The following is a 288,358-nucleotide window of genomic DNA, read 5'->3' on the forward strand; positions in this document are numbered from 1 at the left end:
GGTAAATGTGAGATTATACTTATGTTTTGGAGAAGTTTAATCCATTTAAGTAATAAATTAATGCGAAACAAATTCAGTTAAAACCTTATTGATTAATCTTTACTGAGCCTCACGTACTTCCTGTATTCCATATAGTTGAACAAACTACTCAAAATTTCGTTACTACAACACATGCAATCCCACACACTGATCAAAAGCAACTTACAAACACAATCATATTCTGGTTAATCTTATCACTTAACGAACTTGAGAGCGGGGAGTAGCCTACTCTGTTCACAGTTTGGAGCAGCTCATTAATTAGTGGGTAAGTCCAGGCAGTTACACTGGTCACACCTGACTGATCTGTCCGATAACTGGGCTGTCTGACAAATGGCACGTCTGATAAATGGGAGTGAACCCTCTGAAGTTATCACTTTGCGAACAACCTCACAGCAGCAGATGAACTCTTTGTTTTGACAACTAATAAGTTGTCCCACACTGACCCCCACGTTCACACCTTCTTAACGAGTTGTCCCGGAGTGGCCCCTGAATTTGGATGTTACGTAATAGGCAGGGGGCCACTCTGGGAATACACCATTTCCGACATTATACGATCGCTGGCGATTTAAAAAAAAAAGGGCAATCGGGACCGATCGCAGCCCAGTGAAATGGGGGTATATGGAACTCACAGCTCTCTCCTCTCTTGTTCCAAGACTAGGCCCATGAATCTCTCCCAACAGCTTCAAATCAAGGCTTGAACTTGTAACTTGTACCTTTAGCTGCCTTGGAACGAAAATATGTTAATAAATTGTCTTATGTTAGCTTGTGGGCCATGTTCACTACAGATAAACCAGAATTTCATTCCTCCATGGCGGCCATATAGTTTTTTGGGCGCTGATCGCATATCTTACAAATGTCATATTACCTGAAAGTGTGCCAGGTTTCATGCTTTGACACAAAGTGCATGATTTTTTTCAGCGAAACGCCGGAATAAACTCGATAACAGACTCTGCGTCATGGGAATAAACAGGTGGCGATCGCGAAAACAGTGACCCTCCGATGTAATGACATTTCATTCCTCAATAATTTATGAAAGCAAATAGATCAACACCTTGTGGACATATAATTTATAAATGTTTTGTAAAAAACACACCGCTTGATGTGATGTAATGTGAATTGCAATGTTTGTATCATTTGCTTCTCCTACAAAATATCAACTTTGAAGTAAGTCATCAAGCATTTTTCAGTATTATTGCGGTGTATTGTACTAAGTTAACAATAGTACATAATGAAGCAAAAACGTAACTATCAAAGTGTTCTGGCAGCGGAGATGAGACGACACACTGATATTGACTAGATACACACTCTGGGAATACCTGCCTTGAAAAGGCAGTAACAGTGATTGTCTCCCTTTTGTTGTCCCTGCAATCCAGCTTGTCAATTTCCTCGGCTCGTCATATGGACAGGTGAGGTAAGCAAGGTGCGCTACCTGTGACCCACATAAGAAAATAACATGTACAATCTATACTTGTACACCAAAAGTCATTGAAACGGTTCGTATGATACATGAAATGCAGTTTTTCGTGTCTACTTCGTGATTGCCACCTGTTATCACCAAGTTATGGATATTGACAACTTTTAGTTAAACTACAACAATGTCACTTGATTCAAACATGGCGGACTACAGATATTGTCATTGGATAAACGAAGAATGGCAGGAAGGGTGCCTACAGGATTTACCAGGGAGTTGCTGATTACTGGGAGTGCTTCTAGTATGTTGAACAGGATTCAGTGAAACATGGAAAGTCATAAACCACGGCGACCTGGGACAAAGGTAAATATGTGATTTGTGTTTGGATAAGTCGGAGATCCCATAGGCCCAATAGCCTTGTCTGCAGGTCAATATAGAACATGTCCCCAGCTGAACCCAAAGACGTTTGTAATTGCTGTGGTAGAATGATCTAATCTGGACGTGTATCCTTAACTCCATGACGAAGAATGTAGTTTTATGATGGAAGCAATAGTCTAGCAATTTACAGAGACTTTTGGCCCCTATTTATGACGTCGTCGTCAGTTCATAGTGTATATATAGATGTTCCAAAGTAATGTTTGCCCTTTAGGTATATAAACATTGAAATAGTTAAATATAACATATGTTTTGACATTTCATGTCTCACTGTTAATAATGTCACTTCAGTTATTTTCAAGAAGGGCATAAGGAAATCCCAGAAATTGTCATTGCACCAGTTAGCTCAAGTCACACCTAGCTGTCTGTTTGTTTTGTTTCTTGTTTAACACTGCACTCAGCCATATTCCAGCTGTATGATGGCGGTAATCTAAATATTCGAGTCTGTAAATATCCAGTGATCAACAATGTACATGAGCATTAATCTACACAATAGGGATAGGATGACATGTGTTGACCAAGTTACGGAGTCTGGCCACCTGATCCCATTAATCGCCTCTTCTCACAAGCATGTGAAAGACCAATTCTTACCTGTATCTTCATGGTTGCTTTCTGCTTGCCCATAAGTGAGGTAGTCGTTATGGTATGGATATTTCAACCATAATTATGTCAGATGTTTTGCAATTGAACTTTTCATTTTATATTTGAACCTTGTAAATACATTAATCAGGACAATTTAAATAGTTAAAGATCACATATACTCTAGGGGGGTACAAATACATAATCACTAATTGGCATCGTTATGAATTAAACCCCATCATTAAAACTACTCATCTCGATCTTTAATTAACTTAAATCGACCTTATTGACAACAGTGCACAATTCTCACCCGTGAACGAAAGTTCAACCAATCAGAGCGGCGCGTCTCTGTGACGTCATGTGAGGAATAGATATGAGGGCCGATGCAGAATTCATGTACATTTCAGGCGGTAAAGTATCTTGTTTAAGGTTTGTATAAACCTGAAATCGTGACAACTGTTGTGGAAAATGAATGCTATATGTTCTCACAATCTACTGTCATTCAATTTTGTCTCCTGCTTTGCCTAGTTTCCGAGTTACAACTTGTTTTCATAGACGATTCTGTCAAAATCGCTTGGCGTCGCTAGGCCTTATTTGTTCGAGCCTGGTGCTAGTGATAGTGAAAACGATGATCAGCCTCGCTCATCATGGTTATGGTTCATTTCTTCAACCTAAACAGTGCGACATTAAGAAGGGTGGATGCCCATCAGATGCAGTTATTTGAAATTATCCCTGGTAGTTCTTGTCTGATTGTAATAAAGTATCAAAGCAGGGATGTTTTTTTAAAGTTTTCTAATGCATGGATGGTATGACTGATCCAAATTGATCCCATTTCTGTGTTTTTTTTACCTCAATATTTAATCATGTCATGTAAAAATATGACGTCTATTACGTATGATATTAAAAACTGACATTTGATTTATTTGAATCCGTAAACTAAACAACCCTACTTTGCCATTGCTAGAAGAATCTAAAAATTTACTTAGGTAAATAGGTACATACAGTTTTAGCACACAGCAAATGCTTATATGTATTTCTTATGCAACAATGAAGTTCTGTTCGTATTCTCAAAACAGTGTCGTCCCATAAGTTTTCACATTCGATTAAAATTGCATGCGATACAGCAATTAATACTCCCTTGTTGTAACCCGTGTTAGGTGGTATAAACCTACACGTTATTTGTCATTCACTTGATGGTCAGTTAATGAATTTATAACAGGTATAATTACAGTAGTACATGGTTATAGCGAACACTGATATAGCGTACAAACGGATATAGCGAACAAAGTTAAAAGTCCCGTCGACAGTCCTTTATAATATCATTAAAATTATACGTGAATAACGAACTCGTGAGTAGCGAATTAACGGCTATAGCGAACTGATTTACTACCCCCAAGACCCAATTAACGACGTGATTAGCGAACTCACTCAGTGTCAGCTCAGCCACTTAGCGGTACAGTATACATCAATCTTATTGGCGGTGAATCAACATTGATTGATGGTCATTAATTAATTAACAAAACAAACATATTGTGTTTAACCCATTCAACAACCGTTTTTGTTGACGAGGACTGTATCCATTGCCGTAGTATGATTGGCTGCCGTAGGTCACGTGTCTGATTTTGACCAATCACGCGATCCTTATAGCAGACTGTGGCGAAAAAGCGTCATTAGAAACCAATCTTTATCCAATAAAATCGCTTTTTACAACTGTGAAAATACTCTCGGCGAGGGTACAGTGATATTGTTGATGTTCCAAAGCTGTCGAACGATACCAGACACCACACGATTCGCCTCGCATGTTATTCATACGAAGCTTCCAAAACGGAGGTATTTCCCGTTGTTGTGTCATGTTAACGAACGGAAAGCCTGATTACATAAAAATGAAAATATAAAAGAGAAAGGCACGGGCATGTTATGACATGTCACAAACGGAGAAAAAATCGCTACAGTTTTTGCTTCTTTCGTGGTTTATCTGGACATTATAAATGTAAGCTTGCATTTTCATTAAAAACTAAATTTATTTAAGTTGTAGTTGTATTATTTCAATTTTATTATAAAAATAAACTTCATATTTATCAACATGATATAGGTAATGTCTGTGAATGTCTACATCTCTACAATCCAAGATGGCGGTCAAATGTGAATAACGAACAACGGATATAGCGAACTAAATTTCTTGGTCCCTTGGAGTTCGTTATATCCGTGTTCTACTGTAGTGGTAACACCACTTAGATCACCCGACAAAGGTTCCCATTTGGCATTTCTTGTGTCTTGAGTAAATACTCAACATTATTAACATCGATCAAAGGATTAACCGATAACACGCTGATTGATTAATTACTTTTATCTTGCACAGCGGATTTGTCAAAAGGTAGTGTTTATGTATGTAGATTTACTAATCTATAATGAATACACTCTGTTGTGTATATGTCAGGGTAGAGACTGCGATCTGGTAGAATCAGAGATTCTACCAGTAGAGATTGCGATCGGAGTCTCTACCAGTAGAGACTGCGATCGGACTCTCTACTGGTAGAATCTCCGATCCTACTAGTAGAGATTGTAATCGTAGTCTCTACTGGTTGAATCGGAGATTCTACCAGTACATTTTCCAATTCAACTGGTAGAAACTACGATCCTACTAGTACAGGCTGCAATCGTCTTCAACTGGTAGAAACTCCGAGTGATCTGTGGGTAAACAACAAAGACACTTTTTTCTGAACAGTACTATACATTTTATTCAGATATAACACTAGACTGTTTCCACTTCTACAGATATATTAAGGACTAAAAATACAAATGTGACTTGAGAGATCATATTACAATATATACATATATTACAAAACTGATTACAAGCAAGATCAATTGCATAATCAGTGTTTGCCCTAGGCATAAAAATTTAAGAGTCATCATGACTCCCTGGTGTCATGAGAGGGAGTCATGGACATGTTTTTGGGAGTCAACTTCTTTCATCAAGAGATCAACTGTTATTGTTTAATAACAACAGGTCCAAGTAAGGCAGGTCAGGTATTTAATCAGCACTGAGCAGTTAACTGGCAAACATTAAACTTAGTAGTTTTAAACAACAATAAATTACAATATGTACTCAAACTTAAACTAAAGTAAAGTTATCTGAACTAACAGCCCAGGTCGAGCATTGCCTCAACAATGATGCGAGCTTATAAATTCACTGCTTATTTGAGATAATTTGTGAGTCAAATACGCAGGTTTTCTGTGTCATGGCAAACACTAAAAAAACTCAAAAAACCAAAACAAAATACTTTTACTCCAAAACAGACTTAACAAATAAAGTTAACAAGATAACAATAAATAAGTTCAATTATAACTGGCAAATAATAGGAAAACATTATCCCCACTTATTATACTTGCTTGCATAAGCTTGCACTTGCTTGCATAGGTTATTCCATATAATCATAGTCTCTACCAGTAGAGACTACCAGTAGAGACTACGATTGCAATCTCTACTTGTAGGATCGGAGATTCTACCAGCAGAGACTCCGATCGCAATCTCTACTGGTAGAGACTCTGATCGCAATCTCTACTTGTAGAATCTCTGATTCTACCAGATCACAGTCTCTACCCTGACATATACATACACGATTGCTCATTATTGGCTAACTATGTTTACGCAGTGGAATTACTAAATTAATTTGTGAACGTGAGACGTGAAAAAACGTGCTTAACTAAAATGGTAAATAAACAACCTTCTTGCCACTCCGACCACCAAACTAAATATGATACTTTTGCCACTCCGACCACCAAACTAAATATGATACTTTTGCTAAACTACATGAACTAAATAAGCTATCTGATAAGATACACAACTATAATTCTAAATTGTGTTATCTATACTATGCCCGAATATGGCAAACTATTTGTGTAATCTCACTGATCACAATTGTCGACCATTCACCTAGCCGTCAGAAACCTATCTGCTCGACTCTGCACGTGCAGAAAGTGACTGCACGAGGCGTTACGGTTGCGTTTTGATGCAACGTTCATGGTTCTTGTAAAGATGTGTTTTGGCTATCAGATAACAAAAAAAACCCAAAGAAACTAACTTTCTCTCCAGAACAAACTAAATTACTTTTTCTTTAAAGAATGGCGGACATTATGCAATTAGTTGCCAGCGGTGTGCTATCTTGGGTGACCAATGAGACTATACACCAATGTGAAATACCTGAAACAATATATCACTTTTTCGTATATTAGACTGTTAAAAGACACATCTCTTGGAACAGCTGCAGATGAATGGCATATCACTCGTTTTTGTGGATATTGATGGATGCATTCCTCGAACAAGGTAATAGCCTGACATTGTTCCTATAACTTTAATCTGTTTTAGTTTTAATATTTGCATTTTGTTTTTATTCATTTGTCGTAGCATTCAACAGAATCATTGTTTTTGCCGTGAAGTGTAATGAGACAGACAACATACACTAGGGTGTGTGTGTGAATTATGATTCATATTGGCAAACTATAAAATGTCTAGATATTACAGTCCTGTTATAAATTCACTATAAGTATCAGCAGATCGCCTGCTTTTTATTAAGTTTCAAAATGCATACAAGTATGATAATAAACTAATTAGGATTATAAGACCAAATATAAAGACGTACATTGACTATAGTTCTGTCGGAAATAGAAAAAAACTGTTTTTTCACATTTATATCTACAATTTAGGTAGTTAATATGTGAAAGTGTGAAATATCTGTTAATCTAAGTTCGGCCTAACTACAGTCTCAGTGGGAGGGAGATAGGAAATGTTAAAGATCACATATACTCTAGGAGGGTACAAATACATAAATCACTAACTGGCATCGCTATAAACGAAACCCCGTCATTAAAACTACTCACTTCGGTCTTTAAATTACATAAATCAACCTTTTTGACAACAGTGCACAATTCTCACCCGCGAACGAAATTTCAACCAATCAGAGCGGGGCGTCTCTGTGACGTCATATGAGGAATAGATATGAGGGCCGATGCAGAATTCATCTACATTTCAGGGGGTAAATTATCTTGTTTACAGGTTTGTATAAACCTGAAATCGTGACAACTGTTGTGGAAAATGAAAGCTATATGTTCTCACAATCTACTGTCATTTAACTTTGTCTCCTGCTTTGCCTAGTTTCTGAGTTACAACTTGTTTTCATAGACGATTCTGTCAAAATCGCTTGGTGTCGTTAGGCCTTATTTGTATAATGACTGATCCAAATTGATCCTATTTCTGTGTTTTTTTACCTCGATATTTCATCATTTCATGTAAAAATCTGTTTGTATTCTCAAAACAGTGTCGGCCCATACGTTTTCACATGCAATACAGCAATTAATACTCCCTTGTTGTGACCCGTGTTAGGTGGTATAAACCTACACGTTATTTGTCATCATTCACTTGATGGTCAGTTAATGAATTTATAACAGGTATAATTAGTGGTAACACACTTAGATTACCCGACAAAGGTTCCCATTTGGCATTTCTTGTGTCTGGAGTAAATATTCAACATTATAAACATCGATCAAAGGATAACATGCTGATTGATTAATTACTTTTATTTTACACAGCGGATTTGTCAAAAGGTAGTGTTTATGTATGTAGATTTACTAATATATACTGAATACACTCTGTCGTGTCGGTGTCGGCGTAAAAACAACGTCCTTCTTTCAAAGGATTAACCTGCATACATTGATTGATTGCCCATTATTGGTTAACTAAATTACTGTTTTAAAAGAAAGGCAGACATTATGCAATTCGTTGCCATGTGTGCTATCTTGGGTGACCAATGAGACCATACACCAATGTGAAATACCTGAAAAGATTTATCACTTTTTCGTATATTAAACTGTTAAAAGACATATCACTTGGAACAGCTGCAGATGAATGGCATATCACTCGTTTTTGTGGATATTGATGGATACATTGCTCGAACAAGGTAATAGCCTGACATTGTTCCTATAACTTTAATCTGTTTTAATTTTAATTTTTGCATTTTTTTATTCATTTGTCGTAGCATTCAACAGAATCATTGTTTTCGCCGTGAGGTGTAATGAGACAACATACACTAGGGTGTGTGTGCGAATTATGATTCACATTGGCAAACTATAAAATGTCTAGATATGACAGTTCTGTTATAAATTCACTATAAGTATCAGCAGATCGTCTGCTTTTTATTTAGTTTCGAAATGCATACAAGTATGATAATAAACTAATTAGGATTATAAGACCAAACATAAAGACGCACATTGACTAGTATCTACATACTGGTGAGTGGACGTTAACCAGGTGAATGTAGCAAGACATTTATCGCGCAGTATTGTCACTTCGACCCCCCACCTCGCTTCCGAGGAAGAAATCGTTATGTTATAAGTTGTGTCATGCAAAGTCCTTTTGGTTATGATTCCAATACATATTTAACTACAAGTAGAAAGTAGTTTTGATTTTCTAACTTGATGAAAACAAACCATAATCTCATTAATTCTAACAGACTTTAGCCCGTCACTTTACGATTTTCAAAAATGGCGGCGCCCTGTCGCGAACATCCGCCAGTCTGAGGATAAATGCTATTTAGGTTTGTTTTCACCGAGTTACAAAATCAAAACTACTTTCTACTGGTAATAAAATGTGTATTTGATTGATGGCCAATAGGATTTTGCATGACATAGCTTATAACATAACAATTTCTCTCGTGGAAGCGAGGTGGGTGTCAATATAATACTACTTACAATATTATTGTTACTTCGACCACAACCTCACTTCCGAGAAAAAATCGTTATGTTACAAGTTGTGTCATGGAAAATCTTTATGGTAATCAATCATATACATACTGTAAACGTACTTATTTTCGCGTGGTGCAATTTTCGCGGAATTGACAGTTTAGACTACATCGCGCGGTCAATTATTCGCGCAATCAGTAATTGCCGGAACTGCCAGCTGTCTCTTTGGCCGCCACTAATAGCAGTGAAAACAAACAGAGTGGCTTAACCTGTCAGGCAGCGTTTATTGCTTACTCACAGGAAATCCCTATCTGTGCGATATACTAGTACACAGTAATCCGTTTACTCCCGGAAGAGATGAAAAACACATCAGTCTTATGTTCCGAATTCTAACGATTTGACGAATTAACTTATGTATATGAAGCTCTTTGTGATTTCAAACAAGCCGGGTTGTTGTGAATGAGATGATTGAGTGTTAGTGACTATTCGCTTCATGATGTACTGGTGAATAAAATCTTAATGAATAAATAAAATACTGCTGTATTATTTCTTTCCGAGTCGTTTCACGGTAATCTGTTTTGTATCAAACCATGTCATGTGACCAATTTCCATGGCGGCCACAACACACATTGCTGTTTTCGCTAATTCGGCAATGGGATTTGGCTCATTATTTAATTATGTTTTGGGAAATCCATTACTGCGACAGTTAAGTATGATCAGTCGTCATTTTAAGATTCCTGTTGATTTCTGTCTTCAAACGTGATGTGTTATGGTAACAACTCAGGGGCGAGCGTGGCTAGACTGAATGAATGACAGGTTTATTCGCGGTGTATAAATTTTTGCGCTAAAATGTTTTGCGAAAAGCCCGAAAATAAAACCTGCGCGAAATATAATACGTTTACAGTATTTTACCACAACTAGTAAGTAGTTTTGATTCTTTAACTTCCGTGAAGCGATCTGAACACAAGTAAGATATCGTTTCAGGCTTCCACAACGCTCGCTTCGCACTCACAAACATAACCCATTTAGCACGAACTGCGGGGTCCTGTGGAAATCTGTGCATGGTGATACCATCGGCTGACCCCTAGCAGCAATTGACGACAAAGCAACGATTTGGCATGTCGTCGTTGATGTCGAGAAATCATCAAAATGATGAGCGTGCTACACACTTTCTATACAACTAACTGAAAATCGTTCCTCATATGACGTCACTGCAGTGCTCTGGCGACAGAGTTACGTAACCTGTCTGTGGTTTCGTTGGCGGGCGAGAGTGAAGCAGGCGACTTTTTGGCAACTTTTATTTGCTCGGTATTAATTAACCACACATTTTTTAAGAATGAATTTGGTGGTCTGCATAAGTCTAACCACAAATCTTTCATATGTAATAGTTAAAAGAGTAAAAAAAACAAAGTTTATTTGTTCTTTAAAGAAGGATTTTACTGAGGAGAGATTAGTGCAGAATTGAGCAATGCGGTTTGTTTCAAAGTCTGAAGCCTCTTATTTGGAGCAGACCATGGCTTTATGCAAATTAGTGTGCGATGATATTGTATAACAAATGACACTTTTTGAATATCCATTATGAAATTAGACTTAGTTTTATTATAAACTATAGCAGACGTAAAAAATAACAACTTTAATACTGAAACTATTAAGGATATAGATACCATTGAGTCCCACTATCACTATAAAAAGAAACAGGTAGGAGGGGTCGTTGCAAAAGGTACACGGAGGGGGTGTTGCTGACAGTAGTTGGGGTCGGGCTTGGGGATAGAGTCATTAGCTACGATTAGATAATCAATACAGACATATTCAATACACATGAAAAAGCATAAAATATATCTGAGATGACCCCTTGTGTCTGTGGGCAGCATGTACATTTCATGTCAAGTGAGTCGACGGGCCGTCGTCATACCTGGCTGAGCGACCTAATTGCCATCTATAGTCTGATCTATTGTTTTCAGCAGCTATTCGTATTTTTTCCAAGTTTTGCCCGATTTTATGAGTAAACATGCTTTTCTGGATATCCTATTCTGATTACGCATCCACCTGAACGCCCACTTAGGCCAATATGGGCTATTTCGACATATGCTATTTGCAATTGTGTCAATTTTAGGGATACAGAGTAACAGCCTAAAACAGTTTTTTCTATTTCCGACAGTACTTTAGTATCTACATACTGGTGAGTGGACATTAACTTGAATGTAGCAAGAAATTTATCGCGCAGTATTGTCACTTCGACCCGGGCAACTCGCTTCCGAGGAAGACATCGTTATGTTATAAGTTGTGTCATGCAAAATCCTTTTGGTCATGATTCAAATATATATTTAACTACGAGTAGAAAGTAGTTTTGATTTTCTAACTTGATGGAAACAAACCATAATCTCATTAATTCTTACAGACTTTAGCCCGTGACTTCACGATTTTCAAAAGTGGCGGTGCCCTGTCGCGAACATCCGCCAGTGTGAGTATAAATGCTATTTAGGTTTGTTTTCACCGAGTTACAAAATCAAAACTACTTTCTACTGGTAGCTAAATATGTTTTTGATTGATGGCCAATAGGATTTTGCATGACATAGCTTATAACTTAACAGTTTCTCTCGTGGAAGCGAGGTGGGTGTCAATATAATACTACTTACAATATTATTGTCACTTCGACCACAACCTCACTTCCGAGAAAAAAAATCGTTATGTTACAAGTTGTGTCATGGAAAATCTTTATGGTAATCAATCATATACATATTTTACTACAACTAGTAAGTAGTTTTGATTCCTTAACGTTCGTGAAGCGATCTGAATACTAGGGCTTCACCGAGTCCATTTTCTTGGACTCGAGGGGTGAGACTCAACTCGGACCCGAGTACTTGAAATTCATACCTTTCAAGCAAATGATAGCGTAACCGGCATGACATGTGTTCCAGTCACACAAGTGAACACTTACTTCATTCATATCGTCGTGTGACTAACATTTCCTATTGGTCAGAATCAGTATTTGGATGTTTACTTGCCTATATGTTTTTTCAACATACTGGTTGTACTGCCTGCATAACGCAGTGATATACCGCACAGGCGGCATTTGGTTATTTTTCTCTTTTCACTATCCAGATCAAGATACGCCCATACGTTTGATTTTTTATCGTTCTCCATGTCTATTAATCATTTTAAGAAGTGAAATCTCAAACGATGTATAATATTTACTCTCATCTGCAGACTTGTAACAACTAATACCATACAGCCACACCTTATGAGGAGTAAACTATTTAATCTAGGTGTTAATAAAAAACGTTATCACATGGGTTAAAGAATTCAGGGTAGATAGAACTCAGTATGTCAGTGTTAATGACTTTCAATCTTCTTTTCTCTCAACCTCTACTGGAGCTCCACAGGGCTGTGTTCTTTCATCTGTACTCTTTGTTTTGTATACCAATGACTGTTACTTGTCATTAAATGACTTGTTTACTGTGAAATTTGCAGATGACGCCACTGTTACTGGCCTAATTTCTGATTCTGAACATTATTATCGTCAAGGCATTGACCAAACCGTAATGACAGTTTTTTATCAAACCTTTATTGAAAGTGTGTTGACCTACAATTTTCCATATTGGTATGGGGGTCTGTCTGATCGCAACAAAAAACAAACTTATCAAAATTGTTAATACTGCCAGCAAAATTGCTGGAGTGTCTTTCGAGTTTATCTATGAGCGCCAGATTGTCAAAAAGGCAACTAAGATTAGATTTGAAAGCGGTTAATTGAATTGCTGTATATCATGTCAGTTTTATTGTGTAAATAGCTTTCGTTTTGTGCATGTAATTATTGTGTATATTTTTTTGAATTGTGTACATATTCAGGGCTACATATAAGGGGCGTACAGGCGTAATGTACGCCTCAAAATCAATTAAGTACGACACAATATCAGATTTCAAGCATATCGTGTACACACATAAATACCTTCATACGTCTAACATTTAATTTCCGTGCGTATCGTGCAAATGGAAATCTATTTCAGATAAATACTTGTTAAGTTTCTTTTGCGAAGCACGATTTGACACATAAGGAAACACCGACAGTAGGAATCCCTTGCGTTGCCATGCAACGATATGCGTCGCTATTTTTCGATTGGCTAAAAACTACACTGTTCCTATTCATATCCAGTCGGACCTGACATTTCACGCATCGCACAGTCGTTCAGTTATTTCTCACGCGTCTTCAAATACAAATACATGGTTGGAAATAGTGATCGATGAATCGTCCAGACAAACCACATCAACTCTCTCACACAAAATCATGTCAGTACTCCTTCAAAATTCTCAGTACACCTCCACTGGCAATATGATGTGTAAGTACACTCACACCCCCAAAAGTTATCTGGAGCCCTGCATATTAATTTTGAGACAGTTCGGATGTATAAGAATTTTCTTCGGGGTAATAAAGTTATATCTTATCTTAATATTAGACGTTAACGTCCGGTCATGGCAGACAGACAGTCTGTCAACGTAACCCAATAATTCGCGTTATCTCCCCTTTTCAAGTCTTTGAGTCCTAGAAAATGGACTTGAGTCCAGCTAAACCTGACTCGTCCTCGAGTACTTGAGTACCTGTGGAAGCCCTACTGAACACAAGTAAGATATCGTTCCAGGCATCCACAATGCTCCCTTCGCACTCACAAACATAACCGATTTAGCATGAACTGCGGGGTCCTGTGGAAATCTGTGCATGGTGACACCATCGCCTGACCCCTAGGAGCAATTGACGACAACGCAACGATTCGGCATGTCTTCGTTGATGTCGAGAAATCATCAAAATGACGAGCTTGCTACACACTTTATATACAACTAACCCTTCCTCACATGACGTCACTGCAGTGCTCTGGCGACAGAGTTACATATCCTGTCTGTGGTTTCGTTGCGGGCGAGAGTGAAGCAGGCGACTTTTGGGCAACTTTTATTTGCTCGGTATTAATTAACCACACATTTTTTAAGAATGAATTTGGTGGTCCGCATAAGACTAACCACAAATCTTTCATATGTAATGGTTAAAGTTTATTTGTTCTTTAACAAAAATATTCCTTTGCAAAATGTGGAAAAAAATATTTATAATGAATTTTCTGCAACTGTATGTCTTAAAAAGCAGAATTTTATCTGAATAAGTCATTTATAGAATTCAGTGTTGGTAATCATTTTTGGTGCTGACTGAAACAGTACCTTGATCAGCATGTCGCCAATATGAACTGGCAAAAGACAACTTCTGAACATGATTTATGTAGTAGAATCAAATATTTATTCTTTATTCATTGGTAACAATCATTCTATGTTTGTCATATTTGCACACAACACCAAAAATGTCATACTGATTTTATTTGTGTTATATTTCCTCCAAATATTCAACATAACCCACCGTTTTCTGTAATAGCAAAAATTTTGGAGCACTTGTTTGCATTAACAATATATTTCACAAGGTTGGTTTTGTCTGTGTCATTAAATTTACAATTCATAAGCACTACAAGCTTGTTCCAAGTCATGATTGAATTTATCTTAAAGATTCCAGGAAATTTATGTTCCATCTTTAAAGATGTGAAATTTGTAATGCAGAGAAATACATGTTTTTTAAAATATTTTTAGTGCATTAACAAACATAACAGATTTTAATAGTGTTTGTTTTTCAATGAATATCCGAAAAGTAACTCTGAGCTAAAATGCAAAGCAAGTTAGAAAGAAATCAACATGAGCAATAATCAGCATAAGATCAACTAACCGCATGTAACCCTGCCTACCCATTCAGTCTTTTGCATGTCAACACTGCGTTCAGAAGTTACTTGTTCAGTTATGCAAACAGTTGTGAAAAGCAATGTATATTACATAACATGACTGATTCGTCTTGCATGTTGTGTTATAAAAGCATAAAAATCTTTATTGGATGTCAAATTTTATGTACTGACTGTTATTTATAGTCCGTTTGACTTCATTTGAGACCGATGAATTGCTCACTAACACAAAATCTAATAATTGCAACAAAACCAAATTTTGCACAGTCACATGAAATTGACAGACCAACTCTGATGATTTGTCTCATAATTTTGGACACCCGAATAAAAAGTTGTTTAACAAATGGTCATTATTTTGTTGTCACTATTTCTTAGGAGAGAGGACCACTTGCTGGTAGAACAGCCAGGTGTGCAAGCTGTGAAATTTCACTGCACCCACTTGTTGATTACCTGGCTGTTCTACCTGCAAGTTAGTGTTAGTGATAAAGGTTAAAGTCACCTGGTTTTTAGCAGAATCGTAAATGGTACATAATATTTATTATTAATGGACATTTATGATGCGCCTGTATGATCCACGCACTTGTGCATGCTCAAGGCACTACAATAATACCAGAGGATAATGTACCAAATATACATGGTTGTTTTGAAAAGATAAGTTTTCAAGCAAGATTTAAATGTTGTCAGAGAATCAGATTGTTTAATATTGACTGTGACAGGTAGAAACTTCTGGAGACATAGATCTTCATGTAAGAAATGCAATCTGAAAAGAAGCTATGGAGACCTTAGGGTCTGATAGCAGGAACTGGTTCTGGGATGGAAGAGTTCTGGATGGGGTGCATGATGTGTCAGAGCAGCTTGAAATCAACACAAGATGCAATAGGACGCCATCATACGGATTTGAGAATAGGAGTTCTGTGATCTTACTTTGATTCAGTTTGTTCAGATATCATATTCCTTCATCTGAAATGTCATTTTGAGTCAAGGGAAAAATACACTCTTAAAGCACAATACCATGTCGTTCAAATTGTGAGGAACACAGAAGATTTGGTGGCCTCAATGAATCAAGCATTGTTAATTTTAACGTGCACCACATAACAAAAAAAGTTCAGAATACTATGCAGATACTTATTAAAAGCCCACCTGTGACCAGATGTAAAAACCTTGGAGTCAACTTTGTATGCAGATTCTTTCAGTGTTGTCACAATCCCTAGTCCCCGCCGTGATATTGCTGGAATATGCTTAAAGCGGCGTAAAACCATACTCACTCACTCACTCCCTCACAACCCCTAATGTACAGGACAGAACCCTGTGCACGAATCCGTTGGTATATGACCAGATGGTGGCCACTTGAATATGTGCAAACACGTAGTTCCGCGTACAGCAATGTGCAGTAAACATTGGACAAAGTACTGTGACTATGTGCCCCAGTCAACCCAGCTGTGAATGGGTACCTTGTAAGGATGGGAAAGCCACTTTAACTTGGTGCACCTAAATGGCTGCAAGATTTGTATGATCCCCAGTGAGTTGAGATTGAAAATATGATGTGCGGTTGAGATTGACATCCAATGATCAATGAAAACCAAAGTGCCTTAAAGCAGCTGAGCTGGATACTAATGATAATAACAGACTCGGCAGCGTTTCCTGGGAGAAGTCCCTTTCACTGTCTGGGCTGCGTGTGGAGGGGACAAGGGTCCTGAGCTGGTGACAGCCTTACCAGCCTGACTGTCAGGATCACCCGAACGCTGAAAACTAATTTTAATCTGTATTGACGCTATACAAATGGATGGATGGATACCCAAGCGTAAAGAGTTTTCTCAATCACGAATTGCACACTTTCGTCATTTGCTCTAAAGAGATTACGAAGGATGAACCTTGTATTCTGCAAGTCTAACTCTTTTGCATCAGTAACACACCTTCCAAAATCATATGGAACCAGCTTTCTTTCACTTCTGCCATCAGGGGAGATAACTCTTGGTGTAGTAAGGTTCATTCTTAAGCCTTCAAGAGCTGCCTCCCATATTGAGTACCTTACTACAAAATGTAACACTTAGTTCAAATAAAGTAAACTTTTCATCTCGATGGCACACCTATGTGCGCTCTTGTGCCAGAAACAGTATTTACAGGATTTAAATGTCAGTTGAATAAACTTTCAGAAAATATGAAAATCATGTTTCTGTGAAATTTGCACACAGAAAAAATTGTCATTAAAAATGACTACTTTTGGTCACATTCCGTTTAATTTTCTTAAAAAATGACTGGGAGTTTAAATATATTTCATAGTGTATACCATTTGGTAGCAAATAAGTATATACTTGTCGATGTCAATGTATGTTCAGGTTTTATTGTGTTTTTTGGTTTTATAAATTTTACGTAGAGACATTTGTGTGCTACATTCTGAAATCTATGGTCCATTGACAGGCAGGCATGTATACAAGTAACCCCTCTCTCAAACAGTCATGCACTTGTTTCTGAGAGGTGTCTCCCATACGCGTTACGGGGCTGCGGGAATGGTTTGTTTGTCTGTGATGAACAGTGGGAGGAAAGTTTCAGTGGCATGGGAAAGGCTTTCAGAAAATGTTAAAATCATGTTTCAGTGAAATTTGCACAAAGGTGAAAATTATCGTCAAAATCGACTACTATGACAGCAAACTGAAAACTATGAACTCTCAGACGTGTTTGTTGTTACATCATGGAAGTGACACCCTCTCTCCGTCATGCTTTCTGATGATTTTATTTCCTACAAATAATATAGTCCCGATAAAAAAATTGGTATTATATCCTCAGTTTTGTTAATAACAAACAGGTGTGCGTTCGTGTGCCTCAAAAACTGCATATATATTTTGAATCTATGATGAAGGGCTTTCAGAGAATGTTATTTTAGTTTCTGAAAAATATGCTCATGGATGAAATTCACTGTTAAAAACCATCAAATTTTGCTTCAATTTTGCACATTTTTGTCAAAATTTGACCATTTGATTTTGATTTGTACATTTTCATTAATGTCATTCGATAACTTGAATAACTATTAACGACTACCAAATTGTGTTCCATTATTTTCATAAATAACACTGTTAGAGATGTTTTTGTGTGACATGCAGAATTTCCCTGTCCGTGGTCAGGCAGTCACGCGAATGAGTGACCCCCCCTCAGGTAGTCACTTGTAGGTGCAACGGAAGACCGTCTCATGTACAGATAACGTCCTCTACTGTTGACAATGTTAATGTCAGTAGGGACAAGTTCTTTTCTTCATTTATCAGGGAGACAAAACATTGTATTAATGGATTTCTAATGGATTTCAGTATCTTTCCATAAATACATTTGCTGTATTATATGTTACAATCCTACATTCCAGGATGGCACTGCCTCCCTTCTTGTATCCTCTGTAGGTGGGATGTGTTCGGGCAGGCAGTTTGAACTTTGTTCAAGAACAGGTTCTTTCTCTTGGGATGATGTTTCCAGACATTGTTTTCAGGAAGTAAAAAGAATGCACTATGTAATGCAGGATAAGTAACATAGACACGATAAATATGAAAGATTAATAATTGTAATAATTTTCCTGTGTTTTTTTTATGACAGATAATAGCCACAAATAACTCCACATGGGACTCCTGTATCCACACATGATCATGAGGTTGTGTTCTTCTCATGCATTCATACTAGAAGTAGATGATAACATAGACCTGTTTGTTACATATTTAATTGTTACAGTCATCAACCTGCTATGGACATGATTTCTAATCCTTTATTGCAGTCCGCTGTTGGTGCATTTGGTGGGGGAGAAATGGATACTGTTGGTCGAGACAGCCCAAATAACCAGGCCCTTTTCTTGCAAAAAATAAGGGAAAGTAATGAAGCTGTCAACAATGGAGACTACCATCATGCCATTCAGCTTTATTCAGAAGCCATCCAACTGGACAGCAACAATCACATCCTGTACACAAATCGGTCAGCTGCATTTCTCAAAGTAAACCAGTATCAAAGAAGTCTTGAAGATGCCCAAAAAGCTAGAAGTCTAAACTCAAAGTGGTCTAAGGTAAGAAGAGCATTCTTACACGAATGCAGGCTTATGTTCTGAAAACAGATGACATTTTCTATGTTAAATGGATCAGTAAATTTCAATGAATAACTGCCCTGATGCGGCTGCTACCGGAATACTACCGGAGGCATCCCTACCTGACGTATATGCAGTGTTTCCTCAGTGGGACTAGTGTGTATTTTGGTAAGCCCATGTGACTTGAATAAAGCACTGTGTAGCATCAGGTAAGGTAAAACATTAGCTTTGTGGATATAATATACTTTGTTTTTATACTTAGCTGACACTACACCTTATGACAGGCACGGCTTCTTCTTCTTCCTCTGCCTTATTGTTTTGGTGCCACTGTCCACTCTTCTATCATTCAGTGAAGAATATGAAATTTTACAATCCTGGGTAGATAACTGTTGTTTCTAGTCAGGGATTGTCGAACTATCATTTGCGTATTTTTGTTACCAAAGAAATATATTTGTTAGGCAAACATTCTTGTTTCTCTTGTTTTGTATGCTCTTTGTGTATTGAATCGAAATATACTGAACAGAGAGGTCTATACAGTGATATGAATCCTAGAGAAACAATGGTGTAATGTTGCCTCTTGTACCTTCCTGATTCAAGGTACCAAAAACTTGCATTAGAGATTCCTATATATGGTATAGTTAAAAATGTGGTTGCTACAATTTTCTCAGTATATGTGGCTATCCAGCATAACTCTTATTTATAGATATTGAAACTGGGCATATTTATGTTTTAAGAAATACATCATCAGGGAAGATGCTCCCTTCCTCCGCTCCAAGTACAACTGCAATACGCCACAAGTAAAATAAGTAGATTAACTGCTTAAACTTAACTATCACAATGTGACTTCCCAACCAAGTACTACCGGTAACCTAGCATACACTGAGTGAGTGAGTGAGTATGGTTTTGAGCCGCTTGTAGCAATATTCCAGCAATATCATTATGGGGGACACCAGAAATGGGGTTCAGCATGACGAGCGAACACTTTAACCACAAGGCTACTCAACTGCCCCCAGCATACACAGAAAAGAAGTGAGGATTTTCCCACCTTTGTCCACAGAGCTGTGGTCATTTTCCATTAGATTATACGTCCAGTACTCCATTGATGATGGTGCCACATTAGTACAAATACTCTTAATGTTGGAATCTAAAGACTAATTTAAATGTTATATAGGGTCACCTATTTTGACGATTGCATAAGCCATAATTGTGTAGGATTTCAGTATTAATATTTATGTTTGAATTGCTTGTTTCCTTGTGAACAAAACATCACTAAGATATGTTGTTATTTTCTCTACAAATTCTCAACATGTGACCCCAGTTATTCTGAATTAGTGCAAATCATATATTATACATATTTAATTAAATTTATGATATATGTTTATGTCAGATATTTTGGCAGTATTTTGTTTGCTCACAGTTTCTTATATGAGTTAAGTGCTTTTGCTGTGTGAATGCTATGGCAGCTGACTGCTTTTGTGAGTACATGGAGCCCAGTCTAGAACAATACCAACATATTTAAGCAACTCCACAGTTGAAGATTGTGATCTTCAATACAAGCCTCCACACAAGGTATTGTTCTTAGCTAAGATTGCCAGTGGAAAAGCAGTCGCTAGTATGGTCATTCTAAAGTAGATTGTAAGTGGCTAAAATAGAGCGTAACAAAGCTTTTTCAGTGAAAGTAGACCCCCAGCTTGACATTGATACCCTAATATTTTCTCATGAATAAAAGGGACTCTCTGCACCTGACCTCCCTCTCTTATAGAAATTGGCAGAAACCAGCACTGCTTTCAGGATTTCAGTGTTATTTCTTGTGTGGGTGTCAAGGTGTGCACTGAACAGAGAGGGAATATGCTAACTGAAAAGAGAATTGTGAAATTTACTAAATGTTGTAAGTGAAGAGGTTTAAAGATAATGCTTCACAGACTGACATCTTTAGTGCTCAACAATTGTAAGTAGTGACAAATATTCTGTACATTTGGAAACTGGAGAATGATGAAATGGTCCTATCGATATCGACCTAAAAGAAAAAAGGTTTGTATAAATCTTGTATTGATGTTACATGTCAGTTAAAATTTGAAGTGCTGTTCTAAGGATTTTGTTTATGAGAAATCAAATGCCAAAATACTAATTTTTCCTTATAGTCCATTGTATTATGTATTTTCGTTCAAAGAAATTGGAGATTAGCAACAGTATACATTTTCTTAAACCACTCACTACACTTGATGTAAAAAACAATGTTTCCAATTTTTCCCATCGTCCCATTGGTGGCCATCTTGGATTTCAAAATGGCCTCCACATTCAATAATGTGCCACCCTTTTTTTCACTTTTAAGTACAATTCTGGTTCTATTTTCAGTATATATTTGAAGCTTTTATGCTGTTAAGGATTACTTGTATACACCCCAGTATCAAAGACACTGTTACTGTGTATACATGAAGGGGAAATGTGTTATTATATACAAAATTTAAACCTTACATATTTCATATCAGCTATTTGTGATATATATCTATACACTGAACTCTCAGACACTTGTATATTGTTATACTTATTTTGCTCTGTATAAAACAAGAATATTATGAATGTTATGATAACCACATTAGCTGTTAAAAATCAATGAAACTACTAACTTGTTGATCAGTGGTGTAAGCGTAGGAACAGGTTGAAGATGAATTTCCACAATGTCACAGAATTGATAGGTTAATGTCTATCCTCAGAATATTCAGACAGTATAAGCACAAAATACACAACACCATTTAGAGCAAGTCATCAATATCATCGTGATTTCCATTTCAGACATGTAATCATATCTCCAATCGAAAAGTTGTCATTAATGATGAAAGTAAATATCCACAATGTCACCGAAAGGAGAGGTCTTTCACACCCATCATAAGATATATTTACAGCAGTTCATCAAAGTTATCATCAGGTACTGTTTCCTCCACTTGAGACTCTTCATTCTCACACTGATTACTGCATTGACAAAGTTCAGTACATGGTAAGTCCTTTGATTTGCATGTACACCGCTGAGTTGAACAGTCTGTCTTGCACTGGCATCGAACCATCTCGAGAATAGCCTGGGGAGCTGGCAGAACATATGTGGTGACTTGTCTAAGCTGAGCATCCTTATCCCTATGAAACCCGTATCTCATTGGGTCCAAGAAGACTTGTTTGGCAACATGAACTTGAGCCCATACCCATGCCTGCATCTGAACTCTGTGAATGTGCTGTTTCAAGGCACCAAGTGTTGGAGGGAGCCTATCACTTTCAGCCATGTCCTTACAAAAGAGATACCATCTGAGTTCAGGAATTTCATTCAAGGTGATTGTTTTTGGACAACACACAGCACATACAAATCTAGCTAATGTTGAAAAGGTTTCTTCATCAAGATCTTCTCTACAACACAGCAGCTGCAAAGCTTCAACAGTGTCTTCAGTGGCTCTTAGAAACGTCTTAAACCAAGTTGTCTTCCCAATGCGAGAAAATCTACCTGTGTTATCAGCTCCAGAAAAGGCATGGAAGGCTGACAGAGCCTTCGCTTTTTCAACCCCAAGTGATTTCCATATAGGCTGTATTTGTACTTCACCTGATGCCATGCAGATAGATGTCTTTCGCTGAGATGCACAGATGGCTTGGTAGATCATCAGTGTGTCAGCCTCTTCATGGTTGTTTGACTCAAAGTTGATGCTGCTGTTACTTCTTGTGTTACCCGATGCTGAGGTGATGAAGAGCTTTGATGAATCCTTGTTGTACTCCATGGTCTTTGTTGCTAGGTACTCTGCAAGGTCATCCTTGGTTTGGTCATGAGATAAGAATCGCTTCAATGTGATGTGCTTGATTCTTGTTTCATCAGTTATTTGGTACTGGACTGGGTCCTTGCCATGACGTCTTTTTCCCCTTGTTGACCATTTAAGTGAATCAGGTTTATAGGTATCAAACACAAGAATGACGTCATCAAATTCTCTTGTAAGGCTCATCAGTCGGTTATTGAAGCAATGACTTAGATCCTTTACTGTCTCCACTGCAGGAGGTAACTGTGTCATCTTCTGAAGAAGAACCATACCATCAACTACAGCAATCCTATACACTGCAGAGTCAATTTGGTCAAGTTGAGGGGCCATTTCTGGATCACTGATCATATGACTTTTACCCAGTTCCTCAAGGCAACTGATGAGTTTTGACTTGTCTGTACATTGTAACAACATGCCATCCGGGGAAAAGAAGGCTCTTGGTGTCAGTGTGAATTCATAGTTCCCTATAGCATGTTTCAGGTCAATATCGCGGCTTGATCTGGCTAAAATCATCAGCCGTCCATACAAGTCCTTTGTTTCTTTCAGGTCCACAATCTTGTCTCGAAGTTTCACTGTTTGTTTCTTGCTGTCAGACATGAAGAGATGGTTGTTTTCCTTCTTCACTGGAGCCCATAGGCTGACTGTTCCATTGATTCTTTCTGCCACATATTCTTCATACAACTTTTGCCCGGTCTCGTCTATTTTGAGTATCTGAGAGACATACTGATCTTGAATACATGCATGTTATCAGATTCTGCAGCTTGTCCCCTTCAACAGTAAAAGGATTCCCATGACTCAGGATAGCATTCTTGATTTTGTCAACTGCAATATGGTCCCGCTGGATAACACCTGGTGCAAGGTCATGATGCTCCTTGACTTTAGCTGCTTCAAAATCAAACTGACTTTTGAACTCATTTGCTAAGCGTGACAACTCAGGTGCTGCCAGAAAAAAACGCTGTCTTGCATTTGCATTCCGTGATATGCCAACGAGACCAGAGTGTACCTTCATTAGTCTGTTCAGTTGTTCACATGCATGATGCACATCTCTTGCTCCCAGGACTGAAATTTGGTCATTAGATCATCCATGGCAATTTGTCTAAGCAGCTTGGAATTTGCATACTTCACAGATTCTGCCTTTTCACTTTTGTCAACTACATTACAGGCTCTGACAATTTCCTTGGTGAAATCAGAGTAGACCACTTGCAGCCCAGGATTATTCCTGAAAAACTCCTCAAGTGCTAACTCATACAGTGCAGTGTAAGAGTACAGATGAGCTTGGAGGCAGCGTTTGTAGTGGATACATTTTAGTATCTGTCTTGTTGTTGTTGGACCAAAAACATCAGCTTCCATCCAGGTATCATCAATTCCAGAATTTTCAATAGATGTACCAAGAGCTCTTAGAGCAGCCATAACAACATGCAACTCACCAAGCCTGGGCACAAACTGTCTTTTCAAGTCAGGACTGGAATCCAAAAGTTTAACAACTTTCTCGTATAGAGCCATGTCGAATGATATAACAGTTGGGTGATCTTTTCCAATTGCCAGTTCTTTCAGATTCTGAGCCTGTATCATTACTGTCAGTAGTGTTGACCATTCGTGTGCGACTTCAGGGAGTAATGGCAAAGCACCCACTTGAGTCATTGTCTTGCATTCAGACAGCAAAGAATTGTATGCAGTCCAGCCTGGAATCGTGTTAGCTTCTCTCTTTTCCCTCATTCTGGACATCACTGATGCTACTATCCATGCAAAGTGTGTCAAGTAATAGCCTTTAGAAATACCATCTCTATTGAAGTCCAGTTTTGTCCCATTTGTTGATAACTGTGATGTGGTTTTCAAGTCTGGTTTTCTGCAGGGGATCAGCTTTGTATGATAGGGAGCAACTGTAAGATTTTGGCCTTCCTGTATGTCCAGGGGTTGGGATATCAGTTCTCCTGAGGCATCAGCCTTCTGGTAGACAGCAGTCACAGTTCCATGTGTCGTTCCCTTTCCATCAGGTGTGTCTTCTGCAAAGTCCATGTTGTCAACAGCAAAGAAGACAAATGAACCTTTCCGAAGAAATGGTGGAACGTATAAACCGTTGAAGTGTCTTGTATTTTTAACTACAGCATTGGCAAGTGAAGTTTCTAGAAGGAGAGCACGCCTGTAAGGAATGCAGTAGTTGTGGGCACTGAGGAGATCCATGATCATCTTGTTTCTTGTGTTGTAGTGAACTGCAAGGGCTAATCCAAGCACCAGAGGATTTTCCTTTCCACGTAATCTAAATGCTCCAGACTCTCTTTGCTGTTTATATTTTACCTGTCTTCTGGATTTGACACCATACATGATATTTTGGCAGATTGTAAGTACACTTCTGTCAACAGTACTTGTCTTTTCTTCACTGCTGAACTCAAGTTTTGTTCCAGCCATTATCCAACGAATGAGAGAGTAGAGTTCAGAAGGAACATCATCTACAGTACTTGTAACTTGCATAGAAAAGTTGCCGTTATCTTCTTTCTGAAAGGCCTCAATGCTCTTGCGTACCAGCTTGGCAGATTGGTATATGTGTTTCATATTTTCCATGCTGTTGTCTCTCTCAATAACATTATGGACCATTTCTTCCTCACAAGCATTTGGGGAATACAGCACAGCAGGTTTCCGGCTGTCTTGTTGAAGGACAGATTTCACATTGGGCAGCTCGGAAAGGATCTTTTCCTTCAGCCACTGCCTTGTGTAGGTAGGCACATGCTTGTCCAACGTTTTAACCCCTCCAAGCATAGAGATATATGTTTTCTCAATTTCCTCTAGTGATAAAAAAGCCTTGTTTGCTGTTTGCTGGTCCACCAAATCAATCAATTCAGTTATACATGCAGTTTGAACTGGATGCTTACTTTCCTTGTTTTCCTTGCTGGTTTCCTGGCGTAGGACATGGAAAACATGGTTGGTCCAACAAGTCTTGTGATATCGGACATCAATGGCATGTGCATCAGTTGGAGAAATGGTAGAGTTTAATCTTGTTTTCAGAAAAGGATTTCTTGAAATCTCAATTGCATCTCTGAGGGTTGAGCCAGCTTTTTCTGTCCTGACCTTGAAAAGCTGCTGTTGATCATCCTGTTGACAGAAGAAACAAAGATTGTTGTCAAATGGAGATGTTGATGATCTTGTGAAAGGCATTGCTGAACACTCAGGCTGACTTTCGTGTTCAAACCCCTTTTTTTTCCTTCCCCTCTTGCTGCATGCGATTTGTTCAAAATCCTGAGTTTAATGCTTTCTATTCCTGGCACGTTGTATTTGGTCTTTATTTGTTGCATTAGAATAGCAGCTTCTGTGCCAAACAGCCTTGTGTAATACAAGTGTCTCCTTTGTGCAACCTTCAAGTCTCTGGCAGATATCAAGGTACGGTCTGTAATGTTATGGCCCCAGTGACATATGGGAGACAACTCCTGAAGCCTTGAGTGACACAAGCCAACTGGAAGTAGCTAGTTATCTCCCTTGGATCCAGGAAGTATGGACTTACCTCCCTTAGTAATGGCTGATTAAAAACCTGTGTTTAATGCCACTGTGTTTGTCATCCAAGAACATCAGCACGTACAGAACATAACATGGTGCCAGAATAGCAGGATAAGCAAGTTCCATGCCTGCAGCTCATTCTACAAGTGTCATTTCATTCTGAAGGCTGATTTCTAATCGGATGAGACTGTTTTGTGAACAATAGTGTGAACAAGCTCAAATCAGCATGGCTACCTCACAAGTAAACCCTGCATTGACTGGAGCCTGATAAAAATCTACCAGAAGAGAGGGAAGAAGTTTAAACAGCATGTGACATTAATGTTCAAAGGACCCTTGAAGAAAGTTAGTGAAGAAGAACAGTGTTCATATTTGCTGATATGGGTCGGTGCCAAAGGTAGGGACATTTACAACACATTTACCATGTCTGAAACTGAAGAAAAAGCCTCCAAAGCCATTTTGACAAATTTGGACAATATGTAGCACCGAAAACAAGCATTATCTTCGTGACGTTACAAGTTTCATACACGCTCGCAAAAGGAGGGAGAGTCAATTGAAGAGTTCGTGAACACACCTACAACTCCTCGTTAAAGACTGTGCATATGACAAGCCTGAAGAAATGGTCCGTGATAGAATCATTTTATGCATTATTTCAAAACAATCTGCAGAAATTACTCACCAAAGGCGACTCACTGACAATGCAGCAGGCCATCGAGATCACAAGATCTCTTACGAAATAACTCAGTCTCACCTGAAACTGATGTCTGCCTCAAGACAGTGCTGAGAACGTTGATGCTATCAACAAACACAGAACAAGATCCTACCCATACCGACATGGTCCAGAACACAAATCTGGTCAGAATGAATGCGGAAATTGTGGGGGCATCATGAGCACAACAAGGAGAAGTGCCCTGCCAGAGGAATACAGTGCCACAAGTGCAAGAAGTGGAACCATTTTTCCAAAGTCTGCCGCAGCAGTACACAGACGAGAGACCAATAAACAACACAAGGGGCAAGAAGAAGATCCACACTATTGATTATGCTTTGGACTCCAGATTCAGACACCGACCTGTATATTGGCGTCATCAATGGCGAAGCTAATGAGTTCCCCAACCAAGCCTTTTGCCGATATCAGTGTGGATGGAGACCACACAATCAGCTTCAAGATCTCAATACAGGAGCACAAGTCAATGTCATTCCCAAGAAGGAATACGACAAGATGCCCGTCCAGCACCCACTCGAAGAAGCTGATCAGCGTCTCACCAACTACTCAGGACATGTTCTCAAAGTCCTTGGGCGATTCAACTTCAGTGTCAGTACAAGGAACGGTCAGCAACCGAAAGTTTTATGTTGTGGAAGCCAACGCACCTCCAGTAATAGCCTTCCAGCATCCTTGTCACTGCAACTCATCAAGCTTGTCCTTGCCCTGGAAGCCCAGCCAAGGCAGAATCTCCTAACCCCATGACAAAAGAATCAGTGCTATCTGACTTCAAGGATGTCTTCACAGGTGTGGGAGAATTCGAAGGTGAATGCTCGATACATCTTAAGCCAGATGCTACCCCCTTCCGCATCCACCAAGACGCTGGCCCCAATCGCAATCAGAGACCGGTTGAAAGATGAGCTCTCCGACAAGATGGAGAAGATGGGCATAATCTCCAAAGTTACCGAGCCTACAGACTGGGTCAACTCCCTGGTTGTCGTTGAGAAACCTCACAGCGGAAGCTCGGAATATGTCTGGACCCCTTGATCTCAACAACGCCATCCAGCGCACCACACTATCACATGCCAACACTTGAAGATGCGCTCACCAAACTGGACAGGATCCAAATACTTCAGTAAACTGGATGCAAGATCTGGGTACTGGAATATCAAACTCTCTGAGAAATCATCATATACTTGACAACGCTCAACTCAATATATGGCAGATACAGATTCATGCGTTATGCCATTTGGACTTGTCTCAGCCCAGGATGAATTTCAGCGTAAGATAGATGAAACATTTGGAGACCTCACAGGAACAGTTGCTATAGTTGATGATATCCTGGTTCATGGAAGGACCAGGAAGGAACATGATGCCAATCTACAAGCTGTACTAAGTCGTTGTCGACAAAAGAACGTCCGCCTCAACCCTGACAAGTTATCCATTGGTGTCACTGAGGTCAGTTACTTTGGTCATCTCATCACAGCAGAGGGCACAAAACCAGACCCCACAAAGTTGAAGCCATCAAGCAAATGTCGCCTCCCAAAGATAAACAAGAGTTGGACACAATGCTTGGCATGATCACCTACCTCGCCAAGTTCGCGACCTTCCTTTCAGAAGTCACCAGCCCAATGAGGGAACTGTTGAAGCAGGACGTAGAGTTCCACTGGGACAAACGCCAAAACGACGCTTCTGGAGAAGGTCAAGTTACTAATCACAAGTGAGCCCGCCCTCGCTTCTTTGATCCGACAAAGCCCATTACTCTACAAGTAGATGCCTCGAAGAATGGATTAGGTGCCACCTTGCTCCAAGACAAGAAACCAGTGGCATATGCTTCAAAGGCTTTGACCCCTAGCAAGCAGAACTATGCTCAAATTGAGAAGGAACTTTATGCAATCCTGTTTGGTTGCAAGCGGTATCATCAGTGCATCTATGGCCACACCGTGACCGCTGAGTCAGATCACAAGCCGCTTTGAAAGTATCATGAAGAAACCTTTGACGGCAGCACCTGCACGCCTCCAGCGTATGCTACTGCAATTACAGAAGTATGATCTACGTATCGTCCATGTTGCAGGAAAAGACATACCAGTTGCTGACACGCCTCGCGCAAGTTTCTGACTACAAAAGACGATGGGATGTCAGAAGAAATGGAAGCGCAAGTTCATATGGTACTCGTGAAATCTCCTGTGAGTGACCACAAGATGTCACAACTACGAGACGCCATTAACAATGATGTTCAGATGAAACAACTGAGGACAACCATCCTCAATGGTTGGCCAGATTCCAGAAGCCTTAATGTCCAGAAAGCATCATCGAATACTGGAATCATCGGGACCAACTTACCGTCATGGATGGTCTCATATTCAAAGGGGAAAAGATCATCATTCCCAAAGGCCAGAGATCCGAAGCTCCTCCAGAAGATCCACTCCAGTCACTTCGAATGGAGAAGTGCAAAGAACGAGCCCGCGACATTCTATTCTGGCCCGGCATGAACGCAGAGATTGAAGCTGCAGTTGCCAATTGTACAGTATGCTGTGAGAAACAGAGATCAAACAGCAAGGAACCACTACAGCCACATGAAATACCATGCCGCCCCTGGCAGAAGGTGTGTGTGCAGACCTGTTCACTTGGAACAACAAAGAGTACATCGTTCTGGCTGACTACTACAGTCGCTTTCTTCAAATAGACCAGCTCAGAAGCCTGTCTTCATCAGCAGTGATCCGCAAGTTATCCGTCAACTTTGCACGCCATGGGATCCCTGAAATCCTGATGAGTGACAACGGTCCACAATTTGCATCAGCTGAATTTGCAGACTTCGCCAGCAGATGGGACTTCAAACATATTACATCAAGCCCCAGATATCCTCAGTCCAATGGACTAGCTGAAAAGTGTGTGCAAATATCGAAGAACATTCTGGACAAAACATACAAGGATGGCATTGATCCACTCCTTGCACTGCTAGAATATCGGACAACACCAGTTGACAACTTGGCTTCGCTCACAAGAACTTCTGATGAGCCGACGCCTGGCGGTCAGTGCTTTCCCACCACTGGCAAAACAACTTCAGCCCAAAGTTGTCGAACCTGCCGATGTGTGTGCAAGACGCTTAACAAGTTCAGTCCCGCCAGAAACTGTTCTATGACCGAGCCGCCAGGAATCTGCCACCGCTTCAAATGAATGACAGTATCTATTTGCAGACCGCTGACAAAACCTGGAAGCCAGCCCAGATCACCAGAGTAGATCCAAATCGCCATACCAAGTGCAGACAGCAGATGGTGCCCAATATCAACGCAACAGGCGCCACCTAAGACACACACCAATGAGAAACCCCAGCAGCAATACCGATGATACACCAACGGACTTAACATCAGTGCCGTCCATCTCTGTGTTTTAAAGTAGCAGCTCATGTATGATTTCCAACAAATTGTCATAAGATTCCAATCTTGGTTGTGATACAAGAGGGAGTTTGATTTTGTCACTGGTAGCATTTTGACATAAAATGCACAAACTCCAGTTAAGGTCCTTCTCATTTGTTGTTCCATGACAATGACTTAGCTGTGGTATTGTTGTCATGGTGACCTGAAAATATAAATATAATTCGTCTATTTTTTGTCATATCAACCCAAATGAATTAGTTATTGTAAAATAATCACCTTGCAAACGCCTTTTCCAAAACCGCATAATCCATGACAAAATGTGAAGCAATTATAGTAAAATCACTACGTTATGATCAATTGCAAGTCAAAATCTCACATGGAAATAATAGTATAAATTCTTTAACAAATAATCACAATAAGTACCAAAAATAAGAATTTTATAAACTGTAATCACTAAAGGATACAAATACAACACCTAAGTAAATTTAACTATAAACTATCTTGCAAAATTGAGATATTTTGTAATTTTGTTCACCACACGACCCTATAAGGAAACATTGTTCTTGTTTGTTGTAATGAAATTATCATCTGTGACTGCATCATAACATATTAGGGGCCCTTTTAGGGAGGATGTTTTAATGGCAATATTGTGGTGATACAAACCATGTTTCCTGATTTAAATAATTAAAATACATTCTATATTGTCAGAGATGTGGACTTAATAATATACTTGATATATAACATCACGAGAATAGCTTTAAGAACACATCATATACAAAACAAGTAAAGAATATCCCCAAAAGGCCCCCTATGTTGCATACAAGCACAAAGACCAAACACTTGCTTTTCACTTATTTAAGCAGATATGTAACATTCTATCTATATGATAGCATGTCAAATACTATGAAAATGTCAACCAATTTACTACTAAATGACTCAGGAAATGACAAATACATCTAAAAATCAAAATAATGCTAAGGAGGCAAGTGGTCTCATGTGATAGAATTAATTGATATCACATTTTATAAAGTATTTTCAATCAAAATATATAGAGAGATATGTCAACACTTGAAAATATTGTTATATTGACCTTCAAGTCATGCTTGATATCCACTGTGTACCATCCTTTAGACACAAAATTGTCTACAAGTTCTTCCTGTTTTGCAAGTCATCACTGCCATGTTGACGTCATAGGACAGGGTCACAAAGGGAGACAACTCATACGGCAGTAATCTCCTACAACTAATTATGCTTCCACAACTGGGAAGGAACTTCATGGTGTCAACTATAATGAAGTTTTATTCACTTTAAGAGAAAGTGAAAATTTGGAAACATTGTTTTTTGTAGAAAGTAAACCCTAAAGAGTGTAAAATAACACAGAGAAACAAATCTCCAATTTTTTTGAACGACAAATTAAAAGTGAACATAATGCAATGGACTAATTGTGAGTGACTCATGCTCTTTTTGCTTGTCTTCTTCTTCTTGCGAACATAGTGGAACACTTGTATCTCCCTAATTGAAGCTCCCTTCAATGTAAAATCACTAATTAGTACACCACGAGTTACCTCCCTTCCACAAGCGCGGGAACGAGGGCGCCACCTCCACCCATGTGCCTCACTCTCTCCTTCTTCGCCCAGTGAGCTGGACGTGAGAGCGCCTGTGTCTCCCGACACACTATATCCTTTGATTATATTTAGTTAGTTACCTCGTATAGACATCTATAGAGGTTTAGCTAGTATCCTTCAACAATTATATATTGATATTTAGTCGTGTTTCTACTGTTTATTCAATGGACGCCATGTTTGTTCTGTGGATTACGTTGATGAAAATTCTGTACTGTTGCAGATTACGCTTTTTATTCTGCTGCTGATCCGCATTTAATATGCCCTAGCTGTACTGGGCGCCATGTTCATTTTATTCACGTGGCAGTTGCGGTTCTAATTTATCCAATTCTGCCTTTAATAAATAATTACTTTATGTTTGAGACGCCAGCAGCAGATAGGTCGCGTATGCAGAGTCTAGCCATGACTGATACACCTGAACCCTCACCAGTCTACTGCTGTTGGTCGACCCTCTCCCGCCTGGTATTCCGCTAGAGTGGTGGAGAGTGGGACGAGTCCGCCGCCTCCAAGAAGCCGCCCTGCTTCCCCAGACATCCCATCGCCGCAGCCGAAGACTAGAGGGCTTCTACTGCATCTCAACGCAGACTTCACACCCCAGGGCAGCGCCGACCTCTGAGGGGAAATCAACGAAGTCTACTAGAACTTTCTCAGCCGAGATTGTTCCGCCGCAGATTTGGGCCTGTATGATGATCAGCCGATCATCATACCTGATGTACATCAAAAGAATGACCGATGTCGGCAACAGTGATGTCAGCGCAGATCAACATGCAGCCTGATGTACCAACGCTGATATTCGATGATCTTCCTGAGGGTCCCGTCGCTACCAACACTCAACGCAGACTTCGCACCCCCAGGGCAGCGTCGACCTCTGAGGGGAAATCAACGAAGTCTACTAGGACTTTCTCAACCGAGATTGTTCCAGCCGCTGAACTGGGCCTCTACGATGATCAACCGATCATCATCCCTGGCGTACGCCACAAGAAGCGACCAGTGACATCAGCAGAGATCGCCATGCAGCCTGATGTATCTACACTGATGTCAGACGACTTCCCTGAGGGCTCAGCAGCTGTCATCGCAGAGAGGGCACCGACCACTTCGTCGCAGACCATCCCAGACGAGCTGTTGCAGCAGATCATGACCATGATGGAGGGCCATTACAGACGGGAGAAGCAGCCAGCCCAGGGCCTGAGCAACGCAGACGACACCCCAGAGGCACCCCCAGTCAGCGTAGCAGCCACGACGAAGCAGCCTTCGAGAAGGAAGTCACAGACCACCTAGACGAAGGACCCAGATGTACAGTCTTCGCGAAGGCTTTCGCGAAGATGGGAGAGATCGCCACCGCCCTCGGCCTCATCCTCAGATGCGACTCAAGGTCATCCCATAGACGAGATCACCTAGACGATCTCCACGCCGCTCACCACGACGATCTCCACATTACATCACCACGCCGATCACCTCACAGGTCACCACACAAGTCAGCAGCGTCACCCGACATAGAGATAGCAGCACACAGGTCACCATCAGAAGAGCATCAACCTCTCATCACCGATGCTGGTACAGAAGATGATGGAGACATCATCTTCTCAGACGCTGAGATAAGATATTGGATGGTAAACAACCTAGATTTATCTTCACCGTCCAAGAGTGGCAACTCAGCGCAGACATACCTGATGAAGGAAGACGATGTAGACGTCGTCACCCTACCTCCGATCGACCCGATTGCTGCGGTGCCACAGAATGTGGACACAGCCTACCATAAAGGCATGTAAGTTCAAACGCCAGAGGCGTATGTTCTTTGGCCTTAATAGATCTAGAACGATCAATGAGATTCTTATCACCAGATTTCGTGACACGATTTCTGAAGATGATAGGATGATCTACTCGGCTCTACTTATGCAGAACCAGCAAGAACCACCCTGTATGAAGCTAACGCTCATATATTGATCGGACTCTAGACACTTCGCTAAGGAAGTCCCAGGCCGCCTCCGCGAAGGAACTAGAGCCTCACCAGTTACAAGGGACGTCACGGAGGAGTAGCGCTTCGCCGACCCCACATCCTGTTGAACACAGAGGTCGTTCACGAAGCAAGCATGAGTCAGGATAAGTATAAAATATCAATTTTACTCTAAAAATTACATATATATATACTGATCGGGCTCTGACTCGATACCTTCGCGAAGGTCGCGAAGGCTAAGTGGCTCCAAGTCTACTTCACCCAGAAGATCTAGAAGGGATACTTCGAGAGCTTCGCGGAAGTCTCCGGCGCTCACCGAGGAAGTATCCTCCAAGGTCTCCATATACTAGCCACTGGCCATATATAGCTACTCGCCAGTCCGTTCAAGACATCGCGATAAAGTGTCTATCAACTGTATGCTATATGTCGCCTATAAGTTTCCACGCTAAGACAATTGCACAGGCTATTTACAACACAGAACGCCGCTATATTAATTAGTCAACGACGCTTCATAGATATTCACAGAAATCAACTTTCCGTGATAGATTGCTAGAATATGCTATCCCGCACTACGATACGACATTATCTACATGCGACCATTACTTAGATCTGCAGACAATTCAATATCGAAATTGAACAGCAGCCTTGTTACAGCGCAGTATAACTCATAATCGCCAACGCTTCTGAGAAGTAATATGTACAACAAGTTCAGCTTTAATTCTACAATTATGACGATACATTCATGTATACAGTCTACAAGCTGACAACTTGCAAGTTTATTGTACCTTTATATAAGGAAGTCGGAATTATATTCAAAACTGAAGTTACTTTCACGACAGCCAGGAAAATAACCTACCCAGCATTAATATTACAGAGCGAGGTATTCGCTACCGGAGGTTTCTGCGTTTACCATTAACCCTCAAACACGTGGTCACTCGGGTAACTTCGAAGCTACGGTGAAGACCGACGATTATGCTAATATAAACGACGGCAAGATTTTATACAAGGTTTTTCCTGCTACACCGGGTGACATCACAGCTGGTATTCTACAGAATCAAAATGCCTTGTTCTGATTGGACCATGATGGACAACGACTCCACGAGAGAGGTCGATCTTAGTTCACAGTTCAAGACTCACGCTGCAAGTGACAACTATATATCAGTGAACGAGCAAGCCTCCTTACAGTCCAGTTAATCTGAACCTTCATGATTGGGCTGCTTTCTTCAGGTTAGAGACCTCCCCTGTCAAGTTAGGACGAGGCACGGCAGTCAGGCTGCATTTTACATAAAGTTCAACGAGGACAGACACACCTGGTTTGTGCACCTACATCGCCAAGGACTTTCGAGCGAATTTACCTAGACGACGGAATACAAGTGGATCTAAATCCACAGCGTCTCAGACTACAACTGAATTTCATCATCAAACTACTAACACAACTAGATGGTTAGTAAACCTACTTAAGCTTTCTGATTGGAGGATTAAAACGGAAGTTTCACGCTCCAACTTCGGGATCTGAATATAGTGCTCCAACACCTCACAAGTGAGGTTTATGAACACGCCTGGATGACATACTTGGACTTCATGATACGATGATTCTATCACGATGGCCAGCAAGAGCACTGTAAATTTATCTCCACTGAACCAAACAGGAGGGAAAAATGCATCAGATTATTTCCTCTATCTTCAAGTTACGCAGACTGAAGTCTCATGTACTACCATCTCCTTTGGATCAGAACTGTCATACTATGTGCCTACAAGACTATGGACCCGATCCAACCCTCCATGAGCTTCTAATACTCATGATATTAGAGCGCTAACTTCTACAATTGATCTACACAAATGTTATTTGAAATTATGGAGGGGTTATTTCTGGAGATCCGATATGGTGGTTGCCAACCATTATCTGAGAGATATCACCGTCAAGGACGTCTCAGGTATCCACCAATTCAGTCCCATGGTCCTCGCACAACAGTTGACAGTTCCTCGAGAAGATAAGTCAATCTTACAGATTTCTACTTATCTTATAACAGTACTAAATAGCTACATGCTATATATAATTTGCTTAAGTTCTTTTTTATCATCACAGTACTATGATTATTACATCATACAATATATAAGTTAACAACTCTACAGAGTTTGTTATTATATATTTACCTTAAGTTAATCATATCTTAAGTGTAGTACTATGGTTGCATTATAAATGCATTAGCTAATAAACTCTACAGAGTTTTTGGCTATTATATACGTAGCTTAAGTTAATTATATCTTAAGCATAGTACTATACACATATTGTAAAAATATATTAGCTTACAAACTCTACGGAGTTTTTGCTATTATATAGGTAGCTTAAGCTTATTCATATCTTAAGCTCAGTACTATGTTTATATCATATAAGTATATTAGCTAACAAACTCTAAAGAGTTTTTTGCTAATTGGCTTAAGTTTCATCATATCTTAAGCATTATGGTTACATTATAACATGTATTAGCTAACAAACTCTACGGAGTTTTTGCTATTATATATGTAACTTAAGCTTATTCATATCTTAAGCGCAGTACTATGTTTATATCATATAGGTATATTAGCTATCAAACTCTAAAAGAGTTTTGCTATTATATATTTGGCTTAAGTTTCATCATATTTTAAGCTTTATGGTTACATTATAACATGTATTAGCTAACAAACTCTACGGAGTTTTTGCTATTATATATGTAGCTTAAGGTTTCCTTCATATCTTAAGCTCAATACTATGTTTATATCATATAAGTATATTAGCTAACAAAACTCTAAAAGGTTTTTTGCTATTATATATTTAGCTTAAGGTTTTCCTTCATATCTTAAGCTCAATACTAGGTTTATATCATATAAGTATTCTAGCTAACAAACTCTAAAGGGTTTTTTGCTATTATATAATTAGCTTAAGTTCATCATATCTTAAGCAGTATGGTTACATTATAAAATGTATTAGCTAACAAACTCTACGGAGTTTTGCTTTTATATATATAGCTTAAGTTTAATCATATCTTAAGCTCAGTACTATGTTTATAACATAAAAAGTATATTAGTTAATAAACTCTAAGGAGTTTTTTGCTATATACATTTAGCTTAAGTCTAATCATATCTTAAGCTTAATACTATGGTTACAATATAAGTCTATTAGCTAATAAACTCTACAGAGGTTTTGGCTATTGTATATGTAGCTTAAGTTAATTATATCTTAAGCACAGTACTATACTCATATTGTAAAATATATTAGCTAACAAACTCTACAGAGTTTGCTATTATATATGTAGCTAAAGCTTATTCATATCTTAAGCTCAGCACTATGTCTATATCATATAAGTATATTAGCTAACAAACTCTAAAGAGTTTTGCTATTATATAATTAGCTTAAGTTTAAGCATATCTTAAGCTTAGTACTATGTTTATATCTTAAAGTAATTTAGCTAACAAACTCTAAGGAGTTTATACTAGCATTTTAACAAGCTTAAGTCTATTAGTCTTAAGCATTGTATTAATGTTATATATACTTTATCATAATAAGTACATTGTAATAAGTATATTGTAATAACCTTTATATGGCAGCTGATAAGTTAGCAGCAGGAATTCATCAGTTCAGTGCCTTTATGAAGTTCCCATAGGGTTATTACAATCATCACAGTTCAAATCACTAATTATTAAAATCCAAAGTATTATATATTCCCACCTCTCTTTTCCTCGTAGGATTCTACAAGCAAAAAGAGCATGAGTCAGGATAAGGAAAAATATGTAATTTTTAGAGTAAAATTGATATTTTATACTTATCCTGACTCATGAGGTAAGCCCTCCCATCCTCCCCACATAACACTTTGGATTTCCCTGTAAATTCAAATGTTGGGCTCAGTATATGAGGAGAGAGTGAGGCACATGGGTGGAGGTGGCGCCCTCGTTCCCGCGCTTGTGGAAGGGAGGTAACTCGTGGTGTACTAATTAGTGATTTTACATTGAAGGGAGCTTCAATTAGGGAGATACAAGTGTTCCACTATGTTCGCAAGAAGAAGAAGACAAGCAAAAAGAGCATGAGTCAGGATAAGTATAAAATATCAATTTTACTCTAAAAATTACATTATTGCAAATTAGCATTGATTGTTTACAAAACTCAGCAACCCCTTCTTCAAGTTTCATATAAGTATCCTATATATATATTATCTTTGCTTTCTAATGTTAACCTTGTGCCAGCCACCAGTCCATGAAAGAAGGAATTCCCATTGCATACATTATTGATGCTATGTTTTGTTATCAACTGGGCGAAAAATAAATATTGCAGTTCAGAATTTTAGATTGCCAGTTAACATTTTTGTTTGTATATTTTACACCAATATTGTGACATGTATTGTAAAGAAGACTGTGTGCAGATACTGTTTAAGTTTGTTGGTTGTATTCCTGCTTGTACCTTGTTTTTATAATTAGAGCTGATGTTTCCTATCAACAGACTTCTAGATACTGCCCTTTAGCGTGTTTTAAATAGTCATTTTCACAATGACAGCTAAGAAGTTCAGAAGTTTGACTTCTGAATAACATTTTTGGATAAAAGTCGTCAAATTTTAGAGTATGTAAAATGTGGTGTCTACTTAGGTACCGGGTATGTGGTCAACATAAATACATTTTTCTCCTGTTTTTGATTCTTTTACCAGGTTTGGCCTTTGACCTTCCCATTTTCAGTTAATCTAGATACTAGTTTTAGACATTTATCTGAAACCTGAATGTCAATGAAGCTGCAGCATTATGTAAGTTAGAGATATTTCAGAAGTCTCTTGTGTTAGATATGCCTTCTGTGATAACATTACTGAATTTCTCATGCCGGCCCTTCACTCGGCCATTGTGTATCATACGTTGTAGCAGTACCCCTTTGTTGCATGTGATTTTATGTGATCCACATAAGGTTTGATATTACTCTGCCTATATCTAATGGTGTAAAGCCTGGCAAGTAATGCACCTGGCACGTGGTATAAACAAGATATGATCGTATAACGCTGAATGAGTGATGCATAAAACCACTCAACATACCTCAAGTGATTCAGTTTCATCATGTGCCATTGTGGATACTTTAACATTTCTCACTGTAAATAGAAATAAAACAAAATGAAAATTGATAAGAAACACCTGTTCCATTGAGATAAGATGGGGTTAGTTTGAGCTGACTTTTATTGATTCCCTGATGCTTTCAAATTGTTGTTTGAAGTTAAATTTTATGGACAATTTTCAATTAATATAAATAGTTTCCTCTTACTTTTACTGTAAATAATAATACATCTGTTGACAAGACTGAAGACAACTTATTCTGACCACTACTTGGTTCAGGGGGATCATATACTGTAAATCACAAAATGTTTGCGTCACGATATTTTTGCGAGTACCCCGCCCAACAGACATTTTTGCGTCGTGATATTTTTGTGACTTGCCTAATTCTCAAAAATAGATTGCAACTGAAAGTTCTATCTAATCACATATTAAAAGTTGCCGCTAACCTTGAACTGAGCTCAGTAGAGTACTTCTGCGTGTCTAGATCTGTTGTTGATTATATGAACTGGTGACAAAGAAATCAATATTGTGTCCGACTGTTAGGTGCCAGAACTTCTGAATCCTGTTGAAACCAGTTGTTTGTGTGTCATGCTCCCATGACAGACCATTCTCTTCTGAGGTCTTGGTCAGACATGTGTATCCTTAAAATTGTTCTTGACTCGTATCTGTTCTCTTCCAAAAAAGTAGTGGACAGTTGGGAATAAATTGTAAGATATATTCCTTTCTCGTGGTACTTGTATCACAAAAGAATGGCTAGGGTACACATTACAACCAATAGTATGACAGATGTTTTGACTTCTAACAATCTTGAGGGATGATTAGGATCAAAGATGGAAAATGACCTTGGTAAGCTGATCTTTTTGGATGAGAAGTGTGTTATACCACACCCTGATTTGTCAAACATTCATTCACTTGATGAGTCATACTGCATATGAGTTTCACAATGTCCATTTGAGGAGATCTCTCTGTCTCACTCTTGTTCCAATTCCCACTGGGCGGTTGGTAGCCTAATGGTTAAAGAGTTGGCTCGTCACGCCGAAGACCCCGGTTCAAATCCCACATGGGTACAATGTGTGAAGCCCATTTCTGGCGTCCCTCGCTGTGATGTTGCTGGAATATTGCTAAAAGTGGCGTAAAACCAAACTCAGTCAGTCAGTCAGTCAGTCAGTCAGTCAGTCAGTCAGTCCATTTGCCGCCAAGATCAGCCAACATGTTCTTCTGGCCAAGATACATCTTAAAGTTGACGCCAAGATCAGCCAACATGTTCTTCTGGCCAAGATACATCTTCCAGTTGACGCCAAGATCAGCCAACATGTTCTTCTGCCCAAGATACATCTTCCAGTTGATGCCAAGATCAGCCAACATGTTCTTCTGCCCAAGATACATCTTCCAGTTGACGCCAAGATCAGCCAACATGTTCTTCTGCCCAAGATACATCTTCCAGTTGACGCCAAGATCAGCCAACATGTTCTTTTGCCCAAGATACATCTTCCAGTTGACGCCAAGATCAGCCAACATGTTCTTCTGCCCAAGATACATCTTCCTGTTGACGCCAAGATCAGCCAACATGTTCTTCTGCCCAAGATACATCTTCCTGTTGACGCCAAGATCAGCCAACATGTTCTTCTGCTCAAGATACATCTTCCAGTTGACGCCAAGATCAGCCAACATGTTCTTCTGCTCAAGATACATCTTCCAGTTGACGCCAAGATCAGCCAACATGTTCTTCTGCCCAAGATACATCTTCCAGTTGACGCCAAGATCAGCCAACATGTTCTTCTGCTCAAGATACATCTTCCAAGATCAGCCAACATGTTCTTCCAAGATACAGTTGACGCCAAGATCAGCCAACATGTTCTTCTGCCAAGATACATCTTCCAGTTGACGCCAAGATCAGCCAACATGTTGTTCTGCTCAAGATACATCTTCCAGTTGACGCCAAGATCAGCCAACATGTTCTTCTGCAATGGGGGGAAGGTCTGGGCTTATTGCCAGATATGGCATTCTGTGGATCTTGTGCTTCTTGAGGTGAGCCTTGATGATTTGTGCTCAGTGAACTTTATCGTTGGTGCTCTGAAAGACAAAATTCCTTGCAAGCAAGGAAACAAATGATGCCAGTATGTTATCCTGATAACACTGTGTGTTGACCATTCCTTCCATGATGTGGAGTTGGGTTTCCTCAGTCATACTGATGCCACCCTGCACCATAACCGATGCGCAGCCTGTCAGGAGGTCTCAAGTAGATATTGGCTTCATGTTCATTTGGAAGTAGTCAGACACAACCATTCCCTTCAAGCACTGCCTCAGTGCGAAGTGAACCAGGACTCATCAGATGACATGACAAGTGATCCTGGTCACCTTAGTTTGGTTGTTGTGTAAACCTTTTACATATGTGGGCAATCTGAGATTTGTAAGGTTCAGCATAACACTTGGCCGTTGAGAATGGAGTTGAGCTGCATGTTGATGATGTCTTATTGTCAGACCTATTGCCTGGTGGAAGCATGCAGCAATGTGATTTGCTTTTAGAGCACATTTTGTACAGTCTATTTTGTTTCAGTAGATGCAATGACCTGGGACATCCTAAACTGGATCAATCAACAACATTTTGGGTTTGTTTCCATGGCAACAACTTTGACTGAAGCTGAAAATTGCGATAGTGCTTACAGGGTATTTCCAGATCAGATCTTGAAAACCATGCAATATTTCTTCACCAATGTTGGTACATAGATATGTGGTAGATAGTGATGAACTGGTACATTTTGAAGTTTTAAAAAAATATGTTTTTCGGGTTTCCATGTCCACAACTTGGATTTAGGCTGGAAACAATTGTTGTGCTCTTCAGTTCCATATCTGTGATTCTTCATTGCTTTTCCTAATGAGAGGTTTTTATTTCTTTTTGAGTTTATATGGTATACGAAAGATATTCACTAAACATTTTTGTTAAGTTTTATATGCAAATGAAGATGAGGCATGATTCTATGCTGATGGATATGCCACTTTGCTTTCCAGCACTGAGCATGGATCAGCAATTTTCATCAAGGAGGAAATTGATGATATATCTCTGCCACTGCCATCATATAGACTTCAAACAATGTCACGTGTCTCTCATGCTGATGTAACGTAACGCTTCTTGCACTTTTTTGTGTACAAACCAACTATGAGTGAAAAGTGGAGTTGAGTGAGTCAACATTTAGTGTAATGTCGGCATCATGCCAGCAATGAAAACACATTCTTATCTACGCCTTTGTCATCTATGCAAAGTTTTATTTCATGGATAACTTTTTAAACATAATCAGCATAGAAACATATAGAACTGTTAACAGTAAGTTCAGTTTGAAACTGTATAGTATATCAGAGGCATGATATAAACATGATAAAGTCTATAGAAAGTGTTGAGGTTTATGAATAGTGAAACCTGGCAAAGATAGGATGTATGAAAACTTGAAAAGTGAAGTTACAAAAGTTATAAAATATAAAACCAGTACCTTAATTGAAGACAAAAGTAATGAAAATTGAAATTAGTGTTCAGAAGTAATGAGGTTTCTGTTTTTTTTTATGTTTCTTAATCTTTTTAATGTGGAAGAAACTTACTCCACAAATACCATCACACTTGACATGCACTCAGTATGACCACTTGACATTTTCAAGAAAAGCATTTACTATTGTAATGATATCAATGACTTTGTGCTGTTGTTTCATATTTTCAACCAAGCAATTCATAGATTTTCTTAAGTATGTTTTGATTAAAACCTCTGTTTGAAATACCCAAATTATCATGTTATGCTTTCTTTGGAGACAAGAATGAAAGTCTGAGAACTGAAGCATGTCCAAGACTTTGTAATGTAGGTCTGTTGCTGAAGTCCCAACCGTTGTGGTTATGCTTACTTTGGAGACAAGAATGAAAGTCTGAGAACTGAAGCATGTCCAAGACTTTGTAATGTAGGTCTGTTGCTAAAGTCCCAACCATGACTTTTATGGCTTGTGGTTATGCTGAGTTTGAGAGTATGGAGACAAGAATGAAAGTCTGAGAACTGAAGCATGTCCAAGACTTTGTAATGCAGGTCTGTTGCTAAAGTCCCAACCGTTGTGGTTATGCTTACTTTGGAGACAAGAATGAAAGTCTGAGAACTGAAGCATGTCCAAGACTTTGTAATGTAGGTCTGTTGCTGAAGTCCCAACCATTGTGGTTATGCTTAGTTTGGAGACAAGAATGAAAGTCTGAGAACTGAAGCATGTCCAAGACTTTGTAATGTAGGTCTGTTGCTGAAGTCCCAACCGTTGTGGTTATGCTTAGTTTGGAGACAAGAATGAAAGTCTGAGAACTGAAGCATGTCCAAGACTTAGTAATCAACCCATGGCCCCCTCATGACCAGTGAACATCTTATAGTATTGTAGGTCTGTTCCATCCATTCTAGGGAAGACTGTTGCATAAAGCAGTCATCAATAAATCTTTCCTGAATTTTTTTTGCTTGTTTTCCTATCAGGTCAACTTTATGCTCAAAGGTTTTCTCTTGGTATCCCGGTACAACGTCCTTGTTCTCTTTGTAGTATTTGGGTGGTGGCGGAGCCCAGTGGTTAAACTTGTCGCTCATCACGCCGAAGACCCGGGTTCGATTTCCCACATGGGTACAATGTGTGACACCCATTTCTGGTGTCCCCCACCGTGATATTGCTGGAATATTGCTAAAAGCGACATAAAACCATACTCACTCACTCACTCTTTGTAGTATTTAGAAGTGTTTAATCTGAGGTGATATATATATATATATATATAGCATAGCATGTTATGGGCTGGGGAGGCTCCCTTGGAGCAGAATGGACTTCTTTGTAACAGTTGACTCCATGTTTTTATTTAGTGTTTCCCCTGGCATATTTCATTAGCGCCCTTTTATTTAGCTTCTGCCCTTTTTTGAATCTTTGCCCTTTTGAATCGCCATATTATCTGCCCTTTGAAAAATCCAATATTTTCCGGATTTTAACAAAGGTAGGAGTTAGGTCCCTTCCCGGATGTTTTTGTTGTGCAATAAAACTACCTATTTAAGCCATGGCGATTTCGGCTTTGTTCACTTTCATTCTGATTCACAATGCCAACCAAAGAAAGAACAAAGAGGAAAAGAGAAGAAGCTGTGAAGGCTGAAGCAAGGAAGTGTCGTCGACTCCTGGATTTCTTCGCGCCAAAAAGGTACGACTTGACAATGACTTCCGCCATTTTGAACCGATAGCGGCAAAATTAGAAAACATTTCCAGCAATAATCTAGGTTCATGTGATCTCCTTTTAGCTAATTAAACATGCCCATTCTGTTTCTATTATGTTTAAGAATCTTTGCTGTAAATACTTTACGTCCATATCTTATTTTAGTCTTTTTGTGAGGAGAAAATAAAAACGAATGAAACAAAGGAAAGCCATATCGGACATGATCACTTCAGATTATTCCGAAGTTTTTTCTTTTCCTTTTCCTTTTGCAATGCTTGTCTCAAGTATTTAAAACACACCGGTGATTATTATCCTCTCTAATATTATGATTGTGAATAGATTCTAATATGTTTTTTTTTTTACTTTTAATTTCTCCTTGTTCAGTCGACCTCGCTCTGAAAGAAATCTTTCGGAAGCACGTATTTTTCATTTCGATTTTCTAGATATACACAAAACCCTCTCATTTGCTATTGTTAAATATTTACGCTGGGTATATCTGTTAAAATTTCGAATTACCTAAGTAATAATTCCACACGAAATAGATACAGGAATCGAAGCCACATCAAACATGTCTATTTCTGAACGTATCTAAGTTTATTTTTTGCACTGCATACATGTAGTTTTTCATATTCTAAAATATCGGTAGAAATACGAAATTAATTTTTCTATATATACTTAATTTGAAGTTAGTAGATTTTGTGGTGGATAAGGTGTCTGCAATGAACAAAAGCATATCTAGTCTTAAAGATTTTCAAAATTAAAAATAATTGTTCCAAACTTTTGTGTATATTTATCTGATATTTTACCCTAATTTATCCTCAACTGAAATGTTTTTTCTGTGTGTGAATAAGTACTTTCATTAGTACAAGGTATTTTTACTATTCTTATTTTCTTAATTTTCAAAGGATGTTTTCTTATTACCAATTTACGAAATACAATAAATTTTGGCTGGAAATAAAACTGACTTGTATGTGTATTTCAGACCCGATGTAGAAGATTCAGAACTTGTTTGCTATGACATTGACAAGTGGTTGTCATCCAGTGACCCAGCTCCTCAGACAATTCAGAAGAAGAAAGATGCAGGTCACAAGCTTGTCTTCGATACCAAGTGGAAACAAGGTCGCCCCTGGCTAAAATACGTTGAGGATGGAAACGAGGAGGGTGAAACAAGCTGCATGATGTTTTGTTCTCTTTGCACGAAGTGGAATATGAAAGGACGAAATGGATCAGAGGTTGAGGGTCTTCTCCAGGGTGAAACTCATTGTGACAGACCATAGGAACAGGCTGAAAGTAAATAACTGCACCAAGCTACTTATGGTCAGCATGAATGCTAATTCTTCTACTGACATTGACTTGAGGACGTGTGTGGCCAAGTTCTTGGCACGAAAGAAGAGGAGAATATGAACGAATAATTTTATGAACTTGCATCAAATGATGTCAGCCACAGTAAATTACTGAACCCTTAATTGTTGTGCCTTTTTTGTTTGCTGAATGCCCTTTTGAATTTTAAAGTGCCCTTTTTTCTCTGAGTCTACCCTGCCCTTTCATAATCCTGGGGGAAACACTAATATGTTGGTGGTATATAGTATACAAGTTGGACATACTAACTAAAATGACCATATATTATATGTATAAAAAAGGTGTCATTGATCAACCCTGTGTGAAGGTGTTGATTTGTCCAAAACTGAAACAATAAGTTAACTGAGAAATCTATAGGTAAAAGAATGTAGTGTGAAACAAAGAAATATCAAACAAATATTAACTCAGTTTACTAATCAACATGAATTACTGTAAAGTAATTACAGTGGCAGAACAACATTTAATGGGAATATAGAATGCAACAGCAGTGGTAATAGCAATAAAGTCAGTATTAATAATATTTACCTAACAGCAACAGTGGTCAGGCTTCCAGAATAGGGCTAGTCTGGATAGCCAGGGTGAATACATGTTCATTGCAGGTTTTGACATTATGTTAGAGAAAAGAGAAATACTCTTTCCACCTAATATAATGTTAATACTTCCCTGAAAGTTCTGTACAACGCTGGATTTGTCTATACTTGTTCCACATGATTCTAGATCATACTTGACTTGAAATGCAACAGGATATAACTTCCATACCACTGCTTACATTAGATCATGTTAGATAGACAACTAATTATTGTGAAAACCTGATGGCTAAGACACATTGTTGAAATGTAGTTCTTGATGACACTGATAGTTACAGTGAACTCAAATCTGATTTTCCATGTCTGTCTCAGCTGCAATATTTGACCTTTGCACCTCCCTGACATTGGAAACTTAAACATCCAAATTGAATTTGTTTATTAAATGTATTGTTAGTATTTTTGCAAAAACTAAACATCATAAAATGTGTCCTTTTTTTGGCAGTCTTAAATTTTTTTTCTTGCTCTTGCAGCTAAACCTTAGGATGTATGTATCAAACTTTATTAAAATCATTTTATGTTTTTGTAATTAGTCCTCAGAAAATATAGAGATGAATATCAATGTGGACAGAAATAATATTTAAGTGTCTGTTTTTATGGAAATTTTATATTGCTGATTTAAACATCCAAGTGGGCAACGGTACAAAATCACTCATATCTAACTATTGAAATTAGGGTCCCATGGGACTCAGGAATATCATAGTCACATGGTCTACAAATAATAATGATGACCTTTCGATGTATTAGATGTAACTATAATGACATCATGTGAGTGATGATATTGAAAGGGAGAATGTGTTCCATGAGATACTTTGTGAATATATACAATATGGATCAATTCATAAAATCTGAATAGTGAACATGCTGCAAATATATTCATTGCAGTACAGAGGTATAGCAGTGCCAAACAGCAACATATTTACATACAAACTGTTTGGTCAGTGAGTAGAACATAGCAACATATTTACATACAAACTGTTTGGTCAGGGGGTAGAACACAGCAACATATTTACATACAAACTGTCAGGTCAGTGAGTAGAACACAGCAACATATTTACATACAAACTGTCAGGTCAGTGGGTAGAACACAGCAACATATTTACATACAAACTGTTTGGTCAGTGAGTAGAACACAGCAACATATTTACATACAAACTGTTTGGTCAGTGGGTAGAACATAGCAACATATTTACATACAAACTGTCAGGTCAGTGGGTACAACAGCAACATATTTACATACAAACTGTCAGGTCAGTGAGTAGAACACAGCAACATATTTACATACAAACTGTTTGGTCAGTGAGTAGAACACAGCAACATATTTACATACAAACTGTTTGGTCAGGGGGTAGAACATAGCAACATATTTACATACAAACTGTTTGGTCAGTGAGTAGAACATAGCAACATATTTACATACAAACTGTTTGGTCAGGGGGTAGAACACAGCAACATATTTACATACAAACTGTCAGGTCAGTGGGTACAACAGCAACATATTTACATACAAACTGTCAGGTCAGTGAGTAGAACACAGCAACATATTTACATACAAACTGTTTGGTCAGGGGGTAGAACACAGCAACATATTTACATACAAACTGTCAGGTCAGTGAGTAGAACACAGCAACATATTTACATACAAACTGTTTGGTCAGGGGGTAGAACATAGCAACATATTTACATACAAACTGTTTGGTCAGGGGGTAGAACATAGCAACATATTTACATACAAACTGTTTGGTCAGTGAGTAGAACATAGCAACATATTTACATACAAACTGTCAGGTCATTGGGTACAACAGCAACATATTTACATACAAACTGTCAGGTCAGTGAGTAGAACACAGCAACATATTTACATACAAACTGTTTGGTCAGGGGGTAGAACACAGCAACATATTTACATACAAACTGTTTGGTCAGTGAGTAGAACACAGCAACATATTTACATACAAACTGTTTGGTCAGGGGGTAGAACACAGCAACATATTTACATACAAACTGTCAGGTCAGTGGGTACAACAGCAACATATTTACATACAAAGTGTCAGGTCGGGGTAGAACACAGCAACATATTTACATACAAACTGTCAGGTCAGTGAGTAGAACACAGCAACATATTTACATACAAACTGTTTGGTCAGGGGGTAGAACATAGCAACATATTTACATACAAACTGTTTGGTCAGTGAGTAGAACATAGCAACATATTTACATACAAACTGTTTGGTCAGGGGTAGAACACAGCAACATATTTACATACAAACTGTCAGGTCAGTGGGTACAACAGCAACATATTTACATACAAACTGTCAGGTCAGTGAGTAGAACACAGCAACATATTTACATACAAACTGTTTGGTCAGTGGGTACAACAGCAATATATTTACATACAAACTGTCAGGTCAGTGAGTAGAACACAGCAACATATTTACATACAAACTGTTTGGTCAGGGGGTAGAACATAGCAACATATTTACATACAAACTGTTTGGTCAGTGAGTAGAACATAGCAACATATTTACATACAAACTGTTTGGTCAGTGGGTACAACAGCAACATATTTACATGCAAACTGTCAGGTCAGGGGGTAGAACACAGCAACATATTTACATACAAACTGTCAGGTCAGTGAGTAGAACACAGCAACATATTTACATACAAACTGTTTGGTCAGGGGGTAGAACATAGCAACATATTTACATACAAACTGTTTGGTCAGTGAGTAGAACATAGCAACATATTTACATACAAACTGTTTGGTCAGGGGGTAGAACACAGCAACATATTTACATACAAACTCTCAGGTCAGTGGGTACAACAGCAACATATTTACATACAAACTGTCAGGTCAGTGAGTAGAACACAGCAACATATTTACATACAAACTGTTTGGTCAGTGGGTACAACACAGCAACATATTTACATACAAACTGTTTGGTCAGTGAGTAGAACACAGCAACATATTTAGTAGTAGACAGGATGGTGGTACGGGACCAAGGTAGCTAAAGCTTTATTACATAGATAAAGCTTTAGTCGGATACCTTATTTTTACTGTTATTACCTATACAGAAAGCCTCATTTCCTAAATAATGCTTTAGTTGGATCAAGCTATGAAAGTGTTTATTTGATCTATGTCGTGTTGACGGGAGGTAATACTGTGTCATACGGTACGATCAACAATTCTTCTCTCACAAACCCCCTCCCTGGCCCATCCATCAAGTAGTACAAGGTAGGCTCGTCTGCTTTGATGTCAACTTTATCTATGTTGTAAGTTTTGACTGACCATATAGGATCGGTGGCTCGCTCACGGCTATCACCCTCGTGTTCCCCCGGCTGGTATAGATACCTCACTAGGACCCTGTCTGGTATCTGTTTCTCCTTCCCACGCAATGGAGCGGCCGACTCTGCAACTATTGATTTTAATTTGATAGCGTCTGCCGGCTTCTTGCCGGTGAGTCGTGTGATTTCATGGTTTATGGCAGACACCACCTTAGGGAGCCGCTCAACCCATTCAGTCGATCGTTTTCCGGGTTGCCATCTCCCTCGCGATACTGATACCCGAATAAACGTTCAGCCAAAGTCCTATTGAATCTCTCAACTATGGCTTGACTGCGATGGGCTCCAGCCGTACCACGCCTGACCTTTGTATCGTGTTTAGCTAGCAGTTGTGACACGGTACCCATAAACTCACGTCCGGGTCAACTTGGAGCTCTGTTGGCCATGTCAACGGACTGCGCTTGTATATGCGCGTTCCATGGCTTGAGCTACCTGGGCAGAATCTTTTCGTGGTCAATGGTTCAGCTTCCTTATACCCGCTGGCTACATCCACGATAGTCAGAGCATACTTGTGGTTTTACGTCTCACCCTGTCGTTGAGGTAGGAACAGCAGGTCTGCTTGGTGAACGTTATTAGGTATATTAATACCAAACTTCCTTCTAGGCACATAAGCGTGGTGGTGGTAAATATATCTGCCAAAGTGCTTGTTTTTCAAGCCATGTTTTGACCTCCTCCGGGATACCGAGTTATTTTAGATAGCTTATCTACAGCGCTAGCTCCTTTCCAATATCCACGCCGGACTGTAGTAAATAGCTTCAAACTTTTTCTGGTTCGCGTGACATGTCACTATTTATTTATACCTATGTTCTTGGTTCAATTTTCTCATGCCCAGACGATGTGCGTGTTTATCCCATCAATAGCTATCCAACGTTTGGTATCCATAGGGGATAATGATGTTTTATTTATAGTCAGCCCGTATATCCTATGCCCATCACTTCTAAGTGTGTTCATTTTATGTCTAAAGGTACGGTCTTGAACAGGGCTTCCTTGAATCTGGTGTGTTTGATGTGTTGTTTCACCACGTGCTTCTTAACACCCTTAGCTTTCGGATCTCACCATTGTCAGCCTTCAGTATAGAGTACATCTTAGGCCTCAACCCTATGTACTTTCGGCTATGGGCGTGCCAGCACACTCGTCCTTCATCTTACCTAGGACCTTTTATTCACCGTGCTGTGTATGGCATGGTCCTTGGGGTAATCGCTGGTGTCGCATAAATCGAGGTGTTATTTCATGTCATCATTACACGCCCTCGGTTCGAATCTCCATCAGCAGGGAATCTGTGTCAGTGTATAGCACTTCACACCTGTCATCGTACTGTTTCTTCAGCTCGTTGTAATAAAAGTCATACATCAGGTGTTTGGATAAATCAAGGATGCTCATCCCAACGTAAACAGGCCGGTTTAATATTATGTGACTTTTCTTCATGTGTATGGCAGCCAGGTCGTTATCGAATATCTTACTACGGTTGAATGCAGGGTTAGCGATCAGCTTCCTGAGTTTTTCCTCCTCATTCGACCGAACCAGCTTTACGTCCACCCGTTTTCTCAGGTTTTCCATCGTCTTACCGAATACCGAAGTTGTTCATGAGCTTATACAAGTTTTCTCAAAGTCACTGGTGGCCAGCCGCAGAGTCCGTGTTCATTCTGATGTAAGGCTCCATCCAAGGATTTTGGTCAAACTTCAGCACTCTATGTATTTTGGTCAGTTTCATACCCAACGACAGGTACAGCTGCAGGTTGCGATAGTGTATGATGTATTTGGTCTTATTCATTAAGTTAGGCACGAAGTTTTTCAACGCCCGTCACCCGCCTATCTAACAAGTTATGTTGGTATTCAGACATCCAGTCTGGGTTAACCCTCATACGTTCGGGAGCTAGCGGATAGCTGTTGTGTGATTAGTGTAATGCTTTGGGATACTCCAAGTCTACTTCGAGGATATAACCTTTGTTCGAATCCGGCGCGATGCTCATAATATCGAAATCGGATGATACCCATTCGAATCCCCCTGTGGGTAGATACTGGCTCATGGCCCAGCCGTACAGGTTGTTGGCGTCGAGATAGAGAATGTGATTGGTTGGCTTGCTAGGGTCGTAGTCCTTCACATTATTGATTATTTGCTTTAAGCGTATCGTTTGGCTGCCATGGAGATCCCACCTCGCAAGCCTTTCTCAATGAACAGGTGCATGTCATAATCAGTAAGCAATTCCAACTTAACTCGGTCTTTTAAGCAAGGCATCCCACGACAGGCCTGGGCTGGTGTAATACCATGCCGGATCTAGTTTATACTGCTTGATACATGTCCGTCTAAATGTCTCAAATACGCCGGGCTAATAGTAGTACATCCATCTTCAAGTACAGATCGTGATAATCACCCAGGGTTTTACAACCAAGTTTATTCCATACATTAATAGCGTGCAGTTTGTAATCTTCGGATATTTCCGAAGTCGGTCAGATTGCTGTAAAATTCTCTGATGGGGGTAGTCTGGTCTCGGGCGAACTTAGTCCAACTATCCATGTACTCATAGGGATACACACCTTTCCTCATAAGCAGAGATCTAGTCTCGGCGTCTGTGTATCGATCGGTGATAGGGAAGGTATCGTTGGCTTTAATCAGGCTGGCTAATGACGACAATAGAAATTGACACGCAGTCAATGAACCTAAGTCCGTCTAAGCTGAAAAGAGATATTTCTCCATGTTGTTGGGGATGCATCGTTATATTACCATCGATTTTCGCGATGGCCTGCATGATTAAGTGAGAGTCGTACCCTCTCAAGTTGTGAAAGACAACGGGAATGTTTATTGTCTTAGGGTTGATTCTAAGCTTGAGGTTACACTCGTTATGAGCGGTGCCTCTATACTTACCGGTTATGTGACAGTGATCTCTCACCGAATCACCGTTAAGTGGTGAGTCACACACGTGACAGTTAATGCTACGGGAGTGAGCTAACCTGTCGGCTCGGGTCATACGCATGGGAGCGATTCTATGCAACTTTTCCCTAATAATTTCTTCTTCCTCCTTCAAACACTTTAGAAACCTTTCAACCGCGTCGGGACCCCTGTATACTACGGGTGATTTCGTTTCACCGTCACAACGGACGACTATGTATCCAAATCCACATGCTTCATGCTCTTGTGTTTTATGTGTGAAGCTCTCACCTGTAGGTAGAGCATTGGGGGTCCCACCTGTAACAGGTTTGACCAAGGCTTCAAAGTCGGCGTATATGATATAAGGCACAGACATTTGGTGCTTGTGGTTGTAGAATTTTAGGATATTGTCACCTTCCTCGGGCATGTCGATGCGTATAGCCGCCTGTCCCACACCTTGGCAATACTCCTGGTGGGATTCTAATAAATCAGCTCGGCTGAAACCGTGCAGACATCGCATACAAAAGTGTTTTTTCCCACCGTGTTTCGACTGGTCGTACAACAACCGACTGAAATGTTTTATCCACGTGTAGTGATACTTTTCACCTCGTTGGATCATGAATATATTGATAACACGTTTCCCCACCAACGAGCTGAGCCTGTGTATTATTGTTGTGTCGTCTTCGTGTCCAAAGACATTTATAGCTAGATTATTCTGTTTTTCTACTTTAGTGATCTGAGATATGGTGGTTGGTTCATCTATACCATCCCAGTTGAGTCCATCGCCTTGGGGATAACTAGAAGGTCTGTTCGAATGAGTGTCAGCTGGAAACAAGGCTGATCTGATAGCTAATCTCAAGCAATCGTTTCCTCTATTCTTAACGTTGACTATGGCCTGTTTTTTCTTATAGTATGGAGGCAAGTCTAGGTATGACCCGCCTCTGAATGGCACGTAGTTAGCTATGTCTAGATAGACAATATCGATTTTATCTACAGCCCACCCGGATCCCAAGTGTGTGTAGCGTTCTAGGTGTTCCTGTATCTGCTGAAAACTAGTATCGATCGATGTGTCTATAGTCTCTATCTGGGTCACGACCTCTTGTATACCCCGGAAGTAAGGCTGAACGCATCGGTAACATCCCTCACGTTCTTCTCGAGTGTCATTTTAACTGTGATTTGAAATTTAATACTTCCCAGACTGGCTAGTTCCTGTTTTATTTTATCATCTATCAGGGGCTTAATATCTGCGACATCTATGTTCCTATTAACATGCATGCGCCAGCCTCTTTAAATACTTACCTACAGCTGGCTCAGTGCGCATTGAACTGTATAGTAGTCATTGTGTACACACATAATAACTAATGTCTAATTGGGTCACCGAAAAATGATAAGGCGTCTATATATCTTCTCCGTCAGCCCCAATCAACTATTTTTAGATGGGCTGTTTCGATCCAGTACTCGAATTGTTGGATAAAGTGTTCCTTGAAATTGATCATGTATTCGATATACTTGTAAAACAATCTATCTGGTGTTGAGTCGTGATGGTCCTCCCACATACGAAGGGACGAAAGTATACTTAACACCCTCTTTAATCGATACCACTTTCAACATTACCTGAAATCTGAAGTTTAGTTTATCTTTGAGTATGTTTTTACCCGAGATTCGATGTCTTCACTGGGATCAAGTTCCACAAACATATCTATACGTAGTAAGTGTGTAATAATCTAATTGGGGCATAGTCAAAGGGAGGTAACTCACACTGCTATCTTGAGAAATCGCCACGCTTCTTTTATGTAGGCCTTTTATCTCGTAGATGAGGTGATGTCTGACTACGTTAAGCCCGTGAGCTTTACATAGACAGTAGTGACCTTTGACCCTATGCCACACACAGAACACGAGTAATTAGGACTTCCCATGTGGAAACAACAGTACCCATGAGTACCGCATTCCCTACCACATGTCTCGGTCTTCCCCATAAGTATGTATTCGTGATCGATACATGTTTAGCATACTTATATGTGTATTAGTCTAATTGCTTCACAACCAAAGCAGTCAGCCGCTATACCCAGTGCTATGAAGGTCAGTTCACGGTCCATTTGTCCCTTGGATGGTGTGTAGTACTGAGCGAAAGTGCTGGCTTCTGTAGTGGCTCCAATCGTTTACCAGTTAATAAGTAGTATTGTCTCGCCAAGGCCGTCGACATCGTGGAATGTTTGAACGGCATGGTTTTCACGCCTGAGTTGTTCGTTAATGTAATCGATCCTCTGGAGGCGTTGTTTAGCGCACTTTCGGATTGTGCGGCCTGTAAATTCTCAATAGCGAAGATCGGTCGCTTCTCTCTCGCCTGTATTTCAGCCGCGGTGACTCTCGTAGTTTAGAGAAGAGGAAATTACTCCCCGAAAATGCCAGGGCATTCACTAACGCACCACCGACCATCATAGCAATCGTGAGCCATCCTATATTTATTTCATAATATCTTCAGGTATTATCCCTTGTTTTACTAGGATGTCTTTGTGGCCATCGCCATACCAAGGTTCATTATTAGCATACCCATATCCTGCAGGTTGAAATCTAGCTTGATAGTCGGGTGTTTAAGCACCATTTTGGTCAACCGAGCGGTATCCTCTACGGCTAGACTGGCGACCACTGTGGCATGGTATGCGCCGTTGACTAACGTTTTCCCCTCAGACATTATGTATATGATATAAAAATATATATTTTATTGCATGATATGCGGGTTGACCTTTAATTCCGGGTGAGGGGACTCACTGCGTCGTGTATATAACCACGAGATAGCCACGGCTGCAGTTGCGCATACAACCAACAATAATCGAGACGGGTGGGTCACCTTAATAATTTTATGTTGGTTACACCACCGTTTTTTACCGGCAGCTACTCTCTTAGGATTCTTCTGCCTGGTGACTGTGGGAGGGTTCACCTCCCTGGGGGTTTCCTCCAATTCGGGAGGGTTCACCTCCAGTTGGGGTTTCCCCAACGTGGGGGTCTCCACCGTCTCCTGGGTCTGTGCAGCATCCATCTATACTATTATTATTATTTTTCCTCTCAAATTGACAATGCTTTGCCGTGATAATCGCCGCCGTCACCGGGGCTAACAACATACCGTATTTGTGGTACAGCTCGCAGCTAATAGAGCTCAAGGCGTGTTCGATAAAAGGGTCTTTCTCGGTCTTCCCACAGGTAAAGTCGGCTCCGGGGATGGGAAGGAAGTATGACGCAATACCAGTGTATATCTGGGTCATAGCCGATCCTATTGTTTTGTCATCTCTCGCTCTAGTCTAGCCTCAGATTTAGGCGCATACAGTTTATCGATTTCTTCGGGCTGACATTTTGTGAATTTTATCCGAGTGTACTCCCCAAAGTAATGTTTGGCTTTGCCACCAACAGCCAACGCCACCAGTTTCTCTCTCGCTTATCATCGTCCACCTGTGGTGATTGGGGTACCAACAGTTGTTCTAACAATTCCTCACACTCCATCCTATAATGTAACAAGTAAGTTTTAGTTTTAACTATATAATATACGATATAAGCGAAACACAGAGAAATGAAAGTTAAGTTGAACACGACAAACACTTCAAATGCCATAGCTATAACTAAATGCTAAGTATTTATACTAAGCATTGCTAAGCTTTGCTAAGCATTTACTAAGCATTGCTAAGCATTTACTAAGTATTGCTAAGCTAAAACACACTATAATCCACGGGTTGGTCTGTCTTAAGCACGAGCTTAGCGTGTTTAGTTTCAGCTAGCTGTTTCTTCACCCGTTCCCGTTCTAATTTGCTCATCACATCGTTCTCTCGCAAACACTCTTCGAACGAATCCCTGTCTTTGCAGTGAAATAAGGCAACCCATCGCGTCTGCTCTCGGAGGTCTTTCAACACCGAGTTGAATTTCTGCGTCAGTACCCATACGCTGTGCTTTGCGTGTCGGCCGGAGAAGGCCAGGTGCGATAGCATATCTCTCTTTTTGTTATCTGGCGATGAGCATCTGCAGTCGATCCAGTATGAACAACGCCGACTCCCCTTTAAATTTCATATGGTAAGCTTTCAACCAGTCCTGTAGAGCGTGGCCCGGATCGACTCTGTAATGCGTCCAGGTCGGTCATCACCCAAGGTCTTTCGTGCACGTTTTATTCATGCTCAGAGTAGGGCACATTATAACGATGTGGTCGAACACATCCCTGTAGTACCCTCCAACATATCCAACACGAAAGCGGTCTTCCCACAGCCAGTCTGCCCGCACACTATGGCGCAGTGTGGTCGCTGGGCAAATGAGTAGGCAGTTGCCTACTAGATGATGGCTTACCGCCATCAGTAGATGGCTTGCACGAATCTCCCATTGTCTATATTAAGTTGCGCGTCCATAATAGCGATATAGATATAATTTCAACTTGCCAGCGGGTTGAGCCTTCTTGGTAATCTGGATAGTAATTCCTTCGCTACCATTGTCTATTCTACGGCCGCTACCGTGCAGTTTATCATCATCCGTGGATCGCGATGTCCAACCACAGCGTACTTGTTGGTTAAGTATTCACCGATTTGCACGGAGGATAGGTCCAGGTCTTTAGCTATATATGGATGTTTGCTCGGCATCTTTTTTATCTCATCCCACTGTTGGTACGCACGCATACCATGACTAAACAGCTGATTGGGCACGCCCTCTATAGTCACTTCCACCTTTTCGATCTCGGTTGAAAACTTTCGCTATCCCTCCGAACGGCTCGTAATCCTCCACAGGAACTACCAGGATGCCTTTCATCGATCGCGCCCGCACGCGTTCAGGTTGATATTCCACACAGTGTCGCTCTTATCCCGCGACGATAGATCTATGTCTTAATACGCGATCGTACAGGATGGCTACATTACCCGAAGTACTGGCTTCAACCTGCCTTGCCAGCTCGGACTAGTGACCATGTCGAACTCCAGAGAGATGTTGTCTATGGTATAACTAGCCTCATCGCCGCTCGGGCGCGACGCACTACTTTGCTGTAGTCGTTAAACGTGAGCTCGTATTCAAGCCTATCACCCAGCTGCCTGGTAAAACGCTGTGTTCCGTAAAGCAACTTCAAGTCGAGCGCACGCCAGAACCTGTTTCCGCACGCTTGAGCGATGGCCTTTTCACCGTCCGTGATCTTGGATAACTGGTCTGCCGTGAAGGCATACCCAATGCGCGACCTGGTCGATTTACTGATACCCTGGTACACGCCATTGACGCCGCTTTCTCCTCGCTTTCAGAAGAGGTCCTTGTAGCAGTGAAAGACGCCGCTGTCGCCGATGCTCAGCACCTCGTTACCGGGTGATCTTGATGGTGGTTTTCTTGATAATGGCTCGACCACGTTCGCACTAGCTTCGGCGTTTGTCGTTGTCGGAGGTCAACGTGATGTTGAACGCCAGTCTAACAGTGCCTGGTACAATGAGGTCATTCGCCAAAGGTTTGAAATCTAACCAGCAGCGTTTGATTCTGGTCTATCTTGCTGGGATTGTTGGTGATGGTCACCGACTGACCTTGCGGCTTTGACACCTAGTGGCTCTCTCGATCTTCTGAAAGGATCTAGTTTTCTACTGTACATTGTTATATAAATGAAATATATAAGTTTTAATACTAAATAATGGCCGAGTATATCCCTATGGAGGATATGTGGGATGATAATGCCCAGGATGAGACCTCGTTCCCCTTAAGTACTGAACTTGTACAGTCGGCCGTTGATGATTATTACGACGCAGTTGAAAATAAAGACAACATCAAGCCGTTGGGGAGGGACTATTCCAAGTTTATGGTCGATAAGAAGGGCACGCCATGCATTGAAGGCTTACCCGTGGGCTGATGTCATAAAAAGACGGAAGCCATATGCTTTGTCAACACTCACAAAAGTCAGCCTCTGGTGGAGTCAACTGCTCCGTGGGGAACTAGGCTTCATAGATTACGGTGGCGCCGACCTAAACTTCCCGAAGGTCGCCCAAGATCTGCAAGTAGCCAGGGCCAATACTGGGGATGCTAAAGAAACGTCCGGACAGTATCGAGAAAATATTGACTACGTGCCATGACAAACCCTTGCGGTCTCGAATTTCCTCTGAGAGAACTGGCGAGGCTTAGACGAAGCCTTTGAAACATGTACGTGGAGAACTTCGTTAACAATATGGGTAAACTGAACGAAGTCGATGAGCGAGTTTATCGGCGAGAAAATAAAACTTCGCCCGAAACTGAAGGCGATGATATGAAACGCCGATTGTCGAGGAGAGAATAAAAAACTTGGAAGACGAGAGACGGACTCGGTTGGAATCCGCTTCCTCGAACCGGGAAGCCCTACGATCTCAGATCAGTCGTGTGCGAGAAACCATCGATCGAGTCCTAAATGAAGACACCACGCTAGCTGATAGGATCCGAATCCTGTTCCGTGAACAAGGCATCACCATCGCCAGCATTCTGACTGCACTGGGCTTCATCATATCAACCCTGGTGGTGTCACTGACGCCTGACGGCGGCGGTGGGGGTACACCCGGTAAACCAAGTGGTGGTGGTGTAAAAGAGTGGATAAAAAAACTAGGGGAGGCTCTGGCTAAACTGGCTGGTAAGGCCGCCGAAGCCCTGCCTGGAATCCTGGGTAGCATCGTCTCGGTAAGTTGTTGCTGGCTCTGGCTAAAACTGCCCGCGTGGCTTAGTCAAAACCTGTGGGCAGCCATCGCCGCACGTGGCGAGTCTGGTGTAATGGCGGCTAAGGAATTTTAACCAAATGAGCTCCCAAAGCTACCCACCAACCACCATGGCTGTTTTCACGATCGATGTGCTGCTGATTGGGGGCTGCAGGCTGGGGCTGTAGGTGTGTGTGTTGAACCCTAGGCTCGGGGGTGGCGCTACTATACCCGTTTCACCGGTCGTGGGTGGTGGGATGTGGGGACGTTGACATCGAGGTTGACGCGTAACTTTTGACCCGCGTGGCTATAACTATTTCGTTGTTGTAGCCCACCACTCTTTACTCTCAGTTGCATATCACTCCGAGCCATGTACAGTCCCATCGCCGAACACGAAGTCGACTTCGACCTGGCGTATTCCAACACGCCTTGGTAGCGCTTTGATTGCACTCGGAGATCAACTGGAGCATTGATAGCATCCTCACGCTGACAACGAACTGTTTCTGAGCGCCGTAGCAGTCCCCTTTACCTAGTATATTGGAACGCTGCGTTTTGCGTCGCGACCTAACAGTGCCCACACGCATCGCTCAATCGAGTCATTCAAGCCGCTCGCGCCGCACGCAGTATACCCTTTCGATTCCAACATGAACTTTTTCCAGTCACCCCCTGCTCGAACTCTAAACTTCGGTAATCCTTACTGTCGCCGAATGCCATGTAACGGTCATCCCACTCGCTTGTTGTGATATGATGATACACTAACTTGTATCCCCAATCTTGCAAACTTTCGCTGGCTTCCACGAGGAGGCATGTTGTGAACGATAATAATACCCAATCCGTGGTTCGGTCCCGCAAACGCCAATCCGTTTTAGTGTCGATTCAATTAAGTTGCAAATGCTCAGAGGGGCCGCTTCTATCGTATTGGTTGTTTACTGCATTCCACGCTTTTTCTTGTGGGAGGGGCTGATCTCTTTGAGGATAATGCCTGACCTGGTAGTACACGTGAAACGTGAACACAGACTGACTCAGCGTCCACGCCGAAAAGTGTCGGATACACCACACCCCGCTGTAGCTAATTCACACACCGCGAAGTTGAGTTGATTCTGCCAGAACTGCATCGGGTTGTTGAACCAAGCGTGAACTACCTTAGCGTTAGTCACCGAAAACTTATACTGACCGAACACATCTATGAACTGGGCGTGCGAAATACAACCCGCAGCGAATTAACGATCTTCATGTTTTAAAACTATTATATAATGAGTTTATATAACATGTACATAACACTTCCAGGAATAACGAGCTGCGAGGCCCGTTCAGCTGACGACGCTGATCGATAACACGCCGGGTCAACTCAAGTCGCGACTGTGCGATATCACCTACCTACCACGATGGACTAACATCAACGCTAGCAACAATAAACTGACCGTTAGTGGCACCCGCATAATCAGATAACTGAAGGCTACTACAGCGCAGGTTCACTAAGTTTAATTTCAGGTCTTCAAACCATTGGGAGCCGAACTCAAGATGAACGACCACTCAAACGGTACAGTGGTGTTAATCAACAACGGAAGAAACCCTTTAAGACTCAGCCGACCATTGGCGATGACACTCGTATATCGCCTGACGAGATAAAACTAACGACTACCGCCACAGGCACTAAGTTACCCGACTTAGTACCGCATCCGAGCTGTGCATTCATCTCAGCCAGGTTAGCACAACGGACAACATTCAAGGGGGTCACCCCTTCCACTATACTGAGAGCCGGTACCGGTGAAAACGGAGAAATACAACGACGCAGAACCGGTCGTTTTCACCGCCGCAGTATAAGAGGTTAACCCAGGGCAACATCCCTGAGCTGATAATATCGGTGTTAGATATAAATCATAATCTGCGTGAATATAGGATACCTCAGTAGCACGCTGCACATAAAAATGACCAGCGCACAAGGTCCGGAATGAAGTTGAAAAATGTATCAATGTGGGGATCTCCGATCTCGGGACACCACGCCGATTCGACGACTCGAGTAGATGGTAAAGTGTACTTGCAACTTAAAACAGCATTTACAAACGTTGAAGTCCCCTCCGGGTGGTACTAGCAACCTAAGTGATATAGTAGATACCTCAAGAGCGGTAGTCAACACTAAGTACACCCTTGTCAACACCGGTGATGACTGGATGATATACCCATCGCTCGGGGCAAACTGTTCGACTTAACCGATGTTGAGAGCACTACCGTCGCCCGAAACAAACCATATCACGCCGTTTTCACCGATGATGACAAGTGGGTGTTATTACCGGGTAAAGTCGACTGGTTTCTCAATATTAGGCTCGGCTCCCCACGGTTCACGGATAACAAAGACAACCACCTAAACAAAGTCGTGAACAACGGAACCCTGCTCGTGGCTTACATCCCGACTCAGAGACGTAGTGTAGTCATCAGCCCACTCGGCCAGTATGGCAGCCCACATGCTATCGAGTAAAGCGGGCATGCAAAACGCGTGGTATTGCAGTTGGTGTCTGAATTAGAAGGCGTGGTCAGGATCCTGGAGGAGAGCCTACCCGCTTAACTCAACACTGATCATCCAAGCCTACCTAGGGAACCATCGAGGGATGATGTAGAGATCGTGAAGGGGTCAAACTCCGTGGGGAAACAACAACAGTATCACGCTTGCAACGCTTACGCTCGGGTGGGTGTCGACTCCAAAACCAGTCTGCAGGGTGTCACCGTGGTCGTGGAAGACACGATATCACTAACCAAGATCTTCCTACCGACAACATACACTTCATGGGGTGAAGTGCACCCCTGAACTATTATCAGAAAACCAGTTGGAAATTATATCATAATAGTATTATAGCAATGTCTTGGCTTCACCCCAACACTACACTTAGCTAATTTGGGGATACGGAGGGATTCGATCAACCTGGTGAGGAAGACACCTTATACATCCTACACTTCAAAGACAACGTATAGGAATGGGTGTCGTTATCAGATTTTAAAGAGCCTGAATGGTTACTCAACTTAACCCTCACCGCTGACCTTATATCACCTTTGAGACAAGATGGTACTGTCTCCCAAATTAAGAACAACGGCATAATTATAGAGGCTGTTGGTTCGGGCCCCCAGGCATAGCAGGGTCGCCCGCTTCTACTGTATATATCGCACGCCAATAACAAACCACTCAGGCAACATGTTAACTTCCAGGGCTTAAGGAGAAGACAGAGATCAAATTACTTGATCACCAAGAGGTTTTAGAAATGTCATGCGGGAAAACTTTACATTTATCATAGACGCCTATCTCGAGATAGTCTACGCCTGGTAAGTATCTTCACATTATAGATGATATGATTATATCGTTGGGAAAGATTAGGGCTAGTAACCAACGTTGTTGTATTATTAAGGTATCGGGGAAAGGCCCTGTACCAAGTCTTGATGGGGTTCGCTCTCCTTAATGGACGTGGAGCTGAGACCTCGCTTTTACACGACGCGTAATCTAAGTATTATCGGCTTTAAGTACATTAATCGAAGGTTAAATAAAACCCAATTAAAATACATTACGGGATTGAACTATATCCCTGAACTAGTACCAGAACACTAGTTGGAAACTAGATCGGTTATTAACTGAAGCCCAATTAAATTATCTTTAGTAATATATATTATAGGATGGGACTGTACCCAGGCATAGAGGAAGTAGCGAAGACCTTAGAAACCGTAGACGGGTTCCGCTTGAGACAATTATGTGATGTAAGACGCCAACTAGAACAAGACCGCGACAAGCGTAAAGCATTATATAAGAAATACCATAGAGTTTTCAATGCCGTGGACGGGGCTGACACTGCCCTTATGACAACCAGCATGGGTCTAGGGGTGACAGGTGTTGGGTTATTAACCACCATCGTGGCTGTACCTATAGTGATGGGACTCGAAATAACGGCTGGAGTGACAGGAGTGTTAGGGTTGATATTTTAAATACACATCACGCAGACTGCATCGTAAGGCATTGAAGCATGATGAAATTAGAATTCTAGCTGAAGCAAAGCTGAACACAGTAAGCGAATCGTATTTCAGCCGCACTCACTGACAACAAAATCTCAGAGGAGGAGTTTCGTTTTGATCCTATCCGAACTCACAAAATATAACAAAATGAAACAAGAGATTCGATCCAAGTCTCGTAAGTCTGCTGCTATCAGTGAGGACGAGAAAAAAAAGTATATAGAACAAGGGGTGAAAAAGGCCCAGCAAGCTTTTATTACAAACACCAAAGAGATCCTAGGCGATTCACGTTAAACTGTTTCGTTGAGGTCAATGTGACATAGTGTCATAGATAAAGTTGACATCAAAGCCGGCGAACCTAACTTGTACTACTTGAGGGATGGGCCAGGGAGGGGGTTTGTGAGAGAAGAATTGTTGATCGTACCGTATGACACAGTATTACCTCCCGTCAACACGACATAGATCAAATAAACACTTTCATAGCTTGATCCAACTAAAGCATTATTTAGGAAATGAGGCTTTCTGTATAGGTAATAACAGTAAAAATAAGGTATCCGACTAAAGCTTTATCTATGTAATAAAGCTTTAGCTACCTTGGTCCCGTACCACCATCCTGTCTACTACATATTTACATACAAACTGTTTGGTCAGTGGGTACAACACAGCAACATATTTACATACAAACTGTTTAGTCAGTGGGTAGAACACAGCAACATATTTACATACAAACTGTTTGGTCAGTGGGTACAACACAGCAACATATTTACATACAAACTGTTTAGTCAGTGGGTACAACACAGCAACATATTTACATACAAACTGTTTGGTCAGTGGGTAGAACACAGCAACATTTACATACAAACTGGTCAGTGGGTACAACACAGCAACATATTTACATACAAACTGTTTGGTCAGTGGGTAGAACACAGCAACATATTTACATACAAACTGTTTGGTCAGTGGGTACAACACAGCAACATATTTACATACAAACTGTCAGGTCAGTGAGTAGAACACAGCAACATATTTACATACAAACTGTCAGGTCAGTGGGTACAACACAGCAACATATTTACATACAAACTGTCAGGTCAGTAGGTAGAACATAGCAACATATTTACATACAAACTGTTTGGTCAGTGGGTAGAACACAGCAACATATTTACATACAAACATATTTACATACAAACTGTCAGGTCAGTGAGTAGAACACAGCAACATATTTACATACAAACTGTTTGGTCAGTGAGTAGAACACAGCAACATATTTACATACAAACTGTCAGGTCAGTGGGTACAACACAGCAACATATTTACATACAAACTGTTTGGTCAGTGAGTAGAACACAGCAACATATTTACATACAAACTGTTTGGTCAGTGAGTAGAACACAGCAACATATTTACATACAAACTGTCAGGTCAGTGGGTAGAACACAGCAACATATTTACATACAAACTGTCAGGTCAGTGAGGTAGAACACAGCAACATATTTACATACAAACTGTCAGGTCAGTAGGTAGAACATAGCAACATATTTACATACAAACTGTTTGGTCAGTGGGTACAACACAGCAACATATTTACATACAAACTGTCAGGTCAGTAGGTAGAACACAGCAACATATTTACATACAAACTGTTTGGTCAGTGGGTAGAACATAGCAACATATTTACATACAAACTGTCAGGTCAGTGGGTAGAACACAGCAACATATTTACATACAAACTGTTTGGTCAGTGAGTAGAACACAGCAACATATTTACATACAAACTGTCAGGTCAGGGTAGAACAAACTGTCAGGTCAGTGGGTACAACAGCAACATATTTACATACAAACTGTTTGGTGAGGGGTAGAACATTTACATTTACATACAAACTGTCAGGTCAGTGGGTAGAACACAGCAACATATTTACATACAAACTGTCAGGTCAGGGGGTAGAACATAGCAACATATTTACATACAAACTGTCAGGTCAGGGGGTAGAACATAGCAACATATTTACATACAAACTGTCAGGTCAGGGGGTAGAACATAGCAACATATTTACATACAAACTGTTTGGTCAGTGGGTAGAACATCATGTTGGTGACTGACACCATGTCGTTTAGTGCAATTTGAATTCATTCATTTTGACATTTGATTGATTGATTTTTAGCCGAATCTAGCTGGCTTGTTATCAGTGTAATCAGGATGCTGATGCAGTGAGGGTTTCTACTAACAGTTCTGTGGTTGAGACCCCCATTACAGATCACTGGAGTCCAACATGTGAGACCGACTTCCAGGTTCATGGATATTCAATAGTGATGACCAGTGCAGAAAACTTCCTTTATTGTATTTAATTGATATTTGATATTGTACTTGGATTCAGTCAAATTTACTATTATCTGTGTCAAACATTTATGATTCTAAGTGGAACTAAATGTTCTTTGAGCTTATCTAGTTTGCACTTTCAGCATTGTCTTGGTAACCGCAGATGTGTATTAACTCACACCAGGTACTGGTCAGGTAACAGTAAGCAGTTGGTCAGATGATGAGGACTGTTGTGCTATGCATAAATTCACCATTACACACATGAGCATGAACACAATTGGCAGTGAGTTGATAGTATAATGAGTTAAAATGGATGAGTTTAAGTATTTGTGGAGCAATAAGTGTCCGGTAAACATAAAATCATAAAATGCATAATACAAGTCATGTCATGTATATCAATGTCAACGAGAAGTCGTTCAAGAATAATTTCTATCTAAATATAGTTTCGAGAACTTACGATTTCGTCTCGTAAACAAACCAAATCACGTGACGTAATGTACGAAATGTGATTGGTCAATGTTTTTGTCAGTCATTCTGAATAATTTGTGTGTTCTTTGTATCTCGTCCCCTTATAATAATATGTAGGCTTACAAATTGTCGCGGAAATGTACGATCGTATCAGATTGTTAAAAGCACATGGTGACTGTCAAACGTGAAAATGGCCAGTAAAAAGCAGACGATGCTTTCCACTTTCTTCGGTGGTAAAAGAAAGGTTTGTGAATCGGAAGACGATCAAAATGAACTGAGAACAGATGTAGAAACCAGTAAGCGACTCAATAAAGGGGAAAGCCTCTGTTCAAGTGGGAACTCTAAAGCTAAAATACGCAAATTTAATTCTGAGTGGCTAACAGAGTTCAAATGGCTTCGTTACGAGGATGACAGTGGAAGTGTTTTAATGTTCTGTAAAATATGCGAACATGCAGCAAAAGTGAATGGATTCACCAAAGGATGTATAAATTTGAAAAGTCTGCATTAAGAGAACATCGCGTGACAGTGCTTCCCATCATCATGCTGTAACAACAAGTTTTCATCAAAATGCAATGACTACGCATCTGAACGCTGCAACTGAGAAATCTGATGCAAAGTTAACAGCTATGATGAGAACTGTATTATACATGGCACAAGAAAATTTGGCGACTGTTAAATTTTCTGGATTGATCGAGTTACAGAAAAAAATGGCTGTTCAAGTTTGACTGGTGATGTCTACACACATTCGATAGCATTGGAGAAATGGAAGATGCGTTGCTAAAAAAAGCACGGTGAATGAAATGAAAGACAAAATTTCTAAAAGTGAGTTTGTGGGAATCATCATTGATGAGACTGTAAATGTGACAGTTGAAAAAAACTTATAATATTTGTGAAAATTTTGAACGCATAAATGGGTTGCCAGAAACACTATTTATTGGAAACTACTCCGTTCACAGTGGTACAGCAGAATGCGTGACAAATAAAAGCAACGGCGCAGTACTTGCAGAATGGAATATTCCTCTTGAAAAGGTTATTGGACTGGGTTCAGACGGTGCAGCCGTTATGACGGGGAAGAGAAGCGGTGTTGGTCTTAGAATGAATGAAGGGGGTTCCCCTTACATGATCCACGTGCATTGTATTGCACATAGGGTGGCACTGGCGTCTGCAGACGCTGCAAAAGTATCTAAAACAGTAGCAGAATATCGACGGACACTGAATGACATTTATAAACTGTAGGAATATTCAGCAACTCGGTATAACCGATTCGCCAATTATCGCAAGTTTTGGAGGATTCAGACTTTTCAAGTTTAAAACAACCATGCAGTGTCAGATGGTTGTCTGTGGGAAACGCCGTCAAAAGTGCAAAAAACAATTGGCCAGCCCTCGTTATGGAAATTGAAGAGGAGGCCGCCAACAGAAATAACAGTGCAGCTGTTAATATTCAGAAGAAGATCCAAACGTATTCGTTCATTGCCACCACTTACATGCTCTCGGATATCTTGTACTACATGGACAAGTTGATAAAGATATTTCAGAAAGAAAATCTCAACATTGGCATGGTTATGCCAATAGTAAATTCAACTTGCATTTCACTGATGGAGTTGATAACAACTCCAGGCGAAAGTGAGAAGTATTTCACAGAAAATCTCCAGAAAGGATATTTCAGGGGCGTGAAACTCAAGTACGCAGATGCTGGTTCTATTCGTGCATTTCAAAACATGAGAAAAGGATTTATTGAAGAACTATGCAGTAATCTACACGCTAGATTTCCAGAGGAGAGTTTACATGTTTTGACATGCCTTGATAAGGTTCTGAACCCCATTCGATTTCCTGAATCACAAGGCGACATTGTCGCGATAATGCCGGGATTCCCTTGACGTGTTGATAACTCAGTTCAGCCCTGTGATTGGATGAGAGGAAAATGATGTCACAGGCGTTGTCAATGGCGACCGTGCTAGGAAAGACTTCAGCCATTACAAAACAACTGTCCGTGGTCTCGGCACCACTTCACTGGAAACAACTTGTCGCGCCATTATTATGGAATATGGTGACATTTACCCAGACTTTGCTGTGTTGGCAAAGATTGCCATGACAATCCCAGTGAGCAGCGTGGCTGCAGAGAGGGGGTTCAGCCTCCAAAATCTGGTTCACAATCCCCGACGCAATCGACTGTCACAGGATCGGTTGAATACTCTCATGACATTAAACATGCACGCAGGAGAAAAGAACATCGAAAAAGCAAGAGTCATTTTCCGAAATAAAAACAGAAAACTCTAAAAGGTATGGTTTTATTGTCTTTATTGAATTAAAGAATCATTGCATAACTCTTATATAAATTGTGACCGCCAGATTGCGTACAGGACCGGAAAATGAAATGATCGCCGGACACTGTGGCCGGTAAAAAAAATACCCAGCGGAAACACTGTATATCGGTAATTAATACTGTATATTACCGTAGATAAGCCAATCTCATAAATAAGCAGAGGTCCTTACTTGACCCTTTAAATCAGTATGAAAATGGTATGTTCCGTACATAAGCTGAAGCTCTTCTGCTCATCGTCAGCAGTCATCGGAAATAGACTACCAACATATCTGTATTACATTACGCAAGTAAATCCATTTATTCTAACGTTTAATAAAACATGTTCTTTGCATATCTGGACTTATGTTTGCAATCTAGTTCATTAATTTTACTCAAAATGTCATTCAAGAATGTTTTTTTATTAACTTTGGTCCATCTGATACTTATAACTTCAGTCCACATTAATCATAGCAATCACATACAATGATATACATACTGCATATACTCGCGTCTCGAAATGGTGTAGCTGACAGAAAATTTGTATATATATTTTGTTTTGTTAAAAGTCATATTTGATGTTGGGACACTCACGTATCAACAAACTTGTAACTGGAAATACTGAGATCGTGCGGAACCATATCAGTGACAGTTCAAATTGTTTCATGTATAAAACCTGTCCGGCAATACACCAAAGTTCTGTCGCATAACCTTAGTTATGATTATAATTTACATTTATAGAGCAAACCCTGCAATTAAAATGACACAATGCTAGAATATATTTCTCTTGGTAGAATGATAGTTTCAGATACTATATTTTTCCGATCACTGTATCTGAATTGATCATATTATTGGGTACGTCTTGACTAAATCACCGTCAGATAGCGGGGAATCATTTGCACAGCTGATTGCTATTTCCAGCTCTTTGTACAAGACTAATACATGCAGTAATCTTAATCCCTGTATATAATACAATGCCTAGCAAAAACAAATTAGACCTTAAAAGGTAAATAAGCTTATCTGGTGAAGTTTATTTGCAAATTTTGACGTCTTTACTTTTGTTCGTTCATGTGAAGTGATACAGTGTCATTTTCCTACCACCAGAATAAAAGTTTGACGAAAATGTAACCTGTAGAAAAGATGACCCCCTTCTACAGACTGCATTTTTTTATCCTCAAAATTTGACATCTAAATTTAATACAGTCTTTATTTAAATTATCCTACAAGACAAGCAATGACTGTTGGTTACATTTGTGAGAGAGAAAATTCCTACACTCAAAGAATGTGCCCCTTGAGTCACATTGTTTACCCCTGATAAAGAAGTGCTCATATGCAGTGATAATATCATTGTTTAAGCAAAACAAAAAGTTATATTTGCCATCGGAAGCCATGCCAACTTACACTTGTTATTTGTGCTGTACTGATCTTTTCTTAATTTACCAAAAATACCAAGTAAAGTGATGCATTTTAAAAGTTCAGATCCAAAGATTCTGGTATGGAACTTGAAATATTGCTCTCTGAAAGTGTTACTTGAATTAACCTGTAAATATAAACATATAGTTACAGCTTGTTCAGGATAGCTGCCTGTCAGGAGACATATACTGTGACATGTCATGTCAACTTGGTTAGTATATCTTGGAATCAAATGGTTATTTAGACTAAGGTTGTCCTGAGTCTATTGCTTTGGCAACTTGTCTTTACCCTGTGAAGCGAGAACTCCAAGCATAAGTGAACATGAATTGAACTTTTACACCTGAGGAGACAACACAATGCATCAGCACATAATCACTTGCTATCAGTTCAGGCAACAAACACAGCTCTTATAAATCCTATATGTCAACATCTTTTCTCACAACCAATACACTGTCATGCCTAGGCTATATAGCTTTCAACAGTACTTCAAGACAACTGCAGTATGAAGTCTTTTTATGTAACATTATTATGGTATAGAAAATTGGATTTACAAAAGTCAAGTGTATTTTACTGATGACATAAATGAACATTATACTGTTTTGATTTCATGTCACCGCTTTTACATATAACAGAATTTACTTGCTGTGTCTGCAATCCTGGAAACACTATATGCAAAGAACAAAGCATGTAAATTATCCACATTAAAACTATCATTTATACCTTGTCCACCATTTTTTTCCATAAAATTTCTAGAACCTTATCAATGAAGATAATAAAAATCTATGGACTCAAAAAAGAAGTTTGATAGATATACAGATTAAGCATATAATTTAAGAAAGTGTAATCCCAAATATAACTTATGTTACATTTGACCACTTTCTAAATCAAAATGGCATTGTGTAATCATATCTTTTGACCGTGAGAGCCATGCCAATTTACACTTATCAGAGGGGTACACAAAATCAGAAGTCTAGACTACAAATTGTCCGACTTCCATTTTTGTGGAAGCTGCGGTGGCTGAGCGGGTTAGGCAGCTGACCTTGTGTGCTGGCAATTAGGTAGGTGCCCGACTCTGAGGGTGTGGGTTTGAATCCTGGATGGGACTCAACCCAACAAAAGTACTAGAATCTGTACTTTACTAAGAAAGTGTTAATTCCCAAATATAACATATAGTATATATAATTTGAAGTATAGTCATTTGAAATTCTGATACATGATGTATGCTTAATCTACATTGAAACAATAACATTATAAGATATGCCAGTTGTGCCAATTTCCAGTTTTACGAAATGTAGTTACATTTTTCATTTGCATCACTCAGTTGTCAGTACTTTGTATGAAGTTGTCTCTTGCATACATGCTACTTGTTACTGTTTCAGGCCTACCTACGGGAAGGAGTGGCACTGAAACACCTGGGGCAGTATGGGGAGGCTCTGGCAGCATTTGCTGCTGGACTGGCACAAGAACCGAGCAATGTTGTTCTACTGGCTGAATTGTCACAGGCAGCAATAACATGTCCCCTTCGAGGTAGGGATGCATTTGTCTGTTTTACATAGCTGTTTAAGCAGCCCTATAGACAGTGTATGAGATAAACCAAAAACCCAGTCAGACATCTGGGCTGGTAACTTCAAAAACTTACCAACCCAGAAGAGAATTAACCAGTCCTTCTTATAAACTAAATAGACAGTGCCATTGGACACGCTATCTGAATATTTTCTTTCACCCGCCATCGGGCTGGCTAGCTGTAAAATTTAGACCATCCGACAGAAATCTAGCCCGTCTCGGGCGGTCGGACGGTCCTTATTTCAAACACTGCTATAGAGAATGATATGATTTTGAGGTTTGCCAAGACAGCCATAATGAAAATTTATATTTGATAATGTTTTCATCATAATGATATTTGATCTGTATCAGGTAAGAGAGGTGAGAGTTAGGGTACCTGCTGTGCATTTCCCTTCTTGTGAGCGTTTTTATCTGTGCATAATGTGTACTGCAGTCTAACCAAAACGGGGGGAGGCTGGTCCCATATGGCGCTGAATCAACTTGTATGTACTCCTCACTATGCTGCCAGTCTCATAGTTTCATAAACATATGCTTGTTATGTACATTGTTAAGAAAGTGTTACAGCGTTCATCTTTGTCCTTATCCTGACTCATGCTTATTTGCTTTCTCATCCTTCATCCTCTCTTCCGAACGGTCAAGTGGAAACTTGAATCCCTTCATTCTTTTTCAGAGAGATCGTCCTTGGGGTACATATATGCATTTTCTGCGGCTGAAAATGTCCTGTGACAGTTGTATCAATGTTTTAATAAAAATATTGTACAATAAATAAAATCTTTTTTATCTATTATACGGCCCCCACCACGTGGAGTTACCTCCCTGCTACGCACGCGCAGCCAACCAGGTAAGCACCCAGGCCCATATCATCATTCCTTCTGCTGTCACTCAACCGTACAGACGTGTAGAGTTGCCATTGCTGAATATCTTGTTCTAAAGAGAATAATGTCTGAGACTTCACCTGTATGTATGGTCTTTATTTGTCCTTGACGGAACAGTTTATAAGACTTTTGCAGTCGGTTATTTCTCATAATTGTGACTTTGTATTAAATTTTTATGCTAGCTTTCCCGTGGTTTACGCACGTGTTGCTTTTCCATGGTGGGAAGTTTAGCGTGCCACGTGGTTGTCATATTGCGTTATAAACCAAGTATTTCTTCCCGTGGTCGCATTCACGTAATTTTCAATGTTTTGTACGTGTATATTTATGCTGCTGTCTCCGCTGTTAGCTACATGCTTGCGTGTTTGTTTTCAGGCGTTTACTGCATGTTCTGTCTGTGGGCAGAGCATCCCCCGAGCTGATAAGTGCTTATGTTGTCTTGAAAAAGTCGGCCACCATCCCGACATTTATGAACTCTGCATGGCCGTCTCCCCTCGGGCCCAGAAGCGGAATTTCTCTTCTATAAAGAGTTGCGAGAGGTGGGAGGGGAACTGACCCAGGAGGTCCTCCCGTCTAAAGCAAAAAAGTCTAGGATTCCTGGGGTTCCGTTCCCTGCGCTGCCCCGCCCGCCCCCCCATGAGAGTCCGGAGGAGCCAGTTCTGCCTGGTCTTCCTTCCGTGTCTCAGGACCGGGGTTCGAGTGTGGTGTCGGTTGCCGGAGTGGGGATTACCTTCGGCTCTGCCCTTCCCTCGGTGTCTGGTGCTCGGCCTCACACCGGGTCGGGGTTTGGATCCTCTTCGTGAGGAGATCCGGATCCTGACTTGGGCTCGGGTGCCGAGTCTATGGACGTTGGGGAGGTCGAGGAGCCGGAGGGCACTTTCCGTTTCTCAACGGCTCTCCGGGAGGTGCGGCAACGTATTGCCGAATTCATTCCCCAGGCCGCGGTACCCTGCCAAGCAAGGGCGTTTAGTACCACTGTTTGCACTTGCGGGCGCCCCTCTATGGCAGGCTTACCAGACTTATGAGGAAGTATATCGGAATGCCATGCAGCAGGGTGGTGATCCACGAGGCCTACCTTTCCTCTATCCAAAGGTCGGCCCTTGAGGCTGAAGGGAACGCTGGGGATGTGTCCCCGCATGTTGTTCTGCTGCGCCAGTTGTCCGAAGTGCAGGCCCACCTAGCGCGCGACTGCTTGCGGTCCTCGGCGTCTACGGTGATGTGCGCAGTCATGGGGATGCGCAAGCTGTGGCTGTCGACCTCTCGCTACTCGGCAGCAACACAGCAGACCTTGCTGGCCCTTCCGTTCTGTCTGGGAGCGACGTTGTTTCCTGGGGCTCAGCAGGTCATTCGGGAGGCTGCTGCTGCAGCTACCTCCTTCAAGGACTCTAAGGCCTTGTTGGAGCATCCGTGGGCTTGTCGCCCCCGCGCCTCATTAAGGGGGTTCCTCCTCCGGGGTGCAGCCTACACCCGAGTCTGCTGGCTGGCTTCGGCCGCTGGGCAGGGGTAGGAGGAGAAGCCGTCCCACCAAAGGTAAGGGCAAGGAGCAGTCGCTCCCAGCAGATTAGAAGTATGACGTCGCCGATGTCATCGTCGCAGTCTACCCCTGGCAGTGATGCTGAGAGATCTTCGAAGATGGTGCATCTTCTTGTTGGCAGGCTACCACAGCCATTGCAGAGCCAGAGGCAGCAGAAGTCAGCTGAAAACCCGTTAGCATTGAGAGCGCTATGTCGTCAGCGAATTCGACAGACGAGTCAATCGCAGTCATCCCACAGCAGCTTCCGATTACGAACGCTGAGGTCCTCAATGCTGAAGATTTTGCTGGCACCATCACCTGTAGGATGATTCAGGCCATGGAGACGCATCCTGGTACCAGACGACCGATGGCAGAGCATCCAGTCGTACATACCAGACGCCCTCAACTCTCCACTAGACTTAAGAACGTGGCAGCGACTCTTGGGTCTACTAACATCGGCACAGGCTCTCACACGCAGAGGAAGATTGCAACTTTGACCACTACAGAGGTTCCTGATAGCTCATCTAGACGATGTCCAGAAGTTCGCCATCCCGCAACATCTAAAGCAGTACTTGCTTTGGTGGACAGTAAGATCGAATGTTTGCGGCGGAACCTGTTTGAGAGAGCCAGATTACGATCTTCATCTCTACGTGGATGCATTCCTCCAAGGATGGGGGGCACATCTCAACGACGAGGTTGCAGCAGGGCAGTGGTCACAAACAGAGAAGAGCCTGCACACCAACCAGCTAGAACTGAAAGCAGTTCTATATTGGGAGGCGCAGTTAGAAGATCAGGTCACGGACAACTCTACGGTGGCCTTTTACATAATTCTGCAAGGGTCCACGAGATCAGCGCTGTTGCTTCAACTGACGTTCCATCTGTTCGACATCGCAGACGAAATCAACCTGCAGATGAGGGCTTGCCACATCCCAGGGGCAAAGAACATCCTAGCCGACGCACTATCCAGACCAGTACAGCCTTCTCCCACAGAGTGGAAGTTACATCCAGAAGTGTTCCAGTGGGTAACAACACAACTAGGCCGTCCCCTCATTGACCTGTTTGCAACCCGTTTCAACCAGCAGGTGACAACATTCATCTCGCCAGTGCCAAACCCGCTGGCATGGGCTGTTGGCGCCTTAGCCATATCCTGGGAGGGAATGAAGGCTTATGCCTTCCCTCCACCCTTCTTGCTACCTCAAGTATTACGCAAGATCAACCAGACGAGGGTGCTACAACTGATTTTGGTAGCGCCTTATTGGCCAGCGAGACTATGGTTCCCAGACCTCATAGATCTTCACGGCAAACCAGTTCTACGATTACCAGATTGGCCGAACCTACTCGTCCATCCTCACGTCAAGCAGTGTCACGGCAACCCAGAAGCATTCCAGTTACACGTATGGAGCATATCACTTACTGCTTGAAGAATCGAGGTTACTCCACTAGAGCAGCCATGGCTGTGACCTTGGCTCTATGAAGATCTACACGTAACTTGTATGATGACAAGTGGAGAAGTTTTGACCAGTATGCTGTTCAACAGGGGTTCACGGCCAGGAAGACGACACATTCACAAGTAGCTGACTACTTGTGTCATCTGAGGTCCACTACGCTGTCTACATACCTTGCAGCAATCAGCTCGGTCATCACCATGAAGACAGAGGTGAAGTTGACGAAGGTGCCTGAACTAGTGGCCCTGCTGAGATCTTTCAAGTTGGAAGATCAACAACAGAAGTTCAGAGCACCAGCATGGGACCTCAACATAGTGTTGCAGCACCTCATCAGTGACGTATACGAACCGCTGATGCAGACGACATTTGAGTTATTAACTCAAAAGACGATATTCCTCCTCGCCTTGGCTACTGCTGCTCGGATGTCAGAAATACACGCCCTTGACTTCAGCCGTATGAGATTCGACACAGGAAGAAGGGAAGCAGTCCATCTAGGCCTTAGATGGGACTTTATAGCCAAGAACCAGCTACCGGGCCAACTGGATCGTCAGTTCTACGTTCCGTCATTATCAACAATCCTGGGTCCAGAAGACACTCAAGATTTGTCTTTATGCCCGGTCAGAGCGCTGAGAATCTACTTGCAGAATTCTGCTACGAGAAGAAAGAAGTTCAAGCATCTATTCATCCCGCTATCAACCGCTACGACTGTAGAAGTATCCCGTACAACGATCTCCTTCTGGATCAGAGCGGTGACCCTAAGAGCCTATTAAGCAGCAGGGTTAGAGCCTCCAAGAGCATCAAACCCACATGAAGTTAGAGGATTGGCCTCGACACTCGCTCTACATGGAAACTGCTCTACATCATCTATAATGGAAGGCTGCTTTTGGAAGTCAGACACTGTCTTCGCTAATCACTACCTGAGAGACATCTCCACAGAAGATGTATCAGGGATACACCAGTTCGGCCCTCTAGTCGTAGCGCAACAACTCACTGTACCGGCCAGACGTTAAAGAAACTCACCCTTGTCACGCAGACTCGTTGACGCCAGGCAACTGTCCATTGCCACCGGCTGAGAGTCCATGTTCCCCTGACTTTCGAGATAAGTCAGCGCATGAGTGATACATAGACTCAGTTATGGTAATGTTCTTGCCTTAACAGATGGGTCGCGATTCCAGTTTCGGTAAAGTTCTTACCGTATCATATTGGGTCGTTGCAGATATCTAGACAACCAGGCGTCTAGTATACTAAATCCACAAAACGTAAGAAGTTAACTTCTAATACGAATGTATAAGAAGGTGGTTCCCCGACAAGCATCAAGAAATATTGAAGTTAGCGGCAGAAGAAGAAAATTCCCAGGGGTTATATATATATCAAGCGAATGCTAACGTGAAGACAATCATGCAGGGAATCGACCCACCACCGATTCCGTCGGATTTAGTAAGCAAATAAGCATGAGTCATGATAAGGAAAAATATGTAATTTTTATGATAAAATTAATATTTTATACTTATCCTGACTCATGAGATGAAGCCCTCCCAACCGTCCCCTCCCACCACACGGGTTTCCCTGTAAACCTGCGTGGGGCTTATATCGGGAGAGAGTGAGGACAGAGGCATGCTGAGGTCACCTTTTTGGCGGGAAATAAGGGAGGTAATTCGGGGTGAGTGATTGTACGTTCGCTTCAAGGGAATTGAAGGGATTCAAGTTTCCACTTGACCATTCGGAAGAGAGGATGGGAAAGCAAATAAGCATGAGTCAGGATAAGTATAAAATATTAATTTTATCATAAAAATTACATATTTCTTCACACTCTGTAACCAAAATTAACAACAACCAAAGTTAATTTTTTCTTGTTGATTATTGAATATGCTGATGATGGATAAGTTATGAGTTATATTCCTGAAAATGCTATTATAGAAAGCTGTGGTGTCAGATTATTGACATTCAGGTCACTGGATGTGGAACTGAAAGAGATCACCAGTTTGATCAACACCTAGAATGGAGTCTTATAATAATGTTTCTTTGTGTTTACTTGTCATTAACTGTCAGCTATCCCAATTTACTACATGCTAGATCCCACCAAGCCTTCAGGTCAAATATGGCTTTGATGTAATCTAAGTAATGTATTCCAGGGAATTATTACACAGTGGTTATCAATGTAAATAATTCAAAGAATTTAATTTAAGCTTGGAAACTGTAAACATGTTATCACTTTGCCAGTCTGACATGAAAATAAGAAGATCATATCTTTTCCTGATGAAGAATGTTTTTATGCAGTCATTGTTGTTAGTTAAATCAATGTCATCAAATGTCCAACAAATTAATCTTTCAGCTTCTTATTTCCTTTTGGGGATTCCAACATCAATAATCTCTGTGATGGTATTTCAGATAAGCTGGCTCCAACCTTCCTGCAGCTGGAGAAGTTAAGACTGCACAGAAGTCCGTTCGTCATCATCTCTGTGATTGGGCAAGAACTACTGGCAGCCGGAAACTATGAGTCTTCTTTATTGATGCTAGAATCAGCACTTCACATTGGAACATGCAGTCTCAAGCTGAAAGGTTCAGTGTTCTCAGCACTGAGCAGTGCATACTGGGCAATGAACAACATGGACAAGGCCATCTACCATATGCAACAAGACCTGGCCGTATCAAAGTCTTTAGGTGAGATGTGTTGTTTGTATCGTGCTTTTAAATCAAACCTTTCAGCAATCTGTCTAAAAGTGTCAGTAACTAATATTATATACTGAGCAAAACTGAAAACTTGACACTCAGGATTTTTTAGACTAGGTTTTTAATATTAGGTTTAAGACAATAATATTAGTTGTATGCTGTGCACAGAACATCTTGACATCACAGGAAAGCAAAAAACAAGTCGATTACATTCATGATGTCAGGGTGCCCTTCAAACTGTAGTTCACAGTGTGGAGAACAATTCGATTGAGGTCTTCAGTAAGGGTTGTGGCCGCCACTAGCGTCTCTTACAGCCACGCAACATCTCTCATGGATCCTAGAACGTTAGTAAACACACCCTGAGGAAGACATTGCTCAACAAGGTGACGTTGAAGATCTTCCAATGTTGGATAGGCTTGCTGATGAACAGGTTGACCCAGCTCGTCCCAGATGTGTTCGATAGGATTGAGGTCAGGGACAATCGAGAACTTGAATAGCTCCATTTCATAGAAAATTCAGTGTTAGAATTGTGGTATGCCATCTAGCATTGTCTTGTTGGAACCATGTCTGTATACATGGAAGCAGGACAGGTTAAAAATCTGATCCCTGTACTGGGCAGCATTTAAGTTCCCTTGAACAACAAGAAGGGGAGAACGTCCATGTTCGCAAAATAAACCCCACACCATTACGACTCCGCCACCAGATCTATCCACTTCACGGACTTGCTTGACGTTCACCTCGCCTTCAGTACACTCAAGCCCTGCCCTCGGCAAATCTCAATGTGAATCGAGATTCGTCGCTGAAGACAACTGAATTCACTCTCTTTGATTTAATGTTATGTGTCTTGTGGCCCACGCCAGTCAGATGCAGTGATGAAGAGGTGTTAAAATTGGTCCATTATGGTGTCTAATCTCATCCTAAGAGTAAACATTGTTTGTCATGAGCAGTTAAAAGCTTTTGCAACAGCGAACAGAGACTGACCAGCATCAAGCTTCCACATAACACATTGATGTTCTTGATTTGAAATGCGTGGCCCTGTCTGCGTGTTGGCACTTCATGAGACTGGGACTGGGCCTGCCTGGGTATCAGGACTCTCTGAAACTGGGCCTGGCCCTGCCTGGGTGTCGGCACATACTGAGACTGGGCATGGGCCTGCCTGGGTGTCCACACTTCCTGAGACTGGGCCTGGGCCTGGGTGTCGTTAATTCCTGAGACTGGGCCTGGGTCTGCCTGGGTGTTGGCAATTCTTGAGACTGGGCCTGCTTGGGTCTGCCTGGGTGTCTGCACTTCCTGAGACTGGGCCTGGGCCTGGGTGTCCGCAATTCCTGAGACTGGGCCTGGGTCTGCCTGGGTGTCTGCTCTTCCTGAGACTGGGCCTGGGCCTGCCTGGGTGTCTGCACTTCCTGAGACTGGGCCTGGGCTTTGGTGTCCAAAATTCCTGAGACTGGGCCTGGGCCTGCCCTGGTCTGTGTGGGTGTCGGCAATTCTTGAGACTGGGCCTGCTTGGGCCTGCCTGGGTCTGCCTGGGTGTCCAAAATTCCGGAGACTGGGCCTGGGTCTGCCTGGGTGTCTGCACTTCCAGAGACTGGGCCTGGGCCTGCCTGGGTCTGCGTGGGTGTCGGCAATTTTTTAGACTGGGCCTGCTTGCGTCTGCCTGGGTCTGCCTGGGTGTCTGCACTTCCTATAACTATGGGCACTTCAATGAGTTTCCATTTCATTGATTTCGTTTTGGATGGCTCTCCAATCTATAACGCTTCTGAGGACTGTATTTTGACCTGTATCTTGAAGTCCATTCTCTGAAAGACTTTCTTCAGTATTAACCATTGTGAAATAGCGTTCCAGTTGTAATACATCGTTTCTGTGATGATTCAGTAAAGGGTTTGTGATCACATTATGTGATGATCAGCCATTGTGTGAAGATGAATGATTGCTTGCAAGGTCTCGGGCAAAGACTACAGAGGAGACTCTGCTCTTATTCCTGAAGTAATCTCATGTCTGTACCACTTGCAATACATTGTCAGCAACACACTTGCATCTGTGGCAAATATAATGAAGTCCTCGGTGTCCTGAACCCAGGGTTTTAGGAGCTCTTATGTCAAAATGTCATCTCATTTTGAACAGAAAATTCCAATCAAGTTCTAATCATGAATTTGTCTTGTTTCGACCAAACAGCACTTCCAGGATCGTCATACTTATCCCCCCAGGGTACCTCGTCCTTGTTGTAGGGTAGGGTAGTAAGGAGTGCCTGCCATCGGTTGGCAAGGATGACAAGGCATTTTCCACAACTCTTCTGTCCCCAGACACTCTGTAGCTGTTGATGAGCTCTGCTTCATTCATTCCTCTCTTCAAATAAGACTTTATGTGGTATGTTCGGAGGGCAAAGGCATCATCAGCTACTATGAAACAGGGCATATTGATGTCATCATTAGGATCTGGAATACCAATGGTAATGTCTTCTAAAAATTCTTTTAACTCAGATGCATTGAAGATCTGGGCATCTAACATGTAACCCATACCTCCAATGTCAATCCAGACAAGTTTGTAGTTGGCATCCACTAGAATTCCTTGTAGTTGTGGTACAGAGAGCCTGAACTGGGTGGTTTCCTGATTGCAATGTGTCATCGTATCGTATGGTGACAATAATTGGATTGTCTGGTTCAGACCCGATTTATTCACAAACAACATCATACAGCTGTAATACTGCTGAAACAAAACTGCTCATGATATAGTCACAATTGAGCAATCGACTCTAAGATTTCTTATGAATGTGGAAAGGGTTTTGTTGCTTCTATTTGCCATCTAGGGCTCCAACAGCATGAGGCAGTTCAAACTGTTTGCTAATTTGGCTCCAACCCTCGGCAGTTACGGGACACGAGTTGACTTCATCTTTGTAGTGCTCAACTATGGCCTTACAAACCTTGGGTATGAGGTTGTCAATGGTATGCTTTGAGTGGCAAGAGAGTGAAGTGTACTGATGCCAAATGTCTGAGAGTTACAGCTAGTTTGAACCCAGGTTCCAGGGCTTTTCGACAGTTGGTGTCTTGTTGGATGAGTCTAGGAGCTGGGCTATTCAGCAGCTCATCAAACATCTCAGGTGGCATCTGCAGGTAATTGAAAAATGAACTGGTATCCTCATACCTCAATTCTGTCATGAGTCTCTCATAGCGGCCAAACTGAAGTCTTCTATCTGCTGAAAGCCATGGGCACACCCAAAAGGCCTTTCTTCTCTTCCTTCTGAGATGCAGGTAGATGCATTTCTGTGTTGGAGTAGTGGTTGATGCTCTAGGAGGACGAGAAGTTGGAAAGTTGGAAACATCCTTCTTGTAGATTTGGGGAAGAATGAAAATCGGCTCCAATCGGGATCTGTTTATACCGTAATGGATCGCAAATACCGTAAGTACAGCGCAGTAACATCAACAGGAATCATAATCTGATCATCTCACATCGGCATCAATCATGGGAATATCGACAAGGAACAGGAAAATATTGACAAGTGCGTTGTATATCTAACGGGAGAGATTGGCTGTTAGAATGGGCGACGATCGTAACTATATTGTAGCTTTGTCGTATAAGTCGTATGCAGATTGTATGCACATTGTCAGCTACACGTCAGTTACACTTACATTCAGCGTAGGTGGCCAAAATGGCCACCCATGACGGTTTGGTCGGGAGGAGGAAATCAGGGGGGATCTCCATGGTTGGATAAAAATTGGCTTCAGTGGCTTCACCTTGTCCAAAATATGGGTGTTCTTACATCAACCATTACATATATGTATCATATTTTATTATTATTACTTTTTGGGGACGGTAATCAACTCATGAGTAACATATGTAGTTAAATTAAAAAACATAATATTATTAAACAATAACTGAATGTTTATGGTAAAAGATACTATGTCAGTATTTGTTTCAACTGTTACCTCCTGGTTGTAATGATATTTATCATGACCTCTGAAATCTTTGAACATCTAGGTAGACTCATTTGTTGGTAACGGTCCTCCCCAAAACTTTTGACAAGGGAAACAGATATTCCTAGACCAGTGACGAGTGACACGAAAACAGAATGTATCCAAGTGTTGAGTAGTGTGTGTGTGTTTTCAGAAAATAGCTTATCTATCGCATGAAACTAACCTGAAACATAATCACAGAAAAGTAGGGGTGTCACTGGTTCAGATTGAAGTTACTTTCATTTTGAATTTCTTCCTTTCAGGAGACCAAGATGGTGAGTGCCGTGCATATGGGAACCTGGGGTCTGCATATTTTTCCAAAGGCCATTACAAAGAAGCATTATCAAATCATAGGTACCAGCTTGTCATCGCCATGAAGCTGAAGGACAGGGATACTGCAGCCTCCTCACTCAGTAGTCTTGGCCATGTATACACAGCAATTGGGGACTATCCAAATGCACTCAACAGTCATAAACAGTGTGTCCTTCTACTTAAACAGAGTGGCGATAAGCTGGCAGAAGCACGGAAATTGGTAATGTTGGTGCAGTTTATTTAGCTATGAGCAACTTTGACAGTGCAGTAGAGTGCCATCAGGAACACTTAAAAATGGCCAAGGAATTGAAGAGTCATGTGGAGGAGGCACGTGCATACAGCAACCTTGGAAGTGCTCATCATTACAACAGAAACTTTCAAAAAAGCAATATTGTATCATAACAGTGTGTTGAAAATTGCTGAACAGCATGCAGATAAGGCACTAGAGGCTCGTGCTTTTGCTGGTCTGGGTCATGCATCTCGGTGCTTGGGTAATACCACACAAGCCAAAAGCTTCCATGAGCAGCAACTTGATAATGCCTTGCAGACCAGAGACAGAGTTGCAGAGAGCAGAGCTTGTTCTAATCTAGGTATTATCTATCATCAATTGGGTGAATATGAGGCATCACTAAAGCTTCATAATAACAACTTGCGTATTGCCAAAGCTCTAGGTGACAAAGCTGGACAGGGCAGAGCTTATGGCAACATTGGAAATGCATATAGTGCTCTAGGTCAGCATGAATTGGCTGTTAAGTACCACAAACTAGAACTTAAAATTGCCTCAGAAGTAAATGATCGTCACTCAGAAGGATCCACCAATGGCAATCTTGCTGTGGCCTACCAAGCTCTTGGTTTGTATGAAAATGCACTACAGCATTACCTCTCTCACCTGAATATTGCCAGAGAGCTTAAAGATTCATCTAGTGAAGCAAGGGCACTCAGTAATCTTGGTAACTTTCATTGTGCACGAGGTGATTTCAGAAGTGCAGTATCCTTTTATGAGCAAAACTTGAGCCTTTCACAGGAACTCCATGATATGGAAGGTGAGAGCAAAGCTTGTTTTAGTCTTGGGTATGCTCATTACTCATTGTGTAATTATGAGGAAGCTGTTCGCTACTATGAACAAGATTTGTCACTTGCAAGAGAGATGAAAAACAGATTGTCATTGGCAAGGGCATATTGTAATTTAGGTCTTGCTCATAAGTCTCTTAAGAACTTTAATGACTCCTTAGAATGCCAAAAGAAATGTTTAGGTTTGATGGATGCTTTAAGAAATAGTCCTGGCAAATTCCGTGCATTGGGAAATATTGGTGACCTCCTGCTAAAGACTGGAGATATAGATGAGGCCATAAAGGTCTATCAACAACAGTTGCAACTTGCCAAACACTGCCAAGACCAAGATCTACTTGCTGCTGCTTATGGTTCGTTGGGTGTAGCTCATCGTATGTTGGGACAGTATGACAAGGCTTTAGCCTTCCACACACAAGAACTAAACATCAGACAAGAGAGCAATAACATGAAGGGAGAGTGTAGAGCTCATGGTAATATGGGCAATGTGCACATGTCCTTGGGAAATTATCTCAGTGCTTTCAAATGCTATGAGGAACAACTAGAGAGAAGTCGTGACCTGCATGACATTGAGTTAGAAGGACAAGCCTGTGGCAACCTTGGCATCACAAAAATGAATATGGGACATTTTGAGGAATCTATTGGTTTGTTTGAACAGCAGTTAGCAATGTTGGAACAACTATATGGAGAAGTACCAATGAGGGACAAAGGGAAAGCTTTTGGAAACCTTGGTGATTGTTATGAGGCACTTGGAGACTTTGAAGAGGCCATCAAGTGCCATGAGCAGTTTCTTGCACTAGCTCAACAATCATGTAATCTTCATGAACAAGACCGAGCTTATCGTGGGCTTGGAAATGCACACAGAGCTATTGGCAATTTACAGCAGGCTTTGGTTTGCTTTGAAAAGCGACTTGTTGTTTCTCATGAACTCAACAGCCTTGTTGCCAAGGCCTCAGCATATGGTGAACTGGGCTGTCTGCACAGTCTACTTGGGAATTTTGAACAGGCAATCTCATGTTTAGAACACCAACTAAGTATATCAAGAGAAATGGGAGATGAACAGTGTGAAGGAGATGCTGCATGTGGACTTGGTGGAGTTTATCAGCAAATGGGGGAGTATGAATCGGCTCTCAAGTACCATCAGATGGACTTGCAGATTGCAGAGGCTGGCAACAAGACAGCCTGTCAATGTGAGTACAATATAAACATGACTAATGCATAAATGATTGAAATATTCTCTATGAACCGAGGGCACAAATAAAGCATTTGGTCAAGTGGTAACTTTTGGTATTCAGAAACGGTTTTATCTCTCGTCATTCCAAGGTTATGTCATGTCTTTGAAAGGCTTGTCATAAACGTTTGCTTGTCCAATGCTTGCCTGAAGCCATAAGGATGAAACTTTACATGAACTGTTCTGGTAATTTGTCTTCAGCGAACTCACTTTTTTTACACAAATTCAAGTAAGTTAATGTAATAACCTGCTTTTCAGAAATTCATTGTCGCCTGTGAACATTTTCTTCTCAGAAATTATCAGACAATTGAAGTTTCACATGGCTCTTGTCAACAATGAATTTGTTCTAGCAGCATATTAACCATATACATTTTTGTCCAGGCCGAGCCTATGGGAATCTGGGATTGTCCTACGAGTCCCTTGGAAACTACCAAGAAGCAGTTAGGCACCAAGAACAGCATCTAAGTATTGCAGCACAAATGAATGACCGAGTTGCAAAAACTCTTGCATACAGCAGTTTAGGTACGTAAATATGTGCTGAGTTCTTTGGCCTCAGAATTCTTAACAATCCATTCCTCTAACGTTTGATTTCCACTTTCTTCTAAGGTTTGGCTATCTATTTCTATTACTTTCATCGGTAAATGTAAAGATTTAGATGTATTTCTGCATCCTCACCTGGCACCAAAAAACTGTTCCCAAAGGATCAGTCTGCAGTGCATTGCTACTCCATGTTCCTTTGTCTCAAGACATATCAGCCCATACAGACAATTGGGCAATTATCATGACAGAACAGTAGATCCTCAGAGGCATCAGGGAAAGAGGTTCCTCTTGTTGACACACCAAGCAGGACATTGGCATCCTTCCAGAACCACAAGATTTCAGCAGCGATGACAACCACAGACAAGCGGGTGGACAAAAAAGCTGTCATTGAGTTGGATCTTAGGATGCTTACCTTACTGAATTATCTATACTGTCATCTCTTCCAGTTAAGAGTTCTCCTGTTCAGAATTTTGATAGCTCCCAGGGCCCCGTTCACAAAGCTCTCGTAAGCCTAAGATCTCGTAACTTTCCTCGTAGCATTCGTACCTCCTATACAGTAACATAGGAGGTACGACGGCACGAGGAAAGCTTACGACGAACTTAGGCTTACGAGAGCTTCGTGAAACGGGGCCCTGGATATTAACAGTCATCATAGCCCAGTCCTGGCCTATCTACACCTGCAGTGCATAAGGATTCACTGCTACTTAGCCGACTTCCTGTCTCCATATTGGACAAATAGATAGTAGTATAGGGAATGGGGGTTTTGGACCAGGTCCAACAAAAGCCTCTGCAAAGCCTTATTCCCCAAATAAGGCTTTGGTCGGACCCTTAGCTCTTGCTACCATTACCCCTACTGCTTTCCCAACCTATAAAAATTTCAAGCGAAAAAGTAGTAAAATGTCCCCGACAGCCACAATTCCCAAAGGGAGAAATAGAAATGTATTGCGCTTCCTCCCTTTGGGAATTGTGCCGGCTGCCTTTCTCTCACATCACACAAAGTTGCAGAGACAACGGCGGGATACGAACCCACATGCACAGCTTGCGCAGACTATACATAATGGGCCGCACCACTCAACCGACTGAGCTACCGCGGACTTAGCTGAAGTAGGTCAGTTTAACGGGTAGATCATGCGCACCCACGCATCACGTGACACGTTGTCTGGAATCAATAATTCCTGTCTGCCTGGCCCATCCCTCAAGTAGTACAAGGTAGGTTCGTCTGATTTCATTTTCATTTTATCTATGTCCACGTGCCGCTATGTCACGTTGGCCTCGATGAAACAGTTTAATGTGAATCGCCTATGATCTCTTTGGTGTTCGTAATAAAGGCTTGCCGGGCTTTTTGTATCCCCTGTTCTATGTACTTTTTTTTCTCGTCCTCGCTTATAGCAGACTTACGAGACTTGGATCGAATCTCTTGTTTCATTTTGTCATATTTTGTGAGTTCAGAGAGGATCAAACGAAACTCCTCCTCTGAGATTTTGTTGTCAGTGAGTGCCGCTGAAATACGGTCGCTTACGGTCGCTTACGTGTTCAGCTTTGCTTCAGCTAGAATTCTAATTTCATCATGCTTCAATGCTTTACGATGCAGTCTGCGTGATGCAAACTTAAGCACCAACCCTAACACCCCTGTCACCCCAGCTGTTATTTCAAGGCCTAGCACTATAGGTGCGGCCACGATGGTAGCTAATAACCCAACACCTGCCACCCCTAGCCCCATGCTGGTTGTCATAAGGGTGGTATCAACACCGTCCACGGCATTGAAAGCTCTATGGTACTTCTTATATAGTGCTTTCCGCTTGTCGCGGTCTTGTTCTAATTGACGTTTTACATCGCATAACTGTCTCAAGCGGAACCCGTCTACGGTTTCCAGGGTCTTCGCTACTTCATCTATGCCTGGGTACAGTCCCATCCTATAATATATATTACAAAAGATATTTTAATTGGGTTTCATTTAACAGTCGATCAACGTACTTGAGACTTATAAGGTGTAAACCCTCAGGTAGGAGAATAGGTGAGAATTTAATAGGTGACTCTGCATCCACACGATCCCAATAGGAGGAGGGGCTTATTGAGGAGGTTATAGAACCTGTTAAGGAGTCCGTTTGTATGATGATACGTCAACGGCTATCACTGGTCCTGGGATTAAAGTGTACTGTCACCCCGGGTAAGAGTTGGTGTTGTTTACTAACAGAAAATTTCAGGAGATCGAATTCTATGATGAGTGTGGAGCCTGGTACCATAAGCGGAACCCTAATATACTCAGAGCAGTTATGCCTTAACTCACCCCCGCGGAATGCCATTAACATATTGGGGTGCATTCTTAGACTAATACTTGAATTAGGCCCAGGAACGAAACACGAGGGTAAGACACCGCTATTCTTAATTTCAGAGATTTGATCGTGTTCCTTAAGTGAGATATAAGGTGAGGTGAGGGTTAAGTTGATTATCCATTCGGGTTCTTTAAAATCTGATAACGACACCCGCCTATACACGTTGTCTTTCAAGTGCAGGATGTATAAGGTGTCTTCCTCACCAGGTTGATCGAATCCCTCTGTGTCCCCTAAGTCGTTAAGTGTAGTGTTGGGTCGAAGCCAAGACATTGCTATAATACTATTACGATATAATTTCCAACTGGTTTTCTGATAATAATTCAGGGGTGAAGTGCACCCCCATGAAGTGTATATTGTCGGGTAGGAATATCTTGGTTAGTGATATAGTGTCTTCCACGATCACATTGACTCCCTGCAGACTGGTTTTGGAGTCGGCACCCACCCGCACGTAAACGTTGCAAACGTGATACTGTTGTTGTTTCCCCCACCTCAGTTTGACCCCCTTCACGATTTCGACATCATCCCGCGATGGTTCCCCTAGGTAGACTTGGATGATCAGTGTTGAGTTCGCCGGTAGACTCTCCAGGATCTTGACCACGCCTTCGAATTCAGCCACCAACTGCAATACCACGTTTTGCATGCCTGCCTTACTGGATAGCATGTGGGCTGCCATACTGGCGAGTGGGCTGATGACTACGCTACGTCTCTGAGTCGGGATGTAAGCCACGAGCAGGGTTCCGTTGTTCACGACTTTATTTAGGTGGTTGTCTTTGTTATCCGTGAACACGTAGGGGGAGCCGAGCTTAATATTGAGAAACCAGTCGGCTTTATCGGGTAATAACACCCACTTGTCATCATCGGTGAAGACGAGTGTATATGGCTTATTTTTGATGATAGCCGTCACGTTGCTCTCAAGTCGAACAGTTTGCCCCCGAACGATGGGTATATTATCCAGTTATCATCACCGGTGTTGACAAGGGTGTACTTAGTGTTGACTGCCGCTCTTGTGGTATCTACTATATCACTTAGGTTGCTAGTACCATTGGAGGGGACTTCAACGCGTTTGTAAATGCTGTTTTTAAGTTGCAAGGAGTACACTTTACCATCCACTCCGGGGTCGTCGAATCCACGTGTGTCCCCGAGATCGGAGATCCCCACATTGATGCATTTTTTCAACTTCATTCCGGGACCTTGTGCGCTGGTCATTTTATGTGCAGCGTTACGCTGAGGTATCCTATATTCACGAGATTATGATTTATATCTAACACCGATATTATCAGCTCAGGGATGTTGCCCTGGGTTAACCTCTTATACTGCCGCGGTGAAAGCGACTCGGTTCTGCCGTCGTTGTATTTCTCCGTTTTCACCGGTGCGGCTCTCAGTATAGTGGAAGGGTGACCCCTTGAATGTTGTCCGTTGTGCTAACCTGGCTGAGATGAATGCACAGCTCTCGATGCGGTACTAGGTCGGGTAACCGTGCCTGTGGCGGTAGTCGTTGGTTTTATCTCGTCAGGCTGTATACCGAAAGTGTCCTCGCCAGTGGTCGATCGAGCCTCAAGGAGTTTCTTCCGTTGTTGATTAACACCACTGTACCCGTTTGAGTCGTTCATCTTGAGTTCGGCTCCCAGGGGTTTGAAGACCTGCATTAAGCTTAGAGAGCACTGCGCTGTAGTAACCGTCAATTATCTTGTTGCTAAGCCACCTACGAACAGTTTATTGTTGCTAGCGTTGATGTTAGTCCATCGTGGTAGGTAGGTGATATCGCACAGTGCGCGACTTCGAGTTGACCCGACGTGTTATCGATCAGCGTCAGCTGAACGGCCTCGCCGCTCGTTATTCCTGGAAGTGTTATGTACATGTTAGAGTATATAAACTCATTATATAATAGTTTTACAATGTACTCCCCTGGAGTGTTTTACCCTAAACTGGACGTAGATTTCCCCCACATGAAGATCGTGGTCGCTGCCGGGTTGTATTTCGACGCCCAGTTCATAGATGTGTTCCACAAGTATAAATTTTCGGTGACTAACGCTAAGGTAGTTCACGCTTGGCTCAACAGACCGATGCAGTTCTGGCAGAATCAACTCAACTTCGCCGTGTGGTGCGCTACAACGGGGTGTGGTGTGACATTGACCGACACTTTCGGCGTGGACCGCTGAGTCAGTCTGTGTTCACGTTCCACATGTACTACCAGGTCAGGCGTATCCTCAAAGAGATCAGCCCGCTCCCACAGGAAAAGGCGTGGAATGCAGTAAACAACCAGTACGATAGGCGGGCCTACTCTAACGTATTTGCAACGAATTCGAACTAAACACGAAGACGGATTGGCGTTTGCCGGGACCGAACCACGGGTTGGGTATCCCCATCGTTCACAATATGCCCCTCGTGGAAGCCAGCGAGAAGTTGAAAGAATGGGGATACAAGTCATATCATATCACAACAAACGAGTGGGATGACCGTTACATGGCTTTCGACGACAGTAAGGATTACAGAGTCTGGAGGTTTGAGCAGGGAGCAGCGGATGACTGGAAAAAGTTCATGCTGGACACATCGAAAGGGTTCACTCGTGCCGGGGTAAGCAGGTTAAACGACTCAATTCGAACCTACGTGTGGGCGCTGTTGGGTGCGCAGATATCCTAGGTAAGGGAACTGCTTACGACGCTCAGAAACAGTTCGTTGTCAACGTTGAGGATGCTATCAATGCTCCAGTTGATCTCCCGAGTGCCATCAAACGCTACCAAGACGTGTTGGAATACGCCAGGTCGAAAGTCGACTACGTGTTCGACGTGGGACTGTACATGGCTCCGAGCGATATACAACTGAGAGTAAAAAAAGTGGTGGGCTACAACAACGAAATAGTCATAGCCACGGCGGGTCAAAAGTTGGGCGTCAACCTCGATGTCAACGTCCCCCACGTCCCACCACCCACGACCGGTGAAACGGGTATAGTGGCGCCACCCCGAGCCTAGGGCTCAACCAACACCCTGTGGGGTCACCCCCCAATCCAATCAACAGCACATCGACCGTAAAACAGCTATGGTGGTTGGTGGGGTAGCTTTGGGACTTATTTGGTTAAAATTCGCCCAGCGCTCATTACACCAAACCCACCACGGCTACGATGGCTGCCCACAGGTTTTGACTAAGCCACGTGGCAGTTTTAGCCAGAGCTCAGCAACCACGAGACGATGCTACCCAGGATGCCAGGCAGGGCAGGGGCGGCCTTACCAGCCAGTTTAGCCAGGGCTTCCCGAAGTTTTTATCCAGGATTTAACACCCCACTTGGTTTGTCACCACTTGGAGGTGTGGGGGTACCGCCGGCAGGCGTTAATGACACCACCAGGGTTGATCTGATGAAGCCCAATGCAGTCAGAATGCTGGCGATGGTGATCCCTTGCTCCCGGAACAGGATTGGATCCTGTCAGCTAACGTGGTGTCTTGGTGGAGGACTTCGATCAACGGTTTCCCTTTACCACGGCTGACCTGGGATCGAAGCTGGTCTCGGAAGGAGGATGCCGTTTCCAGCGGGTCTTCCTTTCCTCTTCCAAATTACGTATTCGTTCCTCGATGGTGGCTTTCAGAGACTTCGTCCTCCGTTTCACGAGTTTGGCCTTTTCATGGGCGATATGGGTCGTCTATCGGCGTCCAGTTTGGCCGTGTTGTTCACGAAATGGCGCGAATGGTTTGCATGGCCATGTCCAGCCCCCGCAGTTCCCAGCGGTAAATTGAATCGGGTAAGGGTTTGTCATGGTAGGTGGCCAACAGCTTTTCAATGTTATCAGTCATGTCTTGATCCGATGTGGCGCCCTGATGTCTTGCAGATCTTGAAGGGGAAGGGCTTTAGGCGTCGCGCCCGTAATCTATGAAGCCTAGTTCATCGCGGATAAAGTCACCCCATGGCGACTGCCGAGTGTTGATAAAGCAAGCGGTTCTCTAGTCGCGCTTATTCATGAGATCGATCTCTGGGTGAGCCCTCAATCGCAGCGTGCCCTTGCCATCGACAAAAACTTGGAATATTCACCGCCCCGGCTCTACGTAATTTCTATCCTCTTTTAAACCATCAGTAAAACCCGTTGACGGCCTGCTTCACGAAGTTCGTTGCCTTGCGAGAATGAGGTTTCATCATCCTCGAATGTTAGGGCACTATCATCCCACATATCATCCATAGGTATTTCCTCATGACCGCCTTCAGCCATTATTTAGTATTAAAACTTATATATTTCATTTATATAACAATGTACGGTAGAAAACTAGATCCTTTCAGAAGATCGAGAGAGCCACTAGGTGTCAAAGCCGTCGTCAGTCGGTGACCATCACCAACAACCCCAGCAAGATAGACCAGAATCAAACGCTGCTGGTTAGATTTCCAAACCTTTGGCGAATGACCTCATTGTACCAGGCACTGTTCGACTGGCGTTCAACCTCACGTTGACCTCCGACAAGCGACAAACGCGAGCTAGTGCGGAACGTAGGTCGAGCTATCATCAAGAAAACCACCATCAAGATCACCGGTAACTAGGTGCTGAGTATCGACGACAGCGATGTGTTTCACTGCTACAGGGACCTCTGGAAAAGCGAGGGAGAACGCGTCAATGGCGTGTACCAGGGCATCAGCAAATCGACCAGGTCGCGCGATTGGGTATGCCTTCACTGCAGACCAGTTATCTAAGATCACGGACGGTGAAAAGGCCATCGCTCAAGCGTACGGGAACAGGTTCTGCGTGCCGCTCGACTTCGAGTTGCTCACGGAACGCGCGCCCGTTTTACCAGGCGGCGCTGGGTGATAGGCTTGAATACGAGCTCACGTTTAACGACTACAGCAAAGTAGTGCGTGCGCCCGAGCGGTGATGAGGCCAGTTACGCCATAGACAACATCTCTCTGGAGTTCGACATGGTCACTAACCCGGAGCTGGCCAGGCAGGTTGAAATCAGTACTCGGGAATGTGGCCATCCTGTACGATCGCATACTGAGGCATAGATCTATCGTGCGAGATAAGAGGCGACACTGTGTGGAATATCAACCTGAGCGTGCGGGCGCGATCGATGAAAGGCATCCTGATGCGTCCCGTGGAGGATTATGAGCTGTTCGGAGGGACAGCGAAGTTTTTCAACCCGAGATTGAAAAGGTGGAAGTGACCATCGGTACCCAACCAGCTGTTCAGTCATGGTATGAGGGCGTACCAGCAGTGGGATGAGATAAAAAGCTGCCGAGCAAACATCCATACATAGCCAAAGACCTGGACCTATCATCCGTGCAAATCGGTGAATACTTAACCAACAAGTATGGCGCTGTGGTTGGACATGCGATCCACGGATGACGATAAAGTACACGGTAGCGGACGCCCGTGATAGACAACGGTAGTGAGGGGATTACTATCCAGATTACCAAGAAGGCTCAACCCGCTGGCAAGTTGAAATTATATCTATGCGTAATTATGGACGCGCAACTTAATATAGACAATGGGAGATTCGTGCAAGCCATCTACTGATTTGCCTGCCGGCGGCATTGGTTTACCACGCGACCCACACTGCGCCATAGTGTGCGGGCAGACTGGCTGTGGGAAGACCGTTTTCGTGTTGGATATGTTGGAGGGTACTACAGGGATGTGTTCGACCACATCGTTATCATGTGCCCTACTCTGAGCATGAATAAAGCATTGCACGGAAAGACCTTGGGTGATGCCGGACCGGGCGTACACAGAGTTGATCCGGGGCCACGTCTACAGGACTGGTTGAAAGCTTACCATATGAAATTTAAAGGGAGTCGACGCTGTTCATACTGGACGACTGCAGCTTAATCGCGAGATAACAAAAAAGAGAGACATGCTATCGTACCTGGCCTTCTCCGGCCGACACGCCAAATCACAGCGTCTGGGTGCTAACGCAAAAGTTCAACTTCGGTGTTGAAAGACCTCAGGAGCAGACGCGATGGGTGGCCTTATTTCACTGCAAGGACAGGGATTCGTTCGAGGAGTGTTTGAGAGAGAACGATGTGATGAGCAAATTAGAACGGGAACGGGTGAAGAAACAGCTCGCTGAAACTAAACACGCTAAGCTCGTGCTCAAGACAGACCAACCAGTAGCCTATAGGGTGTTTTAGCTAAGCAATGCTAAGTAAAGCTAAGCAAATGCTAAGCAAAGCTAAGCAAATGCTAAGCATTTAGTTATAGCTATGGTATTTGAAGTGTTCGTCGTGTGCAACTTAACCTTCATTTCTCTGTGTTTTGCCTGCATAGGGTATTATATTGTTAAAACTAAAACTTACTTATCACATTATAAGATGGAGTGTGAGGAATTGCTTGAACAATTGTTAGTACCCCAATCACCACAGGTGGACGATGATAAGCGAGAGAAACTGGTGGCGTTGGCTGTTGGTGGCAAAGCCAAACATTACTTCGAGGGAAGTACACTCGGATAAAATTCACAAAATGTCAGCCGAAGAAATAGATAAACTGTCACAGCTAAATCTGAGGCTAGACTAGGTTCAGAAATGACAAAGACAATAGGATCGGCTATGACTCAGATATACACTGGTATTGCGTCGTACTTCCTTCCCATCCCCCGGGCGTCGACTTTACTTGTGGGAAGACCTCGAGAAGAGACCCTTTATCGAACAGGCCTTGAGCTCTATTAGCTGCGATCTGTACCACAAATACGGTATGTTGTTAGCCCCGGTGGCGGCGATTATCACGACAAAGCATTGTCAATTTGAGAGGAAAAATAATAATAATAGTATAGATGGATGCTGCACAGACCCAGACCCCTTCAGAGGAGACGGTGAACCCTCCCGAGCAGACCCCACCCCAACAACTGGAGGAAAACCCCCGTTGGGGAAACCCCAACCCCTACAGTCACCAGGCAGAAGAATCCTAAGAGAGTAGCTGCCGGTAAAAGCGGTGGTGTAACCAACATAAAATTATTAAGGTGACCCACCGTCGACGATTATTGTTGGTTGTATCGCGCCAACTGCTGCGTGACTATCTCGTGGTTATATACGGCACAGGAATCCCAGGGAGGATTCCCGAATTAAAGGTCAACCCGCATATCATGCAATAAAATATATATTTTTATATCATATACATAATGTCTGAGGGGAAGCGTTAGTCAACGGCGCATACCACGCCACAGTGGTCGCCAGTCTAGCCGTGGGATACATTTCGGTTGACCAAAATGGTGCTTAAACAACCAACTATCAAGCTAGATTTCAACCTGCAGGATATGGGTATGCTCATAATGAACCTTGGTATGGCGATGGCCACAAAAGACATCCTAGTAAAACAAGGGATAATACCTGAAGATATTATGAAATAAATATAGGATGGCCACGATAGCTATGATGGTCGGTGGTGCGTTAGTGAATGCCCTGGCATTTTCGGGGAGTAATTTCCTCTTTTGAAACTCACGAGAGTCACACGCGGCTGAAATACAGGCAGAGAGAAAGCGCACGACCTCGCTATTGAAAAATTACAGGCTGCTCAATCCGAGTGCGCTAAAAAGCGCCTCCAGAGGATCGATTACATTAACGAACAACTCAGGCATGTGAAAACCATGCCGTTCAAACATTCCACGATGTCGACGCGCAGCGAGAGAATACTTCTTATTAACTGGTAAGCGATTGGAGCCACTCAATAAACCCACACTCACTCAGTACTACACACCATCCAAGGGACAAATGGACCGTGAACTGACCTTCATAGCGCTGGGTATAGCGGCGACTCGCGTTGGTTCGCGAAACAATTAGACTAAGTACTCATATAAGTATGCTAAACATGAGACCTGCTCCATACCGATGTGAATACATACTTATGGGGAAGAGCGAACCCTGTGGTAAGAAATGTAGGACAGAGGGGTACTGTTGGTTCCACATGGGAAGCCCTAACTACTCGTGTGTTCTGTGTGTGGCATAGGTGTGAAAGGACACTACTGCTTATGTAAAGCTCACGGAGCTTGACGTAGTCAGACATCACCTCATCTACGAGAACAAAAAGGCCTACATAAAAGAGCGTGGCGGCTTCTCAAGATAGAGCCCAATTAGAGATTATACACACCTCACGATATAGCTATGTTTGTGGAAATTGAGCCCAGGGAAGGTTGCCTGAGAAGCTGGCAGATGGATGTGGGGAAAGTATAGATATCAGTGTCCTCAAACCCATGATTGTTAGTGAACTATATAAGGGGTGCTCGTTTACAATCATGGTAAAAGTAGGGTTTGATGTGCCATGGGCTGGGCACACTTGGAATTACTTTGATGGGGGCGAGTAGATGTGCATGGGGATATAGATATACTTGTTGACGACTCGTTGCAAGTAATACAAAACACCCTACTATGCTGCGCATGTTCGGTGGGTCGAGGGAATAATCGATAAAGTGTATCTAGATTTTTTACCTTTACTGGCCCAATTAGACATTGATCTTCATAGGTTAATGCGCAACTATGACTACTGTTGGTGAACTTAAGCGGTCGCCAGGCAGAGGGTGTAATTGGGTATTCTCGAATGCCCAAACCAGCATTGTTGAAATTACTAGGTTTAGAAGCCCCTCTCACGGTAAAACAATTAAAAGCTCAAGCAAAACAGCTTGGGCTCAAGGGTTATTCAAACCTGGGAGAGCGGGTTAAACACATTGTTATCACATGCCCCGTACCTACTGTAAAACAATTGAAAGCTGAAGTTAAGTGATTTGGGGTTAGGTGGGTATTCCCGTATGAATAAACCACAGCTTGTAGAACTGTTACGGCAGAATAGAGCTATCGACCTACAGTTCGATGCGCACTGAGCGCTGTAGGTAACTATTTGAGAGGTTGGCGCATGCATGTTAATAGGAACATAGACATTACAGATATTAAGCCACTGATAGCTGATAAAATAAATCAGGAACTAGACAGTCTGGGAAGTATCAAGTTTCAGATCACATTTAAAATGTCGCATTTCGATAAGCAGGTAGGGAATGGGGCCACTGAATACGTTCAGCCTTACTTCAGAGGTAGGCAAGAGGTTGTCACGCATACAGAGACCATTAACGCATCGATCGATACCAGTTTTCAGCAGATACGAAAATACCTAGAACGCTACACACACTTGGGGTCGGGTGGGCTGTAGATAAAATCGATAATGTCTATCTAGACATAGCTAACTACGTGCCGTTCAGAGCCGGTCATACCTAGACTTGCCTCCCTACTATAGGAAAAACATGCCATGGTCAACGTCAAGAATAGAGACGATTGCCTGAGGGTAGCTATCAGGTCAGCCTTGTTTCCAGCTGACACTCATTCAGACAGGCTTTCTAGCTATCCCCAAGATGATGGGCTCAACTGGGATGGTATAGAAGAACCCACCCCATATCCCAGATAACTAAAATAGAAAAACAGAATAATCTAGCTATAAATGTCTTTGGGCAACGAAGGTAACACAACAATAGTGCACAGAGTCAGCCCGTTGGGGGAGCCCCAAGGGGGAAACCCCCCTCGTGTTATCAATATATTCATGATCCAGCGAGGTGACAAGTACCACTACACATGGATAAAACACTTTAGCAGGCTGTTGTATGACCAATCGGCACACAGAGAAAAGACCCACTTCTGCGAACGGTGCCTACATGGCTTCACACGAGCTGATTTATTAGAATCCCACCGGGAGGATTGCCAAGGTGTGGGGCAGACGGCTATACGGGTCGACATGCCTAAGGAAGGTGACAATATCCTAAAATTCGGTAACCACAAGAACCAAATGCCTGTGCCTTATATCATATACGCCGACTTTGAAGCCTTGGTCAAACCAGTTGAGGCTGTTGGGGGTACCCCAACCACACTCAAAACACAAGAGCATGAAGCCTGTGGGTTTGGATACATTGTCGTCCGTTGTGACGGGGAAACGAAAGATCCGGTAGTGTACAGGGATCCCGACGCTGTTGAAAGATTTCTTAAGTGTTTGCAGGAGGAAGAAAAAATTATTAGGAACGCACTGTATAGAGTCGCTCCCATGCGTATGACCCAAGACGACAGGCTAGCTCACACCTGCAGCACTAACTGTCACGTGTGTGACTCACCACTTAACGGTGATTCGTGAGAGATCACTGCCACATAACCGGTAAGTATAGAGGCCACCACAACGCTGTGTAACCTCAAGCTTAGAATCATCCCCAAGATAATAAACATCCCCGTGGCCTTTTACAACTTGAGAGGGTACGACTCACACTTGATCATGCAGGCCATCGCGAAAATCGATGGTAATATAACGTGCATCCCCAACAACATGGAGAGATACATCTCCTTCAGCTTAAACGGCCTTAGGTTCATAGACTCGTTTCAGTTTCTCCAGTCATCACTAGACAGTCTGGTCAAGGCCAACGATACCTTCCCTATTCCCGATCTATACACAGACCCCGAGACTAGACCCCTGCTTATGAGGAAGGGTGTGTATCCCTATGAGTACATGGATAGTTGGGCCAAGTTCGCCGAGACCAGACTACCCCCCATCAAAGAATTTTACAGCAATCTGACAGACTCGCAATATCCCAAGACGATTACTCGCGACGCTATTAACGTATGGAATAAACTGGGTTGTAAGAACCTGGGTGACTATCACGATCTGTACTTGAGGACAGATGTACTGCTGTTAGCCGACGTGTTTGAGACGCGTTTAGGCAGACATGTTTCAAGCAGTATAAACTCGACCCGCGATGGTATTACACCAGCCCAGGTCTGTCGTGGGATGCCTTGCTTAAAAGACCGGAGTTAAGTTGGAATTGCTTACAGATTACGACATGCACCTATTCATTGAGAAAGGCTTGCGAAGCGGGATCTGCATGGCAACCAAACGACACGCCAAATCAAATAATCAATACGTGAAGGGCTACGACCCTAGCAAGCCAACCAATCACATTCTCTACCTCGACGCCAACAACCTGTAACGGCTGGGCCATGAGCCAGTATCTACCCACAGGGGATTCGAATGGGCGCCACATGTTGATGTTATGAGCATCGCTACCGGATTCGAACAAAGGTTATATCCTCGAGGTTGACTTGGAATACCCCAAGGCATTACACACATCACACAACAGCTACCCCCTGGCCCCCGAACGTATGAGGGTTAACCCAGACTGGATGTCTGAGTACCAACATAACTTGTTAGGTGGGCGGGTGACAGACGTTGAAAAACTCGTGCCCAGCTTAATGAATAAGACCAAGTACATCGTTCACTATCGCAACCTACAGCTGTACCTGTCGTTGGGTATGAGGCTGACCAAAATACACAGGGTGCTCAAGTGTTCAACCAGAGCCCCTGGATGGAGCCTTACATCAGAATGAACACAGACCTCCAAAGCTGGCCACCAGTGACTTTGAGAAAAATCTCTACAAGCTCATGAACAACTCGGTGTTTGGTAAGACTATGGAGAACCTTAGGAAACGCGTGACCGTGAAGCTGGTTCGGTCGAATGAGGAAGACAAGCTCAGGAGACTGATAGCCAGCCTGGCATTCAACCGAGCAAAATATTCACCGATGACCTAGTTGCCCTACACATGAAGAAAAGCCACATAAAATTCAACCGCCTGTTTTACGGGGATGAGCATCCTCGACTTATCCAAACACCTGATGTAACGACTTTTACTACAACGAGCTTAAGAAACAGTCACGACGACAGGTGCGAAGTGCTGTACACTGACACGGATTCCCTGCTGATGGAGATTCGAACCGAGGACGGTAATGAGGACATGAAAAACACCTCGATTTGTAACGACACCAGCGACTACCCCAAGGACCATGCCATACACAGCACGGTAAATAAAAGGTCCTAGGTAAGATGAAGGACGAGTGTGTGGCGGCGCTTATAGCCGAGTACATAGGGTTGAGACCTAAGATGTACTCCATCCTGAAGGCCGACAATAGTGAGATCCGGAAGGCTAAGGGTGTTAAGAAGTACGTGGTGAAACAACACATCAAACACCCCAGATTCAAGGAAGCCCTGTTCAAGACCCGTACCTTTAGACATAAAATGAACACACTTAGAAGTGATGGCCATAAGATATACGGACTGACAATAAACAAGACGCCCCTGTCGCCCGATGGACACTAAACGTTGGATAGCTATTGATGGGATAAACACGCACGCCGCACGGGCATGAGAAAAATTGAACCAAGAACATAGGTATAAATAAATACCCTGTCGGGCGACATGTCACGGAACCAGAGAAAGTTTGAGGCTATTTACTATAGCCCGCGTGGGTACTGGAAAGGAGCTAGCTGTAGATAAGCTGGCTAAAATGGCTGAAAGTACCCCCGAGGAAGCCAAAGCGTGGCTTGAAAACAAGCCCTGTGGCAGATCTATTTGTCACCACCACGCCACGTGCCTAGAAGGAAGTTTGGTAGTAACATACCTAATAGCGTTCACCAGGAGACCTACTGTTCCTACCCCACGACAAGAGGTACAAGTATGCCTTAACCGTAGTGGACGTAGCCAGTCGCTACAAGGAAGCCGAGCCCTTGACCACGAAAGATTCTGCCAAGGTAGCCAGAGGATTTGAACGCATATACAAACGCAGTCTGCTGGCGTGGCCAACAGAGCTGCAAGTTGACCCCGGGCGGGAGTTCATGGGTGCCGTGTCACAACTGCTAGCTAAACACGATACAAAGGTCAGGCGTGGCACGGCTGGAGCCCATCGCAGCCAAGCCATAGTTGAGAGATTCAATAGGACTTTGGCTGAGCGCTTATTCGGACATCAGTATGCGAGGGAGTTGGCCGCCCCGGAAAAACGATCGACTGAATGGGTCACGAGGTTACCTAAGGTGGTGTCGGCAATCAACCATGAAGTCACCCATCTCACCGGCAAGAAACCGGCAGACGCTATAAAATTAAAATCAATAGTGTCAGAGTCGGCCGCTCCATTGCGTGGGAAGGAGAAGCAGATACCAGATAGGGCCCTAGTGAGGTATCTATACCAGCCGGGGGAACACGAGGGTGATAGCCGTAAGCGAGCCACCGATCCTATATGGTCAGTCAAAACTTACAACATAGATAAAGTGGACATGAAAGTAGACGAGCCGAACTTGTACTACTTGAGGGATGGGCCAGGCAGAGGATTTGTAAGAGAAGAATTATTGATCGTACCGTACGGCACAGTGTTACCTCCTGTCAACACGGCATAGCCATGTCTCCGGCGCGTACATGTGGAGTTCGTATCCCGCTGTCGCTTGAAATTTTTATAGGTTGGGAAAGCAGTAGGGGTAATGGTAGCAAGAGCTAAGGGTCCGACCAAAGCCTTATTTGGGGAATAAGGCTTTGCAGAGGCTTTTGTTGGAACTGGTCCAAAACCCCCATTCCCTATACTACTTAGATACACCTTCTGATGAGTTACATTGAAAATGAGTCCTGATGGTTGTTGTGAGGAATACATTGATCTTCCTTGCTGCTTAACTGGAATCTAGGTTAGTTACACCTTAAATGGTTGACTAAGGATAAAGAAACATGAATGAAGGAGCCAGTTTAGAAAACTCACAATATCTGCAAACTGCCATCTTAAATTTGGGTCTACTGATACATCTGGAGAATGAGAACTCCAGCCAAAGAAAGAGCAGAAGTACCTGGGTTTGATGTTCAACACCAAACTTTGGTTAATGTATCCTTCAAAAGATATTTTTCAGGAGATTTGCTCCTGGATTAAAGCATATCAGCACACTCCTCATGCTTTCAGACAATGGTTGTCTCTGCTTGGAGCCCTTATGTCTGTGCATATCTCAGGTACTTCCAAGATCAATGACCATTGGGGGACACAGCTTGACACAGTCCTGATGTTGGTTGTCATGAACACATTGGTGTTTCTTGCTGTTTAAGTGGAATCTAACATCTCAAAAATAAAAAATATAATAAGAAATCATTTGGCAAAAGAGGTACTGACATAATTCCTGCAGATAATAGTAAACCTTTGTTACATAATTGTTATAATCCTTTATTCTTTTTCAGAGAGATCGTCCTTGGGGTACATATATGCATTTCTGAGGCTGAAAATGTCATGTGACAGTTGTATCAATGTTTTAATAAAAATATTGTACAATAAATAAAATCTTTTTTATCTATTATACGGCCCCCACCATGTGGAGTTACCTCCCTGCTACGCATGCGCAGCCAACCAGGTAAGCACCTAGGCCCGTATCATCATTCCTTCTGCTGTCACTCAAGCGTTCAGACGTGTTCCGAGTTCATAGCTGATTTACTTCTATTTGTGAAGAATGTCTGAGACTTCAACAACTGCATGTATGGTCTTGATTCGTTCTTGACAGAACAGTTTGATTGACTTTGCAGTCTGTTATTTCTCATTTCTGTGACTTTGTATTAAACCTCTACGCTAGCTTTCCCGTGGTTTACGCACGTGTTGCTCTTCCATAGTGGGAAGTTTAGCGTGCCACGTGGTTGTCATATTGCGTTATAAACCAAGTATTTTATGCCCCGTGGTCGCATTCACGTAATTTTCAATGTTTTGTACATGTATATTTATGCTGCTGGCTCCGCTGTTAGCTACATGCTTGCGTGTTTGCTTTCAGGCGTTTACTCGGTGTTCTGTCTGTGGGCAGAATATCCCTAGAGCTTAGAGAAGGTGGGACATAACCCTGATGTCTGCGAACTCTGTATTGCCTTTTCCCCCCAGGCCCAGAAGAGAAGGACGGCGGATTTCCTTTTCTATAAGGAATTGCGAGAGTCTGGAGGGGAACCCCGTCCAAAGCCAAAAAAGCCAAACAAGCTAAAACTAAGTCGCATAAGTCGCATTCCCAGTCATCCCAATCTAGTGGTTTTGATATGTCACTAATCACTCAATTGTTCCAGCAGCATATGGACTCCATGAAGTCCCTTGTTCATGAGTCGGTTGGAGGTCCTCGCCCACTCTGAACAGGGGACCGAGAGTCCGGGGTTGGGATCGCCGAGCCCGGCTTGATCCCTTAGCCTGGAGGCGTCTGTCGATCCTTTGCCTTTGGCTTGGGGTCCAGACGCCTCGGCTATCCCGGAAGGGGAGGGTTCGCTCCCAGTCCCCCTCTCGGTGCTGGCGCAGGGTCCGTTGAGGATTCCTGGGGTTCCGGTCCCTGCGCCACCCCGCCCCATGAGAGCGGAGGAGTTGGCTCTGCCCGGTCTTCCTCCTGTGTCTCGGGACCGGGGTTCAAGTAGTGTGTCGGTTGCTGGAGCGGGGAGTTCCTTTGGCTCTTCCCTTCCCTCGGTGTCTTGGGCTCGGCCTCACACCGGGTCGGGGTTCGGATCCTCTTCAAGAGGAGCCCCGAATTCTGACTCGGGCTTGGGTGCCGAGTCTATGGATGTTGGGGAGCCCAAGGAGCCGGAGGGCACTTTCCGGGAGGTGCGGCAGCGTATTGCCGAGTATATACCCCAAGCCGCAGTACCCACATGTCACTCGGACTCAGCAGAGTTCTGCCGGCCGGGCGAGGCGTTTGCCCCTAGGCAACCCTCGCAGACACTGCTCCGTATCTTGCCTTCCCTGGTGCAGGACATGATGGATCCCCTCCTGGTTGGGACACGCCTCCAGATCGATTTACCCGAACTCGTTAAGAGGTACCAGCTGGGGGACTATTCTCTGTTCTTTGTGCCGGTGGTTGACGAGTGCATGTTCACTTTGGTCGCCCTCGGGGGAGGCTCGGCTTGCTCTGGTGCAGCTCCGGCTGCCAAGCAAGGGCATTTAGTTCCACCGTTTGCCCTTGCAGGCGCCCCCCTGCAGCAGGCATACCGGACTTATGAGGAAGTCTACCGGAATGCCATGCAGCAGGTGCGGGTGGTGATCCATGAGGCCTATCTTTCCTCTATTCAAAGGTCAGCTCTGGAGGTGGAAGGGAGCACTGGGGACGTTTCCCCGCATGTTGTTCTGCTTCGCCAATTGTCCGAAGTGCAGGCCCACCTGACGCGATACTCTTTGCGGTCTGCCGCGTCTACGGTGGTGTGCGCAGTCATGGGGATGCACAAGCTGTGGCTGTCTATGTCCCGTTACTCAGCAGCGACACAGCAGACCTTGCTGGCCCTTCCGTTCCGGCTGGGAGCGACGTTGTTTCCGGGGGCACAGTGGGTCATTTGGGAGGCTGCTGCTGCAGCTACCTCCTTCAAGGACTCTAAGGCCTTGTTGGAGCATCCGCGGGCTTCTCGCTCCTGTAGCGGGTTCCTCCTCCGGGGCGTAGCCTACGCCCGAGTCTGCCGGCTGGCTTTGGCCGCTGGGCAGGGGTAGGAGGAGGAGCCGTCCCGCCAAACGTAAGGGCAAGGAGCAGTCCTCTTCATCTGGCTCCCATCAGCCTTTTCGCGGTCGCGGAAGGTCTGCCCCGACCTCCCGTTAAACCTGCAGGCTGTAGCCTTGGGTCCGTCCCAGTCAGTTAGTCTGCAAGGGACAACTCACGCCCTCTTACCACACGTCCCAGTGGGGGGCCGCCTCTCTCTATTCCTGCCGGAGTGGGAGAAGGCTACCAGCAACACTTGGGTGCTATCCACCGTCAGTGTCTGCCATCTCCCACTGTGGAAGCAAGGCCCGCCAGAGTTCACCGGCATATGTCCGCAATAGAGCGCATACCACCGGGCGAGGAACAGGCGGGATTTTATTCCACGTACTTCCTCGTTCCGAAGAAGGACGGCGGGTTCCATATCTACATGTGCCAATTCATCCATTGTTCAAGCAGTACCTCCGGTTCTCTTACGACGGGATGTATTACCAATTATTGGTGCTCCCCTTCGGCATATCCACTGCCCCCAGGGTGTTCACCAAGCTCATGTTAGTGCCGGCTACCCTCGCTCGATCGCAAGGAAGGCGTTGTTACCCTTACCTCGATGACTGGTTGCTCAGCACTCTACCTCAGCCAGCGAGCCTACATTCTACCCACACGGTGATAGACATTCTAGTTCGACTGGGGTGGATCATAAACCTCAAGAAATCTGTCCTGGTACCCACCCAGGACTTGGTTTTTCTCAGGGCGCGGTTCACAACTCACAAGGATCTTGTCTCCTTGTCGTCCGACCGGGTCACCAGAGTACGGGAGATGGTGTCTTCGTTCCTCTCCCAGCCCACGGCACCAGCGCGGACTTGGCTCCGTCTACTGGGTCATATGGCGGCAACTATCTCTGTCGTGTGGCGGGCGCGTTTGAGGATGCGCCCTATACAGCAAGCTTTTGCAAGTCTGTGGGCTCACTGGGAGGATCTGGAGCAGTGTCTCACAGTCCCCGGGTGGTCCAATGTCGGGACGAATCAGATACCCGTGTTCTGCTCTCGAATACCAGACCAGAGGACGTTGGCTTCCGACGCCTTCCTGCTGGATTGGACGGGCAAAGTGCTCTGGGCGTTCCCGCCGCTACCACTCATTCCCCGGGTCCTCTCCCACCTGTCCACCCAGCCAGCTCGGCTACTTGTGCTACTGGCACCGCTATGGCCGTCAGAGCTGGTTTCCGGTAATTCTCAGGTTTCTGGCTCAGCCTCCTGTTCTATTACCCTTTGCGACCGGACATTCTCACTCAGAACGGCGTGCCATACCCCAATCCAAGGATTCAGTGGGTGGCTTGGCCTCTGTCAGGTCTAGCCTTGAAGCAAGCGGAATTCCTGCAGCAGTTGCAGACACAATTCTGGCTTCGAGGCGGGATTCGACAAACGTTCAATATGAGGATAGGTGGTTCGCTATGAGCACTGGTGTTCAGATCAGGAGACTGCAGATCCCTTTTCTGCGGATTTAGTCCGAGTATTGGAGTTTTTGCAAGCTCTTTTGGAAGAAGGCTTGGCGGCTTCGACCATTCCTGGCTACTCCACCGCTATTTCCACTTTTCACACCCCTGTCGATGGTGCTCTTCTGGGGCAGCACCCTCTTCTACAGCGCTTTTTAGCTGGCGTGGATCGGGTTCGACCTGCTGTCAGGCGAACCAGCCCACCTTGGGATTTGTCAATCGTGTTAGATTGGCTGTCCCGTCCTACGTTCTCACGTCTATCGGCTATTTCCATTCAGTTGTTATCATGGAAGGCCGTATTTCTGGTGGCGGTAACATCTGGGCGTAGGGTCGGTGACTTACATGCTATGTCGGCAGACCCGGCCCTGACTGTGTTTCATCCAGATCGTGTCAGTATTCGCCTCCCGGATACTTACCGTCCGAAGGTCGATTACGCTTTCCATGTGACAGCTCCTATCGAACTTCCTACTCTTACCCAGCCTTCCACATCGGGTCCTCTCCTACGAGCACTCACCCGTTGGATGTCCGAAAGACTCTCAAGGTCTATATCAAGCGTGAACACAGGGGATCCGTACGGGTACCCATCTGTTCTGCTGTTACGGTGGCGGGAAGGCTGGGATGCCGGCGAGCAAACCCTATCTCGCTGGCTTGTTTCGGTTATTTGTGCTGCTTATCAGGCTAAGGGCAAGCCTTCCCCTGAGGGGTTGAAGGCTCACTTGGTCAGGGCAGTGACCACGTCAAAGGCTTTTGCATCGGCACCGCCCATTGAAGAGATATGCTCTGCGCAATTTGGAGCAGGCCTAGCACTTTTATCAGGCACTATCAGCTCGATACACATTCACGTGATCGTGTGCGTTTTGGCCATTCTGTTCTCTCCAGTGGACAGTGTCCTGCCACCCTGACCGAGTGAGTCTTGGTTATCTGGACAGTTGACGCTGCTTTCAATTGTGTATTATTGATATATCCGCTGTTGTGCTATCTAACTCCTTTCGATTCTCTCCGGAGATTATGGTCGGTTGTGAGTTGGTTTTTTCCCCTTTACGGTGCTCTCTAATAGATCATGATGTGGGCGGGGTTTTTTACTTTCGCACTGTGTGTGAATTGCTGTGCTTAACCTCTGAGGTCGGATCTAAGTACTTATCCTCCCTGTCTGGTTACCCTCCCATAATGCCTCTCGTGGAAGCTTCGGGACACGTGACAGGTGAGTGTTGTTGCGTCTGTTACATTCTTCCTAACGACTAATGATCGCTATTTATGTGTACTTTGACAGAATTCCCTCCTCCCTGGCCTCCGGTCTTTGGGAGTTAATGCATATATGTACCCCAAGGGCGATCTCTCTGAAAAAGAATTAGCTAAACCTGTAGAGGTTTCCAATTCTTTGAAGAGAGTCTTCCGGTTGGGTAGGGCGGCCCACCTCCCAGCAATTCTGTTCACTGATTTACCGAATAATAGATAAAAAAGATTTTTATTTATTGTACAATATTTGTATTAAAACTTTGATACAACTGTCACATGATATTTTCAGCCGCAGAAAATGCATATATGTACCCCAAGGATGACTCTCTTCAAAGAATTGGAAACCTGTACAGGTTTAGCTAAGTTTGCTTGTCAGTGTGCTGTGATCCTTGGAACACAGTTAATTTACCAATGCTGAAGATGTTTAGAATCCTTGCATATGTTCAAGGCAGGGAACCTCACTTCCTTCTTATGTGTGCTTAAAGAAACCTCTGAAAAAAATCAGACTAAGTTTTCATGGACCTCTTCTCATAAAGGCAAGAATTATTATGGATGCCAACTTCTATATTTTGAGATTGAAGTTTACAACATAAAGAAGTTGACATCCATTAATTTTCTTCCCTCTGTGTATCAAATGCCACTCAAAGACCTCTTGTGATAGTTTGTCATGCTTTGGTACTATTATTTTCAGGTTTGTGTAGTGCATGATATTAAACTGGACAGACTCCTTATGGTAGCCAGGACATGAAAACTCAGCACCTGTTTGCATATTGACTTACTACATCAACAGACAACTGTACAGGATTTTCTGTCACAACATTGATGGCCACAGTCTAGGGAATTCATTACTGTTCAAGAAAGTTGAGTTGCACATTTAAATAGCTTCAAGGCTGAATATCTGAAAGAAGCATCCAGTCTGTGATTTCCAGCACAGATGCCAGACAGATGCATATAACTGGATATCAGCCAGCCAACCAGTATGATTGGGAACCACTAGCGGCTGCAGCATGGACCAAAAAGACCTGCATTTTCCTTCAGGAGAGAACTTCCTACCAGGTATTTGCTCTTCATCAGATTTCAACACACCAGGTGTTGGATAATGGCGAGGCCAGAACTGTTTGAGAGGCATTCTAGAAGTTGTAAGCAATAGGAATAACAAGTCTTTATGGATGATCAACTACTTTATTGTACAATAGCGACGTTTTGGTATAGATACTTATATCGTTTTCAAGCTTGAGGACAGCTTATTCCAGCCGCCAGTGGTGGACGAGTGCGTTTATGCCTCTGTCAACCTGGGTGGGTCTTAGGGTTCCTCCCTGGGCTCGGATAGGCAGGGCAGTGGCTGCCGTCGTTCCAGACCAATGCTCAGACATTGAAGGCTGCGTATCGCTCCTCTGAGGAGCAATATTGCAATGCCGTTCAGCAGCTCTGAGTGGTGGTCCAGTCAGCATACCTCCATGTCTTGCAAGGAGAGCTAGTGGACCAGGGTCAGCCAGATGATGTGCTCTGTCATGGGCCTTCGTGGGTTGTGGCTGGCAGTAGTTTGCTACTCGCCAGCCACTCATCAGGCCCTACAAGATAGGTTCTACTCTCTTTCCTGGGGCATTGAGAGTAGTCAGAGAGGCTGCGGAAGTGGTATGTACCTTTAAGGACTCTAAGCCCTTTCTGGAACAACCCTCCGCTTCTCGCAATCGGCTATCGGTTCTTGCCACTTTTCATCCTTTGGCACTGGTGAAGGAGGCTGTCAAATGGACTACAGTCCAAGAAGGGCAAGAAAGCTTAAGGCAAGGGCAGCGCAGGGCAAGGGCAGTCTTTTTGGGGAAGGGGAAGCCTGCCCCGGATTCCCATTAACTCTCTCTTGGGCACCGTTGGTGACCCTCGCACAAGCAATGACGTTGGACTGCCTGTGGAGGCTCACTGCCTCTTGCCAAACATCCCTGTTGGCACTGACTTCCCACCTTCCTTTGTGAAATAGAAAGTCACTTCAAATCCCTGGGTCCTGTCCACACTCAGGGATGACCACATGCCACGGTGGAGGCGAGGTCCACCGCCGTTCTCCGGAGTGCGGCACACACCAGTGCCGGTCTCCTGGGACCAGGCAGAAATACTCCATGTCGAGTTCCAGTCATTGCTGGACAAGGCAGCCATCAAGATGGTTCGAAGAGGTCAGGAAAACAAGGGATTTTACTCCATGTACTTCTTAGTGACCAAAAAGGATGGAGGGTGCAGACCCATTCTCAATCTAAAAGGGCTGAACAACATTATTGAGGTGCTTTCTTTCAAGATGGAGAAACTGCGATCAGTGATCTCATCTGTCAAGGCAGGGGATTGGCTGACATCAATCGACCTCAAAGACGCATATTTCCATGTCCCAGTGCACCCCAATTTCAAAAATTACCTTTGACGGGCAGTGCTACCAGTTTCACATGCTCCCCTTCAGCATCTCTGCGGCGCCAAGGGAGTTCACCAAATTGATGTTGATCTCAGATCGCAGGGCCGGTTTTGCCAGCCATACTTTGACAGATGACTGGCTCCTGAGGACATTAGGCCAACAGTTGAGTTCGGGATTATCTCCCAGTTGTACAGGTCGTTCCAGGTGGATCTGTTTGCCTCTGGAGTGACAAACCAGATTCCAGTGTTTTGCTCTCGGATTCTGAATCTGAGGGCGATTGCCGCCGATGCTTTCGATTGAACGGACAGGGTACTGTGGACTTTCCAAGGCAGCTTTCCTTGTGGCGATAATGTGTGGCAGATAGGCCGGCGACATTCACGCAATGTCAGTGGATCCTGAGCTGACCGTCTTTCACAGGGATAGGGTCAGCATTAGTTTGCAAGACTCTTGTAGCCCTAAGTTCTCAGGCTCGGCTCGGATCTCCTGGCTTTTACTCAGCCTCCTTTGTCCGGTACCTCTCTACGACGTGGCTTATAGCATAAGAACAGCGTCTATCCTTAAGGACAAACAACTGTTCTGCTATGGTTACACAATGCCATTTAGAAAGTGGTCAGATGTAACATATCTTCAACTGTTCTACTGTTATGGTGCTTCTACTGTTATTTCGGCGAACAAGCAAACCATTTCAAGGTGGCTTGTCTCTGCCATTGTTTGGGCTATATTCCCATGAGTAAACTCATTCGGTTTAGGGCAGTGACCACATCAAAGGCGTATGCTGCGGCACTGCCCATTGAGGAGATCTGCTTAGTGGCTATTTGGAGCCATCCGAGCACGTTCATCCGTACCTATCAGCTGAAACACTCTTGTGCGCCTGCTCGGTTTGTCCAGACAGTTCTCCTCACAGTGGGCGAAGTTGTAACTCTCTTGACGTTTGAGCTTTCGAGATTACATTATTCTGCTCTTCCTGGTGTTGGGTTATGTCATTCCTCCTTTTATCAGTGATGGTATTTGGTGGTCGTATTTTCCTGCACTTCAAATTGGCTTTTACAGCGTTGTTCTCGCTTCACTCATTATTTCCATCCCACCGCGCTTTGCTGGCTGGGTGTACGTTGCGGGGAATGGGTTGTCAAGTCCCCCCATACCATATTCTTCCAAACATTGTTGGTTGGGAGGTGGGGTTGATTGATATGCTTCTAAGCCAATCAGTGTATGAGCTTGGCATTTCTACTCCCTGCCCTAAACCACGCCCCTAGCCTGATTGACATTGGCAGTCAGGTGAGTGGGTAAGCGTGTTTTTCTGTCTCTGATCGGTGGTAGATTCCATTGGAGAATGCCCCTGAGGGGCCCTGTAGGGATGGTCTCACAAGACAAAAAGGTTTTTGTTTTGTATATATTTTTTATTAAAATATTGTACAACTGTCATAGGATTTTAAAATGGACATTTTAATGCATTATATGTACCCCAAGGAGGACTTTCTTCAAAGAATCAGAAACCTCTACAGGTTTGTTCGAGTTTTGATTACCTCAAGTATATAATAGAGGCAGTTATATAAGAACTAGTGAAAATGTAATCGTTAATTTCTGAGATTTGGTCCTTTTAGAGAATTGTGTATCATCATTATTTAGATGAAGTGAGTGACTGAGCATGCATGAGTGAGAATTTTCATGTGTGTGTGTTCATGTGTCTCTGCGTTTGTTTGTTTGTGTGTGAGTGAGTGAGTGGGTGAGTGGGTGGGTAAAGAGGAGACAAAATACACTGACACTGATGTCAAGGTGAGCTAAGGAACATTTTCCTTCTATGTATGTCATAACTTTCAAACAAATTACACATTTGCCTTGACAATGATTCAATAAAGTTTAACAGAAGTGCCTCTGTTTTATATGTTTAAGTTTTATTAATATTGCAGGAAGAGTACACCATGCACTAGGGCACCATACAAAAGCTGTTCAGTACCTGGAGCAAGGACTGAACATTGCTGAGCAGTTAGGACGGCGTGAAGATGAGGCCAAAATAAGGCATCGACTTGGGCTGTCTCTATGGGGAGATGGACGGTTGGATGAGTGTCAAATCCAGCTATATAAAGCAGCTGACTTGTTTGAGACAATCCGGCGAGAATCTCAGTGGAGCAGTGACTACAAACTGTCATTGTTTGACCTGCAATCAGCATGCTACCAAACACTTCAGGTAATGACCAACTCAGAAACATGTTTATGCCTCATTTTGTATCTCGGTTATCTCAATATTGTGTTGATTATATGTATCTTGACTTGACTAGATTCAACATTTGCTCAACTGTATGCCTGCAATATTCATTGTTTAGCTGTAGCCCCTGGTCACATTCTTCTTATCTGAAGCCTAAAGAAACAAGTGCCTGCAATATTCATTGTTTAGCAGTAGCCCCTGTTCACATTCTTCTTATCCCAAGCCTAAAGAAACAAGTGCCTGCAATATTCATTGTTTAGCAGTAGCCCCTGTTCACATTCTTCTTATCCCAAGCCTAAAGAAACAAGTGCCAGGATACAGAAACAGACTTTGTCTATCAGCCTCAGTTTCCACTGCAGAAGAACATGCTCAATATTTCTGCTTAAAACTTTGTACACACATCTGGCTTGCCATATAATGATGACATTTGCCATATAATGATGACATTTGCCATCAAGGATTTTTTTAGTTATTCCAAATGAGGGTTCCTGTTATGCAGAATATATATAATATACACTATGCACTGTTTTTAAGCACATCAGATGTAAGATGTTTGTTTGTAAAGAGGGGAAGGGTCAGGCTCAGTTATTGGGTTGAATGTGCCACAATGTACTCTGACAGACTCTCTCTTTATTCATTATGTTTGAGAAACATGAATTTAAGAACTGATTTTTTCCCTTGAAAGTCACGACAGTATTTATATTGACTTACATGTTTATGTGGCATGTCATATTGTTGTTAAGTTCAACAAACACAACAGAATCAGATTGTGTGTCTACCAAATATATATAGGAATGATATTTCATGGGGTTTTTAACTATTTTGAACCCTTGACATTAAGTATCGGGCAGATGACATCAGCCGTTTCAGATGGTAAGCCTACGTAAGATAGGTAATTAAGTGTTGTAATGGATTTATAGCATGATAAGAGGAATTAATCTTTAGTAAGATGGATACCAAGACTCTTAAATTAAGTCATCGCTTACTTGACATTCAGATTAAACATTCTTTCATTTGAGATAATTATTCTGTTTTGGTTTTTGCAACAAAGTAGCTATAATTTAGGTGATTCAGAACATTGCAATGATATTTTAGTTAATTCTTTATGTATTTTCAGCTTCTCTGAAATGGTTGTATGGATTTGGCTGAAATTAAATGTGTATGTTTGTCAGTGAAGTGTGAAGTGGGGTTCCATTTATTTTCAAGGTATCACAATTGGAATTTCCAGCTGATTTCATCTTTGATTTAAAGAAATATTTGAAACATCATCAAACGTGAAGAGACACGTTTGGGGAATCTTAACCAGAAAAGAAATATGGAAAATATATTGAAACCTAAAAATAATTAGCCATCAACCACTGTACAGAGAGTACAACTGGCAGCAAGGTCAATATTGGAGTCGGTATATTATTGCCCCACAACTGACGTTTCTCACATTTTCAACTTGGCCAGTACTAACTACTTATTCACCTGACTTACAGTTAAGCAAGCTAATGTCGTGACAACCACACTTCCACATTTCTGTAGTTCTTGTGCTTATAACTACCCCAACAGCTGAAACAGTTGTGAGTTAATCAGAGAGTAATAGTGCAGTTTTTATCCACCCGTGTTGTACAAAATCTTTGTCTTCTTTCAGAGAGTGTTGGTGGACCTTAGTCGTCCTGAGGAAGCACTTGCTGTGGCTGAAAGGGCATGCACTCGTGCTTTCATTGATCTGCTACTTGAAAGGCAAGCAGGTTCTGCAGGCTTGTTTAACGGAACAACTATGGATTTGTCTCCTATTACCATCGACCAGATCAACACAACTGTCAGTAAGCAGCATGGAGTGGTTTTGTACTTCTCCATTGCTGCTGGCTTTCTTTACAGCTGGCTTCTCACACCTAAAAATGGTGAGTCAACTTTATCATTCCTACAAATACATGCATCTAACACTGGATTGCCTTTTGCTCACTGGTTTAGGATCAAAATAAAATTTGTGTATTCTAAGATTTCTGTTTCTTCAAATTCTCATTGTGGGTAAATAAATCAATTATTAATTCCAAGTAACTGTGTTGTCTTTATTCCTGGTGGGGCGGTGGGGTAGCCCAGTGGTTAAAGCGTTGGCTCGTCACGCCGAAGACCCGGGTTCGATTCCCCACATGGGCACAATGTGTTAAGCCCATTTCTGGTGTCCCCCGCCATGATATTGCTGGAATATTGCTAAAAGCAGCGTTAAACTAAACTCAGTCAGTCAGTCAGTTTATTCCTGGTGGTCCACCAAGACACAATCTGTGGTAGCTATTTCCCCTTGTGGTCCACCAAAACACAATCTACAGTAGCTATTTCCCCTTGTGGTCCACCAAAACACAATCTACAGTAGCTATTTCCCCTTGTGGTCCACCAAAACACAATCTACAGTAGCTATTTTCCATTGTGGTCCACCAAAACACAATTTACAGTAGCTATTTTCCATTGTGGTCCACTAAAACACAATCTACAATAGCTATTTCCCCTGGTAGTCCACCAAAACACAATCTACAGTAGCTATTTCCCCTTGTGGTCCACCAAAACACAATCTGTGGTAGCTATTTCCCCTTGTGGTCCACCAAAACACAATCTACAGTAGCTATTTTCCATTGTGGTCCACCAAAACACAATGTACAGTAGCTATTTTCCATTGTGGTCCACTAAAACACAATCTACAATAGCTATTTCCCCTGGTAGTCCACCAAAACACAATCTACAGTAGCTATTTCCCCTGGTGGTCCACCAAAACACAATCTACAGTAGCTAATTTTTCCTTATCCTGACTCATGCTCTTTTGCTTGTCTTCTTCTTCTTGCGAACATAGTGGAACACTTGTATCTCCCTAATTGAAGCTCCCTTCAATGTAAAATCACTAATTAGAACCCACCACGAGTTGCCTCCCTCTCCCAAAATGTGCGGGAACGGAGGCGCCACCTCTGCCCATATGCTTCACTCTCTCCTTCTTCGCCCAGTGAGCAGGATGTGAGAGCACCTGTGTCTCCCTACACTTTATATCCTTACGACAACGATTATTTTTAGTTAGTTACCTCTGATAGGCATCTATAGAGGTTTAGCTAGTATCCTTCAACATTATGTATTGATATTTATTCGTGTTTCTACTGTTTATTCACGGGACGCCGTGATTGTTCAGTGATTACATTGATGAAAATCTGTACTATTTGCAGGTTACGTTTTTCTGCTGCTGATCCGCATTTAATATGCCCTAGCTGTACTGCGCCATGTTCATTTTCTTCACGTTGCAGTTGCTGTACTAATTTATCCAATTCTGCCTTTAATAAATATTTACTTTGCATTTGAGACGCGCAGCAGATAGGTCACGTAAGCAGAGTCTAGCCATGACTGATACACCTGAACCCCTCGCCAGTCAACTGCTGTTGGTCGACCACCCTCCCGTCTGGTGTTCAGCGTCCTGCTTCCCCAGACATCCCGTCATCGCAGCCGAAGACTAGAGGGCTTCTACTGCATCTCAACGCAGACTCCGAGCCCCCAGGGCAGCGTCGACCTCTGAGGGGAAATCAACGAAGTCTACTAGAACTTTCTCAGCCGAGATTGTTCCCGTCGCAGATTTGGGCCTGTATGATGATCAGCCGATCATCATACCTGATGTACATCAAAAGAATGACCGATGTCGGCAACATTGATGTCAGCGCAGATCAACATGCAGCCTGATGTACCAACGCTGATGTCCGATGATCTTCCTGAGGGTCCCGTCTCTACCAACGCAGATGGGGCAGCTACTACTTCATCGTAGACCGTCCCAGACGACCTGATGCGTCAGATTATGGAGATGATGTAAGACCGCTACGGTCTGGAGAGGCAACCAGCCTTGAGCCTTCGCGAAGGCTCCAACGTAGCGGTCACATCAGAGGGACCCCCTGTCAGCGAAGCAACTGCTACGAAGCCATCGTCGAGGAAGCCACCTTCGCGAAGGTCGTCACAGCCCACCGCCACGAAGGACCCAGATGTTCAGCATCCAAGTCATCTTCGTCTAGAAGGTCATCGAGGGATTCACCGAGAGCTTCGCGAAGCTATCAACGTTCACCACATAGATCTCCGCGAAGGTCACCATACAGACGCAGCTCGTCACGCCGTTTTCCACGTCGATCTCCTCGCCTGTCTCCACGTTGATCTCTTCGTCGTTCACATCGTAGATCTACTCACAGATACGGATTCAGCGTTCGTGAAGACATTCGCGAAGGAGAATTCTTCCATCCCCGGATACAGAATCAGATGACAAGCGTTCGCATAGGCGGTCGCGTAGAACCAGTCACCACTCCCCAAGTACGGACTCAGATGAGCCTTCGCGAAGCCCTTTGCGAAGGACGTCAGCTACAGTTTACAAGACATCTTCGTCCTATAGTTTGTCGAGGGATTCACTAGGACCTTCGCGAAGCTACAGGTCACCCTAAACATCACAGTACTTTGTCTATCAACTAAACGCTACATGTCATCACCGAGCCTGCGCGAAGGCATTCGCACAGACATCCACAAGACAGAGACGTCGCAGTACTTAACTTTTAACAGAACGTTACTTATAGTCTATAAGTTACGCGAAGGACTGTCTACAGATGAAGAGCCTAATAAAGGATGGCCGACTACCTACATCAAGGGCATCAACGACGCTTCGCAGATCATCACAGGAATCACCATTTCCGTATATATTGCCAGGTAGGCAATTCCGGACTACGAAACGATTATCTACATGCAAGGAGCCATACAGGCACACCAAGTTGACCACTACGCAGATCACTACGCAGATCGTCAAGATTATACAACTAGGACACGAAATAGCATCATCCTAGAATGGGAATATCTTCATCGGTACACAGACGAAAGATAGATAATACAGTACAAGAGAGATAATCTTGTCAGTATTCATCACTAGCATGGACCATCAGACGGAATCCAGGACAGGATTCACATAGATTGATATATCTACATTAGTAGATTCATGACCTTATAGAGATCTTCACCTTCGGACAGATCTGCAGACAATTTCAATATCGGAATTGAACAGCAGCCTTGCTACAGCAAGTAAAATACATAATCGTCAACGATTTCCTGAGAAGTTCAGCATTAATTCTACAATTACGACGCTGCATTGATGTATGCAGTCTACAAGCTGACAACGTAAAAGTTTTATTGAGCCTATAGAAGGACGACGGCATTATCTTCAAGACTGAAGTTACATTCACAGCAGCCAGGAAAATAACCTACCCAGCATTGATATTACACGGCGAAATATTCGGGCGTTTACCATTAACCCTCGACACACGTGGTCACTCGTGTAACTTCGGAAAGTTACGGACAAGACCGACAATTGATCAAATATCAACGACGGCACTAGATTATACAAGGTTCTTTTTCCTGCTACACCGGTGACATCACAGCGCGGCTACACTACAGAATCAAAATGCTTTGTTCTGATTGGACCGCGAGGGACAACGCCCTGCGCAGAGGTCGGTCATAGTTCACAGTTCAAGACATGGGTTGCAAGTGACAACAACATGTCAGTGAGCGAGCAACGCCTCCATTACAGTTCAGTTAGACTGGACCTTCATGATTTGGCTGCCTTCATGGGGTTAGAGACCTCCCCTGTCAATTAAGGACGAGGGCACGGCAGTCAGGCGATTTTTACATAAAGTTTCAACGATGGCAGTCACAGAGTCAGCCATCGCTTCATTTCCTTACAGACACGGGAAGGGTGTCAAGTTTGTAGGATATAGATACAAGTTTTTGTATCTCAAGCACTACTCTCTCCGTTTTTACTACGAAGTGGTGGAATCTGTTGGGGTTTCGCTCTTCAGCACAAGACATGAAATGCAAAGAGAATTATCATTACGCCCACTACTGGTCTTCATGAATGTACAACCGGATGATACGGACAGGTTATAACCTATATCTATATATGGTGAACTCCGTGTGAGGAGGGTTGCAGACGCACCTAATTAGCGGAGTCACAGTACAAAGACGCATCTCTATGGGGACGCATCTCTCCTAGAGTGGGACCACATCTTGACAACAATATGTCAGCTGTGATATGGACCATAGCAGACACGATCTGCACTTCCACAGGCTGGAAATGAAACCAGCAATAAACGCCATACTTCACCGGATCAGCTTTTTATAAATGCTCATCTAACGGTACACACAGTCACCTCCACAGGGACTGTCTGCATTCACAGAAGGATCAACAAAAGTTGGCGAACCTTCTGGACCTCTGCTTTCAGTTGATCAGCATAACAGTCAAATTGACTATCCATAGCAGTAAACACCACATTCCAAGAACCAAGAATGTGTTAGCAGTACACTATCATGTTCAACGCAGCCATTCTCAACAGACTGGATGCTATATTTAAAGATCTTCAAACAGATCATATAAGAGAGGGTTGAACCTTGAAGAGTTCTCTTCCCCACAAGGTTCAACTAATAACACAGGGGCAACGGACATGCGAAGCATCTCCTGCCTAGGTCTAAACTCTTACGTGTTTTCCACCAGCTCTAATACCTAGGGTATTGCAGAAATCAGTCAGGCGAGAGACCCACAACTATTTGGGGCACGCCTTTTGGCCAGCGAGAATAGGAATTCATATTTTCATACAAGACCCAGGACTGCTTCTACTGCAACTACCAGAGTGTACGAATCTACTAGTACATCCTCACACAAAATAAGCGCACGGAAACCCAGAAGCATTCCAACTTTACGTATGGACTGTTTTTAAGCGTGTTAAACAACAGAGGTTACTCAGCCAGAGCGGCAAAAGCAGTCACGCTTGCTTTACGCAATGCTACACGCAACTTGTATTATGACAAGTGACACAGTTTTGAGATATACGCTGCTAAAAAAGGGATTTACAGCTAGAAATGCTACACATCCTCAAGTGGCAGACTACCTTTGTCACCTACGACAAATTAAACGTCTAAAAGGCTCGACACTGTCAACATATCTCGCAGCACTAAGTTCAGTGATAACTATGAGAACGGGTGCCAAGCTAATGAAAACGCCAGAGTTACTGGCCTTACTTCGTTCATTCTGATTGGAGGATCAGAAATAGAGGTTTCGCGCTCCAGTATGGGATCTAAATATAGTGTTCCAACACCTCACATGTGAGGCTTATGAACCACTGGAATCAACATCGTTCGAATTTCTGACGCAGAAAACACTGTTCCTGTTATCCCTAGCAACGGCAGCCAGGATGTCAGAAATCCACGCTCTAGATTACGAGAGATCACGTTTTGATGACAATCAAAACACAGTGCATATGAGACCGAGATGGGACTTTATCGCCAAGAATCAATTGCCAGGTCAACCAGAGTCGGCCTGGTGGCTGTAAGGTACAGCGTCCGCATATGAATCTGAAATATACAGTTCCAATCCTGCTAGGGAAAATATTTGCAAAAGATTATTCCACGTCCCTGCACTTTCCTCGATCCTCGGACCTCATGATACGCTTGACCTATCATTATGCTCAGTCAGAGCATTCATAGTTTATCTACAACGATCCAAAACGAGGCAATGAAAACTCAAGCGGTTATTCATCCCTCTTTGACAGCGACTCAGACCGAAGTCTCTCGTACCACAATATCGATTTGGATCAGAACTGTCATACTTCGAGCCCACTAGGCTGCAGGACTCGACCCTCCAAGAGCATCTAATCCCATGAAATTAGAGCACTGGCTCCGACACTCGCTCTACTCGGAAATTGCTCGTTGAATACCACTATGGAGGGCTGCTTTGGATATCCGACATGGTGTTTGCCAACAACTATCTGAGAGATAACGCCACCGAGGACGTCTCAGGTATTCACCATTTCGGTCCCTTAGTCCTCACACAGCAGTTGACAGTTCCTCGCGGACGATGAGACATAGTCTCACGAGATTATTTCTGTATATACTAATTCAGTATTATCTAGCTTACAACTCCACGGAGTTTGTTGCTATTTATGTATATCTTAAGCCTACATTAGTCTTAAGCCCAGTACTTGTGTTACATGTACAATTGGGGTCGCTTCTCCACTTTGGAGTCGACTTATTATTATTATTATTATTATTATTATTATGATTATTATTATTATCATAATATCTAAATATTGTAGTACCCCATCTATGGCAGCTGGTAGAACTTATGTATTATAGCAGCAGGAATTATATGAATTACAGTGCCATTATGAAGTTCCCGTAGGGGTTATTACATATATAAATCACTAATTACTAAAATCCAAAGTATTCTGTTTCCTACCTCCGTTTCCGTAGGATTCTACAAGCAAAAGAGCATGAGTCAGGATAAGGAAAAATATGTAATTTTCTGAATAAAATTGATATTTTATACTTATCCTGACTCATGAGGTAAACCCTCCCATCCTCCCCACATAACACTTTGGATTTCTCTGAAAATTCAAATGTTGGGCTCGTTAAACAGGAGAGAGTGAAGCATATGGGCAGAGGTGGCGCCTCCGTTCCCGCGCATTTTGGGAGAGGGAGGCAACTCGTGGTGGGTACTAATTAGTGATTTTACATTGAAGGGAGCTTCAATTAGGGAGATACAAGTGTTCCACTATGTTCGCAAGAAGAAGAAGACAAGCAAAAGAGCATGAGTCAGGATAAGTATAAAATATCAATTTTATTTAGAAAATTACATTTTCCCATTGTGGTCCACCAAAACACAATTTACAGTAGCTAGTTTCCCTTGTGGTCCACCAAAACACAATCTACAGTAGCTATTTTCCCTTGTGGTCCACCAAAACACAATCTACCATAGCTATTTCCCCTGGTGGTCCACCAAAACACAATCTACAGTAGCTATTTTCCATTGTGGCCCACCAAAACACAATCTACAGTAGCTATTTTCCCTTGTGGTCCACCAAAACACAATCTAGAGTAGCTATTTCCCCTTGTGGTTCACCAAAACACAATCTACAGTAGCTATTTCTCCTGGTGGTCCACCAAAACACAGTCTACAGTAGCTATTTTCCCTGGTGGTCAACCAAAACACAATCTACCGTAGCTATTTCCCCTTGTGGTCCACCAAAACACAATCTACAGTAGTTATTTTCCATTGTGGCCCACAAAAACACAATCTACAGTAGCTATTTTCCCCGATGGTCCACCAAAACACAATCTACAGTAGCTATTTCCCCTGGTGGTCCACCAAAACACAATCTACAGTAGCTATTTCCCCTTGTGGTCCACCAAAACACAATCTACAGTAGCTATTTTCCATTGTGGTCCACCAAAACACAATCTACAGTAGCTATTTTCCAATGTGGCCCACCAAAACACAATCTACAGTAGCTATTTCCCCTGGTGGTCCACCAAAACACAATCTACAGTAGCTATTTTCCCTGGTGGTCCACCAAAACACAATCTACAGTAGCTATTTCCCCTGGTGATCCACCAAAACACAATCTACAGTAGCTATTTTCCATTGTGGCCCACCAAAACACAATGTGTGATAGCTATTTCCCCTGGTGGTCCACCAAAACACAATCTACAGTAGCTATTTTCCATTGTGGTCCACCAAAACAAGCTACCATAGCTATTTCCCCTGGTGGTCCACCAAAAGACAATCTACCGTAGCTATTTCCCCTGGTGATCCACCTAAACACAATCAACAGTAGCTATTTACCCTGGTGGTCCACCAAAACACAATCTACAGTAGCTATTTTCCAATGTGACCCACCAAAACACAGTCTACAGTAGCTATTTCCCCTGGTGGTCCACCAAAACACAATCTACAGTAGCTATTTCCCCTGGTGGTCCACCAGAACACAATCTACAGTAGCTATTTTCCATTGTGGTCCACCAAAACACAATCTACCGTAGCTATTTCCCCTTGTGGTCCACCAAAACACAATCTACATTAGCTATTTTCCATTGTGGTCCACCAAAACACAATCTACAGTAGCTATTTCCCCTGGTGGTCCACCAAAACACAATCTACAGTAGCTATTTCCCCTGGTGGTCCACCAAAACACAATCTACAGTAGCTATTTTCCATTGTGGTCCACCAAAACACAATCTACAGTAGCTATTTTCCATTGTGGCCCACCAAAACACAATCTACAGTAGCTATTTCCCCTGGTGGTCCACCAAAACACAATCTACAGTAGCTATTTTCCCCGCCGGTCCACCAAAACACAATCTACAGTAGCTATTTCCCCTGGTGGTCCACCAAAACACAATCTACAGTAGCTATTTCCCCTGGTGGTCCACCAAAACACAATCTACAGTAGCTATTTTCCCTTGTGGCCCATCAAAACACAGTCTACAGTAGCTATTTTCCCTGGTGCTCCACCCAAACACAATCTACCGTAGCTATTTCCCCTGGTGGTCCACCAAAACACAATCTACCGTAGCTATTTCCCCTTGTGGTCCACCAAAACACAATCTACAGTAGTTATTTTCCATTGTGGCCCACAAAAACACAATCTACAGTAGCTATTTTCCCCGATGGTCCACGAAAACACAATCTACAGTAGCTATTTCCCCTGGTGGTCCACCAAAACACAATCTACAGTAGCTATTTTCCCTTGTGGTCCACCAAAACACAATCTACAGTAGCTATTTCCCCTGGTGGTCCACCAAAACACAGTCTACAGTAGCTATTTCCCCTTGTGGCCCACCAAAACACAATCTACAGTAGCTATTTCCCCTTGTGGTCCACCAAAACAAAATCTACAGTGGCTGTTTTCCATTGTGGCCCACCAAAACACAATCTACCATAGCTATTTTCCATTGTGGCCCATCAAAACACAGTCTACAGTAGCTATTTTCCCTGGTGGTCCACCCAAACACAATCTACCGTAGCTATTTCCCCTTGTGGTCCACCAAAACACAATCTACAGTAGCTATTTCCCCTTGTGGTCCACCAAAACAAAATCTACAGTAACTATTTTCATTGTGGCCCACCAAAACACAATCTACAGTAGCTATTTTCCATTGTGGCCCACCAAAACACAATCTACAGTAGCTATTTCCCCTTGTGGTCCACCAAAACACAATCTACAGTAGCTATTTTCCATTGTGGTCCACAAAACACAATCTACAGTAGCTATTTTCCATTTGGTCCACCAAAACACAATCTACAGTAGCTATTTTCCATTGTGGTCCACCAAAACACAATCTACAGTAGCTATTTTCCCCGATGGTCCACCAAAACACAATCTACAGTAGCTATTTTCCATTGTGGTCCACCAAAACACAATCGACAGCGGCTATTTCCCCTTGTGGTCCACCAAAACACAATCTACAGTAGCTATTTCCCCTGGTGGTCCACTAAAAAACACAATCTACAGTAGCTATTTTCATTGTGGTCCACCAAAACACAATCTACAATAGCTATTTCCCCTGGTGGTCCACCAAAACACAATCTACAGTAGCTATTTTCCATTGTGGTTCACCAAAACACAATCTACAGTAGCTATTTCTCCTGGTGGTCCACCAAAACACAATCTACAGTAGCTATTTTCCATTGTGGTCCACCAAAACACAATCTGTGATAGCTATTTCCCTGGTGGTCCACCAAAACACAATCTACAGTAGCTATTTTCCATTGTGGTCCACAAAACACAAGCTACCATAGCTATTTTCCCTGGTGGTCCACCAAAACACAATCTACAGTAGCTATTTTCCCTGGTGGTCCACCAAAACACAATCTACAGTAGCTATTTCCCCTTGTGGTCCACCAAAACACAATCTACAGTAGCTATTTTCCATTGTGGCCCACAAAAACACAGTCTACAGTAGCTATTTTCCATTGTGGCCCACAAAAACACAGTCTACAGTAGCTATTTTCCCTGGTGGTCCACCAAAACACAATCTACAGTAGCTATTTTCCCCTTGTGGTCCACCAAAACACAATCTACAGTAGCTATTTTCCTTGTGGTCCACCAAAACACAATCTACCGTAGCTATTTTCCCTGGTGGTCCACCAAAACACAATCTACAGTAGCTATTTTCATTGTGGCCCACCAAAACACAATCTACAGTAGCTATTTTCCCCTGGTGGCCCACCAAAACAGTCTACAGTAGCTATTTCCCCTGGTGATCAACCAAAACACAATCTACAGTAGCTATTTCCCCTGGTGGTCCACCAAAACAAAATCTACAGTAGCTATTTTCCATTGTGACCCACCAAAACACCATCTACAATAGCTATTTCCCCTGGTGGTCCACCAAAACACAATCTACAGTAGCTTTTTTCCATTGTTGCCCACCAAAACAGTCTACAGTAGCTATTTCCCCTGGTGATCAACCAAAACACAATCTACAGTAGCTATTTCCCCATGTGGTCCACCAAAACAAAATCTACAGTAGCTATTTTCCATTGTGACCCACCAAAACACCATCTACAATAGCTATTTCCCCTGGTGGTCCACCAAAACACAATCTACAGTAGCTATTTCCCCTGGTGGTCCACCAAAACACAATCTACAGTAGGTATTTCCCCTGGTGGTCCACCAAAACACAATCTAATTTAGAGAAGTGAAATTCTACTCACTGATGTCATGTCAGTTTGAAAACTCATGTCAGTTAATTTTGTACAGAGTTATTGTCCTCTCTTGGGGCTTATCAGCTTAGTGCATATTTTATGAAATGGGGATAGATTTTTACTGAGTTACATTTACTTAACTGAGTTGAAAACTTGGTGCTGCATATTATTCTTGAACAGAGATTTCAGAAAATAAGTAGTAAGCACATGCGTCTTTCAGGACCATAAAGATGAAAGACAACAGCACAACACCACAGACTTTTAATTTATTCAAGCTAAAACTGTGGATTCGGAATCTAGTTTTAGGAAAAAAGGCAATCAAATGTTACAGGTAGTATTATAAGAATTATTATCATGTTGATAATGGTGCAAAATTTATGCTTCCATAATTGCTGCAAAGCAATGTTAAACTGATTTCTGTATTGTTGTAGGTTTGGTCCAGTTTGAAAAGATGTCTCTAAGTGAGTTGGAAGCAGATGTAGATCCAATGGCAGGAGACAGCCAAAGTGTTTTGAGCTTCACAACAGCCTCCATATTAGAAAACTGTGTGGGACAGATGCGAGAAGCCATTGGAGTTGACAGTCACATACAGCCAGATAGCGTCAGCATGAGGTATTTCAATAAACAAATATTTTTAAACTTATCCTATCTCACGGTATGCACCATCTCTCTCTTCTACGACCATGTGTGGAAAAGTGCTGTCAGCTAAGTTGAGTCAAATCTAACTGGCCTCTGACCCGCCCTGACCTCTGCTTTCACCCCGACATCAACACCTGTCAATCATCCACCAAAGCGTGTGGCTCGCCCAAATGATCACATGACCACCTCTACCTGTCATTCTCTTTCTTGTCGCCACGTTGTGTGGACGTATGTTTGTCTATAAGAGAGTTTGATTGTGTTTCTACAATGGGAAAATCGAATCGTTATGGTTCTAATAAACGCAAACATTGCGATAACTGCAACAGTAATTTCTCGGCGGCAGACCAAAATAACCTATGTGTTGACTGTTTAGGCCGGTGTGAATGGTCTAGACGTTGCACTTTGTGTGCAAACCGTGACGACGACGCGTTTTCCGAATATCACTGCGTAGCTTGTAGATGCAAGTTTGACAGAGATTTTCGGAATCCATCTGAGGGTCTGAGTAGTAAACGTCCTAAGTTAGATCACTGTTTGATATCTGCAGTAAGACGTTCGAAGTTGAAGTCTCCTAATGAAGATTTCTTAAAGAGGCGTCTGATTCCTACCTCAGTGAAAATCTGCGTCAACTCTTCCGTCTGCATTCTTATAGCCTCATTACTCTAGAAGATTCTTCACCACCACGAGTTGTTGTGTTATCTATGTCTGGTATTCATCCCGGCCGTCTTTGGTGGTGAATGTTCCTCAGCGCCTTTACGTTTCGGAGGTGGGGACTACTCATGCGGCGCTTATTGTGATTCCTAACATTACATCACAAGTGACGTTTACTTCCAGTTCGACGCTTACATCAGGAGTTACCTACATTTGGAGCGCCGCTTGTCACTGATTCCAAGTGACACAAGTGACGTTTACTTTCAGTTCGGCGTTTTCCTACCAGTGCGCCGCTTACTTTTGAAGCAACGCTTACATCAGGACAGTTATCTACAATTAGAGGGCCGATTGTCACGGATCCCATATCTTTGGTCAGAGCGCCGCTTACTTCCAGTTCGGCGCTCTTGTTTGGTTCCAGTTCGACGCTTGTGCCTGGTTCGGCGCTTCCTCCCAGTGTTCCTGGTTCGGTGCTTCCTCCCAGTGTTCCTGGTTCGACGCTTCCTCCCAGTGTTCCTGGTTCGGCGCTTCCTCCCAGTGTTCCTGGTTCTTCCTCCCAGTGTTCCTGGTTCGATGCTTCCTCCCAGTGTTCCTGGTTCTTCCTCCCAGTGTTCCTGGTTCTTCCTCCCAGTGTTCCTGGTTCTTCCTCCCAGTGTTCCTGGTTCTTCCTCCCAGTGTTCCTGGTTCGATGCTTCCTCCCAGGGTTCCTCGTTCGGTGCTTACTCCCGGTTCGGCGCTTCCTCCTGGTTCGGCGCTTCTCCCAGTATTCCTGGTTCGGAGCTTATTCCCAGTTCGGCGCTTCCTACCAGTGTTCCTGGTTCGGCGCTTCCTACCAGTGTCCTGGTTCGGCGCTTCTCCCAGTATTCCTGGTTCGGTGCTTCTCCCAGTGTTCCTGGTTCGGCGCTTCCTCCCGGTTCGGCACTTCCTCCATGTTCGGCGTTTCCTCCCAGTGTTCCTGGTTAGGCGCTTTCTCCCGGTGTTGCTGGCTTGGCGCTTCCTCCTGGCGCTCCTAGTTCGGCTTTTCCTCCTGGACTCCCGGTTTGGCGCTTACTCATATTGACTTTGGTTCGGCGCTCCCGGTGTTCCCGGTTCGACGCTTCATCACGGTGCTTTTAGTTCAGCGCTCACTCACAGTCTTCCTGGTTCAGCGCTTAACTACAGTATTACTGGTTCAACGCTTACTCCTGGGGTTCCTGGTTCGACGCTCACTCATGGTGCTCCAGGTTCAGCGCTTCCTCATGGTGTTCCCGGTTCGGTGCTGCCTCATAGTTCACTGGCTTCTGTATTGACTCATGGTACAACGCTTCCTCAGGTTTCAGCGCTTACTGCCAGGTGTCGACTTCGGCGCTAGGTCCACTCAGTTCAGCTCTGCAGTTCAGTGCATGGGATCCTTCATCTAGGCTTTCTGTTTAGTTCCCAACAACGTGATATTATCATCCACTGGAAGGGGGACATAAAAAAGCCAAAGTTACCAAAAGCCTTATCCAGAGACGCTGCCAATTGAGTGATACACGGTCGAGGTGGGAACGTGATGGAACCAAAATTACCTGGCTTCATATCAAATGGATAATAAATCCCCCGACGGAAGTACTACGCTGTATACGGAGGTTATCGGCAAACCTGACGAGTAGTTAAGGTGTGTCAACAACATCCATGCTACCATCCGAAGATAGAAACGACGTCGTTGAACGATGAACCTCCTCTAAAGGTAGAACTGGAGTAGTCGCAGGTCTCGATGACTGATTAACAGAGGAGGATACTGGCGCTCATGCCGTACGCTGACGCCACTGATAACACAAGGCATCAAAGTCAACAGGCTGACAAATCGCCCCATCAGACACCTGATTCCAGGATACCGGTAAAATAGGTCTCGACATTGATACTGTTGAATATAGGACAGACGAACCGGAGTAGACCTTGAGAAATGACAAGGCACCTCACGCACAGAACGAACACCCAGCCGACTGAGACACGCCCCCTTGAGGCAACGATGAATTCGCCATTCCTGGTCGAGGATCGTCAGCGTTTGCATTTAGATGGTGCCATAAGGAGAAATATGGCTCAACTCAACATGGTGTTGACAACTACTGGAGCGATGGCGATGTCGGGTGCACTCGCAGTGTCCCATCAGCAAGCGCACATTCGAGCGGCTATGGTTCTATTGCAAGAACAATTTCAAACCATTTGGTATGGTTCGGTGATCAGGATCGGTTCTGCGCTCTAAGTTGGTTCAACGATCTGGATTGGATAGATGATCCGTTGTTCCAATCGAAAGGGCGCACTGGGCTGAAGTGCTCATCTAATCAAATGCGGCGCATCGGTCTAACGAGAGCGGTGAACTGAAGTGAGACAATGCACTGGTCCCTTCTTCCCTTTGTGAGAGCAATGCATTGGTACAAAGTGGTGAATGGACAGCAAGGTACTCTCTGAAGTACCGAACAGAATGCGTGGATTAGCAAGTAATTCATGATGACAGTAGCTAGGCGCATGGAGATACCAGATGATTCGGCGAATGTTGACAGTTCAACGAACACATTCGGTTCGGTGAATACTGTAGGAGCGGCGAAATGGTATTGAAATTAATAGATGAGATGCATGGGATCGTCAGTCTAACGGTACATTCGTATAGTTAATGGAAAGGCAAAGGTAAAGACCAGTGTCCCAAGCAACGTTCGTAATAGAGACGAAGGTAGTAACATCGATGCTTATTAACTGTCCAGATACAGCTGCAGTGACCTCTGAACTGAGGCCTTAAGCTATGAACCAAGTAAACGTCCTCTCCATGTTATCCAAGGGGTTCCAGCTGCCAGTCATCGGGGATCCTCCTGTCACTTTACTCCCAGATTGAAGAACTTATCCTGCAAGGGGATAGTGTTCGAAGCTTACATCGACGACTGTATTCAGGCACAGAACGATCATGCCCTTCTGCTTCGCCACATGCAGTTTGCGATACAGCTTCTTCGCCAATTAGGCTGGTCATCGGGGATCCTCCTGTCACTTTACTCCCGGATTGAAGAACTTATCCTGCAAGGGGATAGTGTTCGAAGCTTACATCGACGACTGTATTCAGGCACAGAACGATCATGCCCTTCTGCTTCGCCACATGCAGTTTGCGATACAGCTTCCTCGCCAATTAGGCTGGAATTGAAACTAGTCCCTACACGCCGACTTCAATTCATTGGAGCAGTGTTTGACACAGAGGTCAACAAACTGTTTGTCCCGAGGGATCGTTTCTGCAAGATACAGCGGTTGGTTTTCCTGGTACCAGTGCAACCTAGGACGCTTCGCCAATGACAGGAGCTGCTGGGCCTTTTGACGTCTGTTCAGGCATTGACCCTCAGGGGTCAACTACAACATCGTCCCATACACCTTTTTGTGGCAACTTACATCACAGTGGGAGATCCCGGTGCTCTGATCCCTCTACCTCTGGAGCTCCATCCTCATCTTCAGTAGTGGATGGAAGAATTGAACGTTTGCGACGGAGTCTGTTTAGAGCCGTTTGTTCTGTCTCACCACCTGTATGTGGATGTGTCTCAACACGGGTGGGGAGCTCATCTTCTCAGTCAACAAGTGGCAGGGCTTGGTCTATCATAGATCGCGCCTGTTACATCAACATTCTGGAGTTCAGGGTGGTGATTTTGGCAATCAGTCACTGGCAGCATGTCCTACGAGCAATTTCCCTCATGGTCAGATCGGACAACACAGCAGTGGTTTGGCATATCAACAGAATGGGGTCAACGGGGTCTCCACAGCTTCTACAGAGGACTCAACAGTTCTTGGATCTGGTGGACTTTCTCAACATCATGATATGAGCCAACCACTTTCCGGGGATGAAGAATGTCATCGTAGATGCCCTGTCCTGACCGAGTCGTCCTTCTCCAACGGAATGGAAATTACATCCTCAGGTGTTTCAGACCTTCTGCCTTCCAATGACTTCTCCGACAGTAGACCTCTTCGCCATAGGTTTAACCATCAGCTGCTTTGGTTTGTGTCACCGATATCGGACCTTTTGGCTTAGGACCTCTTTGCTCTAGCCATCCCGTGGGAAGACCTTTTCCGCCAGTGGCCCTTCTTCCTCGCATTCTAGGGAACTGTGCGCAACACAGAGGTTGACTCTACTTTGGTCGCGCCTTACTGACCTGCCAGAAGTTGGTTCGTAAATCTTCAAGACCTAGCTGAACCAGATCCTGTACTGCTTCCCGATCGACCCGATCTACTGGTTCATCCGCACTCCCACCAACTACATTGGTCCCTGTTGACGCTCCATCTGCACATATGGCGCATCTACATCAATCCTTAACGGCTAAAGTTTATTCGAAGCGGGTTGCTACTGCCATTACAACAGCGCATCGTACTTCTACAAGGTCACACTACGAGGACAAGTGGGAAAGTTTTAAGCATACTGCAGGAAGAAGGGCATCTCATCCCCCACTACGGCATCCCCGCAGATGGTGGCAGATTATCTTCAGCATCTCCGAACCTCCAGGGAACTCAGAGGTTCTACACTGTCTACCTACCTGGCTGCTCTTAACATGGTTATTGCAACGGCCTCGGGTGTGAAGATTTCCACTGTCCCTGAACTCCAGTCTCTCCTAGGTCTTTCAAATTGGCTGACCAATCCTGGAAGTTCCGGCCTACAGCTTGGGATATCTCCGTTGTACTTGTTCATCTCACGTCAGCTGAATATGAACCTCTGGAGGAGAAGATTTCGAACATGTCTCCTTTAAGATCTTTTCTCTTGGTCTTGGCTGCAGCTGCCCGTATCTCCGGGTTGCATGCTCTTGATGTTTCTCGGGTACGGTTTGGAAGGTCTAGACATGTGAGAGTGGGATTTCCTTGCCAAGAATCAGTTACCAGGACAGCCGGATTGCAAATCACAATCCCACCATTGTCTACCATCTTGGGCCTAGAAGACACTGATGATCTTTCCTTATGCCCAGTTCGAGCATTGAGGATTTATCTAGCTGCCTCGCAGGATCGTCGAAGACTACGTAAGAGACTGTTCATCCCTATATCTACTGCCTCCACCTCGGAAGTCTCCCGTACTACCTTGGCTTTTTGGATGAGAACTACGATCCTGCATGCCTACACCTTTGCTGACCTACCTCCACCAGCAACGGCCAAGCCTCATGACACCCGAGCTCTTGTGTCATCCATGGCGAGAAGACTATGAGGCAAGTCCTATACTACATGCAGAGATGGTTGACATTCCACTTACTGACCTCTATTCTTTGAGCAATCACGTCAGTGAAGTGTTGATTCCGATTACCTGTGTGGTTTTCGAAGCGTTCTGCTCCTAAGTCCTTTCTCACTTTTGGTAAGTTAGGGTGATTGGTACTGAACGTCAATCTAGTTGAGCAACCGAGCTATTCCCTCTTTCATCGCCTTCCAGCGTGTGTCTGTGGGGAGTAGTTTCGAAGCAGTGACTGGCGAGATTAAGGTCCTTGACTTTAATTCACTGGGGTCACCTGATAAATCGTGGGGCGGCGGGGGCGGGGCCTACTTGCCAAACTGCGTCCTTTTGCTTGTCAAAAGTTGTGGCTGAAAACCACATTAATTCAGGAGCGCCCACTCCCTAGAGTTTTTGTGCTGTGTAAGCCAAGGGGTTACCTGAAGAAACCCATCTCAAGTTTGGAGTTTGCATATCGGGAGTTGGTGCTTTCTCCTGGCCTCCTTGGGTTATGTGTTTTTCCCGGTGGTAGTAGTAACGGGGTAATCTGCGACCCGCCTACCAACCGTGGGATTATGCATACCGTGAGATAGGATAAGTTTAAAAATTTGAAAATTTTATAACTAATTGTATATTTATATACTTATCCTATCTCACGAGATAGGACCCACCCAACCTGCCCCACATCACAGATTACTGGAAACTCCAAGACGAGAATGACAGGTAAGAGGTAGTCCTGTGATCATTTAGGCGAGCTGCACGCTTTGGTGGATGATTGATAGGCGTTGATGTCGGGGTGAGGGCAGAGGTCAGGGCAGGTCAGAGGCCAGTTAGATTTGACTCAACTTAGCTGACAGCACGTTTCCACACATGGTCTTAGAAGAGAGAGATGGTGCATACCGTGAGATAGGATAAGTATATGGATATACAATTTATTATAAAATTTTCAAGTTATTTAGGATTTTATCTAAATTTATGAAGGTGGTAATATGTAATATGTCAAACCCATGGCATTTACTTAGAGTCAGTATATATTGTAAGAAACATTCTTGGTTAAATACATTGACTCACACCGAGGTTGCAAAGAACCCAAGTTCACCTTTATTGCTTCCTTGTATCTAGAGAATCTTGTTTACTCCAGACTCAAGACAAAAGTACTACTCCTGTATATAGTACACCATCTAGATACCTTTTAGATAGCTTAGTGTGTGGGTGTACCTGCTGCTAGGTCAGTCTCAAGGGCCAGGACACAATGCAATACATATTGTTATGTGGCAGTGTATATTGTCATACTATTTCCGACACTAGACCTCATTAGAAATAACAACAGAAAAATCAGATAGCTTTTCTTTTTCCCTTGTTTCTATAATGTTTTAGTTTTAGACTTCATAACATTCTTAAAGAATTTGTCAATATCACTTCCATGGACCTCTACAAACCATTTGACTTGTTAAGGAATATCCAATTGCAAGATGTCGTTATTCATTAAATGTCCAGAAACAATTGGTTTGGGATGAGATTTAGATTACAGTGTCTGGTAGATATTGAAAACACTCTTTCTGGAAAAAAACTACCTGAAGTACTGGTACTTGTTTTGTGTTCATTTTTGTTTTAACAATTAAAACATTAAAAAAATAATTCAAAGTTCCATGTACTTTGATGAAGCAGATGATTATTCAGGCAAAGAACTTTAAGAAACTGGTGTAAAAGTTTATATCTTATGTACTAATAAACATTGACATCAACAAGTATATGCGATGAACCTTGATAGGAAATTTGAAATAGGTACATTAGAAAGTTTATCAATATTTGGCCTTGTGTGTACATCGGTATTGTTTAGCTTACTGAAAGTTCCAAGCACCTCTCTTTGATTTTGTAGAGGTGCAAGACACAGCATGGAGAACCAGAGTGGATCAGAAAGTGAGACTGATGATGTATTCCAGCTTCAGTTGGAGGAAATCGGTGACCGCCTGATTGCTGAAAATGATCGCACAGGATTTCTACGAATGGTTAACAGAGGCCATTCTTTTAATACATCAACATACAGTATCAACAGTATTTTCAGCCTTTCCAGTGGTGCTGGTGGAACTGTAAACACTAACTTCCCATCTTACAGAGGGAATTCAAAACACATTATTGGAGGTCGTTCTCCTCTTTCAGCCTTGTATAGTTTCCTTTTGGGACCAATGGAAGAAACACTGGCAAATTTAAGCCAAGATTTTTCGGATCCTATTGATCTGATTCTTGTGCTTCAAGGTGACCTGTACCTGGTTCCTTTTCTGATGTTGCGGAAGGAACAGGCTGAAGATTATTTATTTGAACGTTATAATTTGATAATTGTTCCATCTATCAGTGCTCTTTCCAACACACAAAAACTTGACCGCCAGGGGCGACCAATGATAGATTCATCAGGTGCTTTGGTTGTTGGCAATCCAAAACTAAATTCGAACATTAGTCAGCACTGGCATCTTCATGAGATTCCCGGAGCAGAGTATGAGTCGAGGATTGTTGGTGAGTTGTTGTCGTGTCGTCCACTCATTGGTGTAGAAGCTACAAAGGGTGCTGTTTTGCACCAAATAGAGCAAGTTGAGGTGATCCACTTTGCCACCCACATCTCATGGAAACTTTCATCTATTGTACTGTCACCAACTGAATTGGTTTCATCAGGAGGCAGGTATCAAACTATCAAGTCCCAAGAAAATAGTGGTAGTGAATTTGACTCATTAGAAGGTCCTCCATTGTCAGATTACCTTCTCACAGCAGCAGACATTCTGAATCTGAAACTCCATGCAAAACTAGTGGTGTTGAACTCTGGCTATACTGATGACAGAGCAGGGCGAGTCAACACAGATGGTGTGATTGGCCTGACACGTGCCTTACTTTCAGCAGGAGCCCAGTGTGTGTTGTTTTCATTATGGCCAGTACCAGACCAGGCATCAAAGTTATTGATGCGCATTTTCTACACAGCATTAGAAGACAATAAGAGAGTAACTCAGGCTCTTGCTAAAGCTGTGAAAACTGTTCAGTGCACAAAACAGTTCTCTCACCCCTCTAACTGGGGTGGCTGGGTATTGGTGGGTAGTGATGTGTGTCTCAGTAGCAAGATTGCATTGATGGGACATGCTGTATGTGAGATTCTCCAGTCTCCCACCCAGTGTCGGGAAGCCATGCGAGTTCTCTTGCACCTGGTAAGTTTTTGAATGTAAAAGTATCTTAGACATGAATAGACACTTCATAAAGAAATTGAATAAAATCAAAAAGAAATTGAAGTTGGCATGCTTTAAAAATTGGACAATAATTTATGTAAGGTGAGGTGAGGTAACATTACCTTACAACACAATCGTGAAGCTGCTGACCTAAAGGTCTTCTGGCTATATCCACCAGACTACAGAGGATATATAGTATTGTAACCATGCTAATTACTATAATCAGATAACATGCAGAAATTACTATAATGGTTTCAGTGGATATTGAAAAAATATTTGATTTTACAGATAATTTCTCATAAACAGGCAGTAACATTGACTCTATTATCAAACAGAAGGATACTTTATTTTGATCTGTTCAAGCAGAATTATTGAGTCATCAAGGAATGTAAGTTTATGTGCTGTTTCATGTGAATGACAAGCCTGTATGCTGTAAAACATATCTCCAAAGAGACAATATTGTGTTTTTATGAACATGAAAATGTCTGGCAACTTCATTTTGCACCATTTCTGTCGCAGCATTACCATTGATTTTCAGGACGAGTAAGCAAACATACAGGTTTATTCACAACAGTTTCAGTTTTATTTCATTCAACAACACTCTCAATGTAGTTTTGTGCACTGGCATTGAGCTCGATTGACCAGGAGAGTTCTATGTACATGATTTGTCATGACAAGTGGCAGATTATCATTGACTTCAGCAGCACTCAGATAACTGAATGTAGACTCGGGTAGTGATATGACTAAAAAGTTGAACAAGCTGATTGGACACTAGTTAAAAATGGTTCTGCTGCTTGAATGGATCTTCATAGTTTAATCTGCATAAAGTATCTGAAAATGCGGTTCCGGTATATTGGCCTATATGTATACTGTATCAGTCAGAAGGTTACCATTGCAGGAAATGTCAAGTGTAGTAGTATACACAACGGTGGAACGAGACCTTGGTAAGTCCCTAATCCTGTTCCACCATTGTGTATACTACTGGTGGAGGTACATGCAAAATTTCACGGAAATCGGTGCAACGGTTTGGTAAATATTGACTGTTAAGTGAGCATGGGGTCCATCTGTCAAAAGGCTAAATGTTCAAGGTATTGTCGTAATTAAGTCTTAATTGACCTAATGAAGTAATTGAGAGTGTCCTAAATTCCGGTCTGCTATAGTGTAAACAACTGCTGAAATGCATGCAAATTTTTTTGAAAATATGTTGAATAGTTTAGGAAATAATCACTTTTTAGTGAGCATGGGGTCTGTCCACCGAAAGGCTAACTATCCAACGTATTTACGTAATTGTTATAAAGTATCGAGATGAGAGCTGCCTGAAGCTAAATCATACCGCAGCTCTTGGCAGTCCCCCCGGGTTGCCTCGCTGCCGTCTCGGTAGCACCGAGCGAGTGCTGTGAGCTAGTCGCAGTGTGTGTGTCTCGGCTCGGCTTGTACAGCTGACCAGGCTGGCTGGCTGGCTGGCTGGCTAGCTACGTTATGTTTATTTCCACTAAATCATACCGCAGCTCTCGGCAGTTCCCCCCGGGTCGCCTCGCTGCTGTGTCGGTAGTACTGAGCGAGCACTGTGGGCGAGTCGCAGTGTGTGTGTGTGTGTGTGTGTGTGCGTGCGTGCGTGCGTGCGTGCGCGTGTGTGTGTCTCGGCTCAGCTATTATTCACCATGTGCAGATTCCTCATTCTTTTTCAGAGAGATCGTCCTTGGGGTACATATATGCATTTTCTGCGCTGAAAATGTCCTGTGACAGTTGTATCAATGTTTTTTAATAAAAATATTGTACAATAAATAAATTTTTTTTATTTATTATACGGCCCCCACCTTGTGGAGTTACCTCCCGTTGCGCATGCGCACCAACTGGGTAAGCACCTAGGCCCGTATCATTATTCCTTCTGCTGTCACTGCCATGTACGGATGTGTCGGGCAGAGCTGAACTCCTTCAATCTTTCGAAGTTTAAGAGAATAATGTCTGGGACGCCTCCACCTGTATGTATGGTCTTTATTTTGTCCTTGAAAGGAACAGTAAAGTTTGCGGTCGGTTGTCTCATAATTGTGACTTTGTATTAATTATTTTACGCTAACTTTCCCGTGGTTTACGCCACGTGTTGCTATTCCATGGCGGGAATGCAATCATGCAATTATTCCAGCAGCACATGGACTCGGAGAAGTCCCTTGTTCACGAGTCGGTTTGAGGTCTCCGCCAGGAGTTCCTCGCCCACTCGGAGCAGGGGAGGAACCAGAGCGGAGGAACCAGTTTTGCCTGGTCTTCCTCCTGCGTCTCGGGACCGGAGTTCGAGCATGGTGTCAGGTACTGAAGCGGGGCGCTGCTTCGGTTCTTCCCTTCCCTCTGTGTCTGGTGCGCGGCCGCCCACCGAGTCGGGGTTCGGGTCCTCCTCGTGAGGAGACCCAGCCTCGGACTCGGGTTCGGGCGCCGAGTCCATGGACATTGGGGAGGTCGAGGACCCGGAGGGTGCCTTCCGTTTCTCGCCGGCTCTGAGGGAAGTCTGGCAACGCATTGCTGAGTATATTCCCCAGGCCGCGGTGCCTACCAGCCGCTCGGATTCGACTGAGTTCCGCTTACCAGGCGAGGCGTTTGCCCCTAGGCAACCCACGCAGACGCTGCTCCGCATTCTGCCGTCCTTGGTGCAGGATGTGGTGGATCCCCTCCTGGCTGGGTCACGCCTCCGCTTTGACTTGCCAGAGCTTGTCAAGCGGTACCAGCTGGGGGACGATTCCCTGTTCTTCGTGCCAGTGGTCGACGAATGTGTTTTCACTTCGGTCGCCCTGGGGGGAGGCTCGGCTTCCTCCAGAGCAGCTCCGGCTGCCAGGCAAGGGCATTTGACGCCACCTTTTCCCCTGCGGCAAGCTTACCGGACCTACGAGGAGGTTTACCGGAATGCTATGCAGCAGGTGCGGGTGGTGGTCCACGAGGCCTACCTCTCCTCGATTCAGAGGTCGGCCCTGGAGGCGGAGGGGCACGCTGGAGATGTTTCTCAGCATGTCGTTCTCCTCCATCAACTTTCCAAAGTGCAGGCCCACCTCGCGTGCGACTCCTTGCGGTCGGCCGCGTCTCCGGTGATGTGCGCAGTCATGGGGATGCGCAAGCTGTGGCTGTCGATGTCTCAGTACTTGGCAGCTACACAGCAGACCTTGCTGGCCCTCCCCTACCGTCTGGGAGCGACGTTGTTTCCTGGGGCACAGCAGGTCATCCGGGAGGCTGCCGCTGCAGCTACCTCCTTCAAGGACTCTAAGGCCTTGTTGGAGCAACCGCGGGCTTGTCGCCCCCGCTCTCCCGTTCCGGCTTCCTCCTCCAGGGTGCAGCCTACACCCGAATCTGCTGGCTGGCTTCGGCCGCTGGGCAGGGGTAGGCGGAGGAGCCATCCCGCCAACGGTAAGGTCAAGGAGCAGTCCTCTTCGGCTGGCTCCCAGCCTTTCGCGGGCGCGACCTCCCGTTAACCCAACCGGCTGTAGACGTGTGTCCATCCCAGTCAGCTCCGTTACTCGGGACCACTCACGCACTCTTACCCAACGTCCCAGTGGGAGACCGCCTCTCTCTATTCCTGCCGGAGTGGGAGAAGGCTACAAGCAACACTTGGGTGCTGTCCACCGTCAGTGTAGGCCATCTACCACTGTGGAAGCGAGGTCCACCAGACTTCACCGGCATCCGCCGCACTCCGGTGCCGTCATGTCAGGTACGGGCGGACATACTGCGCGACGAAAGTCCAGGCTTTGCTGGACAAGTCTGCTATAGAGCGCATACCACCGGGCGAGGAACAGGCGGGATTTTATTCCACGTACTTCCTCGTTCCGAAGAAAGACGGCGGGTTCCGTCCCATTCTCAACCTCAAGGGGTTGAATCGCATGCTAGAGGTTCCATCCTTCAAGATGGAGACACTGCGCTCGGTGATCTCCTCTGTTCAGCCCGGCGATTGGCTCACGTCAATTGACCTAAAGGATGTGTATCTACATGTGCCCATACATCCATCGTTCAAGCAGTACCTTCGGTTCTCTTACGACGGGATGAATTACCAATTCACGGTGCTCCCCTTCGGCATATCCACTGCCCCCAGGGTGTTCACCAAGCTCATGTTAGTGCCGGCTACCCTCGCTCGATCGCAAGGAAGGCGTTGTTACCCTTACCTCGACGACTGGTTGCTCGGAGCGCTAACACAGCCAGCGAGCCTAGATTCTACTCACAAGGTGATAGACATTCTAGTACGACTGGGGTGGATCATCAACCTCAAGAAATCTGACCTGGTACCCACCCAGGACTTGGTTTTTCTCGGGGCGAGGTTCCAAACTCACAAGGATCTTGTTTCCTTGTCGCCCGACCGGATCACCAGAGTACGGGAGATGGTGTCTTCGTTCCTCTCCCAGCCCCAGGCACCAGCACGGACTTGGCTCTGTCTACTGGGCCATATGGCGGCGACTATCTCTGTAGTGTGGCGGGCGCGTTTGAGGATGCGCCCTATACAGCAAGCTTTGGCGAGTCTGTGGGCTCACTCGGAGGACCTGGAGCGGAGTCTCACAGTCCCCGGGTGGTTGTCTCCTCACCTTCAGTGGTGGACCAATGTCGGGAATCTCTCCAAGGGGGTCCCTTTGGAGATCCCGACGCCAGCTCTTACAGTTCAGACCGATGCGTCCCTAACGGGCTGGGGGGGTGTTCTGGGCAGTCTGTCGGTGCCCGGACTTCACATCAACGTGTTGGAACTGAGAGCTGTGCGGTTGGTTTTCGAGCGCTTCCGAGAGCATGTCCAGGGCCAGGTGGTTCATCTTCAGTTGGACAACCGGACGGCCATGTCGTACATCCTGAAGCAAGGAGGCTCGGTGTCCCGAGAGCTCCTTCGGGAGGCGTGGGACTTTCTCCTCTTGTGCGACCAGTGCGCGATTGCCAGGTACTCCCAGAGTGGATTCGGCGCAGATATTCGGAGTTATCTCCCAGTTGTGCACGGTCGTTCCAGGTGGATCTGTTTGCGTCCGGGCGGGACCGAATCAGACACCCGTGTTCTGCTCTCGAATACCGGACCCGAGGGCGTTGGCTGCCGACGCCTTCCTGCTGGATTGGACGGGCAAAGTGCTCTGGGCGTTCCCGCTGTTACCACTCATTCCCCGTGTCCTCTCCCAGCTGTCCACCCAGCCAGCTCGGCTACTTGTGCTACTGGCACCGCTTTGGCCGTCACAGAGCTGGTTTCCGGTAATTCTCAGGTTTCTGGCTCAGCCTCCTGTTCTATTACCTTTGCGACCGGACATTCTCACTCAGAAAGCCGCGCCACACCCCAATCCAAGGATTCAGTGGGTGGCTTGGCCTCTGTCAGGTCTAGCCTTGAAGCAAGCGGAATTCCTGCAGCAGTTGCAGACACAATTCTGGCTTCGAGGCGGGATTCGACAAACGTTCAGTATGAGGACAGGTGGTCCCGCTATGCTCGCTGGTGTTCAGATAGAGGGATTGCAGATCCCTTTTCTGCGGATTTAGTCTGAGTATTGGAGTTTTTGCAAGCTCGTTTGGAAGAAGGCCTGGCGGCTTCGACCATTCGTGGCTACTCCACTGCTATTTCCACCTTTCACACCCGTCGATGGTGCTCTTCTGGGGCAGCACCCTCTCGTACAGCGCTTTTTAGCTGGCGCGGATCGGGTTCGACCTGCTGTCAGGCGAACCAGCCCACCTTGGGATTTGTCAATTGTGCTCGATTGGCTGTCCGGTCCTACGTTCTCACGTCTATCTGCTATTTCCATTCAGTTGTTAACATGGAAGGCCGTTTTTCTGGTGGCGGTAACATCTGGGCTTAGGGTCGGCGACTTACATGCTATGTCGTCCAACCCGGCGCTGACTGTGTTTCACACTGATCGTGTCAGTATTCGCCTCCCGGATACTTACCGTCCGAAGGTCGATTACGCTTTCCATGTGACAGCTCCTATCGAACTTCCTACTCTTACCCAGCCTTCCACATCGGGGACCTCTCCTACGAGCACTCACCCGTTGGATGTCCGTAAGACTCTCAAGGTCTATATCAAACGAACACAGGGGATCCGTACGGGTACCCATCTGTTCTGCTGTTACGGTGGCGGGAAGGCTGGGGTGCCGGCGAGCAAGCAGACTTTGTCTCGCTGGCTCGTCTCGGTCATTTGTGCTGCGTATCAGGCTAAGGCAAGCCTCCCCCTGAGGGGTTGAAGGCTCACTCGGTCAGGGCAGTAGCCACGTCAAAAGCTTTTGCATCGGCACTCCCCATTGAGGAGATCTGCTCTGCCGCTATTTGGAGCCGGCCTAGCACGTTTATTCGGCACTATCAGCTCGATACACATTCTCGTAATCGTGCGAGCTTTGGCCATTCTGTTCTCTCCAGTGGACAGTGTCCTGCCACCCTGACCAAGTGAGTCTTGGTTATTTGGTTTTGTTGACGCTGCTGTTCAATATTGTGTTTTATTGACATGTCCGCTGTTGGGTGTATAACCTCCTTTGATCCTCTACGGAGATCTGGTCGGTCGTGAGTGTTTTTTCCCCCCTACGGTGCTCTCTAATCGACCATAAGGTGGGTGGGGTTTGTTTACATTCGCACCATGTGCGTCCTCTTATGCTAACCTGCAAGGTTGTCTATGAGTACATTTCCTCCCTGTCGGTTACCCTCCCATAATGCCTCTCGCGGAAGCTCAACCCGGGACATGTGACAGGTGAGTGATTATTGCATATGTTACATTATTCTTAACGATCGCTATTTGTGTGTGCCTTAACAGAATTCCCTCCTCCCTGGCCTCCGGTCTTTGGGAGTCTGTGTTTATGCATATATGTACCCCAAGGACGATCTCTCTGAAAAAGAATTAACCAAACCTGAAGAGGTTTTCAATTCTTTGAAGAGTCGTCCTTGGGGTAGGGCCTCCCGCCTCCCCGCAATTCTGTTCACTGATTTATTCAGCAGAAGGAATGATGATACGGGCCTAGGTGCTTACCCAGTTGGTGCGCAGTGCGCAACGGGAGGTAACTCCACGAGGTGGGGGCCGTGTAAGAAATAAAAAGATTTTTATTTATTGTACAATATTTTTATTAGAAAACATTGATACAACTGTCACAGGACATTTTCAGTGCAGAAAATGCATACATGTACCCCAAGGACGACTCTCTTCAAAGAATTGGAAACCTCTTCAGGTTTGGTTAAATTTTTACGATCCATTGCTCCTGCAGGAGTAAAAATATGGTTAGAATGATGGTGGGTCATCTCTCTTTATCGACAGTGGTACGGCTTAGATCGACAAGTACCTTTCATTTGCAAGTGCTATCAGCGTCCTCCGGGCTGTAATGGTTACAGACCTGGGCTCACTATTCTGAGAGCAGAAACTTTTGTGACTTAGATGCCCTACTCAGACTGTATGCTCTGATGTTAAAATTAAAAGGAGGTGTTTGTGAGAGATGAATTTAGGCTTTGAAATTGATGGCTGATAACACGAGAAAATACAACTCTGACATATTGTTGTGTTAACTTTGCCTCTCTAGCCACATAGCATACCACAACCTAATAACACACACAAATAATGATGAGAATTATCATACAGTGGGCGATCGAAAAGGGACTGTGTCGTGAGGTACTATAATCAACTCCTCTCTGGCGAATGCTCTCGGCGGTCCATCTTTCAAGTAGTACAAGTTCGGTTCGCCGTCTTTGATGTCGACAAGGTCTACATTGTACGTTTTCATAGACCATATTGGATCGGTGGCACGTTTTCTGCTGTCTCCCTCGTATTCGTCAGGCTGGTACAAGTACCTAACGCTAACCCGGTCCGGTAATGTTTACTCTGTTTTATCGCAACGTGCCGCTGCCGACGACTATTCGACAGATTTCATTTGACGGGTCTCTTGCCCACGAGTCTGGTGACTTCATTGTTGATGGCATCCACCACTCGCGGCAAGCGTACGACCCATTTCGTGTTTCTGTTTTTGGGATCCATTAAATCCTGCGAGTACTGATGTGAGAACAGACGTTCGGCTAAGGTGCGATTGAATCTCTCGACTATGGCTTGGCTTTGGTGAGCTCCCCCCACACCTCGTCTCACCTGGACTTTATGCTTGGCCAGCAGTTGTGACACGGCTCCCATGAACTCGCGTCCGGGATCGATTTGCAATACGGCAGGCTTTGGTCATCAACGGTTCGGCTTCCTTGTAGCGACTGGTGACATTGACGACTGTCAGGGCGTACTTATAGGTTTTACGCCTCACCCTGTCGTGAGGTAGAAACAGAGGTCGGCTTGGTGAACGCGATTCGGCGTTGAAATGTCGAATTTTCTTCTCGGCATGTACCAAGGCTCAGGTAAACTTGCCAGATGACTTGTTTTTTAAGCCAAGCTTTGGCGATGTCTTCCGAGACTCTAGCGGCTTTGGCGAGTTTCGGGATGGCGTCTGCGCCTTTCCAGTACCTGCATGGGCTGTAATAAATTATCTCCATGATGTATGTATTGCGTGCGTTTTAATCATTTAATATGTGTGTGTGTCCGTACGAGTAAGTGGTGACTCCGTCGATGGCGATCCATCGTTTCGTGTCCATAGGAGATAGCGACGTCTTGTTGATTCTCAGTCCGTATATCATGTGTCCGTGTTGTTTCACGCCTTTCGCCTTTCTGATTTCGTCGTCGTCTGCTTTCTTGATGGAATACATCTTGGGTCTCAAGCCGACGTACTCGGCGATCGGCTTGCCAGCGCATTTGTCCTTCATCTTGCCGAGCACTTTTTTGTTGACTTGGCTGTGCATAGGGTGATCTTTGGGGTAGTCTCTGGTGTCGTACAAATGGCTATTATCAGCCATGTCCTCGTACACGTCCTCGGTGCGAATTTCCATCAGCAGGGAATCCATGTCTGTGTACAGCACTTCGCACTTGTCGCTGTACTGTTTCTTCAGCTTGTTGTAGTAGAAATCGTACATCAAGTGTTTGGATAAGTCGATGATGCTCATCCCCACGTAAACGGGCCGGTTGAATTTGATGTGACTTTTGTTCATGTGCAGCGCTGCCAAGTTGTCGTCGAATATTTTGCTTCGGTTGAACGCCGGGCTGGCTATGAGTTTCCTGAGTATTTCTTCCTCGCTGGATCTGACTAGCTTCACGTTCACGCGTTTTCTCAAATTCTCCATCGTTTTGCCGAACACCGAGTTGTTCATGAGCTTGTACAAGTTTTTCTCGAAATCGCTGGTGGCCAGTTTTCGTAAATCCGTATTCAACCGAATGTAAGGTTCCATCCATGGACTTTGATCGAATTGGGGAACTCGATGTATTTTTTTCAGCTTCATCCCCAACGACAGGTAGAGTTGCAGGTTACGGTACACTACAAAAATAAGTTGGTTTCCGGAACACTGAAAGTGAGAGGAAACGCCATGGAAACCACCATTTCCAGCTGGTTTCCAGGTAGTTTCCTATAGTTTCATTGTTGTTTCCATGAAAACTGAAACTGAATTTTGCACCATTTCCGGCTGGTTTCCAGTGCGATCCATTACCCACTCCTCCAAGCAGGATCCAGCTGGTTTCCATGTTTTCGTTTATTGTAGGTTTCAACCTGGTTTCCATGTTTTAGTTTATTGTAGGTTTCAACCTGGTTTCCATGTTTTAGTTTACTGTTGGTTTCAACCTAGTTTCCATGTCTTAGTTTGTTGTAGGTTTCAACCTGGTTTCCATGTTTTAGTTTGTTGTAGGTTTCAACCTAGTATCCAAGTTATAACCTAGTTTCCATTAAAACTGAAACTACATTTTGCACCAGTATCCAGATGGTATCCATGTCGGGACTTTACCCACTCGTCCATGAAGGCTCCTGCTGGTGCTTAGTTAATTGTTGTTTCCAACTTATAACCTGGTTTCCATGAAACTGAATCTGAATTGTGCTGCCCCTTTACCGGCCCCTTATCCGTCTCCTCCAGAAAAGAGGATGTGTTTCATGCATCACACATACCAAATCAGGTATTTTCTACAACTGCATAATGATAAAACCGTCAGGATGACAAATAACAGAATAGAACACAAATTCATGAAAAGTTTATTTACATTCAACAATTTACTGATAAACAAATAATATTTGGAATGTTCACATTAATAAAATAATGAATTTTCAAAATGCATAAATAATTGAAGGCAATAAGGGAATAAACAGCAGTGAGTATGGAATGTTTTCCTAAACTCATCAATGTAGATGAATCCATATTATTTGTTTTTCCAATTTGAGAAATATTAACTCTTTCCCCAAGAGAGGAAGAACACTCTGCTTCTTCTTCTTCTCCGGCGAGTCATTCGTTGTATGGACCTTCTTCCTGCTTTCCAGCTTCTGAAAGTTAGAAAACAATAAACAATCATTACAAACAATCATTCGTGAACAATGTCGCTAGCTAGAGAAAGGAAAACTGTCCAATGTTCCTTGAGGAAAAATAGACTGAAACCACTGTCCAATGCATTTTTTCTGAGAAATTCTCATATTCTGATGTAAAAGCCATAACTTATTTTCGGAATGTTACATACATTATGCTTAGATACTACGTGTATAGAACTACGAATTACCCATTATTTTGAAAATGATGTGAAAAGAAATGCTTGGGTTTTTAAAAAAAATTAATGTGAGGTCATTCTGGCAGACAAGAAATTGAATGGGGTCATATTTAATATCTCATACTGCTATTGACAGTGTGTTTGCAACATGTGGTGTTGTTAATATATTTTTTAATTGATGTGTGCAAGGTGAAATATGTCCAGACCAAAACCAACTGAGTTAGAAAAATAATTTAGACTGGCACTTTAATTTGCTATGTACTATTTAAAACTCTTTAAGCTGTATATTTCTAATTCTACGTTGCACATATTAAACAGTGTTCATTTTGAAAGTTCTTTTGAATGTCAGTGTACATTTCAAGAAATTACATTAACTTGATTTTCTTCAAATAAGGTTTTCATTAAAATTTTAACGTGTGTAAGATTAGAATTGAGAACGATTAGAATTTATTTACTTACAGATCTGAACCTTTTCTTGTTCTTTGCGGACAGCCTGTGGGCCTCTGCTTTCCCACTTCTTTGTCTTCTAAGGTGAACGAACTCTCTTGTTCGTCCAAAGCCGCCAAACTGCTTCTGAAAGGAGATATGTATAAGTGGAAAATATTTCTAGTTGGAAGTTACAAAAATAGTGGTTGTGTAATTTTTATGTATTTTTCTGATTCATAGGATTTACATTATATTGGGATAATTTTATGTACATTATTTACTGAAGGGTTTGGGTTACACATACCTGTTGTAGGTCAAGATCAGTTGGTCATCTTCAGTTTTTCCAACACTGCCCCAATAGAATTCTGGAAATGTAGAAATTAAGGGCAAAAATTAAGAACTGTCTAAGTGATATTGTTCTCTGATAACAATAAGGCATGAAAATAGAAGAATAAATATCAATTTGCAAACAAACCAGATTAACAAATTCATATAATAGTTTAGGTTGACAATGTACATCAATGTATCCCCATAAACCTTTTGCAAACCTTTTTTGTGGATCCAACATAATCCACATCTCTTTATTCAGAGTTAAATATCTTGACATGATAAGTGTAAAATTATTTGCATCACATGATAAACTTAAATTACCTCATACATCAGTAATCTATCCTATAACAGCTTGAAACTCTTTTTCGAAAACATTTTCCCAAAATATTGTGTTGACAAGTTATCCACTCAACAGCAATATAGTATCATGATAAACATCGTCTTAAAAGTTGGCTGAAAAATATTGTCGATTTTTGTGTCAGAGGGTGTCTTGTTACTAGACAAAGGATTTTGAAACTTCACTCTGACCATGCACCAAATCTGGTCAGAGAATTCCTATAAATACAAAATGACTCACTATCCCCCACTGTATTCTTTTCAGTGGTACAAATATCAAAAACAATTTTCAATAACAAACTTTAAAAAAGAATTTCTAAGCATTGGATTTTCTTGCAATAATATTCGATTACTTCTAAATACGTTTGGAAGTTATCTTGAGTCGTGACATTGCTGAATATATTTGTGGTTCATATTTTTCTTGTAAAGATAACATTTCATACATTACGATAATGAACCATTTAATCGTATGTGACCTGATCTATATCACAATCGAGTTCTTCAGTTGACTGAGTACTGGGTAAACATGGTAAAGGAAGCCATCTCTCTTGCCAAAATTTCGACACGCAATTGCTCCTCAAGCTCCATCATGTCTAAAATTTTAATTTCATATTTATTGTCCTAGCTACTTATTTACGTTAAACGTTACAAATAACATAAGCAATTGCTTAATTCAAGAAATTTACACTGTACCTGACAAGGTCGTGGAATGTTCTGTTGCTCCCTCCGCGATTGACGACAGCTCCTGTTTTCAAGTTGTCACGTTCCCGAGCCTAGAAAGCTTCTAGTGTAACTCTCATTGCCATTTTCTTGATTCAGATAACATGAACAAGCGAAGGAATAATGCATTGTGTTTGGTTCCTTATTGTGTTAATAATGGGAGACACAGATTTGGTCTACCTTCGAAACAACTTCTCATGAGATCAAGTGACAAAATGGTGGCAATTGTGTGTAGGGGCATTGTGGGTAATAACAAATACCTAATCCTTTTTCGATTGGCAAGTATGAAAACATTATCTGACCCAATTTGGTTGTGATTTCAAGACCAAAAAAACCACTTCAGTACATAAACCGTTGCTTTTATTAAATGTCACGAGTTCGCGTGCCCACGGATTACCGACTCATTACTTCCGGGTTCGTCTGTCAACACCTGAATCAGGTAAGTTCCAATTGTTTTTACAGCAATTACATTTTGATAATAGGTGCCTGTTAAGACGAGACAACCCCAAGGAAGCCGACAAACGGCCCCGACACATAAATGACATGACACTGGTTGTTTGTCAAGTACTTGAACTCAGTGTCAAAGCATACTTTAAACTTTTAATGCTTTTAATGGTAAACATTACTCACTACCTCAATTCATAGTACAATTCCCTGATATTCTGGTTATTGAGAAATCCTGTAATGTAAGTACCGGATTGACAACTATTTGAATGACATTATACTGAACTTCCTAAATGCTTATACTCTTTCACATTCTAAAGCCAACATTCCACCTCAAAATTCACTTTTTGACGTGATTTTTAATTACAACAGTGAAATTGTTAATCATCGTAGAATATCATCCATCTATATGTATTTAGATTTTTTATATGAAATGACGATAAAATTTGATAACTAAGCTTGTCAGAATTCACAGTTATTTGTCGTACACAAGTGAAACACTTCATAGGTAAATGTAGTCACATGTGTTATATAAATCAAAATTATAACAGTATAGTGATTTGATGTCCCACAATATCAGTTCTTTTCACACACTCAACATCTTGGTTCAACAAAAACAGGTAAATTAAAAGTTTGACCAATGTACCTTTTTAAATGCTGAATCAATTCACATTGTTTTATTTTTTATTTTTAGATAAAGAAAGTGCCTCATCCTCAGTTTGGCAAAGCAAACAACTGAACCCTGGACCTCATTTATCCCAATCCAGACTAAGTGTGCCTCTGCTGGACAAAGACCATCTATAGTTGTTGTTGATTACTTATCTACTTTATTTAGCGTCGCACACACAACTACTTGTTGTTCCCTTACCCCACCAATTATATGTTTAGTATGATTATTGTGAAGTTTGTGTGTATGGTAGCGGAAATATGATACTGCTTCATTTCTCTGCCTATCACATGTATGAGTTGATAGTGAATAAAAAAGAATGTGATGAAATGTGTCTTTGGTTTTTGTATCATCAGTTTGAAGACACATTATGAAATGATGCGTCAACAACTATTTGGGGTAACCTTTTTTCTTGTTCATCTAAGCAATCTTACAGATTATGTACTCTTTCGAATGTAAATCTGCTATCCCTTCCCCAGGCATATTCATATTTAATTTTAAGACCTCATCATTATTCTACACAATTACTGATAATGTAATATGATTATGAAAGTAGTTAATCTTCAAAACTAAGTTTCAGGAATGGAAACCAACAGTATACACATGGCCATAGTTTCTTGTTGTTTCCATTTCCGGAACTATGTGTTTACAGTATCCATTATGGATTCTATTAGGAAACTAGGTTACCCAGTTTCAATGAATGAATACCAGCTGGATGCCAGGATGGTCAAATTCATGCCAAACAATTGCAAATTTAAAGTTACTTAGTTCACTGTGCAATGCACGGGAAACCAACATGAAACTACATTTTCTGGTTTTATGTTGGTTTCCATTTCATGAAACCTTCAATTGCAAATTCCAGGAATGGAAACCAACAAGAAACCTATAACCTTAGTTTCTTGTTGGTTTCCATTTACAGAAACGCAAAAATCAAAGAATCCTAAATGGAATCTAGTTGGAAACTCAGTTACTCAGTTTCAGTGAATGACACCAACTGGATTCCCCATTTACCCAGTATCCGGATGGTTTCCAGATTTCAGGAAACCAAGTCATTTTTGTAGTGGTAATGTACGATGTATTTAGTTAATCCATTAAATTAGGTACGAGCTTTTCCACGTTATCCGGTTTGTTGTTTCCCAGCAAGTTTCGTTGATATTCGGACATCAACTCCGGGTTCACCGTCAATCGTTCGGGAGCTAGCGGATAGCTGTTGTGCGATTCGTGTAGTTCTGCGGGATAGTCCAAGTCCACTTCGAGTACGTAGCCTTTGTTCGAATCCAGTGCCATGCTATTCACGTCGATATCAGTCGGGGAGACCCATTCGAATCCCCCGGTGGGGAGATACTGACTCATGGCCCAGCCGTACAGTTTGTTGGTGTCGAGATAGAGGATGTGTTTGGTCGGTTTGTTTGAGTCGTGACTGGGAACGTACTTGTTGTTGACTTTGGCGTATCCCGTTTAGATGTCATGGAAGTCCCGCCTTGCAGACCTTTCTCCACGAACAGGTGCATGTTGTAATCCGTCAGTAGTTTCAGTTTCACGCGGGTCTTTTTCAACAAGGGGTCCAAAGAGAGACTGGGGGATGAGAAATACCATGCGGGGACCAGGCCGTACTGTTTCGAGCACGTTTTTCTGAGTATCTCGAACACGTCGGCCGGCAGCAGCACGTCGGTTTTCAAGTACAGGTCGTGGTAATCGCCCAAATTCTTGCAGCCAAATTGTCCCACACGTTGAGGGCGTGCGCGTAATCGTCCGGGGTGATGGCCGAGTCGGTCAAGTTGCTGTAAAATTGGTCGATGGGAGGTAATTGCATCTCGTCAAACTTGGACCAATCGTCCATGTACTCGTAGGGGTAGACGCCCTTCCTCAGCAGCAGAGGTCAAGTCTCGGCGTCAGTGTATCGATTATTGATGTCGAAGTCGTTTCGGGTTGTTGGCGTTCACCAGACAGTTTAGAGACGACAGCAGGAACTGAACACTGTCGATGAATCTCAGACCGTCTAACGAGAACGAGATGTATTTTTCCATGTTGTTGGGGATGCACGTCCGGTTGCCATCGACTTTCGCGATGGCCTGCATGATCAGGTGAGAATCGTAACCACGGAGATTGTGAAACACGACGGGGATTTTGATGGTCTTGGGATTGATTTTGAGCTTCAGGTTGCACGCGTTGTGAGCAGCACCTCTGTACTTACCGGTGATGTGGCAGATTATATCAAACGGTATCGTCTTTAAGGCGTCCCCGGCACACGTGGCAATATAGAGCTTGTACATGAAGGAACCTGTCCCACTGTGTCATGCGCATGGGAGTAGGGTCCGACAAAGCTTCCCTGATGATTTTCTCTTTGTTTTGCAAACATGCGAGAAATCTTTCAGCTGCATCATGACCTCGGTAGACCACGGGAGCGTTCGTTTGTCCGTCGCATCAAACGACCACGTACCCGAACCCGCAGGCTTCGTGTTCCTGTATTTTGTACGTGAAACTTTTTTCCGGGGACGGAGCGACAGTGTCAACGGTTTTGACGAGGGCTTCTCGCTTGTCGTTTTTATTATTCTCATCATCCAACATTTGTTTGAGAAGTTCGTTGCACTCCATCTTATAATGTAACAAACGATTTTTAAGTCTAATAAAATAAAATGCGATGTACGCGAAACACAGTGAGATGAAAGTCAAGTTGCACACAACGATAGTTTCGAACATCATTTTGTTTGAGAATTTGCTAGAATTTTGCTAGGTTTTTGCTTAAGCTAGCAGACTTTATACGCAACGGGTTGGTCGGTTTTCAACAGGAGTTTGGCGTGTTTTGTTTCGGCGAGCTGTTTCTTTACTCATTCTCATTCTTATTTGCTCGGGATCACGTCGTTTTCTCGCAAGCAGTCCTCGAATGAATCCCTGTCCTTGCAGTGAAACAGGGCGACCCATCGCGTCTGTTCCCATAAATCTTTCAGCACCGAGTTGAATTTCTGCGTCAAAACCCAAACGCTGTGTTTCGTGTGTCGGCCCGAGAAGACCAGCTACGACAGAGCATCTCGTTTTTTAACCATCTCCTTGTTGGTGCTGCAGTCGTCCAGGATAAACAGCGTAGATTCTCCTTTCAGCTTGTCGTGTTAAGAGCACAACCAAACCTGCAGAAGAATTCCCGGGTTGATTTTGTGCAAGTCCGGGTCCGTCATCACCCACGGTCTCTCCGTGTATGTCTAGTTCATCCGTAAAGTGGGGCAGAGAACGACGATGTGGTCGAACACATCACAATAGTAACCTTCCAGCATGTCCAGCACGAATGCCGTCTTGCCGCACCCTGTCTGACCGCACACGATGGCGCAGTGGGGATCGCGATGTAAATCAATAAATGGCTTGCACGAATCTTCCATTGTCTATATTGAGTTGCGCGTCCATAATCACGTAAAATATAAATTTAACTTGCCGGGCGGATTTTGCGTCTTTTTTGGTGATTTGGATGGTGATCCCCTTGCTGCCGTTGTGGTATGTCGTCGTCCAGGGATCGCATGTCCAGCCACAGCGCGTAATGTTTTTCCAGGTAATCACCAATCGTCATGTAGGGCAAACCCAGTTCTTTGACAATGTCGTTGACTTCTGGCGAGTGTTGCTTGAATGGCTGGTAGTTTTCTTATCTCATCCCACTGCTGGCACGCCCTCGACGGTCACTTTCATGATCTCGGGAATCCAAGTGAGTTCGCTGTCTCTTGAAACGGCTCGTATTCGCCACGGGAGTGATCAAGATGCCTTTCATCGATCGAGCCGGGCACACGTTCAGGTTGATGTTCCACAACGTGTCACTCTTTTCCTTGACGATCGTCCGGTGCCTCAGCACGCGATCGTACAGGATGGACAGCTTTCGAGTACTGGTTGCGAATCTGCCGGGCTAGTTCCTGGCTCGACCATGTCGAATTCCAGCGAGATGTTGTCGATGACGTAGCAGGCCTCAGTGCCGTCTGGCGTGAAGATAACCTTGCCGTAGTCGTTGAACGTGAGTTCGTATTCCAGCCAGTCGCCCAGCGCGGCCTGGTAAAACGGCATGTGTCCCTCGAGCAGCTCGAAGTCAAGCGGTATGCAAAAGCGGTTCCCGTATGCCTCAGTGACGGCTTTGCCCCTGCCGGTATCCCATCGAGCTGGTCTTGCGTGAAAGCTCTTGCCACACGGATGTCGTTCGATTTGCAGGTAGCCCAACAAAGTCCTTGATACAACATGTTATCGTGTTCGTTCTCGGTTCTCCACAGGACCATGTAAGTGAAAAACATGTCACTGTCGTCAGTGCTCAGCACCTCGTCCCTGCTGATTTTGATGGCGGTTTTCTTGACGATGGCGCTACCCAGATTGCGCACGATCTTGCGTTTGTCGTTCGTGGACTCCAACATGATGTGAAAAGACAGTCGAGCCGTGCCCGGGGACGATGATGTCGTTCACGCCCAGATTAGGGAATCGAACCAACAGCATTACGATGCTTTAAAGCGAGATAAAAATTACGTCGAACCATTGGGTCGCGACTATCCGAAGTTCAAAATCAACAACGAAGAGACGCAAAACATCGAGAAAAGATTACGCGACCTGGAAGATGAGGGACAGGCCCGATTGGAAGCCGCTTCCTCCAACCGGGAAGCCCTCCAATCACAAATCAGCCGCGTGAGCGAAACCATCGACCGAGTCTTGAACGAGGACACCTCGTTGGCCGACAGGATCCGAATTCTGTTCCGGGAACAAGGAATCACCATCGCCAGCTTTCTCATGGTTTTGGGCTTCATCATATCGACCCTGGTCGTATCGCTGATGGGCGGTGGTGGTACACCACGAAGCCCATCATCAGGCGACGACGTCAGAGACTGGATAAAAAACCATTTGAAATCTCTCGGCGAGGCCCTGGCTAAACTGGCCAGCAAAGCCACTGAAGCGCTGCCTGGCATCTTGGGCAGCATCGTTTCCTGGTTGTTAATGCTTCTTGTCGAAAACAGTCACGTGGCTCGGTCAAAACCTGTGGGCTTTTGTCGTCGCCGTGGCGTGTCTGGTGTACGTCGCAGCTAAGGAATTTTTAACCAAATGAGGCACAGTCCAACCGCGATCCCGCGAACCACCAGCGCCGTTTTGCGATCGACGTGCCGCTAATTGTTTGCCTGCACATGCGGGGGCAGCTGCTGCTGTTGTTCCTGTCATGGTGGTTCTACTTCTTCAGGTGTCGGTGCCACGATGCCCGTTTCGTACTGCGGCACAACTCAACTCTGGTTTAAGCCCAACTTTTGATTGCCGGTGGCGATGACGATTTCGTTGTTGTAGCCCACCACTCTGTTCACCCTCAGTTGCATGTCACTCGGAGCCATGTACAGTCCTGCGCCGAACATGCAGTCGACTTTCGAACGGGCGTATTCCAGTGAGTTTTCATAGCGTTCGATGGCACTCGGCAGATCGACCGGTCTAGCAATGGCATCCTCAACGTTAGCCACGAACTGTTTTTTGCGGGTCGTAAGCCGTCCCTTCACGACCCATGATGCTGGAATGCGTTTGTGCATGTAACGCGTTTCGCGTTTGTGGAACGCGATTGTTTAATCTGACGTCACCGGCATGAGTAAACCCTTTCGAAGTGTCCAGCATGAACATGTTCCAATCGTCCGTTCAACTGCTGCACGCGATCGATAACACGTCCGGTCAGCTCGCAGTTGGGACATCACCTACTACCCGCGATGGATCAACATGAACGGCAGAAACAACAGGCTGTTCGTCAATAACGCCCGCTACTACAGCTTGTGCTGGCTCAACGAAGAAATCTTCAAACCCGTGGGAGCCGAACTCAAAATGAACGACTCGAAAGGCACGGTCGGGTTAGCCAACAACGGAAAAACGACTTGAGACTCAGTTGGCTGTTGTCTAAAACGCTCGGGTTTACGTCGAACGACATACCACCGGAAACCACCATAACCGGCATGAAATTACCCGATCTCGTTCCGTATCGCGAACTGTGCATTCATCTCGATCAGCTGAGCATGACAGACAACGTTCAAGACGAACGACCTTACACCCTGCTGAGAGCCGTGCTGGTGAAAATCGAAAAGTATAATGACGGCAGAACCGAATCGTTTTTGTCGCAGCAGTACAAGAAATTAATCCGTGGCAATATCACAAGGAATTTTTAACCAAATGAGGCACAGTCCAACCGCGATCCCGCGAACCACCAGCGCCGTTTTGCGATCGACGTGCCGCTAATTGTTTGCCTGCACGTGCGGGGGCAGCTGCTGCTGTTGTTCCTGTCATGGTGGTTCTACTTCTTCAGGTGTCGGTGCCACGATGCCCGTTTAAATTACTCGCGCACAACTCAACTCTGGTTTAAGCCCAACTTTTGATTGCCGGTGGCGATGACGATTTCGTTGTTGTAGCCCACCACTCTGTTCACCCTCAGTTGCATGTCACTCGGAGCCATGTACAGTCCTGCGCCGAACATGTAGTCGACTTTCGAACGGGCGTATTCCAGTGAGTTTTCATAGCGTTCGATGGCACTTTCGGCAGATCGACCGGTCTAGCAATGGCATCCTCAACGTTAGACACGAACTGTTTTTTGCGGGTCGTAAGCCGTCCCTTCACGACCCATGATGCTGGAACGCGTTTGTGCATGTAACGCGTTTTGCGTTTGTGGAACGCGATTGTTTAATCTGACGTCACCGGCATGAGTAAACCCTTTCGAAGTGTCCAGCATGAACATGTTCCAATCGTCCGTTCAACTGCTGCACGCGATCGATAACACGTCCGGTCAGCTCGCAGTTGGGACATCACCTACTACCCGCGATGGATCAACATGAACGGCAGAAACAACAGGCTGTTCGTCAATAACGCCCGCTACTACAGCTTGTGCTGGCTCAACGAAGAAATCTTCAAACCCGTGGGAGCCGAACTCAAAATGAACGACTCGAAAGGCACGGTCGGGTTAGCCAACAACGGAAAAACGACTTGAGACTCAGTTGGCTGTTGTCTAAAACGCTCGGGTTTACGTCGAACGACATACCACCGGAAACCACCATAACCGGCATGAAATTACCCGATCTCGTTCCGTATCGCGAACTGTGCATTCATCTCGATCAGCTGAGCATGACAGACAACGTTCAAGACGAACGACCTTACACCCTGCTGAGAGCCGTGCTGGTGAAAATCGAAAAGTATAATGACGGCAGAACCGAATCGTTTTTGTCGCAGCAGTACAAGAAATTAATCCGTGGCAATATCACAAGGAATTTTTAACCAAATGAGGCACAGTCCAACCGCGATCCCGCGAACCACCAGCGCCGTTTTGCGATCGACGTGCCGCTAATTGTTTGCCTGCACGTGCGGGGGCAGCTGCTGCTGTTGTTCCTGTCATGGTGGTTCTACTTCTTCAGGTGTCGGTGCCACGATGCCCGTTTCGTACTGCGGCACAACTCAACTCTGGTTTAAGCCCAACTTTTGATTGCCGGTGGCGATGACGATTTCGTTGTTGTAGCCCACCACTCTGTTCACCCTCAGTTGCATGTCACTCGGAGCCATGTACAGTCCTGCGCCGAACATGTAGTCGACTTTCGAACGGGCGTATTCCAGTGAGTTTTCATAGCGTTCGATGGCACTCGGCAGATCGACCGGTCTAGCAATGGCATCCTCAACGTTAGCCACGAACTGTTTTTTGAGGGTCGTAAGCCGTCCCTTCACGACCCATGATGCTGGAACGCGTTTGTGCATGTAACGCGTTTCGCGTTTGTGGAACGCGATTGTTTAATCTGACGACACCGGCATGAGTAAACCCTTTCGAAGTGTCCAGCATGAACATGTTCCAATCGTCCGTTCAACTGCTGCACGCGATCGATAACACGTCCGGTCAGCTCGCAGTTGGGACATCACCTACTACCCGCGATGGATCAACATGAACGGCAGAAACAACAGGCTGTTCGTCAATAACGCCCGCTACTACAGCTTGTGCTGGCTCAACGAAGAAATCTTCAAACCCGTGGGAGCCGAACTCAAAATGAACGACTCGAAAGGCACGGTCGGGTTAGCCAACAACGGAAAAACGACTTGAGACTCAGTTGGCTGTTGTCTAAAACGCTCGGGTTTACGTCGAACGACATACCACCGGAAACCACCATAACCGGCATGAAATTACCCGATCTCGTTCCATATCGCGAACTGTGCATTCATCTCGATCAGCTGAGCATGACAGACAACGTTCAAGACGAACGACCTTACACCCTGCTGAGATCCGTGCTGGTGAAAATCGAAAAGTATAATGACGGCAGAACCGAATCGTTTTTGTCGCAGCAGTACAAGAAATTAATCCGTGGCAATATCACAGAATTGAAAATTTCAGCTTTAGACGTTAAACATGATCCCATAAGTATAGGATATCTCAGCAAGACTCTGCACATACGGCAATGACGGAGTCTCATGGTCCAGGAACACGCTTTCTGAAATGCGCCAACATAGCGCTCTCCGACCTCGGGGACACGTGCAGATTCGACGAACCCGGAGTCGACGGCAAACTGTACGCCTTGCAACTGATAAACAGAATTTACAAACGCGTCGAACTGCCGCCCTCTACTGCTGCTGGTGGTGGTGGCAAGAACAGCGACCTAGGCGATTGTCGATACCGAAGGAGCGGTCAACAACACTTGGTACGACCTGATCCGCAATGACGAGGATGAATGGACGATAACCCCAGCCTTTCACGGCAGGCTGTTCCACCTGGACGAAGTCGAGACCACGGCCATCTCCAGAAACACACAGTACACTCTCATCTTCAAGGACGACAACAAATGGGTATTAGTGCCATCCCAAATCGACTGCAATCTCAACATCACGCTCGACTCTCCCCATGTTTTCACGGACAACAAAAATCACTACCTGATGAAAGTCGTGAACAACGGAACACTGCTCGTGGCTTACTTCCTACGCAAAGATGCAGCGTGATCATCAGCATGTTGAGGCAAAGAGCAGCCCACATGCTGTCGGGCAAACCCGGGATGCAAAACGTGGGATTGCAGATGGTGTTCGGAATTCGACAGCGTGGTAGACATCCTGGAAAATCTGCCAGCAAAATCCACACTGTACATCCAAGTCTACCTCGGCGAACCGCCGTCGGCGCGTAACATCGTCAAAATTGTGAAAGGGATCAAACTCCGCTGGGCCAAACAACAACAACAATACCAAGTTTGCTCCGTTTACGTGCGGGTGAACGTTAATGCCTACACCAGTCTGCAGGGAGTCACCGTGACTGTGGAAGACACGATATCGCTCACCGAAATTTTCCTACTCGACAACATACATCTCATGGGTTTGAAGTGCACATCCGAGGAATTATCCGATAACCAATTGAAAACCATTTCGTAACACATTATATATACACGAGATGAACCATCATCCCGACATAACGCTAGCCGATCTTGGGGACACGCGGGGATTCGATCTGCCTGGCGAGGAAAACACCTTACAAGACAAAGTGTACAAACAACGAGAAGTCGTCTTCGAATCTCAGTTGAACTGGATTATTAACCTGGTCCTGACCTACCCCTATCTTATCATGGATAATAATGATGGTGGCATCTCACTAAAAAATAACAGGATACTGCTGGGGAGGTTTGATCCTGGAAGAAGAACGTGGACGAGCGTAGTGCCATTACCAGATCAAACGGCTAACATGTTAGTCCCCAATGAGAAAAAAGCATCGTTATTTTTACTAAAATATACTGATGTGCCAAACTCGTGGATCAGTGTGATACAAGGTTCTACTCTTATTATCAAAGTATTTCTTGGAGATGCCTCCGGAGTAGATATAGACCTTCTGCATGGGTTAAAATTAAGCTGGCATGATCGCCATCAACAAAAACGTTGTCGTATTTGCATACAACCAGGAAGAACCCCCCACCGCAAACCTAAATAATATGATGTTTCAAAAGGATTTCATTAACCTCCAGACCATTTTTATATAGGAACACTTGTACCTCATCAGCTTAAAGTATATTCATCAAACATTGTCTGAGGACCAATTAAATACTATTTTATAAAAAGAGTATATACAGAATGGGACTGTACCCGGTCGTGGATGAAGTAGCAAAAACACTGGAAACCGTAGGCGGGTTTCGTTTGCAACAGATATGTGAGATCAAACAACAACTAGAACGTGAACGCGATACACGGTCGGCATTACAGAAAAAATATCACAGTGCTGTCAATACCGTGGACGGTGTTGACAGCGCTCTGGTTTCAGTCAGCATGGGATTAGGCGTGGCAGGTGTCGGATTATTATCCACCATCGTGGCCACACCCGTCGTGCTAGGCATCGAAATAACAGCCGGAGTGGCAGGGTTGATGGGATTGACCCTTAAGTTCGTATCTGGCAAACTGCAAAGCATAGCATTGAAACACGACGAAATTAGAATTCTAGCCGAAGCGAAGTTAAACACAATAGGCGATCATATTTCCACCGCGCTCACCAACTCTAAAATCTCTGAGGAAGAGTTTCGTTTGGTGCTATCAGAAATCGCAAAATATCACAGAATGAAACCAAAGATTCTAACCAAGTCTTGTCAAAACGCCGTCATCAGTGAAGACGAGAAAAAAAAATTCATAGAACAAGGGAAGCAACAGGCCTGACAGGCCTTCATTGCAAAAAAACAAACAAATCATAGAAGGAGATTCACAATAAATTGTTTCGCAGATATCAACATAACGTAGCCAGCCGGCCAGCCAGCTCAGCAAGCTGTAGGTGAATAGCCGAGCCGAGACACACACACACACACACACACACACACACACTGGCGACTCGCCCACAGCTCGCTCAGTACTACCGACACGGCAGCGAGGCGACCCGCGGGAACTGCCGAGAGCTGCGGTATGATTCAGTGGAAATCAACATAACGTAGCCAGCCAGCCAGTTGGTTGGGTCTACAAGCCGAGCCGAGACACACACACACACACTGTGACTAGTTCACAGCGCTCGCTTGGTGCTACCGAGTCGGGAGCTCTCACCTCGACACTTTATAACAAGTACGTAACTATGTTGGATAGTTAGCCTTTCGGTGGACAGACCCCATGCTCACTAAAAAGTGATTATTTCCTTAACTATTCAACATATTTTCATAAAATTTTGCATGCATTTCAGCAGTTGTTTACACTATAGCAGACCGGAATTTAGGACACTCTCGATTACTTCATTAGGTCAATTAAGACTTAATTACGACAATACCTTGAACATTTAGCCTTTTGCCAGACGGACCCCATGCTCACTTAACAGTCAATATTTACCAATCCGTTGCACCGATTTTCGTGAAATTTTGCATGTACCTCCACCAGTAGTATACACAATGGTGGAACGGGATTAGGGACTTACCAAGGCCTTAATTTGAAAAAGGCCTTAATTTGAAAAATTAAGGCCTTGGGAAGGACCTGGTCTCATTCCACCATTGTGTATACTACTAGTGTATTACTTTCAGCCTCTCATGTCCAGCAGGGCACTGTCCTGTGAAAGTTGTAGCAATTTTTCTTGAATTTATTGTTCAATAAGAAACTCAATTTCTATTTGTTCTACATTCCACTACCATCACGTGACAAAAAGTATGTAAAAATATGAAAGAAGCATTATAACTGAAAATGTATGCATCAGGACAGATCGATCTCGCAGTTTCATTCATAAACCCCACCTCAATGAAAATACCAAATATGTACAACAGTATTAAGATATGTATGACATCTCTTGCATAGAAGACTGCCTTTCTTATGCCTCAAGCTTCAGCATCAAGATTTTCAGAAGTGCATGGCATCTTTCTTGAAAGATCCACCCAGAGTCACAATTAGAACCAACCAGAGTTCTTTGTCAAAAGGGGCGGTGGGGTAGCCTAGTGGTTAAAGCGTTGGCTCGTCACGCCGAAGACCCGGGTTCGATTCCCCACATGGGCACAATGTGTTAAGCCCATTTCTGGTGTCCCCCGCCGTGATATTGCTGGAATATTGCTAAAAGCGGCTTAAAACTAAACTCAGTCAGTCAGTCAGTCTTTGTCAAAATCAATAGTCATATCCTTAGCTTCATGGAGGACAGTCTGAGCGAGACTATGTTGAACTATAATAATAAGCAACCAACTGCAATCCAACCAATTTACACTCTGGAGCCGTTTCTGCTTGTTATGAGTGTTTCATTGATTATAGTGACACTGTGAAGAATGTCAATGAAAACAGTTCCAAAATGACCTTTCATGGGCATCCTTAAAAATGCAACAAAATGATGTCAACCGTGTACACCACCATCTGACATATACTGAAAGCCATTAGAAACGCATCACTGATAGATTAGCATATTTCTGAGGTGCGTTTTGGCATCCAAGAAATCTTTAGAGAATGATGTGATAAGTAACCATTTAAGAAGAGAATGAAATGCGCTATGAACTTGCACTGCATTTATTGACCAAGGCAACGTGGGTTAAACAGGCGGGGTTCAATCAAAAGTTCACACAGGTAAACAGCAAGAAGGAAGACAACGTCAGTATCGCGTGTGTCCACCATCAGCATCAATAACAGCCACACACCTCCTCCTGAGAGAAAAGATTACCCTCCAGCTGCTCAAGTTGAGAGGCGGCGCCATATTGGCAATTCTCCTCCCCATCTCATCCCAGACATGCTCGATGGGTGCCAAATCAGGGGACAGCGATGGCCATTGCATGACATTGATGTTGTTCTGTCACAGGAAGTCCATGGTATGCCTGCGGTATGGGGTCTGGCGTTATCTTGTTGCAGAGTGTGCAGACGTTGATGGGTCATCATGTGAGGGACAACGATAGGCCTTAAAACGTCCTGCGTGCATGTTTGGGTGGTAACATGGCCTCGAAAGACTTGCAAGGGGGTCCTGTCAAACACACTGATCTCGCCCCAAATCATCAAACTTCCTCCGCCCTAGCAATTAGCCTCCAAAACACAGCAATTGGCGTAACGCTCACCGCGTCTACGCCACACACGCAAACGTCCATCAACGTGACTGAGGTGGAATCTGGATTCGTCGGTAAACAGGACTCCTGCCCACTCTCTGTGTGTCCACCTGCGATGATGTCTACACCAAGGGAGATGTGCCTGACGATGTCTACATGTCAGAATTGGACCAACATGAGGTCGACGTGCACGTAGCCTCTCTCACGTAAACAACGTCTCACAGTTTGAGGACTAACTCTCCCCCTTCTCCCACGGATTGCTGAAGCTATCCTCACTGCTGGCTGGAACTGGTTCCTCAAATGGGTGACCTGGATGTAGTGGTCTTGATATGGGGTTGTGACGCGTGGTTGTCCCAGAAGTTGACAGTCACGTGTGCTGCCTGTTTGTTGAAGACGCTGGGAGAGTCTAACAGTTGTCGACATGTGACAGTCGAACTGTCTGGCCACTGCACGGGTGGATAATCCAGCATTAAGCAAACCCACTGCTCGCTCTCTCTGAACGGCCGATAATCGAGGCATCGTTACAAATTCAGTAATGGAATTAAAGACCAAAAAACCATGTGATTCTTACAGGAAATTGTCAAACTTTAACCCTGCTAAAATTTCGGATCAATTGGGTCATCTTTCCATGACAATTCGTGGTTATGTGATCATCATGTGTCACGGGATCACCTGCGTGCATGCTGCTCTCACTTTGCATGCTTTTCAGGTGACATGGTTAGTTGATTCACACAACAGTTTGGGTTCGGACCATTCACGTCAGTAAAACTTATATCATCAGAATGGGTGATGCGTTTCTAATGGCTTTCAGTATACGTACCTACCACCTGTCTTCAGTCCTCGGCTTGTGCATGTGTAACAACTGATATGTGTCCAAGTAGAAAATATCAATTGTCAAGAGACCCATCTTTAAATTTAATAAACAACTCGCCTCACTATGGTCCATGCAGCTAAAATGACCTATTCTGTATCTGTGCCATATAGTTATTAAATATACTTTCAATAGATCAATTTTGAGACCCATAAGTGAAAGATTGTCTTGAAAAAAGCCCCTAAAAAATGGAACTTTGCTTTGCTTATGTTGATCAGATAATAGGATTTTAGTGTTAGCTTTTCATTCTCAGTATTTATATGGGAAGAAAAATTAAATATCATGTTGTTGATGTTTAAAGCTTTTGATTCATGTAAAGGTGCCGCGTCCGTCCGTGCACATTTGTCTTTTCCGGAGCATAACTCTAAAACTGTTCAATATTTCTTCACCAAACTTGCTAGGCAGAGTGCTGTGATGCTAATTTTGGAAATCTTAACAGATAAAAATATGTAATATCTGCAGCATGGAAATAACAAGAGTTTTGTGTATTGTGAATGCAAAGTGTGGAAAACATTTTTTCCTCAGTTATTTGTATCAGCTATAGTTTCTGTAAAGCGCCACAGGCAACATCCACTTGAAAGACTTTCTGCCCTGTGTATGTTTTAATTTCTTGCATCTTCTTCCTTAAATATCTTTTGTATACTGTATTATTTTCAGATTGAAAAGTCAATTCAACGAATAATGAATGGCACAAAGAATTCAATGTACACAACATATCAGAGCATAGAGAACAAAGTTGGGGGAGTCAGTGGCTGGAAAGACCTACTTCAAGCAGTTGGTTTTCGTTTTGAGCCAGCAGGAAATGGATTACCTCCAGCAGTTTTCTTTCCTCAGTCAGATACAGGAGATCGACTAGCACAGGCCAGCACCAACCTCCAGGCACTATTAGGTATGAATGCTTAGTATGTGTCATGTTTTATTTTTTTCAAGCTTTGTTGAAAATGTCATTTTGTCTCCTCTTTGGCCATATATAACATATAATGTTTCATCTACCTTGTCAACCTTAAAATGAGTTACTGTCTTGAAAGCAGTATGGCAAATTTCAGGCAGTACAATAATTACTCCTCCCTTTGTATCATCTCATTTCATGGTATATGTTTTTACATGACAGCCATTGAGAGTATCACGGATATACAGCAATCAGTGGTTTGCAGTTTTCTCATGTTGGTTTAGTTATTCAATCTAAAACTGGATTATAAATCCAGGTCTTATGAAGTGAATTGACACAACAGGTCAGTTGAGTAGCAAACACCATTGATCAAATGATAACACTCGACTGATTAATCACTTATCTTGCCCAGTGGTTTTGTCAAAAGTTATTTATGTAGGATTACCAAAGCAAATGGAATACAACTTATCTTGGCGTGAAGTACCTATGCAAAATGGATTAGCTGATAATACATTGATTGATTGCTCATTGTTATCCAACATAGACATGGACCTTATGAACACAGTTGCCATTTGTTATCTCAGCTGTACAACTGATAAAAAACAAATTTGAATCTTTTTTGCTTAATATTGGGCATCTGTCCTTTATGAAGATTCACATTTGCTTTTACAAGTTTTGACAGAATGGCGGCTTTGAAGTCTCATGGAACCCCGTAATCACGTGACTGGATGGTAGAATTTAATAATTAAACAAGACTTACCTGTAAGTTGAAGTTTGATTGGAATTCTACCAGCCAGTCAGTATTGCTGAGGGGTAACATGCCTGCCCAGAGTTCCCTCCCATGATCTTTATACATGGGGGACCAATCTGTCAAAACTTTCCTTTAAAGTCTGGTCTATGCATGCGCAGTTTGCAATCTCATGTTACCCCTTATCACTACTGACTGGCTGGTAGAATTCCAATCAAGCTTCAACTTACAGGTAAGTCTCGTTTAATTATTAGATTATGCCACGAGGGAGGAAAATATTTGGTTGTCCTAATGTCATCAAATATATTGAGTAGTGTTTCCAACTTGAATCGAAGCGTTCGAAGTACTCCTGTTGGTGTCAGGTGGAGATGGAGTGACCTCCATATCCAGAGAACCAAAGGAGTTATGGACCTTGACGGAGACCTCTAAAGGAGAGGTGGCCTTTAGTTTTGGTTTTGGCTGCTGCTCATGCTGCTTTATTCTCTGTAGTTTCTTTTCTTTCCTTTTTTGCGCACAGTTTCTGTTTCTAGCTTTGGCATTGGTTCTGGTGTTTGTGATTCAGAAGTTTTGACTTTTGGTTTTGGAGATGAAGTGTATGAGAAGATTTGACCCATGTGAGATCGGTCTGACACGAGATAGTTGCAGTAGTGATGTAAGGACGGGAGACAGCAGACAGCGTAGGTGATGGTTGAAGGGGATACAGTTAACTTGCAACCCTCTTCTTAACTTCATGAAAGGAGACATTTTCTTTGTGTTTGATCTTTAGGATATAGACTAGATTCTGTCACCAGTTTTCAAACGAGTTGATGATTTCATGTTTGGTCAGTTGCCACTGCTTTGGGGCCTGATTTTCAGCCATGATTTGCAACACTCACAAAGTTATGTGCACTTCCAATGAATACGCTGAAAACATCTTGGAATACACTTGTTTGTGCAGGGTTGCTCACTGATGGTGTAGATATGAGGGTAAAAGATGCCACTTGAATCCTGTTTGTCAGATTATTGACGTGAGTAAGAATGCCACTGCCATCACACCAATCTCTCAAACACCATGCAATTTATTCAGCAACCATGACAAGAAGAAGGTCCAAAACTAGGAATGGTGAATTATACCTTTCGTACAAAGAAAAGGAAGCGAACCCAGATTGTTTGTGATGGCGCAGGAATTAAAAACCTATTACAATTTGTTACACCATAGACATTGTTGACAGTTTTATGTTAAGTTTGAATATGTTTATAAGTAATATATATATTCTTGTCACAATATGACTGAAATATTTCTCATGTGATGGTATATTTGGACTAATTCACCTTATAACATTTTATTGCTTGTCGTAAGAGGTGACTAACAGGATCGAGTGTTCAGGCTTGCTGACTTGGTTGACACATGTCACTGTATTCCAATTGCGTTTATCAATTCTCATGCTGTTGTTCACTGGATTGTGTGGTCCAGACTCGATTATTTACAGATCGCCGCCATATTGCTGGAATATTACTGAGTGCAGTGTTAAACAACAACCCAAATCAATGGTGCTACTGCAGCAAAACCATTATGTTGTTATACCACAACTTATTGACCTGATTTGTAGAACAATTATTTTTTTTATCAAGCAAAAGATGAAGGCTTATAAAGTTTTTATGTTTACAGGTCTCCCTCCCAGCTCCCTGACTGCCCTGTCCAAGTTCATCACCAACAGCCAGGTTGGGGAAGCTCTCATCACTGTTGTAAGTGTTTCAGTCTTACTGCACAGTGCATTGCCCATTGTATGACCACACTGAAATTTAACAGTTTTTAATTGTTCCCTGAAAACTTGTTAAATGCCTGAACAGCTGATTTTTTTTACATGGATGGCAATTACTCTACCTTATCAGGAATATGGGTGTGGAATGAAAAATATGACATACCTGGTCATGGTCATATTAGCTTTGATATGCTTTGATGTCTTTTTATGACTTACATGTCCTGTTTTCACAATGCAATGAGTTTTGAGCTGAAAACGTTGTCCTTCCTGAATCAAGTGAAGGTGTCTCTAAATTTTCTCACATAAGCACTTATTATTTTCCATAGCAAGGACAAATATTACATGCTCTATATTAAATTATTTTACATGTGATATGTATTTCCTGACGTATTTGCCATGGAAATCATGTAAACAATTGAAATGTGAATCTCTACTCTTACAATTTATAAAGCTGATAAGTTTTTGTATGTATGATTCTTTATTTAAAATATGAGGTACAAAATTCACTCAAAAGCTTATAACACTGATGAAGGCAGTCTCTTTTTTAGAAAATACCCCATTTGATGATATATGTAACTCTATTTTGAACCTGAATGGAGCAATTCTATGTAATTTGAAAAACAATTATTTGCTCTCAAATTCTTCCCATCACATAAGAACGACTGACCATCAATTTATGATTCACATGACACTTTACATTTGTCAAAGTTAAAATTCACTGATTGGACATGAGTTGATTGATAAGTTCAATAAAACTTTCATTGAAAGATTTGTAAGACTGTGTAAAAGTGAAATAAGTTGTTGTGGATATTACCTCATGTCATAGAGAAACAGGCGAGTCAAATGAGCTAATTATTGTGCTGTGACAACTTTGCAAAATAAACAGACATCATGCCATGCCAAGTGATTGGAGTGCCATGATTAAGGAATCACCCCTCTAACAGTTCGAGCAACAATAAGCTGATAGTCAGCAGTTATATACTGTATATATCTGTCTATAAGCCAAACTTTGAGGAGAAAAAAAGCATTTAAGTTCTAAGTTGTTTTTGCTGGGAATTGTATTATTTACAGGGATTAAGATTACCGTGTGTATTTGAGCCGGAAATAGCAATCAGCTGTGCACACATTTCCCGGTGATCAAGTTCAAACATGCACAATATTTATCAATAATATAACGGGATGAATTCTGACGCAGTCATCAGTAAAATATAATAAAGAGTACTATTATTTAACCCAAAGAAATATATCCTAGCATTGTGTAATTTTGATTTTTTGCTCTATAAATGTAAAATATATATAATCAACAGTAAGGTTATACGGAATTTCATGAACGTGGTAAGCGGAAGTTGTACGCACATGGAATCGGGTAAAATACGGAAGCCATTTAACTTCACACATTTTTACCGATGTTACTGTAAACTAGAAGTCAATGAAAAACGAGGCAGTAATCAGTTCGTGATTGTTGAATGGGGTAAAATAAGCAAGCCAGTTTGTTGACATGTAATCGTCCAGCTACAATAAGTATGATATTTAGCGAAACAAAATATATTATCCATTTTCTGTCAACTACACTTCATTTTGATGCGTGAGTAGATGCAATATGATTGTGAATTCTTTGAATAATGTGGACCAAAGTTATAATTATTGGTAACTGCCAGTTGTCTGTGGTCTGTGTTTGCCAGGATTAGGACCCCATCGTGGGGGATCGGCTTATGCACGAAGCATACCATTTTGACACTGATTTTAAGGGTCAAGTTTGGGGGTTGGCTTATCTATGGGGTCGGCTTATAGACGGTAATATACAGTATACAAAATAGAAAGATATCCTGACTCTTGATGTTTCTCAAGGACTAAGAGCAAAACCGTCATATCCTTTTCCATATATTTTAATGTTAATGTTGAAATACATCATGGTTTGGGCATGTCATCTACCTTGTATACCAGCAACAACATTGGCTGCCATTGATAGTAGTGCCGAGTAACTGTGTGGAAGGTCAAGATCAGCTACATGCAAGGGAGGGATGAAGTGGCATTTACTTAGAGTTTGTATTTACTTGGGGTAAATGATAACTGACTCATAACACTTACACACTGAAATAATTAAAAAAAAATTATTAATGAAGTTTGATGAAGAAATGAATTCATTCAGTATTCTTTTCACTATTTCTACAGCCTTTCACCCCCATAATAGGAGATGACATGCAATAAAATCAAAACATATTTCATTGGACTCTGCCTGGAAGGTTATTGGTCTTCTTTTCGGACAGCAATGTGTTTTAAACTCATGTTTACAACTAGCCAATATTGGGAATACTTTAAATTTTTCCTTATCCTGACTCATGCTTAATTGCTTGTCTCTTTCTTCTTGCGAATGATAGTGGAACACTTGAATCCCCTTTTGAAGCTCCCTTAAAAAAAGCAGACGCGTAAAATCACTCACCCAGTGTTATCTCCCTTGTGACTCTTTTGGCGGGAAAACCATGTCACATGTTCAGACATGCCCCTCACTCTCTCCTTCTTCGCCCTTGAGGACGGTTGTGAGAGCTCCTGGGTCCCCTATACGGCGTTATATCCTTTAAACTTTTAGGTCTTGCTACTAAATTAGCTGTATACGGTTTTAGGATTGATATACCAATAATATGGTTTGAAATTTCATCAAAATTATCTGTATTTGTTCACGTTGTTGACATGTGTTTTCATCGTGTTTATTTTTTATGAAATCTTGCACTCGTTGCAGACTCTGATTGTCATTTGCTGATCCTAATTGTACTTCTCCATGTTCTTCTAGCTTTCGCTGTCAATTTTGTCAGCATTTAACTGAAGTTGAACTTAATAACTATTTATATTCCATTTTTAGGCGTGCCAAGGACAGGGGTAGATGACTTTCACAAGTCATGTCTAAACCAAATGATTGCGTTGATAACCGTTTGTTGTTGCCTACTGACATTTACCATTCTAGTAGTTTACCGGCTGCATCTACGGAGCAGGTCGCTGTGTCTGATGGCAGCTCCGGCTCTAAGAAGAGGTCATCTACATCAACTATAACCTCATCGCAGTCGAAGAAGACAAAGTCGTCTACCAAGACTCCGGCAAAGTCTTCGCATGGGGCAGCGCTTAAGACGAGGTCTTTTGCTACAGAGATCATCCCAGCAGATGAAGTAGACATTTATGATGAGCCACCCATCCTCATCCCTGAAGTGCTAGTGAGGAAGAAGACGAGGTCTTCATCTACAGCAACAGCAGCAGTCATCACAACGCAGACATAAGATAGTGATGGCAGTTCGTCACAAGTGATGCAGTCCTGGGGAGAAGCCTCGACACTCTCAGATGCATCGTCCGCAGTGCAGCAGCAGCAGCAGTCGTTGTCGCAGAGCTTCAACCCTGGGGTCTTCATGCAGCAGTTTACACAGCAGATGATGAGCGAAGATTCCATCTACATCGAAAGCAGCCTGCAGATCACAGCCCACCGATGACAGCAGCCTGCACGAAGGCGGAAGCATGCGCGAAGGCGGAGGTATGCGCGAAGGCAGAAGCATGCGCGAAGGAGGAAGCCTGCGTGAAGATGGAAGCATTCGTGAAGGAGGAAGCATGCACAAAAGCACTCACGAAGGAGGAAGCCTGCGCGAAGGTGGAAGCATTCACGAAGGAGGAAGCATGCGCGAAGGAGGAAGCATGCGCAAATGATCGCACACTCTACGATGTACTAGGACACCTTCACCACAGGAGCATTCGTGAAGGAACAGAACCAGACATTCACCGGAGCATCGCAGATCATCCTCCTCTGATATGGACAGCCATCAGGAGCATTCGCACAGGTCTCCACGAAGGTCTCCCTGCAGGTCTCCACGCAGGAAAGAATCACAATGGCAACCATCTCCTGAACGAGAAGCCTCTAAATCCGAAGATGATGGGGGGAATCATATTTTCCAACACAGAAATTAAATCCTGGATGGCAAATGGACTAGAACTTGCATCACCTTCCAAAGAGGATAATGAAGCGTTTACATACAGAATGTCTAACGAGGACTTCGATACACTTACTCTTCCACCCATCGATCCGGTCGCAGATGTACCAGGGAATCTCAGCACAGCCTTCAGGAAAGCAACGAAGTTCCAGAGTCAGAGCGTCCCGCCATTCAACGCTAAGAAGTTCTCTCTTCACCACATGGAACACTTCACGAAGGCCCCAGAGATAGATGAGAACTACAAGATCATCAACGACTCCTGAGCCAGGAATTACAAAGTGGAAGACAAGAAGTTGGCACAACTAGATACAACTACCAGACTTACCTTCTTTGGACTAGCCAGGTCAAGAGCCATCAATGAAACCCTCATCGCGAAGTTTAGGAACTCGACCTCGGAAGAAGATAGAATGATCTACTCGGCATTACTAACACAGAAGAAAGATCATCAGTTCATGTCTGAACATCTGGCATCTTCATCAGCAGGAATGACACTGTGAAGAAGACAAGGATTACTATCTTCCTGTACGTGGAGTGAACGCTTCACCAAGTCACTATACAGAGCTCCGTGGTCAGCACCATCTATCTTCGCAGGGGAAATTGAGGACGTGGCCAAGGAAGTAACCAAAGAGTCAAGGGAGGTAATGATGATCAAGTCCATCGACACACTAGCTAGTGTTATCCGTCAGACCTTGCAATGCTACTCCGGCAAGTCGAAGTTCACAGGAATACAAAGAGCCAGGAAAAAGAAAATACGGCAGCTCCAGTGGAGGCAAGGATTCTTTTCGTCTCCCAGCTGGAGCTCCCAGAGGTAACCCCGGAAGAGGCAGGGCATCCAGAAGTGCCAGGAACTTTAGACACTGAAGAACGGGTTCGGAACGACTGGAGTCTTCCACCCCCAGCCGTTCCCATACAACCTTCAACAGTGGGTGAACGTCTACAACGCTACTGGAAGAATTGGGGAATTCTTCAGGACGACTACGTATCCCAGATCCTACTCAGAGGATACAAGATACAACTAAAAGCAGCACCTACATTGACAAGCAACTCTCTGGCCCACAACTATGCTGCCGACCAGAGGGAGAATCTACTCGACGCTATCACAACTCTACTCGGGAAGGAGGCGATCAAAGAAATAAAACAGGAGTTCGTCACGCCTGTTTTTTGCTCCCCAATCTTCTTAGTGCCAAAGAAAAATTCCAGGGAAAAGTTCCGACTTATATACAACATGAGGAAATTCAACCAAGATTATCTACGCAGCCCCGCAAAGTTCAGAATGATACATCTACCTCAACTGCGACAACTCATACGTCCATTAGACTACCTCGCCAGCATAGCTCTACAGGATGCCTATCTTCACATCCCGATACATCCGGACTCAAGGAAATATCTACGATTCCTTTTCAACGGACGTCATTTCCAATGGAAGGTGCTACCATTTGGAATATCGTCGGCCCCCTGGTTGTTTACTAGAGTGACAAAGCCAATCATCGCTTATCTACATCATCGAGGTCTACGCAGTGCGTTTTACCTGGACAACGGGATTCTAGCTCATCAAGATCCCAGTCAACTCAGACTGCAACTAGACTTCATGATCAGGCTACTCACACAACTAGGATGGCTAGTAAATCTCCTCAAATCGGAACTACAACCCACACAGGATCTGCAATTCCTAGGAATACGATTCATCCCATCGCAGAATCGCATAGTTGTCCCAGAGGAGCGTGGGTCAAGATACAACAGATGATATCTCAAGCACTACTCTCTCCGTTACCACTACGAAATTGGCAGAGCCTACTCGGTCTCCTCACGTCAGCACAAGACATGACACGCAATGGAAGACTACAACGTTTCCACCTCCAGCTCTAATACCGCAGGTATTGCAGAAAATCAAGCAGACGAAGAACCTGCAACTGATCTTGGTTGAGCCCTACTGGCCAGCAAGGGTGTGGTTTCCCATCTTTATTCAAGAACTCGGAAATCCAACCCTACAACTTCCAGAGTTACAACAACATACCTAGCGGCCCTCAGTACAGTTATCACCATGAAGACAGGTGTGAAACTGACTAAAGTACCAGAGATACTAGCTCTACTACGCTCCTTTAAGTTGGAAGACCAACAAAAGAAATTCAAAGCACCTGCTTGGGATCTCAACGTAGTCTTACAGCATCTCGCCAGTGATGCTTATGAACCACTAGAAAGGACATCCTATGAGTTTTAACACATAAAACTCATGGTCGCCTTGGCAACAGCAGCTCGGATATCAGAAATACATGCTCTGGACTTTGAACGAATACGATTTGATGCACATCGCAATATCATACATCTGGGATTGAGATGGGACTTCATAGCAAAGAACCAATTGCCCGGTCAGCCAGACAGGCAATTCCACATCCCAGCACTTTCATCTGTCCTTGGGCCACAGGATACTCAGGATCTATGCTTATGTCCAGTCAGAGCATTACAAATCTACCTACAAAGGTCTAAGATGAGGAGACGAAAATTCAAGCGCCTTTTCATCCCTTTATCTACGGAGACACCTACAGAAATCTCACGTACAACAATATCAATATGGATGAGAGCCGTCATATTGAGAGCCTATGAATCAGCAGGACTCGAGCCACCACGAGCCTCCAATCCTCATGAAGTAAGAGCACTGGCATTGACACTTGCTCTACATAGAAATTGCTCAAACCGACAATAATGGAAGGCTGCTATTGGAAGTCGGAGACGGTGTTTGCCAACCACTACCTCAGAGACATTGCTACCGAGGATGTCTCCGGTATCCACCAGTTTTGGCCTCTTGTTGTAGCACAACAATTGACGTTCCTCAAAGACTGAGATGAATCTCACCCTTTATCACATGACTTGTAAAAGCCGACACTCGGAAGAGTTGGAGCTTAGAGTCCGTGCGCACGTTTAAAGATAGGCTAGCATGAGTGACAGACCCTATACTTGTAAGGACTTACTCGTATATGAAGAAGGGTCACTTCTCCATTGATGGGGAAATCAATCATGGAGTCGTATAAATCCACTTTTACTGTCAGGAGAAGTGGTTCCGGAAAATCTGACATGTTGTGGTCCCTCAAACCTCATCAGAGGAAGCTGGAAGGAAGGATCAGCATAGTACTATAAGAAGTTCCCACAGGGGGGGGGGTATACAGGACGTAAATCAGCATGGAATCCAGAGTGGCTTGACCCACCACCTGTTCCGTTGGATTCTACAAGCAATTAACCCATTCAACACCGCAGGACGCTTAAGCGGCCACAAAGTTATGAGTCCTCAGACACCGGAGGCCGATTAAGCGGCCAGGCAGTAGTCACGTCAAAATGAGACATAATTTTAGGAACCTACCTGACTTATGATTCATATATTAAATCTATCACATTTCACAATGTCTGAAAACACTTATTAAATTTCAATTTATCATATATTATCAGCAGAATTAAAATTATAAACTATTTTTCGCAATGTTATTGAAAACAACGATTCTCGGACACATGCTTCGGCAGCGGGTCCACAATAACATTGTCAAAGAGCAAAGTAACGATGTTTCGAGTAATTCATTAAATAAATTGAATAAACTAATGAATAAAATCAACAACAACATTCATAAAAGTTGTCAAACGTACACATAAAATTACTATTTCCATCTTTTTGTGCGATCATGTAATGTAAGTCAAGTCACTGACAAGTGACATCTCGGCTCTCGCCGCCTCAATCTTCAGCATTTCGGACCACGATGTTTAATGCTAAAAATATATACATGAAGCATTTTTGTCACAGGTCATAACCTAGCGCGATCGTCCAATAAGTTCCATAATTTACATTATAGGTAGCGATTTCTTGCTTAATATGTTCAGAATAGCATTATTTTACCCAAAACTTTTGTCTAAATCTAAAAGTTTTTCGTTTTCACGAGGGCGGTATCCATTGCGTAATATGATTGGCTGCCTTAGGTCCGTGTCTGATTTTGACCAATCACGACCCTTATAGCAGACTGTGGCGAAAAGCGTCATTAGAAACCAATCTTTATCAATAAAATCGCTTCTTACAACTGTGAAAATACTCTTGGCAAGGGTACAGTGATATTTGTGATGTTCAGAGCTTTCGAGCGATACCCGACATCAAGCGATTAAGCCTCACATGTTCTTCATCTGAGAAGCGAAAGCGGAGGTATTTTCCGTTGTTATGTCATGTGACGGCGGAAAGCCACAGATATCGGGAAATAGGCGATCATACATATTATTTAAGAAATCTTTTTATAATAATTTTCTGATGGCGTAAAATGAAAATATAAAAGAAAAAGGCGCGGGCATGTTATGACATGTCACAAATGGAAAAAAATGCGCCATAGTTTTTGCTTCTTTAAGTAGTTTATCTGGGCGTTATAAATGTAAGCTTGCATTTTCATTCAAAATAAATTTATTTAAGTTGTAGTTGTATTATTTGAATAATATTATAAAAATAAACTTCATATTTATCAACAGTAGGATTAGATCTTTTAAATGGTGTATGGGATGTAGTAGCAATAACGTTTTACAAGCTTATAATTTCCTTCATAAACATAGGCTTCATCTATGACCTCAGGGTCTCTGGGAACTCGGTGTCATGGCAGTAAATGCCACTGGTTGACTGGTGTTGAAAGAGTTAAGCAGGAGTCAGGATAAGGAAAAATAGGTAATTTTTAGATTAAAATTGATATTTTATACTTATCCTGACTCATGAGGTAAGCCCTCCCAACCTCCCCTCATGGCACTCTGGATTCCCCGTAATCTAGGTGTCGGGCGCTTAACTCTTTCAACACCAGTCAACCAGAGGCATTTACTGCCATGACACCGAGTTCCCAGAGACTCTGAGGTCATAGATGAAGCCTATGTTTATGAAGGAAATTATAAGCTTGTAAAACGTTATTGCTACTACATCCCATACACCATTTAAAAGATCTAATCCTACTGTTGATAAATATGAAGTTTATTTTTATAATATTATTCAAATAATACAACTACAACTTAAATAAAATTATTTTGAATGAAAATGCAAGTTTACATTTTTAACGTCCAGATAAACCCCGAAAAGAAGCAAAACTAAGGATTTTTTCCATTTGTGACGTCATAACATGCCCGTGCCTTTTTCTTTTTATATTTTCACTTTTACGTAACCAGAAAAATTATTATAAAAGAGATCTTCTTAAATAATATGTATGGTCGCCTATTTCCCGATATCTGTGGCTTTCGCTCGGTAACATGACATAACAATGGAAAATACCTCCGTTTTAAGCTTCAGATGAATAACATGGAAGGCGAATCGTTTGATGCCGGTATCGTCGAAGCTCTGAACATCAACAACATCACTGAACCCTTGCCGAGTATTTTCACAGTTGTAAGAAGCGATTTTATTGGATAAAAATTGGTTTCTAATGGCTTTTTCGCTACAGTCTGCTATAAGGGTCAGTGATTGGTCAAAATCAGACGCGTGACCTAAGGCAGCCAATCATATTACGGCAATGGATACCGTCCTAAATAAACGAAACTTTTAGATTTAGACGAAAGTTTTGGGTAAAATAATGCTATTCTGAACATATTAAGCAAGAAAATGCTACATATCGTGAAATTATGGGACTTATTGGACGTGATCGTGCTAGGTTATGACCTGTGACAAAATGCTTCATGTATATATTTTAGCATTAAACATCGTGTCCGAAAGCGTGAAGATTGAGGAGGCGAGCGAGATGTCACTTGTCAGTGACTTGACTTACATTACATGATCGCACAAAAGATGGAAAATGTAATTTTATATGTAATGCGTCTGACAACTTTTATGAATGCTATTGTTGATTTTATTCATTAGTTTATTCTATTTATTTAATCATTTCCTCGAACCATCGTTACTTTGCTCTTTGACAATGTTATTGTGGACCCGCTCCCGAAGCATGTGTCTGAGAATCGTTGTTTTCAATTACATTGCGAAAAATAGTTTATAATTTTAATTCTGCCGATAATATATGATCAATTGAAATTTAATAAGTGTTTACAGACATTGTGAAATGTGATGGATTTAATATATGAATCATAAGTCAGGTAAGTTCCTAAAATTATGTCTCATTTTGACGTGACTACTGCCTGGCCGCTTAATCGGCCTCCGCTGTCTGAGGACTCATAACGTTGTGGCCGCTTAAGTGGCCTGCGGTGTTGAAAGGGTTAATCAGGAGAGAGTGAGGGGCATGTCTGAACATGTGACGTTGTTTTCCCCGCCAAAATAGTCACAAGGGAGATAACAGGGGTGAGTGATTTTACGTCCGCTTTTTTTAAGGGAGCTTCAAAAGGGGATTCAAGTGTTCCACTATCATTCGCAAGAAGAAAGAGGCAAGCAATTAAGCATGAGTCAGGGTAAGTATAAAATATCAATTTTAATCTAAAAATTACATACTTTGAACATACCTGTGGCCACTTTACAGAATATTCTAAAATAGCAGAACTTTGTATATATATTCATTTATATTTGTTTGGAGCTACTGCTTTTAATATTAGACAGGTTTTTTGAAGTACAACATAATAATGAAAGTGTACTCTTGAATGTTTGAGGGAGGTGGGGTAGCCTAATGGTTAAAACCACTCACTCACTCACTCACTCGAATGTTTGACTACCATATTTGTTTCAATACAGTGCATACTTTTTGTTAACGAAGAGAGGGGTGCACATGTCCATATGAGTTTGGATTCCTAGCTAGTTGGAAGGGCACATAAAGCTTACTGAGCTTTTTCTATGGAGAGCAGTCAACATTAAGGTGCAGATTTTTGGGTACCAGAGACTCAAAGGCAAACTTTCAGGAATTATAAGGAATATTTCAATCAAACGAATGTAGAGTTTCTTAGGTTCAGAGAAACTTCTTTTCATAGGTGGTGTACATCTAAGGAGGTTGTTCACATCAGGACAAATCAAAACAATTAATTACAAGGGTAAAGTCTTGCAGAGGTTACATTGTTCTAGGATGAATACACCACACAATAAGCTGTCATATATCGGGTAACTGGAATACTGTTCACAAATGCACTTTGCAGGTTTGTTATCATTTAGGCAATTAAGTTACATATTTATGCAGAAAGTATTTGAATATCTTTCAGCAGTTTTATGAAGATATTTTCTTTTTTGATACTGTAAACTGTCATCTTTTTCATTACTTTTCATGTTTATCAGCAGTTACCAGCAGTTTTATGTCATGTGATTTAAACATCTTTCTCTTTCTCATTTTAGATGCGTATGATCTTAAACAAGCTTGTTGCCAAGGAAGCAGCAATTGATGTTCTGGTGAATGTTGGGCTTTGGCGTACTGCAGGGTGTCATGAATTCCTGGCTTCTTTTGGTAACTACCCACTTGCTCTCTTTTATATCACTGATTACGGCTATCTGCCCACATATCCTTGTTTCTTCAGTGACAGAGGTGTATGATAAACAAATTAGCTACTTTACTTTATTACAGGATAAATGAAACCCAGATATTAATTTATGATTATTAAATGTATATATAAATTTGTCATGTTATTACAAAAATGTCTTCCTCAAACAGTTAAAATCAGCATATAAAACATAGTTCCTCATTTAATATTTGAATTTTAAAAACTTATCCCATCTCACACTGTGCATTTCCCCTCCTCATGATTCCTGATTGCAAACTGTCTGACCTGTTTCCTTCTTTAAAGGAAGTCCTCACATTATATCACATCACATTACATGGGGCATGGTGGGTGAGCTGGCTAAGGCACCAGGCTGGTGATCCAGCGAGCTTGAGGTGCCCGGGATTGAGCCCACCTGTGACTGTGTGTAAAAACCTTGGAGTCAACTTTGTGTGCAGACTCTTTCAGTGTTGTCACACCCCCTAGTGTACAGTACACAACCCTGTGCACTTAAAAGAACCCACGAATCTGTTGGTATATGACCAGATGGTGGCCACATAAATATGTGCAAACACCTAGTTGCGGATACAGTAACGTGCAGTGAACTGGGACAAAGTACTAGACAATGTAGCAAGTATGTGTCCTGTCCACCCAGCTGTGAATGGGTTACTCGTAAGTATGGGAAAGTCACATTAACCCATTCAACACCGTAGGCCGGAAAACCGGCCAAGACGTCACCAATCCCCAGACACCGTAAGGCCGGAATACCGGCCAGGCAGTAGTCGCATCAAAATGATATATAATTTTGGGAACCTAACTAACATATGATTCATTTATCAAATCTATCACTTTTCATAATGCCTGAAAACACTTATTACATTTCAAATGGCCATATATAATATGAATTAGAATTATAAACTATTTTTGGCAATGCTATTGAAAACAACGATTCTTGGACACATGCTTCGGCAACGGGTCCACATCAGAGTTGTCAAAGAGCAAAGTAACAATGTTTCGAGATAATAATTACACAAATTGATTAAACGGAAGAATAAAATCAACAACAGTACTCATACAAGTTGTCAAATGTACGTTACAACTTACTATTTCCATCTTTATTGTGCGATCGTGTAATGTACTTCAAGTGACATCTCGGCTTTCGTCGCTTCGACGTCGCTTCGAACTTTACGCTCGGGCACAATGTTAATGCTAAAATATATGCATTAAACTTTCTTGTCACAGGTCATAACCTAGCACGATACGTCCACTAAGTTCCATAATATACGCATAGGTGGTGATTTTTTGCGTAACACGTTCAGAATAGCATGATTTTACCCAAAACTTTCGTCTGAACCTGCAGGTTTTCGTTTACGACGACAGTATCCATTGCTGTTATTTGATTGGCTGCCTTAGGTCACATGTCTGATTTTGACCAATCACGATCCTTATGGCAGACTGAGGCAAATAAGCGTCATTAGAAACCAATCTTTATCCAATAAAATCGCTTCTTACAACTGTGAAAATACTCTTGGCAAGGGTACAGATATATTGTTGATGTTCAGAGCTGTCGAATGATACCCGCCATCAAACGAATCGCCTCACATGTTATTCATAAGAAGCTTCGAAAACGGAGGTATTTCACGCTGTTGTATCACGTTACCGAGCGGAAAGCCACAGATATTCAGAAATCTTTTTATAATAATTTTCCGATTACTTAAAATGAAAATATAAAAGAAAAAGTTAAGGGGATATTTTGACATGTTACAAATGGAAAAAAATCGCCTCATATTTTGCTTCCTTCGTGGTTTATCTGGACATATAAATGTGTAAGCTTGCATTTTCATTAAAAACTAACTTATTTAAGTTGTAGTCGTATTACTTGAATAATATGATAAAAAATAACTTTCATATTTATAAACAGTAGGATTAGACCTTTCAAATGGTGTATGATATGTAGTAGTAATAATGATTTACGAGCTGATATTTTCATTGATAAACATAGGCTTTATCTATGACCTCAGAGTCTCTGGGAACTCGGTGTCATGGCAGTAAATGATTCTGGTTGTCTGGTGTTGAAAGAGTTAACTTGGTGTGCCTAACTGCTGCAAGAGTTGTATGATCACCGTGAGTTGAGATGAATAATACGATGTACTGTTTGAGACTGACATTCAATGATAGAGGGGAAAACAAAGCGCCTTTGAGCAGATGAGCTGGATATTAGGACTATATGGGCAAATGAGCCTAACAATAAGAATAATACCGTATACTACCGTCTATAAGCCGAATTTTGAGGACCCAAAAAAGCAGTCTGTAGAAGGGGGTCGTCTTATCCATGGGTTACGCTTTCGTCAAACTTTTTTCCAGGGGTAAGAAAACAACATCGTATCACTTGGCGTGAACAAACAACAGAAGACGACTCAGTAGAGACGTCAAAATTGCAATTAAACATCACTAGACAAGATTATTTACCTTTTAAGTTCTAAATTGTTTTTGCTGGGCATTGTATTATTTTCAGGAATTAATTTTACGTGTGTATCTGAGCCGGAAATAGCAATCAGCTGTGCACACATTTCCCGGCGATCAAGTTCGAACATGCACAATAATATAACGGGATGAATTCCGATGCAGTCATCAATAAAATATAATACAGAATACTATTATTTAACCCAAAGAAATATATCCTAGCATTGTGTAATTTTAATTACAGTTTTTGCTGTATAAATGTAAAATATATATAGTCAACACTAAGGTTATACGGACCCTCATGAACGTGGTAAGCGGAAGTTGTACACACATGGAATGGGGTAAAATACGGAAGCCATTTAAATTCACACATTTTTACCGATGTTACTGTAAACTAGCAGTCAATGGAAAATGAGGCGGTAATCAGTTCGTGATTGTTGAATGGGGTAAAATAAGCAAGCCAGTTTGTTGCTACAGTAAATATGATATTTAGCGAAACAAAATATATTATGCATTTTCTGTCAACTACACTTCGTTTCGATCCGTGATTAGACGCAATATATTTGATTGTTAATTCTTTGAATAATGTGGACCAAAGTTATAATTATTGGTAACTGCCAGTTGTCTGTGGTCTGTGTCGCGTTTAAAACCCCATCGCGTGGGATCAGCTTATGCACGAAACATACCATTTTGACACTGATTTTAAGGGTCAAGTTTGGGGGTCGTCTTATCCATGGGGTCGGCTTATAGACGGTAATTTACGGTAATAATTATATATAGCTGTAGTAAATGTGACCATTGTTCTGCTGATTACACAACAAGCTCTTAATTTTTGGCCTGCCTTTATCGGTTTATACCCGGACTGTCGACAACAACAAATAATCCGTCCAAATTACTTGTCGACAGTCCGGGGAAAGGGAGATGATGTTGTACATGAGTGACTTTACGCCCAGTGTTCTCGAAATTAACGAACCAATTAAAAACAGTGTGATATATATAGAAGACAATATATTTATTTAGTCAATATAACAACATGTATGCATCATATTTCACAGAGTATAACATATTTGTATATATATTTCATAAATCTCACACAGTATATTTGTGTGTGTGTGTTATAGAAAGCAATAAATATATAAAAGATGAGTCCAGATATTTCTTCTTGACACATGGTCTGTGTAGTTCAAGTCAGTAAGTCTGTCGGCAAGAAGGTCGGTCTTCAAGGATCGAATCCTAAGCGTCGATGATTCGGTAGCGGCGTCTCTGCGGCGTCCTTGGATCTGCTGAATTTTAACTTCAGTAGCTGACTGTTCTTTTTGCAGCATTTGCACAACCACAAACACATTCGGGTGTGTCTTTATGGCATACTTGTTGATTTTGTTGTGCCAACCTTCCAAATTATTGTTAGTTCTGTGTCCATCATTTTCAAAATGATTCCAAGTTGGCTTCGTCCATGGACCTTCTATCCAGGTGGTAGTAACATAATCCAAATGTATCCAAATAAATGTTTTCAACAGCATTTCGATAATCCTTCTTAACTCAGTATCCAAAATAATTTATAAGCTCTCTGTTTCTTTCGGGTATTTATTTTGCATGTTAAACTCCAAAATGGTAATCCTTCCACTCGCATAACGTAAAATAATAGTCTGTTTGCAACCTTAATTGTCTTACAAATTGTTAAAAAGACATTCTCTATAATTAACTTAATTCATTTACTCATGAATCGAACATAACCACCACAGCCACTTGCAAATCACCAAGCAAACATTCTCTTTAATTACTTAACACCGTCACGGTATGTTGACCACGCGATGTCGACGCTCCGGGTTTTTTGTTCTGTCGACGGTTAGCAACATCCTATTTTTCATTTGTCGACAGATCGGGCTGTCACCCCTTTATCACTCATTTTCTTTCTCACTGACGTAAGGTTAACACAAAATAGACAGTTCAGAAAATGGGCTTTTGGTTTTGAAAATTATCTATCTTCACACAACAAGGACAAGGAAAACAAAGTGTGTGATATCTGCAAAATAATCTTCACTATATTGGATCAACATGCTAGTTGTTGTGAATTACCACTGAAAAGTAATGATATGTCTAAATGCAAAACTCCCATCTCCTAACTTCAGTATTTATCTGTGCAAGTGTGAGAGATGAAATAGTGACTTTCACTCTAAATCTATGGCAACTGAACACAAGTAGTCATTTGAGAAGAAACCTGAGAGAACAGTCATTATTCTTGAAAAGTGTCAGCTTCGGTCTCCAGCAGCTGTCCCACTATTATGCTGGATGAGGAATCATGATCAGTGTTTGCAGTGGGAGTAAAATCTACTAACATGAGGTACGTGACAGGATATCAGTGGCATAAAGCAATGACAAATTCATGTTCATTACTCAGTAAGATCGTACTCTGCAACTAGGAATTGAGACCAAGACTGTGATAGAAGAAGAGACAGAACCTTGACTCGCACATTTTCCTGCTCAGAAGGTTGGCATTCCAGCCGCTTTTAGCAATATTCCAGCAACATTACGGCGGGGGGACACCAGAAATGGGCTTCACACATTGTACCCATGTGGGGATTCGAACCCGGGTCTTCGGCGTGACGAGCCAACGCATTAACCACTAGGCTACCCCAGACATTCCTATTGCATGAAGATTGTATAAGTGTTTGACAGCAAACATCAAGATCTGCATTCTCCATGACAATCATCATTCCCCATGACAATCATCCTTCCCCAGATGTTCAGCATGGATCGGGATTGTAAATCACCCTTTAGATTGTACATGAGGCCATGCCATCAGATCAGATTCTCGGGTAGTCCTTGTAGGGATTGTTCATCAGGCTATTGGTATATTGAGAGAACTTGAATTGTCACCAGACTTAAATCAGGATTGGGATCAAAGATATCACTGTCATTTGAGAGATCAGTGGGAATACCTTGATCGAGAGGATCAGACACCATCAGAAATATTCAATTATACATGCATCTTGGGATCTTCAGACAAAATGTTAAAAAGACTATATGAACATTACCCAATCATTGGTGCTGGCTAAGACTACAGCACAAGAAGAATGCAGACTACTACTGAAAAGAGTTATCCTTCTTACTTTTATGTCTCCCACTGCTTGACCCCCTTTTCCAGCCAGCTGATAGACTTCATGACATTGCACCTCATTTGGATGCCCCCATCAGTCCCATCGGTCAGCTGTTGTGGCAGGCTGGTATTGCTGATTGCAGATTGGTTCTAACCCTTTATCATCATTAGCATTTTTAATACCATTGACCATGCAATATTGCTCTGCAGATTAGATGAACACCTTGGTGTCCATGGAACTACACTTCAGTGGATCAAATCATATCTCTCTGATTGTTCAATGTCTGTGGAAATTCAAGATGTGCTCTCTGATAAGCAGGAAAATAAATGGGGTGTCCCTCAGGGTTCGGTTCTTGCCCACTTCATATCCATTGTTCAATTCTTGCCCACTTCTTTTCTCTGTGTACATTTTGCCCAACACTCAATGAGATTTATATCTCATTCAAAATGGCTGACCTCTCCCTCAACCATACCAGATTGGAGCATTGTATTGACGACTTACGGTGCTGCATGAGTTCCAATTTCTTGAAACTTGAGTTCTTGATTCTGGGTTCAAGACAGCAACTAAGAATAATCCATCTTGATTCCATTAGCATTTGAATCGGAAATACTTCAGTGTTTCCAACCATCAGTGCTCATAATCTGGGAGTAACTTTTGATTCAACAATGACGATGGACACTCACATGGGGTATTCCCATGAAGTAGATATTGTTATTACAGTATTATCTCCTTGATGTTGTGCCGGTGTTGTTAAGAGGGATTAAGTCACTGGGTGCAGTAAATGTCTGAACTATGTGGTGAAATATGGTTTGAATTTACTACATGACCGAGAACTAGGGTTTAGGCTGACCTCCTTGAATGGAACCATCATGATGCTGACAGGCCCAGAACAAACAACAACTTGGAGGGTTGGCATTGCAGATTACAGAATATCGTTGGAAAGGCCCCCCCTCAATGTTTTCGAGATGATGAAATTCATTTTGGACAAGCCAAAAATTATTGAACTGAAAATGTTGCAATACAGTGAAGGCCAGAGACAGCCCGCAAAGAAAAAGAAGTATCAAGACCTCCACAGAAAACTGTCCAGTGTTTCCGTTCTCCGGCATATGCCGGCTTTTTGCTGGTAAAAATGGCCCAGGACCGATAAATTCAAATGCTGCCGGTCCTCGTGTCCGGTAAACATAAAATCATAAAATGCATAATACAAGTCATGCCATGTATATCAATGTCAACGAGAAGTCGTTCAAGAATAACTTCTATCTAAATATAGTTTCGAGAACTTACGATTTCGTCTCGTAAACAAACCAAATCACGTGACGTAATGTACGAAATGTGATTGGTCAATGTTTTTGTCAGTCATTCTGAATAATTTGTGTGTTCTTTGTATCTCGTCCCCTTATAATAATATGTAGGAAACTTACTTAATTGTCGCAGAAATGTACGATCGTGATCAGATTGTTAAAAGCACATGGTGACTGTCAAATGTGAAAATGGCCAGTAAAAAGCAGACGATGCTTTCCACTTTCTTCGGTGGTAAAGAAAGGTTTGTGAATCGGAAGACGATCAAAATGAACTGAGAACAGATGTAGAAACCAGTAAGCGACTCAATAAAGGGGAAAGCCTCTGTTCAAGTGGGAACTCTAAAGCTAAAATACGTAAATTTAATTCTGAGTGGCTAACAGAGTTCAAATGGCTTCGTTACGAGGATGACAGTGGAAATGTTTTAATGTTCTGTAAAATATGCGAACATGCAGCAAAAGTGAATGGATTCACCAAAGGATGTATAAATTTGAAAAAGTCTGCATTAAAAGAACATCGTGACAGTGCTTCCCATCATCATGCTGTAACAACAAGTTTTCATCAAAATGCAATGACTACGCATCTGAACGCTGCAACTGAGAAATCTGATGCAAAGTTAACAGCTATGATGAGAACTGTATTATACATGGCACAAGAAAATTTGGCGACTGTTAAATTTTCTGGATTGATCGAGTTACAGAAAAAAAATGGCTGTTCAAGTTTGACTGGTGATGTCTACACACATTCCGATAGCATTGGAGAAATGGAAGATGCGTTGCTAAAAAGTACGGTGAATGAAATGAAAGACAAAATTTCTAAAAGTGAGTTCGTGGGAATCATCATTGATGAGACTGTAAATGTGACAGTTGAAAAAAAACTTATAATATTTGTGAAAATTTTGAACGCAAATGGGTTGCCAGAAACACTATTTATTGGAAACTACTCCGTTCACAGTGGTACAGCAGAATGCGTGACAAATAAAGTGCACGAAGTACTTGCAGAATGGAATATTCCTCTTGAAAAGGTTATTGGACTGGGTTCAGACGGTGCAGCCGTTATGACAGGGAAGAGAAGCGGTGTTGGTCTTAGAATGAATGAAGGGGGTTCCCCTTACATGATCCACGTGCATTGTATTGCACTTAGGGTGGCACTGGCGTCTGCAGACGCTGCAAAAGTATCTAAAACAGTAGCAGAATATCGACGGACACTGAATGACATTTATAAACTGTAGGAATATTCAGCAACTCGGTATAACCGATTACGCGAATTATCGCAAGTTTCGGAGGATTCAGACTTTTCAAGTTTAAAACAACCATGCAGTGTCAGATGGTTGTCTGTGGGAAACGCCGTCAAAAGTGCAAAAAAACAATTGGCCAGCCCTCGTTATGGAAATTGAAGAGGAGGCCGCCAACAGAAATAACAGTGCAGCTGTTAATATTCAGAAGAAGATCCAAACGTATTCGTTCATTGCCACCACTTACATGCTCTCGGATGTCTTGTACTACATGGACAAGTTGATAAAGATATTTCAGAAAGAAAATCTCAACATTGGCATGGTTATGCCAATGGTAAATTCGACTTGCATTTCACTGATGGAGTTGATAACAACTCCAGGCGAAAGTGAGAAGTATTTCACAGAAAATCTCCAGAAAGGATATTTCAGGGGCGTGAAACTCAAGCACGCAGATGCTGGTTCTATTAAGTGCATTTCAAAACATGAGAAAAGGATTTATTGAAGAACTATGCAGTATGATTTCCAGAGGAGAGTTTACATGTTTTGACATGCCTTGATAAGGTTCTGAACCCCATTCGTTTTCCTGAATCACAAGACGACATTGTCACATACACCGGGATTCCCTTGACATGTTGATAACTCAGTTCAGCCCTGTGATTGGGCCGAGAGGAAAATGATGTCACAGGCGTTGTCAATGGCGACCGTGCTAGGAAAGACTTCAGCCATTACAAAACAACTGTCCGTGGTCTCGCACCACTTCACTGGAAACAACTTGTCGTGCCATTATTATGGAATATGGTGACATTTACCCAGACTTTGCTGTGTTGGCAAAGATTGCCATGACAATCCCAGTGAGCAGCGTGGCTGCAGAGAGGGGTTCAGCCTCCAAAATCTGGTTCACAATCCCCGACGCAATTGACTGTCACAGGATCGGGTTGAATACTCTCATGACATTAAACATGCACGCAGGAGAAAAGAACATCGAAAAAGCAAGAGTCATTTTCCGAAATAAAAACAGAAAACTCTAAAAGGTATGGTTTTATTGTCTTTATTGAATTAAAGTATCATTGCATAACTCTTATATAAATTGTGACCGCCAGATTGCGTACAGGACCGGAAAATGAAATGATCGCCGGACACTGTGGCCGGTAAAAAAAAATACCCAGCCGGAAACACTGCTGTCCACCCTGAAATATAGACTTGCGCGTGGAGACATCGATATGTTGTACTACTTAGATAGAGTATCTCATGGAATGAAACTTGCTTTTGTAATATGTGTAATATGAATTGTGACTCCTGGGTGCTTTATAGTGATATTGATAAAAAAATTAATGTGTTACAAAGTAACAATGTCATAATTGAATTGTACATATAACAGAATACATGACTGCATATATTTGTTCATTGTAATGTTTGGTACAGTGTTTGATATATTTTTCTGATATGTTTCATCTTGTGATTAATTGTGGCCATACCAAATACATTATGTCATGAAATGTCAAATATACGTTTAGACCTATTTCATTTCTTTTCCACCTCAAATTTTCGTATGAACCTTGTGCCTGTAAAAACATAGACTGGCCTTTGTTTGAGATCACTAGGCCTTGAAGGAAATCCCTCCAAGCTAACTCATGCGTTTGTACAATTCTACTTCATGGGAACTAACCACTCATATCCCTCGTCAGCAGAGCATGTTTCCACAGCATTTATAACATCAGCAAAGTGCATTACATTCTGGATACACCTACTGCCAAGCTGTTGATACAGTGTCTTGTGTCATCCAAGATTGATTACTGTAATGCAAATCTTCCAAGCAAAGCCACCTGCAAGCTACAGAGGATTCAGAAATCGGCATGTTGGTGTATCTCCAAGATCCCTAGATCACAACACCAGTTCTCAAAGCCTTGCATTGGCTCCCTGTCTCCTCTCGCATTGTCTGCAGGATTTGCTGCATGACTCATGATTGTCTCTTCAATGACAGTTATCCATCATATCTAAAGGACCTGATATCCCTTTACGCTCCAGAACGCTCACTCCGACTGTCCAATCATCACCAACTAAATCAACTTCTATCCACCTCTGTGTTGTCTGATTGCACCTTTTCAGTTTGCAGTCCCATGTTCTTGAACTCTCCACCTTCAGAATTAAGGACCACTATATACAAGGAGGATTTTAAGTGTCTCCTCAAAACCCACCTCTTTCGCATTGCCTTTCACTAGACTCCATGGATTTTGTCTGTACATTTGTTCCTTGACTTTTTCTGATTTTGTCTAAGCACCAGTGAGCACCTATTAATGGATACTAGGTGCTAGATAAATCCATATTGTTAAACTTATCCTATCTCACGTTTGCACCTCTCTCTTGCTTCGACCTTTAGTGGAACAACTGTAATTTTCTTCTCCATAGGCCTCTTTGTCCATTCTCCTGTGCACTCCATGCTGCTCTCCTTGATTAGCTTCCTTGTCCCTCATGAAGCTTGCAGCATGCTCCCCTAAAAGCCCATGTGACTACCTCTGAATGATCATTCTTGTCTTGGACTCAACGTCGTAAACTGAGTAGTTAGGAGGCTGGGCGGGCATCCATCACATTAGATAGGATAAGTATATAAATATACAATTTATATTAAATTTTTCAAATTTTTCAACTTACCCCATGGTTGGACGCCCGGCCACAGATTATCCTTCTGTTTGGACAGTGCGAACAGCTGGTTACAGGAGCTGTGTGGACTGATGACCACCGTAGATAGCGATGTACAAGGGAAGCCTGTTGTGCTGAATGCATCTCCTATGCTTGTAATGGGTTCTCCAGAACCCCTCTGCTTACTTAGCACAACGACTCCCAGGGAGTAGGCCTCGCCTCACCACGATTTACAGGGTACCCCGTTATTGAAGTCTTGCAACTGGAATCGGGCAAGCCCCTGCTTCGAGAAGGCCCCTGCAGACACCAGCCGTGGCAAGTGAAAGAGAAGCACAACTCAGCAACTCCAAGTTTTAGCGTTCAGTTCTGGGACAGCATCAAATTGACCATTACTCCTTTGCATAAGCTTAGGATGTGCCGGCAACTTTAGGAGGCAGAACACAATGAAATCCACTGGAATTCGGGAGTGACACACTTCACTGACATAACTGCTCCGTGTAGTAGAGGTCAGTAAGCGTGAATGTCGAACAGCTCTGCATCGTCATACTGATTGTGATTCAGGTCCATAGGGCCATGCTTGGTGGCTGTATTCCGATGCCTTGGTATGGAAGCCAAGTGAAGTAGTTCTTAAACTCATAAGATGAGAACAAAAGATGTCACTGAGATCCAGTTCTGACTTATGTTCCATATATAGAAGGAAGTAGTAATGCACAAGCGAAACCGTCCCTCCGGGATGAGGATGTATTACTTGTACATCTTATAGTATTAAGAGTAGTACAAGAAAATTACCAAGTTCTTCCAGGAAGTCTGTGAAGCTGTGTTGTGTGTAAACCAGGTAAACCAGGCAATATCTGAGGACCATTTTGTGATACTTCATTCAAAAATGAAAAATGACTTGAACAACATACCAGACTTATCCTAGACTATCCATATTAGTTACATCATCCCCAGAATAGAGTGAGTGAGTTTAGTTTTATGCCACTTTTTAGCATTATTCAAGCAATATCACGTTGGGGGACACCAGAAATGGGCTTCACACATTGTACCCATGTGGGGAATCGAACCTGGGTCTCCGGCCGACAAGCAAATGCTCCCCAGAGCAGAAGAATATTCAGCATGAGAGTGCCTTGGGAGAAGGGTTCAACACCCGGACAGCCTCAGGTAACACATTGGGGAGATGTGGGGTTCATCATCCCCAGAGCAGAAGAGTGGTCAGACAGAGAGTGCTTAGGGAGAAGGGTTCAACACCCGGACAGCCTCAGGTAACACATTGGGGAGATGTGGGGTTCATCATCCCCAGAGCAGAAGAGTGGTCAGACAGAGTGCCTAAGGAGAAGGGGGTAATACCCAGACAGCCTCAGGCAACACATGGTGGAGATGTGGGTTACATCATCCCCAGAGCAGAAGAGTGGTCAGACAGAGAGTGTTTAGGGAGAAGGGTTCAACACGCGGACAGCCTCAGGCAACACATGGTGGAGATGTGGGGTTCATCATCCCCAGAGCAGAAGAGCAGTCAGACAGAGTGCCAAAGGAGAAGGGTGTAATACCCAGACAGCCTCAGGCAACACATGGTGGAGATGTGGGGTTCATCATCCCCAGAGCAGAAGAGTGGTCAGACAAAGAGTGCTTAGGGAGAAGGGTTCAACACCCAGACAGCCTCAGGCAACACATGGTGGAGATATGGGGTTTTCATCATCCCTAGAGCAGAAGAGTGGTCAGACAGAGAGTGCTTAGGGAGAAGGGTTCAACACGCGGACAGCCTCAGATGTGGGGTCCATCATGCTCAGAGCAGGCGCTAACGCCTCCAACCTTATAATCAGGTGAAATTTCTCTCTATATAAACTTGGAATATTGATAATAGCTTTCAGCCAATGATACTTAGTCTCTTTGTATTTTGGCAATTCCAAATGACCAATGGACATACCTGTAACAAATTAGGAGCCACGTGACCATGTGTGTAAACCAAAATAATTGTACCGCTTTGCTTCATAGTAAATGTGGAAATCAAGTTTTCTATAAATCTCTAATTTAAACACATTCTGTGTTCTTACTGATCAAAAACCTTAAACTAATACACTTTCTATTGAAAACAATTTTACACACGTAATAGAGCACACTTGCAGTGGCTCAGTGCGTAATTTTGAATTGCAGAATCGGAAAATACGTTTTTCCATTTCAGTAGCAATCATTAGCTTTTCCTGGAATTTAGCGAAAGACAGCGTAAATGTTATACCATCTCAGTAGTCGCTGTGCGAACCCATGCTCGATTATAGATGCTGGCATGACAGAGGCAGTTCTGAACAAGTCTTACACATGGAAACGAATTGGATTTGGACTCAGTATGGGGATGGGTGACTTTTTTGGCTGGAGTGCAGTGGACTTTACTGGGTGCAGCCTGTTGCAAGCAATAATCATGCTAGAGTGCTACTGCCTGTTAGCACTGTCTCGCTATATCGCTATAATAGTTCCGTCTGCCTTCGCCTACAATCTGCGATCCTTAGGTTTAGGGTTAGTGTATGGCACCCTTTCCAATCCTTAGGGAGCTGACACATCTTTAGAGGCAAACAACCCTTTACGATCCTTGAAGGGGTACCATTCACATGATTTTTACAAACAAGCGGGGAATCGGGGGAATATGTCATCTTTTTGATGACTTGTTACCATCTGCCATAAAACACAAACAATATAACCATGTTTCCTCCGTCCATCGCTAGTACTTCATTTCCAGACATGGTTAGACATGATTAGTACCTTTGATATGAAATGTCATATACTGGAAATGAGAGTACCGTATTTGCGATGCGAGTGCCAATCTCTAATAGAGGCAAGTCTCTAATAGACGGAGGTATGGTCATTGTGATGCTCTTGAAATCAGCTTCACCCCTTCTAATCATATCACATCCTTCTCATAAAGTTCTTATCTATTCAGGTGCCTCCAACGTTGCCTTTTTAAAGGCTTTTCTTGTTTGGAACAGACAATGGCTTCATGCAAATTAGTGTGTGATGATATTGTATTACAAAGGACACTTTTTAAATGCCCATTTTGAAATTAAACTTAGCTTCATTATAAGTGATAGCTGACGTAAAACATAATACTTTTAATACTGAAACTATCAAGGATGTAGCTACCATGGAGTCTCACAATCACTATATAAAGAAACAGGTAGGAGGGGTCGTCTCAAAAGCAAAACCATGATGGGTGTCGCAGACGGTGGTTGGGGTCAGGCTGGGGAATAGAGATATCAGCTAAGATAATCCTTTAGGGGAATTAAACTGGGGAAGCAAACAGCATGTCATAACAATTTACAAACAAAATCCAGTCCGGCAGATCTTCGGGTGGTCATGCCACCTATATATTTTGAGACATTTAATACGATGGCTGATTTAGGCTTTTCTGTGGGTATTATACTCTTTAACATATTTCAACATAAACATTGTGAAAGAAAGACATGTAAGATGTTAATCAACTGTTACGGTAAATAATTTGCCATGACAAAAGGTTTAAGAATCCCCTTTGAACCAGCAAAATAGAACACAGACAAGTCTAAAATATTCTATAATATATTGAACAAACAATGAGCAAGCTACAATGAATGACGATACAGATTTCTAGTACAATGCAATTGAGTCACAAATCTAAAATATTGGGTTACAAATACAAAATACGAACTCACCAGAGTCTTGACATTTACAGTGAGAGCAGATATACTGATTGAAGGTTGTTTACAATGACAAGAGGCAAACAAGGTCAGTCTTGAAATGTTGAGAAACTCAACGATGGAAGACAGATGTGCATAAATCCAGCCATGTCAAAAGTCCCAACACAACAACCAGCTTTTATATAGTTCTCGAGCATTCTAGCAAAGCTAGGTTCCATCATTATTGTCTCAAAATGATACCGAATCATGTGGAACACACGGCATGATGAATCAACAAGTTGCCAAGGGAGGCAACTCTGAAGCACTATCTCAAAAGTTGTACCGCTACAAATACTATTGCCATCGAACATATATGATGCGAGATGCAAGCCAAACCCAACACTCAAAACTTTAAACAGTGTGACCCATAATAACTATCACGTAATCAATGATAATACAAATTACAAAAAACACTCTCTCATAACACAACAGATGAAACATATTCAACACACAAAAAAAAGCATAAAATATCTTTGAGATGACCCATTGTAGGCAGCACATGCATTTCATGCCAGTTGAGTCGACGGTCCGTTGTCATACCTGGCTGAGTGGCCTAATTGCTATCTATAGTCTGATCTATTGTTTTCAGCAGCTATTCAACTTTTGCCGATTTTACGAGTAAACATGCTTTTCTGGATATCCTATTACGCATCCCACTGAACGGCCAGTTAGGCCGATGTTGGTTATTTCGACATACTAGTATGCAATTTGCAGTTGTGTACATTTTAGGGATATAGAGTAACAGCCTAAAAACAGTTTTTTTTCTATTTCTGACAATACTTTAGTATGCTTATTAGTTTTATTGTTTGGCTTATTTTTGCCATAATCATCTGTAGCTAGAGGGAAGGTGTAATATGTAGCTGAGTTACAATGTAAGTAGCAGGGGAATAGTAAAACTGGAGCTTCTTGCAATCTATACCCCATTTTTATATTGTGCCACTCATTCAATCACTCACTCACTCACTCGAATGGGGACTTTCTGATTAAACATGTTAGTTTCTGCTTAACTGGATATTTCCTCATGGTAAGCATTTTATGCAGGTCTGGACTTAGTGGATGTGGGCCTGGATGATGTCACACTACGTTTGAGCAAGCAGGCAGTGCGAAGACACTTACAGTTTGCATTACAGGCTCTTGTTGCAGTATTTGGTAAGTACAAATTTACAAACAAATGAAGCTTATAGAATACTGTCGTCACATGATTGTGATCTGTTTTTTTGTTTCTAGATTACATTTTTATAACTTGATTAACACACGCACGCCTATCTCTTATTGTTCAAACCAATGTAGTTTTATTGTAAGTATTCTTTTTTATATTTAGAATATAACTTTTTTTTAAACTTAATCATTCTCACATTTCTGCTTAGATTACAAAATTAAATGTAGAAATTGTACTCTTCATGATTCCCAGCCTTATAAACATCATACAAACTCATTCAAAAGCATGGAACATGTTCTGGATGAGCCCATGCCTTACCCAATCTAGTCATCCTCTTTCTTCGTGTGTTCATTATGTTTGATTTAACAACCTTGTTGGTTTTCCTGTCTATACAGCCACTGTTAACTGGAGTGTCTTAACAGGAAAGTTTGCCAAGCACACTGTTTCACTTTCCGACAATGATCGTTGCTTAAGTTTCCTTCCTTGTGATGAGTGCAAGCATATCAACAAGTTCAATAAGTATCTCAAGAAATGTCAGAGGCATGAAATCTGTTAGCAATCTAGAGCATCCCCTGCCCCTATTACTCCCAATATAGTGAAAATGTTGCTGAATTATTGCATAAACATTCCCTCTAGTATGTATTTTTACCCCTATTTTCTCACAAGAATTCAATAAAGAAACTTTTAGTGGTATGTGAGTTGGTTATAAGTTCAGAGTTACTCCCCTTTGGGCAGGAAATCTGACAGGAAGTTCCTCCTTCACTTCTCAATTTTTCTTTTGTGTCAATGTGACAACACCTATCAGTGATCAGAGAAAGATTCCTCAGTGTTTTTCACATTGGATCGTATTTAGTTCATTCTTCGATCATACTTCATCTTTGTGTGTGTTATTCCATAGGATTCTGTGAGTTCAAGTCAAGACTTATTTCTCAATAAGGCCACTGTAACTATCTCCGATTCTAACGAATCCTCGGTTTTGACGGATAGAAGTCGCAACCGTATGGTTGTGAGACCCTCTAGCAGGGGTTGAGTGATGACCTGATCAGGCAGATGCAATCATGCAGGGGACCACAGGATTTGAAAGGTTCCAGTTGATCACAGGAAAGATTGTGTGATTGATCACAAGGATTGACAGTCAAATTGGGACGGACTGAAGTGATAAGACCTTCACTTATATAATAATAGTAGATTTGTATTGCGCTTTTCCATACTTGGATATTATGCTCAAAGCACTTGAGGGATCATAGGAATGATTGTGTGAATGATCATAAGGATTGACGGTCCAATTGGGACAGACTGAAGTGTTGAGACCTTCACTTGAGGGATCACAGGAATGATTGTGTGAATGATCACAAGGATTCATGGTCAAATTGGGACGGACTGAAGTGATAAGACCTTCACTTGAGGGATCACAGGAAAGATTGTGTGAATGATCACAAGGATTGATGGTCAAATTGGGACAGACTGAAGTGTTGAAACCTTCACTTATAGGAATGATTGGGAGCATTGGCATTCCAATGTGAGTGAGTGAGGTTAGTTTTACTCCGCACACAGCAATATTCCAGCTATATGGTGTCAGTCTGTAAATAATCGAGTCAGGACCAGACAATCCAGTGATCAACAGCATGAGCATTGATCTGTGCAATTGGGAACCGATGACATGTGTCAACCAAGTCAGCGAGCCTGACCAACCGATCCCGTTAGCTGCCTCTTACGACAAGCATAGTCGCCTTTTGTGGCAAGCATAGGTTGCTGAAGACCTATTCTACCCCTGGTCTTCACGGGTCTCCAACACCCGAGAGGATCAGCAATCATAACAGAAGCACTTGACATGATCAGTTCATCTTCTCTGAGAACAGAGTATCATAGGATGGATCAACTTAAAGATCAGGATTTCCAGTAGGATCTGACCTCAGCTAAATTGAAAAACATACTTGAAGTCTGTCATCCTTCTCCTAAAAGGATGTTATTTGTGACACTGTCAAGTAGATATTGGATGGTTCAAAACTTCAGCTTCAACTTGGCGAACTTGGGAACACACTCTTTGAAATCTCTCTCCATCCTGTCTTTTTGATGCACATTCAGCATTGAGGACAGGAAAATGACAAATGCTGATGCACACTCAGCATTGAGGACAGGGAAATGACAATTGTTGATGCACACTCAGCATTGAGGACAGGGAATTGACAAATGCTGATGCACACTCAGCATTGAGGACAGGGAAAAGACAATTGTTGATGCAGGGATAAGATGTACACTTCAAGCTTAGTATAATGTTGATAATCCTGTCAGCCAGAGAGACAAAAGCTGTGACATTCAGCATATATTCACAGACAATAAAGTGCCTGTTCTGGCAGCAATTGCACTAGCATAATTGAACAATACAAAAAGGCCTGCTCATGTTGAACCAGGGATAGAGACTATAAGACCTGTATGGATGAGTTCGGCCAATCTTCTAGCAAAAAATAGAAGCAGACAATAAAGAAGGCTAGGTGCAGGTTCCCTCTGACTCATAACTTAACAAGGACCATCTAATACATTGACAGACCCACTGATGCACGTTCAGTCAATTGCTTCAAGAGTAACTTCTTTGAGAGGCCTTTTAGAAGTTGTCAAGGGGATCAAGGTTATTTTATCTCCTAAGCCTATCACCACCTAATTAAAGATCACCAGTAATCCACCCATACCTCGTCCAACTGGCTTCTATGCTCCCTTTTGTGTATTGTAATCACAACCAATCAATGTGTACATCAACCTACTCTCTTCAACTCACGATTACCATCTCAGTGTACATCAACTCATCTATTGTATAAACTCATTCTGCATATTGTTTTAATCACTATCACTCTGTACATCAACCTACTCTGCTCAAATCACTAATTAGCAATCAAATGTATATCAACCTTGTCAATTGTATATACACACTATGCAGCTATGTATATATTCTTCTTGTTACAACTCTTACTTGCTTGATAATGGTCTTAGTACCTACACCAAAACGTCGCACTCATTGCAATAAAGAAGTTGACTATCCATAGAACTTGGTTTTTGCTTCAAGAGCAGCAGTCATCAGGAGTTTGTCAATTCATCCCTTATCTGGATTCATTGATTCCTCTGTCTTTTCCTGATCCTTCCTGTAGATTTAGCGATCCCTCACACTGCTTTGCTGATCCCCCCCAATAAATTCAGTAGTTCCTCCTGGATTGTCCATCATTCCTAGTTCAACAATCCTTCAAGAAAGAGATCAATCATTTCATCATGCAAGTTTCATCCCCCCTTCTTCTAAAATGTCAGTACAGCACCATTGATTGTGACATCTCTGCTGTTAACATCAACAAGTTGTAATTCTACTTTGACATCATAAGATCTGATATTTCCAGCTACATTCAACAGCCCTGTCTACATTATGTAGCCAGCTTCCACCTGCCTAGCCTAGTTTATTCTAGCCTCCTACGATCTCCAGGCAGGACCTTATTATGACATAAGGAATTTTGTGGATATCAACTTCTTTATTATGAGGAACACAACGTTTCGGAATATTATGCTTACGCCTTCATCAGGTAAATGAATGGTATGAGGCAGAGAACATATGTACATGTAAAAACAACAAAAGTAATAAGACAACGAAGATGCAGGCTAAACAATGGAAGCCAACAGTTCCATGGCATTGATGTGTGATTGGCCAAATAGAATCCAACACTTAACTATTAAATTGTGTTGATAGGCGATGAACAGTGGACAGCTAGAATCCTGGATTAAATTAAATGGACTAAGGGCAGATGGGAGGTAGGGGGTAATAGCACTAATAGAAATTGATAAATTGAGGCAAGAACAAAAATAATTAGCATGGACATTGATAAAGATGACAGACAACAATACACAATGATCAAAGAAAGCCCAGGCGCTGCTCGGTAGGTGTTTCTCTGGTCATAGTTCATGGCTGGCTAAGTGTCTCCTTATCATATGTCAATGGCTTCTTGCAGTTTTCTTTGTCGCCAGTTGTTGTTGGTGGATAGGACTTTTGTGACTTCCCACATGATGTGATGATCTTGATAAGCATATACCCGAAATGCGTTCCTCATTATAAAGAAGCTGACATCCATAAAACTCTCTTCCTTATGTGTATCACTTCTAAATGCCATTCAAAGACCTTATTATGACAGATCATTGACCTACTCTGTGATTTGTCGATCCCTCCTCAACCAGTCGAACCCATTTCATGGGAATATTGAGGTTATGGACTTTGAGGATGTCCTTCACATTGATTAATGCACAACAATGTGATCCACTGTCTTCTCATAGTAGATTATGCATTTCTGCATTAATTGCCGTCACCTTCTCCTCAACACCTTTCAAATGGTGAATCTACACCCTATGAAGATGTTTAACTCATTAACGCCGAGAGCCGCATTATGTGTGATAAATTAATTAGCTCCTCAGAGCGAGGGACATGTATATACATCAGTTAATTAGCAGTTTCTCACAGTGAGAGAAGAATATGTGCGTCAATAGAAAGCACCTCTTATTTAGCGAGTGATGCACATGTGTGTCCTTATTTTTTTATTATCGCAATATAACTATTATTTCAACCAATTTAGAAGCACTGAGCAAAGATTAGCATTTCTTATGAGAGATGCTACCTTTAGTGTTGATCACAGAAAGTATTTAGAGTTTTTTGATAGCAATTACTAATCATCATCATAGACTTATACAATGTTTGGTAAATAAGCCCATGTCGGTGAGAAAAGGGATTATGAGATGTTTTTTACAGATGTAAGTGTTTGGTACTCTTCTTGGGAGTGGGCACTAAATACTTTTAATGCACATTGATTGAATCAAAGTAATTGTTTAGAGGTGCCAAAAGACTATATTTTCTTCAACTGCCTAATAAATACGAAACAAGATATGAAATTTCAAGGACATGCAAAGAATTCAAACAAAATAGAATACTTTGAATTTATGTTTTAGGTATCATTACATTGTCTTATTTTATATAATAAATCGTAAACACTCATAACTATACATCCAAGCTCGAAGAGATTAAACATAAACTAAGTTACCAATTTAAAGCTTACTGAATTTTAACTATTTCTTTCTCATATCAATAAAGTTGATAGTGTTACATAAAGTGATAACTCGCGCCTTTGCATAGACACATTATATATGTATGTGTCATTGTTACCTCTATTCCCATAAATTATTGAGAAAATCTTTGTTTCCTAATACTGACAATAGAATTGTAAAATAGGTGTTACATTATGTAGTAAGGTACTCAATATAGGAGGCAACTCTTGTAGGCTTAACAATGAACCTTACTACATCAAGAGTTATCTCCCCGGTATAGCAGACGGCTTCCTTTGTTGACATGGCAGATTTGACAGCAGAAGAGAAAAAAAGAAAGCTGGTTGTAGATGATTTTGAAAGGGGTGTGACTAATGCAAAAGAGTTAGCTGGTAGACATGACATTCCTCTGTCTGCAGTATACAGAACTTTGAAAAGTATTCGGTCAGGAGCCGGGATTGAGCACAAGAAAGGGCTTAAGAAAGTTCAGTACTACAGATAGCCGGCGACTTGGTCAGGTTGTGAGTAGGGGAAAGTTGAAAAGCATTGAGAATGTCAGAAATGAGAATTGCAAAGACTTAAGTGGGTGAAAAAGCGAGGAATTCCCTTACCATTGCTGAAACTGTTGTAGGGCTCACAGAAATCAAGATTGTGATAATGTTTTCTTTTCTGATGAAAGTTCTGTCTGGCTTTTTCCAATCTGTGTGAAAATTTGGACAAAAGACTCCGTGAAACCTATCTACCAATGCCCAAAACATAGCCCGAAAGTGGAGTGACGCCGTTGTGTATTTTCACTGGATATTTGATGAAGGAACGATATGCTGACATCTTAAATGGTCACCTCCTTCCAACAGTCCGAACACTGTATGAAAGATAATTGGATTTCCAGCATGATAGCGACCAAAAACACATAGTGGACTACACAAAACAGTGGTTGTCAGACGAAAATGTTCAAGCTTTAGACTGGCCCAGCCACAGCCCAGATCGTAACCCTATTGAGAATGTGTGGGGACTAATGAAGGACAGAGTAAACCAAAAATGACTTAGAAATATTGAGGATATGAAGAAAGAAGTGGTCGAGTATTGGGATATACTGTCACACGGTTTCCTACTTACTTTGATCAGTAGTCTACCTAGGCGCGTTCACTCGTGTATTGCAGGGCAAGGAGCTCTCACAAAGTACTGAAAAGACACTTAGACTGTAAGAAAATCATAATGTATCTCAACATATTCTGTTAGCAAAACTTCTGTAGTTTATATACATGTATTAGATATTTGCCAAAACAACTCTCAATAATTTCTGGGAATACTATATTACAACACTGAAGTCTTTTACTATGTTTGTTACAAAACACAGTTCGTAATTCAAAATTCTTAGACATAGATAGAAGTAATGTCATAAGTGATTTATTACATGTAAACTAGGGTTGCAACGATTCACCCAGATCTCGATTCGATTGGATTTTTGATAGTGGAGCCTCAATTTGATCATTTTCGATTCTACATACAAGTAAAAACATCAGACTCTCAGAGTCCATCGTCACCTTGCAATGTCTACTGACAACAATTTTCATGGCTGAAGTGAATAAAAGATATTGGAAAATGGATAACTAGCCCATCGTCAACCAATCACGTTTCGCCTTTTTTCAGTACTTGAAACTGCTCAATTTGGAGTCAAAATTATGTTCTGGCTGTGTGGATGTAATTTAAATAGGTATTCAAATATCGAATCAAAATAGTGATAATGGTTATCGAAAATGGAAACTAAGGTGTCAGATTCGATTTTCGATGAATCAAACCGAATCGTTGCATCCCTATTGTAAACCATATAAAGTATTTCAAGCATTTTGTGAATGGCTGTGAATTGTAATTTTTCTATGCAGTTTACGTGAGTATTGTGTAACAAACTTTTGTATTTGATAGCTGTATATTTATGAATATTTTGAAAACATGTGTTTTGAAATGTTAAAATGTTGTCATGAAATATCAAAAATCTACTGAATTATCTTGGCACCTCGCTGTAGTTATCTTATTTGGTATTATCATGTGTATCAGTGAACTCAGTCTCTATTGATCCATCCATTCAATCATGCTATAGTTTATAGAATATATTAATTCAGTATCGTGTCGCTTTTTGAATTCTATAATACATGTATGTAGTAATGTAACTATTAGCGTGACTGAATTGACACGTAATGCTCCCTTAACTACCGGATGTAAACAACTGCTCCCTGTGTACCCCAATGCATGATGGCACTATCACGTCATCAGGCCATGTGCTTCCCGCCCAAGTATGTATGCTCCAGCCGACTGCAATAAAGCTGCTGCTCTCCAAGTCGTGTCATGTGCTTTTGGGGAATGTTACGATACCACAATGTACTTTGATTTGAATATTCATTCATTCATGCCAAGGTCCAGATGATATTTGCGTGTATGGCAAACCATTATGTTTTATGTACAGTGAAGCCCCGTTAGTCCGGACTCCAAAATCCGGAAGTCTCGGCTCGTGGACGATTTTAGCTTGTTACTAATCTATGACTATTTAATTTGCCTCGATAATCTGGAAATTCGGTTTCCGGAACCGGACAGTAAGTAGCTGTAACCAATCAGTAAAATAAACAGTAAATTGCTTCACAGTCCGGATGCTGTAAGTCGTGTTCAAGAACCATAACAACACCCCCCTGGCGATGTTTACTTAACTGGCCATAAACAAATAAAAACTCGGTGTCATGGAGTTGACAAGATGAACTCTTGTTAACTTTTGAGAAATGTCTATTAAGGATTCTTGTTTTAATTAGACATTAAAAGCTCCCACCTGAAGATGCTGTACATTTACACTTTGATTGACACCACAATAGAAAGGCGTGGATGCAAGTCACAAGTGTGCTTCGTTAACTTTGCGAAATGTGACCAAATACCACATCTCATATTTAACCGATGGATGCAGGAATAATTCGGACATTCAAGGCATACTACAATAGATCGCTTGTTAGACATTACCTCACCTGTGCTGAGGAAGGACGTGATCAGACACATCGGATCAACATGCGGATGCCACTCGGTAAAATTATTGATGTGATGAATTCAATGAGGAAGGTTAAACGAACACAAACAACAATGAAAGACTTTTTGCTATGACTATAGATTATTGTTGTACTTGCTATTCATTGTTTTATAAGCTTTACATTAAATGCTTATTTGTTTTATCCAGATTCGTGTCGTTTATGTAATAGTAAGGGAAGCAACTCTTGCTTGAACTTGGGTCTTGATTCAGTAGTCCGGACTATTCGCAATCCGGACAAATTTGCTGAGAAACGCAACCGTCCGGATTAACGAGGCTTCACTGTACTAGTTGTGTACACAACTGATAATAAATACTATCTCTACTCAATTGTTGGATTTCAGCCATTGTTGTTTTACTTATCGATAAATATTAACAAATGTGTGTTCGATCTCTGGGAACAAATAAACCCACCAAAGTGTCTATCTACTCCTACTTGTCTACCTGTACGACAAACTCATGGGAGGATAGGTTCCGAACTGATCTTTTTCGCCAACCGTGGTCTGGCTGGTCATTTTCAGGTTTCGGTGGAATTGTTGAAATTCAAATGATTGTAGGTAGAGCACTAGTTGCGCCAACAATGGCTAGCCCGTTATGTTCCTTCCAGTCCGGACCTTCGTTCGGGATCTGCTGCTTCCTTTCGTGGAAAGGGTTCATCTAGAGGACATTCCAGCCGTCAGCGTTGGGCATTCACTGCTTCATGACCAACTTCCGCTTCCGACCAGTCCTCCGCTCAACGGCCTGAGAAACAGTGACTTGTAGACATTAGAGCGTGACTGGGTTCTTCCGCCCCCAGTCGTGCCAATCCAGACTTCCCCAGTAGGTGGAAGACTTGGGATTTATGCTCCCAATTGGACCATCTTGGACGACCCTTACGTCCTCTCCACTTTGTTTCAGCTTCTGATCATCGGCAATCCTCCTCTGACTTTACTTCCGGATCACAGAATGTATCCCGCTCAGCAAACGGCTGTTTTACGATCCACGATAAACACCTTACTCCAGAAACTTGCAATCCAATCCCTGGGCCCAGCCCCCGGTCGACCCGGGATTCTGCTCTCCAATCTTTCTGGTTCCCAAGAAGGATTCGGACAAGTTGAGACTAATTTTCAACATGAAGGTCTTCAACGAGACGTTTTTGCAGCCTCCGCCCCATTTTCGCATAGTGTCGGTGGCCCTACTCAAGACCATTATCAAACCGGGAGACTACATGGTCAGCCTCGACCTACAGGATGCGTACCTTCACATCCCGATCTTCCCGGCCCATCGCAAGTTCCTTCAGTTTGTCTTCGAGGGCACTCACTATCAGTGGTGTTCGAAGCTTACATCGACAACTGCATTCAGGCGCAGACCGATCGTGCCCTTCTGCTTCATCACATGCAGTTGGTGATGCAGCTTCTTCACCAATTAGGCTGGCTAGTCAATCTGCAGAAGTCGGAACTAGTCCCTACTTGCCGTCTTCAATTCATTGGAGCAGTGTTCGACACAGAGGTCAACTGTTTGTCCAGAGGGATCATTTCTGCAAGATACAACGATTGGTTCCCTTTGCATTGGCGCAACTCAGGATGTTTCGCCAATGGCAGGAGCTCCTGGGCCTCTTGACGTCAGGTCAGGCTTTGACCCTCAGGGGTCAACTGCGACCTCGGCCCTTGCAGCTTTTCCTGGCGCCTTACATCAGAGTGGGCAATCCGCTTGCCTTGATCACTCTGCTTCCGGGACTATATCCCCATCTCCAGTGGTGGATGGAAGAGTTGAAAGTTTGCGGTGGAGTTTGCTTAGGGACGTTCATTCCGTCTCATCACCTGTATGTTGACGCATCTCTACACGGGTGGGGGGCTCACCTCGATCAGCAAGTGGCAGAGCAGAGGTGCATACCGTGCAGATCGCGCTTGCCACATCAACATTCTGGTGTTCAGGGTGGTGATTCTTTCAATCATTCACTGGCAAGATGTCCTACGAACAACTTCCCTCATGGTCCGATTGGACAACGCAGCAGTTGTGTGGCACATCAACAGGATGGGGTCAGTGGGGTCTCCTCAACTCCTGCAGTGGACACAACAGTTCTTTGACCTGGTGGACTCTCTCAACATCTCTGTGCAAGCCAACCATATTCCAGGGGTGAAGAATGTCTTCGCGCATTCTCTGTCCCGGCCGAAGTCGTCCCTCCCCAACAGAGTGGAAATTACATTCACAGGTGTTCCAGACCTTCTGCCTTTCGTTGACGACTCCGACAGTGGATCTATTCGCCACCCGGTTCAACCATCAGGTGCCTCTGTTTGTGTCTCCGATTCCGGACCCTCTGGCTTGAGGTCACGATGCTCTAGCCATTCTGTGGGACGACCTAAACGCTTATGCGTTTCCGTCAGTGTCCCTTCTTCCAAGCATACTACTGAAACTGCGTGCACCTCAGCGGATGACACTGCTTTTGGTCGCGCCCTACTGGCCGGAACAGAAATTTGTTCGTAAATCTTCAAGAACTAGCCGAAACAAATCCGGTACCACTTCCCGATCAGCTCAATCTACTGGTTCACCCGCACTCCAACCAGCTACATTGGTCTCCGCTCATGCTCCATCTTCACGTTTGGCGCATTTACATCGGTTGCTAACGGCTAAGGGCTATTCGAAGCGTGTTGCTACTGCCATCACTACAGCGCATCGCACCTCCACTAGGTCACTCTATGATGACAAGTGGAAGAATTTTGAAGCGTATTGCAGGAAGAAGGGCATAACATCTCCCACTATGGCATCTCTGCAGATGGTGGCAGAGTACCTTCAGCATCTCTGAACCTCCAGAAAGCTTAAAGGTTCTACGCTATCCACCCACCTGGTTGCTCTTAACACGGTTATTGCGTCGGCCTCGGGTGTGAAGGTGTCCTCTGTCCCTGAGCTCCAGTCTCGCCTCAGGTCTTATAAACTTGCTGACCAATCCTGGAAGTTCCGGCCTCCAGCTTGGGATCTTTCCGTTGTACTTACTCATCTCACGTCAGGTGATTATGAACCTCTGGAGGAGAAAGATTTTGAGCATGTCACCTTTAAGACCTTCTTTCTCTTGGCCTTGGCCACAGCTGCCCGTATTTGCGAGTTGCACGTTCTCGATGTCTCTCAGTTACGATTTGAGAGGTCTAGACATGCTAGAGTGTTCCTTCGTTTGAGGTGGGATTTTCTCACCAAGAATCAGTTACCAGGACAGCCGGACCGACGTTTACGATCCCACCGCTGTCTACTATCTTGGGCCCAGATGACAAAGAAGATCTTTCCTTATGCCCGGTTCGAGCATTACGGATTTACCTAGCTGCCTCTTAAGGATCGCCGCAGGCTGCGTAAGAGACTGTTATGAGACTCGGGCTCTCGCTTCCACCATGGCGCTTCACAGGATTTGTTCCCTCCAGTCCATCATGGAGGGATGTTTTTGGAAATCGGATACTGTGTTCGCTCACACTACCTGCGGGCTCTCTCGGTTACAGATGTGGAAGGTCTACATCAATTCGGCCCCTTGGTGCTGGCGCAGCAATTGTCATTGGCCCATGTTCGCAGATAAAGCAATCCTTCTTTTATCAATGTAATCCATGTCTTGGTATTTTTTTACATATGGGCTTAGATCAATCTCACCTAGGGAACTAGGGTGTGTCTGCACTGTCATAGCTATGACTGGATAGACTGTGAGGCCAGTCTTGTGCTACATGCAAAGATGGTCGACACTCTGCTTACTGACCTCTACTCTTTGAGCAATTACGTCAGTGAAGTGTTGATTTCTGATTACCTACATGGTTTTCGAAGCGTTCCGCTCCTAAGTCCTTTCTCACATTTGGTAAGTTGGGGGGATTGGTACTGAACGTTAAACTAGTTGAGCAACAGGGCTATTCCCTCTTTCATCGCCTTACAGCGTGTGTCTGTGGGGGTTAGTTTCGAAGCAGAGTCGGGCCAGATTAAGGTCTTTGACTTTAATTCACTGGGGTAACCTGATAAATCGCGGGGAGGCGGGGCCTACTTGCCAAGCTTCGTCCTTTTGCTTGTCAAAAGTTGCGGCTGAAAACCACATAAATTCGGGAGTGCCCACTCCCTAGAGTGTTTGTGCTGTGTAAGCCAAGGGGTTATCTGAAGAAACCCATCACAAGTTTGGAGTTTGCATATCGGGAGTTGGTGCTTTACCCTGGCCTCCTTGTGTTCACGGTTGTAGTATTGACAGGGTAATCTGCAGCCCTCCTACCAACCGTGGGATTAATCATACCGTGAGATAGGATAGGATAGGAAGTTTAAAAATTTGGAAATTGTAACTATAAATTGTATATTTATATACTTATCCTATCTCACGCGATGGATACCCACCCGACCTGCCCCACATCACAGATTACTGGAAGCTCCAAGACAAGAATGACAGGCACAGGTCGTCACGTGATCATCTGAGCTATCTGCATGCTTATTGAGATGATTGACAGGTGCTGATATCGGAGTGGGGGCAGAGGTCAGAGGCCAGTAAGATTTGATTTAACTTAGTCTACAGCACCTTTCCACACATGGTCGTAGAAGAAGAGGAGAGGTGCATACCGTGAGATAGGACAAGTATTTATCATCCAAAACTGTGTTCCACAGGAGATATCGCTTGTGTGAGATCAAACGATATCTCCTAGGAGATATCGTTTTGACAGTAGATTTTGTACAATGCCCTGACAATGCTATGACGTCATTTACTTGATGACGTCACAATGCTATGACATCGATGCCCTGCAAGTCTAATGGCAGTACCATGTTCAGAGATGTACATTTTTCATTGAAAATTAATGAAGATTGATTTTAGATGATAAATAGAATCTCACCCTCGTGTCTTCTGATATCAAATATATCAACACTCGTTGATAAAGTAAAAATATCCTCAGCAAGCCTCGGATATTTGTAACTTTATCAACTCGTGTTGATATAATTGATATCAGAAGACACTTGGGTGAGATTCTCTATATATAGTATGACCAGAAGTTATTGCGAATTTTAGGAATATGTTGAATTGGATTTCTAGTATATACAACCTTGACCAGCTATCAAGTGCTTGGTTTCATTCAAGAGAGACAACTCAGTTAATCCTTTTTCATTAGTTTGTGAAGAGTTATCCCCCTTTGTTTACTTCCTAGCAGACGACATTTTCAGTGATATAGCAAGGACATCAGATCAGCTAAAGTGATTTCAAGTAGAACAGGCATCCTTTTGTCCACTGTTTATCGTGTTTTGAAAAATATTGCAAATGGATATGGCATTGAGCACCAGGAGGCCGCTTGGTATTTTTGTTTCTAAAAACTAACGAAGGAGTTTAGAAAACTTAAGGCTGGATATGATTGATAGAGGAACTGTGACTGTCTGCAAGGAGACAATTAGAAATGAGCTATATGCAATGGGTTGGCAGAAGAGTCGAGGAATTCCATCACCGATCATGAAACCTGAACAAAAGGAGCGAAGGTTGAACTGGTGCTTACAGCATAGAAATATTAACTGGGACAATGTGATTTTCTCAGATGAAAGTTCTGTGTGGCTGTTTCCTAATACACTGATATTCTGGATCAAACAAACTGAAAAACCTTTGTATCAGCGCCCAAAGTACAGTCTGAAATTTAACGTGTGGGGTGGCATATCTGTGTTAGGGGCAACGCCCCTCTGTGTATTTGAAGGGAATATGAACAGTGAGCGGTACACAGATATTTTCGAGGGACTTTACTTCCATCTGCTCACGTGTTCTATGGATATTTTTTTATTTTCCAGCAGGGCAACGACCCAAAACATCGTTCAAAGCATTCACAGGCCTAGTTTCGGACCCAAAATATGACATTATTAGATTGGATTATTAGATATTGCTCTGACCTAAATCCAATAGAAAATGTTTGGGGACTTATGAAGGAAAGTGTCAATAAGAAAAATCTCACAAATATTGCTGAAATGAAAGAAGAGGTGGTCCGATATTGGGACCACGACTTTCTAACTTATTTGATCAGTGGTATGCCCCGCCGCATTGAAGCCTGCATTGCTGCCCATGGTGACTTGACAAAATACTAACTGTTCACCTGTCTTTGAATCTGGAGTTGTGTTCTGCTGATATTCACATTTAATACATGAGTAATGAGTGAAATTTCTGGTTGTACTGTAAATATACAATTTATAGTTAAAATTTCCAAACTCAAACAATGATATAAGAGAGAACTTGTTTATTTATGTCTCATCTTGTACATACAAAGAATACATACATATGTTACTAAAATATAAATGTACAAGCTGCCAAAGGGCTATATGAGACACATGCAATAAAATGACATAAAACCTTGCAATGCATGATATGTATTCACACCTGCTTCCTTTCCACTTTATGACACAATTAAACAATCAGGACTTGTTTGTATGACTAGACAGATTCCTGAACTGTTTGAGATGTATTCTAGAAGTTGTAAGTTATAGGAATGACAAGTCTTTATGGATGATCAACTTTTTTATTGTATAATAGTGATGTTTCTGGATAGATGCTTACGCAGTTTTCAAGCTTGAGTTGGTGAATGGATACAGCAGCATATAATATATAGGATACATGAGGGCTAACGAGACAGTGGATGATAAACAAGATGAATAACAATGAAAACAAACATAATACTGTAATCGTATATATTTTCATGGTTTGCAAGGTTCGCGGAAAGTTCACAAAAGAGAAGTTAGCACAGTTCTTTTTTCGCGCATTTCAAACACCTGAGTGATGGTATCCATCACAAAGTTTTCACAACCCATAGACATGCAATGATCAAAGCTAGCCGCCATAATTGAATCGTCTTTACTAAAACAATCACAGAGAAAGAGGTGGGATTATACTTGTGTCAACATGACGACATCTGTCCCATATGCGAGATCAACTGACAACGAATTATGGAAGAGTGTATACTAGTACTAGTACTTTGTGGAGAGTTTGTTGCTCGAAGAGGTCATGTAGATTTCAGAAAGGATAGGAGAGAGTGGCAAGCCAAGTGATCCTATATCCTGGCAGTTATACAGTGTACTTTGTTAACTAGAACACAGAAGCTGAAACTTAGTTATAGTGCTTTTTCCAACCAATGATAACTGATTTTGTTGAACAGGTTCAAAATAATTTGTTGCTGTTGTGTCTTCAAAAGTTTAGTTGTTAACATACTATCTCATAAACCACAAGGTCTAGGAGTTAACATACTATCTCATAAACCACAAGGTCTAGGAGTTAACATACTATATCATAAACCACAAGGTCTAGGAGTTAAAAATTTGGTGTTAATGGTAAAGGCTGTTATTACATTCAAGATTGAGTGAGTTCACTCAATGACTTTGACTAATAATATGAACATTTGGTTCATTAGAAGTGAGTTATTCAATTTCTTATGTAAATTTGCATGCTATAAGAATGTTGGAAATGTCAGTTTTCATCATAATATAAACAACTTCAGTTATGGCAAAATGCACAATTACACTATAAGTTTCTTCCTACTTCTTGTGGTGGAAGATACCTATGTGTAAATGGTGATATGTTCATTGTGAGCAAGAGGAATAGGGGAGAATGGATCTCATGGAGATGAATTCAGAAGGAATGCAGATTAACAGTCTCAACAGAGAACGACATAATATCTCAAATACCTGGAGACCACAACCATGGACCTGTACACAATGAAGTCAAGATAAATCTTTTCAACAGTGCCAAATATGACTGGCTTAGAGGCAACAAGTTGTGAACCTAAACAAGTCAACAAGAATGCATATCAGTTGTTTGGGTTTGATTGTACAAGCTTTTTGTCAAATCATAGAACATTCCGGAAAGAGTGACTTCGCAATTTTGTTGTCATGATGTAAATGTGTATGCATAAATGTGACTGAGGTTAGATTTATAAATCCATCGGTAAATGCCACCCATGTTGAGAAACATTCATGTAAGCTACAGTTTTCTGGCCCTAATTTTCTATCATGTATAATCACATATTTTTATCTGCATAATCTGAAAGAATTAGTTATTATTTCAGATGCTCAGGAGGCTCCCCGGGATTATTCACTTGATACATCCAGCAGCCTTGAGAGTCTGTCATCATCACCTAGTGGATCCACTGCCTCTGTCTTTTCTACCCCCGCCACTTTCACCGTATGGTCGAAGATGTTCACTCTTCAATCCAGCAGAGATGGAGAAAATGAGGTCCTCCAAGATTCACTCTTTCAATCAGGTGATATTCATTTGAAAATCAATTGTCTGAATAAGTAAAGGGAAATCAATTGTCTGAACAAGTAAAGGGAAAATTGTTGCTTTACAACTGGTTATCTCCCAAAACTTCTACAAAAAGTCAAGGCAGAATGATGCACGTACCTATGGGTATAAAGCAACAGCCCAGGGTTGGGATTATAGAGGGAGTAGTTGGGACTAGAGGATTACAGGAGTAGAGGATTACAGGAGTAGAGGATTAAAACAGGTTCAGTGACAACTTATTACTTACTAAGTAAGATGAAAGAGTTTTATGTGTTTACAGTAACAACATGATCCAGGCTCACTTATTCAGTGGAGACATGCAACAATTTTAAACATTTAATATAAATTAATTAAAAAAATAAAAACTTCAGTCAAAAATGCAGTTGATATTACAAATTGAGTATTCTCACTTTATAAGAGATTAAAACTGTAATATATAACCTATGTCAACCTGCAGTAGGAACATGCAAGAACCTCTTTCTGAAAAAAACCTACACAATGTACAAAGTGTCTCCAATATGACCATACTCAAAAAACTTGTACAGAAAACAAACATTGCACTAAATGCGGCAAAAATAACCATACATTTGATAAGTGTAAAGCACTGCATCCATTGCCGGATAACAGACCATAGCTCATTTGCCCATAATTGTCGATATAAACAACAGCTCACAGCTGAACTCAACAGACATGTAACCAAGACAACCCAATAGACTAAACAGGCAAACAACTATCATAAAACCCACACACAAGATAGACACAATCAGTCTATAGATCCAAATCAGGAAAGACCAAACTCCTCAACTCCAAACAGTAACAAGGTACTACCCCAAATGGATCTTTCTCTAAATGATTCCAGGAAAAAACAAAACATCAAACTTCTCTCTGAGTTGGAAAAATCTCTGGTACAACGTGAGAAATCACAAAATAAAGGTAAACCTCAACCAGTTACATTTCAAACCTCAGCTTCCAGCACTTACAAAGAAAATCAAAATCAAACCCACAAAAACGTGGAAAACACAAACTGCAAGACGACTAAACTACTCAAAATTAAACCAATACATTCAGTCAAATGACCTGTACCAAACAATAGATGACAGCTCTTACAATCAACCCAACTTCAGTACTTTGGTTGAATCCATTATGGAAGTGGCACTTAGATCCAAAGAGGCACTATAATAGAAAAATGGATAGAAAACAATGATTTAATCATTTTAAAACACCAGGGTCAAGCCACATGGCACAGCTTAACCAAAAACCAATACATAGCAATTGATCTCTCATTAATAAACTCTCAACTAGGCCACAACTGCTCATGGGATATTGGTACAGATTCCTGGGGTAGTTACCATTTCCCAATTCTTGCACATATAAATGGCAATCTTAAAGAAAATTCAACTACCGGTACCCACATATCAAACATAGAAATAAGGAAAAAATATAATTTTAATAAAGCAAACTGGGAAAAATTCAAAATGTTCTGCACACAACAACTTGAACAAACCAACTTTCTTAAAGATGCAGACAAACTAAACCAGCAAATAATAGACATATTAATTACTGCTGCAGACCAAAGCATCCCCTTAAGTAAATAAACAGAAGACACTCCAGTACCCTGGTGGAACAAAGAAATATATAAAGCCAGAAACCACAGAAAAAAACTTCTAAAACAAGCACGCAAAGATACAAATAAAAATTCCTCTGGCACAGGCAGCTAGACAAAATGTCAAACAAATAGTACAAAAGGCCAGAGACCAGGGCTGGCTCAATTTCTGCAGCAACCTAAGCTTCAAAACAAATTCCAGAAAAGTCAGGAAAAATATAAACTGGATGAGGGGTAAAAATAGAAAACAACAATTTTTCCTTATCCTGACTCATGCTCTTATTGCTTGTCTCCTTCCTCTTGCGAACATAGTGGAACACTTGTATCTCCCTAATTGAAGTTCCCTTCAATGTAAAATCACTAATTAGTACACCACGAGTTACCTCCCTTCCACAAGCGCGGGAACGAGGGCGCCACCTCTACCCATGTGCCTCACTCTCTCCTTCTTCGCCCAGTGAGCTGGACGTGAGAGCGCCTGTGTCTCCCTACACACTATATCCTTTGATTATATTTAGTTAGTTACCTCGTATAGAGATCTATAGAGGTTTAGCTAGTATCTTTCAACAATTATATATTGATATTTAGTCGTGTTTCTACTGTTTATGCACGGGGCCGTGCTGTTTGCAGTGGATTACGTTGATAAAAATTCTGTACTGTTGCACATTACGTTTTTATTCTGCTGCTGATCGCATTTAATATGCCCTAGCTGTACTGCGCCATGTTTCATGTGATTCACGTTGCAGTTGCGATACTAATTTATCCAATTCTACCTTTAATAAATAATTACTTTGCGTTTGAGGCAGCGCAGCAGATAGATGGGCGTATGCAGAGTCTAGCCATGACTGATACACCTGAACCCCTCGCCAGTCTACTGCTGTTGGTCGACCCCCTCCCGTCTGGTGTTCGCTAGAGTGGTAGAGGCGTGGGGCGTAGTCCGCCGCCTCAGAAGCGTCCTGCTTCCCCAGACATCCCATCGTCGCAGCCGAAGACTAGAGGGTTTCTACTGCATCTCTCAGCGACCTCTGAGGGAAATCAGCGAAGTCTACTTGAACTTTCTCAGCCGAGATTGTTCCGTCGCGAATTTGGGCCTGTATGATGATCAGCCGATCATCATACCTGATAATACATCAAAGAATGACCGATGTCGACAACAGTGATGTCAGCGCAGATCAACATGCAGCCTGATGTACCAGCGCTGATATTCTATGATCTTCCTGAGGGTCCGTAAGCTACCAACACTCAGCGCAGACCCGCACCCCAGGGCAGCGTCGACCTCTGAGGGGAAATCAGCGAAGTCTACTAGGACTTTCTCAACCCGAGATTGTTCCAGCCGCTGAACTGGGCCTCTCGATGATCAGCCGATCATCATCCCGGCGTCGCCACAAGAAGCGACCGGAGACAGCTACAGTGACATCAGCAGAGATCGCCATGCAGCCTGAGGTCTCTACACTGGCGTCAGGCGACTTCCCTGAGGGGCCCGCCGCTAACATCGCAGAGAGGGCACCGACTAATTAAATCGCAGACCATCCCAGATGAACTGTTGCGGCAAATCATGATCATGATGGAGGGCCACTACAGACTGGGAAGCAGCCAGCCCAAGGCCTGAGCCCAGCGAAGGTTCCAAGCATGAGCGACACCCCAGAGGCACCCCATCAGCGTAACAGCCACGGCGAAGCCACCTTCAGCGAAGGAAGTTGCAGACCACCTCCACGAAGGACCCAGATGTACAGCCAGCAGGAAGGCCCAGCGAAGGCGGGATAGATCATCACCTTCCCTCGGCTTCATCCTTAGATGCGGACTCAGACCATCAGACCTCACGGAAGCCAGCGAAGGTCAAATCGCCGTTCCCAGGAGGACCGGAGGAAGAAGGAAGCGAAGGCCCAGCGAAGGACACCTGACTACACAAGAGCTTAGCGAAGCTATCAACATTCTCCTCACAGGTCTCGAGAAGGTCAACCCATAGGCGCCAGATCACCAACCACGATCTCAGCGCCCGTTAACAGCGCCCGATCTCTCTCGTACATCACCCGTCGATCGTCTCACAGGTCACCACACAAGTCTGCACACAAGTCTACAGTCAGGTCTCCCGGCGTCACCCGACATAGAGATAGAAATACACAGTCCACCATCAGAAGAGCATCAACATCTCATCAGCGATGCTGGGATAGAAAATGATGGAGGCATCATTTTCTCAGGCGCTGAGATCACGATATTGGATGGTAAACAACCTAGATCTCTCTTCACCTTCCAAGAGTGGCAACTCGGCGCAGACATACCTGATAAAGGAAGGCGAGGCAGGCGCCATCACCTTACCTCCGATCGACTTCGATTGCTGCGGTGCCACAGTATGTGGACACAGCCTACCATAAAGCCATAACAGTTCAAGCGCCAGAGGCGTATGTTCTTGGCATTAATAGATCTAGAGCGATCAATGAGATTCTTATCACCAGATTTGGTGACCACGACTTCTGAAGATGATAGGATGATCTACTCGGCTCTACTTATGCAGAACCAGCAAGAACCACACCCTGTATGAAGCTAGCGGCTCATATATTGATCGGATTCTAGACGCGGCTAAGGAAGTCCCAGGCCACCTCAGCGAAGGGCTAGAGCCTCACCAGTTACAAGGGGCGTCCGCGGAGGAGGGTAAGCTTCACCGACCCCACATATTGCTGAGTCGCGGTAAAACAAAACACTCACTCACTCACTCCTGTTGAACACAGAGGTCGTTTCATGAAGCAAGCTCATATATTATATATATACTGATCGGGCTCTGACTCGATACCTTCAGCGAAGGTCGCGAAGGCTAAGTGGCTCAAGTCTACCTCACACAGGAAATCTAGAATGGATGCTTCGAGAGCTTAGCGAAGTCTCCGGCGTCCACCGAGGAATTCTCCTCCAAGGTCTCCATATATTAGCCCTTTCGTCATATATAGCTACTTTCGTCAGTCCGTTCAAGACATCGCATAAGTTGTCTATCAACTGTATGCCATATGCGTCTATAAGCCTCTGGCGAAGACAATTGCACAGGCTATTTACAACACAAAGCGTCGCTATATTAATTAATCAGCGGCGTTGCATAGATCTTCACAGAAATCAACCTTTCATTATAGATTGCTAGAATATGCAATCCCGGACTCTGATCACGATTATCTACATGCGTGACCATTCGCAGATCTGCAGACAATTCAATATCGAAATTGAACAGCAGCCTTGTTACAGCGAGTATAACTCATAATCGTCAAAGTTTCTGAGAAGAAATATGTACAAGTTCAGCTTTAATTCTACAATTATGGCGATACATTCATGTATACAGTCTACAAGCTGACAACTTGCAAGTTTATTGTACCTTTATATAAGGAAGTGAATTATATTCAAAACTGAAGTTACATTCGACAGCCAGGAAAATAACCTACCCAGCATTAATATTACAGGCGAGGTATTTGGCGGAGGTTTCAGCGTTTACCTTAACCCTCGAAAACGCGTGGTCACTTTCGGGTAACCGGGAAGCTACGGTGAAGACCGGCGATTATGCTAATATCAGCGGCGGCAAGATTTTATACAAGGTTTTTTCCTGCTACACGGTGACATCATCACAGCGGGTATTCTACAGAATCAAAATGCCTTGTTCTGATTGGACGCGTTGGACAGCGACCTACGCGAGAGGTCGATCTTAGTTCACAGTTCAAGACTTACGTTACAAGTGACAACTATATATCAGTGAGCGAGCAAGCCTCCTTACAGTCCAGTTAATCTGAACCTTCATGATTGGGCTGCTTTCTTCAGGTTAGAGACCTCCCCTGTCAAGTTAGGGCGAGGGCCGCGGCAGTCAGGCAATTTTACATAAAGTTCAGCGAGGACAGACACACCTGGTTGTGCACCTACATCGTCAAGGACGCTTGGCGAATAACCTAGGCGGCCGGGATACAAGTGGATCTAAATCCACAGCGTCTCAGACTACAGCTGAATTTCATAATCAAGCTACTAACACAACTAGATGGTTAGTAAACCTACTTAAACTTTCTGATTGGAGAATTAAAGCGGAAGTTTCACCCTCCAACTTGGGGATCTGAATATAGTGCTCCAACACCTCACAAGTGAGGTTTATGAACAACGCCTGGATGACATACTTGGACTCCATGATCACGATGATTCTATCACGATGGCCAGCAAGAGCACTGTAAATTTATCTCCACACGAAACAAACAGAAGGGAATAATACAACAGATTATTTCCTCTATCATCAACTTCATACGCAGAATGAAATCTCTCTCATTACTATATCTCCGTTTGGATCAGAACTGTCATACTACGTGCATACAAGGCGGATGGACCCAATCCGACCCTCCATGAGCTTTTAATACTCATGATATTAGAAGCTAACTTCTACAATTGATCTACACAATATTATTTGAAATAATGGAGGGTTTATTTTCTGGAGATCCGATATGGTGGTTGCCAACCATTATCTGAGAGATATCATCACCGAGGACGTCTCATGTATCCACCAATTTGATCCCATGGTCCTCGCACAACAGTTGACAGTTCCTCGGAGAAGATAAGTCAATCTTACAGATTTCTACTTATCTTATAACAGTACTAAATAGCTACATGCTATATATAATTTGCTTAAGTTCTTTTTATCATCACAGTACTATGATTATTACATCATACAATATATAAGTTAACAACTCTACAGAGTTGGTTATTATATATTTACCTTAACTTAATTATATCTTAAGCATAGTACTATACTCAGATTGTAAAATATATAAGCTAACAAACTCTACAGAGTTTGGGCTATTATATAGGTAGCTTAAGCTTATTCATATCTTAAGCTCAGTACTATGTTTATATCATATCAGTATATTAGCTAACAAACTCTAAAGAGTTTTTGCTATTTGGCTTAAGGCTCATCATATCTTAAGCAATATGGTTTACATTATAACATGTATTAGCTAACAAACTCACGAGTTTTTACTATTATATATGTAACTTAAGCTTATTCATATCTTAAAAAGCAATACTATGTTTATATCATATAGGTATATTAGCTATCAAAACTCTAAAAGAGTTTTTGCTATTATATATTTGGCTTAAGTTTCATCATAATTTAAACTTTATGGTTACATTATAACTTGTATTAGCTAACAAACTCTACGGGTTTTGCTATTATATATGTAGCTTAAGTTTTCCTTCAAATCTTAAGCTCAATACTATGTTTATATCATATAAGTATATTAGCTAACAAACTCTGGGTTTTGCTATTATATATGTAGCTTAAGGTTTCCTTCAAAGCTCAATACTATGTTTATATCATATAAGTATATTAGCTAACAAACTCTCACGGAGTGTTTGCTATTATATATGTAGCTTAAGGTTTCCTTCATAAACTCAATACTAGGTTTATATCATATAAGTATTTTAGCTAACAAACTCTAAAGGGTTTTGCTATTATACAATTAGCTTAAGTTTCATCATATCTTAAGCAGTATGGTTACATTATAAAATGTATTAGCTAACAAAACTCTCACGGGTTTTGCTATTATATATATAGCTTAAGTTTAATTATATCTTAAGCTCAGTACTATGGTTATAACATAAAAGTATATTAGTTAATAAACTCTAAGGAGTTTTTTGCTATATACATTTAGCTTAAGTCTAATCTTATCTTAAGCTTAGTACTATGGTTACATTATAAATCTATAAGCTAATAAACTCTACAGAGTTTTGGCTATTATATATGTAGCTTAAGTTAATTATATCTTAAGCACAGTACTATACTCATATTGTAAAAATATTAGCTAACAAACTCTACAGAGTTTTGCTATTATATAGGTAGCTAAAGCTTATTCATATCTTAAGCTCAGCACTATGTCTATATCATATAAGTACATTAACTAACAAACTCTAAAAGAGTTTTGCTATTATATAATTAGCTTAAGTTTAATCATATCTTAAGCTTAGTACTATGTTTATATTTTAAAGTAATTTAGCTAACAAACTCTAAGGAGTTTATACTAGCATATTAACAAGCTTAAGTCTATTAGTCTTAAGCATTGTATTAATGTTATATATACTTTATCATAATAAGTACATTGTAATAACCTTTATATGGCAGCTGATAAGTTAGCAGCAGGAATTCATCAATTCAGTGCCTTTATGAAGTTCCCATAGGGTTATTACAATCATCACAGTTCAAATCACTAATTATTAAAATCCAAAGTATTATATATTCCCACCTCCGCTCTGTTGGATTCTACAAGCAAAAGAGCATGAGTCAGGATAAGGAAAAATATGTAATTTTTTGAGTAAAATTGATATTTTATACTTATCCTGACTCATGAATCAACCCTCCCATCCTCCCAAATAACACTTTGGATTTCCCTGTAAATTCAAATGTTGGGCTCAGTATATGAGGAGAGAGTGAGGCACATGGGTAGAGGTGAAGCCCTCGTTCCAGCAGCTTGTGGAAGGGAGGTAGGTAGCTTCGTGGTGTACTAATTAGTGATTTTACATTGAAGGAACTTCAATTAGGGAGATACAAGTGTTCCACTATGTTAGCATGAGAGGAAGGAGACAAGCAAAAGAGCATGAGTCAGGATAAGTATAAAATATCAATTTTACTCTTTTACTGAAAAAATTACATTAGGTCAAAATCTATCTATATGATACAACTCAATCAGGCTTTCGCAAAAATCGCTCCACCATAGATCATCTGGCACAAATCCATCCAACTCAATCAGAACTGCACAAAATAAAAAAAATATACACACTTGTAGTCTTTTTGGATTTCTCCAAGGCCTTTGATATGCTCTGGAGACCGGGTGTCATAAAAAAATTACAAAAAAAGGCTTAAAAGGGGCACTATCAGCCTTTTTAACTGACAGAGACTTTAAAATCTCCCTAGATCATCAAATCTCCAAAAACTATACACTAGAAAGTGAGTGTCATGTCACCCATCCTCTTCAATGTTATGGTTGATGATATATTCAACAACCTCAGAAAGAACATAAACAAATCCCAGTTTGCCGACGTTGGAGCAATATGGGTTAATGAAAAAAATATCCAAAAAGAACAAAAACAAATTCAAGCTGCACTTAACCATATTGAAAACTGGACCAACCAATGGGGGTTCCAACTCTCTACCACTAAAACAACAACTGTAGTATTCAAAGCACAACATCGAAGAAAACAAAACGTACATCTTTATATTAACAAACAAAAATTACCGCAATCAGATGCAGTAAAATTTCTAGGTCTAATCCTAGACCAGCACTTAACATGGAACAAACACATTCAATTCATACAAGAAAAATGCAAGTCAGATCTCAACATTATTAAATACCTATCACAGAGTAAATGGGGTAGCAACACACATTACTACTACTATATAAATCACTCATCAAATCTAAATTACTCTATGGCTGTGAAATATTTTAAGATATGGCACAAACACATAAAGACAAACTCACTTCCATCCAATTCTAAGCACTTAAATGTATAACTGGAGCGTTCCCAGGAACATCCCTCCAAGCATTATTGGTATAATGCGGGCAACTAGACCTCACTCTCGAATGGGTAAGATGTAAAATGAAATACAGTGGAAATCGCCTAAGTAAAGATCGCTTAACTAAACAGACCGGATTAGTAAACACTATTCTTTGGCAAATTTCTTCATTAATTATCACTATTAGAATCCGGTTAACTAAACTCGGATAAGTAAACAATACCACTTAACCCCCTTGATGCCGAGGTTTTTTCAGGCGCACATTTTCATATGGTTTGAAAAGAGAACGTTGTGCGAGAATTGCGCTCGCGTGGTCCTGGATCTACGTACGGCTATACAATTACACAGAAATGAAGAATATTAAATTTCCTATCCGTTAGTATAAATATAAGTGCAACTACCTCCTCGGTTTGAGAAATAGACCTTGCTAAATGTTGTCAAAATTTTTGTTATGCGTTAAAAAAAAGTACATTTCTCCGCTTTTTATCGCGCACCGATAAAAGCACTGTGCTACGAATGTTTTAATTTGGCATCTTTACGGAAAGTGTGAGTGAAGAAAATACAGCCTGATATCTGAACGACATAAGTGTATATGAATTGGGTTTATGTGCTTATGCATAACATTATACGCTCAACATTAAAAATGACTTGCAATAAATGTCAAAAATGGATTTTCTTCTACGACGTCAAACGACGACAGAGAGGTCATACACTTATAATGATAAGGGGGCATAACTCTGTTATGCTTAACACTAGGTCAATGTCACTCAGATCACATGGAGAGAATTTGTTGTGGATACGGACGCTATATTTTCGTTAGTTTGTGTTTACGGTGAACCAAACTATTCCAATTCAAAGTTCCTCAATGTGAGAGGATACGCTTTGGTAGTTTCACAATTTATAAGAAAAGATGACAATGTACTACATGTGAAAGCACGTCATAACGATTTGGATGGCCCTATCCGATATATAAGTTAGTTCTTAGATTCCCATATTGTCCTGTTTGTGTAGATGTATTTTGACTACTTTTGCATCGTTATTACCAGAGTACTAGCCATATCTTCAAATGTAATGAAATTGCTGAAAATAATACACCATTTTAGTTGACGTCATTGCTTGTTTTATGCATTTTGTGACGTCGGAAAAAGACGACATTGGTATGCTGTTTAGTACATATCTCACCTAATTTCCATTAATTGTGTGAAAGGTCTCGGCTTCTATGTCAGAATTTAAGACTCTTTAGACAAAACATAAAATGACTGATTTTTCCATTTAAATAGTGTCCTGAATATATCAACAATTAGACAGTTTGACTCTGTATCTTTTTGTGAGCAACACGCGCACCTGTTTGGCATCAATTTAAGCGTAAAATGAAAAATAACATTTCACAACACCCGAATATTTTGTTTAGGATAAGAATTTTCTTTGTTTATGATTATGTAGCTATTTCTCTTCATAAGTATGCAATGGAAGATGCAAAATGATAGCTTTTTATATATGGAACTAGTACATACTATATATTAGAATATGGATGTAAGATTTGTCCAAATTAAGTCATGACATGGTTTATATAGTTTTAAACAATTTTCGTATAAATATAGTTAGAGTTTGATATCCTGTCATCACAATATTTTTAAATCGAATATGAATTGATAATATTATCGAAAACAATGATAGTGAATCATAAAAGCGTTTCCGACAAAAGAACGCACCTGGCCAATCAATTTACATCATTGTTTTCTCTATAAACCGACACACAAATGTGCAAAAACAAGACAATTCCTTTAAATATGTGTGCATATACATTTCATACCATATATAAATCATTTTCATTAATATTATCAGTTTTACTTATAAGGTTGAATTAAATCGACGTTCATTAACCTGTTCATGTGAAACTGCAATATTAGTGCAAATGCATTGAATATTGTACATCATCGGAACTAACGCAATTGCAGTTATGGCTACGTTTGATCTTCTTACACTTGTGTAAAGGTTTAGAATATGGTGTATTGCACTAAATATGTCAATTTCCTATGTAAATATGATTCAAACAATCAAAAACTTTCAAAGAATAAAACACTGTAAACCCTATACGCACGTATATGATATGATATTGAACAAGGCTAAATGTGGATACTGAAGTCAGTTTCATGAAAAAGTATCTGAACTATCGCGCAAAATATACACCATAATACTTACAGTGTAATCGGAAGGATTGGGCGATTGTGTTTACTCTTGTTCAACCGACCTTCACCTCAAAGAAATTGCCTAATATGTACAACAATGTTGACGTATGACATCACTACCGCTGACCGATTTCTTACAAAATGGCGGCTTTGCTGACAAGGGTACACAGGATTTTGCGAGGACCCTTCCATTGATTCAGGGATTGTTTGTCCATAAATATGAGATGTAAGTAATCAGAATGATTCTGACTATCTGTGTATTGTTATATGATTTTATCGTTTTCACTAAAAGTAAGAGAAAAAGCCAGAAATGCAGATAATTACCGTTGTCGTTCTGCGTGATTTTGGGTCAGTCATGGCGTCACGCTGCACGGAAACTTTGACAATTTCTTATGAATTATCAAATCATTGCATTGTATCTATTTATAATTTCCTATTTCTTGCTACGATACTCTTTCCATGCATATTCCAAAGGTATTGAGCCATTGCAAGCATTGAATAGACGGATGAATGTTGGAAAATTTCAGAAAATGCTACACAGTGTAAAATAGGTTTTTGTCTTTGTTTACATTTCGAACCAGCGCAGTCTTTCGAGCACAGCGTTCGTTTTCACACCCAATATGTTTCGTCTCATTTTATCTAGACAGTTGGCATTGGTGACAAAGGCCAGTTGCAGTTTGATTCTAAAATGTATGGGGAATTCATTGATGCATTTTTCGAAGCTGAATAGGAAATATACGTGATGTAATAGGCGTCTCAATACCGGCCTTTGCGAAGCGTGATTTTGTAAACACTATCAATATGGCGGAAAAGCTCACGGCGTTAAAGTGTAAGTGCATTTTCGAAAACATCCCAACCGATTCTAGATTCATCGGCAACGTTTCAGAATTTTAATTAGCGATTTCATGTAAAACTGATATGAGTGATCATGAATATGTTATTTTTGAAATTCAATACTCCCAGTAATTATCCGATTTTCCAATTTCAAAACATACAGCAAATAACGCTGTGAATCGCGATTTCCTACTGTGTAAAAAATGGCGACATTTTCGATGAAGCCTATTTTGAAAGGTCATTTTTTAGCACTTGAACTTTGTCTAAAATAATAGTGGATGGTATCAAGAAACAGGACATTTCCCGCAGAATTCGAAACTGTGAAGTGTATTTGTGTACGTGGGATATTTTGATTTTTATTGGACTTCAAGTTGAGGGTTGAAGGGGAAGGACATATATGTCCCTGTGGCATCCAGGGGGTTAACTAAACGTCTCCTCACGGTCCCTGGAAGTAAATTACTTAATAAAAGAGACCGGATAACTAAATTAGCGATCACCACATGATCCGACATGAGGGGCGCGTGTCAGTCTCCAGCTAAACAAACATCCTACTTACAGCTCGCTGGCGTCATGCAGTTGACAATACCCTGACAACTGGAGTCCATATTACTTACAAATGTTGTCAGTTATTCTGCTGTATACATGTACATGCATATGGTTGTCATTTGCAGGTTTTGATAAGTTTGGATAAGTAAAATACCTGATAAGTAAACAATTTTGGCAAGTCCCTTGAAATTTTACTTATCAGGTTTCCACTGTATGTAACTCGATCCCTTAACAACCTCATTACAAACAAAACTGAAAACCACTATACATCTCTTAAAAATAAAAATGAAATCATTATCAATAAAGGCAAATACCCAAAACCTTTTGGACAAAAAATACAGGAAATTAAACAAGAACTTGGTTTATATACTACAGAATATAATGCAAACCCATATTACAAATCTCTTCCTCCAGCATTACTGCCCAAAATCCTGACCAACACAAAACTTACTGAACACAATATACTTAATAAATTCACAGTGTAAGAATTCATACAACAAAATTACAATCCACAAGATAATCTTCACATTTATACTGACGGATCCAAGGACCAGAATTGTAATACTGGTTTTGGTATCTACATACCCAAAAAAGCCTTAAATAATCCTATAATCTCCCAGCAAACTCCAGTATCTTCACAGCAGAACTCGCAGCCATAGTTGAAGTGCAACAAAGGCTGAATCACCCCCTATCACCCGCCTGTATTCAAACTGACTTGGAGATTGGCGCCATCCTTGCAGTGGAAAGTGAGTTTCTTGATATCGTAGTGAAGGGATGCTTCTTTCACTACTGCCAGGCCATTTGGCACAAGACTCAGGACCTCGGACTGGCTGTTCAATACAAGGAAGACCCCCGCTGTCCAGACATGGATCAAAAGAGCTGCCGGCCTTGCCCTTCTCCCTGTAGATGGCGTTCAGGACGTTTGGGTTGATGCCATGGAGTCAGCCCCACATGTGCCTAGAGCTACTGCTTTCAACGACTACATTGTCTCCACGTGGGCCAACGATGATTCCCAATCCAACTTATGAATCAACACCTGACAGTCGGACCCCGCACCAACAACAACTTGGAGAGATTCCACAGCAGACTCAACCAGATCTTGCCCCATTGCCATCCAAATATCTTCAGATTCACTGAAGTGATTAAGAAGATTGAGACTGCAGACAAGGCAAAGATTGCTCAACTTGAATTTGGAGCAGCCCCACCCACAAGAAAACGTGTCTACAGGGCAACAGAGAATCGATTGATGAGACTGAAGGACAAGCTTCTCACCAGGCAGAAAGCACCACTGCATTTTCTAGATACTGTTGGCCATCTCCTAAAACTTGCTTAATGACATTAGAATTATCAGACATTATGTTGTGACATTTCAAATTGAAATCAGTGCTGACGTTGTTATAAGACACATAAGACAATATCAGGTATTTTTGAAAAATCATATATTGGTATATAACATGTTATGATATTTATATGTCAATATATTTCAAGACATTACGTGAACGTTTGCAGTCCATTGAGACTGTTGACTTCAGTATCTAGTGTGACCACCACGAGCGGCAATAACTGCAGCACAGCGTCTATGCCAAGAGTGCACCAATCGATTGATGAAGGCCATTAGCACCTTGAACCACACTCTGAGAAAGGCCTGGCGCAATAAATAGGCTGTGTTCGGCCTTGTTATGACATTATTCAGTCTCCTCTGAATTTAATCCAAAAGATGTTCAATTGGTTTTAAATCAGGACTGGCCACCGCATAATGTTGAGACCGTTCTGCTGTAGGAAGTCCCATGTAGCTCTTGCAGTATGGGCCCGGGCGTTGTCATGCTGGAACATGTTGTTCCAGTGACATGCGAAATGTGTTATGAGGTGGGGTTTGAGAGCTTGGTCGATGTAGTGCACCAGTGTGATGCCGCCTCCTCTCCCTGGACCAAGGTTCTGGAACACCACAGGACCCACTCTGGTTCAGGCCTATACCATACCATGATGCTTGCACCTCCCCATGAGTCTCTTTCCATAACACATTGGTCTGAGTAACGCTGGCCACGTCGTCGCCATATTCTTGTTCTGCCATCTGCAGTTGATACGCAGTACCGACTCTCATCTGTGAACGGAACAGTTCTCCATTGCCTGTATCGCCAGTTTTGGTGTTGTAGGGCAAACTACATATCAGGTATTTTTGAAAAATCATATATTGGTATATTACATGTTATGATATTTATATGTCAATATATTTCAAGACATTACGTGAATGTTTGCAGTCCATTGAGACTGTTGACTTCAGTATCTAGTGTGACCACCACGAGCGGCAATAACTGCAGCACAGCGTCTATGCCAAGAGTGCACCAATCGATTGATGAAGGCCATTAGCACCTTGAACCACACTCTGAGAAAGGCCTGGCGCAATAAATAGGCTGTGTTCGGCCTTGTTATGACATTATTCAGTCTCCTCTGAATTTAATCCAAAAGATGTTCAATTGGTTTTAAATCAGGACTGGCCACCGCATAATGTTGAGACCGTTCTGCTGTAGGAAGTCCCATGTAGCTCTTGCAGTATGGGCCCGGGCGTTGTCATGCTGGAACATGTTGTTCCAGTGACATGCGAAATGTGTTATGAGGTGGGGTTTGAGAGCTTGGTCGAAGTAGCGCACCAGTGTGATGCCGCCTCCTCTCCCTGGACCAAGGTTCTGGAACACCACAGGACCCACTCTCTGGTTCAGGCCTATACCATACCATGATGCTTGCACCTCCCAATGAGTCTCTTTCCATAACACATTGGTCTGAGTAACGCTGGCCAAGTCGTCGCCATATTCTTGTTCTGCCATCTGCAGTTGATACGCAGTACCGACTCTCATCTGTGAACGGAACAGTTCTCCATTGCCTGTATCGCCAGTTTTGGTGTTGTAGGGCAAACTTGGTCTGCCAGTATGGGGCCACCTGGTTCCTCTGAGCTGTCTTGAGTCGCGGCATCCTACTGACGTTTTAATGTGAATGTTTCAACCAGGTTTGGCAGTACATTTTTATAGGGCTGGTCCTTGTGAACAGCATGTGCAACATGAGTTGCATGAAAAACATGGAGAACACCGTACCATCTCCGAGATCAGGTTGCGTTTTTGAGACCATTTGCTGGGTTCCATTCTGAGTTTGGGAAGGAATGTCTTTGCTCAGGTAAAGTTGGAGATGTTGTCAAAAATATACAATCAAAACATTAAATGAGTTTACAGTTATCTGTTTCTACGGATGAAATTCCAAACTGACGTTTCTTTTGCTGCTATACTTGAAACTCTACATTTACAAGTTCTCCAGAAATGTTTCAACAGTTTCCTTAAAGGGTTCAAAACCCATATTTTTGGGGACCTGTTATTATTTATTGAGATTTTGCTTTGGCATTTTGTCTATTCTCTGTCGATCAATTTCCAACTTCTGTTAAATGTCAGAAGGGATGAACATGAAATATTTTAGAAAATAGGGAAGGGCATTGGTTTGTTATACCATAAATAAATCTGAAACATGGATAGCATGTGTAGCAACAAAGTGGCATTTGTTTTAGTTCATGCCATTTAAGTGAGAACCATTTTTTTACCCAAGATGATAAAGCAGTTTGACTTTTCTTATAACCAAGTCAGTGTGCCAGATTCCTTCAGTTGATGTTTACAACAATCAAATCAAAGATCAAATCCATCACAAACCTTCATACTTAGTTAAATGGGTAAGTGTGTGTAACTTTGAGCATCTTAATTTTAGTTTTTAGTGTCATGAAAGAGATAAATACATGCATTGTTAGATTTGTTCTCAAAAATTTCCATTGACAATGTGAACATTCCATGCACACACGCACGCACGCATGTGTAATTGGGTATTAATCTTGAACCAGACATTAAAAGTATACATCTCTTGTTTTTGTTTCAGGGAGATGCAGATGGCCGACATTCAAAAGTGATCACAAAATCAGGTCAACATGATCCATCCTTGCAGCTCTCCCATCAAAACAAAATTAAAAGTATGTATCCTCCACATGGAAATGAATCTGGGAGCTTGTCCAGTAGTCCAGCGTTAACAGATACAGGTGACAGCCCAGGTCCAGATCAGTCAAGTTCCACTAATGTTGATCTTGACATCAACATGACCAGCAACACTGGATCAGTCATGTCAGAATCTGCTGTTACATCAACAGGTGGTACTCAATCTCCTTTACTTCCAAATGACCAGCTAAGCTTCAAGTCCAGTTCAGACAATGTACAAGACACATGTGAAAATGAAAGGTTGATGCAGCATAGTGTTGCCAACATGACCTCATGTCCATACTCGTCTTCCTTGTTAAAATCATCTCTGTCAACAGTTAACAATACAACTGTTTATAGCCCACAGTCTTCCATGAGTAACAAAATGATGGATCCTCAAGAGATTGCTGAAAGGGTTATGGCTGATGTGCCAAATGTCAGAGAGATGATTGAAAAAATGCAAGAAATTAGTCTGGTACAATCAGAAATGAACAGTCATCAAATACGACAAGTATCTTCGAACACTGTTTCAAAACAGCATATTTTGTCAATGGATAATAAAGACTTTACAAAGGAACACAGAATTAATTCACCACTCCTTCAACTCAGAAAAGGGAGAGTTCCAAATCCTGCCAGCATTCCAGTCCGAGTACAAAAGAGTTCTCATTCAAGCTATTCACATCAAAAGATAGGAAGGCAAGCAATTTCTTCTGAGGTGCCTCATAGGTCTGATACTGTGAGTAGTTTAGTGCCAAGTGTCATTCATGTTACAAGTGGACAAACTGGAGAAAATAGTGTATCTTCTGACAACAGTGAGGGGGCAGATTCAAATTTGCAGTCTTCTGTATCTAGTGGCTATCATTCAGAGAAAAACTTGACTGGCAATGTGACTTATCATTCAGTGGAAGACAGAAATTCCTATACAAAAGATTTTGTTAACAAAGGTCGCAGCGCTTACAGTTCTTCCTCACAGATGTCATCTTTCCGTCCATACAAGCCTGCTTCTCCATTGATTAGAACAAATGCAGTTCAGAGTCGACCCGATAGCACAACCAGTACAAGTAGCCAATACTCTACATCCTCCTCAGGTCTCTCGGCCATCTACAGACCTATCAGTGAGATAGTCACAACAGCCTCTTCACCTAATCCTTCACCTTTGGATACCAGAAAACTGAAAGAATTTTCTTCCACATCCTTGAGTCATAACAAAATAGATTCAGTTACAAAACCCAAGATGAAAGTGAGCTTTTCTGAATCTGAAACAGATCAGTCTTTCAACACCAGTTCTGAGGACATGTCTACACATGGTATGCCATTAAAGTTTGATGTAAGCAGTACTCTTTCCTGCCCAAAGGGATATGATAAGTTCTTTGATTGCCATAGTATTGCCAAATGTTGTAACAGTGAACTGCCAACTCCAACGGAACCTGCAGTTGCGTCAAAACAAGACTTTCCAGAAGGATATGGCAGTAAACCAGTGACAGACATTGCTAGTGGCCTTAAATCTTCAGGGAAAGTTTCATATCTCGACAAAGACAAGCGTGCTCTTCTGAAACGTCACATGCTACAATCATCAAAGTGCTGACTTTTCTACAGAATGACTGCAAACCTAGTGTCAGGCCATGGTACATTATCTCTTCTTCATAAATGCCTTTTGATATGTGTACCCCCATCAGCATTGTCTTTTTTGTCGTAGTGTAACCATGTCAGGACTCTATAGATGCAACTCTTGTTCACTTAGTTTCAATTTTTATTTCTGTGTTAACTGAGTCGAATGTAGGTATTTATTGTTTCCTATGTTTTTGCATGTGTGTCAGTGTGAATGGCTGACTTTATATTATTGTATGACATGTACATGGGCATGTAAGGAAAATATATTTGTATGTTTAGGATCATATTATATTTGATTATGAGGAATTCTGTATGTTCCTGTATAAAAAGAGATTCAATATATTCATTCATGGAAATAACTCCTCATTCTTACTACAAACAGAACCCAGATTAGCTTATTATAACACCACTGGTGCTTTAAGAGCATATGGTGCTTTTAAGCGCATATGGACATATGGACATATGGACATTATTAACCCGGATAAGCCAAGCTGCCTGTGAGGCACTAGAAGGTTTATAGTCACATCACCATTGAACAGGGTACCCGTTCACTGCCGGGTGAACAGTGGCAATTTTGAATGAACTCCGTTGCCAAAGGTGAGACCACATTTGTACCTAAGTTAAAGTTGTAGAAACTATCAGGAGTCCAGCTGCCAAACACAGTCACCCATCAAGGACTCTCCACAACCAACGATGCTTAACTGACTTGTGACATGGGCCCCATGGAAACGATTTGGACTTAGTCTCAAAAGGGAGGGGTGGGTTTCGTTTCCAGAGCACAACAAGAAAACTGTTCAATAACTTTCAACAAAACTCAGTAGATATATCAAACATCACCTAAAGTGGTGCCTTTTGGTATTTACAGATTTTTGTCCTTTTCATGTTTCATGATTTCCATGGAAACGTCTTGTACTTAATCTCAAAAAGGAGGGGTGGGCTTTGTTTCCAGAGCACAACTCGCAAACCGTTCAATATTTTTCAGCAAGAAATGGTAGACATATCAAACAGAATCCAAAGTTATGCCTTTTGGTATTTACAGATTTTGTCATTTTATTTTTCTTTGTTTCCCATGAAAAGTTTTGGACTTAGTCTCAAAAGGGAGTGGTGGGCTTCGTTTCCTGAGCACAACTGGATAAAACGTTCAGTATCTTCCAACAGAACTTATGAGAATATGTAAGCAATAAGTTAATTTTCACCTCAACTAAGGAGAATAATGTGAAAGTCAATTAAACATTAATGATTTTATGATTGTTACATAACATGATGTAAAGTGAGGTTAAACTTGATGGTACAGCGATACAGTCAGTACATGTGTTCACACATATGTGATGCATATCCCATACTTGGACAAGATGCAGTTACCGAAACAGGTGATAATGCCAGCATCATGTGTTGCCATCCCCCATCAGCATTCAATATTTCCTTTTCACTAAGTGCCCAAGATGTTGTATCTGTCTTTGAAGCAGTTTGTTTCACTCTTGGTGGAGAGCCCTCTAAATTGGTGAGATTATGAACAGGGGAAACCCTCTGATCATGTCACAAACGTGATGGATATGATCAAGGTCTGGACTTAATGCCAGCCATGGTAGAGTTGTGATTGCTTCCTAGAAAGTCCTTCATTGCAGGACTTCTGTGGGGCCTAAAGTGGTTGTCATCTATACTAATGGAAAAAAAAGTAAGTGTGCATAACATAAAATTGTATAATGTAAAAGTTATTTGAAAAGTTATAAAAATAACACTAAAAAACATGTAGCAAAGCACTTTGCATGAAATTTGATGTCATGTATCTCGTGTGGCACGTGCACTTTGTGTACAATGAACTGATTCATTTTTTGCATGCTTTTTGACACCTAAAGTTCACATACCTGATATTGAAAATTGAATGTTGAGGAAAACATGATAATTTCAAACTAAACTGTGTGCACGTCATGCCACAGCTTCCAGAAAATCAGCGTCCGTGCCGTGGGTATGTTGGAGACTGGAATGACACAAAATGAAGAAGCCAGACATTTGAAACACGATCTCATCTCTATTGAGACATTTTCAACATTATTGGAACCACAAGAGATTTTATCTCTGACCAGCTGGCCACGCATGACGTCACGTCAGCAAGACAACCACATTTGGCTGACCCATCTAAGAAATGCATTCCAGACTACCTATTTGACTGCTCGGACCATTCCTGGGTTACATCCAATCAATTCCAGGACTGTACCGAACTGACTGAGGGAGCACAACATCAGACCCTAGACTAAGGCTTAGTCTCTGAATATATATATTTTTCCTTATCCTGACTCATGCTCTTTTGCTTGTCTTCTTCTTCTTGCGAACATAGTGGAACACTTGTATCTCCTTAATTGAAGCTCCCTTCAATGTAAAATCACTAATTGGTACTCACCAAGAGTTGCCTCCCTTGCCCTTTTGGCGGGGCAGGTGTCGCCACCCTCTGGCCTCATGCTTCACTCTCTCCTTCTTCGCCCATTGAGCAGGATGTGAGAGCGCCTGTGTCTCCTTACACACTATATCCTTTGGTTTTTCTTAGTTTATTACCTCTTATAGGTTACTATAGAGGTATAGCTAGTATCCTTCATTAATTTGCATTGATAATTAATCGTATTTCTACTGTTTATTCACGTGAGTTCGTGATTGTTCAGCTAGTATTACGTTGATGAAAATCTGTACTATTTGCAGTTTACGTTTTCTGTTGCTGACCCCGCATGTATTATGCCCTAGTTGTGCTCGCCTTGTGCGTTTGATTCACGTTGCAGTTACTGCATTAATCTATCTAATTCTGCTTTTCATAAATATCTTTGCGTCTTGAGACGTACCGCAGATAGGTCACGCAAACAAGGGTTAGACATGGCCGATACATCGGTTTCCCCATCCAGTCAGCTGCTGTCGATCGACCCCCTCCCGTCTGGTGTTCCGCTAGAGACCCGTCGGAAGAGGGGCGTGGGATGCAGTCCGCCACCTCTAAGAAGCGCCCTGCCTCCCCAGGACGTCCCGATCATCGCAGCCAAAGTCCAAGAGGGCCTCGACGTCTTCTCAACGCAGACTCCGGACCCCCAGGGCAGCGTCGACCTCCAAGGGGAAATCTACGAAGTCGTCAAGAACTTTCTCAGCCGAGATCGTTCCAGCCGCCGAACTGGGCCTCTACGATGATCAGCCGATCATCATCCCTGACGTACGCCACAAGAAGCGGCCGGTGACAGCTACAGTGACATCAGCAGAGATCGCCATGCAGCCTGATGTCTCTACACTGATGTCAGACGACTTCCCTGAGGGCTCAGCCGCTGTCATCGCAGAGAGGGCGCCGACTACTTCCTCGCAGACCATCCCAGACGAGCTGTTGCGGCAGATCATGACCATGATGGAGGGCCACTACAGACGGGAGAGGGGCGGTGGGGTAGCCTAGTGGTTAAAGCGTTGGCTCGTCACGCCGAAGACCCGGGTTCGATTCCCCACATGGGCACAATGTGTTAAGCCCATTTCTGGTGTCCCCCGCCGTGATATTGCTGGAATATTGCTAAAAGCGGCGTAAAACTAAAACTCAGTCAGTCAGACAGACGGGAGAAGCAGCCAGCCCAGGGCCTGAGCAACGCAGACGACACCCCAGAGGCACCCCCAGTCAGCGTAGCAGCCACGACGAAGCAGCCTTCGAGAAGGAAGTAACAGACCACCTCGACGAAGGACCCAGATGTACAGTCTTCGCGAAGGCCTTCGCGAGAGATCGTCACCGTCCTCGACCTCATCCTCAGATGCGGACTCAGACCACCAGACATCACGGAAGCCGTCACGGAGGTCAAGGCACCGCTCCCCAGGTCCGGACGCAGAGGAAGCTTCACGAAGGCCGTCACACAGATCGTCATCGTCCAGAAGGACGTCGAGGGACTACTCAAGAGCTTCGCGAAGCTATCAACATTCTCCTCGCAGATCTCCGAGAAGGTCATCCCATAGACGCAGATCACCTAGACGATCTCCACGCCGTTCACCACGCCGATCTCCGCGTACATCACCACGTCGATCACCTCGCAGGTCACCACACAAGTCTGCACACAAGTCTACAGTCAGGTCTCCCCAGCGTCACCCGACATAGAGATAGCAGCACACAGTTCACCATCAGAAGGGCATCAACCTCTCATCACCAATGCTGGTACAGAAGATGATGGAGGCATCATTTTCTCAGACGCTGAGATAAGATATTGGATGGTAAACAACCTAGATTTATCTTCACCGTCCAAGAGTGGCAACTCAGCGCAGACATACATGATGAAGGAAGACGATGCCGACGTCGTCACCCTACCTCCGATCGACCCGATTGCTGCGGTGCCACAGAATCTAGATACAGCCTTCCATAAAGCCACGAAAGTGCAGACACCACATCTGCCGAACTTTCACGCTAAGAAGTTCTCCACGCACAACATGGACCCCTTCCTGAAGGCACAAGACATCGATGACAACTACAAGCTGATCAGCGATGTTAAGAACAAGAACTACAAGATTGACGATCGCAAGCTGGTGCAGATAGAAACCATGACGAGACGCATGTTTTTTGGCCTAAATAGATCTAGAACGATCAATGAGACACTTATCACCAGATTTCGTAATACGACCTCTGAAGATGATAGGATGATCTACTCGGCCCTACTGATGCAAAAGAAGGACCAGCAGTTCCTTACAGATCATCTCACATCTGTCTCAGCAGCGCTGACCTTAGCTCGTCGTCAAGGCCTCCTCGCTTCCTGCAGCTGGGGTGAGAACTTTACAGCTCCACTCTATACAGCCCCGTGGTCTTCCCCATCCATCTTTGACGGAGGAATAGACAAAGTCTCCAGGAAGTCACTTAGGACTCCAGAGAAGTCCTTATGATCAAGTCGATGGACACGCTAGCCAGCGTCATCAGGCAGACTTCACAAAGATACTCAGGGAGATCTAAGTTCTCGGGACTACAGAAAGCACGGGATAGGAAGATAGCCAGCGCCAGGGGAAAAGATTCTTTTCGTCGCCCATATGGCAACTATAGAGGAGGATCAGGAAGAGGCAGGACACCCAGAGGTTCCCGCAACTATAAACGCTGAAAGACAGGTTCTGAACGACTGGAGTCTTCCACCCCCAGCCGTTCCAGTACAACCGTCACAAGTGGGTGGACGCCTCCACCTACACTGGGAGAACTGGGGAATGTTACAAGACCCTTATGTCTCCAACATTCTTCAACACCGATTTCGTATCCCACTACAGGCCACGCCTCCGCTGACAGTCAACCCTCACAAGTTCGACTTACAGGCACAACAACTACCAAAGTTAAGAGAGGCTGTTACATCACTCATAACCAAGCAGGCCATAGAAGTACTAGATCAAGTAAACATCGAGCCAGGCTTCTACTCCCCAGTTTTCCTAGTACCCAAGAAAAACTCCAAGGAGAAATACAGACTCATTTACAACATGAGCTTTTTCAACAGGAATTATCTACGCAAACCACCAAAGTTTCGCATGATACACCTACCTCAGTTACGGCAGTTGATTCGCCCCATGGATTACATGGCCAGTATAGATCTGCAAGACTCATATCTACACATCCCAATACATCCCGAATCTAGGAAATATCTCAGATTTACACTAGACGGGCTACATTACCAATGGAAAGTACTCCCATTCGGAATATCATCAGCCCCCTGGCTATTCACGAGGATAACGAAACCTATTGTCACCTATCTACATCGTCTAGGGCTACGCAGTGCGTTCTACCTCGACGACGGGATACAAGTAGATCAAGATCCACAGCGTCTCAAACTACAGTTAAAATACATCATGAAGCTACTAACACAGCTAGGATGGTTAGTAAACTTACTCAAGTCGGACCTAGTACCATCGCAAGATCTGCAGTTCCTAGGCATTCGATTTATCACGACTCTCAACCGTATCGTCGTACCAGAAGACCGTTGGCTCAAGATCCAACAGACCATTCCGCCAGCTCTACTCTCTCCGTTACCACTACGACAATGGCAGAGCTTGTTGGGTCTCCTCACATCAGCCCAAGACATGACAGTCAGAGGCAGATTACAGTTACGCCCGTTACAGGTCTTCATCAATGCACATCTCGACGACCTACAACCATTCAGTCTACGAAACATCTCAGACCTCATCTACTATGGTGGACCAGGAGGTCGAATGTCTGCGAAGGTATTTGTTTAGCAGAGCAGGAATTCAAAACCCATCTATATGTAGACGCGTCGCTCCAAGGTTGGGGAGCTCATCTCGCCAACCGGACGGCATCAGGGTTATGGAATCAGCAAGAAAGCAAGCTCCATATAAACATGTTAGGGATGAAAGCTGTAATCAACGCCATACTTCATTGGAGCACCATTCTACAGAATGCGCACTTAATGATTCATACCGACAACTCGACAGTGGCGTTCTATGTGAACAAACAAGGCTCAACGAGATCACTGAACCTATTGACTTTAAGCTTTCAACTGTTCGATCTAATCCACGATCTAAACCTACATGTCAGAGCATGTCACATTCCCGGAGCCAAGAATGTACTAGCAGACGCACTCTCTCGGCCACATCAACCGTCACCGACAGAATGGATGCTCAATACAGAAATATTTGCACAGATAATCAAGCAAATAGGAGCGCGCCGCTAGTAGATCTATTCGCCACACGCTTCAACAACACTAGAGCTACCCAAGCGCTCAAATCTATTAATACATCCACACACCAAACAGGTGCACGGAAGCCCAGAAGTATTCCAACTTCACGTATGGACTGTATTAAAATGTGTTTAAACAAGAGAGGATATTCTACCAGGGCGGCAAAAAGCGGTCACGCTTGCCTTACGCAATTCTACACGTAACTTGTACAACGACAAGTGGCACAGTTTTGAAAATTACGCAGCAAATAAGGGATTTACAGCGAGAGATGCTACTCATCCACAAGTGGCAGATTATTTGTGTTACTTACGGCAAAACAAACATTTAAAAGGCTCGACATTGTCAACATATCTTGCCGCGCTTAGTTCGGTGATTACTATGAGAACGGGTGTCAAATTGACTAAAACTCCAGAGTTACTGGCCTTACTACGTGCTTTCCGATTGGAGGACCAAAAAGCGGAAGTTCCACGCCCCAGCTTGGGATCTGAATATAGTGCTACAACACCTCACAAGTGAGGCTTATGAACCGTTGGAATCGACAACTTTTGAATTTCTCTCACAGAAAACGCTTTTCCTGTTATCTCTAGCCACAGCAGCCAGGATGTCAGAAATTCACGCACTAGATTATGAGAGGATACAGTTTGATGACAATCAAAACACAGCACACCTGGGACTAAGATGGGATTTCATCGCCAAAAATCAACTACCAGGTCAACCAGACAGGTTATTCCATATCCCTGCACTATCCTCGATTCTCGGATCTCAAGATACGCTGGACTTATCTCTATGCCCAGTCAGAGCTCTCAAAATCTATTTACGACGTTCCAAAACAAGGCGAAGATTTCTCAAACGATTATTCATTCCCTTGTCGGCAACAACTCAGACAGAAGTCTCTCTCGTACCACCACATCTATATGGATAAGAACTGTCATACCTCGCGCCTACAAGGCAGCAGGACTGGACCCTCCAACAGCGTCAAATCCCCATGAGATCAGGGCATTGGCTTCCACTCTCGCCCTACACGGTAACTGTTCATTGAATACAATTATGGAAGGATGCTTTTGGAAATCTAACATGGTGTTTGCTAATCACTATCTGAGAGATATCACCACCGAGGACGTCTCAGGTATTCACCATTTCGGTCCCTTGGTCCTCGCACAGCAGTTGACAGTCCCTCGTAAACGTTAACACGTAGTCTTACGAGATTAATATGCATAATTGATACATGCATTATCTAGCTTATAACTCTACGGAGTTCTAGCACTATGTATATACTTAGCTTAGGTCTACTCACCCTTAAGCTTTTACTGATGATTATGTTCAGTTGTATAGCTTCTCTATCAGAGTCACTTTGATATTGTTATTGGATAATATCACAGTATATTATTATTGTAAATACCCCAGTATGGCAAAATATAACCTATGGCTTATAATAGAGGAAATATCCTAAGTCTATGCCTTTATGAAGTTCCCGTAAGGGGTTATTACAGTTATATCTATATAAATCACTAATTCTATAAATCCAAAGTATTCTGTTTTGCCCACCTCCGTTTCCGTAGGATTCTACAAGCAAAAGAGCATGAGTCAGGATAAGGAAAAATATGTAATTTTTAGAGTAAAATTGATATTTTATACTTATCCTGACTCATGAGGTTAGCCCTCCCATCCTCCCCACATAACACTTTGGATTTCCCTGTAAATTCAAGTGTTGGGCTCGCAAAATCAGGAGAGAGTGAAGCATGAGGCCAGAGGGTGGCGACACCTGTTCCCGCCAAAAGGGCAAGGGAGGCAACTCTTGGTGAGTACCAATTAGTGATTTTACATTGAAGGGAGCTTCAATTAAGGAGATACAAGTGTTCCACTATGTTCGCAAGAAGAAGAAGACAAGCAAAAGAGCATGAGTCAGGATAAGTATAAAATATCAATTTTACTCTAAAAATTACATAATTTTGTTAGTAACAAACAAGCCCATTTATATTGAAAAGGAGCCCTAGGGAGACCAGAGATTCAGAGGAAATCTAGACTTGCTTTATTTAGGGCTTTAGCACTGCAGAGAGGGCTTGGCAGTAGGGAAATTAATGTGGTTCAGGGACTGTGAGACAGACTACGTCAGACCCCAATGACCTCCAATGCGTCCAAGAATTTTACTCCGTCACTGACAGGCACGTCTTGCCTGGTGCAGACAGGATCTATGGTACAGGAGACAAGATGGGGATGTTTTGTTTTTGTTCACTGATGAGTAAGGTTTAATCTGGACAGCTCAAATGGCATGGCAAGGGCTACAGACGGCGGGGTACATTGTTTAACGTTGACAGTTTGGTGGCGGTCGACTTATGGTATAGGGAGGCATCACATCTCATCAAGGTCAGAGACAACTTGTCATTGTCAATGGCCAGGTCTGTGAAGGGATGAAATCATTGGGGCTCATGTGCAGATGTTCATTCACGTAACTTCACGCTTCAGCAAGATAATGCCCGTTCACATGTGAGAACATTCCGGTACTCCCCTGCTAGTTGTTCATCGGGACCTGTACCCTATTTGGCCAGTCAAATTAGCCATTGTTTTGGCCAAGGTCGGAAAAAAATGAAGAAACGAAACTTGGCATATATATTCTATGGACCTTCCTGCATAACATACTTAAAGTCCCCTAAAATCCTACTTGAGCTAAATCCACAGTGCACGTGCAAACATGCATACCCTACGATAAGTTTTCTTCGAAGAAAATCCTCTTTTAAAAACAGAAATGCTCATAAAATCTTTATTTATGAATATAATCTCATCCAATTTGACAGATATAATGGATTATAGTGCACGTATATAAAAATACTTTAAAAAGTAGAAAATGATTATTTGCCTCACGTGCACACCCCTTTTGTTCTAAAAATAGATTTCTAGGTAATAGACCGATCCAGTCTGTCAATCAAAACTGGCGCATGCGTCAATTTTGGCCAATCAGCAGGCCAGGCGCGCTTTGTGGATTTGTCAGACTTATTTCCGGGGTCAAACGATGCCTCAGAAGCGATGTGCTTCGAATTATGCCATTTACACTCGTTATATCTATTACATATTGCTCCGATTTGATGTGTACCTTTAACAAAACCATTACGGTCAAGACAAAAAAATTTTTTGAGGCGGATCAAGGAGCGTGATAGGCCTAACGATCAGTTAAATGTCTGCACTATCGTTCATGAAACTTACGCCTGCTCGATGGTGAGGATTTGCACGAATATCCACAGTTTTTGTACATGTGCAAAATCATTACCAATTGATGACAACAAATAGCAGTTTAAGACTTTGCAAATGTTATAAACACGGACAATTCTTGTAACTACTGTTTTTGCTTAACGTTTTAGTCACTACTGGGCATTGAGTTGGTACGCCATAATGCTGAAATTAGACGGGCGAGAAAGCCGTGCCACAATGTAAACAAATCTGACAGCGATCTGATTTCGGTTTGGGTCGACCGAAATAGCAAAACTTGTTACATGAAAGAACAATGTGGCGGATATTGTTCCCTTCGCTCTTAGATATTCTCAAATTTGTCACACATTGAAGGATGTTTTAAGTTTCAAAAGCACAATCGGAATTCTACAGTATCTTGTTAATAGTGCAAAATATTCGAGGAGTAATATTTTTTTATTCAAACGGAAATATAGTCAATGTCAGCAGTTGCCTATCATGCAATTTCCAAATATCAAAATTAATTCATGTGAGTGCCTATAAAACTTGCTTTACATATTTCAGAATTTTTATAAAGAGATGCATGGGACTTTGAACTGAATTACCTTCCTCCATGTGGATCGAATACGAAAACTGTGTGAGAAGAATAGTGACTTTCTGGAGTATTGAACGGACTGAAATAAAGTGTACATACTACATATCTTAATTATGAGAACAGTATTTGAAGTTTTGTTTAAGTATAAATTATTCACATATGTTGGTACATTTTAAGAGTAATATTACAACTGTCATGTTGGTAAGAACCAAATGCAAAATTATGCTCTTACAAGGTGGTGTATCTATTATGATTGTACCGTTTTGTTAACATGTTTCTCAATCCAAATTGACAGTCATTACTATCATCAGTGTGTTTTCTGATGAAAAAACATATCGACCAAACTCACCGAAAAGGGCAGACATGGTAAAAGTTTCCGTATGACATTCGTGAAAATGAAAATGCACGTGCATGTCGTGACAACACTACCAATGAGAGCGAGTCCCAAACTCGCCTGAAATCATTTTTGTTTTGACACAATCACCACGCCACGAGTTACGAGAGATCAGAGGAACCAAGTCGTGGGACGATTGCAAGTTGTCCAGACTGCTCGGAGGGTAGCCAATCATTTTAATGTTCGTGTTAGGACAATCTACCGACTGCAGGAGTGGTATCAGGTCACTAACAGCATCCAAGACCGTCCACGCAGTGGGCGACCTTCAGTAACATCACAACGTCAAGACCAAGACCGACAGATTGTGCGCAACCATCTGCAGGATCGCTTCCCCAGAGCGCCGGAAACAGCACGCCAGATCATTGGGACTCACAACATACCCATCAGTGCCGATACAGAGCGTTGACGTTTGCGCTGAGAAAACCCCCTGCTGTCACAGACCATATCGTAGTCCTGTCCTCGCCGCTTATCATCGCTAAACCAACTGCAATGGGCAACTCAGCATCGAAACTGGCATTATCGACAGTGGAGAACTGTGCTTTTATCTCATGAAAGCCGATATTGTGTTTCGACAGTCGATGGCAGTGTGAGATGAGGTGAGGTGAAATTGGGTTTTACGTCGTGCTTGAGAAGATTTCGCTCATATGACGACGTGCATGCGTGTGTTTGTGTATGTGCGGCTGCTTGTACTAGCCCAGACTTAAGCTGGTTTTATAATGCTAGCCCACTGAGATACCATGCCGCAGTGAAGCATGAATACCCCTCTCAGACACATTATACTGACTCCGAATCGACCAGTCCTTGTACCCATTAATGCCGAGCGCCAGGCAGGGACCAACAAGTACCATATTTTAACGTCTTTTGGTATAACGCGGTCGGGGATCGAACCCGCGACCTTCCGCTCTCCGGGGCAGTGTGAGAGTATGGTGGAGGCGTGGAGAACAGTTTTCCAACGAGTGTATTGTTGAAAGAGACTCGTGGGGTGGTCCAAGCATCATGGTGTGGGGTGCAATCGGTCTGAACCAGTTAGTTGACACCGTGGTGTTCCAGAATGTGGGTCAAGGATGAGGAAATGACGTGACAGCTGCTCCTATATTGACCAAGTCATAAGACCCCACATTGTACCACATTTTGGACGTTACATAAATCACATATTCATGCAAAACAACGTTTGTGCCCTTCACTGCCAGAGCATTATTTGACTTCCTAAGACAACATCGCATCCAAACCCTACAATAGTCCAATAGAACACCTTTGGGACGAGATTCAAAGAAGTCTGAATGACCTCCAACCAAGGCCGACAACTTCGGCTGGACTCGATCAGGCATTTCTCAGAGTATGGACCAAAGTGCACATGGCCTTCATCAACCGGCTAATTCATTCCATGTACAGACGATGCAACGCGTTCATCGATGCCCATGGAGGCCACACGCAATACTGAATTTATGGTATCATAATGGTAACATTCTGGGGGATTTTGTTTGTGTCAACTCTAAATGTGATTCCCGAAAATGTGTTAACCATAATTGTCAGGTTTGAACTCAATCCTCCGTTTTGATTGTTAATTAGAGTGAATTAAAGTATGTGCTTTAAGAAACCGCTATCGGTGCGACATTTCTTTTGTGGTTCAGTGTATTCTTCTTAAAGATAATTCTTAAAGTGATTGCTAGTATCATAACTCATCAAAGTTATTTCAACATCCAGAGAATTTGAAAAAGCAAAGGATACGTTTTGGTCACACCCTGGTCAGGCATTATCCAGTCCTGGAACTGAATAACTTACAAAAATCTCAGTTGACTTTTCATGTAACGGAATAAATATTGAAACATATATTTAACCCAGATTTGATGTAATTCTTATAAATCATCATCTTTTGAGGAGGTTACTATTATAACAAAGATTATCATTGTTTAAGAAGCAATAATGTCAATGAGTAATTTTATTGACAAACACCTTTGAACATAAGATACATTCTTTGCACCTTACTTACATTAGTAGTTAGCAGATAAATATATCTGAAGAAAAAGCAGTATATTTGTATTTTGTGTAACATTCTATTTCAACCCAAGTTAATTGTTTGGATAACTGCATGTGGATCATCTGTTCAAAGATTTTGCATCACAGGTTTCCTATTTCTGGAAGATGGGTCAGTGTACAGGTGCAGACTGTATCCTGGATCTTCTTTGTGTTCTGGTGCTGTGACATACCTGTACATAAATGCTGGCAGTTCATTAAGTCCAGTAATGTGGAAATTTGTACATTAGGGTTCCACAACAAAGTACACATAGAAAAATAAATTGGAATGGGTGATTGAAAAAATGGATTTCCTTATATTCAGTGTCATTTTAGGATGGTGTATAGATTTTGAAGAGGGGAAAGTTTACTGCGAATTGCTGCAGATTAGCTTCTGAATATTTGCTTCTTGGTATGTCCAGATACATCCATGGAAACATACTGTTTAAAAGCCCAATAACCTGTCCCAGATTCCCAAATAAGATCAAATAGGTTATGCTGTGATTGATTTGTTTACATTAATATATATAGACAAATAAGGTGCACGAAGTAGTAGACGGGAAATATTTTTTCTGCTTTGTTCATTAAAAGGTACGGTTTTCACATTATTGATTTAACTAAATTTGAACAACGGATAAATAAATACAGGTGCCACGCGCAGTGTAGACAACCTATTTATAGATAACGACACGATCTGCAACATGAACCTGTGTTTGTGTTCACAGTTTTTATAAAATTACGATGGGAATTTTTGAGGGAAAAAATCCAAACAACATAATTCAGTTACCCTTCCCCTGCTAGTATCTTAGACGGCCAGATACATTATTTGGTTCGAAAGACAAGACGCTTCCCATTCTAAGCATCTGGCCGAGACGATATTTCATCAGGCATGTAACTCATTTTCACTCGTCAATTGCAATATGTCAACTAAAATATATTAAAAATGAAGTACGTATAACTTTCCTCTTTAAATATCATTCACAAAAACGACGGATACCAAAGTACCACAAGCAGAATTCACCAACAACGTTCTCAATCACGTACGTTTCGCCAGCGGTGACGCCATTGTGATTAGTCAGTGTTTGTCCCCCCTAACGTCAAAAACGAAGTGGGCGGGGATTATCAGCCGGGACTGGATCGGTCTATTGTTACCCTGGGTCTGAAGTTTGGCCTGAAACTATTTGATATGAAGTTTAATTGGTCTTATAGAGACATGAATGAATTCCCCTATGATTTATCTAGCTAATGGTACCAAATAGTTGGAAGACATATTCCATTTGAACATTTAAATTGAAACTGGCAAAACGCGAAATTTCATTGATTTGCATACCAGCCAGAAAACTGCTGCCCACAACCCATATCCCCTCGCTTTGTAATAACCAGTATGCATGATAATACAATAATATTCAATAATATTCATCCAAGTTACCGATAAGTAAACATTTTAATACTTTCATGGCAATTTGACGTTTTTGATATAATAACAATACTTATAATTTCATTTCCATTGAAAATCGCAACAATTATAAAAGCATTGATACATAACCAACAATTATTTCACAAAAAACACGAATGGCTGAAATAATTCCCTGAGGCGATGGACTACCACTTGCTCTTTCCTAAGATGCATAGCATTGATGAAGTGTTTGACTTTTTTGTCAGCGAATAGTTTAACACGAACAGTTAGCAATTAAGTTGAACATGTTCCATTCTGTGTAGCGTACTTGGTTGGTAAGGACTACATATCTTGCCACAAACCTTTCTCTTCCAAGTGATTTGAGAAGGCCTCTGGTATTACCATTCACTGAAGCTAATGCAGTAACAGTTTTATAAAGTTTCTAGTTTGGTGGACCAATTTTATTTGATGGTTTGTGAGAAATCGATTGCATGTGCTTCTCACAACTTTTCTATCCTTGCTTCCATCTTTTCTCTTCAAGATAGTTTTGAGAGAGTCTCTTGCAATGACATACTGATAGGCATGTATGATGGCCATGTCAGTTTGGTAGCTCAAACTCAGAACGAGGCTAAATCCAAGATGGCCGCCAAAAAACTCCAAAACTTTCAAAAAATATCAATTCCAAGCTCTAATCACGAGTAAAGTTCAACAAATAGGTTTGAAATGAAAAAAGGGAGGTAAAAAAGTGCTAACATAATTAAAAAAGATTTAATTAATAGCAAGTGGTGTTATTTGATACCTTTAAATCATATCGTTTCCGGATTTTTTAAGAGCCAAACTATGTTCAAAGAGCTTCTTCGAAAACTCATCATTTTATTTATTCTGAAGACAGATCTTTAATTTCACAGAGTGAAAGCACCTTCAAGTTCCCTAAATTGGTTAGTGATAGTCACTGTTCCGCATCATAAACATCAGCTGCATCATCAGTGTCACTCTTCGACATGTTATGTTCCTCGCATACCTTGTTGTCACAAGTCTGGTTCCGACATGTCACAGTGCATTTCAGTCCATTGGTAAGGAACTGACAACTTGCCAGCTTACAGACTGTTGTGCACTTGCAAGAAATGAACTCAAGAACAGCATCTGAAACAAGAGGTCCTGTCATCCAGCAAATCGCTATGTGACCATTTTCTTCCACCCATCCATGACCATCTGTTGCCCGTGTAGTTGGATATTCAGCTTCCAGACAGTTGTACCATATTGCAGCTTAATAGTTTGCTCTCAGGGTGTGCATAGATAAACCATCAAAGGTGGGTGGCAATTGTCTTGATTCAAATGCCCCTTTTCTCACTTCAAATACGTGGTAGCACAATTGATGGACATCCCTTATTTTGAGAACCTGAGGCATATAGGAGGCATATGGATGCTTGAAGTGAGTCAATCAAACCTGGTGGCACAGTCCACTCATTCACAAGTTGTTGGAAAGCCTCTTGATATTCTTTGCTGTTGACAAGAAATTTGAAAGCATTCACCTTCCCTCAGCCTTATTAGTGTTCGGCTATAATTTCTATATCCGTCGTTCGATCCGTTATTTCTATAATGCATTTGAAAGCCCTTTAAATGCCCTTCTAACGACGAAAAACAGGTACATGTGCAGTATTTTGCAAAGGTGCTACACACATCTGAAAATGCCGCTCCTGTGTCCGATGCCTCCGCCATCAGCGCATGCTGTGTTCGGCTATAATTTCTATACCCGCGGCATTTGTAAGCCCTTTAAAATGCCCTTCTAACGACGTAGAACACGTACATGCGCGACATATTGCAAAGGTGCTACACACATCTGAAAATGCCGCCGCTTCTGTGTCCGTGTTACCTCCGCCATCAGCGGATGTTCACTTCGGCTATAATGTCTATTTCCATGGTCCGATTTTCAATGTGTCCAATGCAGTCGAAAGCCATCGAACGTACGCTTCTAACCACGTATAACACGGACATGTGCGACGTTGTGCTGAGACGTTACACACGTCGGTTTATACCGCCGCTTCTTGTGTCGGCGGCCTTTCAAATGCGCCTTTGTTCAGGCTTTGCCTTATCGCGTCTTTCTTTGCTTCTAAATCCGTAATACCTATCTGCAACATACCTGTATTGGTATCGTTAGAAAGCTCTGTTGACGTCTGTGACGGTGGTGAACGCAGATTTGATCTATCCTGAACATTAAAATATACATTGCACTGATTGTTTGATAAAAATCGTCATTTTTTTGCTATGCTTCTGCAGAAAATCCTATATAACTTTTGTTTCCAAGGTCAGAAGTCAAATTGGCTTATATTATAGAACAAACTTTATGGCTTATATTGCCAGAAAGCCCATTCAATGGCGGAGGTGCATGCAAAACGGCATTTTTTTAAATGCATAATACTCTCAGGCGAAAGTCTAACATTCCAACGTATTGACTAGGTATTCTTTACTCGGAGAAAGGAGCCAGGTTGGCCACTGGCTCGGATCATTGCCTTTGTTCCCCCGGCACAACGATGCGACGGCACGGCGATGTGAAAATTGCGACGCTGCCCTCCGATACGACTAGAACTGGGATAACTAATATGGAGAATTTAACGTGTTACTTTCAACTATGTATTTAATCGACAAACAATATTAAGAACAAAATCAGCTGCACAACTCGTGTCCTTTATTTTAACTACTAATTGCAAAAATGCCAATGGCAGCGCTCCATAGTCGATGTCCGCCATAATAGCTAAATATAGCAGCGCAAAAAATGTAGAAACGTGAAACTGAAACGGAATAGAATTAATTTTCATGCGCTTTACTGTAATTACTCTACCAGTTAACCATAAGTGAGCGACCAAATAATGTTCCTGGTTGTGGATGCTGAATTTAGGTGTCAGGGTGTTTTTCATTCATTTTTTATTCATAATGATTCATTCATTTCCAAGAAATGGTTGCTGCTCAACTTGAAATATGTCTTTCTTGCAATATCTAATGATATTTTAAAATATAGCTAATTATGTGTGTATGCCCACAAATAGAACCAGAAAATATATGATGTGAATGGTATTGGATTTTGATTTAATAGTTTAATAATTATGCTAATATGTGTAAAAATATAGTAAGTTGTATCTAAATATGGGCAAGCCTGGCCATTTTTGCACATTATTTTATGTAATAATACAGTAAATAGTTTCTTTTAAAGTAAGAACGGGGAAAAAAGAAAATTAAATGATGTCATAATTAATTTTTTAATGATGTTACATCCATTCTTGATGGGTATGTAATTATCACAATTCAAGTTTGTTTGGGGGATCTAAAACTTCTAAGTTATTTGTGTTATGCTATTTGTGAGAGTTTATAAGAGATTGGTATTTTGCTTGGTCATACTTTTCAGAGAATATTTCTTCTGAAATACTCGAAAAATATACAGGTTCATGTACACATTCATGACACTGTGAAAAGAGTGATGATCTATTATTTATAATTGAAGGGTGTATTCAGTAACACACCATCACACATAATATAGCAGGTTTAGCCTCCAAGTACTGTTGTGTTAATATTACTGCTATTATCATATAAGATTTGCCAGTAATGATCATTTATAGCTTTCACCATTATGGTGTACATGGAAGCTGTTTGTAACAGACACCAGACATACATAGGCATAATTACTTCAGAATGACAAAAGTGGGAGAGTTTGTGCCCCATCTCAGAAGGCTATAGTTATAATTTTGAAGAAAAATGATGGTGTAGAAATTATCAAAATTATCAGCTTGAACGTGTTATTCCATGTTCTGTCATCAATGACATTATATTTGCTGGACAAACTAGTGGTTAGAGTTGTCCCCCCTTTACAATTTGCTTGAAAGGGTCATCTGCTCCTTGTGTTAGAAGGCCAAGCAGCTGAAGTTTCTTTGATGACATATTGTTACTGAGATGAAACTGTCAAGGTAAATGGTGCCTTCATATTTACTTTTGTGTGTGTAATTTCCTCCAGCAACCAATGCTACCTGATGTGGATATGGTTGTCAGGCTCAATGAGTTAGTCACTGTCTAGCATCAAGTCTCAATGATTGCATGTGTGGATGCTTATGATCTCAATAACTGGATTGTCTGGTACAAACTCAGTTATTTACAGATATCATGTAGCTAGAATATTGTGTAGCAACAAACAACAAACAAACGAAAACAATTTATGCCAGCTTTAGATTAGGGAATTTGTGTGATAAACATAGTCAAGGAAATTAAAACATGCAAAATTGCCCCACTGCTTTCAGATTTTGCCCATAAGTATGAAGTATAAGAACCCAAAAGAAAATAATAAATTCCATTAAAATATAGATTTTAAACTTGTTCCACTTCAAACACTTTTGGTTGAGGGAATATAAGTAATACTATTAAACAAATCTCTTAAAATTAGTACTGTAGATCAGCCCAGTGTGCTCTTAAATATGAAGTGTGATTTGCTATGAGCAGCCAAAATGAAATCAGAAGATTCCATTGATTGTAATTTTATGGTGTTATCCCTCCTCTGGTTGAATCTGTATGTATTATACTAATATTGTACAGATTCTCTGAAAATAACAGATATTGCCCTGTTCAAGATTCAGCCCATAATTTTTAAATGTCAGATTATTCTGTTAGTATTAGACTTAAGAGACATTATCCCTCTCCTGGTGAAAGGCATACAGGATTAAATCAAGTTAACTCTCTTAAAGTTGTACTAATTAATGACCTATTTGCTTTCAGAGTCTGCTTTCTACATGTCTGAAATATGATCTACTATCATCAGATTTTAAAGTTGTTTTCCTATATCTAATTAAGGGCATATGAATATAGTACAGTTATAAAATCTCTAAACCCTGTTGCATGTAGACTCTTCAAGTTTCAAAAGTTTCACATGTGACTAAATACTATCAACAGCCAAGAGGAATCTTTGGATTCCATAATTGTAATTTTTTAGTCAACTTTACTCAAGCAGATATTGTCACCACGTGGAATAAGAATCCCATAATAACTTTACCAGATTGATATAACATGAGCCTAACATTTTACACACTCACACCCATTCAGCTTGAGTCAAATAACTATCACCCTTCAAGGGCATCACGGACAGCACACAGTTTAGACACAAATCACACATTGCACAATCACTGTTTCCCTCAAAATACTAAAGGTTACTTCATGCAAATCACTAATACATTAATAGTGTACTAACAATCAACCTATCTCATACAAACCTCTCCCTGGCCCATCTCTCAAGTAGTACAAGTTCGGCTCGTCGGCCTTGATGTCCGCTTTATCTATGTTGTAAGTTTTGACTGACCATATCGGATCGGTGGCTCGTTTCCGAGTGTCCCCTTCGTGTTTCCCCGGCTGGAAGAGGTACCTCACGAGGGTCCTATCGGGTATCTGTTTCTCCTTCCCACGCGATGGTGCAGCCGGTTTGGCTATCACTGATTTCAGTTTGATATCGTCGGCTGGTTTCTTGCCGGTGAGACGGGTGGTTTCGTGGTTGATGGCCGACACCACCTGAGGTAGCCGGGCTACCCATTCCGTGGATCGTTTCCCCGGGTTGGCCATCTCTCTCGCATACTGGTGCCCGAATAAACGCTCGGCCGATTGAATCTCTCAACTATGGCTTGGCTGCGATGAGCCCGGCAGCGCCACGCCTGACTTTGGTATCGTGTTTGTCTAGCAGTTGTGACACGGCACCCATGAACTCCCACCTGAGGTCGACTTGCAGCTCTGTGGGCCACGTCAGCGGACTGCGTTTGTACATGCGTTTGAATCCGCGGGCTACCTGGGCCGAGTCTTTCGCTGTTAAGGGTTCGGCTTCTTAGGAGCGGCTGGCCACATCCACGACGGTTAGGGCATACTTGTACCTCTTGTCGTGGGGTAGGAACAGGAGGTCGGCCTGGTGGACGCTATTGGGTACGGCAATGCCGAACTTTCTTCTAGGCACGTAGCGTGGTGCCGGTAAATAGATCTGCCACAGGGCTTGTTTTTCAAGCCACTCTTTGGCCTCGTCCGGGGATACTCGCGCCACTTTGGCCAGCTTATGTACAGCGCTAGCTCCTTTCCAGTACCCACGCGGGCTGTAGTAAATAGCCTCAAACTTTCTCTGGTTCCGTGACATCGTTGTCACCCCGACAGGGTATCGTATACATATATACACCTATGTTCTTGGTTCAATTTTCTCATGCCAGTACGCGTATACGTGTTGATCCCGTCGATGGCTATCCAACGCTTCGTGTCCATCGGTGATAGGGACGTCTTGTTTATAGTCAGTCCGTATATCCTGTGCCCGTCGCTTCTAAGCATGTTCATTTGATGCCTGAAGGTGCGGGTCTTGAACAGGGCTTCCTTGAATCTGGCGTGTTTGATGTGTTGTTTAACCACGTACTTCTTGACACCCTTCGCCTTTCGGATCTCACCATTGTCGGCCTTCAGGATGGAGTACATATTGGGTCTTAAGCCTATGTACTCAGCTATGGGCGTGCCAGCACACTCGTCCTTCATCTTACCGAGGACCTTTTTATTTACCGTGCTGTGTATGGCATGGTCCTTGGGGTAGTTGCTGGTGATATACAAATCGAGGCATTTCTTCATGTCCTCGTACACATCCTCGGTTCGAATCTCCATCAGCAGGGAGTCCGTGTCCGTACTGTTTCTTCAGTTCGTTGTAGTAAAAGTCGTACATCAGGTGTTTGGATAAATCGAGGATGCTCATCCCCACGTAAACAAGCCGGTTGAATTTTATGTGGCTTTTCTTCATGTGTAGGGCCACCAGGTCGTCGGTGAATATCTTGCTCCGGTTGAATGCCGGGCTGGCTATCAGTTTCCTGAGCTTGTCTTCCTCTTTCAACCGAACCAGCTTCACGGTCACACGTTTCCTCAGGTTCTCCATTGTCTTACCGAACACCGAGTTGTTCATGAGCTTGTAGAGGTTTTTCTCAAAGTCACTGGTGGCCAGCTTTCGCAGGTCCGTGTTCATTCTGATGTAAGGCTCCATCCAGGGGCTCTGGTTGAACACGAGCATCCTGTGTATTTTGGTCAGCCTCATACCCAACGACAGGTACAGCTGTAGGTTGCGATAGTGCACGATGTACTTGGTCTTATTCATTAAGTTAGGCACGAGTTTTTCAACGTCTGCCACCCGCCCACCCAGCAAGTTATGTTGGTACTCAGACATCCAGTCTGGGTTAACCTTCATACGTTCGGGGGCCAGGGGGTAGCTTTTGTGCGATGTGTGCAATGCCTTGGGGTATTCCAAGTCCACTTCGAGGATATAGCCTTTGTTCGAATCCGGCGCGATGCTCATAACATCGATCTCGGACGATGCCCATTCGAATCCCTCTGTGGGTAGATACTGGCTCATGGCCCAACCGTACAGGTTGTTGGCATCGAGGTTGAGGATGTGATTGGTTGGCTTGTTCGAGTCGTAGCCCTTCACGTATTGATTATTGGCTTTTGCGTAGCGTTTGGTAGCCATGGAAATCCCACCTCGCAAGCCTTTCTTAATGAACAGGTGCATGTCGTAATCGGTGAGCAATTCCAACTTAACTCCGGTTTTCTTCAGCAAGGCATCCCAAGATAGACCTGGGCTGGTGTAGTACCATGCAGGGTCGAGTTGATACTGTTTAAAACACGTCCTCCTAAACGTCTCAAACACGTTGGCTAGCAGGAGTACGTCTGTTCTCAAGTACAGGTCGTGGTAGTTACCCAGATTCTTACAGCCCAGTTTATTCCATACGTTAATCGCGTGCGAGTAATCGTCTTGGGTGATTGTCGAGTCGGTCAGGTTGCTGTAAAATCTGTTGATAGGAGGCAGTCGGGTCTCGGTGAACTTGGCCCGGCCATCCATGTACTCGTAGGGGTACACGCCCTTCCTCATCAGCAGGGGTCGAGTCTCGGCGTCGGTGTATCGATCGGTGATGGGGAAGGTATCGTTGGCCTTGACCAGACTGTCGAGTGACGACAGGAGGAACTGAACCGAGTCGATGAACCTCAGGCCATTCAAGCTGAAGGAGATGTATCTCTCCATGTTGTTGGGGATGCACGTCAGGTTGCCGTCAACCCTCGCGATGGCCTGCATGATCAAGTGAGAGGCGTACCCTCTCAAGTTGTGGAAGACCACGGGGATGTTTATTGTCTTGGGGTTGATTCTGAGCTTGAGGTTGCACAGCGTTGTGAGCGGCGCCTCCATACTTACCGGTGGCATGGCAGTGATCTCTCACCGAATCACCATTCAGCGGTTTATCACACACATGACAGTGAGTGCTGCAGCTGTGAGCTAGCTGGTCGGCTTGAGTCATACGCATGGGAGCGACTGTATGCAGCGCATTCCTGATAGTTTTCTCTTCCTGCAAACACTTAAGAAACTTTTCAGCCGCGTCGGGACCCCTGTACACTACGGGAGCTTTCGTTTCCCCATCACATCGGACGACCACGTATCCAAACCCACAGGCCTCGTGCTCCTGTGTTTTTTGTGTGTTGGGGGTACCCCCAGCAGCCTCAACGGATTTGACCAAGGCTTCGAAGTCGGCGTAGATGATGTAAGGCATGGGCATCTGGTTCTTGTGGTTATCGAATTTTAGTATATTGTCGCCTTCCTTGGGCATGTCGACTCGTATGGCCGTCTGCCCCACACCTTGGCAATCCTCCCGGTGGGATTCTAATAAATCAGCTCGTGTGAAGCCGTGTAGGCATCTTTCACAAAAGTGTTTTTTTCCCGTCGTATTTCTATTGGTCGTGCAACAGCCTGCTGAGATGTTTTATCCACGTGTAGTGATACTTATCACCTCGCTGGATCATGAATATATTGATCACGCGGCGACCCAACAGCTGGGGTTTCCCCAACGGACTGACCCTGTGCACGATCATTGTGTTACCTTTGTGCCCAAAGACGTTGATGGCTATATCATTCTGTTTTTCTATTTTAGTGATCTGGGATATGGGGGTGGGTTCGGCTATACCATCCCAGTTGAGACCATCGTCTTGGGGATAGCTAGAAGGCCTGTTCGAATGAGTGTCAGCTGGAAACAAGGCTGACCTGATAGCTAACCTCATGCAATCGTCTCCTCTATTCTTGATGTTGACCATGGGCTGTTTTGCTTTGTAGTAGGGGGGGCAAGTCTAGGTACGACCCCCCTCTGAATGGCACGTAGTTAGCTATGTCTAGATAGACATTATCGATTTTATCCACGACCCACCCGGAACCCATGTGTGTGTAGCATTCTAGGTATTCTCGTATCTGCTGAAAACTGGTATCGATTGATGCGTCTATAGTCTTGGTATGAGTCATGACTTCTTGTTTACCTCGGAAGTAAGGCTGAACATACTCAATGACCCCCCCATTGGGGGTTCCCCCCCCTGCTGTTTATCGAGTGACATTTTCACTGTGATTTGAAACTTTATACTTCCCAAATCGTTTAGTTCCTCATTGACTTTATCAGCGACAAGAGGCTTGATGTCGGCGATGTCTATGTTCTTATCAACATGCATGCGCCAGCCTCTCAGATAGTTACCTACAGCGCGCTCAGTGCGCACGAACTGTAGGTCAATAGCTTTATTTTGGCGTAATAGTTCGACAAGCTGGGGCTTCCTCATATGGGAATAACCTACTAACCTTAGCTCGCGGGCTTCCTGTTTGAGTTGTTTCACAGTGTGGGTCTTTTTTCTACGGGGTCGTGTAATAGTGCAACTAACCCGGCTTTCCCCAGGTGGGAATAACCCGTCAACCCCAGCTCTTTCACTCGGAGTTTTAGTTGTTTTACCTGGGAGGGGGTTGTTTGTTGAGTAATCTCAACAACGCTGGTTTCTTTATTCGGGAGTAACCCACTACACCTCGTTCTCTCGCAATCTGCCTGAGCTCTCGGACAGTAGGCATTGTTATACCAAGGTGAATACAATCTCTAATTGGGACGCCAACAAGGGAGGTAACTCCTCTCACCACGAATCTAGTCCCCCGCCTAGCGCTCTATTTAGAATAACAGTATCGATTCTGGGCTCAGGATAGCTTTCCCGTTTTATTATTTCCAGAACGTTGGGTATACACGTATATATATTAGCTGATTCAGTCACTACTTGTTCTCTGAATACATCAAGCTTTGTAGTAACAATCATTTGAAAGTTGATGTGTCCCAATTCGTTCATTTCCTTTTCGAGTTTGCTAATGACAAGAGGTCTGATGTTGTCAATACTACATTTACCCGGAAACATCAACCAGCTTCTCAAGCCAAAAGCCGGGGGTGGAATTCGTATGAACACAGGCATTATTATACCTAGGGGTACACAGGCTCTAATTGTGTAATCATTAAAAAATTACACCTCCATGCTAAGGAGGCGTCTACATTCGTTTATGGAGTCTTTATTCTTCTCGTAGATAAGCTGGTGCCTGACTACGTGGGCTTTACATAAACAGTAGTGACATTTCACTCCAATACCGCACACGGAACACATGTAGTTCACAAAACATTTTCTATGAAAACAGCAGTACCCCTCCATCCTACATTTCCTACTGCAGGTCTCGGTCTTCCCCCTAAGTATGTACTGACATCGGTACTGGGCAGGTCTCATCTTTGGTATACTCATATGAGTACTAGGTCTAATTGTTTCACAACCAACGCAGTCGCTGCTAGACCCAGCGCGATAAAGATCAATTCCCGGTCCTTTGGCCCCGGGGATGATGTGTAGTACTGAGCGAATGTGGGCTTAGGAGGGGGTGGTTCGAGCTGTTTGCCGATTAGTAGGTAGTATGCTCTCAATGCTGCTCCAACATTATGGATTGTTTCAACAGCATGGTTCTCACGCTGGATTCGTTTGTTAGCGTATCGAGCCACTGTATACGTTTCTTCGCGTGCTTGGCTTGCGCTGCTTGAAATTTCTCAAAGGCCAAATCGTGACGCTTCCGTTCCGCCTTCTATCTCGGCCGCGTTCGACACCTGTAGTTTCGAGAAGAGGAAATTACTCCCGGAAAATGCCAGGGCGTTTACTAACGCCCCGCCAACCATCATGGCGATCGTAGCCATCCTATATATAGTTACATTTACTTCAAAATATTTTCCGGTAGGATCCCTTGTTTTACTAGGATGTCCTTGGTGGCCATCGCCATACCCAGGTTCATTATGAGCATACCCATATCCTGCAGGTTGAAATCTAGCTTGATAGTCGGTTGTTTAAGCACCATTTTGGTCAACCGAGCGTACCCTACAGCTAGACTGGCGACCACAGTGGCGTGGTATGCATCGTTGACGAACGTTTTACCCTCAGACATTATGTATATGATATAAAAATATATATTTATAACATGATATGTGGGTTGACCTCTAATTGTGGGGGAGGGACCCCCTCCCGGGGTGGAGTGTTGGGTTGTTTATTATATAACAATAATGAGAGAGCCGCGGCAGCAGTTGCGCCTGCAATCCACAGGAGTGGAGGGTAGTTACTCTTATGTTGGTTAGACCACCTTTTTCTACCGGCGGCGACTCTCTTAGGGTTCTTCTTCCTGGTGACTGTAGGATTCTCCTCCAAATCCTCCTGGGGTGGATTCTCCTCCTTTGGGAGGGGTCTCCCCCAGTTGGGGTTCCCCCCAACATTGGACTCATTTCTTGGGCAGCATCCATCTTGTATACTATTACTATTATTTTTCCCCTCCTTAAATTGACAATGCTTCGCCGTGATGATCGCCGCTGTCACCGGGGCTAAGAACATACCGTATTTGTGGTACAGCAGGCAGCTGACGCCGCTCAAAGTGTGTTGTATAAAGGGGTCCTTCTCGAGGTCCTCCCACAGGTAAAGCCGGCGTTCTGGGGGAATGGGGAGGACATACGATGCCAAACCGCTGTAGATCTGCGTCATTGTCGAGCCTATAGTCTTCGTCATCTCAGCCCCGAGCCGGGACTTGTATCTCGCGTACAGCTTATCGACCTCATCGACGGACAGTTTCTGGATTTTATCGGGGGTATAGTCCCCAAAGTATTGTTTGGCCTTGCTGCCGACAGCCAGCGCCATTAGTTTCTCTCGCTTGTCATCACTCTGATCCTGCGGAACCAACAGTTGTTCAAGTAGGTCGTCGCCCTCCATCATATAATATACCAAGCGATTCTTTACTCTAATGATATAATAACCGTTGCAGGCACATCGAGATGAAGGTTAAATTACACACGATTAGCACTTCACAAACCATAATTGCTTAGCTTTGCTTAGCTTTGCTTAGCTTTGCTTAGCTTTGCTTAGCATTGCTTAGCATTTACTTAACATCGCTAAGCTAAAACACCCTATAGGCCACGGGTTGGTCGGTCTTGAGCATGAGCTTAGCAGGCTTAGTTTCAGCGAGCTGTTTCTTCACACGTTCTCGTTCTAGTTTGCTCATAACATCGTTCTCTCTCAAACACTCCTCGAACGAATCCCTGTCCTTGCAGTGGAATAAGGCCACCCATAGCGTCTGCTCCCTGAGGTCTTTCAACACCGAGTTGAACTTCTGCGTTAGCACCCAGACGCTGTGCTTTGCGTGCCAGCCGGAGAAGGCCAGGTACGATAGCATGTCTCTCTTTTTTGTTATCTCTCGATTAGCGCTGCAGTCGTCCAGTATGAACAGCGTCGACTCCCCTTTAAATTTGTTGTGATAAGCCTTCAATGAGTCCTGCAGACGTGTCCCCGGGTCGGCTCTGTGTACGTCCGGGTCCGTCATCACCCAAGGTCTTTCCGTGTACGTTCTATTCATGTGCAGAGTAGGGCACATGATAACGATGTTATCAAACACATTCCGGTAGTACCCCTCCAGCATATCCAGCACGAAAACGGTCTTCCCACAGCCCGTCTGGCCACACACTATGGTGCAGTGCGGGTCGTGGGGTAGATCAATAGGTGGCTTGCCACCATTAGTAGATGGCTTGCCGGCAGGCAGTGGCTTGCTGCCATCAATAGATGGCCAGCGGCCATCAATAGATGGCTTGCACGAATCTACCATTCTCTATTTAAAGTTGCGCGTCCATAATCACGTACAGATATAATTTCAACTTGCCTGCGGGTTGAGCCTTCTTGGTAATCTGGATTGTTATCCCCTCGCTACCGTTGTCGATGCGGCGACCGCTGCCGTGCAATTGGTCATCATCCGTGGATCACATGTCTAACCATAGCGCATACTTGGTGGTCAGGTATTCACCGATCTGCACGGAGGATAGGACCTGGTCCTTGATGACATGTTGGTGCCGGGTCGGTAGTTTCGTTATCTCGTCCCACTGCTGGTGTGCCCTCATACCGGCGCTGAACAGCTGGTTGGGCACGCCCTGGATGGTCACTTCCACCTTTTCAATTGCGGGGTTGAAAAACTTCTCGTTGTCCCTTCGGAACGGCTCGTAATCCTCCACGGGGACTATCAGGATGCCTTTCATCGATCGCACCGGCACGTTTAGGTTGATATTCCACAGCGTGTCGCTCTTATCCCGCACGATCGCTCTATGTCTCAGTACAGGGTCGTACAGGATGGCCACCTTCCCCGAGTACTGGTTTTGAACCTGCCTGGCCAGCTCCGGGCTAGTGACCATGTCGAACTCCAGAGAAATGTTGTCGATGGCGTAACTGGCCTCATCACCGTTCGGCGTACGCACGACTTTGCTGTAGTCGTTAAACCTGAGCTCGTATTCAAGCCTATCACCCAGCGCGGCCTGGTAAAACGGCGCGTGTTCCGTGAGCAAATCGAAGTCGAGCGGCACGCAGAACCTGTTCCCGTACGCTTGGGTGATGGCCTTTTCACCGTCCGAGATCTTGTCTAGCTGGTCTGCCGTGAAGCTGTACCCCACACGCAACCAAGTCGATTTGCTGATGCCTTGGTACACGTCATTGATGCGTTCTCCCTCGCTTTTCCAGAGGTCCCCATAGCAATAAAACACGTTGCTGTCGTCGATGCTCAGCACCTCGTTACCGCTGATCTTGATAGTGGTTTTCTTGATGATGGCTCGACCTACGTTCCGCACGAGATCACGTTTGTGGTTGTCAGAGGTCAATGTGAGGTTCTGGTCTATCTTGCTGGGATTGTTGCTGATGGTCACCGACTGGCGCACGGCTCTGAGGCCTAGAGGCTCTCTTGATCTTCAGAAAGGATCTAGTTTCCTGCCATACATTGTTATATTGATAAAATATAAAAGTTTAATATAAATAATGGCTGAAGGCGGTCAGGAGTACATCCGGATGGATGATATGTGGGATGTGTGGGAGGATGACACCACATTCACGAACAACCCCTTAAGTGCTGAACTTGTACAGCCGGCCGTCGATGATTATTACGACGCAGTTAAAAAGAGAGACAACATCAAGCCGTTGGGGTGAGACTATGCCAAGTTTACCATCGATAAGAAGGGTACGCTGCGATTGAAGGCTCACCCAGGGTTCGATATCATGAAAAAAGACGGGAAAGGACCGTATGCTTTGTCAACACTCACCAGTCGCCCTGGTGGGAGTCAACTGATCCGTGATGAACTAGGCTTCATAGATTACGGTGGTGAACGGGCCTAAGCTTCCCCCGAAGGTCGTCCAACATCCACAAAACGTCAGGGCCAAACTCAGCGGTGAAGGTGATATACCCCAACGTGCAAATGAAACATCGGACAGCGTCGAAAAAATATTGGCCACGTACCATGCCAAGCCCTTGCCAGGCCTCGAATTCCCTTTTCGAGAACTGCGAGGCCTAGATGAAGCCTTGAAACATGTACGCGGAGAACTCGTGAACAACATGGGGAAACTGAACGAAGTCGACGAGCACATCTCGCAAGAATATAAAACTCACCGAAACGGAGGACGATGATATGAAACGTCGTATTGAGGAGAGAATAAAAAACTTGGAAGACGAGAGACGGACTTGGTTGGAATCCGCTTCCTCGAACCAGGAAGCCCTCCGATCCCAGATCAGTCGCGTACGGGAAACCATCGATCGAGTCCTAAATGAAGACACCATGCTAGCTGGCAGGATCCGAATCCTCTTCCGGGAGCAAGGGATTACTATCGCCAGCATTCTGACTGCATTGGGCTTCATCATATCAACCCTAGTCTTGTCATTGACAGGGGGTACCCCCACACCCACCCTACCAACACCCCCAAGTGGTGGTGGCGTCAGAGACTGGATAAAAAAAAACACCTGAAATCCCTCTGGGAGGCCCTGGCTAAACTGGCTGGTAAGGGTGCCGAAGCCCTGCCCGGCATCCTGGGTAGCATTGTCTCGTGGCTGCTGAGCACTCTGGCTAAAACTGCCACGTGGCTCGGTCAAAACCTATGGGCAGCCATCGTCGCCGTGGCGGGTCTGGTGTAGGTAGCGGCTAAGGAATTTTTAACGAAATAAGCCCCACCCCGACTGCTACCCCGCCAACCACCAGGGCTGTTTTATGGTCGATGTGCTGCTGATTGGACGCCTGCTGTTGGGTCTGTGGGGGTGTGAGTTGAACCCTAGGCTTTGGGGGTGGCGCCTCTATACCCATAACACCAGTATGTGTGGGTGGCGGGACTTGGGGGCTGTTAACATCGGGGTTGACTCCCAACTTTTGGTCTGCCGTGGCTATGACTATTTCGTTGTTGTAGCCCACCACTTTTATTACTCTCAGTTGCATATCGCTCAGAGCCATGTACAGTCCCACGTCGAACACGTAGTCGACTTTCTACCGGGCGTATTCCAACACGTCTTGGTAGCGTTTGATGGCACTCGGTAGATCAACTGGAGCATTGATAGCATCCTCAACGTTAACAACGAACTGTTTCTGCGCGCGTCGTAAGCAGTCCCCTTACCGATAATACTGGAACGCGTTTGCGCCTGCTCACCTAACAGCGCCCACACGTACGTTCGAATCGAGTCGTTCAATCGTTCGGTGCCGGCACGAGTAAACCCTTTCGACGTGTCCAGCATGAACATTTTCCAATCGTCCGCGGGCCCTTGCTCGAACCTCCAGACTCGGTAATCCTTGCTGTCATCGAAAGCCATGTAACGGTCATCCCACTCGTTTGTTGTGATATGATACGACTTGTAACCCCAATCTTTCACCAGCTGTTTGCTGGCTTCCGGGATATGCATATTGTGAGCGATGGGGATACCCAACCCATGGTTCGGGCCCGGCAAACGTCAATCCGTCTTTGGGTCTAGTTCTAATTTGTTGCAAACGCGTTCGTAGGCCCGTCTATCGTACTGGTTGTTTACTGCGTCCCATGCTTTGTCCTGTGGGATCGAGCGCTGATCTCTTTGAGGATACGCCTGACCTGGTAGTACACGTGGAACGTGAACACAGACTGACTCAGCGGTCCCCGTCGAGTGTCGGTTAATGTCAAGCCACACCCCGTTGTAGCGCACCACATGGCGAAGTTTAGTTGATTCTGCAAGAACTGCATCGGGTTGTTGAACCAAGCGTGGACTACCTTAACATTAGTCACCGAAAACCTATACCTAGCAAATACATCTATAAACTGGGCGTCGAAATACACCCCATCAGCGACCACGATCTTCATGTGCGGGAAATCTATATCCAGTTTAGGGTAAAACACTCCCGGAGGGTAAAACACTCCTTTGGAGGCTTCTCCTGGCTTGTACATTTTTTAAGTATTATATAATGGGTATATATACTCTAACATGTACTTAACACTTCCAGGAATAACGAGCGGTGAGGCCGTTCAGCTGATGCACGCGATCGATAACACGTCGGGCCAACTCGAAGTCGCACTCTCGCGATATCACCTACCTACCGCGATGGGCTAACATCAATGCCAACAACTACAAGCTGTTCGTCAGTGGCGCCCGCAACCAGATAACTGACGGCTACTACAGTGTGTGCTCGCTAAGCAACGGGGTCTTCAAACCCTTGGGAGCCGAACTCAAGATGAACGACTCAAACGGCACAGTGGTGTTAATCAACAACGGAATAAACCCTTTGAGGCTCGGTCAACCATTGGGGAGGACACTGGGGATGTCGCTGGACGAGATAAAACCAACAACTACCGTCACAGGCACGAAGTTACCCGACCTAGTACCGTACCGAGAGCTGTGCATTCATCTCGGCCAGTTGAGCACAACGGACAACATTCAAGGTGGTCACCCTTCCACGATACTGAGAGCCGTACCGGTGAAAACGGAGAAATACAACGACGGCAGAACCGAGTCGTTTTCATCGGGGCAGTATAAGAGGTTAACTTGGGGCAACATCCCTGAATTGATAATATCGGTGTTAGATATAAAGCATAATTCTGTGAATATAGGATACCTCAGCATAGCGCTGCACATAAAATGACTAGCGCACAAGGTCCCGGAATGAGGTTGAAAAAATGCATCAATGTGGGGATCTCCGACCTCGGGGACACACGCGGATTCGACGACCCCGGAGTAGATGGTAAACTGTGCGCCTTGCAACTGAAAAACAACATTTACAAACGCGTTGAAGTCCCCTCCATCGGGAGAACCATAGGTGACATAGTAGATGTCTCAGGAGCGGCCGTCAACACTCCGTTCGACCTAGTCCGCATCGGTGATGATAGATGGGCGGTATCCCAATCGTTCGGAGGCAAACTGTTCGACTTAGAAGATGTTGATAGCACGACCGTCGCCCGAAACAAACCATATACGCTCATCTTCACCGACGACGACAAGTGGGTGTTGTTACCTCTCACGATTGGTTTCTCAACATTAGTCTCGGCTCCCCCTACGTGTTCACGGAGAACAAAGACAACTACCTAAACAAAGTCGTGAACAATGGAACCCTGCTCGTGGCCTACGTCCCGGCTCAGAGACGTAGCGTAATCATCAGCCCAGTCGCCAGTATGGCAGCCCACATGCTATTGAGTAAACCAGGAGTGCAAGACGGGGCATTGCAGTTGGTGTCTGAATTCGCTGGCGTGGCCAACATCCTGGCGAGCCTACCGGCTAACTCCACGCTGGTCATCAAAGTCTACCTAGGGGAACCATCGCCGGATGAAGGTCGAAATCGTGAAGGGGATCAAACTCGGGTGGGTGAAACGGCACCAGTATCAGGTTTGCACTGTTTACCTGCGGGTGGGTGTCGACTCCCACACCAGTCTGCAGGGGGTCACCGTGACCGTGGAAGACACGATATCACTCACCAAGATCTTCCTACCTGACAACATACACTTCATGGGGGTGAAGTACACCCCTGAGAAATTATCAGAAAAACAGTTGGAAACTATCTTATGATAGTAATATAACAATGATTAGTCATCGACCCAACGCCACGCTTAACGATCTAGGAGACACAGAGGGATTCGATCTGCCCGGTGAGGAAGACACCTCGTACGTCCTGCACTTGAAAGACAAAGTGTATAGGCGGGCGGCAATGGCCGATCATCTACCCAACATCACACTCGGGGGTCTAGGAGGCACAATGGGGTTCGATCTTCCTGGCGTGGACGGCACCTCGTACGTCCTGCGCTTAAGAGACGGTGTGTACGTGCGGGTGCCTCTGGCAGACGACTTTATAGAGCCCTTACGTCTCTTTTCCTAATGATGGTCCTATCACTATGTATATCACCGAAATTAAGAACAACGGTATCTTGCTCGGGAGGTTTCATCCAACGGGCCCCCAGACTGACTGACTGAGTTTAGTTTTACGCCGCTTTTAGCAATATTCCAGCAATATCACGGCGGGGGACACCAGAAATGGGCTTAACACATTGTGCCCATGTGGGGAATCGAACTCGGGTCTTCAGCGTGACGAGCCAACGCTTTAACCACTAGGCTACCCCGACGCCCCCAGACTATAAGAGTTTCCCAAACACCAAATCGCCCGGGCTACATGTTAGATGCATCCGGGGGCGCAGATTTAACATTTACATTATACGCTGGCCTACTACATTCTATGGTATATGCCCCCAGGCTCCACATTCATCATAGAATTCTTTGTAAAAGCCGGCCCTAGTCAGCCCTTATGGTCCCTTTTACCTGGGGTGGAAATAATGTTGCCCCATTTTAATTCATATAATGACCGCCATTGTAGTATCGTCATACAACGGAGCTCGGACCCCTCACTGGGGTTGCTGATCCCCTTAACAAGCGCCATTGGACTTGATGTAGAACAAAAATTACCTATTGACCTTTCCACTATTCACTTACCCGAGCGCGTGGGCCTTATAAGCTTCAAGTACATTGATCGACTATTTACTAGAGCCCAATTAAAAAATATCTTGTAGTATATATTATACACACAGGATGGGGCTGTACCCAGTCGCAGAGGAAGTAACGAAGCCCCTGGAAACCGTAGACAGGTTCCGCTTGAGACAGTTATGTGACATAAAACGCCAACTAGAACAAGACCGCGACACACGGGCAGCATTGTATAAGAAGAACCATAGAGCTTTCAATGCCGTGGATTGGGTTGATACCGCCCTTATGGCTACCAGTATGGGGTTAGGGGCAGTAGGTGTGGGGTTGTTGGCCACCATCATAGCCGCACCCGCAATGCTAGGCATCGAAATAAAAGCTGGGGTGTCAGGGTTGGCTGGATTGGTGTTTAGGTTTGTGTCACGCAGACTGCATCGGAAGGCATTGAAACACGACGAGATCAGGATTCTGGCCGAAGCAAAGCTGAACACGGTAAGTGAGCGTATTTCCACAGCACTCACTGACAGTAAGATCTCAGAGGAGGAATCTCGTTCAATCCTCTCTGAACTCAACAAGTACCTAAAGATGAAACAAGAAATTCGGCTCAAGTCTCGTAAGTCTGCTATCAGCGAAGACGAGAAAAAAAAGTACATAGAACAAGGGTTACGAAACATTAACTGTTTCACACGACATAGTGCCACGTGATCAGGATCGCGTTCATAGTGACACTATTGTGTCACGTGGGGGCTGGGAAGTTAACTGGGATTCAAAAGTAGTCTATACAATGGGGGAGATCTAAGGTCCTGACAAAAGCTTTATTTGTAAAATAAAGCTTTACAGAGGCTTTTGTTGGACTTGATCTCGGACCGCTATTGTATATACTACTTGAGTATCATTATTCCTATTTCATTATTAATGCTATACTATTTTTTCTTTCAGAATTTGCTGACAAGTTGGAATTGTTATTTACCACCATAAGCTCAGAGGAAATCTTGAAATTCCATAAACTGTAAGTTTTAAAGGCTTTATCCCACTTCGGGCCAAGGATATGTCATTCATGATAACAGTTAAAAGTCTCTGAAAATAAGAATTATTGACCCAGTACATTCATATTTTGCTCGTGGGTTTGAAATGTTATTCAATATCATTAGCCCAGATACCATTTTTAAATTCAATAAACTGTAGGTTTTAAAGGTATTATCCCACTTCTGGTCAAGGGCACGTGATTGATTATAATAGTTAAAAATCTCTGAAAATTTGAACTATTGACCCAGTACATTAATAATTTACTTGGAAGTTTGAAATGCTATTTACTATTATCAGCCATGACAACATCTTGAAATTCCTTTATTGTTCACTTTCTGAACATTTGAATGATAGACCCAGTATATTCATAATTTGCTTGGAAGTTTAAAATGTTATTTGTTATCATCAGCCAAGAAAACTTCTTAAAATTCCATAAACTTTAGATTTTAAAGGCATTATCCCACTTCTGGTCAAAGGCACGTGATTAATGATAATAGTTAAACATCTCTGAAAATGAGAATTATTGCCCCAGTACATTAATAATTTGTTTGGAAGTTTGAAATGCTATTTACTATCATCAGCCAAGATAACTTCTTGAAATTCCATAAACTTTAGGTTTTAAAGGCATTATCCCACTTCTGGCCAAAGGCACGAGATCAAAAATAATAGTTACAAATTTCTGAAAATTGGAATTATAGACCCAGTACATTAATAATTTACTAGTAAGTTTGAAATGCTATTTACTATTATCAGGTAAGAAAACTTCTTGAAATTCCTTAAATGTAGGTTTTAAAGGCATTATCCAACTTCTAGTCAAAGGCACGGGATTAATGGTAATAGTTAAAAATCTCTGAAAATTAGAATTATTGACCCAGTACATTTATAATTTGCTCACAGGTTTGAAATGTTATTCAATATCATCAGCCCAGATACCATTTTGAAATTCCATAAACTGTAGGTTTTAAAGGCATTATCCCACTTCTGGTCAAAGGCACATGATTGGTAATAATAGTTTCAAATCTCTGAACATTTGAATGATAGACCCAGTATATTCATAATTTGCTTGGAAGTTTAAAATGTTATTTGCTATCATCAGCCCAGAAAACTTCTTGAAATTCCTTAAACTGTAGGTTTTAAAGGTAATAATAATAGTTAAAAATTTCTGAAAATTTGAACTGTTGACCCAGTACATTCATAATATGCTCACAGGCTTGAAATGCTATCCAATATCATCAGTCCAAAGGAAATCTTCAAATTCCATAAACTTTAGGTTTGAAAGGCATTATCCCACTTCTGGTCAAAGGGACGTGATTAATAATAATAGTTAACACTTTCTTACATATGGCAGAGATGTAAGTATATATGTGGCGGTGTTATAATTCTAGTGAATGCCATAACATCTACATATGGCAGTGAGATACTTCTAGTGAATGCTAGAAGTATATATATGTGGCAGTGTCATAATTCTAGTGAATGCCATAACATCTACATATGGCAGTGAGATACTTCTAGTGAATGCTAGAAGTATATATATGTGGTGGTGTCATAATTCTAGTGAATGCCATAACTACTACATATGGCAGAGAGATACTTCTAGTGAATGCCATAAGGATATATGTGGCGGTGTAGAGAATCCCATAATATTTACACATGGCAGAGAGATAAGTATATATTTGGCGGTGGTATAATTCTAGTGAATGCAATAAGATTTACATATGGCAGAGACATACGTCTAGTGAATGGTTTAAGTATATATATATGGTAGTGTCATAATTATAGTTTATGCCATAACATTAACATATGGCAGGGAGATAAGTACATATGTAGCGGTGTTATAATTCTAGTGAATGCCATAACATTTACATATGGCAGAGAGATACCTCCAGTGAATGCTATAAGTATATATATATGGCAGTGTCATAATTCTAGTGAATGCCACAACATTTACATATAACAGAGATATAAGTATATATTTATGGCAGTGTCATAATTCTAGTGAATGCCACAACATTTACATATGACAGAGATATAAGTATATATGTGGCAGTGTTATAATTCTAGTGAATGCACTGAGTCAAATAAGAAACTTCACAAAATGTAATTTGAAAAATAATGAATAATTTTTCTCTGATGATACATCTATGTATCCGAAATTGGATCCCTATCTGTCGATTCTAGAAAAACGTTAGCAAAACCCACTCAAACCCATCCATTCGTCGTGCAAATGACGTTAGTGCCAAATCAGGTTTTGCACGTGCAGTCGATCATGTGATCTTCGCATCGAAGTTTTCTTCATATGCACGTGTTTGCACTGGCCTCAAGAATTGAAAAAACACTTTTAAACCACAGTTCTAACGGTACTTGAAATGCCACGATTGTCAAATGTGCAACGTGAACATGCCGTGGCACGTTGCAAGCGGGAATATCAGTTATTGACGTCGCAAGAGCAATTGGATGCAGCCATCGTACTGTGTATGACTTGCGAGGTCGTCCACAACAAACTGGCACCACTTCTGATCGCCCAAGGTCGGGTCGTCCACGTGTGACGTCACGAGCAGAAGACGTCAAATCGTCCTACGTCACCTACGTGACAGATTTCTGCCGGCTACACGAACCAGGGCTGAGATGTTTAGAGGTCGACTGTCCTCACAGACCATTCGAAATCGGTTGCGGGCTGCCAATCTCCATTCTCGACGTCCATATCGTGGGCCAATATTGACGCCGTTTCATCAACGTCAACGTCTACTGTGTGCCCAACGTCACCTCCGATGGACCCAGAGAGACTGGAATCGAGTCGTCTTTAGCGATGAATCCAGGTTTACCCTCAGATTCGCGGACGGCAGGCATAGAGTCTGGAGACGACGTCATGAACGGTATGCCCAGTGTTGTGTACAGGAAGTCGACAGATTCGGGGGCGGAAGTTGTATGGTGTGGGGTGCTTTCTGTGGGAACAACCGTTCCCGACTTCTGGTCATCCGTGGAAACCTCACAGCTGCTGCTTACCGCGACCAGGTGCTCACCCCTGAACTTGTTCCTTTCATGGCGGCTCATGGCCAAGGTCTACAGTTCCAGCATGATAATGCTCGGCCGCATACCGCGATGTTGACACGAAATTTCCTTCAAAACGCTGGAATCAACGTCATGGACTGGCCATCGAGGTCCCCTGACCTTAATCCAATAGAGCACGTTTGGGATGCACTTGGGAGAAGGTTTGTGGTCTTAGGAACCAACCTCAGAATTTGCAGGATCTTGGCGCTGCCTTGCAAGAGCAATTGCGCAGAATCCCCAACCACGTGTTCACAAGCATCAGGCAGTCGATGAGGAGACGGTGTTTGGCAGTGGTGAATGCGCGGGGCGGCCATACACGATATTGAACAGAGAAATTTCTCATTTTTATTCTTGTGACTTGACATTCTGTATACCCATGTTTTAGAACGGCGGTGTAGCCTAATGGAACTGATTATGGTACTGTCAGTGTATCGAGTACATCACACAGATCTCAGCAATGAAATAATAACAATTTAACCATCTTACCATCTCTTGTTCTTTTATAGTGCCCTGAAGAAAGAATGTGAAGTTTCTTTTTTGACTCAGTATGGTGGTGTTATAATTCTAGTGAATGCCATAACATTTACATATGGCAGAGAGATATGTGTATACGTGGCGGTGTTATAATTCTAGTGAATGCCATCACATCTACATATGGCAGAGAGATACTTCTAGTGTATGCTATAAGTATATATATGTGACAGTGTCATAATTCTATTGAATGCAATAACATTTACAGATGGCAGAGAGATACTTCTAGTGAATGTCATAATATTTACACATTTCACAGAGATAAGTATATATGTGGCAGTGTTAGAATTCTAGTGAATGCCATAACATTTACATATGGCAGAGAGGTAAGTATGCATGTGGCGGTGTTATAATTCTAGAGAATACCATACCATTTACATATGGCAGAGAGATAAGTATATATATGGCGGTGTTATAATTCTAGAGAATACAATAACATTTACATATGGCAGAGAGATACTAATATTGAATGCTATAAGTATATATATTTGGCAGTGTCATAATTCTAATGAATGCCATAACATTTACATATGGCAGAGAGATACTTCTAGTGAATGCTATTATGAGTATATATATATATTTATGTCGGTGTATTAATTCTAGTGAAATCCATAACATTTACATATGGCAGAGAGATACTTCTAGTGAATGCTATGAGTATATGTATATATTTATGGCAGTGTCATAATTCTAGAGAATGCCATATCATTTACATATGGCAGAGAGATACGTCTAGTGAATGCTATAACCATATGTGTTAAAGTAGCAAAGTAGCAAAGTGAGAAGGTAACAACATGACAAGGTTACAAGCTAACTAACAAGTAACTAAGATACTATCTAAGCATACAAGTAATGAAGTAGGTAGGTAGGTAGGTTTATTTAATTCCTCCAGATTTGGAGACACAAAATTAATTGAATATTAAAAGCTTAAGTTGTTAGCCACAAGTGTTGAAATGTTATGATATATTAATTAGAGTCTTTAGAAAGTGAAACTGGACCAGTCGATCCCAGATGCGAACTGTCCAACCAGTAGCAGCAGTTGTATGGTTTCAATGTCATACGTGTGACGTCCGAGCAGCACTTCGGTCAGCGTTCTCTGTTCTATATTGTCTAACAGAACATTTGTGTTTACACCGAATATGTCTAGAATATTCAGCCACATGGTTTCTCGTCTTGCGCTTACCACATTGTCAGTACAAAGGTGAAGAATGTGGTGTACAAGACCATGAACAATGCAGGAACACATTGGGCACTGTTCAGTTCTCACTGGGTGCGTGATAAGAGAGAGAGTAGCTTTAAGCCTCTTTCATCTGTGTGGGTGATGTCTACTCATGGTCCATATCAGATGTGGAATATACACACTGTGATTGGTGAGGAACAGCGACATGCTTGCATCAGTCTCCATCCGGGACACGAGTTCATCAGTTTCAGTTTTGAAAACATGCTTCTTCACTTGGGTTTTCAAGGTGTTTGGGCTTGGGAAGGAACATAATTGGATCTGTGATAGAGCATCTCTGAGTCCGTAGCAGTTACACAGTCTTTTGATCTCCGGGATGAATCCATGGGTGACTGGACTATTGGTGACTGTATCGCTGAAGTAGCGATATAGCAGGATAGATCTTGCTGAACAGGATGTTGGGCATGTAAGCAATCGAGTTTTCTTATGCTTATGGTTGCAGTGATCGGCAGGATACCTATAAGTGAAAGCACCATATCAGTTCTAGTTCTTGTTGGTAACCCTTGGATCATCTTCAGGCAAAATCTGTGCGCCCTTTCCAGCTGAAGAAAGGAACCTGTAGACATGTTATACAGTATTCACAGCCGTACAGTGCACGTGGGAGAACAATTGACTGGTAGATCTTTGCTGCCGTGAGTGGATGAAGTCCATTTTCATGAATACCAATGTTTCTGGTGGCAAAGAAGGTTGACTTCATTTTTCTGCAGATGGTGTCAACCTGCTCCGTTGATTTCATGTTCTTGGATATAGCAGTTCCCAGGTGAGTATGCTGGTCAGTCTCCTGTATTGGCTTGTTTCCCAGGAACCAGGTTCTTTGGGAACGTTTGTAGGCTGCAGTTGATTCGTTAAAGACTATCACGACACTCTTCTTTGCACTGTACTGGAACCGCCATTTACTGCTGTACGCAGCACAGATTGCCAACAGAGAGTCTAAGCCATGTTTCGTAAAGGACAGCAGTGTTATGTCATCAGCTTGAGTGGGTGCAGCACATGGGATTGTGTTGATACAGGCTCCAGACGGTGAAACAGAAAGACTCTTTAGCAGTTCGTCAAGATATAACTGGTACAGCCAAGGTGATAGTACACCTCCTTGCCTTGTCCCTTGCTTGATGTCAAACCACTTGCTTGAGTGACCCCTGTGAATAACACAGCTCTGCATAGTGTCATACCTTCATAGGATAACACCCAGAAGTACTTTTGGAGTCCTGATGTGTCTCAGCTTTAAGAAGGGGCCATCATGCCAAACACAGTCAAATGCTTTTTCAGCGTCAAGGAAGCAGCTATAGAGTTTAGTGTTATTTTCCACTGAATATGCTATGCACTCTCGGAGAAGAAATGGAGTCATTGTTGAGTCTATTCCACTTCTAAAGCCATGCTGAAGCGGTGATGGATTGTGAAACTTCTGCAAACGTGACAGTAGTACTCGTTCAAATAATTTAAAGATAGCAGGAAGAAGTGTTATTGCCCTGTAACTATTTGGTAACATTTTGGGTTTGCTGCCACCTTTGTATAGTGTAATGATAACTCCACGTTTCATTGATGGCGGCACATAGCCTACAGTAAGGAAGGCATTGAACAGTTTGGTAAGACAGGCGACTAAACCAGGACCCCCATGAATGATATGCTCATTGGTCACATGATCAATGCCAGGTGCTTTGCCCGTGTTCAATTTAGAAATGGCTGAGTACAGTTCGTTGGAAACGACAGGAGGCACTGCTGTATCTGCACACATTGGAGAACGGAGCTCTTCTTCAACAGAGTCCTTATGATCTGAGTCAAAGGAAGGATCTTCTAATGGCGTATACAGTGCTTTGAAATATTCACTCCATCCATCTGCAATGCCTTTAGGATCGCGAGTGATAATTCCTTCTTGAAAACACATGGCACCCCCCGTGTCGGCTCGGTGACCTTTTCTTCTAGAACTTATAGCCTTCCAAAATGCAGACTGATCCATTTCCGCATATGCGTCAATCTCGTTCAAGACCTTGCATCTTTGCTCTTCAATGTGCTTTCTTTGAGACCTTCTAAATTCTCTTTTTAGATCTTTATAAGTCCTATATGTGATATGACTGCCACCTCTTGGTTTCCCATCTCGAATCCAAGACATTCTAGCACAACGCATTGCTTTGTGGAGATGTTTCAGCTCTGTAGACCAGTATGGCTTTAGATGGGGACTATATTTCTTCTTAGGAACATGCTTGTCTGATGCATCAATGATAAATTTAGTCAGTGTGTCGCAATACTTGTTGACGTCCTCTACTGAGTGCAGAGTAGTATGGCAATGACCACTTTCAGTCAGTAATTGCGTCAGGTCAGTTGAGTAGCCAGAACAGAGTTCTTCTCTACTTAACTTTGTCCAGTTGTAGGATATCCTGTTGAAGTCTGGGAGTTGATACGAAAGTTCCTGGCCTACTACAAGACAAGCAACAACAGGCCTATGGTTGCTGACATTGAGCTGGTGATCTAGGATTTGACATGAAGAAATGCAGTCGAGTTTACTCTCCGGGATAACAATGTGATCAATAAGCGAGGAGTTAGTACCATCAAAGGACACATATGAGCAATGTGATCCCTTACACAGTGCCGAGGTAGTAACAGCAGTTAAATTATTTCTGGATAAAAACTTGGCTACAGCTGCCTCTCTTCCGCTAGAAGCATCTTTAACTATTTTGCAGTTTAAATCACCCATGAAGATGATAGTCCCTTGTAACGGTCACTGAGATTCCAAAGTGCATCTATGTAATCTATATACATTTGAACATTTGAGTTTGTGGATGGTAAGTATACTTGAAATATGAAGATGCTCACTTCAAGTCCGGAATGTATGTGAGTACCAACTATTCTATCATCGGGTATATCCAGGACAGTAACATTGTTTTCAAGTCGTTTGTGCCACAATACAGCAACACCAGCCTTGCCAACCTTTCTGTTACTAGGCAGCTTTAAGTCAGAGTCGCTTACACCAAATGTTTTATAATCATTACTGATTGTGTCCAGGAAAGGCAAATCCTTTTCAAATAACCAGTGCTCACTGATACCACAAACATCCACATCATATCTTGTTAGGACGTCCCGTAGATATGCAACACTAGATATTATTCCGGTAGCATTCCATGTGAGAAGATTGAGGTTATTCAGTAGCATCATTCAAACTGGGCGAGGTAGGCTTTGGAGCTCATCCAGGGCCGGCATGTTATGTTCTTTGGCCAAAACGGTCGAGATTCCAGTTTGGGGACGTCAGAGGCATGAATGTTGATTCGAGCTGAAACAGTTCCTTTCCTCCTGCTGGACATAAGGCGAATTATTGTTGTTTTTACACCACGGGTGGAGAGGTATTTGGCAATATCGTCAGTCTTGACATCTGGAGCTGTTCCACTCAGGAAAAACCGTTTGACACGCAGTCTGTCTACACCTCTGAATGTCATATCATCGTCTTTGATTTCAATTGTATCTAGATTCTGTAGGCTTGTAAAGTTGCGTTTCATAACTGTTATATCTTCTGATATGAACCGTTGGTTTTCTTCCAGTGTTCTGGAGTCCTCCTTGAGTGAAGTGACGTCACTCTTGAATCCTGTTATTCCACGGGCTCTATCGTCTCGTACGCTTGTTAGGCCATGTTTATTGATCTCAACATCTCTTGTAACATCCATGACGTCACTTTTTAACTGTTTGATTAGACTAGCTTGCTTTGTGCACTTAGAGTCAAGTTTTGTTACGCCATTCTGTAATGCTTCATGAAGAGTACGCGCCGTTTCAACTTCATGCTTGACTTGCTTGATTGACTCATAATTATTTTGACAGGGCACTTTCAGCAGGGCAATGGTGTTACATATCTCTATAATTGATCGCTTCATTTCAGCAATATCACATAATACCTGGCCCCTGCGAGGCGTGCTCTGTACAGGTGTTGTACATGTCTCTATTGTCTTCAAACAGTAGGACTGGCTTACGCCATTGTCTAGATACACTGAGCTACCTGTTTGGGTTGTGTGTGAATCTTTGTTTACACTTGTAGATCGTTGTTTATTAGATACTAAATCCTTAATTTCTTCGAAGGATTCACCATTCATGAAATGAATCAAGCTTGAGCAATCTCTTGCTAGTTTCACAAGAACACTATCACCATTGCGAAATGTTTTACGTTTTTTTCAGTTCACAATTGCACAGTTCAGAATTCAAAGATTTTGCTGATTGAAATAATTTTCTTCTTAATTCATCCATGTGAATCTCATTATCACCAAGTTCACGTATAAGTTTTTGAACCAAAACCTCCTTAGGCTAATTGGAAAAGTTTTCTAGTATGACATCTGTTGAAATCAACTCACTCATTGGTTCTTGCGTCGTGTCAATAAGTCCTTTTTCTACTTGATTCAAAATTGAATTCACATTTTCACATTTATCAGAGTCCATAAGACCATCATACGAGGTCATATCTTCATGTTCTTGGACACTTCTTCCTCCAAGTAATGGAGTAATTGACGTTTTCTCGAGAGAGATAATGTCATGCGGCCTGCTGTCCGCCATCTTGCTGTTTGCTAGTGAATGCTATGAGTATATATATATATATATATATATATATATATATATGGCGGTGTATTAATTCTAGTGAATGCCATAACATTTACATATGGCAGAGAAATACTTCTAGTGAATGGCGGTGTTTTAATTCTAGTGAAATCCATAACATTTACATATGGCAGAGAGATACTTCTAGTGAATGCTATGAGTATATATATATATTTATGGCAGTGTCATAATTCTAGAGAATGCCATATCATTTACATATGGCAGAAAGATACGTCTAGTGAATGCTAAAACTATATGTGTTAAAGTAGCAAAGTAGCAAAGTGAGAAGGTAACAACATGACAAGGTTACAAGCTAACTAACAAGTAACTAAGATACTATCTAGAGAAGGTAGCAATCTAAGTAACATGCTAAGTAACAAAGTAACTAAGGAACTAAGGTACTAACTAAACATGCAAGTGAAAAGGTCAGAAAGTGACAAGGTAACAGTGAAAAGGCAGCAATCTAAGTAACAAGCTAAGTAACAAAGTAACTAAGCAACTAACTAAGTTACTGAGTAACAAACTAACTAAGCATAGAAGTGAGAAGGTACCAATGTGACAAGTTAATAAAGTGACGAGGTAAGAAAGTAACTAAGCAACTAATTAAGTAACTAAGTAACTGAGTAACTAACTAAGCATGCAAGTGACGAGGTAACAAAGCGACAAGGCAGCAATCTAAGGAACAAGCTAAGCAACAAAGAAAGTAAGAAAGAAAGTAAGCAATTAAGTAACGGAGGAACTAACTAAGCATACAAATGAAAAGGTAACAAAGTGATGAGATAACAAAGTAACAAGGTAACACACTAAGTATCAGGCTAAGTAACAGAGTGACTAAGCAACTAAGTAACAAAATAACTAAGTAACTAACTAAGCATACAAGTGACAAGATAACAAAGTGACGAGGTAACAAAGTGACACGGTAGCAATCTAAGTAGGAAGCTAAGTGAGAAAGTAACTAAGAAACTGACTAAGTAACTAAGTAACTGAGTAACTAACTATGCAAGTGAGAAGGTAACAAAGTGACGAGGTAACAAGATGACAAGGACGCAATCTAAGTAACAAGCAAAGTAACAAAGTAACTGAGCAGCAAACTAAGTAACTGAGTATCTAACTAAGCATACAAGTGAGAAGGTAACAAAGTGACAAGGCAACAAAGTGACGAGGTAACAAAGTGACAAAGTGACACGCTAAGTATCAAGCTAAGTAAGAAAGTAACTAAGCATACAAGTGACAAGGTAACAAAGTGATAAGGTAACATGCTAAGTAACTAAGTAACTAAAGTACTAACAAAGCAAACAAGTGACGAGGTAACAAAGTGACAAGCTAATTAACAAGGAACTAAGCAACTAAACTAAGTAACTAAGTAAATGAGTAACTAACTAAGCATTCAAATGAGAAGTTAACAAAGTTACGAAGTAGCAAAGTGACAAGGCAGCAATCTAAGTAACAAGCTAATAACAAAGTAACTAAGCAACTAACTAAGTAACACAGTAACTGCAAGGTAACTAAGTAACAAGCATAACAAAGTAGTAGATATAATGATAGTCAAGTAGTAGAGACCAAGTCCAACAAAGCCTCTGCAAAGCTTTAATTCACAAATAAAGCTTTTGTCAGGCCCTTAGATCTCGCCCCAGTATATCTACTACTTTTGAACCCCCAGTTAACTTCCCGGCCCCACGTGGCACTACTGTGCCGCTATGACGTGTTGACAGGAGGTAACATTGTACCGTACGGTATGATCAATAATTCCTCTCTAACGAACCCTCTCCCTGGCCCATCTCTTAAGTAGTACAAGTTCGGCATGTCGGCTTTGATGTCCACTTTATCTATATTATAAGTTTTGACTGACCATATCGGATTGGTGGCTCGCTTACGACTATCCCCCTTTGTGTTCCCCCGGCTGGTAGAGGTACCTCACGGGGGCCCTATCGGGTATCTGTTTCTCCTTCCCACGCAATGGTGCAGCCGACTCTGCCACTATTGATTTTAGTTTGATATCGTCGGCTGGTTTTTCTTGCCGGTGAGACGGGTCATTTCGTGTTTGATGGCCGACACCACCTGGGGTAGCCGTGCTACCCATTCAGTCGATCGTTTCCCCGGGTTGGTCATCTCTCTCGCATACTGATGCCCGAATAAGCGCTCGGCCAAAGTCCTATTGAATCTCTCAACTATGGCTTGGCTGCGATGGGCTCCGGCTGTGCCAGGCCTGACCTTGGTATCGTGTTTGTCTAGCAGTTGTGACACGGCACCCATGAACTACCACCCGGGGTCGACTTGCAGCTCTGTGGGCCACGTCAGCGGACTGCTTTGTACATGCTTTTGAATCCGCGGGCTACCTGGGCCTAGTCTTTCGCGGTCAAGGGTTCGGCTTCCTTGTAGCGACTGGCAACGTCCACGACGGTTAGGGCATACTTGTACCTTTTGTCGTGGGGTAGGAATAAGAGGTCGGCCTGGTGAACGCTATTGGGTATGTTAATACCGAACTTCCTTCTAGGCACGTAGCGTGGTGCCGGTAAATAGATCTGCCACAGGGCTTGTTTTTCAAGCCACTCTTTGGCCTCCTCCGGGGTACTCGCGCCATTTTAGCCAGCTTATGTACGGCGCTAGCTCCTTTCCAGTACCCACGCGGGCTGTAGTAAATAGCCTCAAACTTTCTTTGGTTCCGTGACATGTCGCCCTGATATATATACACCTATGTTCTTGGTTCAATTTTCTCATGCCCGTACGCGTATGTGTTGATCCCATCAATAGCTATCCAACGCTTAGTGTCCATCGGCGACAGGGACGTCTTGTTTATCGTCAGTCCGTATATGCTATGCCAATCACTTCTAAGCGTGTTCATTTTATGTCTAAAGGTACGGGTCTTGAACAGGGCTTCCTTGAATCTGGCGTGTTTGATGTGTTGTTTCACCACGTACTTCTTAACACCCTTCGCCTTCCGGAACTCACCATTGTCGGCTTTTCTTCATGTGTAGGGCAACCAGTTCGTCGGTGAATATCTTGCTCCGGTTGAATGCCGGGCTGGCTATCAGTCTCCTGAGCTTGTCATCCTCATTCAACCGAACCAGCTTCACGGTCACGCGTTTCCTCAGGTTCTCCATAGTCTTACCAAACACCGAGTTGTTCATGAGCTTGTAGAGGTTTTTCTCAAAGTCACTGGTGGCCAGCTTTCGCAGGTCCGTGTTCATTCTGATGTAAGGCTCCATCCAGGGGCTCTGGTTGAACACGAGCACCCTGTGTATTTTGGTCAGCCTCATACCCAACGACAGGTACAGCTGTAGGTTGCGATAGTGAACGATGTACTTGGTCTTATTCATTAAGTTAGGCACTAGTTTTTCAACGTCTGCCACCCGCCCACCTAGCAAGTTATGTTGGTACTCAGACATCCAGTCTGGGTTAACCCTCATACGTTCGGGGGCCAGGGGGTAGCTGTTGTGTGATGTGTGTAATGCCTTGGGGTATTCCAAGTCCACCTCGAGGATATAACCTTTGCTCGAATCGCCCGCAATACTCATAACATCAATCTCGTGCAATGCCCATTCGAATCCCCCTGTGGGTAGATACTGGCTCATGGCCCAGCCGTACAGGTTGTTGGCGTCGAGGTAGAGAATATGATTGGTTGGCTTGCTCGGGTCGTAGCCCTTCACGTATTGATTATTGGCTTTCATGTATCGTTTGGTAGCCATGGAAATCCCACCTCGCAAACCTTTCTTAATGAACAGGTGCATGTCGCAATCGGTGAGCAATTCCAACTTAACTCCGGTCTTTTTCAGCAATGCATCCCACGACAGACCTGGGCTGGTGTAGTACCATGCGAGGGTCGAGTTGATACTGCTTAAAACACGTCCACCTAAACGTCTCGAACACGTTGGCTAGCAGGAGTACGTCTGTTCTCAAGCACAGGTCGTGGTAGTTATCCAGATTCTTACAGCCCAGTTTATTCCATACATTAATCGCGTGCGAGTAATCGTCTTGGGTGATTGTCGAGTCGGTCAGGTTGCTGTAAAATTCTCTGATGGGGGGTAGTCGGGTCTCGGCGAACTTGGCCCAGCCATCCATGTACTCGTAGGGGTACACAACCTTCCTCATCAGCAGGGGTCGAGTCTCGGCGTCGGTGTATCGATCGGTGGTGGGGAAGGTATCGTTGGCCTTGACCAGACTGTCGAGTGACGACAGGAGGAACTGAACCGAGTCGATGAACCTCAGGCCATTCAAGCTGAAGGAGATGTATCTCTCCATGTTGTTGGGGATGCACGTCAGGTTGCCGTCGACTTTCGCGATGGCCTGCATGATCAAGTGAGAGTCGTACCCTCTCAAGTTGTGGAAGACCACGGGGATGTTTATTGTCTCGGGGTTGATTCTGAGCTTGGGGTTACACACGCTGTGAGCGGCGCCTCTATACTTACCGGTGACGTGGCAGTGATCTCTCACCGAATCACCGTTCAGTGGGCTATCACACATGTGACAGTGAGTGCTGCAGGCGTGAGCTAGCCGGTCGGCTTGAGTCATACGCATGGGAGCGACTGTGTATAGTGCATTCCTAATACTTTTCTCTTCCTCCTGCAAACACTTTAGAAACTTTTCAGCCCCGTCGGGACCCCTGTACACTACGGGAGCTTTCGTTTCCCCATCACATCGGACGACCATGTATCCAAACCCACAGGCCTCGTGCTCCTGTGTTTTTTGTGTGTTGGGGGTACCCCCAGCCTCAACGGGTTTGACCAAGGCTTCGAAGTCGGCGTAGATGACATAAGGCACGGATATCTGTTTTTTGTGGTTGGCGAATGTTAGGATATTGTCGCCTTCCTTAGTCATGTCGACTCGTATGGCCGTCTGCCCCACACCTTGGCAGTCCCCCTGGTGTGATTCCAGCCGGTCTGGTCGACTGAAACCGTGCAGACATCGTACACAAAAGTGTTTTTTCCCAACATGTTTCGACTGGTCGTGCAACAGCCTGCTGAGGTGTTTTATCCACGTGTAGAGATACTTATCACCTCGCTGGATCATGAATATATTGATAACGTGGTGGGGTCCCCCCAACATTGGGCTGACCCTGTGCACGATCGTTTTGTTGCCTTCGTGCCCTAAGACGTTTATGGCTATATCATTCTGTTTTTCTATTTTAGTGATCTGGGATATGGGGTGGGTTCATCTATACCATCCCAGTTGAGCCCATCGTCTTGGGGATAGCTAGAAAGCCTGTCTGAATGAGTGTCAGCTGGAAACAAGGCTGACCTGATAGCTAACCTCATGCAATCGTCTCCTCTATTCTTGACGTTGACCATGGCCTGTTTTGGTTGTAGTAGGGGTGCAAGTCTAGGTACAACCCGCCTCTGAATGGCACGTAGTTAGCTATGTCTAGATAGACATTATCGATTTTATCCACTACCCACCCGGACCCCATGTGTGTGTAGCATTCTAGGTATTCTCGTATCTGCTGAAAACTGGTATCGATTGATGCGTCTATAGTCTCTGTATGAGTCACGACTTCTTGTTTACCTCGGAAGTAAGGCTGAACGTACTCAGTGACCCCAGTGGGGGTTCCCCCCACGCCCTATCGGTGACATTTTCACTGTGATTTGAAACTTTATACTTCCCAAATCATTTAGTTCCTCATTGACTTTATCAGCGATTAGAGGCTTGATATCGGCGATGTCTATGTTCCTATCAACATGCATGCGCCAGCCTCTCAAATAGTTACCTACAGCGCACTCAGTGCGCATGAACTCTAGGTCAATAGCTCTATTCTGCCGTAATAGTTCTACAAGCTGTGGTTTCCTCATACGGGAATAACCGACTAACCCCAAATCGTGTGGGGCTTTGCTACGGGGCCATGTGATAATAATGTGGCTAACCCGGCTCTCCCCAGGCGGGAATAACCCGTCAACCCTAGCTCTTTTGCTTGGAGTTTTAGTTGTTTTACCGTGGGAGGGGGTTGTATGTTAAGTAATCTCAACAACTGTGGTTTGGCCATTCGAGAGTAACCAATTACACCTCGTTGCCTCGCGATCTGCTTGAGCTCCCGAGTAGTAGACATTGTGTACACACCTAAGTATATCAATCTCTAATTGGGCCACCGGCAAGGGAGGTAACTCTTCCAACCTTGATAAAAAATAGAGGCGCTATAAAATCCTTAGTAAATATCTAGATAGACCTTATCGATTATACCCACGACCCACCCGGAACATGCCCAGCATAGTAGGGTGTTTTGTATTATTTGCAACGAGTCGTCAACAAGTATATCTATCTCCCCATGCACATCTACTCGTCAACCATCAAAGTAATTCCAAGTGTGCCCAGCCCACGGCACATCAAACCCTACTTTCACCATGATTGTAAACGAGCACCCCTTATATAGTTCGCTAACAATCATGGGTTTGAGGACACTGATATCTATACTTTCCCCCACATCCATCTGCCAGCTTCTCAGGCAACGACTTTCCCTGGGCTCAACTTCCACGTACATTGTTATACCTAGGTGTGCACAGTCTCGAATGGGGCCACTACACTGCTATCCTGAGGAGGCGCCTACGTTCTTTTCTGTAGTCCTTTTTCATCTCGTAGATAAGATGATGCCTGACTACATTTGCCCCGTGAGCTTTGCATAGGCAGTAGTGCCCTTTCACCCCGATACCACACACAGAACACGTGTATATGAAAACAACAGTACCCCTCAGTCCTGCAGCTCCTACCACAGGCCTCGGTCTTCCCCATAAGTATGTACTGACATCGGTACGGGGCAGGTCTCATCTTTGGTATACTCATATGAGCACTTAGTTTAATTGTTTTGCAACCAATGCAGTCGCTGCTAGACCCAGCGTGATAAAGATCAATTCCCGGTCCATTTGCCCCGGGGATGGTGTGTAGTACTGAGCGAGTTTGGGCTTATGGAGTGGTTCTAGCTGTTTACCGGTTAGTAGGTAGTATTCTCTCGCTGCGTTGTCGACATCATGGAATGTTTTAACGGCATGGTTCTCACGCCTGAGTTGTTCGTTAATGTAATCGATCCTCTGTACACGTTTCTTCGCGTACTCAGATTGCGCTGCTTGTAATTTCTCAACAGCGAAGTTGTGGCGCTTACGCTCAGCTTGTATCTCAGCCGCGTGTGACTGCCGTAGTTTCGAGAAGAGGAAATTACTCCCGGAAAATCCCAGGGCGTTTACTAACGCCCCGCCGACCATCATGGCGATCGTAGCCATCCTATATATAGTTACATTTACTTCAAAATATTTTCCGGTAGGATCCCTTGTTTTACTAGGATGTCCTTGGTGGCCATCGCCATACCCAGGTTCATTATGAGCATACCCATATCCTGCAGGTTGAAATCTAGCTTGATAGTCGGTTGTTTAAGCACCATTTTGGTCAACCGAGCATACCCTACAGCTAGACTGGCGACCACAGTGGCGTGGTATGCATCGTTGACGAACGTTTTCCCCTCAGACATTATGTATATGATATAAAAATATATATTTATAACATGATATGTGGGTTGACCTCTAATTGTGGGGGAGGGATACCCTCCCGGGGTGGTTGTTTATTATATAACCATGAGATAGCCACGGCAGCAGTTGCACCTGCAATCAACAGGAGTGGAGCCCGGCTCCACAGTGGAGCGTAGCTACTCTTATGTTGGTTAGACCACCTTTTTTCTACCAGCGGCGACTCTCTTAGGGTTCTTCTGCCTGGTGACTGTAGGGGTCACCTCGGGAGGGTTCACCTCCATGGGGGTTTGGGGTTCCCCCAACGTAGGGGTTTCCTCTGGAGGGTTCACCTGTGCAGCATCCATCTTGTATACTATTATTATTTTTTTCCCCTTCCTTAAATTGGCAATGCTTTGCTGTGATAATCGCCGCCGTCACCGGGGCTAAAAAACATACCGTATTTGTGGTACAGCACGCAGCTGATAGAGCTCAAGGCATGTTCAATAAAAGGGTCTTTCTCGAGGTCCTCCCACAGGTAAAGTCGACGTTCCTGGGGAATGGGAAGGAAGTACGACGCTATGCCAGTGTATATCTGGGTCATAGCCCATCCTATAGTCCTTGTCATCTCGGCCCCGAGTCTAGCCTCGTATCTCGCGTACAGCTTATCGATTTCTTCGGTTGACATTTTGTGAATTTTATCGGGAGTGTAGTCCCCAAAGTAATGTTTGGCTTTACCACCAACAGCCAGCGCCACCAGTCTCTCTCGCTTATCATCGTCCCCTCGCTTATCCCCCTCCAACAGTTCTAGCAATTCATCACACTCCATCTTATAATGTAATAAGTAAGTTTTAGTTTTAATAATATAATACCCGATGCAGGTTAAACACAGCGAAATGAAGGTTAAGTTGCACACGGCTAGCACTTCAAAAACAACCATCGGAAGACCCGTCTTCCCTATAGAACTGTAACAATTAATTGCTAAGCGCTAAGCTTTGCTAAGCTTTGCTAAGCATTTGCTAAGCTTTGCTAAGCATTGCTAAGCTAAAACACCCTATAGGCCACAGGTTGGTCGGTCTTGAGCACGAGCTTAGCATGCTTAGTTTCAGCGAGCTGTTTCTTTACCCGTTCCCCGTTCTAGTTTGCTCATCACATCGTTCTCTCTCAAACACTCCTCGAACGAAATCCCTGTCCTTGCAGTGGAATAAGGCCACCCATCGCGTCTGCTCCCTGAGGTCTTTCAACACCGAGTTGAACTTCTGCGTTAGTACCCCATAGCAATAAAACACGTTGCTGTCGTCGATGCTCAGCACCTCGTTACCGCTGATCTTGATAGTGGTTTTCTTGATGATGGCTCGACCTACGTTCCGCACGAGATCACGTTTGTGGTTGTCAGAGGTCAATGTGAGGTTCTGGTCTATCTTGCTGGGATTGTTGCTGATGGTCACCGACTGGCGCACGGCTCTGAGGCCTAGAGGCTCTCTTGATCTTCAGAAAGGATCTAGTTTCCTGCCATACATTGTTATATTGATAAAATATAAAAGTTTAATATAAATAATGGCTGAAGGCGGTCAGGAGTACATCCGGATGGATGATATGTGGGATGATAGTGTGTGGGAGGATGACACCACATTCACGAACAACCCCTTAAGTGCTGAACTTGTACAGCCGGCCGTCGATGATTATTACGACGCAGTTAAAAAGAGAGACAACATCAAGCCGTTGGGGCGAGACTATGCCAAGTTTACCATCGATAAGAAGGGTACGCTGCGATTGAAGGCTCACCCGGGGTTCGATATCATGAAAAAAGACGGGAAAGGACCGTATGCTTTGTCAACACTCACCAGTCGCCCTGGTGGGAGTCAACTGATCCGTGATGAACTAGGCTTCATAGATTACGGTGGTGCACGGGCCTAAGCTTCCCCCGAAGGTCGTCCAAGATCTACAAAACGTCAGGGCCAAACTCAGCGGTGAAGGTGATATACCCCAACGTGCAAATGAAACATCGGACAGCGTCGAAAAAATATTGGCCACGTACCATGCCAACCCCCTGCCAGGCCTCGAATTCCCTTTTCGAGAACTGCGAGGCCTAGATGAAGCCTTGAAACATGTACGCGGAGAACTCGTGAACAACATGGGGAAACTGAACGAAGTCGACGAGCACATCGCTCGCGAGAAAATAAAACTCACCGAAACGGAGGACGATGATATGAAGCGTCATTATTGAGGAGAGAATAAAAACTTGGAAGACGAGAGACGGACTCGGTTGGAATCCGCTTCCTCGAACCAGGAAGCCCTCTGATCCCAGATCAGTCGCGTACGGGAAACCATCGATCGAGTCCTAAATGAAGACACCACGCTAGCTGGCAGGATCCGAATCCTCTTCCGAGAGCAAGGGATTACTATCGCCAGCATTCTGACTGCATTGGGCTTCATCATATCAACCCTAGTCTTGTCATTGACAGGGGGTACCCCCACACCCACCCTACCAACACACCCCAAGTGGTGGTGGCGTCAGAGACTGGATAAAAACACCTGAAATCCCTGGGGAGGCCCTGGCTAAACTGGCTGGTAAGGGTGCGAAGCCCTGCCCGGCATCCTGGGTAGCATTATCTCGTGGCTGCTGAGCGCTCTGGCTAAAACTGCCACGTGGCTCGGTCAAAACCTATGGGCAGCCATCGTCGCCGTGGCGGGTCTGGTGTAGGTAGCGGCTAAGGAATTTTTAACCAAATAAGCCCCACCCCGACCGCTACCCCGCCAACCACCAGGGCTGTTTTATGGTCGATGTGCTGCTGATTGGACGCCTGCTGTTGGGGCTGTGGGGGTGTGGGTTGAACCCTAGGCTTTGGGGGTGGCGCCACTATACCCATAACACCAGTATGTGTGGGTGGCGGGACTTGGGGGGTGTTAACATCGGGGTTGACTCCAAATTTTGGTCTGCCGTGGCTATGACTATTTCGTTGTTGTAGCCCACCACTTTTATTACTCTCAGTTGCATATCGCTTAGAGCCATGTACAGTCCCACGTCGAACACGTAGTCGACTTTCTACCGGGCGTATTCCAACACGTCTTGGTAGCGTTTGATGGCACTCGGTAGATCAACTGGAGCATTGATAGCATCCTCAATGTTAACAACGAACTGTTTCTGCGCGTCGTAAGCAGTCCCCTTACCGATAATACTGGAACGCGTTTGCGCCTGCTCACCTAACAGCGCCCACACGTACGTTCGAATCGAGTCGTTCAATCGTTCGGTGCCGGCACGAGTAAACCCTTTCGACGTGTCCAGCATGAACATTTTCCAATCGTCCGCGGGCCCTTGCTCGAACCTCCAGACTCGGTAATCCTTGCTGTCATCGAAAGCCATGTAACGGTCATCCCAACCGTTTGTTGTGATATGATACGACTTGTAACCCTAATCTTTCACCAGCTGTTTGCTGGCTTCACGATATGCATATTGTGAGCGATGGGGATACCCAACCCATGGTTCAGGCCCGCAAACGCCAATCCATCTTCGGTCTAGTTCTAATTTGTTGCAAACGCGTTCGTAGGCCCGTCTATCGTACTGGTTGTTTACTGCGTCCCATGCTTTGTCCTGTGGGATCGAGGCTGATCTCTTTGAGGATACGCCTGACCTGGTAGTACACGTGGAACGTGAACACAGACTGACTCAGTGGTCCCCGCCGAGTGTCGGTTAATGTCAAGCCACACCCGTTGTAGCGCACCACACGCGGCGAAGTTTAGTTGATTCTGCCAGAACTGCATCGGGTTGTTGAACCAAGCGTGGACTACCTTAACATTAGTCACCGAAAACCTATACCTAGCAAATACATCTATAAACTGGGTGCGAAATACAACCCAGCAGCGACCACGATCTTCATGTGCGGGAAATCTATATCCAGTTTAGGGTAAAACACTCGGGGAGTAAAACACTCCTGGGGAGGATGCTCCTCCTTGTTTGTCCATTTTTAAAGTATTATATAATGGGTATATATACTCTAACATGTACGTAACACTTCCAGGAATAACGAGCGGCGAGGCCGTTCAGCTGATGCACGCGATCGATAACACGTCGGGTCAACTCGAAGTCGCACTCTGCAAATATCACCTACCTACCGCGATGGACTAACATCAACGTCAACAACAACAAGCTGTTCGTCAGTGGCGCCCGCAACCAGATAACTGACGGCTACTACAGCGTGTGCTCTCTAAGCGACGAGGTCTTCAAACCCTTGGGAGCCAAACTCAAAAATGAACGACTCAAACGGCACAGTGGTGTTAATCAACAACGGAATAAACCCTTTGAGGCTCGACCGACCATTGGCGAGGACACTTTCGGGATACCGCCTGATGAGATAAAACCAACAACTACCATCACAGGCACGAAGTTACCCGACCTAGTACCGTATCTGTGCATTCATCTCAGTCAGTTGAGCACAACGGACAACATTCAAGGGGCCACCCTTCCACGATACTGAGAGCCATACCGGTGAAAACGGAGAAATACAACGACGGCAGAACCGAGTCGTTTTCACCGCTTCAGTACAGAGGTTAACTCGGGGTAACATCCCTGAGCTGATAATATCGGTGTTAGATATAAATCATAATCCTGTGAATATAGGATACATCAGCATAACGCTGCACATAAAATGACTAGCGCACAAGGCCCCGGGATGAGGTTGAAAAAATGCATCAATGTGGGGATATCCGACCTCGGGGACACACGCGGATTCGACGACCCCGGAGTAGATGGTAAATTGTACGCCTTGCAACTGAAAAACAACATTTACAATCGCGTTGAAGTCCCCATCATTGGTGGTACTAGAAACCTAAGTGATATAGTAGATACCTCAGGGGCGGCCGTCAACACTCAGTTTGACCTAGTCCGCACCGGTGATGATAAATGGATGGTATACCCATCGTTCGGAGGCAAACTGTTCGACTTAGAAGATGTTGAGAGCAACGTGACGGCCATCACCAAAAATAAGCAGTATTCCCTCGTCTTAACCGACGACGACAAGTGGGTGTTGTTGCCCGCTAAAGTCGACTGGTTTCTCAATATTAGGCTCGGCTCCCCCTATGTGTTCACGGAGAACAAAGACAACTACCTAAACAAAGTCGTGAACAACGGAACACTGCTCGTGGCTTACGTCCCGACGCAGAGACGTAGTGTAATCATCAGTCCACTCGCCAGTATTGCAGCCCACATGCTATCTAGCAAGCCCGGGATGCAAAACGTGGTATTGCAGTTGGTGTCTGAATTCGAAGGCGTGGTCAACATCCTGGAGAGTCTACCAGTGCACTCGACGCTGGTCATCCAAGTCTACCTAGGGAACCATCGCGGGATGAAGTCGAAATCGTGAAGGGGATCAAACTCCTGTGGGAAACTACACCAGTATCACGTTTGCACTGTTTACGTGCGGGTGGGTGTCGACTCCCACACCAGTCTGCAGGGGTCACCGTGGAAGACACGATATCACTAACCAAGATCTTCCTACCTGACAACATACACTTCATGGGGGTGAAGTGCACCCCTGAGAAATTATCAGAAAAACAATTGGAAACTATCTCGTAATAGTATTATAGCAATGACCAATCATCGGCCCAACGCCACGCTTTAACGATCTAGGGACACGGAGGGATTCGATCTACCTGGTGAGAAGACACCTTGTACGTCCTACACTTGAAAGACAACGTGTATAGGCGAGGTGTCGTTATCAGATTTTAAAGAGCCTGAATGGTTAATCAACTTAACCCTCACCTCACCTTATATCTCCTTGAAACAAAATAATACTATCTCCGAGATTAGGAACAACGGCATCATTCTAGGGTCGTTCATTCCGGATTCTAGTGTACAAGTCATACAAATACCAGGCCACTCGGGCAACATGTTAGCTTCCAGTGGGAAGGTAAAGATAGAGATCAAATTACTCGATTACCAAGAGGATTTTAGAGATTACACGAGAGACTTCACATTCATCATAGACGTCTATCTCGGAGATAGGCCGTTGCCTGGGAGTTTTATTTTCCTTTTAGATGGTCTTAAGTTAGGTTGGGAAGACAGGTGTAATAACCAATGTTGTCGTATTATTAAGGTATCGGGAAACAGACCTTTAGCAAGCCTTGATGGGGTTATTGTCCTAAATGGAAGTAGAGCTGAGTCCACGATTTTTTACACGCAAGTTAATATAAGTATTATCAGCTTCAAGTTCATTGATCGAAGGTTAAATGAAGCCCAATTAAAATATCTGTTGTAATATATATTATAGGATGGGTCTGTACCCAGTCGTAGAGGAAGTAGCGAAGACCCTGGAAACCGTAGACGGGTTCCGCTTGAGACAGTTATGTGATGTAAAACACCAACTAGAACAAGACCGCGACACTCGGAAAGCACTATATAAGAAGTACCATAGAGCTTTCAATATCGTGGACGGGACTGATACTGCCCTTATGGCAACCAGCATGGGACTAGGGGCGGCAGGTGTTGGGTTGTTAGCCACCATCGTGGCCGCACCTATAGTGCTAGGCATTGAAATAACAGCTGGGGTGGTAGGGGTGGCAGGGTTGGTGTTTAAGTTTGTATCCCGCAGACTGCATCGTAAAGAGTGAAACTCGACGAGATCAGGGTTCTAGCGAAGCAAAAGCTGAACACGGTAAGTGAGCGTATTTCAACGGCACTCACTGACAGTAAGATCTCAGAGGAGAGATTTCGCTCAATCCCTCTGAACTTGACAAGTACCGTAAGATGAAACAAGAAATCCGGTCCAAGTCTCGTATGTCTGCTATCAGCGAAGACGAGAAAAAAAAAGTACATAGAACAGGGGATACGAAAAGCCAGCAAGCCTTCATTATGAACACCAAAGAGATCATAGGCGATTCACATTAAACTGTTTCATCGAGGTCAACACGTCATAGCGACACTATTGATCAGGATCGGGGCCAGGAAGTTAACTGGGGTTCAAAAGTAGTAGATATACTGGGGCGAGATCTAAGGGCCTGACAAAAGCTTTATTTGTGAAATAAAGCTTTGCAGAGGCTTTTGTTGGACTTGGTCTCGGACTATCATTATATATACTACTATACAAGTGAGAAAGTAACAAAGTGACAAGGTAACAAAGTGACAAGGTAGTAATCTAAGTTTCAAGCTAAGTAAAAAGTAACTAAGCAACTAACTAAGTAACTAAGTAACTAACTAAACATACAAGTGAAAATGTAACAAAGTGATAAGGCAGCAATTTAAGTAACAAGCAAAGTAACAAAGAAACTAAGAAACTAAGTAAAATAGTGACTGAGCAACTACCTAAGCATACAAGTGAGAAGGTAACAAAGTGACGAGGTAACAAAGTGACAAGGTAACAAGCTAAGTAACAAGCTCAGTAACAAAGTAACTAAGCAACTAACTAAGTAACTGAGTAACTAACTAAGCAAACAAGTGAGAAGGTAACAAAGGGACGAGGTAAGAAAGTGGCAAGGTAACAAGCTCAGTAACAAAGTAACTCAGCAACTAACTGAGTAACTAACTAAACATACAAGTGAGAAAGTAACAAAGTGACAAGGAAATACGCTAAGTATCAAGCTAAGTAACTAAGTAACTAACTATGCATACAGGTGAGAAGGTAACTAAGTGACAAGGTAACACGCTAAAGTATCAAGCTAAGTAACTAAAGTAAATAACTAAGCATAGACGTGAGAAGGTAACAAAGTGACGACGTAACAAAGTGACAAGGTATCAATCTAAGTAACAAGCTAAGTAAGAAAGTAACTAAGCAACTAACTAAGTAACTGAGTAACTAACTACGCATACAAGGAGAAGGTAACAAATTGACAAAGGTAACAAAGTGGCGAAGTATGAAAGTGAGAATGTAATTAGCTAAGTAACAAACTAAGCCAATATCTTAGTAACTAACTCAGCATACAAGTGAGAAGGTAACACAGTTACAAGGTAAGAAAGTGAAAAGATAACTAAGTGACAAGGTAACACGGTAAGTAACTAAGCAACTAACAAAGTAACTAAGTAACTAACTAAGCATAGAAGTGAGAAGGTAACAAAGTGACAAGGTAGGAAAGTGACGAGGTAATAAAGTGACAAGGTAGCAATCTAAGTAACAAGCTAATAACAAAATTACTGAGTAACTAACTAAGCATACAAGTGAAAAGGTAACAAAGTGACAAGTTAACAACGGGAGAAGGTAACAATCTAAGTATCAAGCTAAGTAACAAAGAAACTAAGGAACTAAGTAACTGAGTAACTAACTAGCATACAAGTGAGAAGGTAAGAAAGTGACAAGGTAAGAAACTGACGAGGTAATAACGTGACAAGATAGCAATCTAAGTAACAATCTAAGTAACAAAGTAACTAAGCAACTAACTAAGTAACTATGTAACTGAGTAAATACCTCAGTACACATGTGAGACGCTAACAAAGTGACAAGGTAACACAGTGACGAGGTAACAAAGCGACGAAGTTAACACGCTAACTAACAAAGTAACTAAGTACCTGTGTAACTAAGCATACAAGTCATAAGGCAACAAAGTGACGATATAACAAAGTGACAAGGTATCAAGCTAAGTAACAAAGTAATTTAGTAACTGAGCAACTAACTAAGCAACTAAGCATCTAACCTAAGCATACAAGTGAGAAGGTAACACAGTGACAAGGTAACAAAGTGACGAGGTAACAAAGTGACAAGGTAACAAGCTAGGTATCAAGCTAAGTAACAAAATAACTAAGCAACTAACAAAGTAACTAAGTAACTAACTAAGCATAGAAGTGAGAAGGTAACAAAGTGACGAGGTAACAAAGTGAAAGGGAGCAATCTAAGCAGGCTAAGAAACAAAGTAACTAAGCAACTAACTAATTAACTAAGTAACTAACTAAGCATACAAATGACAATGTAACAAAGTGACAAGGTAGCATGCTAAGTATGAAGCCAAGTAACAAAGCAAATAAGTAACTAGGGTAATTAACTAACATACAAGTGACGAGGTAACAAAGTGACAAGGCAGCAATTTAAGTAACAAGCTAAGTAACAAAGAAAAATAAGAAACTAAGTAAATAAGTAACTGAGCAACCACCTAAGCATACAAGAGAAGGTAACAAAGTGACGAGGGAACAAAGTGACGAGGTAACAAGCTAAGTAACAAGCTCAGTAACAAAGTAACTCAGCAACTAACTGAGTAGCTAACTAAGCATAAAAAGTGAGAAGGTAACACAGTGACAAGATAAGACGCGAAGTATGAAGCTAAGTAACAAAGTTACTAAGTAACTAAGGTACTAACTAAGCATACAAGTGACAAGATAACAAAGTGACAAGGTATCAATATAAGTAAGAAGTAACTAAGCAACTAACTAAGTAACTGGAGTAACTAACTACGCTTACAAGTGAGAAGGTAACAAATTGACAAGGTAACAAAGTGGCGAAGTAAGAAAGTGACAAGGCAATAAGCTAAAGTCTAAAAGTAACTAAGCAAATGACTTGGTAACTAACTGAGCATACAAGTGACAAGGTAACACAGTGACAAGGTAAGAGAAGTGACGAGGTATGAACATGACAAGGTAGCAATCTAAGTAACAAGCTAAGTAAGAAAGTAACTAAGCAACAAACTAAGCAAATAAGTACCCGAGTAACTAAGCATGCAAGTCATAAGGCAACAGAGTGACGAGATAACAAAGTGACAAGGTATCAAGCTAAGTAACAAAGTAACAAATTAACTAAGCAACTAACAAAGTAACTAAGCAACTAACTAAGTAACTAAGAAACTACGTAACTAACTAAGCATACAAGTGACAAGGTAACAAAGTGGCAAGGTAACATGCTAAGTATCAAGCTAAGTATCAAAGTAACTAAGTAAATAAGGTACTACCTAACCATACAAGTGACGAGATAACAAAGTCACAAGGCAGTAATCTAAGTCACAAGTTAGGTAACAAAGTAACTAAGCAACTGACTAAGCAACTAAGTAACTGAGTATCTAACTAAGCATACAAGTGAGAAAGTAAGAAAGTGACAAGGTAAGAAAGTCACGCGAAGTAACAAGGTGACAAGGTAACAAGCTAAGTTACAAGCTAAGTAACAAAGCATCTAAGCAACTGACTAAGTAACTAAGTAACTGAGTAACTAACTAAGCATACAAGTGAGAAAGTAAAAAGTGACAAGGTAAGAAAATGACGGGGTAACAAATTGACAAGGGTAACAAGCTAAGAAACAAGCTAAGTAACTAAGGAACTGAGTATCTAACTAAGAATACAAAGGAAAAAAGTAAGAAAGTGATAAAGGTAACACGCTAAGTATCAAGATAAATAAGACAGTAGTAGTAGAAACTAAGCATACAAGTGAGAAGGTAAGAAAGTGACGAGGGTAACAAAGTGACAAGGTATCAAGCTAAAGTAACAAGTTAAGTAACAAAGTAACTAAGCAACTAACTAAGTACCTAAGTAACTAACTAAAAATAGAAGTGACACAGTAACAAAGTGACAAGGTAACATGCTAAGTATCAAGCTAAGTAACAAATTATCTAAGTAACTATGGTGCTAACTAAGATACAAGTGACAGGGTAACAAAGCTAAGTTACAAAGAAATTAAGTAACTAAGTAACTGAGCAACTAACTAAGCATACAAGTGACAAGGTAACTAAGAGTGACAAGGTAACAAAGTGACGAGGGTAACAAAGTGACAAGGTAACACGCTAAGTATTAATCTAAGTAACAAAGTAGCTAAGCAACTGACTAAGTAACTGAGTAACTAACTAATAATACAAATGAAAATGTAACAAAGTGACTAGGTAACACGCTAAATTATCAAGCTAAGTAACAAAATAACTAAGTAACTAACTAAGCATACAAATTGAGACAGTAACAAAGTGACAAGGTAACACACGCTAAAGTATTAATCTAAGTAACAAAGTAACTAAGCAACAGACTAAGTAACTGAGTAACTAACTAATAATACAAATGAAAAGGTAACAAAGTGACAGAGTAACAAAGTGACGAGGAAACAAAGTGAAAAGGTACCAAAGTGACTAGGTAAGCACAGAAAGTATCAAGCTAAGAAGTAACAAAATAACTAACTAACTAACTAAGCATACAAATTAAGGACAGTAACAAAGTGACAAGGGTAACATGCTAAGTATCAAGCTAAGTAACAAATTAACTAAGTATCTAAAGGTACTAACTAAGCATAGAAGTGACAGAGGTAACAAAGTGACAAAGCAAGCAATCTAAAAACCAGCTAAGTAACAAAGTAAGCAAATAAGTAACTAAGTAGCTGAGCCACTAAATAAGCATACAAATGAAAAGGTAACAAAAGTGATATGATAACAAAGTGACAAGGTAACACGCTAAGTATCAAGCTCAGTAACACAGTAGCTGAGTAACTAACTAAGCATACAAAGAGAAGATAAAGAAAGTGACGAGGAGTAAGAGAAGTGACGAGGGTAACAAGTGACATGGTAACACGCTAAGTATTAATCTAAGTAACAAAGTAACTAAGCAACTCACTAAGTAACTGAGGTAACTAACTAATGAATACAGAATGAAAAGGTAACAAAGTGACGAGGGTAACAAAGTGACGAAGTAACAAAGTGAAAAGGTACCAAAGTGACTAGGTAACACGCTAAGTATCAAGCTAAGTAACAAAATAGCTAAGTAACTAACTAAGCATACAACTGAGACAGTAACAAAGTGACAAGGTAACATGCTAAGTATCAAAGTTAAGTAACAAATTAACTAAGTATCTAAGGTACTAACTAAGCATGCAAGTGGCGAGGGTAACAAAGTGACAAAGCAACAATCTAAGTAACAAGCTAAGTAATAAAGGAAGTAAGAAACTAAGTAACTAAGTAACTGAGCAACTAACTAAGCATACAAAGTGAAAAGGTAACAAAGTAACAGTAACTAAGAAACTAACTAAGCATGCAAGTGACATAATAACAAAGTGACAAGGTAACATGCTAAGTGTCAAGCTAAGTAACAAAGTAACTAAGTAAATAGGTGCTAACTAACCATGCAAGTGACAGGGTAACAAACTGACAAGGGAGTAATCTAAGTAACAAGCTAAATTTAACAGCAGCTAACTATGTAATTAAGTAAAGTAACTAAGAATACAAGTGAGGAGAAGGTAATATGAGGGTAATAAAAGTGACAAAGTAACTAATGTTAAGTAACAAATTAACTAAGTAAACTAAGCAACAAAAATAACCAACTGCATACAAAGTGAGAAGGTAACTAAAGAGAAGTGACGAGGAGGTAACAACGTGACAATACAAGTAACAAGCTAAGCAACAAAGTAATCCATAACCAACCAAGTAAGTAACTAACTAAGATACAAATGACATGTGGGTAACAAAAGGACATGGCAAATAACAAAGTGTAAGCTTAGGTAAGA

General features: G+C 42.8%; 2 protein-coding genes and 2 long non-coding RNA genes across 4 annotated transcripts; 2 read left to right on the forward strand and 2 right to left on the reverse strand.

The window, feature by feature from the left end:
* Window positions 1-1,426: 1,426 nt before the first annotated feature.
* Window positions 1,427-225,187, forward strand: LOC124288909 (tetratricopeptide repeat protein 28-like). The gene is given in 19 exon segments (XM_046725502.1): window positions 1,427-1,813; window positions 18,710-18,991; window positions 70,850-70,997; window positions 77,252-77,524; window positions 81,744-82,001; window positions 82,004-82,173; window positions 82,175-84,050; window positions 84,473-84,613; window positions 110,176-110,453; window positions 112,108-112,360; window positions 123,420-123,600; window positions 131,322-132,630; window positions 160,537-160,768; window positions 163,165-163,241; window positions 174,476-174,584; window positions 190,086-190,193; window positions 206,326-206,422; window positions 206,424-206,520; window positions 223,129-225,187. Coding segments are annotated over 19 exon segments (7,602 nt in total). The 5' UTR covers window positions 1,427-1,777; the 3' UTR covers window positions 224,806-225,187.
* Window positions 44,008-45,654, forward strand: LOC124288910. Its single transcript, XM_046725503.1, has 2 exons — window positions 44,008-44,176; window positions 45,171-45,654. Exons 1-2 carry the CDS (start codon window positions 44,079-44,081, stop codon window positions 45,463-45,465), a joined length of 393 nt encoding a protein of 130 aa, XP_046581459.1. The 5' UTR covers window positions 44,008-44,078; the 3' UTR covers window positions 45,466-45,654.
* LOC124288912 lies at window positions 189,643-189,823 on the reverse strand. The gene is made up of 2 exons (XR_006901549.1): window positions 189,788-189,823; window positions 189,643-189,740 (listed from the first exon to the last, which is right to left on the reverse strand). It is a non-coding gene; the product is annotated as an uncharacterized LOC124288912 (long non-coding RNA).
* On the reverse strand, window positions 193,125-196,361 carry LOC124288911. The gene is made up of 3 exons (XR_006901548.1): window positions 196,184-196,361; window positions 193,753-193,754; window positions 193,125-193,135 (listed from the first exon to the last, which is right to left on the reverse strand). It is a non-coding gene; the product is annotated as an uncharacterized LOC124288911 (long non-coding RNA).
* Window positions 225,188-288,358: the final 63,171 nt, after the last annotated feature.

Source organism: Haliotis rubra, unplaced genomic scaffold (assembly GCF_003918875.1).
Source record: "Haliotis rubra isolate DU_JTF1 unplaced genomic scaffold, ASM391887v1 Scf429, whole genome shotgun sequence".
Taxonomy (NCBI): Eukaryota; Metazoa; Mollusca; class Gastropoda; order Lepetellida; family Haliotidae; genus Haliotis; species Haliotis rubra.

Coding starts and splice junctions, on each gene's coding strand:
- LOC124288910 (XM_046725503.1), top strand. CDS start 44,079: ATGCCAACCAAAGAAAGAACAAAGAGGAAAAGAGAAGAAGCTGTGAAG. Junction 44,177..45,170: donor GATTTCTTCGCGCCAAAAAG/GTACGACTTGAC, acceptor TGTGTATTTCAG/ACCCGATGTAGAAGATTCAG.